This window comes from Pan troglodytes, chromosome 10 (assembly GCF_028858775.2).
Source record: "Pan troglodytes isolate AG18354 chromosome 10, NHGRI_mPanTro3-v2.0_pri, whole genome shotgun sequence".
Taxonomy (NCBI): domain Eukaryota; kingdom Metazoa; phylum Chordata; class Mammalia; order Primates; family Hominidae; genus Pan; species Pan troglodytes.
Window position 1 is genome coordinate 139,383,322 of NC_072408.2, and position 229,650 is coordinate 139,612,971.

The 229,650-nt window shown below is 57.3% G+C and overlaps 6 protein-coding genes across 39 annotated transcripts; 4 read left to right on the top strand and 2 right to left on the bottom strand.

Annotated features, from left to right (window-relative positions):
• The first annotated feature begins 5,140 nt into the window (after positions 1-5,140).
• Positions 5,141-102,384, top strand: FBRSL1 (fibrosin like 1). 17 transcript variants are annotated; one of them, XM_024348172.3, is made up of 20 exons: positions 5,166-5,861; positions 23,253-23,450; positions 40,756-40,845; positions 43,617-43,652; positions 63,912-63,941; positions 84,715-84,760; positions 87,158-87,473; positions 87,567-87,772; positions 88,300-88,368; positions 88,539-88,756; positions 89,520-89,570; positions 89,762-89,857; positions 91,294-91,362; positions 91,502-91,531; positions 91,676-91,747; positions 93,975-94,107; positions 98,509-98,712; positions 98,937-99,020; positions 99,258-99,462; positions 100,170-102,384. In XM_024348172.3, the coding sequence occupies exons 1-20, from the start codon at positions 5,571-5,573 to the stop codon at positions 100,975-100,977; spliced, it is 3,252 nt and encodes a 1,083-aa protein (XP_024203940.2). In that variant the 5' UTR covers positions 5,166-5,570; the 3' UTR covers positions 100,978-102,384. The 17 variants fall into 17 exon arrangements, with proteins under 17 accessions (XP_054520737.1, XP_024203943.2, XP_024203942.2 ...); XM_024348170.3 differs by having other exon boundaries at positions 5,167-5,861; positions 89,520-89,576; XM_024348171.3 differs by having other exon boundaries at positions 5,167-5,861; positions 87,570-87,772; positions 89,520-89,576.
• Positions 68,389-70,364, top strand: LOC100615218 (uncharacterized). Its single transcript, XM_054664763.2, is given in 3 exon segments — positions 68,389-68,554; positions 68,557-68,640; positions 68,643-70,364. Coding segments are annotated over 3 exon segments (651 nt in total). The 3' UTR covers positions 69,044-70,364.
• Positions 102,385-118,511: 16,127 nt separating the features above from the next.
• LRCOL1 (leucine rich colipase like 1) lies at positions 118,512-128,072 on the bottom strand. 3 transcript variants are annotated; one of them, XM_016924678.4, is made up of 5 exons: positions 127,756-128,072; positions 123,705-123,822; positions 122,270-122,395; positions 122,025-122,147; positions 118,512-121,939 (listed from the first exon to the last, which is right to left on the bottom strand). In XM_016924678.4, exons 2-5 carry the CDS (start codon positions 123,807-123,809, stop codon positions 121,391-121,393), a joined length of 903 nt encoding a protein of 300 aa, XP_016780167.1. In that variant the 5' UTR covers positions 123,810-123,822; positions 127,756-128,072; the 3' UTR covers positions 118,512-121,390. The 3 variants fall into 3 exon arrangements, 2 of the variants coding, with proteins under 2 accessions (XP_016780167.1, XP_016780166.1); XR_001708429.4 differs by lacking the exons at positions 122,270-122,395; positions 123,705-123,822; positions 127,756-128,072 and adding an exon at positions 122,424-123,279 and having other exon boundaries at positions 118,512-120,972; positions 121,817-122,147; XM_016924677.4 differs by lacking the exons at positions 122,270-122,395; positions 123,705-123,822; positions 127,756-128,072 and adding an exon at positions 122,424-123,279.
• Positions 128,073-136,425: 8,353 nt separating this feature from the next.
• P2RX2 (purinergic receptor P2X 2) lies at positions 136,426-139,946 on the top strand. Of its 8 annotated transcripts, XM_016924692.4 has the most exons (12): positions 136,426-136,678; positions 137,009-137,144; positions 137,249-137,320; positions 137,414-137,489; positions 137,570-137,666; positions 137,837-137,917; positions 138,015-138,153; positions 138,554-138,684; positions 138,808-138,898; positions 139,028-139,093; positions 139,172-139,249; positions 139,451-139,946. In XM_016924692.4, exons 1-12 carry the CDS (start codon positions 136,506-136,508, stop codon positions 139,523-139,525), a joined length of 1,215 nt encoding a protein of 404 aa, XP_016780181.1. In that variant the 5' UTR covers positions 136,426-136,505; the 3' UTR covers positions 139,526-139,946. The 8 variants fall into 8 exon arrangements, with proteins under 8 accessions (XP_016780181.1, XP_016780179.1, XP_016780177.1 ...); XM_016924690.4 differs by having other exon boundaries at positions 139,172-139,946; XM_016924688.4 differs by having other exon boundaries at positions 139,028-139,946.
• A 1,372-nt stretch (positions 139,947-141,318) lies between these two features.
• POLE (DNA polymerase epsilon, catalytic subunit) lies at positions 141,319-204,105 on the bottom strand. 8 transcript variants are annotated; one of them, XR_010147871.1, is made up of 50 exons: positions 203,843-204,105; positions 198,963-199,104; positions 198,431-198,511; positions 198,002-198,046; positions 197,778-197,870; positions 197,321-197,475; positions 195,395-195,536; positions 195,180-195,260; positions 194,363-194,470; positions 193,911-194,021; positions 193,549-193,634; positions 193,212-193,331; positions 191,393-191,525; positions 190,983-191,096; positions 190,446-190,658; positions 190,035-190,142; positions 186,539-186,667; positions 186,363-186,465; positions 186,085-186,231; positions 185,222-185,367; positions 183,016-183,164; positions 182,074-182,166; positions 181,786-181,930; positions 179,311-179,468; positions 178,755-178,950; positions 177,082-177,296; positions 175,660-175,762; positions 175,141-175,221; positions 174,928-175,050; positions 167,468-167,680; positions 167,097-167,306; positions 166,720-166,863; positions 161,368-161,508; positions 160,938-161,091; positions 160,755-160,861; positions 160,351-160,527; positions 160,037-160,260; positions 159,672-159,892; positions 159,141-159,345; positions 156,631-156,804; positions 155,520-155,645; positions 153,408-153,540; positions 151,702-151,894; positions 150,176-150,307; positions 149,838-150,031; positions 149,418-149,530; positions 143,674-143,874; positions 143,202-143,327; positions 142,462-142,551; positions 141,319-142,367 (listed from the first exon to the last, which is right to left on the bottom strand). XR_010147871.1 is itself a non-coding variant. In XM_016924680.4 (49 exons), exons 1-49 carry the CDS (start codon positions 203,902-203,904, stop codon positions 142,254-142,256), a joined length of 6,861 nt encoding a protein of 2,286 aa, XP_016780169.4. In that variant the 5' UTR covers positions 203,905-204,105; the 3' UTR covers positions 141,319-142,253. The 8 variants fall into 8 exon arrangements, 2 of the variants coding, with proteins under 2 accessions (XP_016780169.4, XP_016780171.4); XR_010147869.1 differs by lacking the exon at positions 149,418-149,530 and having other exon boundaries at positions 142,462-142,976; XR_010147874.1 differs by lacking the exon at positions 149,418-149,530 and having other exon boundaries at positions 142,462-142,976; positions 191,322-191,525; positions 195,395-195,526; positions 203,843-203,944.
• A 138-nt stretch (positions 204,106-204,243) lies between these two features.
• Positions 204,244-224,030, top strand: PXMP2 (peroxisomal membrane protein 2). Of its 2 annotated transcripts, none has more exons than XM_016924698.3 (5): positions 204,244-204,380; positions 206,111-206,224; positions 214,943-215,105; positions 220,292-220,411; positions 223,664-224,030. In XM_016924698.3, the coding sequence occupies exons 1-5, from the start codon at positions 204,259-204,261 to the stop codon at positions 223,730-223,732; spliced, it is 588 nt and encodes a 195-aa protein (XP_016780187.1). In that variant the 5' UTR covers positions 204,244-204,258; the 3' UTR covers positions 223,733-224,030. The 2 variants fall into 2 exon arrangements, with proteins under 2 accessions (XP_016780187.1, XP_016780188.1); XM_016924699.4 differs by lacking the exon at positions 223,664-224,030 and adding an exon at positions 220,538-220,733.
• Positions 224,031-229,650: the final 5,620 nt, after the last annotated feature.

Genomic DNA, 229,650 nt, shown 5'->3' on the forward strand with positions numbered 1-229,650 from the left:
CTCAGGAAGGAGTGGCATTGGGTTAGGGCTTGGGGGAGAGGGAGGGTCCAGGGGAAAGGACGGCAGGTCTCAAGCCCCTGCGGAGGGAACACGCCTGCTCCCCTGGGTGAACAGGGAGGGGGCGGCCCGCGGAGCTGCAGCAGGCTCGGAACCAGGCAACAGCACATCCTCAGGAGCAGGATGACTGGAAGGGGGCACGTTGAGGACTCCAAACACTCAATTGCCTTGACATGTGGCTCAAGGCACATTCTAACTGCAATTCCAGGAAGAGGCCACCTGACTGGTGTCACCTGGGTCACCTGCATGACAAACTGGGCCATCACACCCCACCAGAGCAGAAAGCATGACTTCTCTGCCCGGTGGAGGCTGGTCCTAGCCTTGAAACTTCCTTGACAGACACAACATGAGGCTTCAAGCACGGGCTTCTCCTAGGTTTATATGGCTCTGCTCAGCCTCCTGAGCCACTGAGGGAGAATGAACGCCTGCATCCCACAGAAAGAGGCCAGTGGATTATAGCTGGGCCTAACCAAAATCCAAATGAAGAAGCAAAGCCCCTCTTGTCACCCTGCAACCCTGTGAGCAAGGCATTGTCACTGAGGGCCCAGGGGCTGTTTGTTACACAGCGTTCTCCAAGCAAGAGCTGACTGACGTTCCTTTGTTCCTTTTCTAGGGGAGCGTGGGGCCTTAGGACCTGCTGTGTCACCAGATGGCACCCACAAGAGCAGACTATGCATCCAAAATACACTGAGGTGCCATTACGGAAAGGAAGAGGGGCGCATGCAGAGGGCTGGAGCTCATAGATGGGGCTGGGGGCTGCAAGAAATGGAACATACTTTCTACTTTTTGGCTGTCACCCCACAGGCAAGTTTGAAACCCAAAGGGCAAATGGCTTAGCTGATTTATAGAGCCTAATTTGGATCCGTTGCCCCAAATTGAATTTTGAATACAATTTCACGTCAATTAACTTTGCACAGAGCCTTACAGATGGCAGGGAAGGACTCTCTAAAGCAAAGGCCAGTGGTTGCGATGGAGGAGCTGATGTGCCATCCAGGAGCCCACCGATGCTCATAGCACCACTCAGGGCTCTGAACTGGGCTGGTTGGAAGGATGAGAGCTAAGGGGTGTGACGTGAGCAGGAAAGGGACCCGGGCTGGTTGGAAGGATGAGAGCTAAGGGGTGTGACGTGAGCAGGAAAGGGACCCGGGCTGGTTGGAAGGATGAGAGCTAAGGGGTGTGACGTGAGCAGGAAAGGGACCTGGGCTGGTGGTGGGGCCAGAGAGCTGAGCTCTAGAGGCTGGGAAGGAGTTGTGGGCAGGAGCTGTGGGCCTCCAGCAGAATGGAGAGAAAAGGGGTTTCGCTGGCAAGAAGAGCTGGGGAAGAGAGGGTGGGGAGGGGGCTCGAGGGCTTGATGGGCACTCACCTACGGCCCTGATTGTACCAGGGCCCTGACTGTGGTGCATTCAAACCCATGGTTCCCGGAGTGTGGTCCCCGACCAGCCCCAGAGAACCTCAGACGTGAGGGGTGGGGAACCCTGGGGTGGGCTCAGCTGTGTGTGCTCACACCTCCCTCCCGTCGTGGGTCTGAGGCCTCCATCGACTCACACACCGATTCACACACACCCAGGGGCTTTCACACCCCTGACAGCGGGACGCCTCATCGCCACGCCACCCCCACTTTATAGACGGGACAATGGAAGCACGTTAAATCATTTGCCCAAAATATTCTAAGTGGGTGGCAGAGCTGAGGCTGGGGCCCAGGTGAGCCGGTCTAGAACTTCCCTGTCCAGCATGGTAGCCACCAGCCCCACAGGCTATTATATTTTAGATTAAAGTCTATAAGTAAAATGTATAATCCAGTTCTTCAGCTGCACTTGCCACACTGCAGAGGCTTGAGCCACTCGTGGCTGGCGGCCACCGTCCGGACAACCCAGCCATTCCCTCCACTTCCGAGCTCTGCAGGCCACTGGCCTGGAGGTCTCCTGACCGCTGCAGTCTCTACCTTCCAAAGCACCCCATCCTGCCCGGGGCAAGAGAGGGCAGATGTGTGAGCACACAAACTGAAAAACCAAACAAGCACAGGAGGTCCACCCTGCACCACACCAAGAAGTCAGTGGGAGTGTGGGGGGTGGGGTTCGTGCTGCAAGCTCTGCCCAGGGCCCTGGCAAGCCCCAGGGAGGTTCGGAGTCCTGGGTGGGATGTCCGGTCACTGTGATGTGTGCTCCCGGAGACACAAAGCCCGGTCCGCAAGCAGGCAAGTACGCATCTGTCAGAAACCACCCCCAGAACCACCCCCAGAACCACCATCCCTCCCAAGGGCTTCCCATCCAGCACGTAGCCCAGCTGCTTTCTTCTGTAAGAAAAGGTTCCCAAAGCAAGCCCTCCCTGGGGAGCACCTGAGCCCAGAACTCCAGAGACGGCGGCTGGTCCCTGGGGAGCACCTGAGCCCAGAACTCCAGAGACGGCGGCTGGTCCCTGGGGAGCACCTGAGCCCAGAACTCCAGAGGTGGCGGCTGGTCCCTGGGGAGCACCTGAGCCCAGAACTCCAGAGACGGCGGCTGGTCCCTGGGGAGCACCTGAGCCCAGAACTCCAGCATCGGCGGCTGGTCCCTGGGGAGCACCTGAGCCCAGAACTCCAGCATCGGCGGCTGGTCCCTGGGGAGCACTTGAGCCCAGAACTCCAGAGATGGCGGCTGGTCCCTGGTTGGCCATCTGGACACCTGGAAATGAATCAAAGGAGAGAAGTCACCTGGGGACGCCTCCCCCAGGACAGCCAGGGAAACCCAGGGGGAGCCCAAAAAGGAAGACCCTGAGGAGGTCTACAGAGCCCCTGTCCTTCCCTGGGGTCACACATCTGAACATCTTCGGAGACCAGATAAACAAACAGTGTATGTCTATAATCAGAAACTTCAGGCTGGGCACAGTGGTTCACGCCTGTAATCCCAGCACTTTGGAAAGCTGAGGCGGGTAGATCACCTGAGGTCAGGAGTTCGAGACTAGCTTGGCCAACATGGCGAAACCCCATCTCTACTAAAAATACAAAACATTAGTCAGACATGGTGGCATAGGCCTGTAGTCCTGGGTACTCGGGAGGCTGAGACAAGAGAATGGCTTGAACCTGGGAGACGGAGGCTGCAGTGAGCCAAGATCACGCCACTGCACTCCAGTCTGGGTGACAAAGTGAGATCTGTCTCAAAAAAAAAGAAAAAGAAAAAGAAAAGGAAACTTCAAAACCAAAACCTCAGACCTTCCCAAGCAATTGTTCTGGGGGGGAGGGGGTGCCCACAGGATGCCCCTTGCAGTCTGACTGACCTCTGGGCCCAGCCTAGGGTGGGATGGCCTCTGGAGCCTCGGGGAACAGGTGAGGACTCCCAGGCTGCTTGGGAAGAGGCCTGTATTTAAACAAGAGCCTGAAATGCCACCTGGGTGACCCTTGCCCACATTTCCTGGCCTTCTGTCCAGGGAGGGGAATTCGGGAGCAGGCGTGCATGGAGAAACTGCTCGGGGTCCGTTTCTGTCTTCCTAATGAGGCTTTTAAAAATCAAAAGGGAGGATGCTGGAGGGTGAAACCACGGTTTAACAAAACCCGGAATGGGAAGAGGGGGAGGGGGACCCTGCCCCCACCCTGGGGAGGCTTTGACAGGGAACCAGAGAGCGGGCTGGGTGGACTGGAGGAGGCTGGGTGAACAGGAAGTCCCCCCACCCCAGTGAGCTACTTTCCCAACTGCCTCAGCCCAGCAAACAGCCCGTGGTGCCTGGACCACACCCTTCCTGCCCTGCACAAGAGGCCGCCAGTCGGCTCTCCCAGAGGCAGGGTAAAGTGGACCCCGCAGAGTGGGCGAGGACCCCTTCCCACTAAGGGCAACCGAGGGCAGGGTCCCACCACTGTCTTGGGCACCCTCCCCTCCGCCCTCCAGCAAACCACCATTCTTCTCCGAGGGCCTGTGCAGGGGTGTAGCCCCGACCTGAAACAGGGTGCCCATGACTGCGTGGGGCTCGGAGTCGTCACTCCTCGGGGAGGCCCTCTGGACCACCCAATGCCCACTCTCTGTGACACCTCCCCGTTCGATTTTCTTCAGATTATCCTTGGCTGATATTCTATTTGGCCCTGTGTTCAGGGTCTCTCTCCCACTTCTAAGAGGGTCGTCTATCTCAGCTGCTGCGGGGTCACCAACAGAGCCTGGACACAGGAGGCATCTGGCAAATACGCGCTGCATGAATCAATGACTCCAGTGCCCACGCGCAAGGGGCCCCGGGGCTCAGAAAACCCCACCAGGCGGGCCCCTCCGAGCTCGGCCTGTCCTGGGGGTGGAGGAGGAAGTTCGCCCCGCGCCTGCCTCGCAACCGCAGCCGCCCCTGTGCGCCCGCAGCCGCCTCCGTGCGCTTCCTGCCCGCGCCGCCCTCCACACTGCGCTCCGTGTCTGGCAGCAGCCCCCGCCTCGCTGGGCGCGTTCCCGGGGGTCTCGGTGGCGGGAGCCGCCTTCTTGTGGGACTTAGGGGCACGTGGCGCGGGGCGGGGACGCGGGCAGACCCCTCCCGCATCCTAGGAGGCCTGGGAGGGTCCGCGGGGGCGCGGGGAGGGGGCACCGCCTGGCCGAGGACCCTCCCCCGGTCCTCCCCGCCCCTTCCCCGTCCCTTCCACGCTCGCCGAGGGCAGGACTTCGGTTCCGCGAGACCGGGGACCCCCGTCCTGCAGAGGAGGGCGGCGTTGCCCCCGCCTCCCGCTTGGAGAGCGCCGCCCGCAGGTGCCCACGGAGGGGCCGCGGCATCCCAGCGCCCTCCCATGAAGGAGCCGAGCGGATCACTGCCGGCTGCAGCGGAGGTCGGGGCGCCGGGGAGGGGCGCGGCGAGGGGGCGAGGTCGAAGGGCGGGCACCTGCGGGTGGGGCGGGGCCTGAATGAGAGGGGGCGCCCGGGCGGGGCGGGGCCGGGGCCTGCGTGAGCGGGTCGGGGAGGGGGCGGAGCCTGAGGGGGCGGGGCCTGCGTGAATGGGGCGGGGAGGGGCCGGAGCCTCGTGAGCGGGGCGGGCCGCGTGTGCGGGGAGGGGGCGGAGCCTTATGAGCGGGGCGGGGCAGGGGCGTGGTCGGGGCGGGGCGCGCGGGCGCCCGCGGCGGCCCTCACTTCCTCTGGCGAGCGCAGCCGGGCGGAAGTGCGTCAGTTGTTATCTGTTCGGGGCGCCGCCGCCGCCTCACGAGCCCGGTGCCCAGGAGCCCGGCCGCCTGCCCGCCTGCCGCCCGCCGCGCCCGCCCGGCCCCGCCCGCTCGGCCCGATCGCCGCGCCGCGCGCATGGGGCGCGCCCCCGGGGGGGCGGCCGAGGGCCGCTGAGCGCCGGGCCCGCCCCCGCCGATGCGCCCAACCGCCCGCGCCGGGGGTCCCAGGCCGCGCCGGGCCCGGGGCTGAGCCGCCCCCCGCGCCCGGCATGCCCGGCCCGGCCTGCCGCCCGCCGCCGCCCAGGGCCCGAGCCCGCGCGGCGCACACTCAGCCCGGCGGCGCCGCGTAGCCAAGGGAGCCCGCCTGCTGCGAGCCAGGCGCGGGGCGTCAAGGTCACCGGCCCGACGGGGCGCACGCGCCGCCATGGAGGCCAAGGTCCGCCCGAGCCGGCGCTCGCGCGCGCAGCGGGACCGTGGCCGGCGCCGGGAGGCCGCCCGCGACGCCCGCGCCCAGAGTCCGTCGTCGGGCGACGAGCCCGAGCCCAGCCCCGGCAAGGAGAACGCGGGCCTCCGCGGCGCGCCCCCCCGAGGCGCCGCCCCCGCGCCCCGCGCCCCGCGTCCCCCGCGCCGCCGCCGCCGCGAGTCCAGCTCGCAGGAGGAGGAGGTCATCGACGGCTTCGCCATCGCCAGCTTCAGCACCCTGGAGGCCCTGGAGGTAGGTGGACGGGTGCGGCTTCGCAGGCGTTGAGGCGAGAACGGGGCCCGGAGTTGACGCGTCGGGAGATCCCGGGACCCCTGGGCTTGCGACCGCCCGCGCCGTGGGCAGCCCTGAGGGAAGCCCCGGCCACTTGGTACCCGTTCCAGGGACCCTGGGTGCCCACCGCTCGCCCAGACTGTCGCATCTGGAAGACCCAGCAGCGTCGGGTGGGTTTGGGGACATTTTGAGTTGCAGAGGCAAAAAAATCTACGCTTCGAAATTGGGGGTTGTCTGACAGCACCGTCGGCCTTTTATCAGCTGTGTTTCTGTGGCCGGCATATCGCTCTGCCTGGTTCAGGACGTGCTAGGGAGCAGTGCTGGATCTTAGGGAGGTGGTGATAAAATGGATACTCCGCGGGCCATCCTGTTCCCTCCTCCCTTCGAGGGTTCTGCTGAGAAGGGGAGAAGGAGGGTTAATCTCAAGACCCCTCTTGGTGACTGCTGCCTGCTGCATGGTTAATAGATTGGCCAAAAATATTGCTTGTCTGGCTGACGGACAATATTTGCTGAGCAAATACTGTTCCTCTTACATGAACTCAGCTGAGCAGAGAAGGAAATTAAATGCTGTCTGAGAGTTGGGGCAGGCGCTGTCTCCCCAGGACTGGCATGGGCAGGAATGCTAGCAAGTTGCCCTCCACCAGGGCCGAGACCCGCCCAGCGAGGTGTGCCCCGTGCAGCACTTACTTTGGGGGACCCTCATCTGCTGGACTTTGACTCCCAGAATCACCCCATTTCCAACCCCTCTCACTTTTCCAGGGGCATGGGAGCCCATGGCCTGGGATCCCCCAGTCTCAGAAGCTGAGCTTTGGGAAAAGGGGAGATGCCTACTGCAGGCCCCTGAAGCAGCAAGTCCTCTTCAAGTTCTCATCCAAATTCTGGGGACTGTAGAGAGCCTTGGGTCAGGGCCGGTGGCCAGGGAAGCGGCCCCAGAACAGGTGCCGCATCGTGTCCCGAGTGCACACACAGAGCTGGGGCTTCGTGTCCCAAGTGCACGGACAGAGCTGGGGCTCCTGTGGGCCCAGGACGGGGTGGGTGGTGGCCAGGCTCATCACAGAGGCTGGCCATCCTCTGTCGTGCACATTATTAGATGGCTCCAGGCCTGGCACACGCCATTGCTCTGTGCTGGGACGGGATGGCCCTGGGGCTGTCTTCTGCTCTCTCAGTGGTGATAATGACACAGACTGTACCTGTACTGAGCACGTACTGCAAGCCAGGCCCTGCGCTCAGCTCCTGCACTGCAGCTGAGACCACGACGATGCCCACTTTCCAGAGCTGTCGCCACCCACCTGCACCTCCTGGGTCCCTAACCGCGGCCTCCTCACTGCTCCGAGCGGGTCAGCCCTTGTACCCTGCCGTTCTCTGTCTGCTTGATGTTTGGTGCCATTGTGTCTTTGCAAAAACATCACCTCAGACTCCTCTGAAGTGGTGCCCCCCACCCCCGTCGATGTTGCCCACCTTCTTTCTGTCATCCCCACTCTGCGAAGCTGTTTTAGAATGTCTTTGCTCTCCATTTTCGTCTCCCACAAGAACTTGTAAGCTGAAAGAGAGCAGACACTGTGCTGTCCTGTGTGTCTCCTATGGGGTCTGGTGCCGGGAAGAGCTCGACGTGTAGAAAGTGCCCCAGATGCGTGTGTCAGGAATCAGTGAGTGAGGAGACGAACTGTACTCAGGAGACCCAGGGCCAATCCCAGGCCCACGTGTTTTGCCTGCAGCGGCTCTGACTGGCTGTCCACCTGCTCTGGCAGGGTCACGTGCCCCCAGTCTGCAGGCAGTGGGTTCAGTGGGTTTTGGTGACTTCGGCTTAGACCAGCTGGCCCCCCAGGTCATAGTGAGACAAGTCTGCTGCTGCGTGGCATTAACACAGCCACGGCACCCCAGAGTGGTTTCATGTCCCTTCCTCTGCCCTTCGGAGCCTGCCTGGGAAAGTACGGGGCTTCTGCACAAGTCATAACCTCGTGATCATCCCATACGTGTCTCTTGGTTGGCTACATTTTTTGCCAAAGTATGGTGGTTTTTCCCCAAAGTTCAGATAATTCATAATTATATCAATAGTAGTGACTGGTTCAGTAAGCATTCTCTCCATCAGGCAGTGTTCTGAGCTGCCTTTCACAGACATCAACTCATTTACTCCTCAAATGACCCACGAGGAGGGCTGGATGCCCCCATTCCACAGATGGGGACCTTGAGGCTCCCCGTTGAGGCAGAGCAAGAGCAAGGAGCACTGGGTGCCACGCCTGTCCGGCCTTGGAGTGAGCGGGCGCTGCCCTGCGAGGCCACCCACACGAGACACCGAGGGAGATGTGGCCACCAGGACCCAGCCCAGAGGCACAGCCTGCCCTTGGCTCTGCCGCCTTCGCTCACAGTCCCTCTGCCCCCACCTGCGTCTTGAGGGCTCTTCCTACTCTGGGATGCTGGAGGATGGGACACTCAGGAGTTGGAGGAAGCCCTTGTAACCCCAGAGGCTGGCTTGTGCCCGCGGGACACTGCAGTGGTATAAACAACCAAACACAGGTGTAGACTTGCCGGGGAGGTGTAGCCTGCCTGCAGGAGTCCTGTTACCTCACCCCAGACCCCACACGCGCTGGGACCAACTCTCGGCCCTAGCCCTGGCCCCTGGGGCAGACCCCCACTCGCAGCCCCTTCTGACCCCAGGCAGACCACCCTCTCCGCCTGTCTGAACAGGCACCCCTTGCCCTGTGCCCGGGGCAGGTCTCTGTACCTGTTTTGTGCCCCAGGCAGGTCCCTGCCCCTTTTCTGTGCCCTGGATGGGGGACACACAGGCTGTTCTGTGCCCGGGGCAGGCCCCCGCCCCCTTTGTGTACCCTGAGTGGGACACATAGGCCGTTCTGTGCCCGGGGCAGGCCCCCAGCATCTGCACATTTGTATGTGCTCCTGTAGGGAAGGAGGAGTCCCCGCTTGTCCTGGGCCTGTGTGTGCTGTGAACACAGCAGGCACTCCCTAAATGGTGGTGGTGGTGGTTGTGGGCTGAGGAGGGCCAGGGTCTGGCCTGGCTCAGGGTGTGCCTGCAGCCCTGGAGACAGCGTTAATGATTAACTGCGGATAGAGATGGGAGCCCTGTGGCAGGGCTGAGGACCTGCAGAGGGGCGTGCTGGGCTGGGTGTGCTGGGGTGGGTGGGGCGGCGCGGCAGACCTGAGCCAGCCCACTTGACTTTCTACTCTGTAACCAGGGGCAGTGGTATGTGGGGACAGGAGGCCTGAGGAAGCCCCGCTGGCCTCTCCCCTGCTCTTGCTCTGACCGGGGACTCTGGGTGCTTGGGAACATGGCTCTTGCTGTCCCTTTTGTTTCCTGTGACAACTCTGTCCCCTGGTTGTACTGACCAGAGGACACTGGAAGCCCCCTACCCTTGGAGCAGTGCTGTGGCCGTACGTGCCTGGTCAGTGCTGCTGTTCTCTGCCTGGGGTCCTCCCAGGAAGACTGGGGTCTGAGAGGTGTATCCAGGGCTGTGTCAGACCCCATCTTCCCACATAGCAAAGGCCATCCTTATCTGGCCTCAGGCCACAGAACAGGTTGTGCCGGTCCCTGTGTCTCCTGGGAGATAGGCCAGGCCTGCCTAGCTCAGTGGGCTGCACCGCCCACTCCCACATGCTGGCCGCTCGGCCCCAGTGACGCTGGCCATGGTGCTCTGGGCTGCGCCTGGGCCACAGGGAGGTGGCAGGGTGCCCGGGAGCACATCGGCCACTAGCTCCAGGCGGACACCACCATTCTGGTTTGGTGTCTGTGATTTTTGGTTAATTTGCATTTTTCAAACAGCAAATCACTTTCACCTGGTGACTTTCACTTGGTCCACACGTCAAGCTCCATAAGAAGGTGCGTGCTGGAGCTTGAGCTGTTCCCCGACTGGCACACGGGCCACGCAGAAGCTCCACGTGTGTCCCAGGAATAAAGGCGGAAGGAAAGCACCCAGCCTCCTGGCTCGGTGGCCAGCGGTCTCCTCTAACGCCTGTGCTTCCACATTCTCTGCTCAGCATAAACCACAGGACATGCACCCAAAACGCTGCTGAACCTGCACAGACGGTTGTGCTTAAGAAACCCCAGGCTACTGATCGTGTGCGGCCCCCGGCCTCCCAGGGCTGTCTATGGGCGAGCTGTGACCCCTGCTGAAAATGGCCCAGAACCCTGGTGGGCATAGGGTGTGAGCCTGGAGCCGGTGGGCCTTGGCCAAGGGGAGGGTACAGGTTTTGAGACACGGCTCGTCATGGGGAATGTGAGGGTGTGAGGGACTGGCCCAGACACTGCCCTGCCCTGCATCCTGGAGGCTGAGCCAGGTGGTCTCTCTGTGAGCCCCTAGTGGGCCTCACAGAGGGGCCAGGGTTCCAGGAGCAAGAGCCCAGGCATAGGATCTGGGCTGGAAGTGTGACCTGGCCATGTGGGGGCTGGGGCTGGGCCCGGCCTGCCGAGCACCGCGTGTGGGGCCTGACAGTGTCACTTGGACCTCCGGGGACCGCTGAGGCCACACTGTTGGTGGTGCCAGTGGGGGCTGAGTTTGCCGGGGGCACTGTGAGTCCATGCCTGGCCCATCTCTCAGACAGATGGGGGTGGGGGCTGAGACCGCAGACATTTGGGTTCAGTGAGGAGAGCCAGGGAGAGGGCAGGCTTCGGCCCAGGAACTCCTTGTGGCTGCTTCCTGGTCTCCAGGTGGGGAAACTGAGGCACAGAGAGGGGAAGTGCTTTACCCACAGCCATGGGGCAGGGGTGCGGAGCTGAGCCGGGGCCTGCCCTGTGACAATGAGGGGCTGCCTGGAAGCTGCATGGATTCCTGTTCCTCCCACAGAGTCCCACAGCTGTGGGCAAGGGCTGCTCCCTCGGGGGAGGTGGACGCAGAGGCCCTGAAAGCAGCGTCGCTGGCCCCTCGGTCCATGTGGGTGCCCGCCACCTGTCCAGGCCCTGTCTGGGGGCCAGCAGCTCCTCAGGCCCTGCCATGGCTGGAGCAGGGCTTGCACCTGGCCTGCTTTGGCTCTGGGAAGGGTTCCACGTCCTCTGCCTGTGCTTCTGCCCCTCAGGGGCCCCTGCGCAGTGGCTTGCTGGCCTCGGGGTCGGGGCTGTTACAGCAGGAGTCACCGGCCCTCTTTCCCATCCCCTCCCTCCCGGCTGCTTGGGCCTGTCAGTTCTTGGCTCAGGTTTCCAAGGCCTTCCTGTCCTTGCCGTGGCTACGCCGCGTGCCCGCACGTGCTGCGCACCTTCGCGTTTGGGGCCTGGTGCCGGCTGCCCTTTGCCTGGAGGGGTCTCCCAGGGTCCCTGTGAGTCACCGCACAGTCCTGCAGCAGGGAGTCAGACCCACACTAGATCCTCCTTCCCGACTAGGCTCTGGTGCCCCAGCTGTCCTTACGGGGAGGTCTGTCGCCAGACTTCCGCCATATCCCGCCTTTGTGTGATTGCTTTTCTAGAGAAAGAGAAGTGCCCAGAACTGGCCCTGCTGTCTGTGGCTGGCAGTTTTAAGGCTCCTGATGGTTGTGAGGGTCTGTTCCCTGCCGAGGGGCCCGTGTTGCGTATTTACCCGGGCTTGTGTTTTTGTCACTCTGGAAGCCTCGTTTCACTGTGTTTTCTGGCTGGTTGTTGCTGTTTGTCTTCCCACCTGACATCTCTACCTGGGCACTTTGTTGGATTCTCTCCTCAGCACAGGCAGTTTCTAGGGGACTCATAGGGGGTCGTCATTGGCCCTGCTGGCATCTGCACATGGCTGTGACGTTGCTGCTTCCCTGCGGCTGCGCTGGATTTGTGAGTGTGTCCAGAGCGTGAGGATTGGTGTTGCTGTTTGTGGGTATCTGTGTCCCTCCCTCCTTCCCTGTTTCCCTGCATTCTGATGGGCGCTCTGTCTTGCAGGGGACCCATCTCTGGTCCAGCATCAGGTAGGGGTGACCCTGCTCACCCAGCTTGTGCCGCCGCCCCGCGCTTCCTTCCCAGGCCCTGCGGTGTCCTGTGTTGCTGTCAGGCTGTCCTTGAACTCCGGACGTGGCCCTAGCGGGCTGTGTTGGTGGAGTCTCATTTCGGGTTGTTTGCCGACGGTTCGGATTTTTGCCACCCTGTTTCTAGTAAAGTTAGTCTGGTAGTCTTGCTTCTGCTGGTTTTGCTGCATTTTGGTTGGGAACTTTTCATTTTTTTCTGTAACGTCAAAATGGCATAAGAATTAACCACTTTCTCAGCACCTGGACAGAACACTCGGGTCCCAGCACTCCAGCCCATTTACTGGTGACCGGTTATAGACCCCAAGTCAGCCTGGTTTGGGGTGGGGACACGGGTAATGAGGGAGGGGTCATGGGACCACCTCGCTAGGAGTGGAGGCTGGGGGAGAGGAGCCCGGGGTGGCCTGGCTGGGTCAGGAGGGCCCTCTAAGTAGGAGGACCACAGAGCTGGGCCAAGGTCCCAGGGCAGACCCAGTCTGGCTGCCCTGAGTCAGAGGCAGCCACGGGAGGAGCCCAGCCCACCTGAGTCTCCAGGAGTCCCTGAGTGACCCGTGTCCCAGGCTGCCCCCTCCCTCCGGACTCCCCCCCCATACTCCCCTACCCAGATGGCACCAGGACCCCCTCTGGCCTCAGCTCGTGCTTTCAGGAGCCCACAGGCCTGACCACCCTTCAGTGCCCCCTCCCTCCGGACTCCCCCTCCATACTCCCCTACCCAGATGGCACCAGGACCCCCTCTGGCCTCAGCTCCTGCTTTCAGGAGCCCACAGGCCTGACCACCCTTCCGTGCCCCTAGGCCTCCTGCCCCTGTCTAGATGAGCTGAGTGAGTGGCCCCAGGCTAGAATCCAGGCTCTGGGCCTCGGGACCCCTAGGGCGCCGCCTCACACCTGCTGAGGCAACCCCGGGCTGGGGATCTAACCCTTCTTAGTGGCCCAGGGTCAGGCCCTGACTCCTGCCATGTGGCCCATGACAAAGCCATTTGTCCCTAAACAAGGGTGAGCATTTAAGCAGCCCCCAGGTCCCTGAGGGAGGGCCAGGGCTTGTGGCGTGCGATGTGTGTGTTTGTGCCACGCATGTGCCTCCCCTAGAGACCCCTCGGGCCTGGTGTCCTCCCCGGCCCCACCCCAGGAGTGTATACCATCTGAAGTGGTCGTGTGGCAGCAGCTGGGAGGCCCATTGCTGAGCCTGGCCTGCACCCCTGGGAGAGCTGGGGGGCCCGTCACAGCCTGGCTGACTGCACCCCGGGAGAGCTGGCCCACAGGGCCTCTGGGGAGGGTGCCTGCTGTTACTTTGGGAGCCTGGGGAGGTGGCTGGCGGGGAGAGCCGGCCGTCCAGATCTGTCAAGCCCCACAGCTACGTGCCCCCTGTGTGGGTGTGGGTCTCTCTCCGGGCCCCTCGCTCACAGTGAGGCCTGTGCGGGGGGCATGGGGCCGGGGGCTGTGTTGGGATGTGACAGCAGTCGGAATGTTCCAGTGGGGAGGCCTGCGGGACCCACAGGCCCCCAGCCACCCTTGCAGAGGCGCTGCAGCAGCCACCTGCCTGTCAGACACCTCCTGGCCAATCCTGGCTGGAGGCTGAGCTACAGGCTGTCGAGGACCGCAGCAGAGTGGATCTGTGGCTGCCGACCCCTCCCGGCCCCTAGCCCTCCACTCTCGTCCTACAGACCCTCCAGGGAAATGAGGATGGGCCATCCCCACACACCTGTCCTGGGCTGCCCCCACCACCCCCATGTGGGGATGTGGGTTATGGAAGTCTGGGTTCTCCTGCTCTACAGCCTGGAATGTCCAGATCCCCTGGGAGCTTTGGGAGGTACCGGGGCCCCTTGAGGTGCTACTGCACAGGGCCCCCCATCCTGGTCAGCAGGCGGCCCTGGGTGGGCCTTGCAGAGCTGGATGGGGCTGTGCTTGGGTGGCCGCCAACCTGTTCTAGGGGAGGGAGGCCGGAGGCTGAAGAACCGTCAGGTGCTGGTGTCCCCGTGGGCCAGGACAGCTGGAGGCGCAGCTGCAGCTACCCTGTGTGATGCGTGGAAACTGAGGCTTGGCCATGGTACTCACCCCACTGGGGGCTGGGCAGAGAGGCCGACAACCCCAGCCAGGTCCCGTGGCTACCTGCCCATGCTCCCGTCTGCTCAGCGGGCTTCCTCCGCCCTCACCACGGCAGGCTGGGCCCCTTCTGCCTGTGTATGTGACCAAGGGTACCTGCCACCTCTGCTGTCCCCTGGGACAGTGCTCTGCAAGGCCTCCAGGAGCTTGAGTGGTCAGACTGGTCCCTGGGACTGGTGGGCCTCATCCGGCCTCGGCAGCCGCCCCACCCGTTCCAGATCTACGCTCTGCCCAGGTCTTGCTGCTGCACAGTGGAGCCTCCAGGGCTGGCCAGGCAGGGATGGTGCCGGGCAGGGGTGGTGCCGGGCAGGGGTGGTGCTGGACCTCTGGGAGAGGCCAGGTGAGCTGCTGGCCAGCAGGGAAGGGCCGGCCAGGCAGGGGTGGTGCCAGGCAGGGGTGGTGCTGGATCTCTGGGAGAGGCCAGGTGAGCCGCTGGCCAGCAGGGAAGGGTTCTAAGCTGTTCTGCTTTCACTGACAGACTCTATAAGCATTTATTGAGCACTGGCTGTGTGCCAGGCCCTGGGCCAGCCCCCAAGATACACCCACGGGCCCCGTTGCCAGTGAGTATTGGGATGGCAGTAAAGAGGCTGTCGTCGGAGACTAGGAGTCACAGAGGAGGCCATGAGGGCTTCTGGGGAGGAGTGCAGGCTGTGAGGGGCAGCACCGTGGCGTGGCGGTTCCCGAGAGCCCGTCAGGAAGGGCACGTGTAGCAGGTGGTACAGGTTTGGGGTGCCGGTGGCAGGCAGGCTGGAGACGGCTGGGGGCTGTGGCTGGGGGGCTGCAGGGCTGGGGGGTGGGGCGCTGCGCAGTACCTAAACTCCATGAGATCAGGTGCTCTGGGGACTCAGGGCAAATGGGGTACTTGGTTCCACGTACCTGTGGAGGATGGCAGGCGCCCTCAGGAGTGTGAGGGACAGAACGGCCTCTGAGCCCCAGCTCCGTTGGCGCAGCAGAGCTGTGCTGATCTGGTTTGTGAGCTGGCCTGTGGGGTGGATGGGGTTCCCCAGAGCTGTGCTGGCGTCAGGGAGGAGGCTGGGTGGGCTACCAGGCTCTCTGCAGCCCAGACGGGTGTGAAGGTCTCCACGCCCGTCTTCCCAGCCCACGTGTGTACCATGTGCGTGCACCCGGGACCCTCTGGCCGGAATCCGTGGTGTCTGGCTCAGGAGGCGCCGGCACTGCCCTCTGGACTCTGCGGGAGCCATCAAGCGTCTGGGGCTGGGAGCCGCATGCCGTGACCCTGCCCCACTGAGGCCAGAGGGACACCTGCCCAGTCTGTGGCCGCCACCTTCCCTCTGTTGAGAACTTGGTCCTGGCTGGGCGGCTTTAGGGAGCAGAGCGGCCGAGTGTGTCCCAGGCTTACGCGCGGCCCCACCACCGAGCCTTGCTGATGAGCGGCCGTGACAGTGACAGAAAGGCAGCGGGGCCCGGCTCCAGGCCCAGGTGCAGCTCCAGGGCTTCATGTGCATGGCACCTGCTCCTCTCGGCAGCCCCCACTGTGGGTGCTGTGCTGTCCCCATGCTGCACGTGAGGAACCTGACGCACAGAGCCGTGCAGTCGCTTCCCGTGTCTACACTGCTGGCGAGTGGCTGAGCAGGATCAGAACTCAGGCAAGGGCTGGAGGCTGGGGCTGCCCCTCTCTGGCCTGGGCTCATGGGGCCGGCCTCTCTGCTCCCTGTCCTCTGTCCCCCATAGGGCCAGCCGGTCCTGCTGTGTGTCCAGACCAGCCTCCAGGGAGTCCTGGCCCTGTCGCCATCCCCTGTCCTGGCCCCTCCACCCACCCAGTCCGTAGTTTCCTGAATCCGACCTCATCCAGCTGCTGTCCTGCCTGGGAACCCAGGGCCTTGCAGACTCCATCCAGCCCGGGACAGCCCATTCACACTCTTACAGGGATCCCAGGCCCTGCAGACTCCGTCCAGCCTGGAACAGTCTCTGTCCTCACAGGGAGCTCAGGCCCTGCCACAGCCCCACCCTCTCTAACCTCTCCTGCCGCAGTGTCCCCCACAGCCCTTGGCCCCTGCCCCAGTTGCTGCTGCTCATACCCCAGCAGGCCTCTGGCTGTCCTCGGCCAGACCCTCATCCCATGCCTCACTCGCCTGCCCCTCGCACCCTGTCCTGTGGCCGGCGTGGCTGCGTGCCTCTCCCCAGGGACCATGTGGCCAGGAGCTGGGCGGGGAAGGAGCCCAAGGGGCCTGCAGCGACTGCCAGGGAGGGGACCCTGATGTGGACCGGGCCCCTGACGTGGACTGGACTGGGTGGGGGCTACATTGGTCCCCCTGCAACTCTGCTCCCTGGGGCCCTGAGGTCAGAAGTGGGTCGGCCTCGTGGTCCTGTTCACTCTGGGAGCCCAGCCCCTACTAGCCCCTAGCCCCGGGGGTCGTCAGTTCTGTGGGCACAGCTGGACTAGAATTCCGGGATAAAGCTGGGGCCGAGTGGCGGCTGCCCCTGTGGTCCTCGCGCCCCAGGCCTGTGGCTTTAGCAACACCTGGCTAGCGTGGGCCCGGGCCGCCCTCCCCATGGCTGAGGAAGAAGCTCTGTGTGTCCCAGGCTGCTGCGTGGGATCGCCAGTGGCAGCTGTCAGCAGGGGTTATGGCCGGGGGAGGGGCTTCCAGGGCCAGGAGCCTCAGAGACCAGTGTGGGCTGACAAAGCCCAGCCCCAGTGCTTGGTGCGCTGGGTGCCCTCACTGCCGTCATGAGTTCACAGGGGCCAGTGTGGGCCATGGAAATGAAGCCTGAGCCTGCCTTCCGCTCGGGGCCCAAGGCCTTGGACAGGAGTGAGAGGGGCTGCCGTGAGCAAATGCACGGCCCATTCCTGTGCAGGGGCCAGTGAGGGGAGGGGCCAGGACAGGGGCCGCTGGAGAGGGTGGGACCCCAGTGGTGAATTCCTCGTCCCAGCAGCGCTGGCCACACAGCAGGGCCCAGCATGCAGGGTGGCTGAGCAGGAGCTGGCGGGGAGCAGGACACCCAGGCCCGTGGCTCCTCTCCTTCCTTCGACTGCCCAGATCTCAGCTCACAGGGTCCTGCCCTGCGTCCCCCCTTTGGGGACAGCCTCACCTGCCCAGCGTCTCCAGCACCTGGCTTCTTTCTGTTGTCTTCCTCTAAATCTAAATCCAAATGACTTGCCTTTCCTTTTATTCTTTTCGTTATTGTGAGGAAGTCTGTTTGTACAGAGAGTGCATGGACTGGACATATGTTCGTTTTGAAGAGTTGACCTCCCGGGTCTGAGTGATGCGTCCCACTCAGTGTGTTGACCACCATCCCAATGTGTCCTCATGCCCCAACCTGCGGCAGCCCCCCATTTCCTTAGGGACAGAGGGGGCAGCTGCCTGCTTTCCCCCACCTGCCAGCATTGGTGTGGTCCGTCCTTCTGGGGGCCCTTCTAGAATCCTTGGCAGACCCCACTGGTGGCCGGGGCAGGCTCCAGCCCTTTGTCACCTCCCTCCTGGCAAACTGCCACCCTGGGCCATCTTCCCTGGTGCCGCCTCAACCCTCCACCCCCGGCCCTCATGGCCACCCAGAGGAATCCTGCGGAAGGCCTTTGGTTTGAAGGGTGAGACTGCGGGCCACAGCCAGGTGTGATCCGTGGTCTTCCAGTAAATCGGAGCTGGAGGGAGGAACGTCCGAGTGCACAGCAGGACTGACCTCCAGGCCTGGCACCTGACAGTGGCCTCCCAGTCGGGCTGGTCAGAGGGTGATTGGGCAGCCTCTTTCACCCTCCAGGCTCAGCCCCTATCAGACGGTTCTCCAGGCGTGGCTGGACTGGAACCCTGGGATAAAACCAGGGCCAAGCAGTAGCTCCACTGCAGTCCTCACACCAGCCTGCCCCTCACACCATCCCCCACCTCCCTGCTTCAGGCCTCAAGCCTGCTATCCCCATGCCTGCCTGTCCCCGCCCCCTCCTGTCCCCGCCCCCTCCTGTCCCCGCCCCTCCTGTCCCCGCCCTCTCCTGTCCCCGCCCCCTCCTGTCCCCGCCCTCTCCTGTCCCCGCCCCCTCCTGTTCTCGCCCCCTCCTGTCCCCGCCCTCTCCTGTCCCCGCCCTCTCCTGTCCACCTGCTGTGCCCCCTGCATTCACACCCGTCCTGGCACCACTCCATCCCAGGCAGCACTGCTGTTCTCCATGACACCGTCACCAATGGTCTGGGTCTCCGACTTGTCTGCAGGTAGCTCTTCCCGGCCCGCACAGGGCCAGGCCACAGCTTCCACAGCTCCCAAGGGGTGGGGTGCAGCAGTAACGGCCAAGCTGGGCCTCACAGTGCCCCGCCTCCCACCCCACCCCCCAGGAGCCCTGACCCTACCTCCCTGCCCCTAGAGTGCAGCCACGTGCCGTCACTGGGTGCTTGGGAATCTCAGCCAGCCCCGAGAGGCAGCAGCCACCATGCTTGTGGTGGTCCTGCAGGGGCAGCCCAGCTCCCAGCTGCTGGTCCCTTGCTAGGCGAGAGCCGCAAGCCCGCAGGACCACATCCTGGAGGCCATGGGAGCAGCTGGGCACCACCTGGAGGCCTCTGGAACAAGTGAGGTGTCAGTGAGGCTTGCCGGGGCAGTCTCTGTGGGTGCGTGATGTGGGGTCCCCATGAGAAAAAACCGGCCAAGGCGACATTGGACATGGGACGCCCTGGGTGGGGGGAGATGTGGGGGCTGTCGCCCACCAAGTGAGTGTGAGCCAAGGGGGAGATGGGTCATGGTGGGAAAGGGTCCCGTTCCCACCTTCGCAGCTGGAGGGGTAATTAGACCCAGTCCCCACATGGGGCCATGGGTGGGGCTCCCTGTAGGGTCTCCTGTGCCAGTTTCTGTTCAGCTTTTGACCCAAGGCAGAGAGGATGTCGGGGCACAGGCCACCACAGGTCCCGGGTATGGGGGGCAGCCATGCCAGCTGGGCACTGAGCGGATGCTCAGGTGCTCTGCAGGGAGAGCTGTGGGGTTTGCACCCAGACTGAACACAGTTGAGAGTCAGAGGCTCTGAGCTTTGGGCCTGAGCTCTTGGAATGACAGAGACAGGCCTGACGAAGGTGTGAGCCAACAAGGTTCTGGGAGCCAAGCAGCTGCAGCCTCCCTCAGCCTCCTGCCCCCACTGGAGAGCAGCTTCCAACCCATCCGAGAAGACCCCCGGGGGCTCCCTCAGCCCCCTGCCCCCATGGAGAGCAGCTTCCGACCCATCTGAGAAGATCCCTGGGGGTTCCAGGCCTGACTTTGCCCAGGGGAACATGGTCATCACTCTAGGTGGGAAGCAGAGGGGCCTGCCAAGGAGGTGAGGTCTTGGGTAGGCGGTTCTCCAGAGCCTCCTGCCTGGTGCCAAGGAGGGGAGAGGCCCTTGCTGTGGTTTCAGGAGCAGGGCGTGGCCACCTGGCTGCAGGGGGTGGGCCAGGCCTTGGTGCAAACAGGCAGCCCCGTCCCAAAGAGGGGGCAGCAGGGCTCTGTGTGTGCTGAGGTAGAATTATTTTCTTTCCGTGTCTGGTTCACTGTAGCGATTACGAATGTTATTGGTGCTGTATAGTAATGACATTAAGAGAGCCAAAAGCAGTCGCATAGAATTGCTACAGAAAAATCTGTCTAGCAATGTCACGGCAGCCTGCGCCCAGCCCTGGTGGTCCTCCTGGGAGGGGAGCAGGGAGGTCTGGGGCCCTAGCCACTACTGGGGGTGCTGGCGCCACTGCAGGGCAGTGGTGTTGCGCAGGGAGGGCCTCCACTGCGCCTTCCTGGAGGGCCCCTGTGTGCGCAGGTGTGGTGCCACGTGTGCTGACCCAGGTGTGCACTGCACACCTGTGGGGGGTTCAAGGCCTCCGCTGCCTCAGCCTAGCAGGGGTTCCTGCAGCTGGGACAGTGGCCTGAGGCGGCCCTGGCTGGCGGCCCTGGCTGGCACCCCAGGGCTGGGCTGGGTGGTGGGTGGTGCTGGGGACAGCTCCTGGAGCCTTTCCAGGCCTCTCTGTGTCTCTTGTGTCTTCATTCGACACTGGGGTGGTCACTGCGACCAACTCATGGGGTCCTGTTTGTGTGGATTAGATAAGCGGGGCCCAGGCCAGGCACGGTGGCTCACGCCTGTAATCCCAGCACTCTGGGGGGCCGAGGTGGGCGGATCACCTGAGGTCAGGAGTTTGAGACCAGCCTGGCCAACATGGTGAAATCCTGTCTCTAGTAAAAACACAAAAAAATTTAGCTGGGCGTGGTGACCTGTAATCCCGGCTACTCAGGAGGCTGAGGCAGGAGAATTGCTTAAACCCGGGAGGCAGAGGTTGCAGTGAGCCAAGATCGTGCCACTGCACTCCAGCCTGGGCAGCACAGTGAGACTCCATCTCAAAAACAAAGATAAGCGGGGCCTGTCCCACCACTTACCAGAGCACCTGGCACAGACCTCACTGCGGTGAACACGATGACGTGGGTGAGCGCGGCTGCCGCTGGTCTCCTTGGCTTGGTGCAGGGCCCCCATCCGGAGCTCATGTCACTTCCCCGTGCGAACCTTCTGGGCCCTTCCTTCCATGGAGCCCAGGCATCCTTGGTGTGGTGGTTGGCACCGCCCATGGGGTGGGGCTGTTGCCTAGCTTACAAATGAGGACACTGGGGCTGCCCAGGGCACGCACTGTTCCTCAGTCCCTGGGGACTGCCCCCCGTCTGGCCTGGACTCCTGTCCCGGCCCCACCCCCACCCGTGGTCTGCCCCAAGGGGAACTCCGGTCCTCACAGGAGCGGGGGTGACCGCGCTGCTGCCTGTCATGGTGGCCTTGGACGGGACGCTGTATGGTCTCTGAGCTGCACCACCAACCCCTCAGGTGTACGTGGAGTGACTGAGCGACTGGGCAGAGTGGGGTGTTGGGTGCAGCGGTGGGGCTGGCAATGGCCCCTGCCTGGGCCTCCTTGGTCATGCCTCTCTCAGCAGCTGGGCAGGGCAGTGCTGTGGCGTTGCTGTGGGGCCTCTGAAACCTGCCAGGCGAAGCCCACAGGGCCAGCCTTACCCTGGAAAGCCCCGGAGTGACCAGCAGAGGGGCCAGCCGCACGGCTCTCCCAGGCCTGGGTACCTTTCCCACCGTCTTAAGGTAGCAGGCGAAGCGCTGGCTGGCATCTCAAGAGCAGAGTGCTGGGACAGCCCTCCCAGAGCTTCCTGGGAATGGCCTCTGTTCTCTGCAGTGAGCGTGGCTGCAGTGCTGGCTGGGGGTGTGTGGGTGCAGGGGCTGCGCCTGGAGCCGGAGATGTCGGAGGCCTCTCCTGCTCGGTGTGGGCACCCACCCCATGCTGTCTGTTCTCTAGAATGTTCGCTCAGCAGCGCTTGTGAGCCCTGTCTGGGGCTGAGCAGGGGGCAGGACAGATGGACATTCTGGTGGGGGTCAGACGGGACAGGAAACTGCCTTATACTTGGTGTGACTGTGGCTGGGGCGGGGAGGGAGCTGGAGGGTGGGTCTGTGGATGGGAGGAGGGGCCGGCAGAAATCTTTATATTTTTTTGAAAGCAGAGTAACACTAGAGCAGGTTTACAGAAAATGTGGTAAATTTAAACAATTTGCCCTTGACACATGCGTCCTTCTGGCCAGCTGTGAACACTGTGGCGATGGGGAGAGGTGTGGAGCGGGCCTGGGGGAGCGTCTGTGCCCCGAGGGTACCACCCGGTCCCGCCTCCTCAGATCTGCCCTCTGCCTGTCCCCTCTGACTCTTTGCCCAGTAGAAAGACAAATCCCAGCACAGTGGTGCCCTGCGTGGCAGGCTGCCCTTGCAGGTTTCCTGGTTACTGTGAAAGGTAACACCTTGATTTGTTCCTGCTTTTGATCCAGCGCTGCAAACAGCCGTTCTCTGGGCTGCAGCCTTTGATTCATCCAGGCTGAGACCCTCAGAGCTCACTGGGAACCGTTTCTGCAGTGTTAGCAGATTGCGTCCACAGCTGCCTGGGATGGGCAGCCCTGACAGATCCTGGGTGGGCGAGCAGGAACTCTGGAGGCCATGGGCTCTCGGGCTTGTGCAGGAGCAGGCCGCTCACAGCAGGGCTCTGGGCCTTGAGTGGTGGCTCTGCAGAGAGCACATGGCGGGAGCTGGGCCTCGGGCAGGCAAGGAGTCTTCCTGGAGCCGGAAACAGCAAAGAGTTGGAGTGACAGGATCAGCCCTCGTGGGCAGGGGGCCCGGAAACGCTGCTGGGCCTCTCAGGGCCTCCAGCTCAGACTGGTGGGGGTGGCGCTTGTGTCATGGGGCGGGCGCCCAGCCGGGGAGGGCGTGGCCGGCACCACCATGGCTCTTGTCTCTGTCGTCTGTCCTTACCGGAGGGACAGCCAAGGTCCTTCTCCCCAGGGACACCATGGCTCTATGCGGGGGCGGGTCCTCCTCAGGGACACTGTGGCCCTCCGTGGGGGCGGATCCTCCCCAGTGGCTTCCCAGGGTCCTTGGCAGCAGCTCTGACATGGGTTCTGTCCTGGGCTTCACTGCTGCTGTTTTCCTCACAGCTGTGCCCTCCCCGAGAGGGTTCTGTCCTTTCGTGGACGCTTCTCCCTGGCCGGCTGGCTCCTCTGGACCCTAAATTTGATGCTCCGTATCTGTCTGCACCAGCCCTGGTGCCAGGAGCTGAGCCAGCATACAGAAGGTGCTTACTAGTGGTTTATCGAGTGTGGAGGTGGGGACCCCAGAACCTGGGGCTGCCCGATGTCCACCGGCAGGGTGGAGGCTGGAGTGTCCTGGGGCTGTCCGCAGGCTAGAAGGTGCTCTGAAGGAGTCGAGATGGGACGAGAGGGGACCAGGGGAGGCCAGCAGGTTTACAGGGGGCCTGGGGGTGTCCCCAGGGTCTGGTAGCCCAAAGGTGAACACGGGGAAGCATCTCTGTCCCAAATCCACAGACCCGTCCGGGAGCACTGGCCAGAACCCCTCAGGCCCTCTGGAATATGGTGTCACCTGGAGGAGCACTTCCTGTGGGCTCTCACCTGGGGGAGCACTTCTTGTGGGGCCTGGGTGTCCCCTGGAGAGGCTCCTGTGGTCCCTGGCCCCCACTGCAGGGCACTCGCTCTTGAAAGGTAGCCCTGGTCTCAGCAGGGCTCAGAGGGGCAGTCCTGGGCAGCCCTGGGCTGGCCTCCTGTGAAGCTTACTGGAGACTCCCTGCTAGACTAAGCTTTTTCTCGTCTGGCCCCTTCGATGGCTGAGCCCTGGGAAACTCCCATCCCCCATCCCGCAGCAGCATCTCACCTGCCATCTTCCTTCCCCTCCCATCCCCCGTCCCACAGCAGCCATCTTCCTTTCCCTCTGAGGTGCCCCTCCCAAGTGGGGAGGCTCCTTCCCAAGAGCTGCTCAGATGGGTGCTGTCCCAGGTGCTGTCCTGGGCCCAAGGCCCTGGGATCCCGCCAATTAACTGGCGTTTCCCTGTCTCCCTGCAGAAGGATATGGCCCTGAAGCCACATGAGCGGAAGGAGAAGTGGGAGCGTCGTCTCATCAAGAAGCCCCGGGAGTCGGAAACCTGCCCCCCCGCGGAGCCCAGTGAGAACAGGCGGCCCCTGGAGGCAGGCAGCCCCGGGCAGGACCTCGAGCCCGCCTGCGATGGGGCGAGGAAGATCCCACTGCAGCCCTCCAAGCAGGTGAGCAGGTCCCTCCCTGACCAGAAGCTCTGCGGCGGGTCAGTGCTCACCGCCCCAGGGCCATGCCAGCACCTGGACACCACGCCACGTGGCCCCCGGGCCTGCCTGGCAGCGCGCCCATCGTTGTCAGGCTTGGGGTGCAGGACACGTGGACAGGGCTGGGGCCTAGCAGAGGCAGGAGCTGGCTGGGTCACGGAGGGGCTGTGACGTGCCCAGGGCCACAGCAGGAGAGGTGCCTGTCTGGGGCAGCAAGGCGCGCGTTCCGGGCTGGGGCGCCAAGCTGATAGGCCGGCCCCGTTTCCCTGCCGTGTCCATCAGGCTCCGCCGACTACAGGTGTCCAGAGTGTCTATAAGGAGGGGGTCCAGGCTCATTGCCAAGAGCTGTCCTGTCCACACGCAGCGCCATCCGCTCCGTGTGCGGCGTGGGGAAGGGAATACTTGGTCCCGGCAGTGGCTGCAGGCACGTGACTGTGGTCAGTGGTCAGGTGCGTGGCCCAGCTGGGAACAGGGCTCTGCCTGCCCTGCCCAGGGGCCTCCTGCCCAGGAGGGGCTGTCAGAGCAGGTGGGGGCTTCCCCAGCGCGTGGGGCTCTGTCCTGGGTGCGGCTCAGCCTGCAGCTGCTTCCTCCGCGGGGGTCCGCTGGTGTGCGCCTTCCTTCCAGGGTGGGGCTCTGCGCGGTGTCCTCGGCTCCCCTCGGCCCCCTTGGGAATTGGGCTGCTGGAGAAGGGCAGCATGCCTCCTGGGCCCGGGCTGGACGGGGGTTCCGCGGGCGGTGACACCTGCCCAGGTGGACACGTGCTCTTTCTTCCATGCAGGTGTGCTCCCCAGAAGGGGGGCCGCTCCCAGCCAGCCACTGGGACCAGAACGGCCCGGCCCAGCGCCAGCAACAGCTCCAGCCCAGCCAGCCCAGCCAGCCCCAGGGGTCCCTCCCAGCCCCGTCGGCACTCCCGGACCCTGGGCAGCCCTGCCAGCCCTCCCAGCGGCCACTCCTGGGTCAGCGCAGCTGGCCCCAGCGGTCACTTCTGGGCCTGAAACAGCCCTGCCAGCCCCGGCGGTCACTTCTGGGCCCCGGTCAGCCCTGCCGGCCCCAGCGGCTCCTTCCATCCCCAGATCAGCTCTGCCAGCCCCAGCGGTCACGCCCGGCCCAGCCCTGCCGGCCGCATTGGGCACTCCCAGGCCCCAGACAGTGCTGCAGGCGCCTGCGGTCCCTGCTGACCCCGTGTCACCACTGCCGGCGCCTGCGGTCCCTCCTGGCCCCACGGTCCCTCCTGGTCCCCTGCCTCTACTGCCGGCGCCTGCGGTTCCTCCTGGCCCCAAGGCACCGCTGCAGGCGCCTGCGGTCCCTGCTGACCCTGTGGCACCGCTGCCGGCCCCTGCGGCCGTGGGCCAGCCCGTGTCACTGTGGCCAGCCCGGTAGGGCATCCTCAGGACAGCGCAGCCGGCCCCTGTGGTCGCTGCTAGCCCAGTGCCAGCGGTACCAGCCCCCGCGGCCACTCCTCACCCTCCGACCACGCCGACGGCCCGCCAGCTTCCTCCCAGGACAGTGCTGCTGCCCCCGGCGGGCCTTCCTAGCCCCGTGTCAGTACGGCCAGCCCCGAAGGTCCCTGCTGGGCCAGCCCAGCCGCCCCCGGCGGTCGCTGCTGCGCCCCAGGCAGCCCCAGCGGTTAGTGGAAGCCCCAGAGCAGCCCGGCCCACTCACGCCTTCACTCCTGTGCCCGGGACGGCCGAGGCAGCAGAAGCAGCCGCTCATGGGCCCGGAGCAGCCCTGCCCACCCAAGCGGCCGCTCATGGGCCCAGAGCAGCCCTGCCAGCCCCTGCGGCCGCTCATGGGCCCCAACAAGCCCTGCAAACCCCAGCCGTTGCTCCCCATTCCCGATCGCCCTTCACTCCTGGGGCAGCCGGGCCCACCCTGCCGGCCTCTCCTGGGGCTCCTGTGCCAGCCGCGGCGGTCCCTGTTGGATCTGGTGCCGGCCCGTCAGCCCCGGCTCTCGCTCCTGGCCCTGGGCCATCCCTGCCGGCCCCTGCGGTCCCGGTGGACCCGATCCTGTGCCCCCGGGATGGCCCGTCAGGCCCCATCTGTGAGCCCTGGAGCCTGATGCCTGCAGGCACCTCCCCATATGGGTTTTCCAGCCCACTCCAGTGTGATCTGCACCCTGGCAGGGCCCCGAGGGCCAAGGCCGCATTGCCCTTCGGGCTGGAGATGCTTTGCCGGACTAGCCTGAGGCCTTGTCTAGACAGGGCTGGGCTGTTTGTCTTTGGAAATTGAGGCTCGGCCAGAGGCGGGAGCCCCTACAGTGCCGTGATCAGGCTGAGGCTCACCACACCAGGAGGAGAGATGAACCCGCGTCTGCCTGCCGCCCCGCCATGCTCCCTCTCCCCCCACTGGTGTCACAGTGCCCCCACCCGCGTTGCTGCCTGTGGTGTGCGTGCCCTGGGAGGGGAACACAGCCCCTGAGGGCGGGGACCTTGCTGGGGGCCCCTCAGCGTCTTTCTGTGCCTCTGAATTGCCAATACTGTCCTTGCATCTCTGAGTCTACGTGCACGCTTGCCCCTGGCGTGCCACCTGTGCGGAGCGTGTAAGCCTGGTGTGTGCGTGCTGTGTGTGCATGCGTGCGAGAGGGTGTGAGAGTGAGTGGCGTGCTGGGTATGAAGGATCTATGGGGTGCTGCAGTTCCTGCAGAGTGGCCCAGTGGCGAATGGTGAAGGTGTGGGTTTCAGTCCAGGCCCTCCCCCTGGTAGTCAGGAGGTGCTGGTGTCCACCTCCAGGGCCCCCAAGCTACAGGGGGCACATGGGCCCATCTGGTGGGTCAGGACCTGCAGGGGACCCGGAGGCTCCCACCCCCACCTCTCAGGACTCTGCCTCCACCACCCCCGTGGGCATGCACTGAAGGGTTGCCTGCAGGGTCTCCAGGCGAGGGGGACCCCACAGGGTGGGCAGCGCCTTCTTCTGACTTCCCCACAGCGCCCTGCAGCGTCCCGTCTGGCTGTTGACCTACATGTAGTCGGGCACACCTCACACTACAAGGCTACCCCTGGGCCCATCCCTGCCCCTTCCACGGCCCCCACCTGTGGTCAGGTGTTGCCACCCCCTCAGGACCTGGTCTCGAGGCAGCCCCACTAGAGTCTTCTGGAGTCTGAGGCACGCCACTCACCCAAAAGGGAGGGGGTGTTTGGGGGGGGCTCTGACTGTCTCCAGACCTCAGGGGAGCTGGGCAGGCTCTATCCAGTGGTCCTCCAGAGAGCAGCGTTGACCACCTGGACCCCTGCGCCGAGTGACAGGAGGCCCTGGTCCTGCAGGCCTGGTCTTGCCTAGCTGGGCTGCCTCAGGTGTCAGGAAGGGGATGGGTGTCCCTGGCTCCCAGGCCAGGCAGCTGCTGACCTCCAGCACCCCGCACTTGCTCATGAGGACCCCACCCCCGCAGGCCCTCCCGGGTCCTGACCAGCCTCTGGTGCAGCATCTGCTTTGGCCTCTGGGCCCCCTTGCTCCCCACCCACCCAGGCCCCTTCCTCCGGTGCTCACCTGGGGCCTCCATCCCAGAAGCGCAGGGCTTATTTTTCTGATTAAAGAAAATAAAAAGTGCCGTGCCACTATTTTTTATAACAGCATCAGCGTTTGTAATTTAAACAGACGAGCATGTGTCTTACGTGATTTATTCCCACAAACGGCTTTTGTGCTGGGCTTGGCTCGGGATTCATTGCATTCTGACCGAACAGAGGGGAGACCTGGAGCATCGGTTCCTGACCTTCCTGCCCCCCCATCTGAGGCCTGAAATGGGGGTTTGTACTGTGCTCAGCATGGGGGGCACCGGCCTCCAGATCCCCCCACCGCAAGGCTACTGTGTGGGCCAGTGCAGCAGGGGTCGAGACCCCCCTCTCGGCTCATGCCTGGGGGGCACCCATCCCCAGGATCAGTGCCCTGGGGACTGGTGAGGGAGGGTGGTTTAGCTCAGAGTCCTCTGCATGGCCTGGGCACGCGTGAGGGAGCATGGTTCAGCCCAGCATCCTCTGCACAGCCTGTCAGGTGCTTGTGTTCTGCTCACGGAAGGCCGGGGCATGGAGGGGCCGAGTCCTGGCTGCAGCGCCCTGGCTGAGCTCCTGGCTGGACCTGGCTGGACTTGGGGTGCGGGCTTGGAGGGCGGTGCCATCTCAGAGTCACCCACACAAGCCATTGCCCCGCAGAGGGGCTGAAGTTGCCTTCAGACGTCCCTGTTGTCACGCGTGGGGGACAGTGATGATTTAAACAGTCTCCTGCCCTCTTTCCACGTTCAGGCCCCTGCCCCTACCCCCGGGCTCCTGTGAGTACAGAGGGGGCCGAGTGAGTAGAGCCATGTCTGGGGCAGGCCCGAACGGGCTGAGGGAGTGGGGAGGGGCCATCCATGCTGGAGCTGAGCAGTGGCACTTGGCTGCCCCTTAATGGGGAAGGCCAGGCTGCCAGGGAGGGCTGAGGAGAGCTGGAAACTGCAGCCTGGGTCCCCGTGGCCAGCAGCTGGGGGTGCAGAGGACACCTGTGGAGGAAACATTCAGGACCCAGAGGGGCTCTCGAGGCCTGGCCATGACCCTGCAGCCTCCAGCTCGAACCCACTGTCTGCACTGGCCTGGGGTCGGGGTGCCGCCATGGGGAGGGCAGAGACACCAGGGCCCTACGGTGCTGGACATCCATGTTGTGTCCTGGGGCCCGCGCCCTGGTGGGGACACTGCTGCCAGGCGTCGCCCTGGGAAATGCAGATTTCGTGTGGCCAGATCTTTGATGTTTCTGAAGAGCTGGGAATCCAGGTTTCTCTGGATTCGGCAATGTTGAAATGTTGGTGGTCAATTCCAATTTTTATGACTCACTATGCTGACCAGAAGATGCAGCTGCGGGCCTGCGAGGCCTCCGGCAAGTGGGATTTGGCTCCCATCACAGGCAGCAGATTGGAGCCTGAGGCCTGGTTGGAACATGGCTTGTTCCCTTGTTTCTGGAAGGGGTTGGTACTCAGTGGGGCTGCGCCTGCCCAGGAAGATGGGCTTGTGTCCTGGCTGCTGTAGAGCGGGTGGGGGCAGCCCAGCCTGAAGGTTGAGGATGGAGGTGTCTTCTGGGGGGTGACAGTGGGGATCTGGGGGAGGCTGCCCGCTGCCCGACTAGAGAGACCCTGTTGCTGCCTCAGGAACCCCTCTGGAGACTGGGGCCTGCGTGCAGTGCTTTAGTGACCATCAGCCCTCTGGTCACCTCTGCAGGGGCCTCTGCCCACCTTGCTGTTGTTGGCATAGGCAGGCTGGTCCCCTCCCATCTATAGAAGGGGTTATGGGGAGGGCGTGAGCCTTCTGGGAGAGGCCAAGGCGTGTTCCTGCAGAGCCCACGGCAGACGAGGGCAGTGGTTGGTTGGTTGTTGGGGGAGGAGAAGGGGAGGTCGGGGTGGATTCCTGGAAGATGGGTGGCACTGAGACTGTGGCGGTGGGGCCAACCCCACGAGGGGCCTGGAGCTCTAAGGCCCTTGGGTCCTCCCCAGGTCAGGCCAAGTCCATGAGCCATCGCTGAGCAGCCCCCAGGGAGGGAGGGGGGTGAGCATGGGTGGGCTCCCGGCACCTGGCCCAGCATCCACGCCTGGTGTGTGGGCCTCTGCCTGCAGACCCTCTTCCGAGGGCCCCGTCTCTCTGGACCCCTCACTGCAGGTGAATAGCCACAGTCCCACCCCCAGGCCCTGCCCTGCGTGTTGGAAACACCACCTCCTGGGCCTTCCCCGTTTGCTCATTCGGGACCCTTGTCTGGGCACTGAGGACGATGAGCTCCGCCTCTGTTCTCGCGTCAGGGCTCGGCTCCTCCGTGTGTGGGGAGACAGGCTGGCGACTGTGGTGAGGGCAAAGACGCAGAGGGCATGAGTGGGGGGCTGGGGGGGGCGCCTGGATGTTCAGAGGCCAGAAGGCAGGACTACCCGCAGGTGCCCAAGGGAGACCCAGAAGTCCAGGGGAAGTCCTGGGGCCTCGGAGGGATCTGAGCAGGGCTGCGGCCTGACCCAGGATCTCTCTGGCCTCCCTGGCGTCTTCCCAGGTGGCCCAGGACCGCAGTACCAGACTGAGCTGGACTGGCATTGACCAGGCCGAGGCCACCGGCCATCCTCCTCCAGCCAGAAGCTGCAGTGATAGGGGACATCCCTAGCAGTTCACAAAGCTGTGGGGAGACCCCGAGGGGGGAGGGTTTCCACGCTGAGCCACAGGCCCGGCCACGGTGCAAAGCTGTGGGGGGACTCCAAGAAAGAAGGGTTTTCATGCTGAGCCACAGTCCCGGCCACGGTGCAAACCTGTGGGGGGACTCCGAGGGAGAAGGGTTTTCATGCTGAGCCACAGTCCCGGCCATGGTGCAGGGATTTGGCACGAAGCCTCTTCTAGGACCGGTACACGACCTAGAGGGCTCCCTGGTGTACCCTGGGACCTGGCAGAGTGCAGCTTCTCATCCAGCAGGGGTGGGTAGGGCCCTGGACTCTCCTAGGGCAGCATTGTTTAATAGGAGTGTTGTGTGAGCCACATATAGAGTTAAGAAGAAATAAGTAAAATTCATTTTAATGAAGTATTGCGTTTCACTCCATGTACTTTGAAAATAGTATTTCAACAATGTAATCTATATAAAAATTATCAGATCTTTTTTACTCTTTTTTTTGTACTGAGTCTGGGAAAGCCAGCAGGTGTTTTACATTTACAACACTTGAGTTTAGACTGGCAGCTTCTGCGCCCAATAACCACAAGGCTGACAGCAGGGAGGTGTGGGGGGTCCAGAACAATATACCCTCTGTGAGTGCTTATCTCATGCCCATGCTGTTCCCAGGCGCCTGCTGTCTGTCTCCTCATCCTCTACCTCATCGGCTCTATGGTTTGAGGCCAGACCTCATGCATCAGGCCAGAGTGTCCTGCCGAGACCCAGGATGCACCCCTCACTTGGCACAGACAAACCAGACACACCAGCTTCTGTCTTTCCCCATTTCAGTGGGTGAACCTGGAACCACCCAGATGACTGGGCTAGAAGTTGACAGTCATTCTCCTCTCCTCACTCCCCTGTCCTCCCACCCAGCACACCCAGCCAGGCAGGTCCTTAGCTTCCACCTCCTGAATCTCTGACCTGAATTTCACTAGAAAATAAGGAATACTACATCAAAATTTATGGGATGCAGCTAAAGCAATGCTTAAAGGAAAACTAGCTTGTGCTTATATGGGAAAAGAAGAAAGGTCTAGAATCTTAAGGTTTTACCTTAAGAAACCAAAAAAAAAAAAAAATGGAAGGTTTGTAAACCTATAAAGGAAAGCCGTAGTATAGACAAGAACAGAAATACAGAAATTAATGAGGCAGGCCAGGTGCGGTGGCTCATGCCTGTAATCCCAGCACTTTGGGACCCCAAGGAGGGTGGATCACTTGAGGTCAGGAGTTCAAGACCAGCCTGGCCAACATGGTGAAACCCGTCTCTACTAAAAATACAAAAAATTAGCCAGGCACGGTGGCGCACACCTGTAGTCCCAGCTGCTTGGGAGGCTGAGGCATGCCAATCACTTGAACCCAGGAGGTGGAGGTTGCAGTGAGCTGAGATCATGCCACTGCACTCCAGCCTGGGCAACACAGTGAGACTCCGTCTCAAAAAAAAAAAAAAAAAAAGAGAGAAATTAATAAGGTAGGAAACAGACAATAGAGGAAATGAACAAAGCCAAAAGGTGTTCTTTGAAAACATTAACAAAGTTGAGAAATCCCTAGCTAGATCAATCAGAAAAAGAAAACACAAATTATGAATATTAGGAACAAAAGGGGAAATATCATTACAGGCACTATAGACACGAAAAAGGTGAAATGGGGACAATTTTATTCCAACAAATTCAACAGCTTAGTTGAAGTGGGCAAATTACTTGGAAAACAAAACTGACGCAAGATGAAATAGATAATCTGAATAGTCTTTTTTTTTTTTTTTTTTTTTTTTTGAGACGGAGTCTTGCTCTATCACCCAGGCTGGAGTGCAGTGGCCAAAGTTGCGCAAGCTCTGCCTCCCAGGTTCAAGCAGTTCTCCTGCCTCAGCTTCCTGAGTAGCTGGGATCACAGGCAAGTGCCACCACGCCCAGCTAATTTTTGTATTTTTAGTAGAGATAGGGTTTCACCATGTTGGCCAGGCTGGTCTTGAACTCCTGACCTCAGGTGATCCACCCACCTCGGCCTCCCAAAGTGCTGGGAACAGGCGTGAACCACCACGCCCGGCTTAGATAATCTGAAGAGTCTTACATCTGTTAGATGGAGTTTCTGGATGTCCACGTTTTCTGTCTTCAGTGCCACCTCCCCCAGCCTGCTCAGCACCCTGTCGCCAGCCTAGCCTAACACTTGAAGTCTTTTCTGATCGTACCAGGCACATTTCCACCAGTTAACATGCATCAGCTTGTTTAACTGCAACCCTGTAACTATTCCCATTTGCCAGATGAGGATGCTGAAGAAAAAAAGCCGCCTGTAAATAACTTGCCCAAGGTCCACACAGTGAGCAGCTGGACCAGGATTCAAGCCCAGCAGCTTGGCTTTGTTGTGAAATCTGTACCCTGGGCCATTACCTGGAGGGCACCTTTCTGGGCCTCAGTTTTCCTATCTGTAAAATGGGGATGTTACTAAATAGTTCATTTGTTTTCGGGTTGTTGAGATGATAAAATGAGCTAACATGCAAGGTTTTTACTGTCTACATAGCTGCCATGATGATATCGATTCATGCTTTTATTATTATGAATTCTCAGAGTAATTTCTCCCGCCTCCTGGGCCCAGCCTGGCTGGTTTGAGGCCCAGACGCTAGAGGCTTATCTTTGTCCTGGTTGCCAGGCAAGGGTCCTCTCGTGCAGGGCCTGTGGAGAGAGGCACTCGGTTAATCAGTGCCTTAGACACTGGGCCCGGGCCTGCCACCTGCAGGGAGCAGCAGGCTGGGTCACAGGGTCCTAGAGCTTCCTCCCACCTGACAGGGCCCTCCTACAAACCAAGAGTTGGTCCAGGAGAAGGGGCCACTCAGGAGGGCTGGGGGGCCACGCCAGCCAGGGTGCTGTTAGGTGGGAGTGGAAGAGGAAAGCTGAGCACCTGGGCCTAGCAGGCACTGCTCCCCACAGCCTGGGGCTAGCCGGTCCGGGGCGAGCATGGCCACCTCTGCTTTCCCAGCCTCACTCTGGTCGGGAAGGCTCTTCCGACTGGCATCCATTTTGTACTTTTGGTCATTCCGCCCCTGTTCTGGGCCTGGGGCTGCAGTGACAAACAAGACAAGTGACCGTGCTGCCCTCGAGAAGTTAAATTATAACTGGGACAACAGCAGAGCGGGTGGAGACTGTTCTGAGTGTGAGCACAGCCGTGCCTGGGAAGGAGAGAAGGCACCGTTAGACCAGGCGGTCAGGGAAGAGCGCTCTGGGTAGAGGGTGCAGCCACCCAGGCCTCTGGTGGCGTGTGCCTGAGGAGCCGAGCGGGCATGGGGTGGGCAGACAGGGCTAAGGAGGGGCCTGGTCTCATACAGAGGGAAACCACTGAGGGTTTTAAGCCAGGGAACAACGTGAGCTCCTGTGTTTTTACAAACTCGTGGGGGAGGCAGCACGGTTGTGGGGGTGGTGGCGCCTGTCGGGAGGCTGCTGCAGCCGTTCAGGAGGGGGTGGCAGTGGCTCGAATTAGGTCATTCTTCTGTTGGATGGTTAGGGTGCCAACTGAGCAAGACCAAGTGATGCAGCCCAGGCGGCAAACGTGGTGGAGCCAGGAGTCCAGTGGCCCCAACTCCAGAGCTGGCGGCACACACCTGCTGGAGTCCACTCCGACACAGCATAGCTGCTGTTCCCACCCCTCCTCCAGCACACAGGACTGCACAGGCAGGGCCTTGCAGACACTCACCTGCACTTGCCCACACACACTAGTGTCCCCAAGAGCCTGCTGGCAACGCACCTCCTAGGCCTTAACTCAGCCAGCATCCCTCATATCATCTGTAGTGTATCTCATCCATCCATCCACCCATCTGTCCATCATCCACCTGTCTGTCCATCCATCCACCCATGCATCTACCCATCTACCTGTCCATCCATCCACCCATGCATCCATCATCCACCCATCTGTCCATCCAGCCACCCATGCATCTGTCCATCCACCCACGCATTCATCATCCACTCATCTGTAGTGTATCTCATCCATCCATCCACCTGTCTGTCCATCTATCCACCTGTCTGTCCATCCATCCACCCACGTGTCCATCATCCACCCGTCTGTAGTGTATCTCATCCATCCATCCACCCATGCATCCATCCACCCACCCGTCTGTCCATCCATCCACCTGTCTGTCCATCTATCCACCCACGCACCCATTCATCTACCTGTTTGTCCATCCATCCACCCATGCATCCATCCATCCACCCATCTGAATCACAATAGAAGAAGGTGGAGCAGCGTACTGGAGTGTCCCACACTGGGTGGGCAGTACCCTGCTCCCTGACACTGTGCTGACTCAGGGAACACTTGGTCTCTCCCAAACATTGTCTGAGTCCCTCTTTACTGTGTCTGCCTGTGCTAGGTAGGCAAGGATAAAAGACAGCCCCTGTCCACTGGATGCTTACAGTCTACTGAAGAGAGACACAGAACAAGCAACCCCACTTCTCTTTTAGAGAGACACTTAGGGGACTGTGGGAGCCTGGAGGAGCTCTTTACCTAGCCTGGTTGGCATGTGGAGTGAATGGAGTGTCAGGAACGGTTTCAGGAAGAAGCAGGGCCACAGCCATACTGCGTGGTGTTAGCCTGGAGGAGGGGATGGCATGCTTTGCTAATACCAGGGTCCTGGAGACAGACAACAGAGTTTCCCTCATTCTGGAGCTTCTGACTCCCCACTCCCAACTCTGAGAGTCGTTCTCCTTCCCATAGGCTATGCAGTCTCGTACAGCTGGGCTGCAGTGCCACACCTCACCAGTAGGTGCTGCCTTCAGCTCAATGTGACTCCAGCCTGAGCTTCGAGCTGTGGGTGCTAAGAAGTGGCTACCCCTGGCTGGGCGCGGTGGCTCACGCCTGTAATCCCAGCACTTTGGGAGGCCAAGGCAAATGGATCACGAAGTCAGGAGTTCAAGACCAGTCTGCCAAGATGGTGAAACCCCATCTCTACTAAAAATACAAAACTTAGCTGAGTGTGGTGGCAAGTGCCTGTAATCCCAGCTACTAGAGAGGCTGAGGCAGAGAATCGCTTGAACCCGAGAGGCAGAGGTTGCAGTGAACCAAGATCTCACCACTGCACTCCAGCCTGGGCAAGACTCTGTCTCAAAAAAAAAAAAAAGTGGCTACTCCTCCAGTCTGAGGGTTGTAGGTTGAGTATGTGTGGAAGAGAGCCCAGAGGCTGTGCAGGCAGCGTGGATGGGTGGTGAGGAAGTTGGGCCCCTCTTCCAGTGCCCCCACCAGCAGGTACACAGCCTTCCTCGCACTCCTCCAGCACACCCTCCTTGCACCCCTCCAGCACACCCTCCTTGCACCCCTCCAGCACACCTCCTTGCACCCCTCCAGCACACTCTCCTTGCACCCCTCCAGCACACCCTCCTTGCACACCTCCAGCACACCCCCCTTGCACCCCTCCAGCACACCCCCTTGCACCCCTCCAGCACACCCACCTTGCACCCCTCCAGCACACTCTCCTTGCATCCCTCCAGCACACCCTCCTTGCACCCCTCCAGCACACCCTCCTTGCACACCTCCAGCACACCCTCCTTGCACCCCTCCAGCACACCCTCCAGCAACCCTCCTTGCACCCCTCCAGCACACTCTCCTTGCACCCCTCCAGCACACCCTCCTTGCACCCCTCCAGCACACCCTCCTTGCACCCCTCCAGCACACCCTCCTTGCACCCCTGCAGCACACCCTCCTTGCACACCTCTAGCACACCCTCCTTGCACACCTCCAGCAGCTGTGGGAGAGCTCCCTTTCCCTGGCTGCTCCTGCTGTCTGGGACGCTCCCCAGGGCTCTCCCATCTCTTTCTTTGCAGATGACGATTTTCCCGAGGCAGCCCCTGCTCAGGTTGACCCCGGAACTGGGTCACTTCCTTTCCCCATCAGGCTCACCTTGGGAGTACAAGTTCTGGAGCAGCACCAGTGACTGCCACAAAGCCCCTGCCCTCCAAACGCCCAAGGGTGGGGACAACAGTCCACAAAACAGAGCAGGATGCAGTCGCTGGTGTCACGTGCTGTGGGTGCGGCATCAGCTCCTCCCGACCAGGGACATGAGCCCAGCCCCCAGGAGGTAGCAGCAGGGGACTGTGATAGGGCTGAAGGCAGGGCATAGCATCTGCCTGCAAGTCCCTGTGGCCTGGGCAGGTTCGGGACAGAGGGGCCCCAGAGTCGGGCTCTGCTCTTGCTGAATGTGAGGGGCCCATAGTCATCATCCATGGCTCAACCAGGCCTGGGGACACTGTGAGGGCTCTGGGGCTGTCCCGTCGGGAACGAAGGCAGTGAGTACCACCCACTCACAGTTGTGCCAGGCACCTGCTCTCAGGATTCAGGGACGGCTTTGTGGGCTCCCAAAACAGGCAGGAAACCAGGACCAGCTGGGAGCTGGTAGGGACTGTGGGAGGTGGGGAAATGGAGTGTTGTGGACGAAAGCAGCCACGCCCTCTTTGCCCTGCCCTGAGCCAGGGAGCTGGACACCCACTGCAGTCCCCTGAGGCTTCTCAACCTTGGTGGGTGGGGAACTTGGAAAGTCTCAAGTCTGGACCCATGACATCCAGTCCCTGGGGGAGGCCCAGGAGTCCTGAAAGCTCCCCGAGGGAGCACTGTTTGCACTGGGCCAGGAGCCATGTTCTAGGGGCTCAGCTCCTTAAGAGGAAGCGGAGCTGCGAGGAGGAGAGAGCGCAGGCTGCGGGGCTGGGGCAGGGGTGCGCTGTGTCCACACGCATTTCCAGTCAGACACGGATGGCGGCAGCTCCGCCTCTGCATACCTGTGCTCCATTTCTGCAGGGGCGTCGCGTTCCCGTCTCCTGCTGGAACTGTGGCCCAGCCCAACTAGGGGGTGTGGGGGCCTGACCTCTGCCCCATCTCCCAGGAGGCCTGTCCTTGGCCTGGCAGGTCTGAGGAAGCGGTAGGCCCCTTCTCAGGGTTCTCCAGGGTCTGCATTAGAACAGCAGCCCGGGCAGCCCCCGACTCTCACCCTCGCTCCCAGGCCTGCAGGTGCAGAGGCTGGAGGCATCGTGGCCGGCCAGTCTCAGTTCATGCCCCTGTAGGATAGTCCTTGTCTGAATGTGTTGCCATGGGTTGGGGTGTGAGAGTCCCCCTGGTGTGGTCCGATTGGTGTGAGGCTTCACCAGGGCTGCAGAGTACGGCTGTCAGAGTTGTGCACTGCACCGCTCCGGGGCTGCCATTCCCACCGTGCCGTATGTAGTGCGTGCATTTGCCCTGACCGTTGCACATTCCCCGGGAGGGCACCTTCTGCTCAGTTTGCACAAGAGGACACGGGGGCTGGTGTGGGGCCTCTTGGGTGCTCCACTTTGGGTGGGGCCTGCGCAGGCAGTGCCTGCTTAGAGCCTTGGGGCGGGTCTGGGGAGCAGGTGGGGCGATGAGTCCATGTGCATGGGGTGAGGTGTGTACAGGGCCAGTGTGACTGCTGTGGTAGAGAGGGGTGTGGGTGTGTGTATGCGGCCAGCGTGGCCCCTCAGCCTGCCGGCGCCTGTGGGTCTGCGTGGGTCTCTGTGTGCGGCCGGCGTGGCCCCTCAGCCTGGGGTGGTGTGCGTGCCTGTGGGTCTCCGTGCACCCCAGAGGGTTTCCTGGCTGCATGGCGGGGCCACTGCTGGCTCCCGTCTCTCTGGCCCCTTCCCACCAACAGGACAGCTCAAGGGCACTAGTCCCAGACAGGCCAGGCTGCACCTGAGCCCCCGACTGAGCCTGAGCCTCCCGGTGGAACCATGTTTCTGTGGGCCACCCAGAGGCAGTGATTTTTGGACGTGCAGCCTGGAGCTGGGGGATGGTGTGGAGGGAGGGGTTTGGTGAGGGGAGGGGACCTTGGGGGAGGGGCTCTGTGCGCCTGGAGCCACCATGTTCCTGCGGTTACTGCCAGAACGCTCAGGGCCCCAGTGCTCCTGGTCCCACCAGCGGCTAGTCTGCGGCCGCCCAGTGGAGTGCAGCTTGCAGGAGCAGGTTGCTGAGGGTTCAGGAAATTTGAAGCCGGCTGTTAAACTGTTAGTGGCTTCCATCAGCTGTGGTTTGGATACTGACGTCACAGAAACTGACGGGCACTCCACGCTGGCCCACAGGGAGCTGTTCCTCCTGCCCTGCTCCTGCCGCACGCCCCACCTGCTGACATAACTGGACAGACTCAGCCTTCCTCCCCCACCCCAGGAAGCACAGGCTTGGTGGAGCAGCAGGGTGCCCCGTGAGGAGGGCAACTCGGGGCTGCAGTGTGTGTGCTGGGCCGTTGGTGCCGTCAGTGAGCTGTGTCCGGGGCCCTCCCCGGCCTGCGCTGCCTTTCCCCCAGCACCTGCCGCCTGGCAGACGGAGCCACCTTCTGTGTGCACTGGGAGCAGTCGCTCCTTTGTCACTCTGGGAGGGCAGGAGCTTGGGTCTGCTCTGCTCACTGCCCAGAACGGTACCTGGCTCGTCGGGGCTCCATAAGCATCGGTTGGACGGGTGGACAGATAGGTGGGCAGACCACAAGGCTGGGGTGGGCACAGGTGCAGTAGCTCCTGCCCACCCTCCAGGGCAAAAGGGGCACCCTCTGGCCCCAGACATGGACTTGTCATCCAGGGACTGTGATCTTGTCCCTCCAGCTCCTGCTGGGAGTGGACGTGTGGCCTCCCCGGCCCCTGGTGTGGCTGGCAGCACTGAGAAGCGGCTGGGCTGAGGGCAGCCACCTTGGCTGTTTGAGGTCCTGCCTGGGGACAGAGTGGGGTGACCAGGACACAGATTCCCAGTTCTACAGGGTTTTTCGAGACATGGGACTTTCAGAGCTAAAACCAGCCACCCGAGGAAGGGGAAGAGACCCCACCCCACGACTGGCCTGGCCACCTCTCAGGGCCTCCGGGTTTGGGAGGAGCACACGCAGGGCAGCCCGCCGAGCCCCTCTGTGGCATGGGGGTGACACGTTCCATCTGCGCCCAGCCCTGACCGGAGGTGGGTTTTGTGTGGGTGTGAAGTGTAGAGAGGTGCCCTACTCCTCACGGCTCAGCTATGTGGGTGTTTCTTAGCCCCACCTCCCTTCCCATCGGCCAGGTGTCCTTGGGCAGTGAGCAGCCTGCACCACTGTACTCAGCAGCCCTGTGGCAGCCTTTCCCATCGCTGCCAGGTACTGCCCTGAGCCTCTGTCCCTAGCAGTGAGTGCAGGGCTCACGGGGCCATCGCCAATGGTCAGACTCCCCAGGGGGCCGGTGATACACGGTTCCTGGAAACTCATTCCTTGCAGGCTCTGGGGGACGATGATGCATTCCCGGGACCCCGCGTTGAGAACCGCTAGGAGTGGGACACGTGGCTTCCTGCAGAGGTGGACAGAACCCCTGATGGCCCCAGCAGGGCAGCAAGTGTGGGACCCGGTGGGCAGGGCTGCCCGGCTGGGACCACGGTGCCAGCTCCGGGGGTGAGAAAGGAGGGGTTGTGAGAGTCCAGCTGGTGACAACAGTGACACCTGGTGGCCTGGAAGGTGCCGGCCCCGGGCTCTGCTGCACAGGCCGTGCCTCCACCTAAACCTCATTGCACCGAGGGGCCCTGCCAGGGTTCCCGAATGTTACAGTTACAGATGCCGAAACTGAGGCTGGGGGAGGCCAGTCGCTTGCCCGAGGCCACAGTGCCAGGAAGAGCCGGGCAGCCTGGCCAGGGCCTGTGAGGGCTACTGCGCAGCTGAGCAGGTCACTAGCCCACCACCCTGCCCCCGGCTCCTGCCCAGTAAGGCTCAGACTCCTCGGGGCTGCATCCCTGCCCGGCCAGGGCCTCCTCCAGTGTGGGTGCCTGCTACTGTGCGGCTTGATGGACCTCATGGGCCGGGGGCATTTGACCTCGGGGGCCTGGGTGACATCCCTTAATTCGCACTGGCACCGTCTGCCTTGTGTGCACCCTGTCAGCCACCCAGGGAGGCCTGTTGCTGCAGGAGGTGCACAGAGCGGGCCTCTGGCTGAGCCCAAGGTCGGCGGGGAGCCAGGCTCATGGCTGCAGCGAGCCACACCAGCCAGTCCTGGGACGGGTTTCCCCGGGCTGGGGCGTGCTTCTGACTTGGATCTTGGATGACTCAAACTAAAGAGCCTCACCAGGGGCCCTGGCATGCGAGGCCTGGGAGCCCAGATGTGCTGGGGCGTGCCACTACAAGGTGCAGAATTGTTCCAGATCCAAGGCGGCCAGAGAGGGAGACCCCTGGGCTTCCACGGGAGGCTGGGAGCTGGCTGTGCAGGGGCGTCCCTGCTGGGCGCTGGCCAGCAGGAGCTCTGGCCTCTCACTTCCCTCAGCTTTGTGCAGGTTTGAAATTATTTCCAAGTAAAAAAAGTAAATACATGCAGGGCTTGGGGTCTGGTCCCTGCGTGGTCACTTAACCTGTCTGCGCCTCTGTTTTCTCATCCGTGAAATGTAAAGGAAAATAGTTTCTACTCGGGGCCACTGTGTGAGCAAATGTGTGAGTGTGTGCAAAGCGCCCGGGCCAGGCCCTGGCACGCATCGGCGCCCATGTTGGCTGGTGTCAGGGGTGGTGGCGGTGGGCGTGGGGCGTGGGGGTGGGGTGAAGGGAGTATGGGTGCTCCCTTCAGCAGGTGATGAAACTGAGGCACGGGGAGGCCGAGCAGTGGCCCAAGGGCCCATGGCCAGGGTCAGGCAGGTCCCACCACCACCTCGCTGCTTGCCCTGGCATGGAGCCGACCGAAGGAGGTGGTGTGGGCACAGCCAGGGGACAGTGGGTGGCACTGAGGCTCGACCTGGAGGTCATAGCCCTGTACAGCCAGATGGGGTGGTGCTAACCAGCCAGGATGTGGGCGGAGGCCCTGCCTGTGGTCCCTAGCACCCCCAGGATGTCTTCAAAGTCAGCGGCTTGTGGAAGGGGCGGCTCCAAGCACGTGGCGGTTCTCGTGTCACTGAGCCGGTGGGTCCTGGGTAGGTCCTCCCCGTCCTGGTAGAGTGTGTTATCAGTGTGTGCGCCGTCAGCTGGGACGGCATGCCTGGCTGTGCAGAGCTCTGTCCTGCTGCTGCTCCCGCCCCCAGACCAGGACGCAGCCCACCACAGCTCGCCACGTCCAAAAGCGCCCAGTGGCTGTCGGGGCGCCTGGGGCCGGGGTGCCGGGGTGCCGGGAGCAGGCATGTAGCCCTAGCCAGGGGGCCCCGATGCGGACGCGGTGAGGTGGGGGTTTGCCTGAGACAGTGTCTCTCTCTGTCCCAGATGAAGGTCACCGTGTCCAAAGGGGGCGACCGGGACAGTGACGACGACAGCGTCCTCGAAGCCACCAGCTCCCGGGACCCGCTCAGCGATGTGAGTACCCAGCTGCCCGCGCCCGGAGGCTCCGAGTCTGGGCCGCCTGCCCGCTGCGCCCTGCACAAGGGCGTCCAGTCCGAGTCTGGGCCGCCTGCCCGCTGCGCCCTGCACAAGGGCGTCCAGGAAGCCGCTGGGTAGGGTCCGGTTTCCCACCAAGGCTTTGTCTTAGCAATGAGCATTTTGCCTTCATTAAAGCGTGATTTTTTACTCATTAGGACTTTCCCATTAGGAGAGATTTAAATGAAGAAATGGTGAGTGAGCTGGCAGGAGCCCAGAGCCCAAAACGTTAAGCCTTGGACGCTGTGCCTGCACCGCTGGCCTGGGGGTGGAGGGCAGGCGGACGGCCGCCGAGTATCGAGATGGGCACCCCTGGGCTGCCAGTGGGGACGCCTGGGCTGCCGTGGGTCCTGCCCAGCTGCTGGGGACACCCACCCACCCCATGGGCTGGGACGGGAGACAGGCGGAGCATGGCGGGCAGCAGGAGCCGGGGCACCCACCCGCCCCGTGGGCTGGGACGGGAGACAGGCGGAGAGTGGCGGGGAGCAGGAGCCGGGGCACCCCCCCGCCCCGTGGGCTGGGACGGGAGACAGGCGGAGCGTGGCGGGCAGCAGGAGCCGGGGCACCCCCCCGCCCCGTGGGCTAGGACGGGAGACAGGCGGAGCATGGCAGGCAGCAGGAGCCGGGGTTTGTTAAATGTCAGTGGAAGGTGCTTCTTTCACCCTGAGCAGGTCTTGGCCGAGCGTCCCATCCTGGCTCCCAATGTGCCCGTGCCAGGTGGAGGTGCACACTGACCTGGGTCAGGACATGCCTTTGGTGTCCCTGAGAGAGGCCCCTGGGCCCCAGGGCGCCAGGACCCCCCACACTTAGGCTCTCATGCGGGATTTGGCCAGTGACGGGGCTGGACCCTGATAGTGCGGCCATGGGAGCATCGGGCTGGGCCGGGGCGGAGGCGGAGCACCCCAGCGGGCCGGGAGGAGGCCGTTGGCACCTTTTCCCCGGCTCCTGCAGGTGCGGGGGGCGGGGCGGTGGGGAGGTTTCTGCTGACTGGAACTTGAGGCATCTCATTATCATTTAAATGAAGGCCTCACTGCCCAGCTCCCCATCTTGTTGCCACAAGTTAGGAAAATAGGCTGGGAGTTACCTGGGACTGCCGCTGCCTTGGTTTGTCCTCTAATTGCCAGCCCCTGGTGAAGGAAGTCACATTCTGGGCACAACGCAGCAGCTGGGGCTGAGGCTCAAACTCAGGACAACGAAGGCCCTCCCACCCCTCTGGCAGCTGGGAGCTGGCGGGTGGGCCCATCGGGACCCAGGGCCTTGGGCTCTGTCCCCTGACACCCTGGGGCCCTTCAGGAGCTGACCTGTCCCCGGCAAGGGTCTGTCTGGGGAAGGGGAGGAGGTGTCCTCCCTGACTCTGCAGTGGGGATTGTGGATTGATTTGGGAGAGTGGAGGGCTGCCCTCAGCTGGCCCCCAAGCCCTCCTTTTCTTCCTCTGCCTTGCCCCTCAGAGGGGGTGTTGGATCTTTGCATCTGCCCCCCACTCCTCAGGCGGCTCTGGACCCTCCCTGTGAGCCCCACCCTGCCCAGCTCAGTGACCCACCCCATCCACTACAGCAGCCCTGAGCCTGTTTCCCCACCCGTCCTGCTGGGGGAGGCCCTGGTGGTCTGAGTATGTAGCTGGTGTGATCCATACCTCTGTCCTGAAGACCTCACAACACCCACTCGAGCCAGAGGGATCCAAGGGTGTGGGGGACCCCAGCAGCCCCTGCAGGCCAGAGGGATCCCCACCAAAGGTGTGGGGGGCCCCTAGCTGCCCCTGCAGACCAGAGTGTGTGCCCTGATGTCTGAGGGGCCCCCAGCTACCATCCCCCACCCCCAACCCCACCACCTGTCAGGCCCCTGTGGTGAACCCTCCTTTGAGGGCTCCATCTGGCACCTCCTCCCGGAAGCCTTCCTTGTCTAGCCAGGGCACCCTCCCCAAAGTCCTGCAACCATGGACCCCTCTGGTGGGTGGGCACGGAGGGAGGTCAGCAGAAGCTGGGGCCCTGGGCTGACCTCCCCCAGGTCTTCCTGCCTCCTTGGAGGAGCATTTCTGGTGGGGCCTTCCCTCTTGGGGACAGGGAGCTAGCCAAAGGCGTCCCTGTGGGAGCCTCCTCGGGTTTGGATCCCAGAGCTGCTGCAGGGGAGCCTCAGACTGGCTGGGCCCCTCAGGAGGACGACAACCCCTGGGGAGGACCCCACCATGACGCCTAACTCTGTCTTCCTCCCTGCGGCCTCAGCCCTCGTGGCCCCTGCCTGAGAGGATGTCTCGCTGGTGGTCTTGGGTCTGGGCATCTGGACCTGTCCCCACCCGAGTTGAGGGCTGTGGGGCTGCGGGGCAGGGTTGAGGGCTGTGGGGCTGCGGGGCAGGGTTGTGGGCTGCGGGGCTGTGGGGCAGGGTTGTGGGCTGCGGGGCTGTGGGGCAGGGTTGAGGGCTGCGGGGCAGGGTTGAGGGCTGTGGGGCTGCGGGGCAGGGTTGTGGGCTGCAGGGCTGCGGGGCAGGATTGAGGGCTGTGGGGCTGCGGGGCAGGGTTGTGGGCTGTGGGGCTGCGGGACAGGGTTGAGGGCTGCGGGGCTGCGGGGCAGGGCTGTGGGCTGCGGGGCTGCGGGGCAGGATTGAGGGCTGAGGGCTTCGGGGCAGGGTTGAGGGCTGTGGGGCAGCTGTCGGGTGCGTCCCTGGGAGTTTGTTCCGAGCGGCAGCCTCACTGACTGTCCCCTCTTCCTTCCTGCAGAGCTCTGCGCATGCGGTCTCGGGGAGAGGCTACTCTGTAAGTCTCCCAGCACCCCTCCTCCATCTTTGTCCCCCTGGGGCCTTAGGACCGGGTCCCCACCTCACCTGTCCGAGGCCCCACAACCTAGCTCACTCCAGTCCCGTGCCCGCTTTCCCTCTGGAGCCCCAGACTGGTTCTGGCCTCAACCACCATGGGGCTGGTGGGGGGTGGACAAGCTCCAGAGTGAAGATTTGGGGGTGCGTCCTGCTCACGGTTTGCCAGGGGGCCCCCAGGCTAACATGCTGCCCTGGGGGGACGGGCTGGCCCTGTGGCTGTGGCCTTGCCAGGAGCCTCAGAGTAGTCAGCCTGCACAGACCCCAGCTGCAGCTAAGGGTGCCAGGATCCGTGGGGCCAAGGCCGGGCTGCTTCTTGGGGTCCTGTTGGGGGCCTGGGACATTTGGTGTGGGAGGTGCCCATGGTGTGAGCAGCCACCTCCAATGCCCTGACCGGCACCTGCCTCACCCCGGACAGAGAGGCCTGGGCCCAGGCTGGGCAACACCCAGGGAGCCAGCACCCCGTGGCGGGCAGGGGGAAGGAGACCTGTGTGCAGCCTTCATGACGGGTGTGTGCCCAGGGGGAGCGGGTGTGTTCCCCGGGGGGAGCGGGTGTCTCCCTGGGGGGAGCGGGTGTGTGTCCGGGGGAGCGGGTGTGTTTCAGTGTGTGCTGTGCCTCCCCGTGGGTGCACGGGTGTGTTTCAGGGTGTGCCGTGCCTCCCCGTGGGTGCACGGGTGTGTTTCAGTGTGTGCCTGAGGGAAGCAGGTGTGTTTCAGTGTGTGCCGTGCTTCCCTGTGGGTGCACGGGTGTGTTTCAGGGTGTGCCTGGGGGGAGTGGGTGTGTTTCAGGGTGTGCCGTGCCTCCCCGTGGGTGCACAGGTGTGTTTCAGGGTGTGCCGTGCCTCCCCGTGGGTGCACGGGTGTGTTTCAGTGTGTGCCTGAGGGAAGCAGGTGTGTTTCAGTGTGTGCCGTGCTTCCCTGTGGGTGCACGGGTGTGTTTCAGGGTGTGCCTGGGGGAAGCGGGTGTGTTTCAGTGTGTGCTGTGCCTCCCCGTGGGTACACGGGTGTGTTTCAGGGTGTGCCGTGCCTCCCCGTGGGTGCACAGGTGTTTCAGGGTGTGCCATGCCTCCCCGTGGGTGCACATGGCACGGTGGAGGGCTCCTTGCACATGTGCCTGGACTTGCTGTGGGAATGGCCTGGGAGGCTGGGCGCCGACCCCTGCCCCCCGGACCTGGAGGCCCAGCGCCATCTCCCCGGCCCCCATCACCACTGTCCCCTGCCCTCCTCATGACTGTGTTTCATTTTCCCTTAAGTATCAGGAGGAACATTAATGACATCATAAAACCCAGAGCTCCATAAAAGCCATTTCTACAGATTGACGGCCTGCTCGGCTCGTGGGAGGGTGGGGGCCTGGACTCCGCCCACCCCATCCTTGCAGCCCCCGAAATTTCCAGGCCGGAGAGGCTCCCTCACTAAACCACAGCAGCTTTTTATAGGGTGTGTAATTAAACCAGGAATGACCCAGTGTGGCCAGGCCAGAGGGGACGCAGCCTGGTGGGGACGGCCCCCCACTGTCTCCGTCCCGCAGCTTCTGCTGGTGGCAGAGCAGGAAGCGGCAAGGGAGCGGCATGGGCGGCGCGGCCACAGGCCAGGAGTGGACCCCATGATCCCTGGACCCAGGATCATGGGCAGGAATTGGCCACTTGGCTGGGTCACAGCAGGGGCTCAGCCAGGCCCTTTGCACCCCCACCCCAGCTCCCGAGGCTGCCCTTTCACCTGAGGGTCTGTCTAAAGCCCTGGGCTCAGCTCTACCATCCTGGGCTCTTCTCTGCCACCCTGGGCTTGGCTCTGCCACCCTGGGCTCTGCCACCCTGGGCTCTTCTCTGCCACCCTAAGCTCTGCCACCCTGGGCTCGGCTCTGCCACCCTGGGCTCTGCCCCCCTGGGCTCTTCTCTGCCACCCTGGGCTCTACCACCCTGGGCTCTTCTCTGCCACCCTGGGCTCTGCCACCCTGGGCTCAGCTCTGCCACCCTGGGCTCTGCCTTTGGCCCCTCACCTGGTTTGGCCCAGAGTCCGTGAGCTGTTGACCTGGGGTGGCTGGAGCTCACTTCTGGGCAATGGTTCCTGGAGCAGCTGCCTGCCCAAGGGCCCTCTTCCTAGGGTTTCCTTCCTCCTGTGCTGCGTGGGGTCTCAGGCAGCCTTGCTGTTGTCGCCTGTGTGCGGGGGCAACCCCTCAGAGGTGGCTGTGGGTGTCCTGACAGCCATGGTCATGAGTATGATGACACTCCTCCACCCTTCCCATCGTCATGAGTATGATGACACTCCTCCACCCTTCCCATCGTCATGAGTATGATGACACTCCTCCGCCCTTCCCATCATCATGAGTATGATGATACTCCTCCGCCCTTCTCTGGGCGGTGTCCTGACAGACCAGCTCCTGGTGTGCGTGTTCAGGGTCAGAGTGTGGAAATGGGCTAAGGCCACCTGGCTCCGGCTGCTGGGAGGCACCTGGGCCAAGTGGGGTGTCCTGATGCAGACTCCATGGGCAGGAGGAGGACTGTGGCCCCCACATAGGTGCCAGACTGTGAGTGTCAGTGACATGTCCGAGTGCTGGGCAGGACTCCTGCCGGCTCACTGTGGGTCAGGGGGAGGGCCGGGTCTTAAACTCTGGAAGGTGGGCTCTGCCCCCTGTTGCTGGTGAGGTGTGCACGTGGCCACCTCCTGTGGCCACCCCAGCTGGTCTGAGGTCCCCAGGGCACCTGGGTCTCTCTGCCCTGAGCCACTGGGTGCCCTTCTGCTTCTGGGTCTCCACCCATTATTCAAGTCTTCTCCCCAGAGCACTCTGTGTTTCCTGAGAAAGCCCGTCATTAACTTGCCAGCTGCTTGCAGCTTAACCCCTACAGCCGAGGCACACAAGTGACAGATGGCGGGGTGGGGGGTGGGGGTGGGGGTGGGGGTGGGGGGAGGGGGAAGGGGGGAGGGGCTGGCCTGCTTCACTGGAGATGGGGTTCCCCTCCAAGCCGCAGGAGCCCGGGAGGACCCTGAGGGCTGCAGAGGGTCCTGTGTGTGTGCACTGGGCCCCAGCGCACACAGACCTGTTTCAGACCCTGGTGTGTACAGATGGGCCCTGCCATGTGCAGGTGTGCGCCCGGGGCCTTGGTCCAGTGTGGCCCTCAGTTGCCCATGCTGTCAGCCCTGGGGGCCCCTTGTGTCCAGTGTGTGTGGGGGGTGCAGGTGAGAGCTCAGGCTCCAGGCAGAGAGCAGGGAGGTGCCTGGCCTCCTCGGAAGTGCTCTTGCCCGGCACTGAGGACTGGAGGCAGGTGGAGGCCAGACCACCCCAGGGGTGGAGGACCAAGAACCGGCCCCATGGGACACATGCCCAGGAGCAGGACAGGACCCAGGAGCAGGCGAGGGGCCCGGGCGAGGGTCTGGATTGTGCTGAAGCCTGGGACCCACTAGTGGGGGTTTGGGACTTCCCTGAGGCCCTCAGACTCCTGGATTGCTCCCTAGGCTGAGGCTGCCGTGTGTGTGCGGGCGTGTATGTGCATGTGCATGTGTGTATGTGCGTGTGGGCAGGTCTGTGCCTGTCCTGTGTGCAGCTCCTGTCCGCGGTACCCCCGTGTGGTGGGCTGCATGGGGCTGTGCGTTGCCTTGTAGAACAGTGTCACGGGTTCCTCTCTGGGCCTCTGTGTGTGCGTGTGTGTGTGCGTGTGTGCACCCGTGTGTGTGTGACCTGTGTTTGTGTGTTTGCATGCTGTGCGTGTGGCATTGTGTTGTGCTCATGGCGTTGCGTGTTGTGCACGTGGCGTTGCGTGTTGTGCACGTGGCGTTGCGTGTTGTGCACGTGGCGTTGTGTGTTGTGCACGTGGCGTTGTGTGTTGTGCACGTGGCGTTGTGTGTTGTGCACATATGCACCCCTTGCCACCTGCCTGTGACTGGGGCCTCCAGCCTAATGAGAAGCCACAGCCAGGCCAGCAGCCTCCCGTGTTGCTGAGTGGCACGGGCATTCATCACCTGGTCTGGTTTTATGAACCGTCCTTAAAGTGGTGTAATTTTGTCCACATTGGTGGCCAGCAAAGCCCCAGCTATTGCTCATCCTCAGCAGCTTCTGCCCCAAGTGTGTGGTTTGGCCTTCTCAGCCACCGTCAGTGCTGTAAGGTAGAGTTGCTTCCACCCAAGGATGTGGTGACTGACTCCAGCGTGGCAGGGGGCTAGTGGATCGATTAGACAGAATGAGGATCCACAAGAGCTTGCTGGGGTTGGAGCCATTCCTGCCGGCGCAGGACCCTGGCTCGCCCTCCCACACCCATGCACAGAATGTTCTGGAGGGGGCTTTGGCCAGCAGGGGCCAGAGTGAGGGGCCAGGTGAGCTGCAGGGTGGTGGTGGCAGCCCATGGTGAGGCCCAGGCCTCAGGGACCCATCTCACCCTGCACATGGCATTTAGTTACCAGATCATCCTGTTCTCCAGACAGGATCACAGGCCCAGAGAGGCCAACAGGGCCACCCACCTCAGTGACTGGGAGCTGAGACCCTCAGACCTCCCTCACCACTCGGCCATGCCCACCCAGAATTCTCCTCCATGCGGCTGCCCAGCCCCTTGTGCCCGTCAAGAAGAGCCATCTGCATGGCTATGCCCACATGCCCTCCTCTGCCCCCAGTAGCGCCCACTTGGCCACAGCCCCCCCAGGCCCTTCCTGTCCCCACTGGCGAGGCCCTCCATCAGGGTCACAGACGCCCTCCCTGCACAAACTGAGGTGTGGAGAAATCCGTCCCCTTGCCTCCCCTCCAGCCCGTGTGTGCTGAGCGTGTCCATGGCCGGGCATGCACACGGGGAGAAAGATGGGAAAGACCCGGGTAAGGGAAGCCAAGGAGTCGCTGTCCCAGGCGGGGTGTTAAGCACAGCGCAGGAAGGTGGGAGGGGGGGCCAGGCCGGCTGAAGCAGGCATAGGTTTGAACAGAGGGGCCGGTGAGAGGCCCTGAGGCCCCTGAGGAAGGAGCCCACCCCGTGTGCTTGGGGGCATGCCTGGGACAGGGAGGCTGGAGGTGGGTGGGAGGGGCAGAGACCCAGCCAGGTGGGACACTGCAGATGCCCACCAGCCGCTGGGGTCCCGCTGCCCTCGCTCTGTGCCAGGGCCCGATACAGGCGCTGTCTTTACGAGGCAGGTTTATGACACTCATTACGGGGCTCCTTGGGCCTCTTCTGAGCAGCCACAATTTGTACGGAAGCAATAAAAACCCAACAGCCTCTCCCTGGAGTCAGAGAGCCTCAGTCTCCTCCCAACCCAGCCACAGTCTCCTCCCGACCCAGCCTCTCCCTGGAGTCAGAGAGCCTCAGTCTGCTCCCGACCCAGCCTCTCCCTGGAGTCAGAGAGCCGCAGTCTCCTCCCGACCCAGCCTCTCCCTGGAGTCAGAGAGCCTCAGTCTCCTCCCGACTCAGCCTCTCCCTGGAGTCAGAGAGCCTCAGTCTCCTCCCAACCCAGCCACAGTCTCCTCCTGACCCAGCCTCTCCCTGGAGTCAGAGAGCCTCAGTCTCCTCCCAACCCAGCCTCTCCCTGGAGTCAGAGAGCCACAGTCTCCTCCCGACCCAGCCAGTCTCCTCCCGACCCAGCCTCTCCCTGGAGTCAGAGAGCCTCAGTCTCCTCCCAACCCAGCCACAGTCTCCTCCTGACCCAGCCTCTCCCTGGAGTCAGAGAGCCTCAGTCTCCTCCCAACCCAGCCTCTCCCTGGAGTCAGAGAGCCACAGTCTCCTCCCGACCCAGCCAGTCTCCTCCCGACCCAGCCTCTCCCTGGAGTCAGAGAGCCGCAATCTCCTCCCGACCCAGCCTCTCCCTGGAGTCAGAGAGCCGCAGTCTCCTCCCGACCCAGCCACAGTCTCTTCCCGACCCAGCCTCTCCCTGGAGTCAGAGAGCCAGTCTCCTCCCAACCCAGCCTCTCCCTGGAGTCAGAGAGCCTGTCTCCTCCCGACCCAGCCTCTCCCTGGAGTCAGAGAGCCTCAGTCTCCTCCCGACCCAGCCACAGTCTCTTCCCGACCCAGCCTCTCCCTGGAGTCAGGGAGCCTCAGTCTCCTCCCGACCCAGCCTCTCCCTGGAGTCAGGGAGCCTCAGTCTCCTCCCGACCCAGCCTCTCCCTGGAGTCAGAGAGCCTCAGTCTCCTCCCGACCCAGCCACAGTCTCTTCCCGACCCAGCCTCTCCCTGGAGTCAGAGAGCCAGTGTCCTCCCAACCCAGCCTCTCCCTGGAGTCAGAGAGCCTGTCTCCTCCCGACCCAGCCTCTCCCTGGAGTCAGAGAGCCTCAGTCTCCTCCCGACCCAGCCACAGTCTCTTCCCAACCCAGCCTCTCCCTGGAGTCAGGGAGCCTCAGTCTCCTCCCGACCCAGCCTCTCCCTGGAGTCAGAGAGCCTCAGTCTCCTCCCGACCCAGCCTCTCCCTGGAGTCAGAGAGCCTCAGTCTCCTCCCGACCCAGCCTCTCCCTGGAGTCAGGGAGCCTCAGTCTCCTCCCGACCCAGCCTCTCCCTGGAGTCAGGGAGCCTCAGTCTCCTCCCGACCCAGCCTCTCCCTGGAGTCAGAGAGCCTCAGTCTCCTCCCGACCCAGCCTCTCCCTGGAGTCAGAGAGCCTCAGTCTCCTCCCGACCCAGCCACAGTCTCCTCCCGACCCAGCCTCTCCCTGGAGTCAGAGAGCCTCAGTCTCCTCCCAACCCAGCCACAGTCTCCTCCCGACCCAGCCTCTCCCTGGAGTCAGAGAGCCACAGTCTCCTCCCAACCTCTGAGCATAGGAGGGTCTTTCAGGCTGGCTGCTGTGTGGGGACCGTAGGGGTGGGGGCTGAGCCATGTCCTTGCCCCATGGTGGGCACAGCCCGCACCCATCTGCCCACCCATTTGTCCATCTGCACCCACCCACATCCATGCACTTACCCACCACCTGTCCCCCATCTGCCACCCATCTGTCCATCCATGCCACAGTGATCATGTGCCTGAGGGCAGTGGTCTCAGCACAGCCTGACTCTGGGCTGGGCTCCATGCCGGGCACTGGGTTGTGAGGAGCACGTCACACAGGGTCCCTGCCCCCAGGGAGCTGCCATTCCAGAGGGGAGAGGAGCCAGTCAGTAAAGAGAGCAGCAGCTGCCAGGTCGGAAGGAAGGTGGGCACGGGTCGGGGCAGCATCTCAGAAGGGGCAGGCCAGGGCGTCTGGGTAGGGGCAAGCCTGTGTGTGCAGGACCTGAGGCGGGTGGGTGCCACTGTGGGAGAGAACAGGGAGGGGTGCAGGGGAGCTGGGCCGTAGAGGATGGGAGGCTGTGCAGATAGTACCACTATCCCCCACCACCCCAGGCTAAGTGACAAAGGGGCTGACCCACCCAGTGCTGAGAGGGGCAGGGTCCAGGCCAGGTTTGTTCCAGCAGCCCAAGCACCACCACTCAGCCCTGGGAGGTCAGCATGGGGGCAGCAGGGACTTGGGGTCCTGGGAGGTGGCCATCCTGCCGTCCGCCTCCACTCCAGGCCTGGCCTCCATGGGCTGTGGGAGGGTGGGACGCCACGTGCGTTGTCGGGCCCCAGGTGAAGGGAGTGTCTGCGTGTGAGAACACCTTCATCTCCATGGCAGTTAGATCATCTGACTCCTCCACCTGTGGTATTTGATTGCAAACAGGTGAGGTCCATGAAGAGACCTCGCCTCCGTCTGCAGATGCGGAAGCCAAGGCCCAGGCATCAGCTGCACCTGTCGCACCCTCTGCCAGGGCGGGGTCCAGATGGCGCCAATGGATTTGGTCCCCTCCCTGTCCACCCTTTTCTCCTCGCCGCCTCCCTGCCCCACATGTGCCCACACAGGGCTCACTTCCCGCAGCGGGCATGTGCTCTTTTATCTCCCGTTTTGTGGGTCAGAATTGAGCAAGGCTCAGCCCGGGTGGCTCCTCCATGCTGCACTGTGCTCACTGGGGTCTCCTGGGGACGGTGGCTGGGCTGGGTGGAGGGTTCAGGGTGGCTTTGCTGACGTGCCTGGCTTCTGGGCCTTGGTGGCTCAAGGCCCAAGCAGCTGTGGCCAGCCCTCCCAGAGCCTCAGCCAGGCTGGCAGCACCATTCCAGCACATTCTGCAGGTCAGAGCCCCCCAGCCCAGCCCAGGTTCTAGGGGAGGGGTTGGACCCTGGCCTGGAGGGGCCTCATGAGTGCCGCCTTTCACCTCACTCACAGCTCCCTGCAGCGCTCCCAGGTACGGGGCCCACAGCCATCCACCAGGCAGGACAGCCCCACAGGGCAGGGAGATGCCTGACCGAGGAGGGCGGCACAGGCAGTGAAGGTGGCGGCGCACAGCCCTGCTGGAGAGGGCCAGGCCGGAGTCTGGGGTGCCCATCAAGCTGAAATCCAATTATGAAAACAGGCCGGGCTGCTGTGACAGGGGGGTTAGGAATTAATGTTAACACTGTTTCTGGTTAAGACTTTTTGTGTTGATAAATAATTCATGAGGCAGTTAGCACTTTGAGCCTGACAACACGAGAAAATATTAATACGGTCGGCTCCAAGAAAGGTCAGCCACGTGCTCGGGGCCAGGGGGCCATCTTTTATTCATTCCCTGACACAGGCTCATTAATTATTCTGGCCCAGCCGGGGCTGTGCTCGGAGGGACACTAATGAGAAAAAGGAGAGTGGATTTGAGATCCACACGCCATCCGCTGCGGGGACGTAGAGGGAGAGATGGAAGGAAACGCCGGTGAGGCCTCTGAGGCGGGATGGGGCCTGCAGCCTGGCCCCCTGACAGTGCTGGTTGGGTGTGAAGAGGTGAGCGGAGCTGATCCGCAGGTGTGTGGGGCACTGGCTGCCAGATCCCAGCTCTCCCAGAGAGATGAGGAACAGGAGCAGATGCAGCCAGTATCAGAGAGCAGGAGGTGCATGGGGAAGTGAGGCTGAGGCTGTGGGTGCCCCAAGCACACTAGGCCCAGGGGGTGCAGGAACCCCAGAGAAGCCGCTGAGCAGAGACCCAGAGGGGAGGCTCGCGGGGCCAGGGGTTAGGAGTCCTGCGTGTGTGCACGTGTACATGACAGTGTGAGTGCACGTGTGTCCATGATGGTGTGAGTGCACATGTCCATGGTGTGTGGATGTGTGTACATGGTGTGTTGAGTTTACATGTACATGACAGTGTGTGTGCCATGTGTACATCACAGTGTGTGAGTGCACGTGTACATGATGGTGTGTGTGTCATGTGTACATGATGGTGTGAGTGCACGTGTACATGACCTCGTGCCATGTGTACATGACCTGTGAGTGCACGTGTACATGATGTACATGACAGTGTGAGTATATGTGTACATGATGGTGTGTGTGCCATGTGTACATGATGGTGTATGTGAGTGCACGTGTACATGAAGATGTGTGTGCCATGTGTATATGATGGTGTGTGTGAGTGCACATGTGTATGTGAAAGTGTATTATGTGTACATGTGTACATATAACCGCAGTGCATGCATGACTGCATGTGAGTGCACGTGTGTACATAAATGTATGTGGCTGTGCACACATGTGTACGTAATGGTGTCTTTGCATGCATGTATATATGATCATGTTGTGCACATGCCTGTGTGGTAACGATCACAGTGAGGCCAGGGGCTCTGGGGGCACTCGGGGGTCTTCAGGCTGACGTGGGGTGGGGTAGAGTGGAAGCGGCTGGTGGCCAGCTCTTGTCACCAGGAACCCCCTTGCTGTGTGGAGACAGCTGGAGGGCCAGAGCACAGGGGCCCCAGGTGGCCACGCTCAACAGGATGTGAGGGCAGAGGGTTAGGGATGTGCTGTATGGCCGCCCTGTCGTGTGGTGGGTGCCCTCTGCTGTGGGTGTGAAGCCCACGGAGTGTGTGGCCAGGGACACGTACTTAACAGGAAGAGGTGGCACTTGGGTGTAGAATGGAAAGCTGTTCAGAGTGAGACTGTTCCTGTCCAGTGTGTGAGTCGGGCCGAGCCTGGAGGTGGCTGAGGTGGGTGCTTTCCCCACCCACGTCCCATGGCGTCACAGCACAAATGCCGGTCCAGCCTGTCCAGTGTGTGGGTTGGGCCGAGCCCGGAGGCAGCTGTGGTGGGTCCTCCCCGGCCCGTGTCCCAGGGTGTCACAGTGCAAATGCCAGTCCAGATGTTCCTATTTGTGGCAGTCGCGACTTGAGAAAATTAAAGGTGATTTTGTGCATTTTAGAGCATTTAGGCCCAAGGCTCAGGTGGTGCTAAGCAGGTGTCTAATTCTGCACGTCTGATGGAATGTTCTGGAATTGTATTGGGGCTGGGCAGTGCTCCCTTGAGGACTGGCCCCCAGCACCTAGTGCCCCAATCTTTGTGACAGTTGGGAGCCCCCACGAGGGCAGTTTTGTCCCCTCCAACCACAGTGTGGGGCAACAGGCAATGTGGACTTCAGAGCCCAGGCCGCCCACACATGTGCCTGCCCTGTCTCCAGCTAAGTGGACCCCATGGATCCTCGGAAACAGGATCCATGTTCTCAACAGACAAGACCATGGATAGCAAATAAGCAGCTGATCGGAGATCATCGCTGGGTGGGATCAGGGTCCTGAGCAGGAGCTGGCCGCACTCGTGTGCAGGCGCAGTGGCCACCACTGCACGGAGAGCTTGGGGGAGGGGCCGCAGAGCCCTGAGTGCCAGGAGGAGCCAGACTGGCTGGGACTCGAAGAAGAGCGTTGGGGGAACGGGCTCACCCCGATCCCTGGTCAGCGTGAGCTTGGGTGTGGCTGGGCTGAGGCCCGGTGACCCAGGGGCCGGTCCCTGGGGCCAGGCCTGGGAGGGAGTTAGTTTGATTCATAGGAGGTCCTGAGACGGAAGGGGCCTGGGAGGGTGTGTTCTCCAGCTGCCTCTCCTAACCAGGGCTCCAGCCCCACGTTCTCGCCAACGCAGGGCTCGCCAGGCCTGCTCCCTTGGCAGCTCTCAGGGAAAGTTCAGAAATGCATCGGGAGATCCTGGGGCCAGAGGCAGGGGTGCCAGCCCTGCAGCCCCACCACTCCCCTTTCCCATCCCCAGCTGTCTCTTCACGGGCCTGGACTGGAAGTCAAGGGCTGCCTGAGTCCTGCAAGGCCCAAGGCAAGCGCGGGCTGTGCCGGGTGCACTGAGTGGGGGCCTCCAGTGTGCGACGCAGAGCCCAGAGCTTTCCCTGGCAGTGATGGCCACGGGGCCGCCACGTGGCACAGCCTCTCCTGAGGGCTTGAGCCCCCACCGGGAGGCACCCTCGCAGGCGGGCGCACAGCCCATGTGGCCTTGGCGCCGTGGGGAGGGTGCACAGGCAAGTCTGGCTCCGGCGTGTCTGCTCCAGAGCCTCACTCACCTGCAGCTCCTGGAGGCTGTGGCTGTTGGCTGCAGTGACTTGATTGCTTGTTAATTGCTCATTAATTGGGTAATTAGTGCTTTGTTGTGCTTTGAAGCCTAAACACTCATAAAAACTGAATTTGCTGAGTAAGCAAACATAGCATTTTCTTCAGGACCCGCCACCCGGTTATCTTGTGTAACCAGGTGCAAGGGTGCCTCCACCTCCCAGGACAGCGAGAGGAAGGTGGGCCTCAGTGTGGCGGGGCCCTGACCGGAGGGTGAGCGTGGCCTCCAGGGCTTCTGCCACAGATTCCAGAGCCTGGATTCAGGATTCAGAACCCACCCAGTCACCCCCAGTCTGTGCCCTGGTGGGCTCCCATGCACTCAGTCCTCAGTTTCCCCATCCGGCAGCAGGTGGGTCTGTGGCGACTTGCAAGTGAGCCCAGTGTGAGCCGCATCCCCACACACTGCCCGGCCCCCACCCCTCGGGCTCCATGGCAGCTCTTTCCAGGCGCCTGCTCTTCCAGTCTCCAGAGAAGAAAGGCCTGGGGAGCGGGCGGAGAGTGTCTATGCTAGGATCAGGGTCAGAGAGGGAGGAGCTGGCCGTCAGGTGGGCCAGGAAGCCTCAGCCCCATGCCCCGGCCCTCCAGCTCGATGCCCACCCAGTCCTGCCCTCCAGCCCCATGTCCACCCAGTCCAGTCTCCCAGCCCCGTGCCCCACCCACCCAGTCCTGCCCTCCAGCCCGATGCCCACCCAGTCCTGCCCTCCAGCCCGATGCCCACCCAGTCCTGCCCTCCAGCCCCGTGCCCACCCAGTCCTGCCCTCCAGCCCCGTGCCCACCCAGTCCTGCCCTCCAGCCGCGTGCCCACCCAGTCCTGCCCTCCAGCCCCGTGCCCACCCAGTCCTGCCCTCCAGCCTGATGCCCACCCAGTCCTGCCCTCCAGCCCCGTGCCCACCCAGTCCTGCCCTCCAGCCCCGTGCCCACCCAGTCCTGCCCTCCAGCCCCGTGCCCACCTAGTCCTGCCCTCCAGTCCGATGCCCACCCAGTCCTGCCCTCCAGCCCCATGCTCACCCAGTCCAGTCTCCCAGCCCCTGCCCCCACCCACCCAGTCCTGCCCTCCAGCCCCCATCCACCTAGTCGTGTCCTTCAGCCCCATGCCCACACAGCCCAGTCTCCCAGGCCCGTGCCCCCACCCACCCAGTCCTGCCCTCCAGCCACGTGCCCACCCAGTCCTGCCCTCCAGCCCCGTGCCCACCCAGTCCTGCCCTCCAGCCCGATGCCCACCCAGTCCTGCCCTCCAGCCCCGTGCCCACCCAGTCCTACCCTCCAGCCCCGTGCCCACCCAGTCCTGCCCTCCAGCCCCGTGCCCACCTAGTCCTGCCCTCCAGTCCGATGCCCACCCAGTCCTGCCCTCCAGCCCCGTGTCCCCACCCACCCAGTCCTGCCCTCCAGCCCCCATCCACCTAGTCGTGTCCTTCAGCCCCATGCCCACACAGCCCAGTCTCCCAGGCCCGTGCCCCCACCCACCCAGTCCTGCCCCCAGCCCTCTCTCAGTTGACCCCAGGTCCCTCCCGCCAGGTGCCGCCTCCCCTCGGCCTTGGGCCCCATTCCCTGTGGGCCACCCTGAGAGTGCGCCCGGCTGGTCCCGGCCACCTACCCACCCTGGCCCCGGCCACCTACCCACCCTGGTCCCTGGCACACCTCCATCTGGCCTGGTGCAGCAGCAGAGCCCACCCCCACACTGTCTCCTGCACCCAACCCTGCCAGAATGGAGGCCAGACATCCCCTCTCAGTGGACTCCGCACGCCCCCTGACCCGCCCACCACACACTGTCACTGCCAGCCATCCCGTGGGCTTCCCAGCCGCCTGTGGTATGTGTGGCGCCTGCTCTGGGCTCACCACATCAGCACCTGGAACCAGGCTCCAGGGCAAGCCCACTGCTCACTGCACCTGCCTCACCCAGGGGGCCCCTCCCCGATGTCAGGAGGACTCACAGCCCCACACCTATGGCCCCACAAGCCCAGATCCCCAGATCCCCAGATCCCCAGCTCTGAGTCCTGGGCTCAGCTCCAGGCCCTTGCTGAGTAGCCATGCAGCTGAAGAAAGTTCTTTCCCTCTGAACCTCTGCTTCCTCACCTATGAAATGGGCTGATACTGCTGTGACACTCCCACCACACCCCTACCCCGAGGCACGTCAGGTGCAAATCCACTGTGAGCCTGGGGGGCACAGCCTCCCACCACACCCCTACCCCAAGGCACGTCAGGTGCAAATCCACTGTGAGCCTGGGGGGCACAGCCTCCCACCACACCCCTACCCCAAGGCACGTCAGGTGCAAATCCACTGTGAACCTGGGGGGCACAGCCTCCCACCACACCCCCTACCCCAAGGCACGTCAGGTGCAAATCCACTGTCAGCCTGGGGGGCACAGCCCCACACCACACCCCTACCCTGAGGCACGTCAGGTGCAAATCCACTCAGTGGGCCCCACCCATCCATTCTGTGCCAGTACCGTGGATGGCCAAAGGTGCCTCACCCTCAAGTGCCAGATTTGGGCCCTGCAGCTCCAGCACCCACACCCGTAACCCCCTGCCCACGAGGGGCCAGCAGCCCCGCCGGAGGTCATGCACCCCTCCACCCCGGGGACAGCTGCCCAGCTGCGTGGGGTGAGTGCACAAGTGGCTCCCACCTGGCTGTGCCCCCCCAGGCAGCCCAGTTCTGCCCATGCAGGGGAAGGGAAGTGGAGCCTGGGCTGAGCCCACATGGTGGAGGGGTGCGGATTCACAGGACTGAGGCGGCCGAAAGGGGCTGAGAGTGACCTTTCCAATCGTGAGACATTTCACGCAGTGTGAAGCTCAACTCGAAACCTCCCCAGCTGCTCTCAGCCCTGGGGGCTGCCGGTGCCACGCCAGCCCCTGCCCCTTATTTCAGCCAAATCGCTTGATTGGAATGCATTGCATATCCCGCCCAAGCATGCAGCCCAAATGAAGGTGGGCCCCTTGGCACTGCCATCTGGGAAGATGGGGTCCCACAGGGCAGGGCACGGGGCCCACAGCCACTCATGCTTCTGCCCCATCCCTTCCAGGGCTGCTCCCCCCACCACCCCGAACCATCCGGGTTGCTGGAGTTTCTGGGCTGCAGGTTCAGACAGAATAGGTGAAGCAGCCAAGCTGCCGTCTGCCCCACGAGGGCCCAGCACAGGCGGCGCAGGTGGCCCTTTTCCCCACTCGGCGGCACGTGGCTCTGTGGCAGGTCCTGAGGCGCCCACATGCCACATACAGACATTGGGACACGTGGCAGGACACTGAGGGCAGAAGCCACCAAGGGCAGGATGACCAGATGGCACAGGGAGGGGCCAGGAACTGGCACACGCAGGACGCGCCACGGCACACATGCACACGGCAGATGCTCCTCGTATCCCCGGGCACCTGGGTGGGCACGCGCGGCTCAACAGGGCCCCACGGAGGACACATGTGCACACTCAGGCCACACATGCTCAGCCAGGGTGGGGCTTCCGCACCGGTGTTCCCAGCAGCTCGGCCTCTCACCTGACACTCAGGCTGGGCCTTTCCACTCCATCCTGCCCACGCCTCGCCACTGTTAGAGGTAACTCGGGTTGGTGCAGGCGCCCGTGTTGTTGGGGTGTTTTTTCTGCTGGTGAGGAGGGGTCAGGGCCCCCTGCCCCAGGTAGTTCTGCTCAGGAACCTTCATGCAGTGCCTCAGAGCAGAAACCCGGCCCTCACTGGCCCTGCCTCAGCCCCTCTCCCACCCACTGGGCCCAGACAGCTCTCCTGGATGGGAAGCTGGGGAGGTGGAAGCAGAGGCTGGCAGTGTTTCCAGCACCCTTCCCCAATGCTGGGCCTAGACCCTCCGCAGGACAGCCCCTTGGCCCCTCTGTCTCCTGTCTCCTCCCCACCCTGCCTGGTCGGGGCCAGACACTGAGGGACCCCTGGGAGCAGCAACCTCAGCGCAGGGTCCCTGCTTATGAATTTTTCATGCCTTTGTTTGAGCAGTGGGATCAGGCGGCCCCTGAGCACACCGAAGCCGTAATTAACACTTGCGCTGGGAAGGGGAGGCATGCGTCCTTTGCTGCTTAATAGCCGTGCTGCTGATTTGTGTCTCCCCATGTGTGGGGCTGACAGGCAGCCCCAACCCCAACCCGTAGCCGCCCAGGGTCTGGAAGGGGTGCAGGGAGGCCTGGGTGATGGGGGCCAAGCCCCCTCCAGGCTCTTCGGGTAGCAAGGGTGCACTGCCTGGCTGTGGGGTGGGCTCAGATGCCTCTGAGGGATGAGGGAAGGGGGAGGGGTTGGTGGCAGTGGTGGTGACAGTGACAGTGAAGATGACACTGATGGCAGCTCCCATTTATGAAGCCTGGCTGCCAGCGGCTGCTGTCCCGAGCCTGCCACACACGTTGCCTCCTCCGACTCAGAAGCCCCATGAAGGTGCCACTGTCTCTGCAGATGAGGAAACTGAGGCTCGGAGAAACGAAGAGACCTTTTCCACGGTGTCCAGTGTCCACGAAGCAGTGGGGCCAGGACCTGCCCACACCGGGCTCCATGAAGCAGTGGGGCCAGGACCCACCCCCAGACCAAGTTCCAGGGTGCACGTTAACTCTGGGCTGTGCCCAGCATTCGACACCCCAGGGCTGGGGCCCAGAAGCTGGGGGAGGTGTCGGGAGCCCACAGGGAGCTGTCAGGTGGGGATGCAGTTTCCTGTTCTCAGCAGGAAGCAGCCATCGGTGCTCATGAGAAGTCTCCAGGTGCTCAAATGTTGGCAGCCAATTTTAAAAAAATAAATCAGGCCAGACCAAGCCCATGTGCCCCCCTACCCAGCTTGTGGCTCTAAAAGCCATGTCTCAAGGCCATTGTCCACCCACGGCTGAGGGTCTGGGAAGGCCGCTAATGGAGCCTGGAGGTGCTAGGCATCCCCACCGCACAGCCGCATCTGTGAAAACAGTGACACGCAGTGGCCCCTGGGGAAGCCACTCTCACGGAGGACGAAACCGGTGCCTGTGCTTCCGAGCCCCACCGCGGCTCTCACACCCAGCCCGGGATGGAGGTGGGGCAGATAGAGCTTCCCAGGGCCTGGGGGAGCTGAGCTGCGGGCTTGGGGTGGGGAGCCCTGACTCACGCCCGGCCTCTGACTCGCGCTGCTGAGTGGTCTGGAACCCCTGTCGGGTGCCTCCCTCTGGCTACCCCACACCTTAGGCGTGAGGGCCGGGGCCCTGGGCAGGAGGAAGGAACAGAGCCCAGTGGTTCGGGGGCAGAGGCTGCCCCCACGGCCACTCACCGGAATCACCCGGCTGCTACTCCCCACCCCAGGCACCCGGGTTTAAGTGGTGTAGGGGCCCCGAGCCTCGGTGCGGCTTAAAACCAGACTGACTGAGGGCATGGGTGGAGACAACAAGTACTGAGAAGTGGTCACGAGGGCCATTATTGGATGGTGAGGCCCGACAGACTCAGAGGGGCCTTGTAGGCTGGCAGACCATGGTACAGGGAGCTGCTGCCTGCTGGCTGCCATTGGAGCTCCGGACAAGCAGAGAAGGAGAGACTTGATATCGGGGTCTCCTCGTGGCTGCAAGAAGGCTCACCTTTCCAGCCTTGGCCATCAGGGTCATAGACAAGCGTGAGCACTGCCAGGGCTAAGAGACTCTAAAACTCCCAGACCAGGACTTCACCTACGCCAGGGTAAATGGCATCTTCTCGTTCTTGGCTTCGTGGGCAGACAATGATGGTGATGATGGTGGTGAGGTTGAAGGTGAGGATGATGACCTGATGGTAACGACAGTGATGGTGGTGAAGATAACTGATGGTAGTGCTGTTGAGGAGGATGGTGACGTGGGGACGACGATGCTCATGATCATGGTGGTGGTAATGAGGATGGTGTTGGCGGTGGTGGTGTGAGGATGGTGATGATGGTGATGGTTGTGACAATGGTGATAGTGATTATGGCGGTGATGGCGATGGTGAGGATGATGGTGATGGTAGCGATGGCGAGGATGATGGTGAAAATGGTGGTGAGTGATGGTGACGGTGATGAGGGTGATGGTGATGAGGATGGTGATGGTAGTGATGATATTGTCATGTGTATAATGTACTGACTATATATCAAGCACTGCCTTAGTGCTTTGCACATATTCACTTATTTAAGCCACACAGTAATTCTATGAGCTGTAAGGGACAACCCTGTAAATTGTTCCTATTGACAGAAGCACAAACTGAGACACAGAGAGCTCAGGGCCTCGCCCAGTGTGGGGCAGTGCGGCACAGAGCGGGCGTCTTCTTTGGAGCCTGAGTCTTGGCCTCCTGACCATGCCCAGCATGTCCCTTCGGGGCCTGGGGTCTGTCCTCTGCCCCCAGGCATTCCTGCCTATCACAAACCCACACCAGGGTGACGTTCCCTGAGCCCCCGAGCCCAGCCCCGGCGCCATGAAAGGTCGCCTCACTCGGACAGCTCCCGAGAGGTGGATGTGTCTCTCCTTTTCTCCTCGCCCTGATTAATTGCCTCATTCAATGCCGACTCCACTGCAGTTAAACATTAATTCAGTAGGACTTAATAACACGAATTCATTCACGCCCCTGCCTGCGCCTGGCTGACAGTGCTGTGCCATTTGGTTAATTAGAGGATCCATGCAGCGTCCTCTGGTGTGCTTGCTGGAAAGCACCCCTCAGTGTCTCCTTGCTGTTGGATGTCTCCTTCGCCTGTGTGGTCAGCCTGGCTGGGTCCAGCCACAGACCTGAAACCCACGGGGAGATCCGTAACCAGGTCCGGGCTTGTGGGAGCTGCTGGCTCTGGCCCGTGGGTCTCGGGGCCAACCCAGGCTCAAGCAGGGATCTGGGTGCGGGGATAAAAGCAGAGGCTGGACTGGGCAGGTGGCCCCCAGGCCACGGGTGAACCCATGTGGCCCCAAGTGTCAGGCTGCTCTCGAGGCATGATTGGCCAGAACCCTGACGGTCTGGTGGGATTGCAGTTTCCAAGTCAAAGGCTCTGCAGCGCAAATTCAGCAGGGAGAGACCTCACTGGGGGTCCCCAGAAATCCCACTGTGAGGCTAGAAGGGCACCTGACTCCCCTGCAGGCCTCTGGATGCTGGTGGGGCTGCCTCCTGTCCCGCGTCCAGGGCGCACTCCCTCTCTGCCCTCCCCAGGCTCCCCGTGTGCAGAGGGCACCCTTGGCACAGTCTCGGCTCCTGCTTTGCCCTCTTCCGGTCCCTTCAGCCCTGGTGTGTTCTGGCATGTTCCTCCCCTCCCCTGCACTCCCCGCAGGAGCTTGTGGCTCTCCCCTGCCCCACGTCCTGGTCTTGGCTTCCTTTGCTCCTGGCTGAGCCTGGGCAGTTCCATTTCATACTTTCCTCACCAAACACCAAGGCCCGCCCATATCACAGCAGGGGAGATGGAGGCCTCAGAGGCCCAGGGCCACCAGCAAAGCTGGTCTGCATGTCGGGGTCCTGTGGCCCAGCCCTTGGTGAGCTCCGCACCTGCGGCCTCCGGGGCGGGATGGGCCCGGTTCTGACTTGGAGCCCTCAGTGCTTGTGTGGTGGGCCCGGCTGGGCGGGTGCAGGTGGGACTGAGGCCCTTCTCTACCTCTCACCCTGAAGGCCAGACCAGGGGGGACCCTAGGAGAGGGCTTGGCCACGGCTGAAAGGCCAGACCAGGGGGGACCCTAGGAGAGGGCTTGGCCGCGGCTGAAAGGCCAGACTGGGGGGACCCTAGGAGAGGGCTTGGCCACGGCTGAAAGGCCAGACCAGGGGGGACCAGCACACAGCCGGGACAGACAGCCTGGGGGAGCCTGTCAGCCTCAGGAGACACCCCCACAGGCCCACCCCAGCTGCCCAGCTTCCCCAGGGGTCGCACCTGTAGGAGCCACCTGGAGTGTGACTCGTCATGCACTGGGAGCAGCACGTTCTCGCTGCAGAGTGTCTGCTAAAGCGCATTTCACACCGTACTGTGAGCTCCGTCGCTGAACACTCCGCAGCCACGGCTTCACATGGAGGGTGGCTGTGCGTTTGGTTCCCTGCATTAACCCAGTGGGCTCCACATAGGAGGGCGCTGCCCACACGTCCGGCTGGCACTCACCACCCTCCGTGCACTGGGGGGTTTATTCTTCCACCAGGTCATTCATTCGACGTGAATGCCTCGTAATTGCAGTTGCCAGGAGGGGATTTTTCCCCTTTTGACTGTTTCGGGGGACATTGCAGTCAGTGTGTTCTTCGTAGAGCTCTGCTTACTGAAAACGGAGAACGGACAGTCAGTGTGTTCTTCGTAGAGCTCTGCTTACTGAAAACGGAGAATGGACAGTCAGTGTGTTCTTCGTAGGGCCCTGCTTACTGAAAACGGAGAACGGATTTGTTTTCGGGATTATCACACCCCCACCCTAACCAGCCAAGCTGACAAATGGCGCTGGCATCAAGTGTCTAACCCTGAGCGGCCGTGGCCCTCCGTGCGCTGCCAGCCCCTCCTCTGCCCCCGGCTGTCCTGACCCCAGAGGCTCCCAGGCTCTGCCCACCATGAGGAGCTGGGGTGCCTGGATCTCCCAGCCCATGTGGTGCCATCGATCCCCTCAGGGGGTCACTGGGGACAGTGGGGCTGTCCTGGGCCGGAGGCTGCCCTCCTTCCTGGTGTGAGGAAGGCTCTGGCTGGCCCAGGATGGGGGTCTTCATGGCCGCCCTGCTCTGAGGGTCTGGCCAGTGAGGGCTCCTCTCGGGCTGCAGGGCCAGTCTTGTCCCCACCGCTGGCGAGTCGGCCTGGCTGTGCCCCTTTGTCCATCCCACCCGGGGGGGCTGTGATCCAGGTCTGTCTGGTGCAGCACCGGGCCCTGGCCCAGGTTCCTCCTAACCGCCCTGACCACCTGGGCCTGCTGGCACCTCCCTCTCCTGGCAGCAGCCAGGGCCGCCCCACCCGTGCCCCTGCAGCCTGGCTGCTGCCGTGCCCCGGGGGGTGACACTGGTTGGTGGGGCCCCGACTCACTTCTGTCTCTCTGTCCCTGCAGTGTGACAGCGAGAGCGGCCCGGACGACAAGGTAAGCCCAGAGTCCTCCTCCTGGGCTTGGCTGACGGCCCTGCCCTTCCCTGCTGACCTTGGCCCTGCGAGGTGGGCCCTGGAGACCAGGCAGAAGATCGGGCCTTGGGGGGATCCCCCCGCCCGGTGGGTGCCCAGGTGCGGCCTCCCAGGTGTGGGGGTGCTGGCCTCTCCTGGCTGTGGAAGAGCCTGTCCAGGGCTGGGGCCGGTACCGTGTCTGGAGGGACACAGGCCCAGGTGGGCATCAGTGCTGCCCCAGCCAGGAGGGTGCCCTGGGCAGGGCTGCTGTGGGGTCGGGCACATCAGCTCCAGCTCCTGGGCAGCAGAGGGCAGCTGGGCCTGTGCCCCAGGACTGGCCCCATCAGTCCTGAGGGAGCAGGGGCAGAGCCCAGCCCCCACCCTAAACCCGGTGGCCCCCAGAACCAGGAGGTAGATGCGCAGCCTATGACCACATCACAGTCACCCTCGGTGCTCAGGAGCAAGCAGGATTCCTGCAGCCTCAGCCAGGAGTGAACCCCCCGGGCAGACCCTGAGCCACGTCCCCTCAGCCTCGGAGCAGCTTCCGGGGGGGCTCTCCTTCTGCCCCGCTTGCCCCAGAGCCCTGCGGGGAGGAACTGTCACCTGCTGTGGCCGGGGAGCATCAGGCCCGGGAGGGCAAGGAGGCCAGGCAGGTGGCGCGAGGTCCCGGCCCGTAACCACTGCACCTCACTGTCTCCCTGTGACTGCCAAGGGCTACCCGGGGGCACCTGGATGGGGGTGAGGGCCCTGCCAGATGTGCCAGGGGAATGGTCACCCCGGCCTCAGGGACGGCCCTGCAGAGGCCCGAGGCGGACTGCATGTGTGCGACGATTCTCGCCCTGAGCCAGGGAGACGCTGCCCTGGGTTTCCAGGCAGGTTTTTATGAATGGAACAGTTCCATGAGGGGTCTGCACAGGGGTTAGGGGACGCCCACCGTGGCCCGTGGCCTGGCAGGAGCTGTCTGGGCTGTGGGGTCTCACAGCTGAGGGCCCGGTGGGGGTCCAGATATTGGAGTCAGTGGTGTGGCCGGGGGAGGAGGGTCTGGGCGGTTCAGTTTTCGATGCACCAAGAAGTCAAGGTAAGTCGCCGTGGAAGCCAGAGGCCGCACCGTCGCCGCGGCCTGGGGTCTGGGGCAGGCGCCGTGTGGGCCACAGTGCCGGGCTCAGCCGTGTCTGGGGCTCCAGCTTCCTGGGCTGCTTCCAGCCACGATGTCCCTGCCCAACACACCTCTCCTCGCCCGTCCGCAGATGGACAGTGTTGGGGACGCGTCCTGGTGGTCACAAAGCCCACAGGAGTGGCCTCACCCGGGACCCCGCGTGGCTCCACGTGGCCCTCAGCCCCTGCCCACAGCTTCCGCGCCTGAACCCTGACAGGCCTAACGTTTCAGAGGAGCAACCTTGTCCTGATCTCAGGAATGAAATGAGGTCACGGGCACCCGGGAAATAGCCACTCACCCCCTCCCCACCTCCTTTCACTTAAAAGCAGTTTTTGGGGAAGACACCCTCCACAACCAAGGGCTGCTCTGAGAGAGGCAGGAAGGAGGGGATTTCGGGAGCCTGGGGCCTACTGGGGGCTCCCTCTCTCCTCCCCGCCTGCCTTACCGAGATGAGGCAAAGCCACCTGCGGCCCCGGAGGCCAGGTCCACGTGGAGTCGGCGATGCTGGCGGGGAAGGCTGACAGCCGCCCCCGTAACTGCACGCCCCCCATGTCCAGCAACCAAGGGTAATGCCAGCCTCCGAGACCCAAACAATGTCTGTGCAGGCTGTGCCTGCAGTGATGCGGTCCCTGCCTGGGCCTGGGCTGGAGGCCGAGGGGTCCATGGGAGAGCACAAGCTGAAAGAGGGTTCTAGAATGGGGTCAGGTGGAGTCTGCACACTGGGGCATTTATTTCTGAGACGCCCAAGCAGCCCCAGGGGAGATGACCAGCTCTGGGCGGTGTCGGGGAGGCTGAGTCCAGTCCAGGGCTCTGCACACGGAGGGTCCTGGCAGGGCGAGTTTGGCATTCCGTGCCGTTGGGGCCGTGTTGGGGCTTCTAGGGCTGTGGTGGCCACAGGTCCTGAGGAGGACAGCAGGAGAGGGAGAGGGGCTGCAGAGGACGGCAGGGGAGTGGAGAGGGGCTGCCACCCTTTCTCCAGGGCAGAACTTCGGGTCACGCCCGCTCTGGGGAGAGCAGAGAGGCCTGGCGGGGCGGGGACGGAGAAGGCAGCTCCGCCAAACACTGAGTCCCCGTGATGGTGGCTCCTTCTGGCTGCGGCAAGGTCTGAGCGCCGGCGCACGAAGGGGGGGCACGGTGCTGGCAGAGTGGGTGTGACCTGCCTGTGGCCCCGTTTGCTTCTGTTGGGGGGCAGCTCTCGGAGGCTGCTCGGGCAGAGCAGCAGGGCGGGCCAGGAAAACCACAGGGGCCTCTCCTTGTTGGCCCGTCAGCCTGTCCGTCTGTGTGACCTTGGGGCATGCTCTGAGGGGTGTGTCCCAGGCTGACTCAAGACAGAAGCCAGAGGTGGGGATGACCCTGGTGCGTTCTGGGAGCGGGCAGTGCATCCCGGGGCTGCAGCGGAGCGAGAGGGAGGAGCCCAGAGCCGGCAGCAGGAGTTTCCGTTTCCCTCTGAGTGCATGGGATGCTGCACTGTAGGACACCCCCGTCCAGACGTCTCCGTTTCCCCGTGGCATCCAGCCCCTGATGCTCGGAAATTAGCTTCCTGAGTTTGGGAGAGTTGGGAGGGCAGGAGGCCTCAGGTCCCTCCTGGTCTTCTCTGCCCGGCGCTGGGTTCAGGGGGTCAGGAACTTACGCTGGGCGGAGGGTGTGCGTGGAGCCCATCCAGACGCACACAGAGGCATAGGCAGGTGTGGGAAGTCAGCCAGCGCCCCACTGGCCGTCCCCAGCCCTCCTCCCTACCCGCTGGGAGCAGAGGCACCCAGATCTCTGTCCCTGGGCACTGCTGTGCGAGGCCGGCACCCCTGCCAGGGAGCAGGCGGGAGAAGCAGGAGGGACAGAGCCCTGCAGGCTCCAGATGGCAGAATTCCCGGCTCTGAGACAGGAACATGGGGGCACTTCGCATCAGCAGTGCCCAGAGCCCCTCAGCAGCCCCGGGCTTGTGTGGAACCCGTCTGTGAACTGGATGTGGAAGGAAGGTCCCCGAGTGCCCACATTTACAGGGACCCTCAGAGACCTCACTCAGACCTGGGAGGCCCATTGCTCACATGGCCTGGCCGCTCCCGGTGGGCAGAAGACGGAGAAGCCACAGACAGCGTCCTGCGTGGGGTCTGTGGGCGCTGACCCAGCAGCCATGCAGGGAACAGCCCTGCCCGCAGAAGCGGACGCTGGGGCAGGTGGCAGTGCACCCCGAGGAAGCCTCCTGGACGGAGTGGTGGGGAGGGCGCGGGCGCATGTCTCAGGCCAGTGCACTTCACATCTCATCCCACACCTGCGGGTTTGAGCTTGGTTTGGGGTGCCAGCTCCCACCTGGCCAGCCACCCCTTGGGGACTCACCCTGGGCTCTCCTGCCAATCAAGGTGGAGACTTTGGGACAGCCCTCCACGTGAACAGACTGACCGAGATACCTCTCCACCACCTCCCTCACACTGTGCCCCCCCAGCCGCCCCCTCCCCTGGCCCTTGGCAGGAGGCTCCTTGGCAGCTGACGGGAGGCTCGGGCACTGCCAGACGGCCCCTTCGCAAGTCTGCGGTTTGTGTCTAACCACTTTTTCCTTGGAAAAGTGTGGGGTGAAGAGCGATATGGGACTCCATAGGCAGCCGCCAGGTGGTGGTGGCCTCGCTCCTCCTGCTGCCGGGGGCTGCCATGGCCACCTCCAGGGATGGCTGTCTGGCCCGTCTGTGGAAGCCCATCAGGAATCACCCCCAGTGCCGGGCCTCGGCCAAGAGCACCGGCCTGGAAGGGGCAGGGCTGGGGGACAGTGGCATGAGGTCAGACATGGCGTGGGGCCGACCCCGCAGGCAGCCCACCATCCACAGCCTCCATGTTATGTCTGCAAAATGGGGCCACGGCAGAGGAGAGAACTGCCCACCGCCCCAAGCACGGTCCCCAGAGAGCTGGAGGCCAGCCAGTCCTCCACACCCAGCCCCTCCCCAGCAGACCCTTCTTCCAGTGGGGCGCTGTGCCCGACTGGGTCCTCTCTGAACCTCTGCCTTTTCGTCACTGAAGTTCGTAGGTTCTTGTTCTTGGGAACTGTGAGTTCAGGCACTACCAGCACGACAGCCAGAGGGACGGATGGACGGCTGGACAGGCTGGAGGCCCCTGCCATGGGCACTCACCCCGTGGGACAGACAGAAGGATGGATGGACGGTTGGACAGGCTGGAGGCCCCTGCCTTGGGGCACTCACCCCGCAGGATGGACAGAAGGGCGGATGGATGGCTGGACAGGCTGGAGGCCCCTGCCATGGGCGCTCACCCCGCGGGACAGACAGAAGGGCGGATGGATGGCTGGACAGGCTGGAGACCCCTGCTATGGGGCACTCACCCCACAGGACAGACAAAGGATGGATGGACAGCTGGACAGGCTGGAGGCCCCTGCCATGGGCACTCACCCCACGGGACAGACAGAAGGACGGATGGACGGCTGGACAGGCTGGAGGCCCCTTCCATGGGCACTCACCCCGCGGGACAGACAGAAGGACGGATGGATGGCTGGACAGGCTGGAGGCCCCTGCCATGGGGCACTCACCCCGTGAGACAGAGAAGGACGGATGGATGGCTGGACGGGCCGGAGGCCCCTGCCGTGGACACTCACCCCGCGGGACAGACAGAAGGACGGATGGACGGCTGGACAGGCTGGAGGCCCCTGCCGTGGGCGCTCACCCCGCAGTTGCTGGGCCTCCGTTGGGTCCTGGGAAATTTCAACAGCAGTCCAGTGTGCGGGCTGCGCCTTTGTTCTGTCCAGCCAGCGGCCCAGGCTGTGCCTTTGTTGTATCTGGCCACCGGCAGGCCAGGCACCTTCTGAGGAAGGGTTGCTGCGTGTCTGTGGCTCACGGAGGCCTTCCTCTGTGTGTGACTCATACCCCCCACCCACCCCAGCCCACTCCTGGGAGCATCTTCCTGGGGGCTTTGGAGGCCCATCCATTCTTCCCTAGGGACAAAAGTGCAGGGAGCGGCGTCCCAGGTGCCACCGTCTCTGGGGAACGTGGGCCGGGACTCCCTTTGCTGGACACAGACCCTGCCCACACCGGGTGACCATGGGGTGACCTCACAGGGTGTGTGGGGTTCCGAAGCCGCCCCCCTCCTTCCTGAGCCTGCACTTTGACCTGGGACTGCTGAGCCCAGAAGGGCCTTGAGAGGGCTGGCTCAGTGGGACGTGGGGGCCTTGGGTGGTTGGGTCCCCGAGACAGGCCATCTCGCTCCTTGTGTGGCAGGCTGCGGGGCCCTGCTTGCCTGGGTCCCACGTGGTAGAACTCGGCGTTTGGTGGGGGCCTGCTGGGGACAGGAAGGGACAGCACCCCACCCTGAGCTGGCACTCATGCTTCACTGGAGCCAGGCGGAGGGGCCGAGGGCACCGGCACAAGGTCCCTTTGAGGACCGAGATCATGACCACCACGGAGCAAGCGCCTGGGTCCTCAGATCAAAGGCCCAATAGCCAGTGAGGCTTCTGCACTGGTCCCAGCAGAAGCGGGGCCTGGCTGAGGCAGTGGCATCAGAGACTCGGGGCAATGGGGGTGCGAGGGGGGTCTCAGCGTCCCACAGCTGCTGTAACAAGTCATCGTAAACACAGTCACTCAAAACGGCACGAGCTCATGGCAGCAGTGGAGCTGGAGGTCCAGGATGGGTCTCACCAGGCTGAAGTCAAGGTACCGACCTCAGGGGAATTGGTGTCCTGCCTTTCCCAGCCTCAGAGGCCCCACTTGGCTGTACCTGGGCAGCTGCTCCGCTCCACGGGCCTAGCCTCGCTCACAGGGCTCCAAGAACAGAGCCTGGATTGTCCTGAGGGCCCCGTGATGTCCCCGTCACAGCAAAGGAAGATTTAGGATGCACTGGAAGCCCAGAAGTCCAGAGAAGGGGCTCAGAGCCATCGGTCGCCATGGGGCACCTCGGGGGTCCCACGAACACTGCAGCAGGCGTCAGACCCTCAAGCGTCGGTAAGGGCCTCACCGCCTTGGGAGGGGTCAGCAGTTACCGGAGGACCCTGGGCAGTGGCAGGGAGCAGCGACAAGGGCCCCCCATTCAGGCCCTCACCCCCGGCACTTGGAGGAGGTGCCGCCCCTGCCTCGGAAGCCTCGAGGGCAACCTGCACCCTCAGGAGGCCCAGCTGGGGGCGTCACTGCAGGGCACCGGCAGAAACGGGTCTGAAAACAGCAGCCCAAAGTGGATTTGGAACAGAACAGGGTGTCACGGAAAGGATGTTTCATAAGGTGGGTTTGATGAGTATGTTTAAATAAATGTAACTTAATTGATGTTAAATATGCATCTTAATGCTTTTCTAAAATGTGCAATTGGGCCAGTTGCGGTGACTCACGCCTGTAATCCCAGCACTTTGGGAGGCTGAGGCGGGCAGATCACTTGAGGTCAGGAGTTCAAGACCAGCCTGGCCAACATGGCAAAACCCCGTCTCTACTAAAAATATAAAAATTAGCTGGGCGTGGTGGCAGGCGCCTTTAATCCCAGCACTTTAGGAGGCCAAGTGGGTGGATCACCTGAGGTCAGGAGTTCAAGACCGCCTGGCCAACATGGCAAAACCCCGTCTCTACAAAAAATACAAAATTAGCTGGCTGTGGTGGTGTGCGCCTATAATCCCAGCTACTCAAGAGGCTGAGGAGGGATGGTCACCTGAACCCCGGAGGTGGAGGCTGCAGTGAGCTGAGATTGCGCCATTGCACTCCAGCCTGGGCGACAAAGTGAGACTCTGTCTCCAAAAAATAAAAAAAATGTGCGGTTGGAACTATATCTCGAAATCGGAAACCAGACATTCTGAAGACAAGCTTGTGTGGCCATTGGCGCCATCCTGCCCCCTGCTGGGGGCGACCTCCACCGCAGACGACCTTCTGAGCCCTGGTTTCCTTGCCTGTAAAATGGAGTAGCGCCTGCCGAGGACGGCTGTGGGGATGGCTGAATTCAATGCATTTGGGGGAGGTACATGTTTCCTGTGATTTAATATTTCACGAACGTTAAACCTGTGCTGGGCACAGCTCTCCCTCGGGTGGGAGTGTAGCTGTGGTGTATCTCTGGAGGGGGGTCACGGCTTTCTCTGGCAGGCAGCATGGGGCCCTGGTGTCCCGTGGCCTCCACAGTAGCCGCCCCACCCGAGCGTGAGCGTGGCCTCCACGGTAGGCGCCCCACCCGAGCGTGAGCGTGGGGGCCACGGTAGCCGCCCCACCCGAGCGTGAGCGTGGGGGCCACAGTAGCCGCCCCACCCGAGCGTGAGCATGGGGGCCACACCCACAAGTCCGGCATCATGATGTTGGATTCAGGCTCCCTCCAGAGGCCCCAGAGGAGGATCCTTCCTGCCTCTTCCCACTCCTGCTGACTCCAGCGTCCCTGGGTGGTGGTTGCATTGCTCCTGTGTCTGCCCCTGTCTGTCCTCACGTGGCCCCTCCTCTGTGTGTGTCTTTGTGTCTCTTCTCCTCAAAATGACGCCAGTCCTCGGATTTAGGTCCGCCTGAATAACCTGGGAGGGCCCCATCTGAGGGTCAGGATGGGTGTGGGCTTGGGGCCTGCAGGCGGCCCCACCTTTCTCCCCGCAGGCACTCGTGCCTGTGTACCAGCCTTCAGGGCCGGTTGTGGCCTCGGGGTTCCAGGAGGCGCTGCCATCCAGGGCCTCGGGCACAGCATCCCTGGGCTCTTCCCCCAGCCCCTGGGGTCCTCTCTTCTCAGAGGCTTTCCCTGGGTTTCTGTGTTTCCGCGAAGTTCTGGTGCCTTCTGCACTTTCCCTGGGAGCTGAAATTCGCTAGGATTTGCATTTCCAGGCCGGCAGCCTCCAGGGATGCTGAGCAGCATCTGAGCATCCCTATAGGTGGTTCTGGCTTTTGCTTTTCTCCTGACATTCTGGGTGGAGATGGTGAACACACGGTTCTCCGGGCTCCCCCTGATGCCGCCCTCGGGCCTGGGGGGTCTGGCCTACCCCTCACCTATGCACCACAGCCTTGCTCAGAGAGTGCACACCTCTGCGACAGACAGAACCTCAGAGTCGTTCCATGGCAAAGCCACACTGCCAGCGTGGCCATGGCCTACACAGGCCGGGCAACAGCAGGCGCAGGCCCTACCCCCCACGCCACGACTCAAGGCCCAAGCCTGCTGGGTGTGTCTGAGTGTTCGTCCTGTGGGACGCTCCTCTCCAGGCCTTCGTGCTGCACCCCAACCCCCGTCCTGTGGGACGCTCCTCTCCAGGCCTTCGTGCTGCACCCCAACCCCTGTCCTGTGGGACGCTCCTCTCCAGGCCTTCGTGCTGCACCCCAACCCCTGTCCTGTGGGACGCTCCTCTCCAGGCCTTCGTGCTGCACCCCAACCCCCGTCCTGTGGGACGCTCCTCTCCAGGCCTTCGTGCTGCACCCCCCTCCACCCACCCCCGTCCTGTGGGATGCTCCTCTCCAGGCCTTCCTGCTGCCCCCACCACCCACCCCCCTCCTGTGGGATGCTCCTCTCCAGGCCTTCGTGCTGCACCCCCCTCCACCCACCCCTGTCCTGTGGGACGCTCCACTCCAGGCCTTCCTGCTGCCCCCACCACCCACCCCCCTCCTGTGGGACGCTCCTCTCCAGGCCTTCATGCTGCCCCCAACCCCTGTCCTGTGGGATGCTCTTCTTCAGGCCCTTGTGCTGCCCCCTCAACCCCCGTCCTGTGGGAGGTTCCTTTCTAGGCGTGAGAGGACACGGCCCAATTCAAGGACACGTGCCCCGCGGAGTGGCAGCCTTGAGGAAGCAGTCTTGTGGTCTCCTGGCCCCAGCACTCGGCTAACCATGGCCGAATGGAGGTTGGGTGCCCCCCAGGGCGGTTTCCAGGGTGATCCGGTGTCCTGGGGTGGCTGGGGCAGCATGGCTGAGAGGACCCTGCGTGCCCTGCACTCCCTGGTTAATGGTTGGGGCCTCCAGCACCTTCCCATGCCTTCCCATGGTGACACCCCCTGGCCCCCCGCTGCGTAACGATGGCAGACGCAGTTACAGTGTTGGTTTCTGAACCGTAAGCTCTGGATAAATGTGCCTCTGAACACCACCGTCGAGTCCCTAACTGGATTATGTATATTTGGCCTGGAAGCCTGATACTTAATATCAGCCTGCTCTCCGGTGAATGCCTTTCTTCCCCCGGATAATCTATTCCCACTCCGCTTCCTTCTAGACTTCTAACCTCATTACATCTTTCATATCAGAGCTACTCTCCTTTCTAAACAAAACACAGACCTGCCCCTGGTTCTCAGAGTCTAGTTTCACTCCCAAACTGGGGCGCAGGGCTGTGGGGCGGGGCTCCGGGCTGGGTTTTCGGCCCCGTTGACCCAGGCCAGGATCTCCACCTGTTCCAGGATGGTCAGTGCTGAAGGCGGCCTCAGGACTGAGGTTAGAAAGTGGGGTTGGAAGCCTCATTTGTGGCAGGAAGATGGCTTCTCCTGTGATTCGAGTGGTGAGGTCCCAAGAGAGGAGCCGGCCACATTGAGACTGGCCGTAGCCCAATTGGAGCTGGCCAGTTGCTGCCCCTCAATTCCTTCTTCCTGCTCCCCCAACTCCCCAGCCCCCTGGGGTCTCCAGTCAGCAGGAAGAGTGGGAACAGCTTGGCGGGACCGAGGCCTGCTGGGCAGCCGCCTCCCGTGCCCTGTACCCAGAGAAGGAGCTGATGGCAGCACAGCTTCTCAGGGGGCTGAGGATGCACTGGATCCATCTGTGCAGGGTCCCCAGAGCAGGGCCTGGAAGAGGGGACTGGGGATGGTATCCTCCCAGGGCCAGGCACGCAGGAAGGGGCTGAGCTAGGGTTCTGCCTGAGTCTGTCTTCTCTCCTCCCCTCCCCCCGCCCATTCCCTCTCTGGGCCTCGCCATCTGGACCCCCGATGGACAGAAATGACCTCGGCACAGGGCCTCTTCACGGCCTTTGTCCTCACGGCCCCTCCTGGCTGGCTTTGCCCAGGCCAGCACCCTGGGCCTGACCTTAACCCTGACTTATCCCTGAGGGCTCCACGCATCTCAAATGGAGCGGCCCCATCCCCATCTCAGGAGTGGCCCACCACCTTCCCAGGGGAGTGTCCCTGCTGAGCCATGAGCCCTGCAGCCAGCCTGCCGGCTCAGCCCAGCCCAGCTCTGCCACAGAGCAGCCACGCCAGCAGCACGTCTGTTTTCTCGTCGGTGAGACGAGTGGTGGCTTGTCCAAGTCCTCAGAGTACAGGCTTCAGGGCCCTGTGGCTTGCGGCATGCAGTGCGCCCGGAAATGCCTATGTGGACACAGTGTGTGCATGGACGCAAGCGCGTGCCGTTTTCATGGCAGGAAACAGCGGGGCTTTGGGGGCGACTTGTTGCTAAAGGGAGTACGTGTATTTGGTAAATAGTTCAAATAGAACCTGAGGGCTGGAACTCCCTGGCTGAGGCCGACCTTGGTGATTCCTTCTATACCGTTGGAGGCATCCTGCGAACGTTGGCGCTTTTGGGAGCAGAAAGTGCTGGTCCAGCTTGCAGAGGGCTCCATCGAACCCGTGTGGGAGCTGCTCCCGCGGTTTGAATGGCTGCGAGCTCCGCCATGGATAGGCCCTGCCCGGGTCAGGCCTTCCAAGCCCAGAAATAGAAACGTGGCCACAGCTCCCACCTCAGTCCCGAAACTGGAGCCCAAGCCCTCTGTCCCTGGCCGCACCAGAGCCGGCCTCCCTGTGTGCCGCCAGCCACGCAGCAGCTTGGAGAGGACCCGTCCTTAAACACTTCCCGACTGCCGGGTCCAGAGCTGCGCCCTCCCTCCCTTACTCATCGCGTTTGAGTTCGCAGTTGGTGTCCTGGTTTTCCACCTGAGTGGGCGCTGGGATGGAAGGGTCCCGCCCAGGCGTCTGGTGCGGTCAGGCGCACATAAGCAGCCTTTGCAGGAAGCCGTGGCTGGGCCTCGATCCGAGTTCTAGCGCCCCCCCGGTAAGGGAGAGCCAGGTGCTTCCTGTCCCTCCCGGCCACCTCAAGTGTAAAATCGCGGGGGGTTCAGGGCGGTGGTCTTGGGGGGTGCGCTGCACAACCGTTTGCAGCTACAGCAGCTGCTCGGAGCTGTCTCCGACTTTGCACCCCCGTTTCACAGAGGGAGAAACCGAGGCCCAGGGAGGGCGGGGCTTGCAGCGGATGGGTGGGGGAAGGGCTCCTCCTTTCAGGTCCCAACTCTCCACAGTGGCAACGAGGTCGCTCTTTTTTCCTTTTTTTGAGACCTGGTCTCGCTCTGTCACCTACGCTGAAGTGCAGTGGTGCAATCTCGGCTCACTGCAGCCTCCACCTCCCGGGCTCAATTGATCCTCCCACCTCAGCCTCCCCAGTAGCTGGGGCCACAGGCGCGTGCCGCCACCTCCGGCTAATTTTTTTATTTTGTAGAGACGGCGGGGGGGGGGTCTTCCTGTGTTGGCCAGGCTGGTCTCGAACTCCTGGACTCAAGTGATCCGCCCACCTCGGCCTCCCAAAGTGCTGTTTCAGGCGCCGGCCACCGCGCCCGGCTGTCGCCCTTTCTGACTCAGTTTCCCCTTCTGGGAGTGGGGTGGCAGGTGTCCGTAACTTCTTCTTGTGAGGACCAGAGGAGCAGCGCCCACACAGCGCTCAGTGAGGCCGGCGCTGCGCGCCTTTCCCCGGGTGGCCGCGATCGGAGGCAGCGCGTTCGGACCCCGGGCCGGCGGCGGGCGCGGGTGGATCGGCGCCTCGGGGCTGGATTAGTCGGGTCTGCCCGCGCCCCGCCCCCGCCCCGCCCGCGCTCCCGCCTCCCGCGCGCCCAGCTCCGCGCCCGCCGCCTCGGGGCCAGCGCCGCGCCCGACGTCCGCCCGGGAGCCCAGAGCGCACCGAGCGCCGCCCAGAGCGCGCAGAGCCGGCGCGGCGGACATGCGCGTCCCCGGCCCGAGCTCCGGCTGAGCAGGGCACGCGGGGAGAGGGGTCGCCTGGACGGGCCAGGGCCACCCGGGGCCCGCGCTCCACGCCCGCGTCCATGCAGCCCGGCTCCGGCCCCGGGACTAGTGGCGACTGCCTGGGGCGCCGGCGAGGTGAGTGCGCGCTGCGGGCTCCAGAGAGGGAATTGGGACTTTGGGGGGACAGGGGAGGGGGAGCGACCGCCCCCCCAGAAGAGCGGGACGCCCGAGATCTCCGGGCCTTCTGCCCACCCCGCCTCTCCCGGAGCCGAGCGCGGAGACCGCGTCCTCCCGGGGGCGCACGTGGCGGCGGGCGGGCGGGGGTGCGGCGCGGCCGAGGGTCCCAGGCCCAGGTCAGGGCACCCGGGGTCCGGGGGTGGATGCGGGGCCGAGCGTTGTGGGGGGCGCGCGCCTTTGTCTGCGCCCAGGTGCGGAATCGGCCACCCGGGTTCCCGGCGCCGCGCTCACCTGCCCCGAGTTGGAGTTCTTTGTCTGGGGCGGGGCGCGGCTGGCCCAGGCTGCGCCGCGTGTCTGGCCGAGGCTGCTCCGCGGGTCGGGTCCTCGCAGACAAAGCGCGCCCTGACCTCCGCCCGCCGCTTGGATTGTGCACCTCGCGGGGGCTGAGGCTCGCCCGGGCGCCCCCGCTGCCTCTTCGCAGGGACCCTGAGCCTGCGGACCCGGAGTCCTCCCACCTGTACCCTGGGCTTGAGTGACCCTCCACTCCACGCGGGCTAGGAGGCAGAGGTGGTTGCTCGTGCCTGGGTCACGTCCCTGCAGATCGTGGCTGAGAAGTTAAGCGGGTCTGGTGGTCCCTGGGGCTGCCACTCCATTTGGGTCAGCTGGCCAGTGCCAGAAGCCCTGTCCTAGAAGGGAAAGAGCTGAGGGACCGCGTGGAGGAACGAGCCCCAGAAGGTGCAGCTGCTGTGTGGTCTAGGAAGGGGTTGGAGCCTGGGCCAGGCCCCCAGAGGGCCGGCCCCTGTTCTGCTCTCAGCCCTGCCGGATGGGCGTGGCTGCACCTGGCCAGGTGTCCAGGTTCTCACTGTGAGGTGGAGGCCACCTGCCTCCGGGGCCTCTGCTAGGGCCGAGGACCCCTAGAGCACCCATTCTCAGCCTCCCTGAGCAAACTTGTCTGCTAAGTGTAGGGCCCACTGTGGCGTGACCAGAATGGGTGCTGGATGGCCCCAGCCGCGCGGCCCGTGCGGAAGACCCTCCCCTCCCTTGCAGCCCTCTTGGCTTCGCTGGTGTCTGGGGCGCCCCCTTGTGGCCCTGGGGAGCTTGTGCTGGAGCCTGGGACGTGGAGCGGAACCCACTAGAGTGTTTGGGTCCCAGTGAGGGGGAGGGCAGCAGAGCCCCAGACAGGGCTCCAACCTGTGGTTACCCTAGAGACGAGGGCCGGCTTTGGGGGCTGTGCTTTGGGGTCTGCCTTTTGGGTTGGCCGTCAAACTGCGGGCTAAGCTGGCTTCTCCTCCCTCTGCCTACCTGGGAGGCCTCAGCACCCGCCTCCTTCCTGGCCCCTGGAGAGTCCTGGCGGCGTGGTGGGGCCTGCTGCCCCAACCACAGAGGGGGCAGTTAACAGGTGGGCCACCTGGCGAAGAGGCCACTCAAACTCGGGACACCAGCCAAGAAGAGGGCCCGCGTGGGTGCCAGAGACAGTGCAGCCCCTCAGATGAGGGTCCAGAAGGCCTCCCAGGAGGATGGTGCAGGCCCAGGAGAGACCCCAGGGGTCTGTGGCAGGCCTGGGTGTTCACTGCCTGGTTCATGGCTGGCGTGGAGCAGCACTGGATCCCCATCCTTGCTGTGTGAGGGGCCCAGATTTGGGGGCCTGGCCCAAGGGAGCACTTGGTGCTGGCACTGCTGGGGGATGGGCACGGCCGAGGAGGTGCCAAGGCCTTTCTGGGGAGCCGCAGTGCCCCCTGGAGGCCCAAAGGCTGGTCTGGACTCCTCCCTGCCCACCTGCACAGGCCTCTTCACTATTCCTCCTGTTTCTCTCGGAGTCCTTCCTGTTTCCGATGCTGGGATGGTCACTGCGTAGCCTGGGTCACCAGCAGTGGCCGGACGGGGCAGGGAGGTCGAGGCGGACCCCATGGAGCCACACTTCTTGGGGATGATGTTGAGGCGAGCAGAGGGGAGAAAGCCACATGCCCCAACCTCCAGGCCCCCTGGCTTCCCAGGGGTGAGAGGTTCCTGTCCTTTCTTTGTAACAAGCCAGGATTCTAGGGGTGGTGGCCGCAAGGCTGGGGGAGGGAGAGGGTCATCGGGTCCCTGGACTAGGGCTGGGAGGGTCCCTTTCTGGGGTGCAGGGGTCTCCTAGCTTCCATCCGACCCGGCCCCTGCGTGGTTGAGCTGGGTCTGAGCAGAAACAACCTCCTCTCAGGATGTCCTACGTCACTGCCTGGGGGTTGGTGGCTGGGGGCGCTGGACATAGAGTTGGTGTTTCACCCCGCAGAAGCCTGGGCTGCAGGACCCCCACCCCTGCCGGCCCTCAGCAGGTGGACAGACCCCTCCCCGACCCCGGGAACCGCACAGGGTGAGCAGACCAAGTAGCGTCAGTGCCAGGAGCTCAGCATCCCCTCCCACCAGCTGCACCGCAGCCCTTTAACACGCGAACGTGCGGGGCCCAACCGCTGCTCCTTTCCGAGGGGCCCACCTTCCTCCCGTGCAGGGGCCCTTCCGGCGCGTGTGGGTGTGGCAGGCCCGCCTCGGCTCTTGCCATCTTACAGGCATGGACCCGCTGCTCTTCTCTGTGGTTCAGGCCCTTGCGACGTGACTAGGAAGGGTTTCCCATTCCAGCAAGAAGGTGGAATCCACACCTGGTCTTCTCTGATACGTTGATGGTTTTTCACTTCTATGTTTGCGATCTGTCTGGAATTATTTTCAGATACGGGGTGAAACAGGAGCTTACTCTGAAGGACCTACGCCATGCCTGGCCCCCACAGCCTGCACCCCACGCCTGGCCCCCACAGCCTGCACCCCACTCCTGGCCCCCACAGCCTGCACCCCACGCCTGGCCCCCACAGCCTGGCCCCCACAGCCTGGCTCCCACAGCCTGCACCCCACGCCTGGCCCCCACAGCCTGCACCCCACGCCTGGCCCCCACAGCCTGGCTCCCACAGCCTGGCCCCCACAGCCTGCACCCCACGCCTGGCCCCCACAGCCTGCACCCCACGCCTGGCCCCCACAGCCTGGCTCCCACAGCCTGCACCCCACGCCTGGCCCCCACAGCCTGGCCCCCACAGCCTGCACCCCACGCCTGGCCCCCACAGCCTGCACCCCACGCCTGGCCCCCACAGCCTGCACCCCACGCCTGGCCCCCACAGCCTGGCTCCCACAGCCTGGCCCCCACAGCCTGCACCCCACGCCTGGCTCCCACAGCCTGCACCCCACGCCTGGCCCCCACAGCCTGCACCCCACGCCTGGCCACACAGCCTGGCCCCCACAGCCTGGCCCCCACAGCCTGGCTCCCACAGCCTGGCCCCCACAGCCTGGCTCCCACAGCCTGGTCCCCACAGCCTGGCTCCCACAGCCTGGCCCCCACAGCCTGCACCCCACGCCTGGCCCCCACAGCCTGGCCCCCAGCCTGGCTCCCATAGCCTGCACCCCACGCCTGGCCCCCACAGCCTGCACCATGTCTGGGGCTTCTCATTCGGTTCTGTGGATCTCTGTCCGTCGCGGCATCTGTGGGAACTCTGGGGCTTCTCATTGCGCTCTTGGATCTCCTTCCGTCTGTCCGTTTGCTTGTCCGTCCGTCCCAGCATCGTGTCACGTCTTTTTGTTGGTTTCCAATGCTGTCATTTACTGGCGGTAAAATTCACCTATCTATTTTTGCGGTAAATGCGGCTATTTTAAGCCTGCAGTTTGCTTTTTGACACATACCTACGACTGTACACCCAGCCCCGTCGCCCCTGAACCCCCGAACTCCTGTGCACCCCCTGCACCCCTCCGGCTGACACATACCTATGACTGTACACTCACCCCCGTCGCCCCTGAACCCCCGAGCTCCTGTGCACCCCCTGCACCCCTCCAGCTGACATACCTACGTCTGTACACCCACCCCCGTCGCCCCGAACCCCCGAGCTCCTGTGCACCCCCTGCACCCCTCCAGCTGACATACCTACGTCTGTACACCCACCCCCGTCGCCCCGAACCCCCGAGCTCCTGTGCACCCCCTGCACCCCTCGGCTGCTGTGGCTGGGGCCGCGCTCACGGTCACACGGCTGCGTGCTCTTTGTGGTCTGGCTTTGGCTCCTGTGATGTTTCTGAGGCTCACGGAGCGCATGCCGACAGCAATTCCATATGTGGCTGAGGCAGACACGCTCACCGTTGATCCATCTGCCAGTTGCTGGACACGGTGTCCCTCTGGGCAGCTGGGCCTGGCTTCACCCCAGCCCCACACCAGGCCCCGGTGGACCCTGAGCCGCCTCCCCTCTGCCCTGAAGAGCAGCCCAGCTCCCTTGGCTGGGCCACGTGGGATTCAGGGGAAGCAGCTCCCATAGTAAGGACCTAGTAATGCATGTGTTCCAGATCCCTGCTTGGGATTTTGATTGGGGTGATAGGAAACGTGTGCTGTGGCATGGGGACAGCAGGTCTCTTCCCAGCACCAGTGCCCCTCTGGGCTGGCTACGCCTGGTGAGCCTCCTGGCTCGGGGAGGGCCCCCGCCTTACTCCCTGGTGAGCCTCCTGGCTCTGGGAGGGCCCCCGCCTTACTCCCTGGTGAGCCTCCTGGCTCTGGGAGGGCCCCCGCCCTACTCCCTGGTGAGCCTCCTGGCTCTGGGAGGGCCCCCGCCCTACTCCCTGGTGAGCCTCCTGGCTCTGGGAGGGCCCCCGCCTTACTCCCTGGTGAGCCTCCTGGCTCTGGGAGGGCCCCCGCCTTACTCCCTGGTGAGCCTCCTGGCTCTGGAAGGGCCCCTGCCTTACTCCCTGGTGAGCCTCCTGGCTCTGGGAGGGCCCCTGCCCTCGCCCTCCAAGGTTTTTTTTTTTTGAGACGGAGTCTCTCTCTGTTGCCCAGGCTGGAGTGCAGTGGCGCGATCTCGGCTCACTGCAAGCTCCGCCTCCCGGGTTCACGCCATTCTCCTGCCTCAGCCTCCTGAGTAGCTGGGACTACAGGCGCCCACCACCACGCCCAGCTAATTTTTTGTATTTTTAGTAGAGACGGGGTTTCACCGTGTTAGCCAGGATGGTCTCGATCTCCTGACCTCGTGATCCGCCTGCCTCGGCCTCCCAAAGTGCTGGGATTACAGGCGTGAGCCACCACGGCCGGCTGCCCTCCCAGGTTTTAGCAGGTTAGAGAGCTGTGGGTCTCGTGCACTTTTCACCAGCCAGCTTCCTAAATCCCTTTTTATTGTTTTAACCCTAAGAGTCACAGATCATGTTACAGATCAGGGGGACAGACAAGCACAGAACCCCCATCTCCCAGCACCCAGCCTCCGAGTCAGATGCTCCCCACGCCCTGGTCTCTCACAGCTGTGCTCACTAGGCAAGCCTGGCTGGCCCCTCCCTGGTAGCAGTGAAGCTGTTGATTATATTTGTCATTGTTGCATTTCAGTTACATAAGTATTACCAGAATGCAGTCTCCTTTGTAAAAACGTAAAAGTATGAGTTTAAGCCGAGTCTCTTGTGCCCCCCACCCCCGCCATTCCCAGAGGGGACTGCTCTCTCCTGGTGGACACATGAGCTCCAGACCCATTCTACAATTTCACCAACATAGACGCCGACACGCGGGCACCTACGTAAACACACACGTGATGCTCATGTAAACAAACATCCATGCACACACTGCCACCCAGGTACACACACCCGAGAATGTGCCCCTGTACATGAACCCGAGTGTGCTCACATACACGTACCCGAGTGTGCCCACGTACACGTATCTGACTGTCCTCACGTATACGTACCCGAGTGTGCCCACGTACACGTACCCGACTGTCCTCACGTATACGTACCCGAGTGTGCCCACATACACGTACCCAACTGTCCTCACGTACACGTACCCGAGTGTGCCCACGTACACGTACCCGAGTGTGCCCACGTACATGTACCCGACTGTGCCCACGTACACGTACCCGAGTGTGCCCATGTACACGTACCTGACTGTCCTCACGTATACGTACCCAAGTGTGCCCACATACACGTACCCAACTGTCCTCATGTACACGTACCCGAGTGTGTGCCCACGTACACGTACCCGAGTGTGCCCACTTACACGTACCCGACTGTCCTCACGTACACGTACCCGGGAGTGTGCCCATGTACACGTACCTGACTGTCCTCACGTATACGTACCCGAGTGTGCCCACGTACACGTACCCTATTGTCCTCACGTATACGTACCTGACTGTCCACATACACCTACCTGAGTGTGCCCATGTACACGTACCTGAGTGTGCCCACGTACACGTACGCGAGTGTGTGCCAACGTACACGTACCCAACTGTCCTCACGTACACGTACCCGAGTGTGCCCACGTACACGTACCCAACTGTCCTCATGTACACGTACCCGAGTGTGCCCACATACACGTACCCGATTGTCCTCACGTATACGTACCTGACTGTCCACGTACACCTACCCGTGTGCCCACGTACACCTACCCGAGTGTGCCCACGTACACGTACCCGAGTGTGTGCTCACGTACACGTACCCGAGTGTGCCCATGTACACATACCTGAGTGTGCCCACGTTCATGTATCCGTGTGTGTACGTACCCGAGTGTGTGTATGTGCCTGTGTGTGTACATACTTGAGTTTGTGCCCATGTACATGTACCCGTGTGTATACGTGCCCGAGTGTGTGTACGTGCCCGAGTGTGTGTACGTGCCCAAGCACAGGCACATTGTCCAGATCCACATAACACTCCTTCTTTGCAGTTGCTTCCTCCACACACAGAGTGTCCCCGATCTCTCCAGGGTACACACTGCAGTGTGGGTGAACGTCAAAAGCCGTGCAGTGAGAGAAGCCAATCACAGCAGGTCCGTGCCACCTGACAGTGTTCACATGGAAGTTCGGAAAGGACGGCTCTGTAGAGACAGACAGATTTGTGGTTTCCCAGGGTTGGGGGTGACGGTTAGGAGTCAGGGTTTCTTTTTGGGGTGATGACAATGTTCTGTAATGGATCGTGGTGACAGTTGCATCACTGTGAACATACTAAACGCTAGTGAATTGTAAGCATTAGACGGTGAGTTGGATGGTATGTGAATTACATCTCAAGTCTTAGTCCGTGCGGGCTGCTCTGGCCCAGTACCCCAGCGGGTGCCTTGTCCGCAGCAGACATTCACAGCTCACAGTGCTGGAGGCCGCAAGCAGGTCAAGGCATAGCAGAGTCCCTGTGAGGGCTTCCTGGTCCATAGAGGGTGCCGCTCCGCTGCGTCCTCACATGGTGGAAGGGGCTAGGTGGCTCTGGGGCCCTTTATAAGGCACTGATGCCGCTCATGAGGCTCCACACTCAAGACCTCATGACCTCATCACCTTCCACCTCCTGATCCCGTCACCTGGGGGCAAGGATTTAAACGTGTGAATTCTTGGTAGACAGAAACGTTCAATCCACAACTCAATGAAGCTGTTTAATCAAAACAAAAAAAAACAAAGAAGAAACTAGGAGGGAAATATCTATTTAAGGTCATTCTTACGAAGCTCATTCCTGGAAACTGCCGTGAAGTCCCCCAGAGCATGGGGCCCTCCGTCCACCCCTCTTCATCGGCGGCCGCAGGCCGACGCTCTCGCCCTGACAGGCCCACATTCTCGCCACCTGCTTGTGGCGGGTGGTTGAGCGAGTTTCTCTGGAAGAGATGGAGGAGTGGGGCTGAGCAATTTCTGCGATTGACCCTCTGAGAGCTCCCCCGCGTGGCCTGGGACACTCAGCTGCCTCTCAGCAACACTGGGCACCAGGCCTAGAGCTCGGCCGGCCTGGGAGCATAGCGCGGTGTCCTGTGGGCGCTGGGCACCAGGCCTGGAGCTTGGCCAGTCCCCAGCACATAATGCAGTGTCCTGTGGGTGCTGGGAGCTCGGCCAACCCCAGGCACATAGCGTGGTGTCCTGTGGGCGCTGGGCACCAGGCCTAGAGCTCGGCCGGCCTGGGAGCATAGCGCGGCATTCTGTGGCTTCCGGGAGCTTGGCCGGCCTGGGAGCGTAGCGCGGTGTCCTGTGGGTGCTGGGAGCTCGGCCGACCCCAGGCACATAGCGCGGTGTCCTGTGGGCGCCGGGCACCAGGCCTGGAGCTCAGCCGGCCCGGGAGCATAGCGAGGTGTCCTGCAGCCTTGCGGACCCACGTGTCCAGCCTGGTCGGTATCGTGGTTCTCTCACTTTCGCCAGGGCGCCTGTGCTGGGCAGTGGTTGGGAGCAGGAGGTGTGTCCCGGGGGCTCTCCATCATCCGCCTCTGGCCTGATGGGTGGGGGCCCAGCAGGGCCCACAGCTACTGGTGCTGGTTCTCCTGGGAGGGGTGCAGATTTGCCAAATGCCAGCGCTCCCCCAGTCCACACCAGCAGCAGCCTTGGTTCCCGATCCCCCCACAAACCCCGTCTTCACTCAGACCCCCTCTAGGAAGCCTGCTGCTCTGAGCAGAGAGGGGCCCGTGTGCCCCCAGCGTGAGCACGTGTATACACATGCCCGGAGCTCAGGACTAAGCGTGTTCGCCTCGTACACGGGGGCATCCACAAGGGCACATCCCGCCTGGCCCTGCTGGAAAACCACCCAGACTTGTGTGTGGGCATTGGGCGCAGGGTCCACGAGGATGAGGACCACCCTGACTGCCCCTGACCCCCCTTCTCTCTCTCCAGGCATCCGTGGGCTCTGAGAAGCTCTTTGCGCCGGGAACCGATAAAGGTAAGTGGGTCCCCTCGGCCCAGCTCCTGGGCCTCTGAAGAGACACAATGCGCCCTGCGTCTTGGCGGCAGGACATCCCCCTGAAGTCAGGGGAGAGATGGTCTTGGCACCTGGGGTGCAGAGCTGGGTGGGACCAGGGTGCTGGGATTGCTGGGAAGCCCCCAGGAGCAGGGGAGAGTAGACGAAGCCACTGAGCCCTAGGCAGGGCCTGGGCTCCGCTCGTAGCAGCGGCTCCCAGAGTGGAACCGTTAGGAATGCGTGCTCTCAGGCCCTCCCCGGGCTCGTGGGGTCAGACGCTCGGGACTGAAGGGCCACCTGCCACGAGCACCACAATCACCTGTGGCTGCTGAGTTAAAGAGAAACGGGACTGAGACTCACTTCCCTGGCTCTGCTGCCTGCGCGCCTCTGTGGTGCGGTAGAGGGGCCTGGATTGCCGTTCCAGGCCAGGCCTTCGAAACCTGTGGCTGTGAGCTATGGGACAGCGTGTCTACAGGCCAGCAACCCTCTCCAGAGGCGGTAGCCCCGGTGTCTTAGGGGCCTTCGTAACCTGTGGCTGTGAGCTGTGGGGCGGGGTGTCCACGGGCCAGCAACCGTCTCCAGAGGGGATAGCCCCAGAGTCTTCTTAGGGCCTCCCTGGCGCTAGGATCCTGGGATTCCCACACCAGGGCCTAGGCGGACAGCATCTCCGGCAGGGCCACGGGGTCTCGGCTCCTGCCTCCCTGGGTTTCCAGCTGGAACCACCCTTTTGCTGGGATGGCTTCATCCGGATGTGATTGGACAGGACAGGCCCTGCCAACGCCGGCAAGGATGGGCCCTACTGCCCTTCAGCAGGCATGGCCTTCACCTGCCTTCAAGTTGGAAGCCTGTTCACATCAGAGCATCACAGCAAAGCAGGCACAGATGGGGTGGTGTCGGAAGGGGCGTGCATGGGACGGGCCCCGGTAGGAGAGGCAGCTGGCTTCGCAGACAGTGTCACGCGGGGCTGCTGAATACTCAGCTCACTGCCGCGGCTGCTGCCGCATCTGGACGGACAATGTCCCAGTGAGGGCTGGAGGTGCTAGAAGGGCACAGGAGGCCCCGCACGTGGGGTCTAGTCCAGGTCTGTGCGGCCCAAGCCTCTTTCCATCCTGATCACGGTTCTTACTATATGCAAGGCTGGCTTGGAGATGTGGGAGAGAGGAGAGGTCCCGTGGGGCTGACCCGGGGAGCTGGGAAAGCCGGTGGAGATAGTGCCCGTGGGCTCCCTCTCTCCTGTGTCCTCCGCGCAGCCTCTCTGTGGTCGCTGGGTGGTGGCTGCTGTGGAAGGCCTGGCCCCAGGTGAAGAGTGAAGATGGGGCTGCTTCCTGCTGCCTGTTTTCACCTGGGAGGAGCTCCTTGAGGCCCCAGCAGATCAGGCCCCATGGTCACAAGGGGCAGGGACGGCCGCAGCTGTCCCCGTGGGCCATGGCTCACCGTCCCAAGGCCTCAGGAAGGAAGCAGGGTCTGCCGGGGATGTGAACAGGAGGCATGCGGCACGTGGAACGTGGGTTTGTTTCTCCTGCGAAACTGGCCCCCTGACCGTGGCAGCTCCTGACCCCAGGCAACAGGAGCTCCACCACATGGACACTGCCCTCTCCTGACTCCTGGGGACTTGATCTGAGACCTGCCCGAAGGGGCCTGAAAAGGAGGGTTTGGGGTGTGCGGGGGTGGGGGGGGGCAGGCCCCAGGGCCTCAGAGGGGCCCACAGGACCTGCGGGGGACGTGCCTAGGTGGACAGAAGGGTGGCCAGGGAGCAGGACTGAGGGTGGTGGGTGACGGGCAGTCACAGTAGGGGGCAGCCTCCCACCCAGTCCCTGCCCAAGTTTCCAGGAAGTGGTCAAGCCTTCCACCAGGGGGTTCCAGAAAGAAAAGGTGGGCACAGCTGTGGGCACTGCTGTTGGGGTGGGGCAGACCCATGCCCTGGGCTGAGGGCACATCCAGGGGCTGTGAACATGAGGCCTAGGTACACAGGCCCTAGCTCCCGTGTTCAAATCCAGCTCCCCTCTTGGGCCAAGTCCTTGATGTATCTTGGTTTTGTCTGTTAAATGAGGTCATAGCAGCCCCTGTCCAGGGACTGACTCTTGCAGGGCCTGTCCTGTCCCTGCCAGTGATGCGTCTTCGGGCAGGTGGGCTACCCACCCCCACCCCTGGCCACGGCCCAGGCTCCCAAGCCAGCTCCCTCCGCCGGGCGGGGCCTGGAGCCTCGGGTGAGATCCAGCTGGCTGTGTGGCCTCCGTGCCTGCCTCCTCATCTGAAATGGGGGCATAGCCGGAGCCCAGACATAGCCTGGGCACCGGGCATGTACCAGGGCTCCCTGGGCCACAGGAGGGGCAGGGACAAGGCCCTGCTGGTCTGAACGCAGCCACCCTCTCTCTGCAGGCCCAGCGCTTGAGAAGTCGGAGGCCAAGGCCGGGCCGGTGCCCAAGGTGTCAGGCCTGGAGCGCAGCCGCGAGCTCAGCGCCGAGAGCTTCCTGCCCACTGCCAGCCCCGCGCCCCATGCCGCGCCCTGCCCGGGGCCCCCACCCGGCTCCCGCGCCAATCCCTTGGTGAAGAAGGAACCCCCCGCCCCGCACCGCCACACCCCGCAGCCGCCACCCCCGCAGCCCCGCGGCCTGCTCCCGACACACGTGCCTGCGTCCCTGGGCGCCTTCGCGGGCCACAGCCAGGCGGCAGCCAACGGCCTGCACGGCCTCAGGTGGGGTCCCCGCGGGGGACGGGGCCTGTGTGGTCTCAGGATGGGGGCTCTGCAGGGGTCGGGCTGGCAGGCACTGAGCCCCGTGTCCCGCAGCAGGAGCAGCAGCGCCCCCCTGGGCCTGGGGAAGCACGTGTCGCTGTCGCCACACGGGCCGGGCCCCCACCTGTCTACCTCACACCTGGCGCTCCGGTCCCAGGCGCAGCACCAGCTCCACGCGGCCATGTTTGCCGCACCCCCGACACTGCCCCCGCCCCCAGCGCTGCCGGCCAGCAGCCTGGTCCTCCCAGGACACCCGGCCGGTAGGTGTCTCGGCCGCAATCTCGCCCAGGGCAGGGGTGGGGGGGTGCGGGGACACGGCCACCGGGGAGGGGCGCACAGCCTGGCCCTCCACCTGCTTTGGTCTCTGTGGACCCTGCGCGCCTCTCTGGGTGGTTCCCCCAGGTGTGCCTTTCCCCAGGAGTCCCTGCTGGGCCACGGGCCATCTGTGTGCGGGGACAGGCAGGACACGTGCCCATGCACGTACAGACACGTGTTCACACTGAGACGGGCGCACGGGCCTCCCCTCCTGGGGCCAGGCCTCCCCCGCAGCCTGCTGGGTCCTGAGCCCTGGGAGGAGGGGGCCGCACATCAAGCAGGCGCCATCCCAGTGGAACCCCGACCGCGAAGGCTTCCTCCCTCGGCCCCCAGGCACTTCCTGAGGCTCCGAGTCAGCCCGGCCCAGGCTGGGGACGGCCCCGTGTCCCGGGATGGGACCAGGACGCTGGCCTGGGGGTGGCTGGACCCTGGCTCCCGGGGAGGGGCTCACCGTGTTCTCTCTTGCCTCTAGATGCCAGCCTGGCGGTCTCATTCAGCCAGCCAATCATGTATTGCCAGCCTCATTCGGGAATTCTGATTGGTACTTGGTCACAGGCTCCTCTCTTACCTGCACCCCTGGGCCCGCACGTGGCGAGCGGCCACCCCGGCTTGGCCTGCCGACCCCGGGAGTGCCAGGTGACTATCCGCCTCGCCCCGCCGGGAGCCCGCGGCCAACGTGCCTCTCTGTCTCTCTCTCTTTTTCTCTTGTAGATCACGAGCTGCTCAGGCAAGAGCTGAACACGCGGTTTCTGGTGCAGAGCGCCGAGCGGCCTGGCGCCTCCCTGGGCCCGGGGGCTCTGCTGCGGGCGGAGTTCCATCAGCACCAGCACACACACCAGCACACGCACCAACACACACACCAGCACCAACACACATTCGCCCCCTTCCCCGCAGGGCTGCCCCCGACGCCGCCCGCCGCACCCCCGCCGGTGCGTAGGCCCGCGTGCTGGCAGGGGGCGGGGGCGGCGTGGGGCGGGGACACGCAGCAGGCACACACAGACACACGCTCGCACACACACCAGCCCAGGAGGAGGTGGGGGGCCGGCGGCACCTCTCTGTCGTCTGTCCGGTCCCCAGCGTGCCCTCTGGTGTCCCCACCCCAAGCTGTGCCATGAGGCCCCCACCCTCGGCAGTGGTCCTGGACTTAGGCAGGCACCCCGTGCCCACGTGCATGGGACACCCTCACACCTGCACTAGATCCCCAGTGCCAGGGCTGGAGGCCCAGACAGGCCTGAGGGCACAGGGACCATGACTCAGGGTGCCTCCCGTGTTCCCCGCCCCGGAGGCCCGGTCTGAGGAGGGAGTTGCTGGGGGCTGGAGTCCCCTCCACTCTCTCGAGTTTTATTCGGAAACCGGCCAGTTTGTCAGTAACCCGGTGTGTCCCCAGCGCGACCCGGCAGCCAGGGCTTCATGCCCCAGGCCTCAGCCAGGCACACAGACTGCCTGGGGGGGCCGAGTTCCCACCCCATGCAAGGGGACCCTTTAGAATGGCAGGGCCGCCCTGGTCTGAGACTGAGTTCAGAGCCGTGGGGCTGGCGCTCTAGAGGAGCCTGGGACGGCTGGCCGAAGCCGCCAGCCTCAGGAAGCACAACGCCGTCCTGTCACTGCCCAGCCCGGCCAGGTGGGCGGGGGCCGGGGCCCAGCAACGGTGTCGTGTGTGCGGGGCCTCACCCTCCTCTCCTTCCCTTCCAGTTTGACAAGTATGCGCCCAAGCTGGACAGCCCCTACTTCCGACATTCCAGCGTGAGTGTGAGTGTCCCCGAGGGGCCCGGCGCGTGTCGCTGTGCATGCAGGCCCTGGCCACGGGGCGGTGGGTGGGGCTGCCCCTCGCCTGGCCTCGCCCCTGCTGCATTGGTGCCACCTTCTGGTTACAGGCGGGGGGGGGGGGGGTGAGGACTTGGGCCCCCCCTCCATCCGCTCTCCTTCTCTTACAGTTCTTCCCGTCCTTCCCTCCTGCCATCCCGGGACTGCCCACCCTGCTCCCACACCCCGGCACCTTCGGGTCCCTGCAGGGCGCTTTTCAGCCTAAGGTACCGCTGCCCCTGGCAGGTGGGGCGGGCACAGCGGGTGGGTGGATTTTGGGGGCAGTGCATGACAACCTCGCCAAACTCTCTGCCCACAACCACCCCCCTTTCCCTCCCTTGTACCTGTCGTCATCTGGGTGCTGGCGTGAGCAGCCCCTGCCAGGATGGGGGGCCCTGCGGTCTGTGTGTGGCCACCGTGGGAGGGACAGGGGGTCCAGCCTGGGAGCAGCCCTGGGAGGTGGTGGGACCGTGTGGAGAGCACACTGTGGAAGCCTCGAAGGAGAACATTCCGGTCCTTGGCAGGAGGCCCTGGTGTGGACAGCAGCCTCACAGGCCGTCCTTACCGCAAGGAGGTTCTTACGGGGCCGTCCACACCCGCAGGGGACCCAGGCCTTACGGGGCCGTCTACACCGCAGGGGACCTGGGCAGCAGGAGGTTGTGTGCCATCTCAGCCAGGGGAGAGGGAACCCCGTGACCCTCCTCACTGTTCCTGGCCTTGTGCTGTAACCCCACCCTCCGCGGAGGGGCACACAGCTCTCAGTCCTGAAGCCTCCTCACCTGTGGGCCTCAGGTTCTGAAGACGGGGCCTGGACCATCCCCGGTAGCTGCCAAGCCCTTGACCTCCCAGGATCCTGCAGCGCCCACTCATTGCCCACAGCTGCCCTGAAGGGCCCAGCACGCACCCCTGGGCTCCCCTGGGGCACCGCCCACATCGTGGACGGGCAGATAGTGCTTCCGAGGATAAGGCACCCCTGGGCACTAGAGGGTCTTGGACCCCCAGACCCCGTGGTTGAGGAATTCAGAGGAATGGAGAAGGGATGCATGTGGCCCACCTGCAGGTGTCGAGCAGGGACCCCCAGACTGAGACTCGGGGGTACTGCCCTGAGCCCAGACAGCCAGGACGCTGAGGCCCTGAGTCTGGGAGGGAAGGAATCTGTCCCGGCTGCACCCCGAGCACAGCTGCTTCTGGGCAGGGCAGTAGCCCAGAGGGAAGGGGCGGTTGAGCCAGTCTGGGCAGGAGGGGGCTGTGGTGTGATGGCCAGTCTTTGCTGTGGGACCCCCCTTTCCCTGGCGCCCCTGGTGGGAAACGACCATCTCCCCTTGGCCCATCCAGGCTCACAGCAGCTCCTCCTGGGCTGGAGACTAGGTTTGCACCACTCCCCCTCCGGGTGGGGCTGTCTCGGCCCTGGTGGCAAGTGGCTCCCCGGGGAGGATCGCCCACCTTCCCCGGCAAGAGCACCTGCTTCCCACCTTTGCAGAAACTGGCGGGCCGAAAGTGTGGTGGTCCTGCGAGGGAGGGCAGGCTGCCCCTGGCAGACAGCGTGCGGGGCCCCACGGCAAGGCAAAGCAGGGCACAGGCCCACGCCAGAACCAGGAAGCCCGAGGCGTCCTCCTGCCTGGGCGGCCCCAGGCGCACACAAGCTGTCTCTTTCTCCCCTCAGACTTCAAGCCCCATTGAGGTGGCCCGCCGGGCTGGTGCGGTTCACACACTCCTGCAGAAAGCGCCTGGGGTAGGTGTTAGTGGGCGCCCGTCCCCACCCCGGGGGATGGCCTGCCCCGGCCGGGCCCTGTGCGGGCTGTGTCCCCTGCACCCCCAGGACTCAGCCTCCTGAGGGGCCCGGACCTAACACTCCTTTCCTGTCTCCACAGGTGTCTGACCCGTACCGGGCGGTGGTCAAGGTGAGCGCGTGTCGGGAAGGCCCGTGGCAGGGGAGGACTCTGGTGCCCCTGGGGTGGCCTCGGGGGGCCCATGACAGCAGGAGTCTGCAGAAAATATGGGTGGGGGTGGCACCGGCCCCACTGAGCGCTTCCATCCTGTCGCAGAAGCCGGGGAGGTGGTGTGCCGTGCACGTGCAGATCGCCTGGCAGATCTACCGCCACCAGCAGAAGATAAAGGTGAGACCACCTGGGCTGGGGCAGGGCGCTTGTGAACCCGACTCCAGCCTGGTTGGGCCCTGGAAGGTCAGGCATGAGGCTGTGTGTGTTCGCACGCGTGTGCACGGGTGTGATCCTCACGCGTGAGCCGCCTGCCCCTTCCTCTGGGTACTGGGCTCTTACCGTAAGCAGGTCAGCGAGGCCACAGGGCAGTGCTGGGTGCCCGGGTTCTGCAAGGCCCTCTCCTCGGCAAGGTGTGCCGGCTGGGCCACGGGGAGCAGAGCAGGGGCACGGGGTGCTGCGCCAGCTCCCCACGTCACTGGGGTGCCTCTGGGGTCCTCTGCCGCCCCCACTCCCCACAGTGATTGAGTGCTGTGTTCTTCGGTCTTCAGCAGTGACCCAGGGGGACCGTGAGCGCTCACAACTGATGTGCACCTGGGAAGGCTGAGGAAGGCGGGAGCCCCGCGGGCAGCTCGGTGCAGGTCCCACCAGGCTAGGAGCCGCGGGAGCGGGAGAGGGTCCTGGGAGGCCAGGACAGGGGGACTGTGGCCTCAGCCCCGTGGGACCCTGCACCTCTGCTGTCCCTGCGCTGTCCTAATGACACACGTCACCTCCGCACACAACTCTGAAAAATCATTGTCCTAAATGCTCTTTGGGACGGGACTCAGAGCAGAATGCTGTATGTCTTTCTTTTTTTTTGAGACGGAGTCTCGCTGTGTCGCCCAGGCTGGAGTGCAGTGGCGCGATCTCGGCTCACTGCAAGCTCCGCCTCCTGGGTTCACACCATTCTCCTACCTCAGCCTCCCGAGTAGCTGGGACTACAGGTGACCGTCACCACACCCGGCTAATTTTTTGTATTTTTTGTAGAGACGGGGTTTCACCATGTTGGCCAGGATGGTCTCAATCTCTTGGCCTCATGATCCACCCACCTCGGCCTCCCAAAGTGCTGGGATTACAGGCGTGAGCCACTGTGCCCGGCCAGAATGCTGCATGTCTTTATACTTGCATGTCTGGGTGGAACTTCTGGACACACAGCAAAGGAATCAGGTGCTCCCGGTGGGGGGCCGTCCACGGCAGAGTCGGGAGACCTCATCACTCCTGGTTTTGTCCTTGGAACTCGGGGCGTGGTTGCTCCACAGAGGAGGGCAGATCCTGCAAGAGGCCGGCGGTCCAGGGAGAGGGCGCACACAGGGTCTGCCCAGCCCTCACGCCTGCCCCCACGTAGTGCCAGAGTACCCCAGCATCATCATGGCCAGTGAAACCACCCCAGTGCCAGAGCACACTGCAGGGACCAGGAGGGGCCGGCCCAGGCCAGCCTGAGTGCGGGTCAGAGGCAGGACAGGCGGAGGCAGCGCAGTCACCAGGACTGTGGGGTCTTGCTTGGCTACACCCCTCCTGGCTCTGGGCCCCTCTGCTCCCATGGGAGGGCATGGGCATCCCCAGTCTCCGCCCAAGCCTGGCCCTGCCTCCCACAGCCGCCTGGCAGCGTGGGCACCTGAAGTGTGGCCAGTGCAGGTGAGCGGCACATGTTGTAGTTTCATATAATTTTTAACACATTTAACTTTGAAAACTGATACCAAATTCAGTCACTGAGAAACTTTTCAGCATATTTGGAACAACTTGGGCACGTAAGCATGCTTTTTCAGTTTTTTTTTTTCTTGAGATAGAGTCTCGCTCTGTCACCCAGGCTAGAGTGCAGTGGCGTGATCTCGGCTCACTGTAACCTCCACCTCCCGGCTTCAAGTGATTCTCCTGTCTCAGCCTCCTGAGCAGCTGGGATTACAGGCACCTGCCACTGCGCCCAGCTAATTTTTGTATTTTTAGTAAAGACGGGGTTTCGCCATGTTGGCCAGGCTGGTCTCGAACTCCTGACCTCAGGTGATCCGCCCGTATCAGCCTCCCAAAGTGCTGGGATTACAGGCGTGAGCCACCGTGCCTGGCCTTAACTTTTAAAAGAATCTAAATACAAAAAAAGTAAGTTATTTTCCATGACAGCGTAGCATCCCAGCTGCCATGTGCCAAGTACGTACCACAGTTCAGAGGACGTGAGCTCTCCCATTCAGCTTTTTTGCTGATCATGTGTAACATTTCCGTCATCCTGAGTAGAGAATACACCCTTGAAATCCATCCCACCTGCTCCCCTTTCTGGACTGGCTCACACCCAGTCCCTGTGGCCCCTCAGGCCTGGGCTCCCTGTGTTCAGGGCCAGTCCCCGGGCAGGCGGCCCTCACCCGTTCTGTCCTCCCAGGAGATGCAGCTGGACCCCCACAAGCTGGAGGTGGGTGCGAAGCTGGACCTGTTCGGCAGACCCCCCGCCCCGGGCGTGTTTGCAGGCTTCCACTACCCACAGGGCCTGGCCCGGCCCCTCTTCCCCAGCACAGGTGAGACTGGAGTCAGGGGCCGGGTGGGGGGCACAGAAACCTCCCGCTCGTGCCCAGCTGAGCCTGCCTTCCTGTGCCAGGAGTGAGAGCGCTCTCTGGACCGCAGCACCAGCCTTTGCTTCTTGATGCTCACCACTTATTCAGGTCAAAGCCTGGCAACTCCCTCACCTCACCCCACCCCTCACCTCTCCTCTCCTCACCTCTCCTGTCCTGTCCTCCCCACCAGCCTCCCCAGGGTGGACCTGGGCCTGGGGCTGCTGCTCCTCCCCACCAAGTCCTGCCCAGTGTGTCCTGGGGGGCCTTCAGCCCACGCCACACGGCTCTGAGGCGGCTGGTCCTGGCCACCCCTCCTCCCTGGGGCTCCCTGTTCTGGCCCCACCAGAGGCAAAGGAATGGCAGGGACCCAGGCCCACGAGAGGCTGCCCCTTTCTGTCTCCCAGCCCCCGCTTTCCCAGGAGGAGTTTGGCCTCTCGCTGAACAGTAGGAAGCTGCTCCTGAGGCCAGGCTGGGCCCACACCCCAGTGCCCCTTCCTCACGTGCATGGCTGCTCCCAGGGTCCCAGGACCGGACCGGCTGCGGTGGTTTCCTAGGAAGGGTTCCAGGACTTGGCCTGTACTGTCCTCAGTGGCACGGCCCAGGGCGGGATCTGCCGGGAGCAGCGAGGGCCTCCCTGCCCTTTGGAGTCACCCACTCCCCCGAGTCACCCCCTCCCCCGGGTCACCCCTCCCCCAGCAACACAACGTGACCACACCCGAGTGTCATCCTCCAGGCACGCAGAGGCACGAAGACTCTGGGGTGCTGATCTGTAGGCACCACTGCCTGGCACAGGCCCCCAGGAGGAAAGTGGGCTCGAAGTTCAACCCACAGTGTGGGATGGACACAGTCTGGGTGCCTAGAGGCTGGCTGAGGGCCAGCTGTGTGCACAGACCTTTCCAAAAACGGTGTCTCAGCCTGCATGGTGCACGCCTTTCTACACATACACAGTTACAGTTACACATCCACATCCACGCGTGTACGCACACATGAAGCATGAGCACCCACATACAGCTGACCCTTGAACCACACGGAGGCTGGGGCACTCCCCACCACACAGTTGAAAATCCAGGTATAACTTTTGACTCCCCCGAAACTTAGCCTACTGTTGACAGGAATCCTTACGATAGCATAAACAGTTGCTGAACACCTGTTTTGTGTGTCACATGTATGATGGACTGTATTCTTACAATGAAGTCCACTAGAGAAAAGAAAACCTTATGAGGCAGACCGTGACCAGGCGTGGTGGCGCACGCCCGTGGTCCCAGCTCCTCAGGAGGCTGAGGCAGGAGGGTCGCTTGAGCCCAGGAGGTCAAGGTTGCAGTGAGCCGTGATTGCACCACTGCTCTCCAGCCTGGGCAACAGAGCAAGACCCTGTCTCACACACACACACACACACACACACAAAGTCATAGAGAAAAGATATTTGCCATTCGCTGTGTGGAAGTGAATCATCCTAAAGGCCTTCATCCTCGTCCTCACACGGAGTGGGCTGAGGAGGAGGAGGGGCCGGTCCTGCTGTCTCAGGTGGCAGGGATGGGAGAAAATCTGTGTCTAAGTGGACCCGCACAGTTCAAACCGATGTTGTTCCGGGGTCAGCTGCATGCACACGTACATACACACATGTACAGGCACACGTACACACAGGCACAGGCACACACGTGGGCACTGCGTTGCCCAGTTGTCCTGCTGCTGGAACCTTTCCCAGCCACCAGGTCCTTGAGGCCTGTCCCTTCCTCAGAGCTCCCAACCCCCGCTGCAGCCCCCCTCACTCTCCCCTCACCGTGTTTGGTCTCTTCCATGTTCATGAGCATTTGATGGCACGTTGCATGTGGACGTGTGAAGGCAGAGCCCTGTCCACATAAGGGTAATGGGCGTGCCCAGCAGCCACATGAGGCTGGCTTCACAAGCATGGTGGCCTCTGGGCCATGGAGCATCCCAGTAGTCTGGCTTTCTCAGAAAGCAGAAGTCCAGGCTGCAGTTTCTGGCTGTCCACATCCTGGCTCAAGCCCCTGGGACACCTGCTCAGTGTGGCGCCCAGTTCTGGGCCCTCCACACGGCCCGCCCCACCGACCCTGCTCCTCCCCCGCCTCCCCTTCCCTCCTCTGGATACCTGGTGGCTGTCCCTCGGTGCTCTGCCATTTGTCCTGCGAGGCTGGGCCCCCTCAGTCCTTGGGGCCAGTGCTGCCTCCTCCTCCATCTCCTTGGCAGGTCTTGATATCTTGCTGGCAGGGGGCAGGATGATTCCTCGTTGCTCTTTTCTCTCTTCCATATAAACTTTCGATCTGCCTGTTAGGTTCCAGCTTTCACTGGAGTTGGGTTAAAGGGGTACATCGACCTAAGAGGGATTCGTACGTCATCTCCGGTATCATTTTCCTATCCCTGATCATGGTGTATCTCATTTATTTAGGTATTAGTAGAATTACTCATAGATGCTTTATATTTTACTAATATTATGATTGGAATTTGTAAGTTACATTCTTAAGCTGTTGCTAGAAAACAGAAGTGCATATCTGTTTTGAAGATTTGTATGCCATCTCTTGATGCTGTAACTAGCAATCCTGCTAAATTCTTACGAATGCAAAGACATTTGTCTGTCAATTCCTTTACCTTTTCTGTGTAGAAAGTCATATCTAGGAGTGGATGGTTTGCCCCCTTGTATAAACTGTCGGTACGTTTCTGGAGCCACTGTTCCAGCGCTTTGTTCCAGATGAGTTTCCTGAGTAAGCCTGGCCTTTAGTTTCCTGTGCTGCACCTGGCAGGTTTTGTCATGAGGGCTCTTTGCCGTCTTCAGTGAGTTAAGGCGCTTTCCTTTTTTCTGCTCTCTGGAAGAGCTCTTGTGAGGTCTGATCCTCACTGCCTTCAAGGCTTAGAGGCTCGCAGTTCAGGTTCCAAGTACTGATTTTTTTTCTCCACTGGGTATGGTATTCCTCAAGCTGTTTCTTCTGGCATCGGTTTCAGTAACGCGAGTGTTTCCAGTAAGTTGATTTGGGGCAGGCTCCGTAGCTGTCGGTGTCCATCCGTCACGCCTGAACTCCGCAGGCCCTGGCAATTCTTAATGTTGCTTGGCTGTGTCGTCTTTTTTCCTTCATTAATCTCACCAGAAGTTTGTCCATTTCACTAGCATTTTATTTTAATTTATTTATTTTGAGACGAAGTCTTGCTGTGTCGCCAGGCTGGAGTGCAGTGGTGCGAGCTTGGCTCACCGCAACGTCCACCTCCCGGGTTCAAGCGATTCTCCTGCCTCAGCCTCCCAAGTGGCTGGGATTACAGGCAGGCGCCATTACACCTGGCTAATTTTTGTATTTTTAGTAGAGACATGGTTTCACCATGTTGGCCAGGCTGGTCTCAAACTCCTGACCTCAGATGATCCTCCCGCCTCGGCCTCCCAAAGTGCTGAGATTACAGGCGTGAGCCACTGCGCCCGGCCAATTTCACCAGTATTTTTAAAGGAGCAGCTCTGACCTCGCTGCCTTCTCTGTGTGTGTTTCCCTGTGTGTCGCTCACTTTTCTGGCCCTGTCTAGCTTGATCTGGTGGTTGAGAATATTAATTCCTCAGCCTCTCCCAGTGCAGGCATTTGAGGCAGTGTACTCTCCATCTCCTCCTGCACACGCTTTGGCAAGCTGTGTTTGCGTAGCGTGGGGCGGGCTGTCTTCCTCTCTAGTTTAGAAGAGAAGAGTGGCATCAGCTTTCATGCCAGAGCTCAGTGGAGACCAGAAGCTCTGAATACAACTTGCCGCGTCCTACATGGGAGGCGTGAGCACCCCATCTTTGAGGTCCCTAAGATTAGGGCTGGGAGGGAGTCAGAGTAACCTAAAGATGACGCCCTGCTGGTCTTTACCAGAAACCTGCCCTCTGGACCCATGTGCAGGACGGCCCCTGACCAACAGCACTGAATCCCCTGCAGCAGCCCCTCCCAGGGCCAGGGCCCGGGCCCGGGCCCCACACGGTTGCTCTCCAAGGGTTGCTGGGGGACCAGGGCTGATGTTGACATGGTGCTGTGGGCTGGGCCTGTGCCCAGGAATGCCACAAGGGGCTGCCATGTGCAGCCTCCAAGACAGAACCGTGTCCATCCAGGCCTGAGGCCCAGCACCACATTAAGAAGTGAGGACCATCTATCAGCTCCCAGGTGAAAGCTCTGAGATAAAGGCTTCAGGAGTGGTCCGATCAAGGTGCATGTTACTTGGACTTTGTCTCTGCCCAAGTTGCAGCCCCTTTGCTCCGAGGGTTGCATCGCACTCAGCACCTCCCTCCCTGCCCCCCTTGGGGTCCCAGGATGGCTGCCACTGCGGCTCCAAGTCAAACCTCCTCCAAATTGTGGGGTAGATTCCACCTCTTACTCTGACTGGACACGCTTCACCCCTCAGGGCATGCGAGAGAATGGGAGGTGAAGGTTCACAGAGGAAATTGGGGTGCTCCCTGTGAACAGAGCTGCAGATGGGAGGCCCTGGTGCTCTCTCCTGGCTTCTGTCAAACCTGGCTGCCCCCCCCAGGTGCCGCCCATCCTGCCTCCAACCCATTTGGACCCTCAGCCCATCCTGGCAGCTTCCTGCCCACTGGCCCCCTGACAGGTGGGTGTCTCTGAATTCAGCCCACGCAGCCTGGCTGGTTCCTCAGCAGCCTTGTGGCGGGGGAATTAGGTGGGCGGGAAGGTGGCCCCGAGCCCCAGGGAGCCCCTTGGGTCATGCAGGCAGTACCCACCAGGCCCAAAGCCTCTACAGCAGCCCCCACTGGGCCAGGTGGGAGCTGCAGCCCACGCCTCACAGACCTCTGGGTCCCGCGGTTGCCCCCACAGACCCTTTCAGCAGACCGAGCACCTTTGGGGGCCTGGGCAGCCTGAGCAGCCACGCCTTTGGGGGCCTGGGCAGCCATGCACTGGGTGAGTGACCCAGCCTGTGCCCCCCTCCCCCGATGCCCGCGCCCCTCCCCCATGCCTGTGTCCTCTGCAGGAACCCCGATGCCTGGCTGACCTCCCTCCTCTCTGGGCTGGGCCTCCTTGGGGCACCCCCTTCTCAGTGTCAGCCTGGGACCCTTCTAAAACCCCTACCGGGTTCTCCTGGGGAGTGCCTGGGGAGCAGACAGACCCAACCTCATGCTCCCTGGCCTCTGCCCCCAGCTCCCGGTGGCAGCATCTTTGCCCCCAAGGAGGGCTCCTCCGTGCACAGCCTGCCCAGCCCCCATGAGGCCTGGAACCGACTGCACCGGGCACCGCCCTCCTTCCCGGCTCCGCCCCCGTGGCCCAAGTCCGTGGACGCGGAGCGGGTGTCAGCCCTGACCAACCATGACCGAGAGCCGGACAATGGCAAGGAGGAGCAGGAACAGTGAGTGGCCCTCTTGTTCCGTATCCCCACCACACACCCCTACCCCGTTCTTTCTCCCCTCCCGTCATCCCCGGTTCCCCCTCCCCCTATTCCCTCTTCTCCCCGTTTCCTCTCCCTCACCGTTACCCCTCCCCCTGTTCCACTTCCCCGTTCCCCCTCCCCCATTCCCTCTCACCCTCCTCGCCCCACTGCTGCCCACTCACACTCTGTCCAGCTCTGTGCTGAGCCCCGGGGTACGGGGGCCAAAGCTCTGCTCCCCGGAGACTCCTCCCTGCGGTGGGGAGTGAAGGCTGGGCCCTGGGGCTGGGAAGGATGAGGAGGGTGAAGACCCCACCACAGGCACCCACACCTGCCATCCGGGAGACCTCCAGGTGGCCGCGCCCTGACCCACGGAGTTTGAGGGAGGAGTTCGGGGGTGCGGCTGCCGGGAGGCCCCCCTGTCCTAACAGGGAGGGGCCCGTGGGGAGCTGAAGTCGCTGCTGGCGGCTCATCCCGCTTCCGTCTCCCGGCCAAGGTTTCCAGGCCGCCCAGCGGGGAGAGGACGCGTAGGTTTTGGGAGCCTGTGGGGGTGCGGGAGCTGTGGGTGCTGAGGGGTCACCGGCCACCCAGAAACTGGAGGCCCCGACAAGCAATGGGAACATCCCGGGGCTGCGCCGCGCGGCAGGACGGAGGTCTCGGGAGTGACGGGTCCGCCCTGCCGCCCCCAGGGACCTCCTGGAGAAGACGCGCCTGCTGAGCCGGGCCTCGCCCGCCACCCCCGCTGGCCACCCCGTCAGCGGCCTCCTGCTCCGGGCCCAGAGCGAGCTGGGCCGGTCCGGGGCCCCCGCGGAGCGCGAGGCCGAACCTCGGGTCAAGGAGAGCCGCTCCCCGGCCAAGGAGGAGGCCGCCAAGATGCCCGCGCGCGCATCCCCGCCCCACAGCAAGGCGGCCCCTGGAGACGTGAAGGTCAAGGAGGAGCGCGGGGAGGACGAGGCCTCCGAGCCCCCGGGGGGCGGCCTGCACCCCGCGCCCCTGCAGCTCGGCCTGGGCCGCGAGCGCCTGGGCGCGCCGGGCTTCGCGTGGGAGCCTTTCCGCGGCCTGGAGCTGCCACGTCGCGCCTTCCCCGCTGCCGCCCCCGCCCCGGGCTCCGCCGCCCTCTTGGAGCCCCCGGAGCGCCCCTACCGCGACCGCGAGCCCCACGGCTACAGCCCCGAGCGCCTGCGGGGGGAGCTGGAGCGCGCGCGGGCCCCGCACCTGCCGCCCGCCGCCCCCGCCTTGGATGGCGCGCTGCTGCCCTCGCTGGGAGCCCTGCACTTCCCGCGCCTCGCGCCCGCCGCGCTGCACAATGGGCTCCTGGCGCGGACCCCGCCCGCCGCCGCCGCCCTCGGCGCACCGCCCCCCCTGGTGACCGCGGCCGGGCCCCCCACGCCCCCCGGGCCGCCGCGGAGCCGGACTACTCCGCTGGGGGGCCTCGGGCCGGGCGAGGCGCGCGACTACTCCCCGTCCCGAAATCCCCCGGAGGTGGAGGCGCGGTAGCCCCGGGGCCGCAGACGCCTCTCCGAGCGGAGCGCACCGCTGTCCGTTTCTCCATCAGTTCCTAGAACTCAAGCACAGCTCCCGCCGATCCTGGGGCGGCGCCGCCTCTCCACCCGCAGCCTGCGGAGGCGGGGACTTGGGTGTCGGCTTTTCTGAGGGTGATCTTTTGTTTTCCGAGTTTGGGATTCGGCTGTTGGGGAAAAAAAAAAATCGCGTTTGTACCTTTTCCCCCCACAGATGAGAAGTGTTTGTAATGGATTTGTATTTTTCTTAATTTTATGCTCTTTAGACGTTTAAAAGAACCAAAAAAGAAACTTTTGCTTCTTCGTTTTCGGTTGGGATTTGCAGTTTAATGGCCTCAGATCCTTCTCCAGATCCCCAGGGTTTCTTTGTCTTATTTATGGAGAAAAACCGGTCACTTTGTCCAGCGCACTGTGAGGCCCCCACTCAGGCCAGCCCTGGCCCCCCCTTGGTACTTGGAACCGAAGTTACAGATTATATTAAAATAATAATAATGTACAAAACTTTGTTTTTTTGCCTTATTATGCAGAAGTGTAATTTCTTTTTTGGTTTGTTTTTTTAAAAGCAAACGAAACGTGTAAATAGTCTGTTGATATAAATATATGACGTTACTAAATTCTTAATCTAGATAGACTTTATAAAAACCGTTTCCAGAAATCCCTCTGGTTGTTTGTCTAACGTGGTCACAAAAACCCAGGCGCTGCCGGCTGTAAACATTATCAGAAGTTTAATGGCAGCAACTTTCCTTCAACTATGCAAGCGCTTCCCGGCCGCTCTGCTGGTTGGGGGAGGAAGGTTCCGCCAGCGACCTCCCAGCCCCTGGGTCCGTGGAGGGGTTGGGTCCCCCCAGCAGAGCCCCTGGGCCAGCAGAACAGCACTCCTGGGCGGCTCCTGAGGGCTTCAGGACTGGCCAGCTCCAGCCGCAAGGGCGATTCTGTGGACGTTTGTGTGGATGGTGCAGTGTTCTCGGAATCTGTAGACCAGATCGGTGGAGGTATAGAAGTGCAAGAGTCTAAAGGCTGATTACACACACACACACACACACACACAAAATCACTGCTGTGTGTTTTCTTCCGCCTGAGGCATCAGCGTCACCTCGGTGTGGTCGTCGCCTCCCAGGCCCTTGGCCTGGCCTCCTCTCAGTTTGGGTTTTGCCCTCACCCACATGAGCCCCCCCATGCCCTGCCCCCCTTGCGGCCTTTTGTGTTCCCCGACGTCTGGGCTGTGTCCCTGCCGGGCTTCCCAGCCTTTGGGGTCAGCCGTCGAGCCACTTGCTTTGCTCAGTTCTGTGTTTCAGCCACATTTCCACGGTGGACCCTGTTTGTTTTAAATATTCTGTTCCCATGTCAATCAGTGACGATAAATACAGCCTTGATTTGGATGAAACTGTGGTCGCGTGTTCTGTGGTGTTGGGGGGCCAGGCTCACCCAGGCTGACCCCTGCAGCCATGCGTCCCTCCTGCAGCACCTTGGGGGGCCAGGCTCACCCAGGCTGACCCCTACAGCCGTGCGTCCCTCCTGCAGCACCTTGGGATGCTGGGCGCCTCGGCAGCCCCACGCTGTCCGGTGCCATCGCCCCGGAAGTGAAGCACAGCAGGTCCCAGCTTCCCAGCCCTGCTGCCACCCCGGCTCTGCCCAGCCCCCTCCCCCAGTGCCACCTCTCCCGGTGGAAACCCCAGCTCCTGGCTCTGCCGGATGCCCCATTGTGCTCCTTCGTTCTTGGGGGTGTCACGCAGCCCCCCGTTGTCCCAGCCCCAGCGACCCCGCTGGCCGCCTTCCCTCACATCCACGGGGTTTTCTGCATAGAAGGTGCTCTTAGTTCCCGCCTTTGTGCCAGAGAGTTCTGGCCCCGCAGGGACTTGTGGGATTGGTTTTGCCCTGGCTGTGTCTGAAGGAACAGGAGCTCAGAGGGCAGGAGCCAGGTGCAGAGGTGGCAGCCCCCACCCTCCAGTGCAGTGAGCGCCAGGCCCACCTGCCTTGAGTGATGGTCAGGAAAGCTCCAGGTGCACACCTGGCCTTGACCTGAGCATCACCCCCACCCTGTCCCTGCCAATTCACTCCTAAGGGGCCCCAGGGCTGCAACCTAAGAAGGAGGCCTCGTGGGCCCACCGCGCGCCCAGCAAGGAGTCGTGGGCCTACCGTGCGCCCAGCAAGGAGTCGTGGGCCCACCGCACGCCCAGCAAGGAGTCGTGGGCCCACCACGCGCCCAGCAAGGAGTCGTGGACCCACTGCGTGCCCAGCAAGGAGTGCCCTGCGTCCCACAAGACCCTTCCAGGCTGGCAGGAGGGGCAGGTCCCAATCCACGCCCCACCAGGTCATTGTCTGGGGCCTGGACCATCTGCCATGTGGGGCTTCTATATAAGGGTTTGCTTCCTGTGGAGTCAGCCCCACCACCCTGCAGGCCTGTGTGTCCCTGCAGGCCTCTGTGCCCCAACTTGGGCTTCAGCCTTTACAGTGAGCTGCCACTTAGCGATGGGGAGACACTGGGAAATGTGTTGTGCGATTTTGCCACTGTGTGAATATCACAGCGCGTGGCACACACCTGGATGGGGCAGCCTATTGCTCCTGGGCTGCACCCCATGTGACTCCTGAATCCCATCGGCGGCTGTAACCCGGCGCTTAAAAAGGTACAGTAAGAATGCAGCATTCTGGCCAGACGTGATGGCTCACACCTATAATCCCAGCACTTTGGGAGGCTGAGGTGGGCGGATCACCTGAGATCAGGAGTTTGAGACTAGCCTGACCAACATGGTGAAACCCCATCTCTACTAAAAATACAAAAAATTAGCCGGGCGTGGTGGCGCTCGCCTGTAATCCCAGCTGAGGCAAGAGAATCGCTTTAACCCAGGAGGCAGAGGTTGCGGTGAGCTGAGATGGCACCACTGTACTCCAGCCTGGGAGACAGAGGGAGACTCCGTCTCAAAAAAAAGAAAGAAAGAAAAGAATCCAGCATTCTAATCTTCTAGGGCCGCCCCTGCCTATGCAGCCTGCCCTTTCCCACAGCGCGGCTGGACGGCACGTGGCTATGCTTCACGTCCCCTTGTCTTGGTTATTCCAACCTATGCATCTAATCTTCAGGAAGACCCCAGGAACGCATATTCTGCCCTGAGTGAGCTGATTGTGTTAGTCACCCACACAGGCCTGCTCTGCCCTGGGGCTGGTCTGACCCAAAGCCCCAAGGCCCCTGCAGGGCAGCCCAGCAGCGAGTAGGAGGCAAGGCCAGGGCCCAGCGGCGAGGAGGAGGCAGGGCCAGGGCCCAGCGGCGAGGAGGAGGCAGGGCCAGGGCCCAGCGGCGAGGAGGAGGCAGGGCCAGGGCCCAGCCCTGTGGCCCCAGAGATCTGGGAACATACCTGTAAAGCGCAGCTGGAAGGTGGTCAGCAGTGCGGCTGGAGGGAGGACGGCAGTGCGGCTGGAGGGAGGGCGGCAGTGCAGCTGGAGGGTGGACAGCAGTGCGGCTGGAGGGAGGGCGGCAGCTGGAGAGTGGACGGCAGTGCAGCTGGAGGGAGGGCGGCAGTGCGGCTGGAGGGAGGGCGGCAGTGCGGCTGGAGGGAGGGCGGCAGTGCGGCTGGAGGGAGGGCGGCAGTGCGGCTGGAGGGAGGGCGGCAGTGCGGCTGGAGGGTGGACGGCAGTGCGGCTGGAGGGAGGGCGGCAGTGCGGCTGGAGGGAGGGCGGCAGTGCGGCTGGAGGGAGGGCGGCAGTGCGGCTGGAGGGTGGGCAGCTGGAGGGTGGGCAGCACTCCAGGGCCATCCGCTGGCCAGAACTACCTGCGAACCCAGGGATGCCATGTGAAGGAGTGAAATGGTGAAATGTCCGCCTTTAAGTCAAAGCACACAGGCTGCATTGAGGCACAGAGAAGGGGGGAGGGGACCCCATCCAGGCAGGGTCCCTCTGGGCTGCCTTCCAATGTAAGGCCAGCCCTGGCACTGAGGCAGCCATCCCTCCCCAGGCATCATCCTTGAGGGGAGTAATCTCTGATGGTGCAGAATCCAAGGTAGACTTCTTCCCAGGAGCACTCTGTGAGGGGGTACACTCCTGGGAGCACTCTGTGATAAGAGTACCTTCTTGGGAGCATTCGTGAGGGAGCACTCTCCTGGGAGCACTCTGTGAGGGAGCACCCTCCTGGGAGCACTCTGTGAGGAGGAGCCCCTTCCTGGGAGCATTCTGTGAGGGTACACGCTCCTGGAAACACTGTGAGGGGGCACATAGCTCAGAAGGTCAGCAGTCCAAGCAACCCACCCCCGGCCCTGGAGGATTTTGGTCAGGCTATTTCCATTTCACCTGGTAACTTAGAACTTGGGCTAAGTTACCCTCCTGTAAAATTGGAACCTGGGTAACTTAGAACTTGGGTAAGACTGACCCTGCTGTAAAAATCAGGAATTGAAATTCTACTTTATTTCAACAAGACCTGAAAGATGCGGTCAGGCAAATGGAAGTACATCTGATGTTGACGGAAAAATAAAGGTTTTAATATATGTTTTAACATTCTATCCTTCATAGAATAGATACAGGGTTTTAAAAACACTCAACCTGGGTGACATTTGTCAAGCAGCTGCAGTGACTCCTGGCCAGCCCAGGAGAGAGAGGAACAGCATCAAAGTCCATTCTGTTACTGCGAGACTCAGGGCCTGGCACGCAGCAGGGGCCAGGTGTGTCCTGGACGGGCAAAGGCACCGAAGAAGGAGGAAGCCTCCCAGACGCCCTGCTGGGCTCCTCCTGGCAATGCCTGGACCCCTCACCAGCAAGGGAGTGGAGTCCCAGGACAGGCATGGACCCTGGAATGCCCTGGGTGTCCAAACTAGCCTGTTCTCCGTGCCTTGTCCTCAGGTGGCCACCTCTGTGTCGGGGCTTCCCCTGCTCTCTCGTGAGGACTAGTCTGCGTTTACACTCTACCTGGCTAATCCAGGAAAGCCGCGCAGCCTCCACATCCTTACTTTAATCACATTTGCTCAGACGTGGCCTTCTAGGTGACGTACTCGCAGGTTCCAGAGATCGTGCCATGGAGATCTTCCTACCACTGACGGGAACCTGGAATTCAAGGATCTTGACGCAGGCTGTAAGTATTCACGGCTGACAACGCTGAGTTCTCTGCAGCGTCGGCTGGGATCCTATCCACAGCCCAAGGGCACATGGCGCTGCTGGGAGAGGCCAGTGGCCAGTGCTCCTGTGTCCAACAGGCTCTACACGCTGGGGAAGGCCCAGAGAGAAAGGAGTGTGCCTGCAAGTACAGGATCTGTGACCACGACACTGTCAACACACAGGGTTTTCCCACAGGACACGTGTTCTGGAGGCAGAGGTTCAGGAGGTGCTGCAGGAGCTTGAGTCAGGCCTGGCATTTCTGTGATTCTCTTGGCCTTTCCTTGCTCATTGCCTCATAGTTATGAAATAGCTGCTGTAGCTCCAGGCATTACATCCACCTGCCAAGGAGAGAGATCAGTGAAGGGGAGATGGTGAGTGCCAACCTTGTCTGGAAAGACAGGGCCTCCCCAGGGTTCCCCCTCACCACCAGAGGGTCTCTGCTGAGGTGTCATCGGCTGACACTGGGGGGCCTGCACCCCTTGTCAACAGGGCAGGGGAGGTGGGCCGCGCCTGGCCTGCTGGCTAAGGGCCCAGGTTCTTGGTGGGAGCTGGACTAACCCAGGGGCCTTTGGGAAACCTGAAGGTCATTTTACATCCGGCATCCGCACACCTGAGACCTTCATGGACTTCAAATCCACAACATTTTACTATAAATTATTTTTATTTTTCTGTTATACCACAGTTTGGGGCTTATATATTTGGGGGCCTTAGATATTTTTTCCCTAAAATTATATGTGAAGCTTTTAAGAACTGAATTTCATTTCTAGATAGAAAAGAAAGCATCATAAAATATTTACCATGAAGGCTTCAGACCAACTGCCTCACACTGACCCCGATTCCTTCCTTCCTGGGTGGTCTCGGGGCTGCTCGGAGCTGAACAGGGTCCCCTTCGACAGGGTTCGGGGGGATGGATGTGGCCTTGCTGAACACAGCAGCAAACAGGAAAAGAGGCCTCACGGAAACAGCTGAGCCCGTGTGGCCCCCTGGAAACCTCACCCCAGCCCGAGAGGCTCAGCATCCAGCCGCCAGGCCGGGGGGTTCTGGGGGCAGGGAGGGTCAGAACCACATCTCGTAATCCTGCAGCGGCTTGCGGCTGAGGATTGTGACCGCCTGTCCCCCACCCCCACCTGCCACTAGGGAGGCCACCAGGACACGGCTGCCTCCTAGTCAGGAAGAGGCTCGAGGGCTGAGTTGACCAAGCAGGGGCCAGGTGTCTGCACCTGAGCGGCCCAGAGGCTGCATGGTCCCTGGGCCTGACACGCACGGCTCCTGTTTCTGCCCCAGAGAAGCAGATCTGGCACCCCTGCTCATCAAGTTCAACATGTAAATGGAAACAGCAACTCAACTGTTGGGATTTCCCTCCTTTACATTTTTGTTCTAAAATTTTTTTTTTGGAGACAGAATCTCGCCCTGTCACCCCGGCTGGAGTGCAGTGGCACAATCTCGGCTCACTGCAACCTCCGCCTCCCACATTCAAGCGATTCTCCTGCCTCAGCCTCCCAAGTAGCTGAGATTACAGGTGCCCACCACCACGCCTGGCTAATTTTTTGTATTTTATTAGAGACGGGGTTTCACCATGTTGGCCAGGATGGTCTCCATCTCCTGACCTCGTGATCCGCCAGCCTCGGCCTCTCAAAGTGCTGGGATTACAGGCGTGAGCCACCACACCTGGCCTAATTTTGTATTTTTTAATAGAGACAGGGTTTTGCCATGTTGGCCAGGCTGGTCTCAAACTTCTGACCTCAGGTGATCCACCCACCCTGGCCTCCCAAAGTCCTGGGAGTACAGGCGTGAGCCACCGCGCCAGCCTAGATTTTAGAAAAAGAAATTATAGGACTGATGCATGCTCCTTGTCACAAGCAAAAGAATCCATGTGTGATCAGGAAAGCAGCCGCTCCCTCTGGGGACACTACCTGTGCTCTCGAACCGTCCGAGGGAGCTGGACTCCTCATGCTCCAGGAAGAACCGCGGGTGCTCCATGATGCCAGCCCCTGTGGCTGTGTCCGGTTCGTGGATTAAGTCTTGTCTATCAAACTGCACCTTCTGGGACAAACATTTTTTGTGGGATTTGATTCTCCAACGTGGAACTGTGGGTTCAGAAACGGTGCTTATCTGTAACTTGTATTTGTTATTTTAAACATTTCAGCTTGAAAAGTTGCAAGCGCCATTCACATAACTCTTTCCCGACCTCAGAGCGAGCTGGTAACCCTCCACCTTCGCTCTCGGCACCTTCTGTCCGTTCCGGCAGGCAGGCTGTCCGTCCCAGTCCACACCGCAGCCCCCCAGCATCAACGAGCAGCACAGCTCCCTGCCTGGTGCAGGGCCTCAGCATTCACGCTCCTTCCTCCTGGGAGAGCCCCCCCGCCTCTCAGGGACTCTCACAACCTTGGTGCGCAGAAGGTTCTGGACCGCAATTCGGGGACGCCCTCACTGGCTTTCTCCGGAGCGTGGGCATTGGAGTGGAAATACGTAGAATTGCTGGGGATCCTCAAAGCCGCCGGCAGCGCCCGATGCCAGCTTGTCCCATCAGGCGTTGGTCCCGACCTGCACTCAGCCACCTGCCCCCGATTTTGTAATTGAGCATTGAGGGGAAGATGCTTGAACCCATGTGAAACCTCTTTCCCCTCAAACGTTCCCTGCACGCATCAATTACATCAGTGCAGCTGGGCCTTCCCCTGAGCGTGATGTCCAGGGGCGAGGCCAGTGGCTTCCTGCGCGTGCCCGTCCCCACTCACAGCCCCTGACCTCCGGGGCCCCCACGCACCAGGCGCTCCCTGCCCGGCCCCATCTCCTGGAGCCCTGGAGGCTCAGCCTGGGTGTCGTGTGTGCCTCGTGCTCTTGGGAAAGTTATCTGTGTTTCTTCACATCTATATTTATTTACTTCCAAAACCACCAAGGTGTGTTGAAAACCCTGGAATTCCAGGCCAGGTGCCGCAGCTCACGCCTGTAATCCCAGCACTTTGGGAGGCCGAGACGGGCAGATCACGAGGTCAGGAGATCAAGACCATCCTGGCCAACATGGTGAAATCCCATCTCCACTAAAAATACAAAAAAAAAAAAAAAAAAAAATTATCCGGGCGTGGTGGCGGGCGCCTGTGGTCCCAGCTACTCGGGAGGCTGAGGCAGGAGAATGGCGTGAACCCGGGAGGCGGAACTTGCAGCGAGCCAAGATCGCGCCACTGCAGTCCAGCCTGGGCGACAGAGCAAGACTCCATCTCAAAAAAAGAAAAAAAAGAAAACCCTGGAATTCCAGTCCGACCGCACAGGGCTCATCCCGTGCTCCTGGCATCCACTGGCTTCCCCACGGCGGGGAGCCCGGCTCCTACACTCTGCTTCGCTGGTCTCCCGCCTCGATGTGCCCCTGCCCCCCTTGCAGATGCCCCCACTCCTCACCTGAGCCCAGCACCCACCCGGGGCCGCCCACCCGGCACAGCGCCTGCCCTCTGCTCGGCCCCGGCCACCCCAAGCCGGCGCAGGGTCCATGCTGTACTCCCAACCCCTGGCTCCCCACGGCCCCTGAGGATGCTCAGCCTCATGCAAAGGTCTCAGGACGAAATTGTCCAGGAAGGGAAGGCGAGCGGGAGGAAGGGGGCGGGCAGACAAGCTGTGCGGCCTCTTCTCGCCTCTCCTGGCTGCGCCCTCAGGTCCCCGATTCGAGCTTCCTGCCCCCACTGCCTGCCTCCTACCGGCGCGTGACTGCACTTAGGGCCTCCTGGAAGTGCAGACTCGCCTCTCCATCTCAAGATCCTTAACTTACTCACACCTGCGAAGCTCCTGTTACCACATGTGGCAGCACTCCCAGGTTCCACGGCGGGGATGCGTCTCCGTGCCGTCGCTCAGCCGTCCACACAGCCCTCCCGGCCCCTTCCTGTCTTGGATGCGGCTGAGATTTCTGGAGCACAGCAGCCGTCCTGCAGCTGTAGCGAGTATTTAGAGTTCATAGCACAAGGCTGCCCCTATTTAAGTTGCAGAAATAACACATTTATCTCCAGGATTTGCCCCAACCCTTGCTCATCTCCAGGCCTCAGCCTTCCTGACACAATTCCACCTCCCTGGTACAGATGCTCGTGGCTCCTCAAGACAGATCTTAAATCTTTTTTCTTTATTGAGCTGAAATTCACATCACATAAAATGAACCGTTTTAAAGCGTACAATTCGGTAGCATTTAGTCCATTTGCGATGTTGAGTGACCCTCACTCCCGTCTGGTTCCAAACGCTCTCCACCTGGGAGAGAACTCCCTCCCCGTGAGCATCTCTCCCACCGCCGCCCTGGCAACCAGGGCCTCCTCCCGCCTCCGGACTCGCCTGTTCTGGGCCCGCATAGAAACGGAAGCTCACAGTCGGGGCTGTGTGTCTGGCTTCTGTTCCCCATCGCCATTCTCCAGGCTCACCCCCTGCAGCCATGCGGGCCTCATTCTTTTCCTGGTGGAATCCTGTTCCCTGGTGTGGAGGGCCACGCTGGGCTTATCTGTCGATTGTTTGTGGACACCTGAGCAGCTATGAAGAGTCTGCTTTGAACATCTGTGGACAACAATTTGTGTGACGCCTGTTTCCGATTCTCTTGGGTTTGTCCCAGGAGTGACCTTTGGGGTCAGATGTCCAAGTTCACAGTCACACTCGAGCCGTGACCTCGGCCGGGGCCTTGCCAGGTCCAGTCCTGGCCTCAAGATGCCCCTTCAGGGTCAGCCCGCAGCAAGGGGTCCCAGAGCAGGCAAGGGCTTGAGAGGGCCTCCCGGGGCTGGGGCACCTGTCTTTCAGGTGAAATATCAGACTGTTCAACCCAGACCATACCAATGGCACCGGCGCGGAGTGCAGTCACCAGGGAACCGCCCTGCGGCGATGGCCCCGGCGGGGAGAGGGTGGGTGACGTGCGCTGCGGAGCATCTGCCCTGGTGGAGGTGCAGCCCCACTCAAAAAGGTTCACCGTGAGAGTTAAAGATGTTTACTGTGAACCCTAAAGCAACCACTAAAACAACAAAACAGAAAATTCTGGCTCATAAGCCAACAACTGCAATCAAACAGGATCATCAAACAGAATCCAAGGAAGGAAGAGGAAATGGGAAAGGGAGAGCCGGTGACAGCAGCAGGACAGAGAGCAGGATTAGGGCGTGGCCTCCGCACAGTGAGACCAATGGGAGCGGAGAGCAGGACGGCGGGCACGGTCTCTGCACAGTGAGACCAATGGGAGCAGAGAACAGGATGGCAGGCGTGGCCTCTGCATAGTGAGACCAATGGGAGCAGAGAGCAGGACAGTGGGCGTGGCAACTGCACACTGAGACCAATGGGAACAGAGCAGGACAGCAGGCGTGGCCTCCACGCAGCCACAGCCACACCAGAGCAAGTGGTCAGACAGCCCCAGTTAAGAGCAGAGATTGCCAGGGAGGGTAGGACAGCAAAACCCAATGCCAAACTGCTCATGAGAAATGCACTTTAGATATAGACACCAATAAGTCAAAAGGACAGAAAAAGCTATGCCATGCAAACAAAAATTTTTAAAAACTGCAGTGACTATGTTAATATCAAAGTAACTTCAGGGGCCGAGCATGGTGGCTTATGCCTGTAATCCCAACACTTTGGGAGGCTGAGGCGGGCAGATGACTTGAGGTCAGGAGTTCGAGTCCAGCCTGGCCAACATAGCGAAACCCTATCTCTACGAAAAATACAAAAAGTAGCTGGGCATGGTGGCGGGCGCCTGTAATCCCAGCTACTTGGGAGGCTGAGGCAGGAGAATCACTTGAACCTGGGAAACAGAGGTTGCAGTGAGCCGAGATCGTGCCACTGCACTCCAGCCTGGGCAACAGAGCGAGACCTTGTCTCAAATAAAATAAAATAAAAACAAATATATATTAAAATTTTTTAAAATTGCAGCTGGACACGGTGGCTCACGCCTGTAATCCCAGCACTTCGAGAGGCTGAGGCAGGTGGATCACCTGAGGTCAGGAGTTTGAGACCAGCCTGGCCAACATGGTGAAACCCCGTCTCTACTAAAAATACAAAAATTAGCTGGGCATGGTGGCGGGCGCCTGTAATCCCAGCTACTTGGGAGGCTGAGGCAGGAGAATCACTTGAACCCAGGAAGCAAAGGTTGCAGTGAGCCGAAATCCTGCCACTGCACTCCAGCCTGGGCGACAGAGTGAGACTCCATCTCAAAAAAAAAAAAAAAGAATTCCCAGGCAAAGAGCTATCAAGGATGAAGATGCTCTCAGGCAGTCTCAGGCAGGCAAGGGTTCAGGCACACATTTATTCCCTGCATATTTTCTTTGGAAGCTACCAGAGGAAACATTTAAGTAAAATAAGAGTGCACACCAACAAAAAGAATCCAACTGAAAGGACAGCAAAGAGAAGCTCCAGATGACCGCCTCACAGCAGTTAGAGGTGGAGTCTGGGCTGGCTGCAGCGGCTCACGCCTGTAATCCCTTTGGGAGGCCAAGATGGGAGGTTCGTTTGAGGCCAGGAGTTTGAGACCAGTCTGGGCAACATAGCAAGACCCCATCTCTACAAATAAATAAATTAGCTGGGCATGGAGATACGTGCCTGTGGTCCCAACTACTTGAGAGGCTGAGGCGGGAGGACCCCTTGAGCCCAGGAAGCGGAGGCTGCAGCGAGCCAGGATTGCACCACTGCACTCCAGCCTGGGCAACCATATCTGTCCTCACCAGACACAGGAACCTCATGCTAAGGGAAGAGGCATCGGGGAAGAAAACATGCAGCATAAAGTTCCTGATTTCTCACCCCATGAACTCAACAATTAGCTGTCAAATTGTGTTAAATTTTTTAGCTGTGACCTTTATGTTGGGATAGCACTGGATTTATAAGTGAATTTGGGGGAGAATCGACGTGGATCTGAAACACCACACAGCTCTCAGGGCTGATTCCGTTTCCTCTTTCGTCATCTGGTGAAGGTTTTGATTTTCCTCATCTAAGTCTCGGAGCTCCTGGTGAGTTTACTTCCAGGTGTTCAAGCTTTGACGACGGTGGTGAGTTGTCGCGGGCCACTGTGGCCCGGGTGACTGGACGTTTTCTGTTTGTATCTCGCTCCCTGGCTGTGGCAGATGCTCCACTTGCCAGGTATCCTCAGCTCCCCACACCGCGAGCACACGCAGGACTGTGCGTCCAGCCCTCATGGCTGTTCTGGTTACAGGCCCGTCGGGGAGCGTGCGCTGCCTTGGGCCTGGAGCACTCAGCGCTGGCGTCATCCTCTCCAGAGCCTCTCGTGTTCTCTGACACAGCAGCCAGGAATGTTTCCAAGGGTGACATTCCAAGGACATCTCCAGCAGCCTGGCTCTCGGTGAGGAAGACAGAGCAGGGCGCCCGAGGGGCACACGTTGGACGGCAAGGGCGCGTGGCTGTCCCAACCCTGGGAGCGGGGCTGCTCCTCAAGGCAGCATGGCCTCACCTGCCCTTGCTGACAGGCCAGCTGACCCCTCTGACGCCTTCCAGCAGTGTTTCCGGTGCTTCTCTTTCTTCCCAGGAAGATACTGGGCCAGCGCCATCAGGGGTGGCTCATCGGTCGTCGTGGTGGTCTCACGTGTCTCGTTTTTTTGACGCCAGCTGGGACTTCCTGGTCACAGTGAGTAGGATGGGCAGCGGGCATGACTTTCCTTGCTCCTGTCTTTGGTGGGGACGTTCCTAATGCTTCCAGGAAAGTATGATGCTTGCTGTAGGTGTATGCGGAAGAGTTTAATATTCAATTACTAGATTTTCTTCAATGTTAGCTTTTGTTTTTGTTTTTGTTTTCTTTTTGACACGGAATCTCACTCTGTTGCCCAGGCTGGAGTGCAATGGTGCGATCTCAGCTCACTGCAACCTCCACCTCCCTGGTTCAAGCGATTCTCCTGCCTCAGCCTCCCAAGTAGCTGGGATTACAGGCGCCCACCACCACGCCCGTCTAATTTTTGTATTTTTAGTATAGACGGGGTTTTGCCATGTTGGCCAGGATGATCTCAAATTCCTGACCTCAGTTGATCCACCCTCCTCAGCCTCCCAAAGTGCTGGGATTACAGGCATGAGCCACTGCACCCAGTGATGTTAGCTTTGATGTTAGCTTATTTTATTTATTTATTTATTTATTTATTTTTGAGATGGAGTCTTGTTCTACTGCCCAGGCTGAAGTGCAGTGATGCAATCTCAGCTCACCACAACCTCTGCCTCCCGGGTTCAAGTGATTCTCCTTCCTCAGCCTTCCGAGTAGCTGGGACTACAAGCATGTACCACCATGCCTGGCTAATTGTTGTATTTTTAGTAGAGACGGGGTTTCACTGTGTTGGCCAGGCTGGTCTCAAACTCCTGACCTCGTGATCTGCCCGTCTCGGCCTCCCAAAGTGCTGGGATTACAGGTGTGAGCCACTGCGCCTGGCCTGTTTATAATTTTTAAATCTTCCTTTTTTCTGTGGCTTTTTTACCTGTCACATTTCTAATGCTGATTGCTATTTCCTCTCTTTTGTCAATTCAACGCTTGTCTACCTTGTTCTATTTGGTGAAAAACAAATTTGGGGTTTTCTCTTCTTCTCCCCTTACTCTCTCTGTCTCTCTCTTTGTGTCTCTGTCCTTGTATGTCTCTGTCTCTATGTCTCTTTGTGTGTCTCTGTCCTCTGTCTCTGCGTGTCTCTGTGTCTCTCCTCTGTCTCTGTGTATCTCTGTCTCCATGTGTCTGTCTCTGTGTCTCTCCTTCTCTCTGTGTCCCTGTGTCTCTCCTTGTCTCTGTGTGTCCCTGTCTCTGTTTCTGTGTCTCTTTGTCTCTGTCTCTCCTTCTGTCTGTGTATCTCTGTCTCTCTGTCTCTGTGTCTCTTCTGTCTCTGTCTCTCCATCTCTGTCTCTGTGTATCTCTGTCTCTGTCTTTGTGTCTCTGTCTCTCCTTCTCTGACTGTCTCTCCTTCTCTGTCTCTGCCTCTCCTTCTCTGTCTCTGTGTCTCTCCTTCTCTCTGTGTATCTCTGTCTCTGTCTCTTTGTCTCTCCTGTCTCTGTGTATCTCTCTCTGTGTCTCTGTCTCTGTGTCTCTCCTTCTCTGTCTCTGTCCATCCTGCCATCGCACCGTCTACTGAAGTGCTGCTCACTACGCGCCCCTGCTCCTCTCCGCGCGCCCCACCTCTCCGCGCGCCCCGCCTCCTCTCCGCGCGCCCCGCCTCTCCGCGCGCCCCGCCTCCTCTCCGCGCGCCCCTCCTCCTCTCCGCGCGCCCCGCCTCCTCTCCGCGCGCCCCTCCTCCTCTCCGCGTGCCCCGCCTCTCCGCGCGCCCCGCCGCCTCTCCGCGCGCCCCTCCTCCTCTCCGCGCGCCCCGCCTCTCCGCGCGCCCCTCCTCCTCTCCGCGCGCCCCGCCTCCTCTCCGCGCGCCCCTCCTCCTCTCCGCGCGCCCCGCCGCCTCTCCGCGCGCCCCTCCTCCTCTCCGCGCGCCCCGCCGCCTCTCCGCGCGCCCCTCCTCCTCTCCGCGCGCCCCGCCTCTCCGCGCGCCCCTCCTCCTCTCCGCGTGCCCCGCCTCTCCGCGCGCCCCTCCTCCTCTCCGCGCGCCCCTCCTCCTCTCCGCGCGCCCCGCCTCTCCGCGCGCCCCTCCTCCTCTCCGCGCGCCCCTCCTCCTCTCCGCGCGCCCCGCCTCCTCTCCGCGCGCCCCGCCTCCTCTCCGCGCGCCCCTCCTCCTCTCCGCGCGCCCCTCCTCCTCTCCGCGCGCCCCTCCTCCTCTCCGCGCGCCCCTCCTCCTCTCCGCGCGCCCCTCCTCCTCTCCGCGTGCCCCGCCTCTCCGCGCGCCCCGCCGCCTCTCCGCGCGCCCCTCCTCCTCTCCGCGCGCCCCGCCTCTCCGCGCGCCCCTCCTCCTCTCCGCGCGCCCCGCCTCCTCTCCGCGCGCCCCTCCTCTCCACCCACAGTCAGGATGCAGGAGGTTTCCAAGTTTGCATCCTCACTGTTGCTCTTCCTGCTCTGAGAAACCCTCCTAGCGACCAGGCTGTCTGGCCTCCTCTGCTGTGAGCGAGGGTCCTGGCCTCCCGGCGTCCCTACGGTGGCTACAGCCCTCACAGTCGCTTCCTCACCTGGGCCCAGACCGCGGGCTCTCGGGACCCTTGACGGCTGAACCTCCACTGGGCAGCTGTGCGGAGACCGAGTTTCCTTCTGCAATTGCAGACTTCCATCTCCCCCGGCAGACATTACACACCAGCAAGCGCCCGCCTTCCCCAACCGCGTTATTAAATAACACGCGCAGGCGCCCGCCTTCCTCCACCGCGTTATTAAAGCCACAAAGCACTTTACACGTTCCCTGGAGCTGATGGCCCCTCCGGGGACTAGAGCACTGTGCGGGGGGCTTCATCTTGAAAAACAATGCAAAAATTAGCCGGGCGTAGTGGCCCGCGCCTGTAATCCCAGCTACTCAGGAGGCTGAGGCAGGAGAATCGCTTGAACACAGGAGGCAGAGCTTGCAGTGAGCCGAGATCGCGCCACTGCACTCCAGCCTGGGCAACAGAGCGAGACTCTGTCTCAAAAAAAAAAGAAAGAAAGAAAGAAAGAAAGAAAGAAAGAGAAAAAAAAAAAAACAACCGGAAAACCAAACCAACACAACTTGTTCTTTTTGTTTTTTTTTTTTTGAGATGGAGTCTCCTTCTGTCGCCCAGGCTGGAGTGCAGTGGCATGATCTCGGCTCACCGCAACCTCTGCCTCCCGGGTTCACACCATTCTCCCACCTCAACCTACTGAATAGCTGGGACTACAGGCGCCCGCCACCATGCCCAGCTAATTTTGTTTTTGTATTTTTAGTAGAGATGGGGTTTCACTGTGTTAGCCAGGATGGTCTCCATCTCCTGACCTTGTGATCCGCCCACCTCGGCCTCCCAAAGTGTTGGGATTACAGACATGAGCCACCACGCCCGGCCCTTTCTTTTCAGACAAGTTCCTGCTCTGTTGCCCAGGCTGGAGGGCAGTGATGCAATCACAGCTCACGGCAGCCTCAACCTCCTGGACTCAAGTGATCCTCCTGCCTCAGCCTCCCTAGTAGCTGGGACCACAAGCATGCACCACCACACCCAGCTAAGTTTTGTATTTTTTGTAGAGATGGAATCTTGGTATGTTGCCAAAGCTGGTCTCAAACCCCTGGGCTCAAGCAGTCCTCCTACCTCAGCCTCCCGAAGTGCTGGGAGCCACACTTCTTCCAGATGCTTTCAAGTTTGATGGGTTATGTTTACCTATTCTGTTCTGTCTTTTAAAAATTATCATTTTGTTAGAACTTGAGGATGAGTGGTCAAAATAACAACGATCACGTTGCGGCGTATCTGGCTTGTTCTCACTGTTAGGGTGGAAGCAACGGTTTCTCAGGATTTCGCTGCAAGGATCGTCTCAGCCTTCTTGGACTGCCGTGTGGAACACCACAGACCCAGCAGCTAAAATAATGACATTGAGAGCTGGGTGCCAGCAGGACAAGCTCCATGAGGACCCCCCTCTGGGTTGCAGGCAGCTGCCTTCCCAGGGCGTCCTCCCCCGGCAGGTGGGCATGGCAGGGCAGGGGGAGCTGGCACGCTCGGCTCTGTTGTCTCTTTTTTCTCACGGCGCGTGACTGTTTACCACCGCGGTCACCTGGAGCCTCTTATTACAAGGGCGTGAATTCCCTTCTCATAAGGCCCCTCACGGCCTCATCAAAACCTCAGTCACCTCCCAGAACCCCACTCCAGTCCCGTCACGCTGGGGCTCAGGGCCTGAACCCATGAATGCGAGGACACGATCAGTCCACAGCAAGGCCGTGTCCCCGAGGAGCAGGGGCGGACCCTGGCCACACTCTGGCCAGGCAGCGGCCGGGAGAGGGGGCCCATGTGGAAGGAACAGCCAGGCAGAGGCCAGGAGAGGGCGCCCGTGTGGAAGGAACGGACAGGTGCACTCAGAAGTGGTGGCGTCTGACGCCCTTTCACGATGTTGTTTCGTTTTGTAATTTTCTTAGACTTCCAAATTCATAATGAAGTTGACCCAACATGACAACAAACAGGATTCGAGGGGTTTGGACAGATGGGGGGATCATCGGTATCCTGGGGCCGGCAGCCTCACACTGATAGATGGTTCTGGAACTGCCCACTGGCAGCCCCTCTGCCATGGGTGGGTGCAGCGGGGACTTCCCGGTTCAGTGGCTCCCCTGGCCGCGTAGACCCAGATGTGCTTCCCTCTAGCACACAGTGCTGCTGGCCCCGCTGTGGGCCCCCGGCCTCAACCCAGAGAGCTTCTCCAAATCAGTGGCTGTGGCCCCACCGTCTCCCGAGCGCCAGGCAGGGAACCCCTTCTGCATCCACCCTGGGGTCTGCCTGCTGGGCTCACTTTGCTCCTCCTGGAACCAGCGCAAAACCCCTCACCGTAGACGCCCCCGTCCCCATGTTGGTGTGGCGTCTGCCGCCAACTGACTCTGACAAACACACGGTTGATGTTTCTGTGAAGTTTGGGAAAATAAGATCTTTTCACTGTACTGGGTCAAGACCTGTCCCTACTCGGCACGGCCCCCGTGCGCTTCCGGTATCTGCGGGAGGAGGAGCGCCAAGTAGCCGGGAGCTACCTGTGGGGAAGGTGAGTTGAGGAAGCTTTTCCCTGGTGTTGCTGGGCTCACCCCCGTGGGAATGGGCCCCACGCCATGGCTCACTTCCAGGGGGACGGCCCCCATTCCCTGGGTCACCCCCGTGAGGATGGCCCCCGAGCCCTGGCTCGCCCCCGTGGGGTCGGTCCCCACTCCCTGGCTCACCCCCATGGGGTTGGCCCCCTGCACCCTGGCTCACCCCCGTGGGGTCGGTCCCCTGCACCCTGGCTCACCCCCGTGGGAATGGGCCCCGCGCCATGGCTCACTTCCAGGGGGACGGCCCCCATTCCCTGGGTCACCCCCGTGAGGATGGCCCCCGAGCCCTGGCTCGCCCCCGTGGGGTCGGTCCCCACTCCCTGGCTCACCCCCATGGGGTTGGCCCCCTGCACCCTGGCTCACCCCCGTGGGGTCGGTCCCCTGCACCCTGGCTCACCCCCATGGGGTCGGCCCCCACTCCCTGGCTCATGCCTGTGGGGTCAGCCCCCACTCCCTGGCTCACCCCCGTGGGGTCGGCCCCCGAGCCCTGGCTCACCCCCGTGGGGTCGGCCCCTGAGCCCTGGCTCACCCCCGTGGGGACGGCCCCTGAGCCCTGGCTCACCTCTGTGGGGACAGCCTGCAAACCTCAGCTCACCCACATAGGGATGGCCCCCGTGCTGGGCTCACCCACCTGACATCAACATGAAGGCAGGAGCCTGATGGTGTCTCCGACGTGTCCTGCTGGCATTGGGCAATCCTGTTTGAAGATTCCGGATCTAGACACTGGGGTGTGGGATGGCTTCAGACAGGTAGAGGTGTGCGTGGAAAATTCAGTTCTCAGCAGCTTCTAATCAGGATGGAGGTTTGTTTTGACTTCTTATGGGAATCGCGTGATGGCGGCTGTGTCTGTCGACCACACACGCCCAGGGAGGTTCACACCTGAGCAACTCGTATCCACAGAAAACATCGCTCAGCCCCATCCGTGGGAAGACTAAGTTGATTTTCCATTCTCCCATAGAAAACGTTACCAAATTGCCGTTTTGTAAACGTGATCCAAGGCTGTGCAGTCAGGAACTTTAGGGTAAAAAACGTGCTGTGCGATTCTGTGTGTGACGCCGCCTGTGTGAGCCTCCGATTCTGTGTGTGACGCCGCCTGTGTGAGCCTCCGATTCTGTGTGTGACGCCGCCTGTGTGAGCCTCCGATTCTGTGTGTGACGCCGCCTGTGTGAGCCTCCGATTCTGTGTGTGACGCCGCCTGTGTGAGCCTCCGATTCTGTGTGTGATGCCGCCTGTGTGAGCTTCCTACACTCATGGTGTGCTGGGTCTTTCACCGTAAGTATGTTCAGTTTTAGGCCTAACGCTGTGTTCATAATGTCATATGCCTTTTTTTAAGGAAGTCGCCAAAACTATGTAACTTCAGGTTGTGCAGAGTTGACCGCGGCCAGGTGTTCCTGCCCCTGCAGGTCTCTCCTGGGGGAGACTCAGATGGTCCGGCAGTCACAGAGATGGAAATTGTTTATGATTAGTTAGGAAAGGAAGACCCACGTGCCAGGGAAGGACTCGGGAACAAGACAAAAACAAATACACAGCAGCCCAGGCTGAAAACGGCAGGGATGGGGTGGGTTGGGGATGGAGGCATTTCCGGGAACGTCAGGCAGATGGAATCAGAAACCAAACGAGGCAGAGAGACCCGCCCCCAGCCGCGCAGAGCCCAGTGCTGCCCTGGGGAGTCAGCGGCCAGAAGAGTTCTCGGCCTGAACCAGGGATCCTCCGAGGGGAGGGGAGGTGACCATGGAAGCTCAGCCAGGGCCTGGGGAAGGGGAAGGGGCCTGGGCTTGCATCCCGGACGCGGGTGCCTATGTGCTGAGGACTGCCCGTGCCAGGGACAGGGAGGGAGCGATTTTTACCTGCGGTGACCACACGGGCTTGCACCCCTTTATTTGACGCCCCTGCAGTGGGGGGAGGTGACAGCAAACCCGATACTCTGGCCCTGGCCTCGCCTCCCACAGCATGGCCTGTGCCTCCCCAGGCTTCCCAGAAGGCCGCTCTGGCACGGACCCAGCAGACGCCACCTCTCTGTGACCTCCAGGTTTCCTTCAGATTTTATGCTTGTATTATTCAAAACACAGACGGGGTGAGACACGGCTGCTCAGTCGGCCAGGAGCCTTTATTGATGTTTAACAATCAGGCTACACCCCAGTGCCTGGGATTTGTTCTCACAGACACTTTGCGCCACCAGGCTGGTCACAGCCTTTCAGTTCCCACAGATTTTCCGAGCCCCAGAAACAGCAGCACAAACCGTAAGGGAAGCTTCCGCTGGAACCAGCCCCCGCGCAACCTGGTCCTGCGTGAACATCCCAGGCCCAGGCCGGTCCCTCGTGCCCAGGTTCGAGCTCACATCACTGAAGGAGAAGCCAAAGCTGCGGAAACGTGCAGGGGACGGGCCTCGAAGCGGCCGCGGAAGGAGGACGGGAACCCGGGGCCACAGCATCTCCCGGCACCAGCCTCGTGGGGGTTGGGACAGCACCCAGAGGCCGACGCCCACGCTCAGCTCGCGAGAGGGATGCCCACGAGCCGCGCCAGGCGCCCGGAGCTGCTCCCAGCGCCCACGAGGGGGCCTGGTGGTACCCGAGGGCTGTGAACAAACCTCACCTCTGGGTGCCAGGACCCTTTCACCCCAGATGGGAGCTCTGGGCTCCAGCAAACACGCACTTGCGCCCCCACAGCGTTTGCGCCGCTGGCGACCTGGCCCCCTCCCCTGACCCCAGGGCTCAGCAGAGCGGGAACCTGCACCACACGGCTTATCCCATGGATTTCCCGTCAGGAAAAGCCACAGCAGAGGTCGGGGGAGGGAGGGGAGAAGCCAGGACCCTCCTCCTCCAGGGCTGGTGAGGCTGTTCCCTCTCCGGCCTGAAGACGTCCAACCCCAGCTCCCACGGGGGATGGTCCTGGGTCCCCCTCCCCGCGGCCCCGCAGGCTCTGACGGCCTCTGACCGGGCACCCGTGCCCTGCGGGGCCTGGTGGGCTCAGTGCCAGCCCAGGAGCCTTCTCTGCGGCCCCCACTTTATGAGATGGGCGGTGAAGCGCCGGCCTCTCCCAGCGGGGGTGCCTGGGTGCTCCGCCCGCCCGTGGGCTCAGAGCCCACCTCTCACAGCCGCGGTCCTGGTCCAGTTGCTGTGTTTCTGTGCGACTTCCCTGTGGCGGCCAAGGGAGGGCCTGGAGGCTGAGCCCCCGCCCGGGACTTACCAGGGGCAGGCACTGGGCCAGGATCCCGGTCCGGGGAATGCAGCGGAAGGGGCTGTACTCCCTCAGCTGGATGCAGCACTGGCTGTGACACTCCTGATGGCTGCTGCAGAAGTCGCCGTTGGGCTGGGGAGGCAGCCAGGCAGCAGTCGTGGAGAGGGGCCGTCTCCGGCTACCCCTGCTCCATCTGCCCCGGGTGCCCGCAGCTCACCTTGCGCCAGGGCACACACTGCAGGAAGATGCTTTGGGGCGTGCACAACTCCTGCGGGCTGTTGTTGCGGACGCAGCAGCTGCTCTGGCACTCTGAGTCGTGCGAGCATCTGTACCCATTGGGCTATGGGACAGGAGACGCATCATCCCTGCACCCACCATCCACTCCCTGGCTCTTCAGGGGCAGGTAGGAGGGGGCCACAGGCAGTCTCGCCCCTCCACCCCCGCCCCCCGCATGCACCTCACCTTCCTCCAGGGCAGGCACTGCAGGAAGATGGTCTTAGGGGTGCAGAGCGTGTGTGGGGCCAGGCTGTTGATGGTACAGCAGTTGCTCTGGCACTCCTCGTGTCTCCCGCATGGCTCCCCGATGCCCTGAAACGCCACTCACCAGCTCGCTCACCTGTTCCTGGGCAGGGCCTGCAGACTCAGCACTCAGGAAAGGCCTGCCCTCTCCTTGGCTCCCCTGTGTCACCATCCTTCAAACTTGGGTTCCCTGAGAAGTTTCTGGAACAAACCCAGACTGCCGTGGTTCTGGCAGGTCAGTGCTGGGGGCCCGGGGCTGAGAAAGGGAATGTCTACTGTGAGCCACGTGGAAGAGGGTAAACCAAGGCACTGAGGGCAAGGATGCAGCAGCAGAGCATGGGCAAAGCTCTCAGGCCGGCCCAGTGCCTGGCATTTTACAGGAGAAGAAACAGGCTCAGGGAAGGCGAGCAAGGTGCCCAGGATCGCACAGCTGGCAGAGGTGAGCTGAGAGCCAGGCCTGCCCCCTGCGCCACGGCTTGTAGCCACCCCCCACCCACACACACGCAAGGCGCTGCTGTGTGCGCGACCTCTGGTCTTGTTTGCTCAGAGTGTTGTGGATGAGGCTATGTCTATTGACGTTACTGGATTCCACCCTAAAACTGAGAGAATTTTAAGATAACAATAGTAATCCCATTGCATGTTAACATAAATAACAACTTTTTATTAAAAGTGGGTATATTTTCTGGCCGGGCGCAGTGGCTCATGCCTGTAATCCCAGCACTTTGGGAGTCCGAGGCCGGTGGATCACCTGAGGTCAGGAGTTTGAGAACAGCCTCGTCAACATGGTGAAACCCCATCTCTACCAAAAATGCAAAATTTAGCCAAGCGTGGTGGCGCGCGCCTGTAATCCCAGCTACTCGGCAGGCAGAGGCAGGAGAATCGCCTGAACCCAGAAGGTGAAGGTTGCAGTGAGCTGAGATCGTGCCACTGCACTCCAGCCTGGGCGACAGAGCGAGGCTTCATCTCTCTCTCTCTCTTACACACACACGCACACAATTTAAAAAGTAATAAAATAAAAAAGAAAAATGGGTATATTTTCAAAAACAGAAGTGCGCACTGGTGCAGCTCCCACATGGCCCCGCTCTTTCCTGCCTGGTTGACGGTGACCATGGTGGCCCCAGGGCTGCTCCTGGTGCTGGGGTCACCGTCCCATAGCCTCAAGTGTGCTTGGGCAGCACAGCCAGGCGTGTGGCCAGGATTGCGAGTGTGGCCTCAGGGAGGGTTTCATCCAGGAAGGCGCTTTGTGTCCCTTTGAGACCCTCCTGACGGAAAGTGGCAGCCCTCACGGGTGGGGCCTGCAAGGGCCTCAGGGGCGCCCGGCACCCACCTTATGGCACGTGTGGGGCCTGCAGGGGCATCAGGGGTGCCCGGCACCCACCTTATGGGACAGGTTCAACTTCTTCTGCGGCCCATACCCTGCCATGGACCCCAGCAGCAGCAGCAGCAGCAGCAGTAGCAGCAGCGTCCACCCCGGGCCGGCCATCTGGTGTGTGGACCTGCAGAGACCCAGGATTGTGTGGGAGTGTGTCCACGCCAGCCTTGTCCTGCCTGGCACCTGGTGCTGGCCTCCCCACTCCCTTCCCACCCCTTCCCGATCCTTTCTCTTGTAAGACTTTTAAAAACTTAATGGACTTTATTTTCTAAAGCAGTTTTAGGCTTACAAAAAAAGTGCAGAAAATATAATTCTCATATGCCACCTTCTTTCCCCTGCCTCAGTTTCCCCTATTATAAACATGCTGCACTCGTGTGACACATCTGTCCACCATTGATAGACCCACAGGGACGTGCCGTCATCACCCGGAGTCCACAGCTCAGGCGGTGTGTGCCTGCTGCGGGTTTGGGTGAGTGCGTTCTCATAACTGCCATTTCAGTATCCTGCAGAGCCCATCCGATGCCCTAAACATCCCCGTGCCCCGTCTATTCGCTCCTCCCTCCCCAGCAGCTGACTGCCACCGAGCTTTTCACTGTCGGCTTGGTTTTGCCTTCTCCAGAATCCCGTTTGGTTGGAATCGGTCTGTAGCCTTTTCGGGTTGGCTTATTTCACTGAGTAAAGTGCCATTTAAGGTTCCTCTGTGGCTTTTCGTGGCATAATGACTCATTTCTTTTTAGCACTGCATGGAAAATGGATTTTTTTTAACACATCGAGGCAAAACGTGAAAAATGGATTTTGAAGAAGCCTTTTCCCAGCGGACAGTGGTTCCCCTGATGAATTTGAACGTGAGCACCTGCTGTGAGCGGGAGCGGGGGCCTCAGCCTGGGGTCCCTCCTGGAGGGGCCCTTGCTGCCCAGCCCCGCAGCAGCGTGGGCGTCAGACGAAGCGGCGGCATTGCCCTGCGTGTGGTCAGCGGCCAAGCTGTGCTCATTGTGAGCCCCATGCCCGGACGGCGCTGCCCCCACCACAGCGACCGGCCCAGTACAGGGTGGATGACAGGAACCCTTCCTCGGGACTCTTCCAGCCGGGCCCAGGCGGAGACGTCATTAGGAGAGTCTCTCTTTTCCTCCTGGGTTCCAAAGCCATACGGGAAAACCCAGTAGACTCCACAAATCATGAAAACTGACAGGAGAGGCCAGACCAAGATCAACACAAAATTCAAAACGATTTCTCCACACTGGCCATAAATAACCAGAAAATAGAAAATGAACACCATGCACGATAACAAGATAAACCATTCGTTATGTAAGATGAAGGGCGAATATGAAGTCCACACAAAGAAAGTCCACCCTTGGCCCCCTCCTCGGCTCCCTCACCCCGTGCTGTGAGACCACATATCACTCAGGGCTGCGCTAGGGCCAGGGGGCTGGGCAGGGTCTCCCTGTCTCTGTCTCTCCCTGTCTCTCTCTCTCTGCCTTTCCCTGTCTCTCTGCCTCTGCCTCTGTCTCTCCCTGTCTCTCTGTCTCTCCCTCTGTCTCCCTCTCTCTGTCTCTTTCTGTCTCTGTCTCTGTCTGTCTCTGTCTCTCTCTGCCTCTCTGTCTCTGTCTCTCCCTCTGTCTCTGTCTCTCTGTCTCTCCCTCTCTCCGTCTCTGTCTCTCTCTGTCTCTCCCTCTCTTTCTCTGCCTCTCCCTCTCTCTGTCTCTTTCTGTCTCCCTGTCTCTTTCTGTCTCCCTGTCTCTGTCTCTCTCTGTCTCTGTCTCTCTCTGTCTCTGTCTCTTGAATCCCCTTGATTATTATTTTTCTTAAATTCCTAATGTTATCTCGCGTGCACTCAGGGGAAAGGTGAAGCTCTGGCCACAACCTATAGCCGCCTGCTGGGGAAGCCGCAGCAGATGAGGACTCAGTCAGTGACCCCACTCCACACTCAAGACCAGCCAGAGGAACCCTAATATGGATGCCCACCTCCCCCATGCCCATCGCAGGGGCAGCCGAGCCCCGGCAGTGGCCTCCTCACATGAGCAGTCCCCGCACCCACACCTCTGCCTGCGGCTGGGCAGCCTCCCCGCTCCCAGCACTCCCTCCTGTCTTTCCTGCCGCTGCGTGAGCACCACGAGGTCAGGAACTGATTTTACCTCCCTCACAGGAAGTCAAAGGTCAAAGGTCTTAGACGCCCCTGGCACCTGATCCTGGAGCCCTGACCCCAGACAAATGAGTCATGTCGACACTTTCCAAGATGAATGGCCACATCCCCAGCCATCGGGCAAACTTAGTAAGCCCTGTTTCCAATCATATCAAGCCTGTTCAATATAACTTTGTTTAGAAATGGGGCCTTGCTCTGTTGCCCAGGCTGGAGTGCAGTGGCACAATCGCAGCTCACCGCAGACTCAACCTCCTGGGCTCAGGTGATCCTCCCAGCTCAGCCTCCCGAGTAGCTGGAATGACAGGTGTGAGCCACTGTGCCCGTTTTAAATATAATGCTTAATGTAACTACATAAAAGCTAAATTGAATCACAACTAGAACTTGTCTAAATTTCAAGCTTGCAGTATCTTTCCTGTACTTGGAACCAGGAAAAATTTTTTTCTGGTCTCAAACCTTTTCGTAGGTCCTTGCAAAGTTCACAGGCTTCGTTTCCAAATGGAGCACGATGTGCCTGACAGATCAAAGGGCCCTGCTCAGCCCAGGAACAGGCAGCTGCCTGTGCTGGGAAAGTCCGGTGTCTAACAGGTCACAGGTCACACCGTTCACAGCAGCGTTTTTCACGACGGCCAGAGGGTGGACGAACGTGTTACATGCCCCCTGCCCCGAATGTGATATGTACGCGCAATGGGACGTCCGTGGCCCCAGAAATGGAAGGCAGCTCGGACCCAGGGGCCACACAGTCACCCTGAGGACCTGATGCTGAGGGAACGAGCCCCTCTCAGAAGCTCAAATACCGTTTGATCCCACGTGTGAGGTCTCCAGAGTCGTCAAACCCACAGAGACAGACAGTACGATGGTGGTGCCCAGGGCAGGTGGGGGTTGGTGTTTAATGGGGCCGGTTGACATTTGGGAAGATGTAAAGCTCTGCAGATGGATGGCAGTGATGGCTGCACAGCAACGTGAATGTGCTTCATGCCACTGACCTGTGCACTTAAAAATCATTAAGACGGCCCGGGCATGGGGTGGCTCACGCCTGTAATCCCAGCACTTTGGGAGGCCAAGGTGGGCGATTACCTGAGGTCGGGAGTTCAAAACCAGCCTGACCAACATGGTGAAACCCTGTCTCTACTAAAAATACAAAATTAGCTGGGTGTGGTGGCGCATCCCTGTAGTCCCAGCTACTTAGGAGGCTGAGGCAGGAGAATCGCTTGAACCCTGGAGGCAAAGGTTGCAGTGAGCCGAGATCACGCCACTACATTCCAGCCTGGGCAACAGAGTGAGACTCCATCTCAAAAAAAAATTGTTAAAATGGTCAACTTTATGTTAAAGGTATTTTACCACAATAAAAGCAAAGGTCACAGGCAGACCTCACGAGTGCCCTGGAGGTGCTGTTGCCCCTGGGATGGAAGCTCATTATTTTCAAATGTTCTATATATGGGGGTCTCTATTCCAGGACATTTGCTTAAAAATCTCTTGGATCAGACACTTCTTCAGTTTTTCCTGCAATTATCAATATCTAGTTTGTTTCTATAGTAGTTCAATCAGCTAAGTAAAAAGCTTGATGCTAAATCTTGTCAAAGACGTTACAAATCTCCATAGATCGTCTGCGAAACCACAGCTTTCATGTTTTGAGCGTAAGACCCTGGGGCTGGTGCTGTAACCCCTGCCCAGACTCTTCTGAGTTTCGGCGGCCCAGCAGGGCCGGGCCGGGCACCTGGCAGGTGGGGTCATCCCCACAGGGCACCCCGGCCGAGGGCAGAACTGGCTCCGCTGCAGGGTCGATCCTGGGCTCTGGGCTGTGCACGCGTCCTATTGACACCCCGAGGACAGGACGTGCGAGTGACTCGTGAGGTTGGGCCTCCCTTGCTGAAAACTTCCCTGGTGGCTGACAGCTGGGTGGACATTCAGCAGCCCTACCTTTTTCCGTCAGGCGCCAGCAGCCCCTCTGTGTAGAGGTGAGACAGGCCAAGCTGCAGCTTCTAGACGAGACGCCCGAAAGCAGAGAAGTACCCAGAGCAGGGACCCGGCAGCACGCTGGGCACAGTCGCAGCCCCGCCTCTTCCTTCTCCGTCTTGTTCCCTCCTTCGGTCCCAGGAGAAAGACGCTCATCTCCCCACAGGAGAGGCTCAGTGTAGGCGTCTGGACAGGGGCCAGTCCCACACGGCTACTGACTCCGGACCACAAAGAAGCTGGAAGCAGCAGCTCCGCCTCTGCAGCCAATTGCAGAGCTTTTTTCTCTGTGTTCTGCCCCCACTTCCAACTCAGGACCAACCAGAGGACGCCAAACACGTCCTCTCACCAACCACCGGACACCTGACCCTCCATCAGCCGCCCCTGCCTTCCCCACAGCATCACCACCACCCTAAGCGGAGGGACCTGTGCCCCGCCCCCTGCCTGCTGATCTCAGGGTGGGGCGCTCCCAAGCTCCGAACTCAGAGCCTGGGCTTGCTGTCGTCTGGGTGGTCTTTCTTTATCTCCACATGCATCTGCTTATGCAGTACACGCGTATGGGCTGTTTGCTCGTTATTTATTTGTGATCGACCATGTGCCAGGCGCCGCGGCAGGCTCAGCGGGGGAGCAGGCTGTGCCCCGGTGTCAACTTGGTGCTCTCAGTCCAGTGCGAGAGCTGGGCCTGGCAACGAACACACTGCGCAGAGAGTGGTGGGCGTCGTTAGGGGCACGACGGAGGTGCCAGGGGGACACCGCACAGCAGGGATGTCAGGGAGACCTCACAGAGACACCTGCACGACACCTGCTGCCAGGAGCACGGCCCAGTGGGGATGGGAGAGCAAGGAGAGCGCCGGGCACGGGGAGGAGGGGCGGGGCACGGCCCAGTGTCTGGGGAGCTGAGGCGGGGAGGGTGGGGAGGCCAGGGACAGCCCAGGGGGACACTAGAGAGGGTGGGGAGGAGCCAGCCCTGGAGCTCGAGTGCCAATCATGCTGCCCTTTTGAACGCCGAGACCATTAAAGGGGTCTCGGGTGAGAACCACAGGCAGGATGTGGAAGCTCCTGGGTGCATGGTGGCCTCTGTAATGGGCAGGGCGAGGCTGGAAGCGAGAGGACCCATGCGATATCACGCATGCCCGGCCAGAGGGGATAGGAGGCTGAGTCAGCAGGGCTGGGGGGGACAAGGAGCAGAGAGAGAGGCAGGGAAGAGCAGTGGGGATGCTGAGGGGTGTGAATGTGGGGAGTCAGGGTGGGAATTCAGAGTGAGCCCTGGCCTCTGGCAACAGGAACGAGGAGCACATGTACCCAGTCTAATGCAGCACCTGCACTGTCGACCACCAGAAAACAAAGCACCCAAAACTCAGTAGCCCAAAAACATGACTTGTGATGGTCGCTGTGTCTGTGGGTTGACTGTGCTCAGCTGGGCGGTTCTCACACGTGTTGCTTAGGCATCAGCTTTCACGTAGCAGCTAGGCTGCCGACAATTATCTGAAGACTCAACAGGGCTGTGTCCAAGATGGCTCCTTCACTCCTGCATCTGGTAGCTGGAGGGACTGATGGGCTGGGAGCCCATCAACTCTTCTCCTCTTCACGTGGCCCCCATGAGGCTCGCAGAGGCTTCCTCACAACATGACGGCCTCAGGGTGGCTAGTGCCTTCCCCAGAGCAAGAGCTCCAGGAGGATCTGCAAGGCTTCTTCTGACCTACCCAGAGGTCACACAACATCACCTCAACCGCATTCTATTGGCCAAAAATGAGTCCCAGAGACAGCTCAGGGACTACACGCTTCCTCACCCAGTGGAAGCGTGTAGGGCAGGAGGCAAGGGGAGGCAGGGCGGGATGGGGAGGGGAGGGGAGCAAGCTTTTTGGAGTGATGAAAATATCCTAAATTTACATCATGGTGGAGTTTGCACAATCTTGTAATTATACTAATAACAATGAAGGTACACTTTAAATGGGTGAATTGTATAATATGTGAATTATATCTCAGATATGTTATAAACTTTTTTGAGAGAGAAGGCTTTAAGCAAATAAAAATAAATCTGTTAGTGTATAGAAAATGTCCAGAACAGGCAAATCCATAGAAACAGAAAGTAGATTAGTGGGAAACCACCTAAATGCCCATTGATGGATGAATGATGGATAAAGTGTGGTGTGTCCAGGCAACATAATACTGTTCAGCCTTAAAAAAGAAGAAACTGCTGCCATATGCTACAACATGGGTGTCCCTTGAGGGCAGTATGCAGTGAGACAGGCCAGGCACAGAAACACAAATGCTACATGATTTCATTTGCCTGAAGAATCTAAAATAATTAAACTTGGCCAGGCGTGGCAGCTCACACCTGTCATTCCAGCACTTTGGGAGGCTGGGGAGGGTGGATTGCTTGAGTCCAGGAGTTCAAGACATGGGAAACCCTGTCTCTACAAAACATACAAGAATAAGAAATTAGCTGGGTGTGGTGGTGCATGCCTGTAGTCCCAGCCACTCAGGAGGCTGAGATGGGAGGATTGCCTGAATCCAGGAAGCGGAGGTTGCAGTGAGCAAAGATGGTACCATTGTACTCTAGTCTAGGTGACAGAGTGAGACCCTGTCTCAAAAAAAAAAAAAGAAAGAAAGAAAATATAACTGATTTTTGTATATTTATGTTGTATCCTGAAACCTCTCTGAACTTAATAGCTCTAACAGTTTCCAGTGGATTCCTTAGGGTTTCCCTTATACAATATCATACCATCTGCATATAGAGATGATCTTACTTCTTTTGCAGTTTTTCTCAATTTATTACCTACTTGTCATAACTAGAATCTCAGCATAATATTGAATAGAAGTGGCAAGAGAGGACACTTTTGTCTTACTCTTGAGTGCAGGGGAAAAGCAATTATTCTCTTCACCATTCAAAATTATGTCAACCAGGTCAGGTGGGGTGGCTCAAACCTGTAATCCCAGCAGGGGCCAAGAGCCCTCTTTTAAGAGCCTTTAAGAAAGACCATGCTGGCTGGGTGCTGTGGCTCAGGCCTGTAATCCCAGCACTTTGGGAGGCCGAAGGGGGTGGATCACCTGAGGTCTGGAGTTTGAGACCAGCCTGACCAACATGGAGAAATCCTGTCTGTACTAAAAATACAAAATTAGCCAGGCATAGTGGTGCATGCCTGTAATCCCAGCTACTCAAGGGGCTGAGGCAGGAGAATAGCTTGAACCTGGGAGGTGCAGGTTGCGGTGAGCTGAGATCACACCATTTTACTCCACCCTGGGCAACAAGAGAGAAACTCTGTCTCAAAAAAAAAAAAAAAAATTATGTCCACCGGGCACAGTGGCTCACACCTGTAATCCCAGCACTTTGGGAGAGCAAGGTGGGAGGATCGCTTGAGCCCAGGAGTTCGAGACCAGCGTGGGTAACATAGGGAGACCCCATCTCTACCAAAAAATAAATAAAAAATTAGCCAGGCATGGTGTCTTACGCCTGGAGTCTCAGCTACTCAGGAGGGTGAGGCAAGAGTATCGCTTGAACCCAGGAGGTGGAGGTTGCAGTGAGCCAAGATCGCACCACCACACTCCAGCCTGGGTGACAGAGTCAAATACTATCTCAAAAAAAAAAAAAAAAAAAAAGAATTATGTTGTCACTTGAGCACAGTGGCTCGTGCCTGTAATCCCAGAACTTTTGGAGGCCAAGGCAAGATCAGTTGAGCCCAGGAGTTCGAGACCAGGCTGATGGGTAACCCAATGAGACCCTGTCTCTACAGAAAATGGAAAAAGTAGCCTAGCGTGGTGGCACGTGCCTGTGGTCCCAACTACTCAGGAGGCTGAGGTGGGAGGGTCACTTGAGCCTGGAGGTCAAGGCTGCAGTGAGCTAGGATTGTACCACTGCACTCCAGCCTGGGCAACAGAGTGAGATCCTATCTCAAAAAAAATTATGAAAAAAAATTATGTTGTCAAACTCATAGAAGTGGAGAGTAGAATGGTGGTTGCCAGAGGCTGCAGAGAGGGTAAAAGGGAATTGCTCCTGGATAGGTATGAAGTTTCAGTTTCAGTTATGCAAAATGAGTGTGTTCCAGGTCTGCTATACAACATCACACCTGTAGTTAACAATACTGTATTGTTCAATTAAAATGTTGTTAAAAGGGTGGGTCTCATGTGAAATGTTTTATTACAATAAAAAATAAATTTTAGGAAGAAAGTTGTTAACTGGGTTTTTGTTTGTTTGTTTTGCAGATATCCTTTAACAGATGTAAAGCTGTGTGATTTCTAGTAAGTGTTTTTGTTGAACACGAACATTCTCATCCACCTTTCAGAGCGTGGCTTCCGCCCGTCTAAATCCCTGGGAGTGAACTCATGGAGTTCTGGGGGAGAAAAAAATCCTGGGAGGTCGGGTTGGCCACAAAGCCCAAGATGTTCCCCAATTTACTAATTAGTTTAGAATTCCACACAACCAGCACCTCACCACCACCAAGAATTCTAATGGAAACTTTCTTCAGTGAAAACTAACTTCATTTATTTCAAGGCTGGTGCTAATTTTGGTTGTTGACTGCTTTGGCCTCCGATTATGGGAGGTATCCTGGGTGGGAACTGTCAGGGGAAGCTACTTGGAAGGCAGGACTCAGCCAGACCAAATTGCAAGATTCAAACCGGTGAGGAGGCCCAACAGCGGATTCTCCACAGACCCAGCAGAGGCTCTCGGGGGCTGGAAAAGGGCGCCACCTGGTGGCATCTGAGCAGAAGTCAGTGACACGTTTTCACCCACATGTCAGTACAGCTCCTGAAGCAGGTCCAGCGGAAAAGCTCCGGTATGAAGCTTTTCCCTTTACAGTGTGCTGTGAGGGTGTGTAACCACAGTTAATGGAAAGGGACCTCACTGGACTCAATCCAGTGACATCACACACGCCGTGTCTCCCACCCACAGAGAGAACTCCCAGGTCTTGAGTATGTGATGCCTGGAGCCTCATCTACCTTCTGAAGGCATCGCTCAGGCACGCTTTACATATGAGCAGTGTTTGGATTATTAATTGGAAAGGTCAGAACACCGTTTCAGCGGGTATATGAAAGTGATAGCAGTGGTGTCTGGAACATAAAGGAGAGTGTGTGTGTCCACTCTTCCTAGGGACGCAGGGACGGGGACACTCTCCACTCTTCCCTGGGACACACGGGGACACTGTCCACTCTCTCCCGGGACACACAGGGACAGGAACACTCTTCCCTGGGACACATGGGGACGCTCCCCACTCTCCCCCAGGACACAGGGGGACACTGTCCACTCTCCCCTGGGACACACGGGGACACTGTCCACTCTCTCCCGGGACACACAGGGATGCTCTCCACTCTTCCCTGGGACACATGGGGACGCTCCCCACTCTCCCCCAGGACACAGGGGGACACTGTCCACTCTCCCCTGGGACACACGGGGACACTGTCCACTCTCTCCCGGGACACACAGGGACGCTCTCCACTCTTCCCCGGGACACATGGGGACGCTCCCCACTCTCCCCCAGGACACAGGGGGACACTGTCCACTCTCCCCTGGGACACACGGGGACACTGTCCACTCTCTCCCGGGACACACAGGGACGCTCTCCACTCTTCCCTGGGACACACGGGGATACTCTCCCCTGGGACATATGGGCTGTCCACTCTCCCCCGGGACACACGGGGACGCTCTCCAGTCTTCCCCGGGACACACGGGGTCTCTCTCCAGTCTTCCCCGGGACACACGGGGACTCTCTCCATTCTTCCCTGGGACACATGGGGACACTCTCCAGTTCCCCTGGGACACATGGGGACGCTCTCCACTCTCCCCTGGGAGTTCCAGGGTGACCGTCATCGTGAAAAATGACAGGGATTGATGTAGTTTCCTGGCTTTTGACATTAACCCACAAACCCAACTACCACTCTGGGTTTTTCCTAGAGCGTAAGCCTTAGCTGACGCCATCCACACATTATGGTGCTGTGGATTTTCCTGGAACGAAAAGGAAAAGATTCAGACAGCAGGAAATAAGGGGCCAGGGGGAGGCTAAGGCTGTCATGATGGCAGAGAAGTCTCGACCCATGATCTTGGAAAAGCTGTCCACATTTAGGATCCTGTCTGCTTCTGGGGAAAACTTCCCTGGTTAGCTTCACCTTAAGGTCTCCAAAAGGTGTACGGTTCCAAGAATCTGGAGGGGTCTTTTTGAGTTTGGGGTTAGCCGATTTTTCTAAAATGTGCACAAGTTCTGGGTCCATAGTTCTTACACACATAATTAGCAAACGTCCCAGAAGGCGGCACGCAGACTCCTTGGATTCAGACAAACCCAAGCCAAAAGGGACCTACTCAAGGCCTCTAACTGGATACAATAGAGTTAAGTTTTGGATCCAATTCAATCCTGGACCCATTCCGGTCTAAGAATTGCTCAAGGCCGGGCGCCATGGCTCATGCCTGTAATCCCAGCACTTTGGGAGGCCAAGGCAGGTGGATTGCCTGAGCTCAGGAGTTTGAGACCAGCCCGGGCAACACAGTGAAACCCCGTCTCCACTAAAATACAAAAAAATTAGCTGGGCGCGGTGGCATGTGCCTGTAATCCCAGCTACTTGGGAGGCTGAGACAGGAGAATTGCTTGAATCTGGGAGGCGGAGGTTGCAGTGAGCTGAGATCATGCCACCGCACTCCAGCCTGGGCAACAGAGTGAGACTCCATCTCAAAAAAAAAAAAAAGAATTGCTCAAAGTAGAGGGCTCAAAACACGTGCTCATAGAGCACAAATCCACCAGAGAGAACTCACCTATGATTCTAGATGCTTTGAGAGATCAGCAGGCACACAGGGCCTACTGAGCATTCAGTGCTCCTAGGGGGTGGCTGAAGGTCTACTTCAGATCCCACTTCTGACACCAAACTGTTAAAACAAAAACTTTGGACAAATTAAATTTAAGAGTTTCTGTGTGTGTGTGTGTGTGTGACAGAGTCTCCCTCTGTCATGCAGGCTGGAGTGCAGTGGTGCAATCTCGGTTCACTGCAACCTCCACCTCCCAGATTCCAGTGATTCTCTTGCCTCAGCCTCCCTAGTAGCTGGGATTACAGATGCCACAACACCTGGCTAACTTTTGTGTTTTTAGTGGAGACGAGGTTTCGCCATGTTGGCCAGGCTGGCTCGAACCCCTGATCTCAAGTGATCTACCCACGTTGGCCTCCCACAATGCTGTGATTACAGGTATGAGCCACTGTGCCCAGCCAACAGAGTTTAATTGAGCAAAACACAACTCATGAATTGGGCAGCACTCAGAACCAGTGGGGGAGGTTTGAGAGCTCCACTCTGTAATGTGGGCAGGAAGTTTTTATAGATAGAACACAGAAGTGAGATACCAAAAAAAAAAAAAAAATCACAATTAGCTTGATTTTGTTACTGCTTGAGATGTTTGCCTTATATGGCATGATCAGATCAGTTAGCAGCCTGTGACTGGCTGAGACCCAGCTATTTGTTCCAAAATATACTCATAGGTTAAGCTTTTAGCTTGTTTCTGTGGTACATTAGGTTGCAGTTTGTTGTTACCTAGAAACTCAAGGCACAGAGGCAGCCTGTTAATTGAGTTAATTTAACAGTTCAAACAAATACTTATGCACCAGTGTTTATAACAGCACTATTCACAGAGTTAGTTTGAAAGCAATCTAAATTCCTTCTTTGGATAGCCTAGACATTTCTCCTGGCCATAAGAAGGGGTGATGCCCTGACACATGCTACAATGTGGATGAACCTTGAAAACATGCTCAGTGAATGAAGCCAGACAGAAAAGGCATTAACCCAGAAACAAATATTGCATTTCCTTGATATGAAATATCCAGAACAGGCAAGTCCATTCACTGAGACAGAAAAGCGACCGGTGGTTGCCAGGGCATGGGAGGAGTGTGGAACGGGTCGTGACTGCTTAATGGATGGGAGTTTTATTTTGGGGTGGGAAAGTGTTTGAGGACGAAACAGAGGCGGTGGTGGTTGCACAATGTTGTGAATGTCACTGAATTGTTTACTTTAAAATAGTTAATTACATGCTATGCTGATTTTATCATAATAAACTATTTTAAAATTATTTTGTGAAAAACTGTGATGCTTGGGATTTGCTTCAAAATAATGTGGGTGGGGTGGAGGTTCGAAAAGTTACCAAAAAAAAGAGAAAAAAGAAAGAAAGAAAGAAAGAAAAAGAAAGAAAGAAAACTCTGGCTTGCAAAGAAGAAAACGGATCGGCCGTGGATCCCTCTCCAGCTCGAGGGCTGGAGCTGCGGCGGAGGCAGGAGCTGGAAGCGAGGGGTCTGCTGGCAAAGGCGGGAGTGCAGGTTCCGCTCGAAGCCCCGGCAGCCGCGGCAGGAACCGGCCTGGACGGGGTGGGGGGCGCCGCGGAGGCCGGCGGGACTTCCCATGTCTTTCTCCTCGAGCTCGGAAAAAGTTCCCACCCAGGGAATCCCGACCCTCCAACTTCGAGACCGCCGGTTCCGCGCTCGGCCCCCACCTGGACCAAGAGCTGGGGCTGGGCTGCCGCGCCCCCGGCTCTGTCCCCGCGAGGCCCCGCTCCCAGCCCCACCTGGGACACCCGGGACTCCCGGGACACCTGCGGGGCGGGGCGGGGCCGGGGCGAGGCGGGGCGGGCCCGAGGCCGCACCCCGGAGGCGGAGCCGCGAGCTCCCCGCCCACCGCGCGCCCCCCGCTCTCGGTGCGCAGCGGGGCCGACCCTCAGCCCTGCAGCGCCTTCCTGGAGGTGGGGGCCGCCCGCGCCATGGCCGCCGCCCAGCCCAAGTACCCCGCCGGGGCGACCGCCCGGCGCCTGGCCCGGGGCTGCTGGTCCGCCCTCTGGGACTACGAGACGCCCAAGGTGATCGTGGTGAGGAACCGGCGCCTGGGGGTCCTGTACCGCGCCGTGCAGCTGCTCATCCTGCTCTACTTCGTGTGGTGCGCGGGGCGCGGGGTGCGGGGCGCAGGGGAGGGGCTGAGATTGGGGGCGCTGGGACTGGGGGCGCGGGGCTGGGGCTGGGACCAGGGGCGCGGGGCAGGGGCTGGGGCTGGGACCGGGGGCGCGGGGCAGGGGCTGGGACCAGGGGCGCGGGGCAGGGGCTGGGATTGGGGGCGCGGGGCTGGGGCTGGGGCTGGGACTGGGGGCGTGGGGCAGGCCCCAAGAGCCCCGCAGAGCGACCCGGGTCGCGGGAGGGCCCCTGCCGTGCCTGCGGGCGGACTCAGCCTTCCCAGGGTCGCCTCCGGAGCCGGCGCCGCCCCTGCCCGCAGGTACGTATTCATCGTGCAGAAAAGCTACCAGGAGAGCGAGACGGGCCCCGAGAGCTCCATCATCACCAAGGTCAAGGGGATCACCACGTCCGAGCACAAAGTGTGGGACGTGGAGGAGTATGTGAAGCCCCCCGAGGTGCGGGCCGCCCCCTGCCCCCCGCCCCGCCGTGCACCCTACCCTAGTGGGCGGAGGGGGCAGCGGCTGCCGCCTGGCCGACCGCCCCCTCTTTCTGAGCCCAGGGGGGCAGCGTGTTCAGCATCATCACCAGGGTCGAGGCCACCCACTCCCAGACCCAGGGAACCTGCCCCGAGGTGAGGGGATCCCGCGGCGCTGGGGGACCCTGCCTCAGCTAGGCGGGCCAGCTGTCCCTTGCGGGGTCCCTGACTGGGCCGCCTCCACCCTAGAGCATAAGGGTCCACAACGCCACCTGCCTCTCCGACGCCGACTGCGTGGCTGGGGAGCTGAACATGCTGGGAAACGGTCGGTGTGCGCCAGCTGGGGCTGGGCGGGTGGGGCAGGGCTGCGTCCCCGCTAATGCCTCAGTGACCTCTGCCTCACAGGCCTGAGGACCGGGCGCTGTGTGCCCTATTACCAGGGGCCCTCCAAGACCTGCGAGGTGTTCGGCTGGTGCCCGGTGGAAGATGGGGCCTCTGTCAGGTGCACCTGCGCCCCGGCCTGGGGCCCAGCCTCCACTCTGATCCTTTTCCTCTGACCAGAGGCCAAACAGGCGGGGCAGGAGTGACAAGAGCTGGGGAGGGGTGGGCGCCAATGCCAGGCGGGGGCTTTGCGGGAAGAGGGGACTAAACAACCCTTCTGTGCCTCCTCAGCCAATTTCTGGGTACGATGGCCCCAAATTTCACCATCCTCATCAAGAACAGCATCCACTACCCCAAATTCCACTTCTCCAAGTAAGAGCCGCGGGGTGTGGTGATGGCCCAGCCTGAGGGCTGCCTTCTGGGAATGGGGTATTTGGGGTGCAGGTCTCGCCTCCTGCCGCCTCCTCAGGGGCAACATCGCCGACCGCACAGATGGGTACCTGAAGCGCTGCACGTTCCACGAGGCCTCCGACCTCTACTGCCCCATCTTCAAGCTGGGCTTTATCGTGGAGAAGGCTGGGGAGAGCTTCACAGAGCTCGCACACAAGGCAGGGCAAGCGCAGGCAGGGTGGGGCCAGGGTGGGCTCCCACCTGCACAGAGAGGGCCTGGGGTACAGGGGACCAGTCCCTCCTCCCTCCTGACCAGCTGGCCCCGCTCAGGCAGAGGAAAGAAATGCGATCAGCGCAACCCATCCTGTGTGGCGCTTGCTGAATTATTGACACTGGCCATGGGGCTGGCTGCTGGCACCCCTTGTGCCCACCAGTACCCCTGAGCTGCCCCATGGGCCCCTCAGTGCACACCTCACATGCAGCCTGGGACTGACGCGGGCTCTCGAGGGGCCTCTCGTGTGCCCTCCTGACCCCCTTCCCTGGCCTGGGACTGACCCCGGCTCTCGAGGGGCCTCTCGTGTGCCCTCCTGACCCCCTTCTCTGGCTCCTTCTTGGCAGGGTGGTGTCATTGGGGTCATTATCAACTGGGACTGTGACCTGGACCTGCCTGCATCGGAGTGCAACCCCAAGTACTCCTTCCGGAGGCTTGACCCCAAGCACGTGCCTGCCTCGTCAGGCTACAACTTCAGGTGCTGTACTTGGGACACCGCTGTCCACACTGGCATAGCTGTGGTGGGGTCCCGAGAGGCCCAATGCCTGTGGGGCAGCCCTGGAGTGCAGAGGACGAGTGGGCACTGGCCTTCCCATTGCAGGTTTGCCAAATACTACAAGATCAATGGCACCACCACCCGCACGCTCATCAAGGCCTACGGGATCCGCATTGACGTCATTGTGCATGGACAGGTGCCTGCACCTGCTGGGGGTGGGTGGCCAGCCCTTCTAGCCTGGGTCTGAGCTCCTCACGCCCCACCCCTCCCTTAAGCCCCATCAGACGCTGTCAGACATTCTGACCACGACCCCCATTCTCCCCAGGCCGGGAAGTTCAGCCTGATTCCCACCATTATTAATCTGGCCACAGCTCTGACTTCCGTCGGGGTGGTAAGGAACCCTCTCTGGGGTCCCAGCGGGTGCGGGGGGTCCACCAGGCCCTTACACACCGGTCTCTGCTGGCCCCAGGGCTCCTTCCTGTGCGACTGGATCTTGCTAACATTCATGAACAAAAACAAGGTCTACAGCCATAAGAAATTTGACAAGGTGTGTACGCCGAGCCAGCCCTCAGGTAGCTGGCCTGTGACCCTTGCCCGTGTATTGGGCCAGGCCCCTCCCGAGCCCGGCCACTGCTCCGAGGACCAGCACCCCAGCCCTCCGTCAGGCCAGGAGGGCCAACAAGGGGCAGAGTGTGGCCCAGCCTTCCCGCCCCTGCGGCCTTGCCCCATCTCTGCCCCATCTGAGCAGATGGTGGACACTCCTGCCTCCGAGCCTGCCCAAGCCTCCACACCCACAGACCCCAAAGGTTTGGCTCAACTCTGAGCTCCTTTCCATCACACTGGACTGCAGACCCGGCCTGGTGGGGCCAGACAGTCCCCGGCTAGGGACCTGCACGTGGACGTGGGCACCTCAGTAGCGGAGCATCTCCACGAAACGGGGCACCACAGGATCCCTGTGCAAGGGCTGGGGGCACGCTCTGGCCCCAGGCTTGTGCCCCACCCTGGCATACAGCCCCTGACACCTCCTCCCCAGCTGGTCCCTACAGGGCTGCTCACTTCCCATCACCTCTCACAGCCACCTGGAACCCAAGCCAGCTGAGCTCTGAGGGGCTCTGCTCCCGGTCTTGGGCCCTGGGAACCCCACCCCACCCCACCCCACCCCACAGGCGTTGTAACCTCAAATCTGCCCAGGCTCTTCCCTTAGAAGTCACAACATACTCAGTCCAATAAACCTGTGAGCAGAACCTTCTGGCCTCGTTCCTTGGGGAGGAGCATCGTGAGCCTGTGAATATGGAATGTCAGGCCCTGCCGGCCTGGAGCTGGGCTGCACGGTGACCTCTGTCTGGGTCATCTCCCCTCTAAGCAGCCTGCGAGGTGTGCAGGGCACATGTCTGCCTGCCCCATGACGCATGGTCCCCACAGCCAGCCAGGCCACGGTCAGGTCTGCCCAGGCTAGGAGTGCACTGGGACCCAGGCCACCTCCTCAGTGCACTTGCTTCTGACAGGGCCACCCCAGACTCCAAACCAAAGCTGGCTCATCTCAAAATGTGGGAGGACAGCATGACTCAGGAAGAGAGAAACGGGAGGGAGGCCGGGACAGCTGCACACAAGGAAAACGAAAGCTCAGACTACAGCAGTGCTCAGACCAGTGTTCATTCCTACTCCATGGGAGGGGGCAGGAATACCGAGATGGGAAGTCAGGCCAGGTGGGGGTGGAAGGACACCAGCCCGGGAGCCAGCACTAACTGCATCAGGGCCTGGGGGTAATCTGGTTACTGCATCCTCAAATGCTGCAGTGGTTAGACTGGTGCCCACTGGGTGGGGGGAGGAGCCCAGAACAGCGTCATGATGTCACCTGTGCCAGTGACAGATGACATCCTGCCTCTGAAGGGAAACCAGTCTCAGGAGAGCAACACCACGCCCAAAGGTCAAAGAGCGGAGAAGGGCGGGTAAGACGACCCTGGTCTGACCCTAAAGCCTGAGTTTGGAGGTCTCAGCACAACTCCAGAGTCCTCATCCCAGTGCTGTGTTCAGGTGGCGAGAACATGTCTTCCACGGGCCCCATTTCCCTTGACTGTGGCCTCCCAGCCTCGGGCATCAGCCTCAGGTCACCCCACGGCCTGCACATGCTGTGTGGCTCACAAATATCCAGCTCATTTTTGGAGAAACTGGCTCTTCTGGTTGAGCCGCTGCTTGGGAACCAGGGCCAGAGCTTCCCGTTTCTGACCCCTCCACCACTACTCAAATGCCCGCAGCTAGCCTCAGAGTGAACCCAGGCTGACCGGCGCCCACGGCTGCGCCGGGCGACCCCTGGTCCTGCTAGGTGGCCTTCCTGGGGGATGAGCGGCTGTCCCCTGGCCCCATCACTCCTCACTCCTGAGGGTTCTCCAGATTCGCTTCCAGGAATGAAGCCTAGTCAGCCAGCCTCCCTCCTCCCCTGCTTGCCCTAATTTGATTTGATCTCCACTCTGGAGGCCTCTGCACTCCTCCATCTGAGCAGGCATCAGGTTTCTCCAGGCAGGCGGCCCCAGCAGCATCCAGGGGCCAAACACGTGACCAGTGGTACCCAGTCCCCGATCTGAGGCGCTCTGCACAAATACACAGTGACCACCTAGAGAAACTTCAGTATGAAATACAAATAAAAACAAAGTGTAGCAGCGATGGCCTCGGACAGTACATGGCAGGGACAAACTAAGGCTGGCTCTGGGCCAAAGACGCGAGCCTCCTGGGGAGCCTGTGGGGCCCCCTCCCTCCTGTGAGGCTCTCGTCTGGGGTGTCTGCATTTCTGATTTACATTTCATACTTGTTTGGTGCCCTGTGAAATTGGCCTTTCTTCTTTCTGCTTCCAGCTGGTCCTGTGTGGAGGTGAAGGACAAGGGCTGCAGTGAGCCAAAAGTGAGGTGCACAGAGGTCTTGTTTTCCTGAGGCTGATAGAGAGTTCCCTCTAGACCCGGCTCCAAATGAGCAGGGCTCACAAGCCAAAATCCAGATTCTCACGGGTTAGGGTCCAGATTCCCCGGGAAACCAGCCCACAAACTGCTCCTGTGAGGCTGTGGGGCCAGCCCATTTCTCCATGCAAACAGGTGAGACTCCAGCCCCACCAGGGCCTTGGGAACCCGTCTCGTCTCAGAGCCCAATCTCAGGGAGCCAGAAGCCCCTAGGGGCTTTTCCTCCCTCTGGGAGGCAGGACAAAGAACTAGGGGCACCTAGAGGATGCTCCCACCCCACCAGGTGTGGTGCAGGAAGCAACAGAGGCCTGGAAAAGCATTCACTGTGTGAGAAATGGCACCCAGGGCAGTCGCAGCCTCGCTCACGGCCTGCTTCTTCAGGTGCTCTGGCGAGGCCAGGGCCACATCCTGCTCCCACTCCCTTCTGTGACGTCTGAGCTCCCTGAAAATGGTTTTCTTTGGTTTCCTCCCCGTTCCCTGGCCTGGGGTCACAGGTTTGGACAGTCAGGGTGGTCAGTGGTCTGGTCACTGGAAGCACGGGGATGTGGCCTTGGCATCAGGAGGCCTGGCACGGACGCAGAGGCACCCGGGGCCCGGGGCTGGCTAACGGCCCAGCTGTGGGTTCTTCTGCAGCAGCCACTCCAGGGTCTCCAGGAGGTACGACATGCTGTAGTGCTGGGCAATGTTCCGGAAGATTCCGATCTGTTCCATGAAGACCTGCAGGAATAAACAGGCACAGTGAGACCCCAGTCCACTCAGAGAGGAGGCCAAGGAGGCCAGGCTGAGCCGAGGCAGATGAGGGAGAGCCCACCTGGGTGTGGATGGTGAGGGCGAAGTCTCCCGCGCAGCTGCAGTACACAGGCATGCTGGTCTCCTTCACCCCGCGGCACTTCAGGCAGACCTGAAAGGGAGCAGCCCCGATGGGCGCCAGCCCTCCCGCGCTGGCCAGACCTGCCTGCTGCTTCTTCACAGGCTCGCGAGACACATTCGTGGGCCCATCAGTAAGCCTCGAGCCCCTGCTGTGTGCAGCCAGCCCTCGGTTATGAGTAAAATGCACGACCTCATCCCTCCGTGCCAGCGCCTTCCCTACACCCACCCTCGCTGTGGGTGTTCCACCCCAGACGCCCAGTCCTGAGGCCTCCTCCAGGCCCTGCTCACTCCCTCCATCCTGCAGGCCTGAACGCCGTGCACCACCACACGGCAGCTTGGCGCGTCCCCCAGCCTCTGCTCAGATGCCCCTCGGCAAGACCTTCCTGTGGCCGAGCTGCGCAACTCCCTCTTCCTCCTTTCCTTCTCTTCACACTTGGGAGTGTCTGCCTCCTTCCACTAGAACAAAGCACCCACAAGGCCAGCTCTTGACCCAAGGCAGGTGCTCAACCAGTGTGGACAGAACAGTCCATCAGGCTCAGGGCATGGACTGGTCTGCAGGGCAGGCCCCTTGGAGGACACCAGGGCGTGCCTCAGGACCTACACACACCCCGGCTCCCGGGAGTGCACAGAAACACCCCTGCGGACTCCAGGGCACATGGGCGGGCGGCATGCACGACTCACCAGGTCCTGCAGGGTGAAGGCCATCAGCTTCTTCTGTAGAACTTCCACCAGCGTCATCTCGATGGCAGAGGAGTCGTAGGGCGCCTGACAGTTGGAGCAGAGCCACTGAGGCAGGACCGCCCCATCCTAGGCAGAGCAAGAGTGCAAGAGGTCACCAGCCCAGCCTCCAGACCACAGTGCCATGGGCAGGATCTCAGGAGAGGAAGGGGCTGTGAGAAGCGCCTGGTGACGGGCGAGTCTCCTGAGTGCAGCTGCACGCACTCTGGCCTCCCACCTGCACTTGAGCCCTTCCTAGGACAACATTCCGAACATGGTGTGGGGAGGCCTGGGAAGGGGCCTGTTGCCAATCCATGTGAGTCAGAGGGGCAGCAGGTGTGACCCACAGAGCTGGAGCTGCAGAAGCCCTCAAGACACCGCAGTGCCCTCGGATGTTCTGCTCCACAGTGAAGGGCCCGCTGGAGCTCAGCCGCACCTCTGAGAAGGAAGAGTCTTTACACAGGTCCAGGTCGCGGCAGAAGTTACAGCTGCGGCAGATGACCTCAGGAAGCACGTAGGAGCGGCAGGGGTCTCGGAACTGGGCCTCCTCAGAGAACTCGCCGACATCCACCAGGCGAAGCAGGTCTCGGTTCAGCTTATTCACCTGGTTTGTGATGTTGGTGTCCAGGGACAGCACCTGCAGAGACCACAGCCCACATCGGGAAGGAGCTCCCGGGGCCTCCCTGCTGCTCTGTCTGGACCAGAACCCTCTGGACCTTAGGCTACAGTTTCCTGGTGTCCTTTCCTCCCTTCCTTAGTCCCTTTAGACGCCTCAGCTGACTTCTCTACATTAGCAGTTTTCCATCGGTGAGGACAGGCTTCCCTGGGGAATTTACTAAACATTTAAGGAAGAAATGCTGCTGATTCTACACAGTATCTTTCAAAACACTGAAGAGAGAGAGCACTCAACCCATTCTATGAGGCCAGCATCCCCTGATACTAGAACCAAAGACCGTACTAAGAAACTACAGACCAATAACAGCCTGAGCACAGACACAAAAATGCTCAACGAGATATTAGCAAATTGAATCCAAGATCGAAAAAAAGAATACATAATCCAGAAAGAGACTCAAACAGATAAGGTCACTAAGTTATGGAAAAAGGTACAAAGATGATTCAATAGAAAAAGAATAGTCTTTTCAACAAATGGTCCTTGAATACAAGCGTATCTTGGAGATATGGCAAGTTCGGTTTCAAACCACCTCAATGGACTAACATCACAATAAAGCAAATCACACAAATCATTTGGTTTCTCAGTGCATATAAAAGTTACGTGATTTTTGGCTCACGCTTGTTTTCTCAGTACATATAAAAGTTACGTGATTTGTGGTGGCTCACGCCTGTAATCCCAGCACTTTGGTAGGCCAAGGCAGGTGGATGGCCTGAGGTCAGGAGTTCAAGACCATCCTGGCCAACACAGTGAAACCCCATTTCTATTAAAAATACAAAAATTGGCTGGGCATGGTGGCGGGTGCACCTGTGATCCCAGCTACCTGGGAGGCTGAAGCAGGGAATCGCTTGAACCCAGGAGGTGGAGGTTGCAGTTAGCCAAGATTGCACCACTGCACTCCAGCCTGAGTGACAGAGTGAGACTCCATCTCAAAAAAAAAAAAAAAGCTATGTGATTTTTTTTTTTATTTTGGGACAGGATTTCACTCTGTCACCCAGAATGGACTGCAGTGGCGCAATCATGGCTCACTGCAGCATTGACCTCTTGGGGCTCAATTGATCCTTCTACCTCAGCCTTCCCAGTAGCTGGGACGACAGGCATGCGCCACCATGCCCAGGTAATGTTTGTAATCGTTGTAAAGATGGGTTTTGCCATGTTGCCCAGGCTGGTCTTGAACTGCTGGGCTCAAACAGTCAACCCACCCTGACCTCCCAAAGTGCTGGGATTACAGGTGTGAGTCACTCTACCCAGACAAAACTTAGGTTTACCCTATACTGTAGTCTATTAAGTGCATAACAGCATTATGTCTAAAAAACAATGTATGTACCTTAATTTTAAAATGTTTTATTGCTCAGAAATGCTAACGATCATCTGAGCCTTCAGTGAGTCGCAATCGTTTTGCCAGTGGAGGGTCTTGCCTCAATGTAAACGGCTGCTGACTGATCAGGGTGGTATTGCTGAGAGTTGGGGTGGCTGTGGCAATTTCTTAAAACAAGACAACAATGAAGTTTGCTGCATCAACTAACTCTTCCTTCCATGAAAGACTGTAGCATGTGATGCTGTTTGATAACATTTCACCCACAGTAGAACTTCTTTCAAAATTGGAGTCGGTCCTCTCAAATTCTGCTGCTGCTTTGGCAACTAAGTTTATGGAATATTCTCAATCCTTTGTCATTTCCACAATGTTCACTTTCATCTCAAGAAACTACTTTTTGGCCGGGTGCGGTGGCTCACGCCTGTAATCCCAGCACTTTGGGAGGCCGAGGTGGGCAGATCACAAGGTCAGGAGATCGAGACCATCCTGGCTAACATGGTGAAACCCTGTCTCTACTAAAAATACGAAAATTAGCCGGGTGTGGTGGCGGTTGCCTGTAGTCCCAGCTACTCGGGAGGCTGAGGCAGGAGAATGGTGTGAACCTGGGAGGGAGCTTGCAGTGAGCCAAGATTGTGCCACTGCACTCCAGCCTGGGCGAGAGTGCGAGACTCCATCTTAAAAAAAAAACTACTTTTTTGGGCTGGGCGTGGTGGCTTGTGCCTGTAATCCCAGCACTTTGGGAGGCCAAGGCGGGTGGATCACCTGAGGTCAGGAGTTTGAGACCAGCCTGACCAATATGGTGAAACGCTGTCTCTATTAAAAATACAAAAATTAGCTGAGCATTGTGGCAGGCACCTGTAATCCCAGCTACTTGGGAGGCTGATGTAGGAAAATCACTTGAACCCAGGAGGCGGAGGTTGCAGCGAGCCAAGACCGCACCACTGTATTCCAGCCTGGGTGACAGAGCAAGGAGGCTCCATCTCAAAACAAAACAAAACAAAACAAAACAAAAAACTACTTTACTGCTCATCCATGAAAAGCCACTCTTTATCTGCTAAATTTTGTCCTGAGATTGCAGCAACTTGGTCACATCTTCAGGCTCCACTTCTAATTCTAGTTCCCTTGCTGTTTCCACCACATCTGCGGTCACGCCTCCCACAATAGTCTTGAATCCCTCAAAGTCATCCATGAGGGTCACAATCAGCTTCTTCCACACTCCTGTTAATGTTGATATTTTCACCCCTTCTCCCATGAGTCACAAATGTTCTTAATGGCATCCAGAATGGTGAATCCTTTCCAGAAGGTTTTCAATTTACTGTGCCCAGTTCCATCAGGGGAATCACTATCTATGGCAGCTATAGCTTCATGAAATATATTTTTAAATAATAAACGTTGAAAGTTGAAATTGCTCCTTGATCCATGGGCTGCAGAAGGGATGCTGTGTCCGCAGGCATGAACGTCTCCATCAGAGCTCTTGGGTGACCAGGTCCACTGTCAATGAGCAGTACTATTTTGGAAGGAATCTTTTTCTGAGCCGCAGGTAGTGGCCTTAAAAGACTGAATGAGCAGTGGCTTCGACTTAAAGTCACCAGCTGCATCTGCCGCTAACAAGAGTCAGCCTTTCCTCTGAAGCCAGGCTCTGAGGCCTCCTCTCTAGCTATGAAAGTCCTAGATGGCATCTTCTTCCAAAAGAAGGCTGTTTTGTCTACACGGAAAATATGTTGTCAGTGTAGCCACCTTCGCCAATGATCCCAGACAGATCTTCTGGAGAACTCGCTGCAGCCTCTCCACCCGCACCTGTTGCCTCATTTGCCCTTTTATGTTACTGGGACGGCTTCTCTCCCTAAACCCCATGAACCAACCTCCGCCAGCTTCAAGCTTTCCTTCTACAGCCTCCTCAGCTCTCAGCCTTCATGGAACTGAACAGAGTGAGAGCCTTGCTCTGGATTAGGCTCTGGCTTGAGGGGATGTTATATCTGGTTTGATCTATCCAGACTCAACTTTCTCTGTATCAGCAACAGGCTGCTTCACTTCTTTATCTTTCATGTGTTCACTGGAGGAGCACTTGTAATTTCCTTCAAGAACCTTTCCTTTGCAGTTGACTTGGCTAACTGGTGTGAGAGGCCTAGCTTTCAGCCTGTCTCGACTTTCAACATGCCTTCCTCACTAAGTTTAGCCATTTCTAGCTCTTTATGTAAAGTGAGAGACGTGTGACTCTTCCTTTCACTTGAACACGTAGAGGCCACTGCAGGGCTATTAACTTACCTAATTTCTATAGTGTTGTGTCACCGGGATTGGGGAGGCCCAAGGAGAAAGGGCGAGATGGCAGAATGGCCCGTGAGTGGAGCAATCAGGACACGCACAACACTGATGAAGCTCATTGTCTTCTATGCGCACGGTTCATGGCGCCCCAAAACAATTGCCATAGAAGCATCAAAGGTTATCATGGCTGATATAATAATAGTGGGAAAGTCTGAAATATCCTGAGAGTTACCAAAATGTGACACAGACACAGTGAGCACATGCTGTTGGAAAGATGAGACTTGCTCAAGATTCCCACAAACCTTCCATTTATAAAAATACAGGTAACCGCTTCAAAGCACAATAAGACAGGATATGCCTGCAATCAGATATCCCATGCAGAAATATGGACTTGGATCTACAGCATGCACATTGTATAAAAATTAACTCAAATGGATAAAACCTACAACTTCACCAAAGAGGACAGACACCAGGACAGCAAAGAAGCCCATTAAAAAATGCCCCACAGCCAGGCGTGGTGGCTCACGCCTGTAATCCCAGCACTTTGGGAGGCCGAAGCAGGTGGATCACTTGAGGTCAGGAGTTCGAGACCAGCCTGGCCAACATGGTGAAACTCTGTCTCCACTAAAAACACAAAAAATTGGCGGGGCGTGGTGGCAGGCACCTGTAATCCCAGCTAACCAGGAGGCAGAGGTTGCAGTGAGCTGAGATCGCGCCACTGCACCCCAGCCTGGGCAATGAGAGTGAATCTCCATCTCCAAAAAAAAGCTCCACATCATTTGTCGCCAGGGAAATGCAAATCAGAAACACAATGCAATACCACTACACACCTACTGGAATAGCTGCAATTTAAAAACCCAATAATACCAAGTCCTGGTGAGGATGTGGAACAGCAACTCTTGCCACACACTGCTGAGGAGACCCTGACACGGTGCAGCCACTTCAGAAAAGAGTTTGGCAGTTTCTTATCAAGTTAAACAAACACTTAAAAAATGACCTCAGAGAACTGAAATTTATGTTCACACAAAAACCTACACCTACAGAATGTTTACAGCAGCTTTGTTATTAATCACCCCAAAGTGAAAGCAACCCAAATGTCCTTCCACCAGTGAATGAAAAGCAAGCTGTGGTTTGCCCACACAATGGACACTGCTCGCAACAGAAAGGGAGTTCTGATACACACAAGCGCGTGGATGAACCAATTCCAAGTGTGTTTTGCTAAGAAGCCACATCCAAAAGGCTGCACAATGTCCCTACTTATGTGACGCTCTGGAAGAGAAAAAAAATGCAGGGACGGAAGACACACCAGTGGCTAAAGGGTGTCAGGTGAGGAGGGCCGTGCGGGGAATGTTTTCGGGCGGTGACTATCCTGTATCCTGCTGATGGTGATGCAATTCCATTCACCTAGGAAAAATCACACAACTGCACGCCACAGAGTACATTTTACTGTATATAAATTACACCTTAATAAAAATGAATTTAAAATATGTAAAAGTCAATAAAGGAATTAAAATGGTGAGCTAAAAACACTTCTTCACCACAACCAGACCTTGAGGCTGTCACCTGATCTCCAGCGTAACCTTAGCCGTGTGTGAGATGCAGTTTGCTGGGGAGGCTGAGTGAGGAAATGGACAGTGAAGCACTCTGCTCTGTAAGGGCTGACACCCGCGGTCGTTATCTGGTAATATTATCCCTCCTTGGACTCAGCCTGCCTTTCCCAGAAAGGCCTCAGCATCCGAGCAAGCTCTCATCTCATCAGCTCTGGGTCCTGGTCCAGCCTACTGGTCTCCGGTGACCCATCCTCCCAGCCGGTGGCACTGGGTGTTCCGCTGTGCCTTCACCAACACACCAAGCTCACCCCCCAGGGCCTTTGCATCTTCCCTCCTCCTGCACCTGGTCCCAGTGCCCCTCACAGGCTCCATCCCCACAGCACCTGTGCCTCTGAACGGCCCTCTCCCTTCTCCGGTCGGCTGGCAGCAGACAGGCCCCACAAGGCAGGACCTTTCCTGTCTTGCTCACACCTGAGCACAGATGCCGCAACTGTGGCTGCATGTGACAGGGACATGATAAATGTTGGTGGAATGAACAAGTAACTTACACCTGCTCCTCACCTTGCACACGCTGGCACCCTGACCCTACACATGTAGGTACCTCCCCCTTGCACAGCTGAAAGCCTCATCCTGCATTCATTAACATCCTTACCATGCACAGGTATGTCGGTGTCCTTATCTTGCACACATACGCTAGCACGTTCATGGTGCACGCATTACAGCCTCACCTTGCACACAGTAACATTCTCGCCTTACACATGTACGTTAGTGTCCTCTCCTCACACGCGCGCTGGCACTCTCACCTTGCACACGTATTTGATGAACTCCAGGGCAGGGTTATTGAGCAGCAAGTGGGAACCGGGGAGGACAGGAAACATCTCCGAGAGCTCAGTGGAGTTCCGAGAGCCTGTGACTTTCTTCTGAATCTTCTGAGTGATGGTGAAGAAGCTCTGAGTGAGTTCATTTGCGACATAATCCTGAGAGAAGGTGATCATTCCTGGAAGTATAAGGATGCTGAGGGAGGGGTCTGGGACCTGTCTGGCACTGGGGACCTCCCACCTGGGGGACTGGCACTGGGGACCACCCAGGAGTTAGGTCACTGGCACACGGCAGTGGCCTCAAAAGACAAAGGACTGCTCACCGGGAAGGGCTCCGACCGCCCCCTCGGCCTCCTGGGAGAGCTGGCTGGCCCCCCTCCTCCTCACGGGGGTGCTCCCTGGAGCACTGCGCCTCAGCCCGTCCTTCATACAGTGGTACACGGCCACGATGTACGCTGTGGAGAGGCACACACACCACAGGCCCTGAGTCGGGCTGCTGCAAACACCCTAGAATCTGAGGGGACCCATGGCTGGTCGGATTGCCTCACAGACGAGGCTAAAATGTCATTGTTAATAATTTTATTTGCAGCCTTTAGATGAGCTAAAAGTAAATTAGAGAAGTGAGAAGTGGAAATGAGAAGGAACACTCGCTGACACCTGAGTTCATTGTCAGAGAGAAAACTGTATAAATGGGGCCATGTACACTAAGCCTCTCACTGGGTAGCGTGTGAAAAACAGCTCCCAACACAAGCAAAGGCAGGGCCCCTGGCATCAGCAAGCTTCTCCAAAAACTCCTCCGGGCCTGTCACCTGGCACTCACCCTTTTTTTTTTTTTTTTTTTGAGACACAGTTTCATTCTTGTTGCCCAGACTGTAGTGCAATGGCGCAATCTCGGCTCAGTGCAACCTCCGCCTCCTGGGTTCAAGTGATTCTCCTGCCTCAGCTTCCTGAGTAGCTGGTATTAAAGGTGTGCGCACCACACCTGGCTACTTTTTGTATTTTTAGTAGAGATGGGGTTTCACCATGTTGGCCAGGCTGGTCTCAAACTCTTGACCTCACATGATCCACCCGCCTCAGCCCCCTAAAGTGCTGGGATTACAGGCATGAGCCACTGTGCCCGGTCAACCCGGAACTTTTCAAAAGAGACATAGAAAGTTGCAAGAGAGAACTGAGAAAGTTAAAGACTCAAGGACAAGTAGACTAAAATATAAAATGATCATCAACGAAGTCCTCTGTGACCGCATCCGCCTGTGTGTGCACATCACAACCTGCTGTTTTCACTTAGGGCATTCTTTAACTTAGGGCTCTGAACTACAAACAGTGCTTCCTCGATACACTTCATCTGCACACTAACCTGCCTAGCTTGATTTGCAAACTCTAAGCCTGCAGACCCAAACCAAGGCATAGGAACTCCCCCACCAGAAAGTTAGGCCTCACAGACCAGCCAGGGGGCAGCTGACCTGACCCAGGGCTTTATCTTCAGCTACTCAATGTGCACACACACAAATGTTCCCTGGGAATGTATGTGACTGAGTTACCGAATCAGATGGCAGGAGCAGAGCTAGGAAACTCCTCAATGACACGGCCAGGGGCAGCTGCTCCCCTTGGAGTTTCCTGAGAGAGCAAAGGCTGGAGGGAAGACAGTCACCCCTCTCCGGGCCCTCCAGTGGAACATGCCTGGAGCCTGGAGAGGAGGCCCCTCGGCTCACAAAGTCCCAACTGCTGGGCAGGCTCCGCCCAATCTGATTTTCCCCCGTCTCCCTTCTTGCGATACCATGGCACAGGAGCCGCATCTACTAACCATGAGTCCCTTCAGTGGGGGCTGCGCAGCCCTGGGCTCTGGGCTTACCTGAAACAATCATGAGGAAGTAGTTCTGGCAGGAGGCTGCCTGTGGCAAAAACTGCAAAATGTTCCAGTTGTTTTCCAGTAAATCCTCCACGTTGGATTCCTCCGCCTCTTCCTCCTCCTCCCCATCTCTTTCCTCCTCATCGTCCTCATTTTCCTGCTCATCCTCTGCTCCCCCTGCTTTCTGGGAGTCTTGCTGTAACACATGAGACAATGCGGCTGTGTTTGCACCATCGCGGCCTGGTAGAGGGGTAGGATGCCACAGCGAAGGCTCCTCCAACCTGGGTCCATCTGCCCCGTTTGACCAGAGGCCTTCCTTGCAGTCAAGGCATCCCCTGGAGCCTGCGTGAATCCCCCAGGGTGGCTCCCAGTACAAAGTGCTTTGTGGGAAGCGCCTGGCACACAGAAGTGCTCGTGACCTGGGACTGTGAGCTTCACTCTGCTCTTCCAGAGTTCACTTTAATTGTTGAACTCCCACCCCCCAAGAACGAAAGAACCAGCCAGAGCTTCCCGGTGACTGTTCTCTCCTCTGAGTCCATGAATCTCCTGGGACGGCACAACCCCATCACAGACCCAGCCTCCCGCGCAGCCTGTCTTCGTGCCACGGCACCATCCACGTCTGTGTAGACACCGACACCCACTGCCACCTGCCCTGACCACACGCTGATCCCCTCCTCAGAGCGGTCTACACTGCCTGAGTTTCTACCCTCCCACTTTCTTCTGAATCCCTTCAATCAGGGTTTATCCCCCAACTCCAACCAGAATCGCTCCCATCCAGGTGTCCTGGGCAGTCTTGGCTTCATCCTGCCAGCTCCCAGAAGTGTCTGCCTCCTTACAAAGGGCTTTCCCTCTGACATGTGAGCCCCTGGCTCTGGTACCCACAGCTTCCTCTCAGTCCACTATGAGGGCCCCTGTGGAGGACACAGGCCTCCTCTCAACCCACCCAGCCACTCTCTGGCCACTCCTGCACCAGCTGACCACCCACGTCTCCACCTTGCAAACACCATGAGTCCCAGCCAGACGTGACCCCTTCCCCAGACTGCTCCCGACAGCCACCTCCACTCACCCACAGCCTGGCCCGCACCTGGGCATTTGCACACATCCGATCCGCTGGCCCCTTGGCTCCACTTCAAAGCCCACCCAGGCCCTTCTCACCAACCTCGCTGCCCAGCATCTCCCTGACACAGGCACTAACCGGCTTTACCTGCCTGTGCCCTCCGACGGTGGGTTATCCACATGGGGCCAAGAAAACTCCAACATCACCCACACAGAAGCTCCCATCCCCACGAAAGCCGAGGCCCTGCCCTGCCATGCCCAAGTTGCCTGGCCCTGTCAGCTCTCTGCCTGCATCTGCAACCACGGCTCCACTGACTTGTGCTTTGCCTCCCTGGTGTCCATCCGCTGGAGGCGCCTTATGCTCGTACAACTATGGTGCGCTTCATCAGCTCTCGGATTCCCTGTCACCACCTCACGGGCCTCCACCTCCCTGTTGCCCACGGCAAGCCTTGCCCTCACCAGGGCTGACGCCACACTCCACACTGACGTGCTTGTCTGCGCATGGTCCCTCCCCATGTTCATGAGGGCAGGATGCGGGTGCAGTGTCTGCTGCTCACAGCCAGGCCTGCCGGGGCCCTGAGCACTCAGCACTTGCTGCAGGAATGAACGCAACCCCCAGAGCTGGCTCAGGTGCCACACTGTAGCTCGCTTACCAGTCCGCAGTGAATACGAGATGAAACTTTTCCTTTGATTCCGCCATAGTTAGATGGATCCATCCAGAGAAGAAATTCCCAGCATCGAGAGAAAGAAATCGTCAAAGAATGGAAGATCTCCTTCGAATGGATGCTGCAGAGGAAGCATTGAAGACGCTGCTTAAATGAAATCGACCTTGTTCTCAACTTTCCTTTTTTTTCCCTTGTATCTATCCGTACCCTCCACTTACTTAACATTGAATTTGAAAGTTCATTCAGATCACATCATCCCTCAGGCTTCCTAGGGAAATGTGGTAAACGTAAAACTAAGGAGGCCCACCAGGCCCCTGGGAGCTGGCGCCACAAAGAGAGCTGGGTGCCTCCTCGTGCTGGGGACGGCCCACAGGGTGTTCTGCCTCTGCTCTGCGGCCTCAGGTGACCTGCACCTGCTGGTAACCAACCACAGTGCTTCCCACTGCCAAGCTCTTTTAAGCTATCGTTATCCTTGTCACTCCTCAGTTAAGCCTCCCTAGGGCTGACCCAATCCTCTGCACATTAGATCCATTTAAGAAAAAAAAAAAAAAAAAAAAGAACAGGCCAGGCACGGTGGCTCACGCCTGTAATCCTAGCACTTTGGGAGGCTGAGGCAGGAGGATCGCCTGAGCTCAGGAGTTCAAGACCACCCCAGGCAACGTGGCAAAACCCTGTCTCTACAAAAAATACAAAAATTGGCTGGGCATGCTGGCATGCACCTCTAGTCCCATCTACTCAGTGGGCTGAGGTGGGCAGATAGCTTGAGCACAGAGGTTGAGGCTGCAGTGAGCCATGACTGCACCACTGCACTCCAGCCTGGGTGACAGAGCAAGACCCCATCTCCTAAAAAACAAACAAAACCCCAAAAATGGAAGAATAAACAAAGAAAGAGAGGAAGGAAGGAGGAACATCCTAAATCACAGTTTCAAAATGCAGCTGAGTAGCCCACATCGCAGCTCCTGCAGGAGAACTTTATGTTCTCCCTAACTCTGCTCTTCGCGCTAAGGGAGAATAGCAGCCTGTTTCTCGACATGAGCAACCCCGGCCTCCTCAGGTACAGGGCACCCCTGGAGCTGCCCATGGCCAACGTGGGGAGAGGCACATCCTTCCCATTATCTCAGCCATGCTCTGAAATACAATTCTAGCCCAAGCCAGCTTTCCCAGGCACACAGCGTGACCACTGACCATCAAGGCTCATCTTGGATAGACATAAGGGGCCACAGTGGGTCTGCAGGAGGACAACAGTGCTTTTGTGTTTCAAATTAATCCAGTGCATATGGTTTGATTAGGAATGAAAGTCTTACAAGCTCTACCTTCCTACTTCTCAGTGATAAGGCCTATTATCAATTTAGTGTCAGCCTTTTCTGCAGCGCCCCCAGATGCTATCCCTGTAACCATGCAAAGACCAGACCCATGCAGACTCTCTGTGCCTCCACAAACTCCCCTCTGCGCTCAGAAAGGGCTGCATTCATCCCCAGGGTGAGCGCACCTGGGAGGGAGCTTCCTACTATCAGTTGAACAAAAGTTGCTGGTGGAGATTTTTCTGTTGCTTTGTCTTCTATTTAGATTTAAATAGTGCTGAGTGTGTGAGAAGCACAGCAAGGCCCAGGAGGGAACCTCAGGAACATGGCCTGGAAGGCAGGAAGTCAAAACCACAACACCAGGCTCTGACAGCTGAGAGCTGTGCACACCTGAGCACCCAGGAACCACACCACTCCACTTGCCAACACTGACGTCTATGAAAAGACTTACACGTCAACATTTACGGGGTGCATATATTCAGGGCACCTTGAATCTGTGCCCTGAATATCCATGGGGAAAAAAAGCAAACAAACAAAAATCACTGTGGAACCTTCTTAGCAAAGGCAGGCCACTTCCTGAACTTGCCCAACTCAAGCTGCACAGCTGAGTGGCCTCCGATCTGCCACCGCGCACAGGTGGCGGTAACTCCCTTTTCACGCTGCTCGGATTCACCATGGTGAGTCCTGCACTTCTAAGGACCTCCCAGCCCACCCAGGAGGACAGCTGGCACCTCAGGGGGTCATTTTAGCATCCCTCTCAAAGCCACAGTGCTGCGTCACCAGGACCAGCCAGCCGCACCTGCTGGTGATGTACTCCACGTAAGCGATGGCATCTTCCACACGGCGCTTCTTTGTACAGAGGATGATGCGGTTGAAGTTGGCGTAGATGACTGATGACCCCAGGCGCTTGAACTCAGCGATGAGCCTGTGGAGCAAGTTGAGAGTCCGTGGTGGAGACGCCACGGTTGTGGAGAGCCAGAGGGCACCCAGAAAATCCACGAGGGAAAAGAGCTGAGGGTCCTGAAGCAGAAAAGCCTCCGAGATACACTAGAACCCAGAAGCTAATGAAGAGCAAAGATTTCTGCATGGCAAAAATCCACCACAAACAAAGGCAAAAGATAACCAAAAACAGGAAAAAATTAGCAAATTCTTATCACAGAAAAGTGGCAACTTTTTGTATGGAGACAGCTCATTCGATACTTAATAAGAGAAGAACCACCAAAACTACAGAAAAATAGACAAAGGACTAGAAGAGAAAATTCGACTTCATTCATTGTAAGAATCCTAAGTTAAGACTGCACCGAGAAGCACTTTTAGCCCAGCAGTTGGGTAATAATCCCCGGCCATGTTGGTGAGGCGCGGCCAGGGAAGAAGTGTCCACAAGGGGCCTCTGTGGGGCCGCTCTGGTGAAGTCCATCAAATCAGGATTCATCCCGAGTTACAACACCTCTGAGGCCTGCAAGAGGGCTATGCCCCAGAAGTTACCCCACGGATCTATCTGCATGAGCTCACGCACGAAGCCTCTCACTGATTTGCTATTTGTAACGACGGCACAAGGCTGGAGAGAGGCTAAATGTTCTTTCATATGGCATGTCCTCACACAGATCTCCTGACACAGGCATATTTTCACTAAAACAACAAGGCACACAGCAATACAATGTGTAGCATGACTTTGTGCAGGAAAGGGGCAGGAGAGGAGGTGCCACCTAGTGTTCTCTGCAGGATGTGCAGGCGACGCTGCAGCAGCAGCTGCGTGTTTCTCTGGGATCCTTTGGATTGTTATGCTCCACAAACTCAGAAATACACTACTTATCCCAGAGGCACTGGCTGGCCATGTCTCTGGTTCTGGGGAGTAAGGGACCAGCCCAGCTGAGGACGTGGTGGACAGCCCAGGGAGGAGGAGCACTCACTGCAGGAAGAGCTTCTTCATCATGTTGTGGAGTGTGCGGTGCAGGGCGGGGTCATGAAGCAGAGAGGATGGCGACCGAAGCCAGCGGTAGAAGTGCATCACCTGGTTGTCTGCATAGATGTTGTGGTACTGGGTGATCTCCTTCACCCAGCCCACGACCATGCTCTTCAGGATCCTGAAAGAGAAGGTGCACGACACCCTCGTACCCTCAGCCTCCCACGCTGCTGCCACGCAGGACGCTCCAACTGAAACGGGCACAGGTTTTCCCTACACGGCTGGGTCCAAATCCGTCACTGTCGCCTCCCCTTCTCACTGTCCCCACCTTAAGTCACTGTCCAAATTTCATCCCTTCACCCTCATGCCTCATCTGTTTCTTCCCATTTCATTCCTTAAACTTGTTCAGGCTTCACCGCATCCCTCAACACAACCCAAACTCTGTGTGTTCTAAAGCAGGACGGGAGGGCGGCACAGTACAAGGCAGCAAGTGTGTGATGGGCCGGGGACCCTGACAGGAAGGACTCAGCAAAGCCACTGCCTAGACATCAGAACACCACACTAGGCCGGATGCAGAGGCTCACGCCTGTAATCCCACCACTTTGGGAGGCCGAGGCAGGTGGATCACCTGAGGCCAAGAGTTTGAGACCAACCTGGCCAACATGGTGAAACCCCGTCTCTATTAAAAATACAAAAATTAGCTGGGCTAGTGCATGCCTGTAATCCCAGCTACTCGGGAGGCTAAGGCAGGAGAATCGCTTGAACCTGGGAGGTGGAGGTTGCAGTGACCCAAGATGGTGCCACTGCACTCCAGCCTGGGTGACAGAGTGAGACTCTGTCTCAAAAAACAAAAACAAAACAAAACAAAACATCACCATACCCACATGGCCCCAGCTGGTCAGAGACAAGAACTTAGAGGCCTCTCTCCCGCCTAGCAGGCTGGGCCCTGCCTTCCCGCCACTTCCTTTAAATGGACCATTCAGGCGCTCGCCCGTGAACTAACACATGCCTACACCCCATTCCCTCACACGCCTAGCTGCCCTGGGCACTCTCCCTGTCTGACTCTTGAGTCCTGCCTTGCAGGACCCAGGGATGGAGGATGGCCTCCCTACTCACGGCACCCTCCCTGCCCAGGAGCTGTAAGGAACACCTCTTTGCACTTGTTCCCTATTGTGGTGGTGACTGATTTTGTGCCTTCCCTCTGAAGAGGCAGGGGCTGCCCTGGGCTGGGTCTTCCCTACGACACTAGGGGGAACACAAGGCTGGGCCCCTACACCGAAGCAATGGTCAGGCAGGTGGGATCTAGACACAGGTCACACAAAAGCCACAAGGGCGTGTGCCAGTGTAAACAAGTTTCCCGTTCCGGGGGGCCCTGGTCACAGGCCAGACAGCTAGGCATTGGCCAGTGCACTGTACACGCCCTGTCCGGCCCCCTTCACTTCCCATGGGGCAGAGATGCCAGCTGCTCTGGTACTGGAACCCCAATTCAGCTAAAGAATTCCAAAACTGCACATCACCCTACTGAAGAAGCGGGAACCTCAATGGGGTCAAGAACAGAATGTTACAAGAGAACCTACAGAGGTCCAAGTCCCATTCCTAAAACTCCCTTTCATCACAAACTCTTCAATAATTCGGCAAACCCCACATTCTCCAGAGTGGCAGTTTGGGGATCTGCTGGACTCCTACCTTTCAGGCCTGGGCTACTGTCTCTCTGCCAAGACCCTGCTCCCGGCTCCCAACTGCCTCCCTGCCTCTTTCCACCAGTCCTCTCCCTGCCTCATTTCCCAGCTCTGGCATGCCCACTCTCCCCTTTTGTATGGAGTCATTAAAACTACAGCTAAGTACAGGCTCTGGAATTACAAAGACTTGTTTTTGAGCACCAACCCTTCCATTTATTTGTGGTATGAGCACAAAGGCAGCCCCTCTGACCTCAGTTTCCTTATCTGAAAAACAGACAATAACCGCTCCCCGTCCCTGGGCTGATGTGGGGACAGAGGCAGAATGCGAAGTGCTCGGCCCACCTCCTGGTACACAGCAAGCACTGCCCAGCATGAACCACCGCTGGTGGGTAAGGCAAGTAGCTGCCCTCAACCACGCTCTCCGTAGACTGATGGCTCCTGACCCTCAACCACGCCCTCTGCAGCAGACCCATGGCTCCTGACACCTAAGTGCTGATGCCTCACACATCATACTCAGTAGAGCTGGCTGGAGATCCCTATGATGTACCTTTGGTCACATCGAAAAGTGGCCCTGGTTAGAAAGACTCTGTGTGAAGTACCTCTGGCCACAGGGAGGTCAGAGGCAGCACACTGAACAGTCGCCAGGGACCAGGCTGGACCCACACGGTGGTAAAGACAACAGACTGAAGATGGGAAACTCGCCACACAGTGGTCTCTGGCTCTGCCATTAAGACTAAGGGAAGCCCAATGGACCCTGTCTTAGACCTTAGCTTTCCAAATTAAGGGCAAAGGATAAGACCCTTCTATTAGTAACACTCCTTCCCAGAGAGGGTGGCACCTGAAGGTGTTAGAGCACAGGGCTGTCTCATCGTAGCTGGCCGGGGCACTGGCAGCCTGACCACCCGTGATCATGTCCTCCAGGGAGGCCTGCTGGATCACGTCGAAGCTGATCCCCATGCTGTCGGCCCCCTCCATGTCGTTGACATGGTGAGACTGGAGAATGGTGTTGACGGCCAGGTTCTGAAGGTCCAGCTCCACACACACTGCACAGGAAGACGCCATGCTCAGCCAGCATCCTGCCAGCTCCAGCACCACCAGCCCCCTGGGCCTGACTCCAGCCACCACCACCTCCAGAACCAGCAACAGACCTGCCCACACCCATCCTCACACCTGCCAGGCTATTCAGATTCCCGAGGGCACAGGAGGCCCCACCTGGACCTTGACCCCAGGACCGTCTCCTGCAGCCTCAGCTCTGACCTGCACGGTCAAACTCTGAGCCCATCCTCGGGCACTCTCGCCTCGAGAAGATGTCACAGAATGGCAGAAACACCAGCCAGGTCTCATGGGCCTCGTCCTCCCGCCCACTTACCTGTGGAGTAACAGCCTGAACTGTTGATCTCAACAGTGGCTTGGTCATCGAACTCCATGACAAGATAGTTGTCATCAGCCTCCTTTCCACCCAGGTCAGGGCGGGCTGTAGGGGACAGCCAGAGCAGGTGGTTGTGGCGCTGGAGGTGGCGGGCAAAGAAGAGGTCGGAGCCGAATGTGGAGATGTCCTCTGGTAGGTTCCCAATGGGAATGTGAAAGTACCTGCACCAGGGCACAGGTCAGCACTGGGGCACAGGTTGGCGCCAGGGCACAGGTCAGCACCGGGGCACATCGCCGGGTCACAGAGACCACCGAGGCCGGCTCTGCCTGGGGACCACTGGCCCACAACGACAGTACTGTGCTCACCTGCTCATCTCGAAGGCCTGCGACAGGCAGGTGTCCAGGTTGAGGTAGTGACGGATCATGCGCCGGGCTCCATGGCGCTGCCAGTCCAGGACCCCATAGTTGATCTTGTCAGCCACACAGATAGGCACCAGTGGGAATTCCTCCAAGACAGGAATCTCACTGGCCAGCCTCTTCAGCTCCCAGCTGGACTGAACAGCGATGAGTGTGGGCCCCCGGCGCTCCTCCTGGGTCAAGGCAAAATGGAAGAAAAGACCCGGGTGGACCCAGCCTCAAAGAAGACGGGGCTCACACAGCAAGACCCCAACCACTCTCACCTTGTAGGCGAGCAGGAATCGCTGGATGGCTCTGCAGATGGTCTTCAGGTCAGTTTCTGCCCGAACTTCGAAGGTGTGTTTGGGGGGTGGCAGGAGCTCAGGGCCCACCTTCTCCAGGAGGAGGCTGTGCTCTGCTGAGTACAGGGCACCAAGGCTGGGCATCTGGTTGCTGCGCACCTAGACAAACGCAGGCCACGTCAGCCTCCCCCTGCGCAGGAGGAAGTGGGGGCAGCCCTGGGGCAGACTCCGCCACTGCCACGGCACTGCCAATTCAATCACGACAAGCACTCATGGGCAAAGGCCCTTGAGGACAAGACCTGGAGGGCCTGGGCACCCTGGGAGATGTCCTCCTTCCCCAAACCCTGCCCCAGCCAACGTGCTGCCATGGAGGGCTCAGGACTCACAGTGTCCAGCACAAAGACGGACGCCCTGCGCTGTGAGGGGATGAAGATCCCGAAGAGCGCTTTGTGGGCCTGTGCGTGGTGGTACAGGTAGATATGGCGGATACTCCCTGGAGAAGGAAACAAGACCGTCACCCCAGATGTGTGGGAGGCAGGCACATGGTGGGCGGCTGGTGCAGGCCATACCTGGTTCCAGGTAGCTGAACTGGGCCAGAGAGCGCATCTCCAGGTGCTCAAGAGCAAAAGTCTCTGCTTCCCAGCCTGAAAGGTGCCTCACCAGCTGTTTATTGACCACACACACACAGCCCAGGTGCACCAGGGCCCGGAACAGTAACGGAACCTGGAAGAATCGGGCAGACAGGCCGGCAAGGGCTGGATGGGGGGGGCTCTGGCTGCCCACGTGACTTCTGCCCGGGATGTGGCTGTGCCCCTGCAGCTGCCTGGCCCACTGCCCAAAGGCCACTTTTGGCAGACACACTGCTGACATTCACCTCACCTGTGGGAACGAGTCCACAGTCGCTGCTGTTCCCCAGCCCACACCCTGGGAGGGTTTCTTTCCTCCATACCACCCTGCTGGAGCCTCCCCCAGTCCAGTCGAGGGTGGCTGGGGAGTCACCTGAGTCTCATATACGCCCTCGATGTCTGGCGCTGACAGCTCAGCGTTGATCTCGTTGATGTGTTCCTGGTACATGTCCTCTGGCACTGAATACTCATAGAGATTGTAGACCACGTTGGAGCGAGGAAGGACCCGATTTACCTGGCGAGAATACGACGATGATCTCGTCACTGGGCATAAGTGGTAATGTCTGTGGTACACACACAAAGCACACGCTATTCGGAGTCCTAGGACTTCTGGTGCCCCTAACGACGGGGTGCACCCACCACGCCACAGTCCACCTCTCTCAATGATTACAACTAAAAACTCTGGATATAATTTTTATGTTATTTATTTATTTTTTACAAACAGGGTCTTAGTCTGTTGCCCAGGCTGGAGTGCAGCAGTGTGATCACGGCTCACTGCAGCCTCCAACTCCTGGGCTCAAGTGGTCCTCCAGCCTCAGCCTCCTGAGTAGCTGGGACAAGGAACACACCACCACGGACGGCTTTTTTTTTTTTTTGTAGAAAGGAGGTCTCACTATGAGGCCCAGGCTGGTCTCAAACTCCTGGACTCAAGTGATCCTCCCACTTCAGCCTCCCGAATCGCTGGAACTGCAGGTGTGAGCCACTATGCCTGGCCTCTGGACGCAATTTTGAAAAGCAACCTGCAGCCTCTGAGAATAGACAAGAGCTGTCAGAATACAGCAGTCAACACTGGTCTGGGGAGGTTCCCAGTTCATCTTCCTCCATTCTCTCATGGGTTTAACCTGAGGGTGTAGATGGCAAAAACTGAGAGAAATCACATTTTCCTAGTCAGAGAAACGGAAAGAGAGCCCCTGGGGGAGCCAGAGTGTGTGTGGGGGGTCCTGGGGGGGTCTGGGAGAGCTGGAGAGGGGGCACCCTAGCTTTGTGAATGGGGTCCTGGGGGGGTCTGGGAGAGCTGGAGAGGGGCACCCTACCTTCGTGAATGGGGTCCTGGGGGGGTCTGGGAGAGTTGGAGAGGGGCACCCTAGCTTCCTGTGTGGGGTCTGGGAGAGCTGGAGAGGTGGCACCCTAGCTCCCTGTGTGGGGTCCTGGGGGGGTCTGGGAGAGCTGGAGAGGGGCACCCTAGCTTCCTGTGTGGGGTCCTGGGGGGGTCTGGGACAGCTGGAGAGGGGCACCCTAGCTCCCTGTGTGGGGTCCTGGGGAGGTCTGGGAGAGCTGGAGAGGGGCACCCTAGCTTCCTGTGTGGGGTCCTGGGGGGGTCTGGGACAGCTGGAGAGGTGGCACCCTAGCTTCCTGTGTGGGGTCCTGGGGGGGTCTGGGAGAGCTGGAGAGGGGCACCCTAGCTCCCTGTGTGGGGTCCTGGGGGGGTCTGGGAGAGCTGGAGAGGGGCACCCTAGCTCCCTGTGTGGGGTCCTGGAGGGGTCTGGGAGAGCTGGAGAGGTGGCACCCTAGCTTCCTGTGTGGGGTCCTGGGGGGGGTCTGGGAGAGCTGGAGAGGGGGCACCCTAGCTTCCTGTGTGGGGTCCTGGGGGGGTCTGGGAGAGCTGGAGAGGGGGCACCCTAGCTTCCTGTGTGGGGTCCTGGGGGGTCTGGGAGAGCTGGAGAGGGGGCACCCTAGCTCCCTGTGTGGTGGGCTGGGGGAATCCTGGAGAGGAGAGCTGGAGAGGGGGCACCCCAGCTTCCTGTGTGGGGTCCTGGGGGGTCTGGGAGAGCTGGAGAGGGGGCACCCTAGCTCCCTGTGTGGTGGGCTGGGGGAATCCTGGAGAGGAGAGCTGGAGAGGGGGCACCCTAGCTTCGTGTGTGGGGGGCTGGGGGAATCCTGGAGAGGAGAGCTGGAGAGGGGGCACCCTAGCTTCGTGTGTGGGGGGCTGGGGGAATCCTGGAGAGGAGCACCCTAGCTTCATGCATGAACCAGCAGCACAAGTCCCAGGCTCACTACGAGCTGCACTTGCACAGGTGACCCACAACAACGCAGCAGAGGCTCTGGAGGCTGAGCTGACATTGGAAGCTTTGCACAAAGGGGCAAGGAAGAGCTTGGGCACTGGAATTAACCAGGTTGGTTGTTGCTAAAACAAACAAACAAAAAAACCTGACACGCTAAAGGATTTTTAAAAATACCCAAAGTCTCAAATATGTAAAATGTCCAGGTTGCAATAAAGCGTTACTTGGCGTAACAACAACCAGGAAAATCTGAATAATTCTCAAGCGAGAAGAGAACCAGTAGGGTTAGATTTTTCCAGTAACATGAAATTAGACCGACACACACACACACACAAAATCAAAGAAATGAAAAATTATGTTCTGGTAAATATGAACTGGAACAATTAGTGTAATTGCACTTTTTAAAATGTATCTATTTCCTGGCTGTTCACTGAAGGAATCTAGATGAAATGATACCCCTTGAGCTCTAAGCTTGGTTTCTCAATATAACCTCTCAACGAGGCTCAGGCTCTTTAGAGGAACAGCTAATTCCACGTCTGGAAGTTCAAGGTGAGCCTGGCCTCTCTTAGTGGCCAGAAAGCAAGGAAGTTTTCAAAGACCAACAGGGCATGTCAAAAGGACTCAGGTGCCAGCTTGAAGGGATCTGGCCAGCCCAATTTGGGATAATTTGAGTCTCAAAAAGATATTGACCACCAAAGAGTCTACTGTCTGGCTCCATTAATATGAAGTTCTAGAAAGTCACATGCACACAGTTACAGAAATACAGAAATCAGGCCGGCAGAAGGTTGCATAGGGGGACAAGAGCACCCTCCCGGGTGATGGAAACGTTCTGCACCTGGGTGGGGGTGTGGGTGACACAGGCATAGTCATGTGTCCAAAAACCCAATCAACTGCACATTTAAAAATCTGCACTTAACTATATGTAAATTACAGTAAGTCCTCACTTAACATCAATGGATTCCTGGAAACTGTGATGGTTAAGTGAAGTAATGTATAGCAGGTCCTCAAATAACATCATTTTGTTCAACATTCTTTCTTCCTTTAAAAAAAAAAAAAAAATTCTGGGGCCAGGCGCCGTGGTTCAACCTGTAATCCCAGCACTTTGGGAAGCCGAGGTGGGCGGATCACCTGAGGTCAGGAGTTCGAGACCAGCCTAACCAACACAGAGAAACCCCATCTCTACTAAAAAATACAAAATTAGCTGGGCGTGGTGGTGCATGCCTGTAATCCCAGCTACTCGGGAGGCTGAGGCAGGAGAATTTCTTGAACCCGGGAGGCGGAGGTTGCGGTGAGCCGAGATGCGCCACTGGACTCCAGCCTGGGCAACAAGAGAGAAACTCCATCTCAAAACAAACAAACAAACAAATAAAAATAAATTAATTTAAAAAATACTCTGTAGAGAAGGGATTTTGCCACGTTGCCCAGGGTGGTCTCGAATGCCTGAGCTCAAGCAATCCACCAGCCTCAGCCTCCCAGATTGCTGGGATTACAGATATGCACCACTGCGCCTGGCCAACACAGTTTCATTATAGTTTCCGAGAAGAAAAAAAATCTGTTTCATTATACATCATTTTACTTAGTCATTTCACTTAAAATTGCAGTTTCTAAGGACATATCAACAACATAAAGTGAGGGCCTACCGTGTACCTTAACATACCTAACGTGTGTCTGTTGTTCGGGATTTGGCTACGGTTGATGTTAAAACATTAAACACTGAGGCAGGAGGATTGCTTGAGCCCAAGAGTACAAGGCTGCAGTAAGGCAAGATCATGCCACTGCACTCCAGCCTGGGTGATGGAGTGAGAGACCTTCTCAAAAACAGAAACAACAAAGTTAAACAAAAATCCTCTAATCCATAGTAATACTTTAAAAAGAGAGGAAAAGTGAAAGGAATAAACCCATTTGCCATGCCCTACCTTGAAAATTAAAAATAATTTAAAGGGAAAAAACATTTATCTTGCTTAAAAAAAAAAAAAAGCGTATTATACCTCTCGTATCTTGCTTTTTAAGGAATAAACTAGAGTTCATTTCTACCTGATCTGCACAAAGCTCTTCGTTATAAAGGAAACAGCTAATACACACAGAGGAACAGAATCAGAAGATATCATCCTGGAGCCCCATGGACCCCATGAGACATGGATGCTGACACCATCCAGTCAAACGTTGAGGACAGAATATTCACACAGCGCCAGAACCTCCCTCGAGATGAGCTGACAGTCATAAAGGGAAACATCCCAAAAGTTAGGGCACTTCCACACGGCCACAGCACCACAGCACCACGCATCGAAAGGAAGGTGTAGAAACCCCACAGTCCCACCTGTTCTCTGTGGTCTCGCTGCCTCTGCGTCCGCTTTCCTTTTGTTATCCGCCCACCTCGGTCTCCCAAAGTGCGGGGATTACAGGTGTGAACCACCACACCTGGCTCTGCGTCTACTTTCTATATGCACATTCTACTGAATCACCTGGCTGGAATCGAGTTTCACCTTCTCCAGAAAACCTCCTTGTGTAGGTACAAATATGCACACCTCATCTCCCCAACTACGTGTCACTTCTTACGTGATTCACAGCATCCAGTCAAGAAATGTGCTGAGCCGACACATTAACAACGGGGAGTTCGGGTGGAGATGCCATCTAAGAGCCTCAGCGCACTCATGGCCACATGAAAACCCTCGCAGTTTCTGCAGGTGGAAGAAGCCCAGCACAAAGACCCACCTACTGTAGGGTTCCATTTACATCAAATGCCCAAACAGGCAAACCAGAGACAGGAAGTGGATCAGTGGCTACTGAGGGCTGGGGGAGGATGATGACAGGTAAGGGATGCCAGGTTTCTTTTTGGAGTGATGAAAATATCCGAATGGGGGGGTGAGGGGAAGGGGAATATCAGGATAAACAGCTAATGCATGTGGGGCCTAATGCCCAGGTGACGGGCTGATGGGTGCAGCAAACCACCATGACGTGCTTACTTATGTAACAAACCTGCACTTTCTGCACATGGATCCCAGAAATCAAAGTAAAATTTAAAAAAAGAAAAAAAAAGAAAATGTCACCATTGACTGGCAATAGTCATGCCACTAAAAGTCATTGAATTCTGCACTTTAAATGGGTGAGTTGGATGGCGTAACTTTACATCCCAATAAAGCTGTTAACAACCAAAGAGCCTACGGAGACAGAGTTCACAACCTCTAACCAATGCCACTTGGTTTGTCCCCGCAACATGGACCTCGCGGGCAGACAAGCTCATCGTGACAAGGACACCAGCAGCTCCATTCCCGGCACTCGCTCTGCCCCAGGCTCTGTGCTCAGCGCTCACACACGTTGTTTTGAGGAATTCCTAGAATATCCCCATAAGGTACTGAGAAGATGGAGGCTGGAGGCCATGCTAGATCACGGGAAAGCCACCTCAGGCTGCCCAGATGACTGCAGAGGCAGCACCAGCTCCTCCCTACCTTGCGATACGAAGCGCCCTCCTCCGCTTTAGCGACTCGCTGGTTCACGTAGAACACACGGGGGATGCTCAGCCTGATGCAGTGCAAGTCACTGCCAACGAGCGCCCACAGCCTGAACAGGCCGGCCTGGCTGGTCTCGCTGATCTGAAAGGCCACACGGACATACAGCACATCACAGGACACACTGGAACCCACAGACTGGGCCACCTCCCAGGTAGCTTGCAGCTCCCAGCACAGGGCCTTAGGCCTCCCTACGATGGGCAGGAAACTCCAGGCCCACTCTAACCCTCCCATCCCAGACCTCAGGGCCCAGCTGGACACCCCGTCCCTGGGCCATCAGCAGAGCCACTGCCCTCCCCTTGGATCAAGGTCTATACCTGCACAATCTGCCACGGAAGGTCCAGGATGCTGCGGGCAGTTCTTCGCAAGAAGCTCCCCAGCCCCGTGGCAGGACCATCCCGGATGGCCCCGGGCCTCAGCACACCCTCTGCCGACTCCAGACGCTGCCTCTTCCTGCGGGCGAGGCGCTGCCGGGCCTGTAGCTGCCACTTCTTCTTGTGGAACCGGAGCCAGACAAGCCACTCCTCCTGGGATGGATGGTGAGCACAGCCAATGTGCAAGTGGTGAGATGGGAATGCCCGCCAGGACTTTCTCACAAGCAGCCTCCCTAGGGGTCAGGACGCATCTCGGGCTCCCTGGGCTGTGCAGACCCCTCAGAGACAGACAGTGTCACAGCTGTGTGCCTTACCTGGGTGGTTCCCAGGGCGGGAGGCTGCCCCAAGATTTCCTGCCAGGGCACAGTCGGCGTGAGGTCCTGGGACTCCTCCTGGCTCTCCCAAAGAACTCGCTTCCTCTTCACAGTGACAGGGGCTGCTGGGTGAGGCAGCTTTACGAGGCCGAAGTCCTCCATGTCAGGAGCACTTGGCCTCGGACTGTCTTCTGAGGCCTCGGCCATCGTGACCTGGAAAGACCCAGTGAAGCCTTAAATCTCAGGATCTCGGGCTGCGCAGGGTGGCTCATGCCTGGAATGCCAGCACTTTGGGAGGCCAAGACAGGAGAATTGCTTGGGGCCAGGAGTTTGAGACCAGCCTGGGTAACAGCAAGACCCTGTCTCTACAAAATATATTACAAATTAGCCAGGCGTGGTAGTGCGCCTGTAGTCCCAAGCTACTTGGTAGGCTGAGGCAGGAGGATCACTTGAACCCAGGAGTTGGAGGCTGCGGCGAGCTATGATCACACCACTGAACTCCAGCCTGGGCAAGTGAGACCTTGCCTCATAAAAACAAGCAAACAAAAATCTCAGGATCTCATCCCCACAAATTCTACTTCTCGAAATCTAACATAAGTATATCACCTGAAATGGGATGTTCGTTTACACAAGTTTATTGAACTTTTAATAGTGAAGGCCGGGTGTGGTGGCTCACGCCTGTCATCCCAGCACTTTGAGAGGCTGAGGTGGGCGGATCACTTGAGCCCAGGAGTTTGAGACTAGCCTGGCCAACATGGTGAAACTCCGTCTCTACAAAAAAATAGAAAAATTAGCTGGGTGTGGTTGTGTGGGCCTGTGGTCCCAGCTACTTGGGAGGCTGAGGTGGAAGGATCACTTGAGCCTAGGAGGTGGGGGTTGCAGTGAGCCAAGGTTGCGCCACTGCATTCCAGCCTGGGCGAGAGGGTGAGACCCTCTTTCAAAAAAAAAGTGAAAAGATCAAACCGAAAAATAAAACGTCACTCAAAACCACCAATAAGTAAATCTTTGCATTTTGCCATGTTTGCTCCAGAATGCTTTTTATAAGAAAGAAAATATTGCAAATAATGGGTACAGCCCTCTTCTGTCTGCCCCCACACACCTTTAAATTTTTACCACATGTCCACAGACACATGCCACAGCTGTAAGTTTTAACCTAAATAGTAACATGTGGGACACATCTGACTGCAACTTGTTTCCTTTTTTTTTTTTTTTTTTTTGAGACAGAATCTCACTCTGTTGTCCAGGCTGGAGCGCAATGGCGCGATCTCATCTCACTGCAACCTCGCCTCCTGGGTTCAAGCAATTCTGCCTCAGCCTCCCAAGAAGCTAGGATTACAGGCACCTGCCACCAAGCCCGGCTAATTTTTTGTTGTATTTTTAGTAAAGATGGGGTTTCACCATGTTGGCCAGGCTGGTCTCGAACTCCTGACCTCAAGTGATCCACCCACCTCAGCCTTCCAAAGTGTTGAGATTACAGGCGTGAGCCACATGCCTGTCCCTGCAACTTGTTTCTTTATTCAGCCATGTATTTTTGAGACTGACACCGGGTGAAACATGCACATATGGTTCGTTCATTGTAACTGATGTGAAATGATTTATCATACAAACACATCAGCCTACCTACCCATGACTTTGCAAATGAAGAATGACAAGCGCCTACTTTTTCAAAACTACAAACTGTGACTCAATGACCATCTCTGTATGTGTTGCCTAGTCCCGGAGAACAACCACCTCCACCTCTAGCACCAGGGATTTCCTACTTCCCACAATCTTGCTACTTGATGCCACCACACTTACTTGCCTTCAGTGTGACCTGCTATCTAAATACATCATGCTGCATTTACCTCATCGACAGTAAGGCTGAACATCTTGGCCCTGTGCAGGCAGCTCCCAAAATGGCCCAACGACCCCCACTTCCTGGTGTTCACACCCTGTGTGACTCCTTCCCTGAGTGGGGGTGGGACCCGGTGACTTGCCCGTAATGAACAGATTCCAGCAAAAGTCATGGAATGCCACTCCTGAGAGCAGCTATAAAACACTGTGGCTTCCGCCTGGCTGGCACTCTCTCAAAAGTCCAGTGCCATGCTGTGAGCTGTCCTGTGAAGAGCCCCATGGAGCAGGGAACTAAGGATAACGTCCAGACAAAGGCCAAGGAGGAACCGAGTCCTGCCATCCCCATGGGAGGGAGCTCGGAAGTGGCTCCTTCTCCAGTGGAGCCCTCGGATACGCGAGTGCATTTAAGTTGCTAAGTTTTGGGGTTACTTGCTATGCAGCAATAGATAGCTAACACGTTTATGAGCCATTTCTAACTTTTGTACATTCTAAAAATCTTCAAAATGTGACTCAGGCCTTTGTTTCATGGTGACTTCTGTGCTACATGTAAGTTTGTGTGTGTTGACTTCCTATCAGGAAAGTTTTCAAACATACACGAAAGCACAGTAATGAGCTCCCATGTTCTTATCACCAGTGTCAACAATTATCAACATTCTGCCTTTCTTGTCACAGACTACACAAGATTTAACTTTTAATTAATTGATCATTCTTTCCCTTTGTGATGTTTTTCACATGTGCCTTAAAAAAGCCCTTCCCACCCCAGCATCATAGTCTCCTGAGTTGTTTACCAAAGATTGTAGTTTTTTTTTTTTTTTTTTTTTTTTTTTTTTTTTTTTTAAAGACACAGGGGTCTCGCTCTGTCACCTAGGCTGGAGTGCAGTGGTCATCTTGGCTCACCGCAGCCTCAACCTCCCAGGCTCAAGTGATCCTCCCACCTCAGCCTCCCAAGTAGCTGGGACTACAGGCATGCACAACCACGCCTAGTTGTGCCGGATTTTTTTTGTAGAGACGAGACCTCCCTATGTTGCCCAGGCTCGTCTGGAACTTCTGGGCTCAACTGATCCTCCTTCCTTGGACTCCCAAAGCACTGCAATTACAGGCATGAGCCATCACACTCAGCCTTAGTTTCACACTCAGTGTGATACAACAACTTACTTCTCCAAATATGAAAAACCATTTTCACCAGCATCACTCACTGCAGTCCACTTTCTCCTTAACGATCTGTGACCTACCAACTTCCAACTTACAGGGGAGTCTGTTTCTAGGCTCCCAATCGGCTCTACTGCTCTCCTCTCATCTTGTCAAGATGCCATGATAGTGTGTCTCGTTACATAGTAAGACCAACGTGCCCTCCTTATTCTTCAAAATTCTTTGGTTATTCTTATCCTTACCCTTTATATGAATTTTAGGATTCGTCTGTCAAGTTCTATCCAAAAAGCTTTTGGCAGATTCTTTTTTATTGGAATTACACTGAATTTTATGAATTAATATGGGGCAAACTGCCATATTTTAATACTGAGTCCTTTCATCTGTAAAGATGGTACCACTTTTTGTTACTTAGGTAAATTTTTATATGTTCAATAAAGTTGTGTATAGGCCAGGCATGGTGGCTCACACCTGTAATCCCAGTGCTTTGGGGGGGCCCCGGCAGGAGGATCACTTGAGCCCAAGAGTTTAAGATCAGCCTGGGCAACAGTGAGACCCAGCCTCTACAAAAAATACATAGCCAGGTGTGGTGGTGCACACTTGCAGTCTCAGCTACTCAGGAGGCTGAGGTGGGAGGATAATGTGAGATTAAGAGTTCTAGGCTGTAGGGAGCCATGATCTTGCCACCGCACTCTAGCCTGGGTGACAAAGGAAGACCATGTCTCAAAAAGAAAAAAGTTGTGTAATTTTTTCTGTAAGAGTCTTACACACATTGTTACCATGAATTTATTCCTTAGTACATTATTTATTGCTATTGTAAATGGTATCTTTCAAAAAATATTTTGTTTCTAGTATAAATGAAAGCAATAGACTTTTATATCTTACCTTGGTATCTAATTGTTGCTGAAATACATATAAGTTAACACAAAATCTAGGTTTCCTTACATTTTCTGTTAACAAATTACATCGTCTGTAAATAATAAGTTGATGTCTCCCTTTTCAATCCTTAATTCTTTTTCTGGTTTAATTATGCTGGCTAGGATCTCCAAACTGTTTTGAACAGAAGCAGTGGTTAACAGGCATCCATTTCTTACTCCTTACTTCAATGCTTCCAGTGTTTTGTGGTTAAGTATGAGGTCTGCTGTTAGGTTTCAAGAACACTTTATCAGGTTAAGAAACATCTCATCTATTCTGATTTTGATTGTTCAAAGCTTTATCATGAGCAGATGTTAAAGTTTTACCGCATGTTGTTTCTGCATCTATTGGAGATGATCTTACGAGTCTTCTCCTTTAATGATGAATTAGTGGATTTCTCCCAAGAAAAACTAACCTGGCAAATTCTAAAATTAAACAGTGCTTGCTATTCCCAGCATAAGTCCTAGTTGGTCATATTGTTATTGTATGTTAATATTTTTTCATCTATTGTTCATGGCCCGTAACTTTCCTTTCCTGTTTTCAATTATGTTACCAAAGTAACAAGGATTGCCAAGGTTACCAAAGGAGCTAAGGGTTTTTTTTTCCTTTTTCTCTTAAAAATCATTTGGGTTTGATGTTTCTTTTACACTTATTTTTTTTTCGTCTCTTTTTTTTTTTCTTTTTGTGGAGAACGGGGTCTCGCTATATTGCCCAGGCAGGTCTCGAACTCCTGGGCTCAAGCTATCCTCCCGCCTCTGCCTCCCTGAGAGCTGGGATTACAGGTGTGAGCCACTGCGCCTGGCCTGTTTCTTTTTAAGTGTCAATTTCTGTAATGGTTAAAGTTCTATTCAGGTTTTTATTACTTCTTAGGTCAGTGCATAACTTGAGGATACTGTCCGTTCCATCTATGTTTTCCAACTGTTTAGCAGAAAATGGGAATCCTTCCATTTTTTTAGGCTTTACTATATCTATAATGATGTCTGTTTTCATTAAAATAAAAAACTCTGTCCTGAAAAAGATGTGACCAGCCAGGACAACACGACAAAACCTTGTCTCTACAAAAAATTACAAAAATTAGCTGGATGTGGTGGTGTGCGCCTATAGTCCCAGCTATGCAGGAGGCTGAGGCAGGTGGATCAATTGAGCCTGGGAGGTCAAGGCTGCAGTGAGCCATGACTGCGCCACTGTACTCCAGCCTGGGTGACACAATGAGACCCTGTCTCAAAAGAAAAGAAAAAGATGTGACTCTTTTCCTAAGTCTTTTCAAAGAACAACATTTTGGTTGTATTGTTTGTTTCACTCATTCTAGCTCAATTTTGTAACCTCTTTCTTTTCTTTCTTGAGTTGGGGTCTCCCTGTGTTGCCCAGGCTGGGGTGAAGTGCCTATTCACAGGTGCCATCATAGCCCACTACAACCTCAAATTCCTGGGCTCAAGCAATCCTCCTGCCTCTCAGCCTTCCGAGTAGCTAGGACTACAGGTGTGCACCACCATGCCTGGTTACCTTTATAACTCTTTATAACTTCTGTCTACTTCCTCTGATGGATCTGTTGTTCTCTAACTTTTTCAGTTGGAAACTTAATTTTCTATTTGTTTTTCTTTACTAATACATGCATTTAGATATATAAATGCGTACACAAGTCCTGTTTAACTGCATACTACAAATTTTGATAGCGTTTGTATTTACATTCAGTTCCAAGTATTGTCTAAGTTCTATGACTTTTTTGATCCACAAGTTATAAATGTGTTTTTTTTTTTCTTAAATTTCCAAACATGGTCTGTATTTAAGTTATCTAGAATTGGTTGCAGCTTACTCTGTGGTATATATATGGTCATTATTTTATGTATTCTTGAAAAGGATAGGTATTCTCTAATTTTAGTGCAAGACTACATTTGTTCACTAAATGTATTATAGCTAGTGACTAAATCTAGTTAGTTGATTGTGTCATTCCAAACATATTTTTGCTGATTTTTGGTCTGCTCCAACTATCAATTGAGGGAGGGATGTTAACATCTCCCAAACTGATTGGAGGTAAATTCTTCTTATAATTAGGTAAATGTTTACATTATTTAATGTGAGGCTACATTGTTACAATTAGTATATATTTCCAGAGAATTGTGACTTTCAGTATTATGTAACAACAGTCCTTATGTTTCCTAATACTTTTGGCCTAAAGAGTATTTTGTCTGGTATTAATACAGCCACATCAGCTTTCTTTTGGTTAACATTTACCTGGTATACGTATTTTTTAGTCCTTTTGCTTTTCCTGCATCCTATCTTTTCAATATAACTCTTGAAATTGTTATACTGGCCCATAAGCCACTGGGCGCAGTGCTATATTTCCAGCACTTTGCGAGGCCGAGGCGGGTGCATTCACCTGAGGTCAGGAGTTCGAGACCAGCCTGGCCAACATGGTGAAACCCCGTCTCTACTAAAAATTAAAAAAAAAATTAAAAAAATAAAAATTAGCTAGGCATGGTGGTGCGTGCCTATAATCCCAGCTACACTAGAGGCTGAGGCAGAAAAAAATTAAAAAAATAAAAATTAGCTAGGCATGGTGGTGTGTGCCTATAATCCCAGCTACACTAGAGGCTGAGGCAGGAGAACTGCTTAAACCCAGGAGGCAGAAGCTGCAGTGAGCCAAACCCAGGAGGCAGAAGCTGCATTGTGCCACTGCACTCCTGCCTGGGCAATAGAGCAAGACTCCATCTTGGGGGGCAGGGGAAAGAATACATATATAACTCTTACAAATAAGACAGTTAAATTTTAAAACCCAATCCATCTCAGAACCTTTTTCTTTTTTTTTTTTTTGAGATGGAGTCTCGCTCTGTCGCCCAGGGGAGTGCAGTGGCGTGATCTCGGCTCACTGCAAGCTCCGCCTCCCGGGTTCACGCTGTTCTCCTGCCTCAGCCTCCCGAGTAGCTAGGACTACAGGCGCCCGCCACCACGCCTGGCTAATTTTTTGTATTTTTAGTAGAGATGGGGTTTCACTGTGTTAGCCAGGATGGTCTCGATCTCCTGACCTTGTGATCTGCCCACCTAGGCCTCCCAAAGTGCTGGGATTACAGGCGTGAGCCACCGCACCTGGTCAAAGAACCTTTTTCTTGTCATGTGAGTTTGTATACTGCTCTGATTTATAGCTTACTTTTAATTTTCAGCATTTAAGAATTTTCCTTTTGCTCTTCTGACTTTCACTGTACCTTTTATTACACTGTGTCCTGTGTTTCTAAGTGTTTCCATAGGGAAGATATTCATTTCACATTCAGAAAACCGGGGCTTCAAGAGACAGTGATTTGCCCAAGGCACTGAGTCTAAGTAGTGCACCCTAATATTTTCACATAAGGAGACAGTTCCTTGCCCTCACCTCAGCCTCACAATGGTGTCCTATTAACAAGAGTGACACTCAGAGTTAGAGAGTAAAGTGCCAATGGGCACATTTTCAGAAAAAGTCCATTTTCGATGCTTGAACAGAAGCTTCACTACAGCACACACAGCAGCGCAAGGAGCCTGGAGTCCTGTGTGTCACAAGGATCCCGCCCAGCCCAGCCTCGGGGCCCCACCGTCACCTGTCTCCTGCCCTCCAGGGTGAAGAGCTCACTGATCTTCTTCTGCTTGTAGACATCATTCTTCTCCAGCAGTTTTTTGTGCAGCCAGTCGGGGTGTTTGACACGTGGCACTGGGTTCTTTACCTGTGTGAGGCCAACACCCATCAGAGAGAGACCCTTGTCTAACTGCACAGTTTTTAGCCCCACAGCCTGTGCCACTGACCCCGCCCTTACCTGCTGCAGGGCCGCAGGGATGGTGATGATCTTCTGGATGGCGCTTCCCAGCCGCTCAATGTAGTAGTCCCAATCCAGAATCTGCATGTGCAGGAAACGGGCACAGAGAACAGCAGGTGGCAGCAGCCAAGAGTGGGGCTCACTTCATGCTGAGCACAGGGCTAACCACTGTGTCTTATTTAATCCTCTCAGAAACTCTATGATGAAAGGTGCCCATTGCACAGCAGAGGACACCAAGGCAGGGAGCTTCACTGACTCCTCTAGATCACAGAGCTAGTAGGTGGCTGAGCCAACACCCCTGGCCTTAGTCCATCCAACAGAACAGCTAAAGGGCCCCAGGCACTTCATGTTTTCAGTTTTGCCCTAAAGGGTTATTAGGTGCTCACCTATTACTTATCAGAAAGGAGGAAGTCAAGAGTGAAGACGCCAGACAAAAAACATAATCCAACTCAGACATATTCTGCTCTGTCTAGCTTTCCTTGTAAACTTTTAAGAGTAGAGAACGCAACTGGCACTCACTGCTCGAATATCAAAGTCTTGAAGGGAAGAGCTCTTGAGCCATTTCCGGAGAAAGTGCTTCCTCACCGTGGGCTCTGCTTGGAAAATGGCAAGTGGGATGGCCCTGGGTAAGGAAGACAGGCACACAGCTCAGTAACAGTGAAAATCACCCAAAATCTGATCCTAACTCTTATCAAATGAACATGGAAATAAGGACGTGTAACAGCTGTTCACAAACATCAATGTATACATCTGCGTGCATATGTATGCACAAACATGCCTACAGGTTCCTCGGGGAGTAACACGTGCGTGTGTATGTGTAAACACGTGCGTGTGTGCACGTAAACATGTCTACATGTTCCTCACAGCGTAACCATGGGCATGCATATACATAAACACATGCGTGTGTGTAGACATGTCTGCGTTTCTCATTGAGTAACCACGTGCATGCGTACAGGCAAACACGTGCATGTTCATAACTATGTCTACATGTTTCTCACGGCATAACCATGTGCATGCACATACATAAACGCATGCGTGCGTAAACATGTCTACGTTTCTGAGTAACCACGCGCGTGCGTATAGGCAAAGACATGCGTGTGTGCGTAAACATGTCTGCGTTTCTCACTGAGTAACCACGTGCATGCATACAGGCAAATGTGCACGTTCATAACCATGTCTACATGTTCCTTGCTGAGTAACACACAGAAGACTCAGGCTGCTTTCTAGAAAGAATGAGCCTGTTTTCATGTCACTAGCAAAGCAACTGGCAACCGTCAGTGCTTCCCTTTCACTGGAGGAAACATCTGTGGTGAATACTGCAAACATAAGGAGACCTAAAGAAGACACGCACACTATGATCCACTCGGCTCCATCAAGCTTCAACACTTGGCCACTCTGACTTCCTGTGTGAGACGATTAGAGTGAAGCCCTGTGTGACCCCAACCTATCCCCTCCTCACACAGAAGTAAAGACAACCCTTATTCTGGTGTTCATCAACCCCATGCAGGCATTTGTACTGGTCCTATTTGTATATAACCACCAAAAAAAAAAAAAAGAGCAGTTTCCATGTTTTTAAGTTTTACATACACGGAGGCATAAGGGTCTTCCTTCAACCTGATTTTTGCTTTTTTCTCCAACGTGGTTTCAAACTGTCAGTGTTGTAACCTGTAGCTGCAATTCAACCCTTTGAACTCTGGTATAGTGTATCTCATTCCCTACAAAATGGCAATTATCCATTTCTGGTTGATGGACACTTATGCCATCCCCAAACTTGGTGTTAAACACAGCCCAAATCTGTAAGGAACCCCTTACCTCTCCGTGACAGGGCAGCCCTCACCTCTCTGTGACGGGGGGAGCCCTCACCTGTCCGTGATGGAGGGAGCCCTCACCTGTCCGTGATGGGAGGAGCCCTCACCTCTCCGTGATGGGGGGAGCCCTCACCTCTCCGTGACAGGGGAGCCCTCGGGCTTGCGGGAGATGATGTAGCGGCAACTCAGCCCTGCATCCTTGACCATCTGGTCTCCCAGGAACTCGGCCAGGCGCTTTGCTGTGCTGATGGATGTAGACTTCTGCTCCCCGTAATCTTCCAGCTTCCGAGACATGGAACGGTTCTCAGAGATGAGCTCGAATAGCTCAGAGTCAGGCATGTTGGCTGCCTAGAGAAAGACAATGGGTAAAACACTGCAGAAATCAAGGGGCAGAGTCTGGGCTCACCCTGGACTGTGCTCCTCTAGGCCATGCCCTTCTCTAGCCTGAGACGCAGAAGGCTGCAATTTCAAGAGCTCTCTAATATGCCTGTGTGGCAATACTTTAAAACACACACACACGCACAAAACTTTAGCTTTTATATTTTTTTGAGACAGAGTCTCATTCTGTCACCCAGGCTGGAGTGCAGTGGTGCAATCTCAGCTCACTAAAACCTCCCCTCCAGGGTTCAAGAGATTCTCGTGCCTCAGCTTCCCAAGTAGCTGAGATTACAGGCACGTGCCATCACATCCAGCTAATTTTTGTATTTTTAGTAGAGAAAGGGTTTTGCCATGTTGGCCAGGCTGGTTTCCAACTCCTGACCTCAAGCGGTCTGCCCGCCAAGGCCTCCCAAGTGCTGGGATTACAGGCATGAGCCACCACACCTGGCTTGGCTTTTATTTTATTAAACTGTGCACAAAATATCAAGAAGAATTTACTGAAGAGCACCAAGGCTGCAGAAAAGGATGTTGCTCGGCCTAAGACAGGAAGTTTTTCTCCTTGAAAGGAAGAGAAAGAAGGGGCAGGAAGAGCCAGAAGAGAGGAAAGAGAAACTCCGGCCGGCTGGAGAGTGGCCTGAGCAGTGGAGGCCTGAGCAGTTCCAGTGTGGCACCCACATCCAGCTGGAGCTGTGCTTTGCACACATGTTCCTGACCACAGGCCCCCCACATCCTGTAAGGGGTGCTGGGCTCATGAATATTCTGTGTGATACCCTGGTGCTCCTTTGCTCGTGTGTTTCACTCTATACAAGACAATATGCCAAGAAACAGAAGCCCACACAGCAAAGCAAGCCAGGAAAGCACTGCAGAGTGTTCCAGTATTCCTTCTGCCCAAGACGCCTGTGCCTGGGAAACATATGCACCGAGATATCTCGTTCAATGCAACACCATTGATAACAATGGAAATGTGAAACCTATCTGGTAGTAAATAATCGTGGACTAGTTACGTAAATTAAGGTATGTAAACTGTCAAAATGTTATGTAGCCTGAAAAATATAAAAAATACAAAGTAACATAGAAATAAACAAATATCCCAGGCTGGAGTGCAGTGGTGCAGTCACGGCTCACTGTGGCCTCTACTTCCTGGTCTCAAGTGATCCTCCCAAGTAGCTGGAACCACAGGCACGCATCACCATGCCAGGCTTATCACGCTATTTAGAAAAACGTTTCCCTCAGAGTTGTGTCCCTGGATGCAGAAGTTGAGGGGAACTCCAAGGGGGTAATCGTGCTCAGGAGGTCTTGGGATTTCATTAGGACTGGCCCTGTGTTCTTCGGTCACCTTGGTCTCCAGGAGCCCAGGAAGCACGGGGTCCCCTTCTTGCTTCATCCTTCATCCCTCAGAGCAGGTGAGGGTGGAGGGTAGGCCTTTACCTTGCTGTACAGCACGTCCAGCCAGTAGTCAGCCACCTTGGCTACAGAGCCATACACCTCTTCCAGCGTGCTGCCCTTGAGGAAGGCCTCAAACACCGAGGATTGGAAGATCTTAATCAGCTGCAGTTCCCCGCGGCGTTTGACCTCAAAGCCCTTGAGCTCAGCCAGAGAACCGTCTTCATTGAACACAGCATACCTGAAAAAAAAAAAAGGCAAGCACAGCAGTGGCAAGGAGCGCTGGGGAGCCACCAGCTGTGCCTCATCCTCTCTGCCCGCCTCTTCCCTTTCCAACCCTCCACCTGTCATCCACCAGGCAGCAAACGTCTCTCTCCCTTAGGCCACTGCTTCTCTAAAAGGAAAATGGCTGAAGGGCCTGCAGCCACAGAGCCAGAATACAGCAGGCGGGCAGACAGAGCTGGTGCAAACGGAATCAGTAAGATCACAAGAACCCAGGTCTGTTTCTGTCCTGGCTCCTGATCCAACCTCCTTTCTGGGCTAAATTTAATCTATCTCAATCCATGTCCTTTCTAAAGCACAAAAGCTATGAGAGTCCCACCTCTTCTTCAATTTCTTGCCTTCTTCCTTGGAGGCTGGAAGAATCATGGCAAGGTAGGGCCCATCAACCTCAAAAAAGATGCTGTTCTCTGAGCGGGTGACGTAGGTGAGTGAGGACGGCTCAGCCAGCTCCTGGTACTGGTCATTGGTGAAGCCTTCCTGAGAAACAAGAGTGAAGAGGGGGCAGCTTCACTCATGATGGCCCAAACCTGGAAACCACCTGGTGTCCCTCCAGGAGTGGATGGATTGACAAACCGAGGCTTTTCCACATAACTAACACGACTTGGCAGCAGGAAGGAAGGAAGTTCTGATGCATGCAACCAAGTGGTGAAACTCAGGTGTATCTGTTAGGTCCAAGAAGCCAGACCCAAAATGCTACAGGCCGTATGCTTCCCTTTACATGACATTTTCGACAAAGCAAAATTATAGTACAAAAAACACATTGTGGGTTGCCAGGGTTTCCGGGTAGGGAGAGGATTTGCTGACAAAGGGGTTGCAGCTGTTTTGTGTTGCTTTGTGGTGCTGGACACACACACTATGCACTTGTCCAAACCCACAGGGCTGTACGCTACAGAGTGAACGTCACTGTGTGCAAATTACAAGCCATCCAGCCATGGTGCTGGGATCCCAAGAGGGGTGCAGACTGGGCCAAATGAGCCCAACAGCACTGTGGACATACAGCAGAACATGCCAACAGAGTGGGGAGGAAGGAGCTGCCCCGTGAACTCTGCTGACTGGACAGGGTAAGGCTGAAAACAAAAGTAACTATCTACAAATGCTGTACAGTGGCTGGTGAAATTATTTCTCATGGGACACAAGTCTGTTAGCAATTCTAAAACTACTTTACATGGACTCTAGGATTGAACAAACACATATATTGAGAAATTCGAAACAGGTTTATCACTGAAGGAGAAAGAAGTCACTAATAAGAAAGGGGCAGACTCATGTGTTTAAATGCATCCATGCAGACAGACAGACACAGAAATAAACAGCTCTGTGTGCGTGCATTACTAGAGACATACTTCCTGGCTGCCTCCACTATGAGAGACTGGAAGCTATGACACTCCCAGGAACAGTGAGCACAGCAAGCACCCCAACTCGGGTTTTTACATCATTCTTCTCGGAGAACTGGCTGACTCCAGGTTGGAGCAGGGAAAATACAAGATGAGGCTGGTGGACCTTACAGTACCAAGAAGTAGGAAAGTGCTCCAGAAACAAAGACCAGAAGAGGGCGTGTCCCAAGAACACGCCACAAACCAGGAGGCCCCAGTGGCCCAAGGGGAACACGTGGAGCAGGAAGCCACTCCGGTCCTATGAACAATAACCCTGGGATGTCCACTCTGATCCGCAAATCCACACTGATGTCAATAAGCAGACAAATAAACGAGAACAAATGGAAGAGAAGGATAGCAACGCTTCCCTACAGGATCCCAATTGATACAGTAGAAGGAATGAAGGAAACAGACAATCGCCAGAGAAAAACCACGACAGGAAACCTCAGGCGTAACTGCTGCAGGTGCGGCCCACCAGCAAACACAGCCCATCAGCAACGCTAACACAGTGGGCAGAAGCTTATGGAGCAGCTGCAGATACACTGTCTCGAAGCACCTGCTCCACGATATTTATTTGCTGCTGTGATGGCTCTAATACAGGTCCAGAAACTCTGACAGCCCTCCTCCAGGGACGCTTATTCCTCCCCACTGGGTGTGTATTTACGACTGAAGAGCCGTATAGGAGGGGGCACAGGAGCGCCACAGTAAGGCCTGCAGAAGCCCCTCAGGCAGGAGACTAAGCCGTCCCCACAACACACCCACACTCCCACACCACCACAAACCAACATGATGCGTGTGAGAACGTGGGGAGGGTGTCGCACCTGTGGAGCTCCTCCAAAAACCCAAATCACCTCAGTCTAGTCACGAGAAACAACAGACAACCCCTGATCAAGGGACAGCCAACCATCGCCTGGCCGGCACCACCAGAGGGGGAGGTCGTGACACGAGGACGGACCGGGACAGGACAACTCGGCGCCACGTGGGTCCTTGCTGGGATCCTGGGAGAGAAGAGGGGCTGTGGTGGGAAATGGGAAATCCAGGTGAGGCCTGCAGTGCAGTTACTGGGGCACAGACATAGGTTTCTTAGTTTTGACAAGCGCACCGTGGTTTATGCGAGGTCAGCATTAGGGGAAGCAGGTTGAAGGGGATACAGAAATTCTCTGTACTATTTCTGTAATTTCCTGTAAGTTTAAAATTATTTCAAAATAAAAAGTTAAAAGCAAAAAGTTCTGGGAGCTATGCTGAAAGAGAAAGGAGTGGAATCACTTGATACCTTCTGACCATGGTCTTCAGGCTATAGAAAAGCAATGTGAGCAGTGCTGGGTGCCAGGAAGGCATGCACTGTGAGGTGCTGCAGAGCCAGTGACATCAGGGCACTGACGCCAGGCCAGCCAGAGCTTCAGGACCAGAGGCCCCAGACTCACCTTGACCATGATGTTCAACATGGCGCCTGGGTAGGAGATGGTCACTTTGGGCTTCTTCACATTAGTCGTCTTGAAGACAAAATTTTCTGGGAAGCTGTTGGGCAGGACGCACCATATTCCATCTGTGTCCAGCTCTAAGGGCCTCCTTCAGAGAAAGAGAGGAGCAAGGTCGTGAGTTCCCCTTTCCTTCCCGCCCAGTGTGTGACCTCCAGCCTTCCCTCCTTCCTTCCTGCCCATGCTTGCCCCCAGGACCTGCTCCCAGCCCCATGGCTCCCCTTCTGCACTCACCCAATCTGCTCGATCAGCTCCCGTGCCTGGGTGATGATGTTGGCCCCTGTGAAGCAGACGATGCCAGCCATCTCCATGGAGTACCAGCGAGCCCTGAGAGGACACCACAAACTGGTGGGTGGGGCTGATATGGCTCCTCCAGGGGGTATCAGAGGCAGTGAGGAGTGGGGAGGAGGAAAGGAGAGATGCGACAGGGACAAGGGAAGCAGCCAAATGTGCGTGTACCAGGACAGAACTAAGGTGGAATCTGGCTCTGCCCGAGGACACTTCTCTGTCCCCACCTTGGTGCCCAGCATAGCTCAGGAAGGATCTGGAAGGGTGCAGTATGTGCCACTGCGTCCATCCGTTCAGGACTCCAGCCTCAGCAGGACTCTTAATACCACCCAGACCCATTCACGCCTTCTCTACTCTCTTCACACCTCCTCCCAAGCCCCATTCTCACCTCCAGCTTCTCAGAGAAAGCCCAGGCCTAGCTGCCAGGCCCAACCCTCCTCCAGCCTGGGTCCCAGCCCTGCTGTCAGCTGTCCCACCCTCCCCTCCCAGCACCAGCCCCATGCCCCTTGTCAGTTGCTTCTCTGCCCCTCCCGGACACGCAGACATGCTGTGAAGCAACTGCCCGACACTCTGCAAGTCCCTGAGTGAGGATCCACGCTGGGAGACATAAATACGCTGGAAAATGGCAAGTCACGTCTCCAGCCCATGATGCAGAGACACATACACCCCACAGCACGCATCACTCATGGACACCCAGACCCTCAAAGTCAGCGTGGCCTCCACTCTCTTCAACCTCCCAGCCCCACCCCAGCCCAAAGCCTTCTCCCTCCAACATTCCTTGAATCAGATGAACGGCCCTCCATGCACAGCAGCCTACACCTGAAGCTGCCCTAAACGTGGACTCATCCATTCCTCCCATAAGCCTCTCCCGGGCCCGGGCCCACCTACCCCTTGCGCATGACATAGCCATAGAAGGAGTTCAGGATGCACTTGTGGGCCAGCTGCAGCGAGTCATACAGCACCTCCATGTTCTTGCAGCGCTTCACCTCAGCCGCGTCGCCCACCTCCACGGCCGCCGAGAGCTTCTTTTTCCACACCTGAGAAGCACATGAACATGGAGCACCTCACAGATTCTTCCATTTCACATTCTACAAAGTCAATAGCCCAGGTTTTTAGTATTTTGAAAATTTTCAAATCTATAGAAAACCTAAAAAACCAGTACAATGAAGAGTGTACATTCTTCTCCTAGACTGGCCAACTGTCAATATTTTGTCACACTTCCTTTATTCTGTCTCTCTGTGTTGACAGAATCATTTGAACATTGTAGATTTCACGGTCTGACATCCTAAACGCTTCAGCACACTTTCTAGGGAACAAGAGCTACTCGGGGGTGCCTGGTAACATCAATCAAGAAAGAAATGCAGCTAAGACCACAGATGTCTCATCAAATTCCCCACCCAACATGAGAAAAGGTTTTTAAAGGCTGGGTATTTAAGGAACAAAAGCAAATTCCTTAAGATAATTACTGAGTGCCTAGTATGTGCCAGGAACTCCATTGTACTCTGAAGCACGAGACAGTCACTCCACTTTTGGTGCTTATTTGATGAGGGAGACAGATGAACAAGTAATTTAGCAATTGCTTAATTAAAATAAAGTGAGATAGTAAGGCAGCTCCTTAAAAGGTAAATGTAGCATTAGCATATGACCCAACAACTCTACTGCTGGGTACATATCCAAAATCACCAAAAGCAGAGACCTGAAGACGCACTTGCAGCCCATGTTGAAACCAGGATTGCTCACGACAGCCAAAAGGTGGAAGCAACCCAAGTGAACGTCGGTGTATGAAGGATAGACAAAATGTGACAAATCCACACAATGAAATATTATTCAGCCATTTACAAAAATACAGTACAGATACACGCTGTATGTTGATAAACCTTGAAAACATCATACTAAGACTGGGCGCGGTGGCTCACGCCTGTAATCCCAGCCCTGTGGGAGGCTGGGGTGGATAGATGACCTGAGTTCAGGACTTTGAGACCAGCCTTGGCAACATGGTGAAACCCCGTCTCTACCAAACATACAACGATCAGGCGTGATGGTACGCCTGTGGTCCCAGGAACTGGGGAGGCTGAGGCGGGAGGATCACTTGAGCCTGGGAGGTGGAGGCTGCAGTGAGCCAAGGTCACACCACTGTGCTCCAACCTTGGTGACAGAGTGAGACCCCGTCTCCAAAAAAGAACGCATCATGCTAAGTGAAAAAGCCGGTCACAAAGATACAAATACTGCACGGTTCACTTACATGACATCCCTAGAGTCATGGAATTCAGAGACAGAAAGTGGAATGGGGGTCACTAGGGGCCAGGGAGGAGGTGGGGAGCTACTGTTTAATGGAGATAAGAGTTTCCATTTGAGAAGGCGAAGAATTCTGGAGGTAGATGGTGGTGATAGTTGCACAACAGTGTGAATATGCTTCATGCCCCTGAACTGAGCACTTAAAAACACTAAATGTCATATTATGTCCGCCTTACCATTATAAAAAAGAACATGTGACGATGAGTTCAGCAGGGCAGTGCAGGATGCCAGGGGGCCGCACAGCAGGGGCCGTGCTGAGTCTACAGTGAAGGTCTCTCAGAAAAAAAATGGCTCAGTCTGATCAGATATAAAATAATGACCCGTTGATATCAAAACAGAGGTGTTGCTATGCATTTTCCATGTTCCTACCGGATGAAATACATCAGTTAAACACGAGGGGCCAGATGGTGAATACCATAGATGAGAAGGCCTTAGAGTTTCTCGGAACTCCTTACCTCCCATGACAGCGGGAAAGAGATAAACAATAGGCGAAGGCAGTTGGGTTTGTAAAACTTGAGGTACTCAAATGGCCAGCCAGCTGTAGCTTGCTGACCCCTGCTCTAAATAATCACTTTAGAAATCATCCTTTAGAGTCCTTCTGAGGCCTCAGACCAGGGTGGATGATGGTCTGCGTCCTTCGTGGCCATAAACTCTTCCAAGTCAAAAACAATTGCACGTTACCATCCGAGTGCAAGTGCCTGCTCAGAGGATCCCAGGCAAGGAGCCAAGAGTGCCCACTTCATGAGCCGACCGAAACTGCCCTCACAGAGGCCAAAGCTTGCAGCCCCTCAGAGCTCACCTTGTGGAGCCCTTTGAACTCGTAACGCCTGTCCCGGAAGGCACGCACGGTGTCCACGTAGAAGGAGTTTTCCCGCTGGCAGATGGTGGTGAGACGCTCTTCCACCTTGGTGATGTGGATCTTCTTGTAGGCTTTCCGGCAGTAATCTAAGCACGACGGAGACGGGCAGAGCAGGTGGGAGAGATCTCCCAGAGCAGAGGGAGCCAGGGCACAGGGGTGCTGAAGAACATGGCTTCTACGTCACCACAAAGGAGCAACAGCTCAGATACACTGCTAGTTTCTCATACCGAAAAAGGTGGGCGGGCATGGTGGCTCACACCTGTAATCCCAGCACTTTGGGAGGCCGAGGCAGGCGGATCACTTGAGCCCAGGAGTTTGAGACCAGCCTAGGCAACATGGCAAGACCCCATCTCTACAAAAAATACAAAAAATTAGCTAGGCATGGTGGTGCACACCTGTAGTCCCAGCTACTTAGGAGGCTGAGATGGGAGGATTGCCGGTGCCTGGGAGGTTGAGGCTGCAGTGAGCCAAGATCACACCACTGCATTCCAGCCTGGGTGACAGAGTGAGACCTCATTTCAAAAAAAAAAAAAAAGAAGAAGAAAGAAATAGGACAGCCCAGGGGTAGGAACAGGCCAAATACCCCAAGACCACAGAGCAGCAGTGTCTAACACTTGCAGACGGGGAAGCAAATAAAGGACCCTGCAGTGACAGCACAGCTTACAGTGACCTAGAGCAGCTTCTGGTCTGCTGTGACAACACCTCTGGGGCCCCAGCTGGGATGGACCAACGCAGCCCAGTAAGAACAGAAAGTGGGAGCAGGAGCCACATCTTTACAGCCGTGACCATGCCCAGGCACTCACCCGCCAGCCTTCTCTTCTCGTATTTCGCCTGTTCCTCGCGGGACAGTTCATGAAAGGCCCGAGCTGGCCCCTCTGGGAACAAGGGGGGGAACTTCTCTGACTCCAGCTGGTGCTGGATCCGATGGTATTCGCTGCGACTGGCTGGCACTGGAAGGAGGCAATGGGGGCAAGTTCAAAAGGAGGCACAGACACACCGGCTTCCCACCGAGTGGAGAAAGGCAGCCGACACTCACCCACCCGTTTCCCACCGAGTGCCCACCCAGGCGGCCGACACTCACTGAACTCGCCCCTCCACTGCCAGGCCATCTTCCGCTGGCAGTTTGCTCCAGGCTTATTGAAGTCACAGGCAGCACAGGTGGCTTCGTCCACCATGGCAGAGGGCTGGGAGGGGTGAGAAAGCACTTAGGGCTGGGCAGAGAGAGCTCCGACTCTGACACGGGAAGTAAAGTCTCACCTGCAGGCGGTTGGTCAGGATGATGTTGGGGTACATGGCCCCCACGTCCAGGTGGTAGATGAGTGGACACTCGATGCGGCTGGGAACGTCCTTCAGGGAGGCAAGCTTGCTCTTAATCTCATCACACACCTGCAGAGAAAGCGAAACTCAGTCGAGGCTGGTGACCAAGCTTGCCTCGTGTGCAGTTCACCAACCCCTTTTAGACATTCAGGAGAGGAAAAAGCTGAAAAATATATAAATAGAGCAAAAACTAGCCAGAAGAAAAAAGTTAAGAAGGGTTGCCATCATTTCTATGAAATACATTAAATTTGGTGGAGTCATTAGAAAATTACTTGAACACTAAACTCTCCTTAGTATTAAAAAAAATCCTTAGGCCAGGTGCAGTAGTTCATGCTTGTAATCCTAGCACTTTCGGAGACCGAGGCCAGAGGATCACTTGAGCCCAGGAGTTCGAGACCAGCCTGAGCAACACAGTGGGACCCCCCCGTCTCTATAAAAAATAAAAAATTAGCCGTGTGTGGCGGTGGCACCTGTAGTCCCAGCTACTCGGAACGCTGGGGTGGAAGAATCGCTTGAGCCCGTGAGGTCAAGGCTGTAGTGAGCCCAGATTGCACCACTGCACTCCAGCCTGGGCAACAGAGCCAGATCCTGTTTCAGAAAAAAAAAAAGAAAAAGAAAAATCCTTAAAACCCTCCAAAGTAGTAAAAATAGAAAACACACCTAAAATTTTAAGAAAAAAGTGATTACAAGGAATAACATCTATTCCATAGAACAGGAAATACCACAACAGTAACACCTATTGTTTCTACTTGAATTACAGATAAACCAATCAGCCGGGGAAGAGCCTCCACTGCACCCTTCTATGCCCAGTAACGGCGTGTTCTGAAAGGCTGTCCAGTCAAGAAGGGGAGGATGGGCTGGGACAAGTGAATGGCCAAGTTTCCATGGTGGGGACACCACCTGGACATGCCCCACGTGGCTGTGAGCCCCTGCTGACATCCCCCCAGCCACCCTCCGCCCAACAGGTGACCCTTCAGGGACACAAAGGCGATCCTGGGCTTCCCTTTCAAGGGCACTTGCGAGGACTTAGGAATCGCTAACAGGACAATGTCATCTACAGAGCTCCCTTCCTCACTCACCAGGGAGCCCGGCGTCCTCACATCTACAGAGCTCTCTTCCTCACTCACCAGGGAGCCCGGCGTCCTCACATCTACAGAGCTCTCTTCCTCACTCACCAGGGAGCCCGGCGTCCTCACATCTACAGAGCTCTCTTCCTCACTCACCAGGGAGCCTGGCATCCTCACATCTACCACACCTCCAGCCTCACTCTACCTGCCCATCTCACTGTTTCTTAAAGACTTTAAATATCTGCTTCTAGGTCGGGCGCGGTGGCTCACGCCTGTAATCCCAGCACTTTGGGAGGCCGAGCGGGCAGATCAGCTGAGGTCGGGAGTTCGAGACCAGCCTGGCCAACATGGAGAAACCCTGTCTCTACTAAAAATACAAAAAAAAATTACCCAGGCGTGGTGGCAAGCACCTGTTATCCCAGCTACTCAGGAGGCTGAGGCAGGAGAATCTCTTGAACCCAGGAGGCAGAGGTTGCGGTGAGCCGAGATCATGCCATTGCACTCCAGCCTGGGCAACAAGAGTGAAACTCTGTCTCAGATTCTGAGACGTCTCGCCACCACGCCTGGGTAATTTTTTTTTGTATTCTTAGTAGAGACGGGGTTTCTCCATGTTGGCCAGGCTGGTCTCAAACTCCTGACCTCAGGTGATCCACCCGCCTCAGCCTCCCAAAATGCTGGGATTCCAGGCTGCCCAGGCTGGAGTGTAGTGGAGCGATCTCGGCTCACTGCAAGCTCCACCTCCCAGGTTCTTGCTATTCTCCTGCCTCAGCCTCCCGAGTAGCTGGGACTACAGGTGCCCGCCACCACGCCTGGCTAATTTTTTAATATTTTTTTAGTAGAGACGGGGTTTCACCGTGTTAGCCAGGATGGTCTCAATCTCCTGACCTCGTGATCCACCTCGGCCTCCCAAAGTCCTGGAATTACAGGCGTGAGCCACCGTGCCCGGCCATGGCCGACATTCTTTAACTCCTATTTGTTATTCAGACAAGGCTCTCTTCCTGATCGGTTCATAAGAGTTCCCTGAAGTATAATAATGGATGTGGCTGACAATAGCCAAACAGTGCTTCACAGCTTGCCAAGAGTGTACACATATTCTTGTTTAAATTTTGACTAGTGAATCTATTACAAGATGTTTCTTGAGGGCAGGCACAGTGGCTCACACCTGTAATCCCAGCACTTTGGGAGGCTGAGGTGGGCAGATCACTTACAGTCAGGAGTTCGAAAGCAGCCTGGCCAACGTGGTGAAACCTCATCTCTACTAAAAATACAAAAATTGGCCAGGCATGGTGGTGGGCACCTGTAATCCCAGCTACTCAGGAGGCTGAGACAGGAGAATCGCTTGAACCCAGGAGGCAAAGGTTGCAGTAAGCCGAGATCATGCCATTGCACTCCAGTGTGGGTGACAGAGCAAGACTCCGTCTCAAAAAAAAAAAAAAAAAAAAAAAAAAAGTTTCTTGGCATCAATGTGAAAACTGTAAAAAACTCTAAACCAGCATCCTCACTGAACATGATGTAGTGCTGCATAGTGCCTGACATAAAGACCTGAGATAGGCCAGGCGCGGTGCCTCACACCTGTAATCCCAGCACTTTGGGAGGCTAAGGCAGGCGGATCACAAGGTCAGGAGTTCAAGAACAGACTGGACAACATGGTGAAACCCTGTCTCTACTAAAAATACAAAAACTAGCCAGGTGTGGTGGCGGATGCCTGTAATCCCAGCTACTGGGGAGCCTGAGGCAAGAGAATTGCTTGAACCCGGGAGGCAGAGGTTGCAGTGAGCCAAGCTCATGCCATTGCACTCCAGCCCAGGCCAACAACAGCGAGACTCCATCTCAAAACGGGGAAAAAAAAAAAAAAAAGACCTGAGATGTGCCACATCCTGAGGAACAGGGATCAGAGAAGAACTGGTGTCTCCCTCTCCAGTCACATAACACACTTTGTAAGTGTGCTTTCTAACCATTATGTAAACAGATTTTACAGTCACTAATCCTGTCATTTGTAGGAATTTACTGTCATTTTTAAGTCTCAACAACAAAAAGTAAATAAAATTTAGAACCTCCAATGGCTCCCCAGTGCCTATAAAATAAAGTCCTAATGCCTTAAAACAGGACACGGGATACATCCCACCAGGACCCACCTTCCATGTTACTGCATTTCAGGAGCAGCTCACACCCTACCTCTCATGAAGCCCTCCGACCTTGTGACAGCATCACACGTCACAACCATGACTGCCCTGTCCCACCAGAGACCCTGTGTCATCCGTCCACAGCACCACACGCAGCAGGTGCACAATAAATGTGCTGCTGAAAGACGTGGTCTGTGAAGAAGGCGCCAAACACAGACTGGCTCTTCCTGCCTCCCTGATGGTTACCTCTTCAAAGTTGGTGACTTGCTCCACAGGCACTTTCTCCTCTTCCTCAAGGGCGTGGCGCAAGGTCTTCTCAACCCGCTGCAGCAGGAAGTCAAAGGCAGCAGGATTCTAGCACAACAGTGAGACGACGGGGTCAGAGGGGAAACACACCCACACTAGCCTGCCTCAGGTTTGACGCTGTGGCTGCACGTGGCAGGTTGTGCCCGAGAAAGCTCCAGAAGGACTCATGTGCACACTCTGCAGTGCACTGCCCTAAAAAAGCCCCAGGGGGTGCTGGGCCAGAGAAGCCACACCCGGTGAGGGGCCGTGGGACAGGATGGGGAGAAGGGGCTTTATTTCAGCCCCTGCAGCTTCTGGGTCCTACCACAGCACAAGAGTGGGAAGAATCTGAATCCCAGGGAAGAAGCACACCATCCTAAACCGGCAAGGGATATCGCTGCGGAAAACCCCAGACTCGAGGGCCTCCACGTGGCCCCCGACGTAGGTCTCAGAGTCCAGCACGTGTCCGTCGTCCGTCAGCTTATTGAACTCCTGCTCTTGCTTGTTGGGGAAGATGATGTTGGCGTGGAAGGCCTGCACCATCAGCAAGGCCTCACATAGCGTGCCAGAGCCCTTCCGCAGCACCTGCAAGAGAAACCAAGGCTTCCAGCCAAAAGCAATACCAAAGGCCCTGACTTGCAGGCAAAGTCCAGGAACCTAAGCTGAACTTCAGTGTGAAAGGAGAGAAAACCTCGTGGTAAATGGCTGCAAATTCTGCCTCCTGTGGTTTCTTCCTCACACCAGGGCCAGAGAATTCCCAAAGGACATCCCTGACGTCACACACCAGAATTCTACTGCCGCCTCTGGTGCCAGCACTCCTGGGACATCCACCTCCATTCAGCTCCAGTGCATTTGGAATGGGGCAAGGGCTGAGGAGGCCAGGGTGCCGACAGGACAGATAATGCTCACCTCGTCGGGCTCCATGGGAATAATGGTGCACAGAGCAAAGATGAATGGGTGGACGTACTTCATGTACAGGTAGTAAGTGGCGACAGCATCTGACACAGAATACGTGGCCAGAGTCTGAGGAGAGAACGCCAGAGAGCAGGGCCATCAAAATCAAGAGCCCAGGGTCAAGTGTGAAGCACAGAAAGCAAAGCCTGGCCTGACCAGCCTGCCGCACACACAGTAAGGGGACCGGCACAGGACAAAACACGTGTGTCCCGGAGACACAGCCTGCTGGGTGGAGCGGGCTGGCATACATGCGTGCACACGGCAGCAGGGGGAGCCGGGATGTGGCTCACGTGCCTGGGGCTGCTCCGTGGCCATCTGGATGCGTGCACACGGCAGCAGGGGCAGCCGGGATGTGGCTTACGTGCCTGGGGCTGCTCCGTGGCCATCCGGCACATGTCCTCCGGGTCTAGCTCCACGGGATCATAGCCTAGCTTGGCCTTGGCGGCCGCCTTGAGATTATGACTGCCCACAGGAAGGTAACTGTCCCTCTTCACCCACCTGGAAGGAGAATGAGAACAGAAGCCAGGATGATTCTAACATGCAGCCTGGGAACCCCTGAGAACCGGCAAAACTGGGCACCACACAGACAGATGCAAGTTCCTAACAGGCACCCAGGAGCCTCACACCAAGGCCCCACATGGTGTAGGCACCTCGTGAAAACCCTTCATCAGGATCTAGTTAATCTCACAGACCTATCCACAACACAAGGAAGCACCAGGACTGGTCCTTCCGGCCCTCGCCTTCCTCCCATCCTCAGCAGAGCTTGTGGCCTCTCCGACGGGCGCCCCACCTCCTTGGGCCTCTCCCCAGACCTCAAGTCTGCACCCCTGGGGCCTAGTTCTATCAACCACACTGATCTTCTCTCCTCACACTGTCCCTTCAGCACGGAAACACTCAAGCCCACCCTCCTTTAATAGAAGGCAAGATGTGATCAGATGCCAAGAAGAATAAAAATTTAAAAAATAAATAAAAAATAAAAATTAAGAAAAGAAGGCCCCCACACTCTACCCGGAACCTGTCTCTACCTCCTCCCTACAGACGCATTCCCTGCAGCAGCTGTCCAGGGGTCATGTCCGGTCTCCGCCCCCTGCAGCCTCCACCCTGTGGCCTTCTTCTCTCACTTCACCTCTTGCCTTCAGTTCATCCACTACCCCAGCTTTCACCAAGACCCACCCGCAACCCAGTGAGTCCCAATCTACAGTGCGAGCCCAAACCAAGCCTCATGGTGGTCTTCAGGGCCCCCATATGGGTGGGGCTTCCAGGCTAGCATATCGGTAGCAGGGTCACCTCCTGCCTCAAGCCCCTTCTCTACCCATTCCCTGTCTCCACGGATGGCACAAAAACCCCAGGTGCCAACCCCTCCCTAAGAACCAGCATCCCTGGGCCTCCCCCTGCCCCACATGACAGATCCTGAATCCTCACAACCCTCACTCCCTGCCTTGGATCAGGACTGTCACACCGTCACACGCTAAACCGGCCCCAGCCTCCTGGCCTCCCTCTCCAAGCCAAGTGCTGAGCATCAGAGCTAAACAGAAACGCAATCAGGCTGCAAGCACCCCAGTGGCACTGTGCAGAATACAGAGGCCATGGAGGCCCCTCCATTCCCTTCCTTCCCTCCCTCCCTTCCCTTCCTTCCCTTCCCTCCCTCCCTTCCCTTCCTTCCCTTCCCTCCCTCCCTTCCCTTCCTTCCCTTCCAGCCTCCTTCTGTTGGCATTTCCACATCCACCTGTCTTCCCAACCAGTCATGTCAGAGCCCCCGAACGCCGTGACTCTCTGAAGCTCTGAGCTGCCTCCCACCCTAGCTCATATGGAATCTGTGGTTGTCCCGTGAGGCTTGTCCTGTGAGGCAGCCGGGCTGCCACATCCCAACCTTGCCTGGGCAGAGCAGCTCCATGAGGTCCTAGGTCTGGGACCTGTGAGCTGAGTGCGTCTTTCCAGCGGCTTCCCCACCCCAGAGGCTGATGCTCAATGTGCCTGGTCACTGATGAATTGTCAGTCAACAGTCAAAGACAGCACATCCCGGGCCCCGGCAGGGTTGCAGCTGCCATCCTCTTGGGTGACCTGAAACGGCCTCTCAGAGGCCACCCTCCTCCCCTGAGATGTGGTGACAGCACAGTCTGCAAGAGGCCTTCAGATCTCGCTCACGGACAGCAGTGAGGAGCCATGCTGCTCTGTGGCCCCTACCTGAGGCAGTCCATGTGGATGCACTGGGGCGCCTTGTACTCCCCCTGGCTGTCCTTCTGGAAGCCTATCTCCTGCTGCATGCTCAGACCGTGGACTGCTGCCCGGGCCTCCACAAATGGCCTGGGTTGGAAAGAGGACAGACAAGCAAGTGGGCAGGTCAGGCTCTAATTCCCCTTTCTCCATTCCTCCCTCAGACCCAGGGAGGAACCCAGACACGGGAGGTGCAGAGTGAACCCAGGAGCCACCTCCTAAGTCGACATGGGAAGCGCCCCTGCACCACGCAACGCCCTCCCTCTCAAATGCTGCCCAGTTACTCATAGAGAAGACACAGACTCACCAGTCAAAAAAGTCCCCGTTGTAGGTGACCATGATGGTGGGTTTGGTCTCCTGGACGTGTTCAAACCACCTTTGGATCAGATGAGCCTGAACCCAAGTCACAGCGGTCAGAGGTCTGCTCTTTCTCTTCTTCAAGCTATTTCCAAATTCCTCTCCCAAAGTTCAGAAGCAGCAGCCTCATGTTGGCCCTTATTCCTGCCCCGCACCCCCCCGCCCGTCTCTGTCAGAAAAGATGGTCACACCCTGAGAACAAAGCTCATGGAGCTGCAATTCTGATCTGACGGAATGCCTGAGGCCTTGGAAAGATCCACATGTCTGTTCTTCCCACAATACCGGGTAGTTTCCCAAGTGATACCTCCTTACCTCATCGGGTTCATTGAAGACACAAAAGGGCCCTTCATATTCTGGCTTGGGGGTGAACTCAAAATCTTCAATATCTTCTGAAACAATCTCCCTGTTGGTGATGAGGTAGCCCTAGCGAAGTTCATTAGCAATCAGCACAAGTCAGAGGCTGCAAAGCCAAGAAATGGCGTTCCCACCCTGCCCACACACTCTGCCTAGAGATTCTCACTACAAAGAAGTCCACAGCAATGTGAAAGCGCTTTAAGCTTCCTGAGAAGAGACCCTGTGTGTGTGGATTCCCACTGGAAAGGGGAGGGTACAGCTGGAGGTCGGAACGGCTTGGTTGCTCCCATTCCTGGACTAACTCATTATTCACTCAACAAATACTAACAGTGGGGCAGATGCTGCTGTAGCATGGGGACCAGACAAGGTCCCCATCCCAGGAGCTTACTTCCCAGAAGCCACCTGCTCACCTGGCCATCGATCATGTAGGAAATCATCATAATCTGGTCTGTCTCAGCATCAGGAAACTTGAGGGGCAGTTTGGTCGTCTCAATGTCAAATGCCAAAACCACAGGGTCCTGTGGGGACAAAATAAGCATAAAGCCAAGCTCTAAACTCCCCATTAGGCCTCCCTGAACACCCACCCCCGGCCTGCTCTACCTCCCTCTGGTTGTTAAAAGAGTCAAAAGGCTCTAGAGCTGGGAGAAGGACCCTAAGACTAACCAACTTACATCAAGAGTATCACGACTCCCTATGGTATGAAAACTGACACACCTAAGAGAGCAGCTGATCACAGGACAAGCCTAAAATCACAGAACTTTAGGAGAAAAACTCTTCAAAAGACATCACCTCATTCTGGTGGTTATGACAACTCTGAAAGGTAACTGTGGCACAGAGATGATATCTTCGTTTCGGAAAAGAGAAAACTGAATACAAAGACTTTCCCAACACCACAAAGTCATGTTTGAACCAAGGCCTTCTAGTTACAAATCCATTTTTCACCATGTCCCTTCACTATCAACTACCCAAACGGAAGTCCCAGCTTTCCCTCGAATGTCCAAATCCTGCCTAGCTCAAACACTGATGTCATACAGTGATATACAACAAAAAAGGAAATGATACTGTCAGAAACTGATGAAAAATTCTAACTCCATATTTCCTTTAATAAAGTATTTGGGGGAAAAGCAGCAAACATATCTTTGAGACAGATTCACTCTCCAGCACTGAAGAATATTCTCTCCAGAAAACCGGAAATTTTAGGATGAAGGTAACACAAGCAAAACTTACAGGTCGTTCAACAAGGTCATCTCGGCGGGTGATTTCTACCGGAAAAGCATTTCCTCGGTATCTGACATTGTACCAATGAGCCTGCAAAACACACAGTGTGCTAACTAGAGTTCTACATCCAGGAAAGTCTATTCCTCTGTGGATTCACCCATAATGATCATCTCCTGGCTGTTAGGAAATTCATGTGACCAGCGACCCAACCCTGCCCCACTCACCACGTGGATCTTCAGGTCAATGGAGAGGCGGATGTGGTAGGGAACATCGTACTCGCGCATGTCCACAATGTTGTCCAACTGGTCAGCTATCTTCTTAGAGGTTTCCTCTTCATCAGTAATGACACCGCCCCTCTGCAGAACACTAGGAATTAACAAGAGAGCAACTAACTCAGCTGCCAGGGTCTGGAGGAGGTGAGACCAGAGTTCCAACTCAGTAGGAAGAGGTGAGACCAGAGTTCAAACTGAGGAAACACAAAAGGTAAATTGATGTGGTTTCAATGACCAGGGCAGTCCTTCCTTTAAGAATGGCTTGGACTGGGCCAGGCGTGGCAGCTCACGCCTGTAATCCCAGCACTTTGGGAGGCCAAGGAAGGCGGATCACCCAAGGTCAGGAGTTCGAGACGAGCCTGGCCAACACGACGAAACCCCGTCTCTACTAAAAATACAAAAATTAGCCAGGCGTGGTGGCGCATGTCTGTAATCCCAGATACCTGGGAGGCTGAGGCAGGAGAATCACTTGAACCCAGGAGGCGGAGGTTGCAGTGAACCCAGATTGCGCCACTGCACTCCAGCCTGGGCAACAGAGCGAGACTCCATCTCAAAAAAATAAAGAATAGCTTGGATGATAACTCTACAGACAGGAGAAAATTCAGTGTAAGATGTATTCATTTTATATGATGTGAGTTACACCCCAACTAGAAAAAAAAAAAAAAAAAGAGGGCCAAGCATGGTGGCTTATGCCTCTAATCCCAGCACTCTGGGAGGCAGGAGGATCGCTTCGGCCCAGGAGTTCAAGACAGGCCTGGGCAACATAGGGAGACTCATCTCTACAAAAATAATAATAATAATAATAATAATTAGCCAGGCATGGGGTACACATCTGTGATCCCAGTTACTCAGGAGGCTGAGGTGAAAGGATCGCTTGAGCCCAGGAGTTCGAGGCCACAGTGAGCTATGATTGCACCACTGCACTCCAGCCTGGGCAACAGAGCAAGACCCTGTCTCAAAACAAATAAGTAAATAGAAGAAAAACGAAAGAAAACATTAAGTGCTGCCAGTCAGGAGAGCCAGGCATGACCATCCCACCATGGTCCTGATACTCAGGAGGCTGCCTCGTGCAGGCTGAAGAGCAGGCCTGGGCTTCACACAGCCTGTGCATGGGTCTCTGCCATGTCTAAAGAAGTGGCCCACCGTTGCGGCCACTATTGGCCTATAAGCTCAAATACTGAACGGGCTATTCAGGGGGAAAAAGACAGACGAGTCTCAGATATGGCTCAAGCCTCTGAGGACTCAGTCTCTGATCACACCTTCCAATATTTCAAAAAGCAACTTGTGGCTTTGCCAGGGAAGGCGGACTCCGGGTAGGGACTGTAGAAATGTTCAGCATCCCAAACTGATCCTCTTTTGTCAGAGGGTAAGGTAGGTTCTTCCGAAGTCATCTAAACTTCATTACTCAAGATTTTCTCTTCCTAATCGGTTACTTTGCATCCTATTATTGTTGATGCTCAAATACTTGAAGAACAGTGTTTAGTGTTCTAGGCTTAAATTTCTGTGGACGATACCCAAGGTTCTCTGGAGATGTGCTGTGTAAATCTCAGCACTTAATGAAATTCATAGATGGATTGTGTTAGGGCAGTAGGATGAGGGATCTTTTCCCCTCTAAGGTGACTTTACTATTACAACCACTCAATTTTAGAGCCATAAACCCACCCCTCCATTGTAAAAGAGAGCTAACACATAAAATATAACCTGGGAAGCCACTGTTTATTTAACACAGAACATACAGAAATCTCTACCTAATTGCTCAAGTTTTCCGTATCAAACAGAGCCAGCCATTAAGGTAACTTTGTTGCTACGTGTTCCTGTCTCCTATCCATCTTGTCGTTCTGAACCAGCTGATGCTTTGCTCACAAGACCAAAGTTTACCTGGAAAGCAGAGCTGTGTACGCGTCGCTGGCGTGATCCTGCTCCCTGTTCTTCTTCACGGCAGGGGAGATCTCCTTCCTCACTTTGACAAGATCCTCCACAGTGTGGAAGGACAGCCTGATGTAATTTCGCTTCAAACCCACCAAGTGATTTGGCTATAATGCGAAGAGATCACGCTCATTGGTTCAAGAGAAATAGGACTTTATGGGTGAGAGGGTAAACACTCAAAGGTAAACACACAAGTCAAAGAGTTGGTGACTTCAAGGCACCTTGTCCAATTCTGCACGTGGCACCAACTAACACCACTAGAGCTCTTTGGAAGGAATTTTATAGACGGTCACCACACCGCCCCATCACCCAACAGATGACCTGAATTTCTACCTCTTCCGATCCCACCTGCCAGGAACAATGTAGACTCTGGCCTCATTTACCCCTGGAAAGTCTGGGTGATACTCACCAAGTCCAGATCCTCTTTGGGGACAGTCTCCACTTTTGCAATTTTGCCCTGAAACTTCTTGGAGAGAAAAGATGAAACTTCTCGCTCACAACCCTAATCAGGATCAGAATGAAAAGGCTTTCCATTGGTAAAATACATTTCCTTCCTTGCCTATTTCCCAGTTGCAAAGCCCACCATAGAATGATACACAGGTCGTCTGACCTGAATCTATAAAACACACTTACCTTTCTGGTTGCAATGTAGAAATACGGTTTATAGGGCAAGGCCACCTGTTAAGAGTCACCAACCCATCCAGGGGTGATGAGGAAGAAAAAAGGGAGAGAAAAGTGAAAACACATTGCTTGCTCCTGTATCCCATGAACAGCCTAAGGCCAGGGTAGCCTTAACCTTGGTAGCATACAGGAAGTCAGAATGCGCACTTTTCACAGGGGCAAGAATCTGAAAGACACACTACTTCTCACCATTCAGAGTCTTCCTGAACTGACCTCTCTCAGGACATCTTACATGATGACTGATGGGGCCTCCAGGGGCCCGAGTTCTGCTGGGCTATGGGCTGCTGTGCACTGGAAGCCTCCCATGCCCTCCCTGACAGTCACAGAGCTACATGAACACCCATAGAGGTGGGTTTTGGCTTGTCGCAGTCAGGCGCTTACCTTAAATCTGCTTCCGTCATCTTGAATAAAGTAGTAATCCACTGCACTGCCTAAGCGCTTATCTTCATCTAAAATCTCGGTCTACAAGAGAATCGGTCAACACAGACACAAGACCATCCTCTACACAGTTAGAGAAACTTTCCTCCTACCTTTCGGGAAACTCAGCACTTTAGAAACAAACCCTCTCATCTAGGTCTTTACTCCACCCCTACATTAACACTACCAGCCTTATTCACAAGAACCACACTGTAATGGCCTCCAAATGGGGATTTCTCTCAATTTCTCCCTCATAATCCTTGAAAGCTTTATTCTGATGGCTAAAAGAGATGCCCATCACCTCCGGCTTCTCACAGTGGCCTCTCTGTGGCCCTCAATGACGTTAAAGAGGAAAGGAGAGCTGGGAACCTTCACATCTCCCACCTGATTCACTCAAAGTTCCCTCATGTGTTCCCCCACTCTTTAGATAAGGACCACGCTATGACCAGAAGGGTTGCAGCCATACTCCTGGGTGGGAGAAGGACCTAGTGCTTACAGGATGCATGTTAATGAGCCAGCCTGTCTTCTCACCAGGCTCCTTCAGCCGCTCAAAACCAAACCGCAAATCCATCTTATCCGTCCACTGACTCCGTTCCAGGCGCTTGAGTACCGAAACTGAGGAAGTGGCGCCATCATCCCTGAGTGAAAGAAGGGAACCCCGTGCTTAGTTTGTAATGCCACCTGCTGCTTCTTCTTTTTTTCTTTTTTTTCTTTTTTTTGAGACGGAGTCTTGCTCTGTCGCCTAGGCTGGAGTGCAGTGGTGTGATCTCGGCTCACTGCAAGCTCCGCCTCCCGGGTTCACGCCATTCTCCTGCCTCAGCCTCCCGAGTAGCTGGGACCACAGGCGACAGCCACCACGCCTGGCTAATTTTTTGTATTTTTAGTAGAGACGGGGTTTCACCGTGTTAGCCAGGATGGTCTCGATCTCCTGACCTTGTGATCCGACTGCCACCTACTTCTGCAACCCTCATCCCACCTAGTGTTAAGTGTTTCGGATATGACAGGGTATATATATTCCTGAAAAACCCCGAGCTTGGAAAAAGGCTCATTAAGATAAAAGGACTCATTGGAAAAACACAATTAGGGCAGGCCCTTCAAAACCTGTTCAACTTTATAACCAGAATACTAACAAAAACAGTCATGATGGCTAGACACTGTTGCCTCTTGGGACACTAAAAATGCATAAAACTGGCCAGACGCGGTGGCTCATGAGAGTGCATGTAACACTGACATGATTTGAATAAAACAGACGGATTGTCAGGCCAGGCGCAGTGGCTCACGCCTGTAATCCCAAAACTTTGGGAGGCCAAGGCGGGTGGATCACCTGAGGTCAGGAGTTCGAGACCAGCCTGGCCAGCATGGCAAAACCCTGTCTCTACTAAAAATACAAAAAATTAAATCCCAGCACCGTGGGAGGCCGAGGCGGGCGGATCACGAGGTGAGGAGATCTAGACCATCCTGCTAATACGGTGAAACCCCGTCTTTACTTAAAATACAAAAACTTAGCCAGGCGTGGTGGTGGGTGCCTATAGTCCCAGCTACTCAGGAGGCTGAGGCAGGAGAATGGCGTGAACCCAGGAGGTGGAGCTTGCAGTGAGCCGAGAACGCGCCACCACACTCCAGCCTGGGCAGCAGAGCGAGACTCCGGCAAAAAAAAAAATAATAAAAATAAATAAATAAATAAATAAATTAGCTGGGTGTGGTGGGGTGGGCCTATAATCCCAGCTACTCAGGAGGCTGAGGCAGGAGAATCACTTGAACCCTAGAGGTGGAGGTTGCAGTGAGCCAAGATTGCGCCACTGCACTCCAGCCTGGGTGACAAGAGTGAAACTTCATCTCAAAAAAATAAATAAAATCAAATAAGATAAAATAAATTAGATGGGTTGTCTCAATGTCAATTTCTTAGTTGTGACAATTGTACTCTAGTTACACAAGATGTTATGGTGAAGTGATACGGGAATCTCTGTATCATTTCTGACAAATGCATGAGAATCAATCTACAATTACCTCAAAAAAAGGTTGAGGGCCAGGCGCAGTGGCTCACAACCGTAATCCCAGCACTTTGGGAGGCCAAGGAGGGCGGGTGACTTGAGGCCAGGAGTTTGAGACCATCCTGGCTAACATGGTGAAACCCCGTCTCTACTAAAAATACGAAAAATTAGCCGGGCGTGGTGGCGGGCGCCTGTAGTCCCAGCTACTCGGGAGGCTGAGGCAGGAGAATGGCGTGAATCCAGGAGGCAGAGCTTGCAGTGAGCCGGGATCATGCCACTGCACTCCAGCCTGGGCGACAGAGCGAGACTCCGTCTAAAAAAAAAATAAAATAAAAAAAGAACAAGATAAAAAAAGAAAGGAAGACCCTTCCTTTGTCTGAAGGTATTCCTTGGATCACCTTCAACTCAAGAGCAGAATGACCATATTCCAAGACTAGGATCCTTACTTCTCACGAAAGATTATAACCACTTGTGGTAGGCAGGCAGGATGACACCCCCCATGAAAGACCCACATCTTAATCCCCCAAACCTGTGAATGTTATCTTACAAGACAAAAGGGACTTTGCAGATCTGACTAAATTAAGGGCCTTGAGATTCTGGTTAGCTGGGTGGGCGCAGTGTAATCACAAGAATCCTTGTAGAGTGAGGCAGGAGAGCCAGAGTCAGGAAGGAGAAAGGGATGGGAGAGAGAGGGTAGGGGGGAGAGGAGATGCAACCCTTGGTTCTGAAGATGAAGAAGAAGCAAGGAAACAGATTCTCCCCCGGGAACCATCACAATAAATATAACCAACCAGACGCTTTCATATTACGACTTCTGACTTCTAAAACCGTAAGAGAATAAATTTATATAGTCACTAAGTGATCATGTGTTACTGCAGCAATAGGAAACTGATACACCACCATACTGTATAATAAAGGTTTAATCTTTTAAATAGTTGAATGCACCCGTAATCAAAAACACAGAAAAACTATATTCCAAATCTTGCTAGAGAACAGCCTCAGTTCTGAGTCCCAGATCTTTATCAAAATCAAGAGTGAATGAAGTGCTATTTATGAGGCATCACCACTTAACAGGGGCTCACGGCCCTCTATGCCAGTCCTCCAAATATCCTTGCCTCAAGTAAGTTGGATTAAGTAGACTAGAAAACTGCTCACTGGGACCATATTTCCTCCCAAAACTGCTTTCTCTGAGCTGTGTATCTCACTTTTAATCCAGGGACAGTAAGAAATCTGAAAAATGGGGATAAGTGTCACACAGAGAGCTACCATTGACTGGTTACTGTATCACACCGTCCCAGTACTCCACACAGGCTCTCATTCACAGAGAGCTACCATTGACTGGTTACTGTATCACACCGTCCCAGTACTCCACACAGGCTCTCATTCACAGAGAGCTACCATTGACTGGTTACTGTATCACACCGTCCCAGTACTCCACACAGGCTCTCATTCACAGAGAGCTACCATTGACTGGTTACTATATCACACTGTCCTAGTACTCCACATATGCTCTCATTCAGTTTTCATGACAACCCCTATGAGGGAGGCCACTGGTGTCCCCATTTCACACAAGAAGAAACGCAGGCAAACAGCACCCACTGCCTCCTGGGGCACACTCACCTCCCAGGACTGTTTTAAGGATGAGATGAGGTAACCCACATAAAGCATGTAAGGTAAGTCATCACTTGTACTTATCCCAGCAGCAGCCTTTCCCCTGCCTGGAGGCCGTCACTGAGCTTGGGGCAGGGCAGTGGAGTGGAGCACGTGAGGGTAGTCCTGTGTCCTGAACCAGGGCAGTCAGTAACCGTCTCTAAGCTCCAAGTTCCAACACACCATGTAGACCCTAAGGGTACCTGCCTCTCTAAGGCTTGCCTGATATGGACAGACAGCGATGAGCACAACAGCAGTTAGGGATCCTTACCACTTGGTTTCTCCTCTGGGAAGAATTTTGTTCAGCTAAGTGTCTGTAAAAAGCTTCACGTTCTCACGCGTTTTTTCTATTTTTTTTTTTTTTTTTTTTTTTGAGACAGAGTTTCATTCTTTGTTGCCCAGGCTGGAGTGCAATGGCGCGATCTCGGTTCACCGCAACCTCCGCCTGCCGCGTTCAAGTGATTCTCCTGCCTTAGCCTCCTGAGTAGCTGGGATTACAGGCATGCGCCACCACGCCCCGCTAATTTTGTATTTTTTTAGTGGAGACGGGATTTCTCCATGTTGGTCAGGCTGGTCTCGAACTCCTGACCTCAGGTGATCCGCCTGCCTCGGCCTCCCAAAGTGCTGGGATTACAGGTGTGAGCCACCGCGCCGGGCCTCATCCGTTTTCTGCTTATGGCAGGCCAGGCCTCCGGTCATGTTTACCGTTTGCTCTGGCCACCAAGCAGCCGCGTCTTATCCTTGTTCTATTTTTTTTGAGACTGGGTCTGGCTCCGTCGCCCAGGCTGGAGTGCGGTGGCGCGATCCCGGCTCACAGCAGCCTTGACCTGCCGGGCTCAGGTGAACCTCCGGCTCGGATTCGGGAGTATTAATAGCTGGGACCTCGGGCGCGCACCACCAGCCTGTCTAATTTTTCTTGTTTTTACAAGAGAAGGGCCGGGCGCGGAGTCTCACGTCTGTAATCCCAGCACTTTGGAAGGCCGAGGCGGGCGGATCACCTGAGGTCAGGAGTTCGAGACCAGCCTGGCCAACATGGTGAAACCCGGTCTCTACTAAAAATACAAAAACTAGCCGGGCCTGGTGGCGGGCGCCTGTAATTCCAGCTACTCGGGAGGCTGAGGCAGCGGGATCGCTTGAACCCGGGAAGCAGAGGTTGCAGTGAGCCGAGATCGCGCCACTGCACTCCAGCCTGGGCGACAGAGCGGGACTCCCTGTCCAAAAAAATAAAATAGAGGAGACGAGGTCTCGCTCTGTTGCCCAGGCTGATCTAGAACAGGATCCTGGGCTCCAGCGATCCGCCCGCCTCGGCCTCCCCCAGCGCTAGGCCCCCAGGCAGGGTCCCCGGCTCCGCCCCTCCCCGCACCCTCCCCAGCCGCGCGTCCACCCCGCAGGGCCTGGCCCGGGTCCCGCCGCTCTCATCGCCCCCGCCGCGCAGCAGGTCCCAAACGCAGCTGCGCGGAAGGCGAGGCCTGAAAAACCTCAGAAAGAGCCGAGCAGGGAAAGGCCGCGCGGCCCGCCTCGTTTCCCCGCAGAGAAGCCGCGCCCGTAGCGCCTCCGCCCGCCCCGAGCCCCTCGGTCGGCGGTCGGGGCGCGCCGCCCTACCCCAGTCAGGCGCGGCGAGTGCGGGCGGCTGCGGGACCCGGGCCTCCCTCCCGCCTCGGCGGCGCCACCCGAGGACGGCCCCATGGCACCCTCCGAAGGGCCGGCCCGAGAGCCTCAGGAGGGCGCCCCTCACCTGCTGGCCTCGCCATCCGCGCCTGGGTCCGCGCGCCGCCGCCCGCCGCTCCTCAGAGCCATGGAGCCGTTGGCTACCGCCTCTGCTTCACTGGAGAAATTTGGCGCGCTCCCACCCAGACTCGCGAGAGCCGGAAATGCCGCCGTCCATCAAGAGGCGCGCTCCGCCCCTCCCCCGCCCCCGAGGCGCTCCAATAGGCGCCGGCGCCCGGCGGGGGAGGTGGCCGGCAGGGACCGGGGAAAAGTGTGTGGTAGGCGCGCGCGGCGCACCGTGGGGTTGGGACCGGGCGGCGCTGCGGGCCGCGGTGGGGCCGGAAATGTCAGGCGGTCCCCACTCCGTTCTCGGCGCCTCGGGCTCCGCGCCCGGCCAGCCTGAGGTGGGGTCGGTGCCCCCGGCGGCACGGCGCTGGGGAGGCGATGGCGCCGGCCGCGTCCAGGCTGCGGGCCGAAGCCGGGCTCGGGGCGCTGCCGCGGCGGGCGCTCGCCCAGTACCTGCTCTTCCTGCGGCTCTACCCGGTGCTCACCAAGGCGGCCACCAGGTGAGCGGGGGCGCGGGAATCGGACGCCGCCCCGGCCCCAGGTCGGCCGCAGCGGCGCGGGGCCTGGACTGGAGCGCCGGGCCGGGACCAGGCTGGGGGCGCGCCCGGGTCAGAACCCCCGGAGCGGGCGCCCTCCGACCCGGCGCTGAACTTCCCGCGGCGACACCCGCGTCCCCAGTCAGCGATTGTGAGGCGCCTTGCGGATCCCGCCCTCCCAGCGCGTGGAGGGCCCGCCCAGACCCGGGGGTCGGCGCTGAGGTTCCACCCAAGGACCCAACAGGGGCCCCGCGCGCCCGGGGAAGCCACGGCAAGGGGAGCGGGTCCGCAGGCGCGGGTGAAGACAGGGCCAGGGGAGCGGGTCTTGGGGGCGCGGGTGAAGACACGGCCAGGGGAGCGGGTCCGCAGACGCGGGTAAAGACAGGGCCAAGGGAGCGAGTCCTCATGGCGCGGGTGAAGACAGGGCCAGGGGAGCGGGTCTGCGGGGCGCGGGTGAAGACACGGCCAGGGGAGCGGGTCTGCGGGGCGCGGGTGAAGACAGGGCCAGGGGAGCGGGTCTGCGGGGCGCGGGTGAAGACAGGGCCAGGGGAGCGGGTCTGCGGGGCGCGGGTGAAGACAGGGCCAGGGGAGCGGGTCTGCGGGGCGCGGGTGAAGACACGGCCAGGGGAGCGGGTCTGCGGGGCGCGGGTGAAGACACGGCCAGGGGAGCGGGTCCGCATGGAGCGTGTGGAGACAGGGCCAAGGGAGCGAGTCTGCGGGGCGCGGGTCCGCACGGCGCGGGTGGAGACACGGCCAGGGAAGGTGTTTTTTGAGAAGGTGACATTGAACAGGCTGTGTAAAGAAGTGGAGCAGAGGCTCTCCTGGCACAGGGAACAGCAGGGCAAAGGTCTCTGTTAGGTTTTGAAGGGAAGGCCGGCGTTAAAGAAAGGCGGAGAGAGGTGCAGCTTGGACTCAGTCCCGAGGGAGGGAAGATCTGTGTGTGGAGAAAGTGAACCCTGAGCAAGAGGCAGGAGATGTGAAGGGAATCGCCAGGGATCTGATCGAGAAGGTGTCTAGGTCCGTGCTAGGAATTTTGGATTTTATAGTCCAGAGAGCTTCTCAGAAGGCAAATACAAACCAAGGCCTGGAGGGAGCCACTGGGCCTGTTCCACCTTTTTATGGAAATTTTTATTGTGATAATTGTAGATTCACAAACAGTTACAAGACTAACATGGAGAGATTCCTTGTACACCTTCCCAGTGTCCCCCATTGGTTACATTCTGTGAAACGTAGTGCAGTATCGACCAGGGCATTGCGTGGACACAGTCCACAGATCCTATTCGGATTTCTCCATTTTTCTTGTAGCTGTATCTGTTCTGTACAGTTTTATCACATCTGTACATTCTTGTGTTCACTACCACAGTCAAAATGCAGAACAGCGTCATGATAGGGCTGTCCTGTTGCCCGTTCATAACCACACAGCTTCCTAACTCCCAAACTGCCAAATTATAGTATAACATCACAGCCAGGATGTTGACATTGATACTGGAAAGCCACTTGTCCTTACCTGTGTGTTTAAGTCCACCGTCTCCACCTTTTGATACAAGAACTATACATTGCAGCCGCTTTAACAAGAATTCCTACCCCCCGCCCGTCTGCTGCATGGCCTCAGAACGGCCCTGCTAATTCACCTATGGGAAAGGGACACCCTCCTGCTGGTCACTGCTGTTTTCTGATGACCTCTCTCTCCACAGTGGCATTTTGTCAGCACTTGGGAACTTCCTGGCCCAGATGATTGAGAAGAAGCGGAAAAAAGAAAACTCTAGAAGTCTGGATGTCGGTGGGCCTCTGAGATATGCCGTTTACGGGTGAGTGCCATACAAGGGTTGGGTTTACCTTGTAGCCGCTGAGTGCAACCAAGCTGGGCACCAAAACCGAGTAGTTGGAGTACTCTTATTTGGAAATATAATTTTTAAAAAACCATTGTAGTAATCATCATGGGAAAAAACTCGAATGGTTCATATAGTTTGTATGGCATATATACGCATACGTGGTTTTTTTTGTTTTTTCTTTTTTTTGGAGACAGAGTCTCACTCTGTCACCCAGGCTTACTGCAACCTCTGCCTCCCTGGTTCAAGTGATTCTCCTGCCTCAGCCTCTCAAATAGCTGGGATTACAGGCACACACCGCCATGCCCAGCTAATTTTTGTTATTTTTAGTAGAGATGGGGTTTCACCATGTTGGCCAGGCTGGTCTTGAACTCCTGACCTCAAGTGATCCACCTTCCTTGGCCTCCCAAAGTGCTGGGATTACAGTGCTAGGAGTACAGCCTCACATTTGTGGTTTTATCATGTTTCTTTTTAATTGGATGGGTAGGGGTGACTGTCTTAATTGGGCTGAGAGGCAAACCTGAGGACAAGTAACTCAACTTAACCTAAAGTCAGACTTCAGGATTCAAAAACCCTGAAAGCGTCCTAGACTGGGCTCATGGAAAGGGAAAACTGACTCCAATTTGACCAGTTAGTTTCTATTGTTATTTTAATTTTTTTTTTTTTTTTTGAGACGGAATCTCACTCTGCTGCCCAGACTGGAGTGCGGTGGCGCGATCTTGGCTTACTGCAAGCTCTGCCTCCTGGGTTCATGCCATTCTCCCGACTCAGCCTCCCGAGTAGCTGGGACTACAGGCGCCTGCCACCACGCCCGGCTAATTTTTTGTATTTTTAGTAGAGACAGGGTTTCACCATTCACAGGATGGTCTCAATCTCCTGACCTCGTGATCCGCCCACCTTGGCCTCCCAAAGTGCTGGGATTACAGGCGCGAGCCACAGTGCCTGGCCTCTATTGTTATTTTCATAGTGTAAACATCCAGAAAATAAATGCTTCGGTACCCTGAAAAATGTCTAGTTTCTGAACCACTTTCTGAATTGCAAAAGCACGGTAATTCAAGAGTTTTACCAATTTAATCCACCCTGAGCTCTCGGCCAACAATAATGTTACAGATGGATTATTTGAAGTATTTTCCAACTACAGTGATTTTTTCTTTAATTCAGAATTCCTGAAGATCATTTTTATACCTCCAAGCTTGCTAACTTGAGTCATCATGGATTTTTCCATAATGTATTTAAAGCAGTAATCCCCCCAAGAGGGGCAGGTGATGAGATCACCTAGCAGGCCTCATCCAAGTACAGTTTTCCCATCCACAGGACTTCAGTCCCCTTCCCCACTGAGAATCCCTGCATAGGCCACATAACCCCCTATGACTGGGTGGGAAAACACACTGAGAACCACTTATCTAAAGACTGTCAACGTCACAAGTTGAAAGACCCCTCTTTTTGTTGCTGAATTTTATGGAACTGCAGGCCTCTTGTCCCAGTAGATGTGGCAGCTGGTTCCATTCTCTCCCAAACACACAGGGGAATGATTAGTAGCAACGGACACAAGCTAGAGTGCTGCACCAGGTCCTGCCCTTGCCACTTAGTTAGTGAGCTCCCTTGCCAGTTAGTTAGTGAGCGCCCTTGCCAGTTAGTTAGTGAGCGCCCTTGCCAGTTAGTTAGTGAGCTCCCTTGCCAGTTAGTTAGTGAGCTCCCTTAGCCAGTTAGTTAGTGAGCTCCCTTAGCCAGTTAGTTAGTGAGCGCCCTTGCCAGTTAGTTAGTGAGCTCCCTTAGCCAGTTAGTTAGTGAGCTCCCTTAGCCAGTTAGTTAGTGAGCGCCCTTGCCAGTTAGTTAGTGAGCGCCCTTGCCAGTTAGTTAGTGAGCTCCCTTAGCCAGTTAGTTAGTGAGCTCCCTTGCCAGTTAGAGAGCTCCCTTGCCAGTTAGTTAGTGAGCTCCCTTGCCAGTTAGTTAGTGAGCGCCCTTAGCCAGTTAGTTAGAGAGCTCCCTTAGCCAGTTAGTTAGAGAGCTCCCTTGCCAGTTAGTTAGTGAGCGCCCTTGCCAGTTAGTTAGTGAGCTCCCTTAGCCAGTTAGTTAGTGAGCTCCCTTGCCAGTTAGAGAGCTCCCTTGCCAGTTAGTTAGTGAGCTCCCTTGCCAGTTAGTTAGTGAGCGCCCTTGCCAGTTAGTTAGTGAGCTCCCTTAGCCAGTTAGTTACTGAGCTCCCTTAGCCAGTTAGTTAGTGAGCTCCCTTAGCCAGTTAGTTAGTGAGCTCCCTTAGCCAGTTAGTTATTGAGCTCCCTTGCCAGTTAGAGAGCTCCCTTGCCAGTTAGTTAGAGAGCTCCCTTGCCAGTTAGAGAGCTCCCTTGCCAGTTAGTTAGTGAGCGCCCTTGCCAGTTAGAGAGCTCCCTTGCCAGTTAGTTAGTGAGCGCCCTTGCCAGTTAGTTAGTGAGCTCCCTTGCCAGTTAGTTAGTGAGCGCCCTTAGCCAGTTAGTTAGAGAGCTCCCTTAGCCAGTTAGTTAGTGAGCTCCCTTAGCCAGTTAGTTAGAGAGCTCCCTTGCCAGTTAGTTAGTGAGCTCCCTTAGCCAGTTAGTTAGAGAGCTCCCTTGCCAGTTAGTTAGTGAGCGCCCTTGCCAGTTAGTTAGTGAGCTCCCTTGCCAGTTAGTTAGTGAGCGCCCTTAGCCAGTTAGTTAGAGAGCTCCCTTAGCCAGTTAGTTAGTGAGCTCCCTTAGCCAGTTAGTTAGAGAGCTCCCTTGCCAGTTAGTTAGTGAGCTCCCTTAGCCAGTTAGTTAGAGAGCTCCCTTGCCAGTTAGTTAGTGAGCGCCCTTGCCAGTTAGTTAGTGAGCGCCCTTGCCAGTTACTTAGTGAGCTCCCTTAGCCAGTTAGTTAGAGAGCTCCCTTGCCAGTTAGTTAGTGAGCTCCCTTAGCCAGTTAGTTAGAGAGCTCCCTTGCCAGTTAGTTAGTGAGCGCCCTTGCCAGTTAGTTAGAGAGCTCCCTTGCCAGTTAGTTAGTGAGCTCCCTTAGCCAGTTAGTTAGAGAGCTCCCTTGCCAGTTAGTTAGTGAGCGCCCTTGCCAGTTACTTAGTGAGCTCCCTTAGCCAGTTAGTTAGAGAGCTCCCTTGCCAGTTAGTTAGTGAGCTCCCTTGCCAGTTAGTTAGTGAGCTCCCTTAGCCAGTTAGTTATTGAGCTCCCTTAGCCAGTTAGTTAGAGAGCTCCCTTAGCCAGGTAGGTAGAGAGCTCCCTTAGCCAGTTAGTTAGTGAGCTCCCTTAGCCAGTTAGTTAGAGAGCTCCCTTAGCCAGTTAGTTAGTGAGCTCCCTTAGCCAGTTAGTTAGAGAGCTCCCTTAGCCAGTTAGTTAGTGAGCTCCCTTGCCAGTTAGTTAGTGAGCGCCCTTGCCAGTTAGTGAGCTCCCTTAGCCAGTTAATTAGTGAGCGCCCTTGCCAGTTAGTGAGCTCCCTTAGCCAGTTAGTTAGTGAGCGCCCTTGCCAGTTAGTGAGCGCCCTTGCCAGTTAGTTAGTGAGCTCCCTTAGCCAGTTAGTTAGTGAGCTCCCTTAGCCAGTTAGTTAGTGAGCTCCCTTAGCCAGTTAGTTAGTGAGTTCCCTTGCCAGTTAGTTAGTGAGCTCCCTTAGCCAGTTAGTTAGTGAGCTCCCTTGCCAGTTAGTTAGTGAGCTCCCTTGCCAGTTAGTTAGTGAGCTCCCTTAGCCAGTTAGTTAGTGAGCTCCCTTGCCAGTTAGTTAGCTCCCTTAGCCAGTTAGTTAGTGAGCTCCCTTAGCCAGTTAGTTAGTGAGAGCCCTTGCCAGTTAGTTAGTGAGCTCCCTTAGCCAGTTAGTTAGTGAACTCCCTTAGCCAGTTAGTGAGCGCCCTTGCCAGTTAGTTAGTGAGCTCCCTTAGCCAGTTAGTTAGTGAGCTCCCTTAGCCAGTTAGTTAGTGAGCACCCTTGCCAGTTAGTTAGTGAGCTCCCTTAGCCAGTTAGTTAGAGAGCTCCCTTGCCAGTTAGTTAGTGAGCTCCCTTGCCAGTTAGTGAGCGCCCTTGCCAGTTAGTTAGTGAGCTCCCTTAGCCAGTTAGTTAGAGAGCTCCCTTGCCAGTTAGTTAGTGAGCGCCCTTGCCAGTTAGTTAGTGAGCGCCCTTGCCAGTTAGTTAGTGAGCTCCCTTGCCAGTTAGTTAGTGAACTCCCTTAGCCAGTTAGTTAGAGAGCTCCCTTGCCAGTTAGTTAGAGAGCTCCCTTAGCCAGTTAGTTATTGAGCTCCCTTAGCCAGTTAGTTAGAGAGCTCCCTTAGCCAGGTAGGTAGAGAGCTCCCTTAGCCAGTTAGTTAGTGAGCTCCCTTAGCCAGTTAGTTAGAGAGCTCCCTTAGCCAGTTAGTTAGTGAGCTCCCTTAGCCAGTTAGTTAGAGAGCTCCCTTGCCAGTTAGTTAGTGAGCGCCCTTGCCAGTTAGTGAGCTCCCTTAGCCAGTTAATTAGTGAGCGCCCTTGCCAGTTAGTGAGCTCCCTTAGCCAGTTAGTTAGTGAGCGCCCTTGCCAGTTAGAGAGCTCCCTTAGCCAGTTAGTTAGAGAGCTCCCTTGCCAGTTAGTTAGTGAGCGCCCTTGCCAGTTAGAGAGCTCCCTTAGCCAGTTAGTTAGTGAGCGCCCTTGCCAGTTAGTGAGCGCCCTTGCCAGTTAGTTAGTGAGCTCCCTTAGCCAGTTAGTTAGTGAGCTCCCTTAGCCAGTTAGTTAGTGAGTTCCCTTGCCAGTTAGTTAGTGAGCTCCCTTAGCCAGTTAGTTAGTGAGCTCCCTTGCCAGTTAGTTAGTGAGCTCCCTTGCCAGTTAGTTAGTGAGCTCCCTTAGCCAGTTAGTTAGTGAGCTCCCTTGCCAGTTAGTTAGCTCCCTTAGCCAGTTAGTTAGTGAGCTCCCTTAGCCAGTTAGTTAGTGAGAGCCCTTGCCAGTTAGTTAGTGAGCTCCCTTAGCCAGTTAGTTAGTGAGCTCCCTTGCCAGTTAGTTAGTGAGCTCCCTTAGCCAGTTAGTTAGTGAGCTCCCTTGCCAGTTAGTTAGCTCCCTTAGCCAGTTAGTTAGTGAGCTCCCTTGCCAGTTAGTTAGTGAGCTCCCTTGCCAGTTAGTTAGTGAGCTCCCTTAGCCAGTTAGTTAGTGAGCTCCCTTGCCAGTTAGTTAGCTCCCTTAGCCAGTTAGTTAGTGAGCTCCCTTAGCCAGTTAGTTAGTGAGAGCCCTTGCCAGTTAGTTAGTGAGCTCCCTTAGCCAGTTAGTTAGTGAACTCCCTTAGCCAGTTAGTGAGCGCCCTTGCCAGTTAGTTAGTGAGCTCCCTTAGCCAGTTAGTTAGTGAGCTCCCTTAGCCAGTTAGTTAGTGAGCTCCCTTAGCCAGTTAGTTAGTGAGCACCCTTGCCAGTTAGTTAGTGAGCTCCCTTAGCCAGTTAGTTAGAGAGCTCCCTTGCCAGTTAGTTAGAGAGCTCCCTTGCCAGTTAGTTAGTGAGCTCCCTTGCCAGTTAGTGAGCGCCCTTGCCAGTTAGTTAGTGAGCTCCCTTAGCCAGTTAGTTAGAGAGCTCCCTTGCCAGTTAGTTAGTGAGCGCCCTTGCCAGTTAGTTAGTGAGCGCCCTTGCCAGTTAGTTAGTGAGCTCCCTTGCCAGTTAGTTAGTGAGCTCCCTTAGCCAGTTAGTTAGTGAGCTCCCTTAGCCAGTTAGTTATTGAGCTCCCTTAGCCAGTTAGTTAGTGAGTTCCCTTGCCAGTTAGTTAGTGAGCTCCCTTAGCCAGTTAGTTAGTGAGCTCCCTTGCCAGTTAGTTAGTGAGCTCCCTTGCCAGTTAGTTAGTGAGCTCCCTTAGCCAGTTAGTTAGTGAGCTCCCTTGCCAGTTAGTTAGCTCCCTTAGCCAGTTAGTTAGTGAGCTCCCTTAGCCAGTTAGTTAGTGAGCTCCCTTAGCCAGTTAGTTAGTGAGAGCCCTTGCCAGTTAGTTAGTGAGCTCCCTTAGCCAGTTAGTTAGTGAGCTCCCTTGCCAGTTAGTTAGTGAGCTCCCTTAGCCAGTTAGTTAGTGAGCTCCCTTGCCAGTTAGTTAGCTCCCTTAGCCAGTTAGTTAGTGAGCTCCCTTGCCAGTTAGTTAGTGAGCTCCCTTGCCAGTTAGTTAGTGAGCTCCCTTAGCCAGTTAGTTAGTGAGCTCCCTTGCCAGTTAGTTAGCTCCCTTAGCCAGTTAGTTAGTGAGCTCCCTTAGCCAGTTAGTTAGTGAGAGCCCTTGCCAGTTAGTTAGTGAGCTCCCTTAGCCAGTTAGTTAGTGAACTCCCTTAGCCAGTTAGTGAGCGCCCTTGCCAGTTAGTTAGTGAGCTCCCTTAGCCAGTTAGTTAGTGAGCTCCCTTAGCCAGTTAGTTAGTGAGCTCCCTTAGCCAGTTAGTTAGTGAGCACCCTTGCCAGTTAGTTAGTGAGCTCCCTTAGCCAGTTAGTTAGAGAGCTCCCTTGCCAGTTAGTTAGAGAGCTCCCTTGCCAGTTAGTTAGTGAGCTCCCTTGCCAGTTAGTGAGCGCCCTTGCCAGTTAGTTAGTGAGCTCCCTTAGCCAGTTAGTTAGAGAGCTCCCTTGCCAGTTAGTTAGTGAGCGCCCTTGCCAGTTAGTTAGTGAGCGCCCTTGCCAGTTAGTTAGTGAGCTCCCTTGCCAGTTAGTTAGTGAGCTCCCTTAGCCAGTTAGTTATTGAGCTCCCTTAGCCAGTTAGTTAGAGAGCTCCCTTAGCCAGGTAGGTAGAGAGCTCCCTTAGCCAGTTAGTTAGTGAGCTCCCTTAGCCAGTTAGTTAGAGAGCTCCCTTAGCCAGTTAGTTAGTGAGCTCCCTTAGCCAGTTAGTTAGAGAGCTCCCTTGCCAGTTAGTTAGTGAGCGCCCTTGCCAGTTAGTGAGCTCCCTTAGCCAGTTAGTTAGAGAGCTCCCTTGCCAGTTAGTTAGAGAGCTCCCTTGCCAGTTAGTTAGTGAGCTCCCTTGCCAGTTAGTGAGCGCCCTTGCCAGTTAGTTAGTGAGCTCCCTTAGCCAGTTAGTTAGAGAGCTCCCTTGCCAGTTAGTTAGAGAGCTCCCTTAGCCAGTTAGTTAGAGAGCTCCCTTAGCCAGTTAGTTAGTGAGCTCCCTTAGCCAGTTAGTTAGTGAGCTCCCTTAGCCAGTTAGTTAGAGAGCTCCCTTGCCAGTTAGTTAGTGAGCGCCCTTGCCAGTTAGTGAGCGCCCTTGCCAGTTAGTTAGTGAGCTCCCTTAGCCAGTTAGTTAGTGAGCTCCCTTAGCCAGTTAGTTAGTGAGCGCCCTTGCCAGTTAGTGAGCGCCCTTGCCAGTTAGTTAGTGAGCTCCCTTAGCCAGTTAGTTAGTGAGCTCCCTTAGCCAGTTAGTTAGTGAGCTCCCTTAGCCAGTTAGTTAGTGAGTTCCCTTGCCAGTTAGTTAGTGAGCTCCCTTAGCCAGTTAGTTAGTGAGCTCCCTTGCCAGTTAGTTAGTGAGCTCCCTTGCCAGTTAGTTAGTGAGCTCCCTTAGCCAGTTAGTTAGTGAGCTCCCTTGCCAGTTAGTTAGTGAGCTCCCTTGCCAGTTAGTTAGTGAGCTCCCTTAGCCAGTTAGTTAGTGAGCTCCCTTAGCCAGTTAGTTAGTGAGTTCCCTTGCCAGTTAGTTAGTGAGCTCCCTTAGCCAGTTAGTTAGTGAGAGCCCTTGCCAGTTAGTTAGTGAGCTCCCTTAGCCAGTTAGTTAGTGAACTCCCTTAGCCAGTTAGTGAGCGCCCTTGCCAGTTAGTTAGTGAGCTCCCTTAGCCAGTTAGTTAGTGAGCTCCCTTAGCCAGTTAGTTAGTGAGCACCCTTGCCAGTTAGTTAGTGAGCTCCCTTGCCAGTTAGTGAGTGCCCTTGCCAGTTAGTTAGTGAGCTCCCTTAGCCAGTTAGTTAGAGAGCTCCCTTGCCAGTTAGTTAGAGAGCTCCCTTGCCAGTTAGTTAGTGAGCTCCCTTGCCAGTTAGTGAGCGCCCTTGCCAGTTAGTTAGTGAGCTCCCTTGCCAGTTAATTAGTGAGCTCCCTTAGCCAGTTAGTTAGTGAGCGTCCTTGCCAGTTAGTGAGCGCCCTTGCCAGTTAGTGAGCGCCCTTGCCAGTTAGTTAGTGAGCGCCCTTAGCCAGTTAGTGCCCTTGCCAGTTAGTGAGTTCCCTTGCCAGTTTTTTAGCCTAGTGAGTTCCCTTGCCAGTTTGTTAGCCTAGTGAGTGCCCTTGCCAGTTAACCTAGTGAGTTCCCTTGCCAGTTAGCCTAGTGAGTTTAATGAAAAGCTCCACAACCAGGGACATGTCTGATGATTCATTATTGAGTGTTCTCGAAGCCAGGCCCTGTTCTGGGCACTGCAGTGGACAGAAGACGTAGCCTGCCTTGTGGAGCCTGCCTTCTAGGGGGGACGAGAGGCACAGACTAACCTAACATATGAGATAAGGACAGTGCTAGGCAGAAAATGAACCAGGGCCAAGAGTGTTAGCACAGGCGTGCACACGTGCTGGGACGACCTAGAAGCTGACAATGTGAGGAGGAGCGAGCCAACAGAGCTAGGTGGGGAAGCGCTGGGAGCAGAGAGTCAACGGCAGGAGCAAGTCTGGTCTGTTAGAGCAACAGAGACAGAGCGCCCCTGAAGCCGACTTATCTGTACAGACCTGTGTGGCCAATACTGAGGGACATCAGGAAGCAGGGCTTAGGACCTGGGATTTGGGGGTGAAGCTAGACCAGAGAAGAGCACATCCAGAGAACCACAATCTGGCTCACACCCCCTGGGGGCCTCAGGTTCTTCTTCACAGGGCCGCTGAGTCACTTCTTCTACTTCTTCATGGAACATTGGATCCCTCCTGAGGTCCCCCTGGCAGGGCTCAGGAGGCTTCTCCTGGACCGCCTCGTCCTTGCACCGGCCTTCCTCATGTTGTTCTTCCTCATCATGAACTTTCTGGAGGTGGGTGTCTGCCACAGCACTTACTGCAGCTCTTCATTTAGCACAGGGATTCTTCACCTGACATTCTTGGCAGAATTCAGAGGGTCTGCAGATTTTTCACTCAAATTGAAATTTTGCATTTTCTTTTATGAATATAGGAAGCAAACGTCTAGTATTGGCAGGACCTGTTTGTACCCAGTAGAGTCACTTTATTTATTTATTTAAAGACAGGGTTTCACTCTGTCACCCAGGCTGCAGTGCAGTAGCACAATCATAGCTCACTGCAGCCTCAAACTCCTGGGTTCAAGCAATCCTCTTGCCTCAGCCTCCCAAGTAGCTGGGACTACATGTGCGTGCCACCACACCCAGCTAATCAGATATTTTTATATCACATCAGTTGTTACAGATATCTCGAAATATAATTTATGCTCATTACTACTTGGACCTGCCATTAGAGGTCTTGTCACTGTGTAAAGAAAGAAACAGGCCGGGCACAGTGGCTCACGCCTGTAATCCCAGCACTTTGGGAGGGCGAGGCAGGTGGATCACCTGAGGTCAGGAGTTCGAGACCAGCCTGGCCAACATGGTGAAACCTCGTCTCTACTAAAAATACAAAAAATTTATCTGGGCACAGTGGCGGTCGCCTGTAGTCCCAGCTACTTGGGAGGCTGAGGCAGGAGAATGGCGTGAACCCGGGAGGTGGAGCTTGCCGTGAGCCGAGATGTCGCCACTGCACTCTAGCCTGGGTAATAGAGCCAGACTCCATCTCAAAAACAAAAAACAAAACAAAACAAATTAGCCAGGTATGGTGGTGCGTGCCTGTAATCCCAGCTACTCGGGAGGCTGAGGCAGGAGAATCGCTTGAAGCCGGGAGGTGGAGGTTGCGGTGAGCTGAGATTGTGCCACTGCACTCCAGTCTGGGCAACAGAGCAAGACTCTGCCTCAAAAAAAAAAAGAAAAAAGAAACAGGGCCGAGCGTGATGGTGCACACCTGTAATACCAGCACTTTGTGAGGCCAAGGCCAGTGGATAGCTTGAGGCCAGGAGTTCGGGACCAGCCTGGGCAACATGGCGAATACCCATCTCTCAAAAAATAAAAAATGAGCCAGTGTGGTGATGTGCATCTGTAGTTCCAGCTATTTGGGAGGCTGAGGTGAGAAGATCCCTTGAGCCCAAGATGTGGAGGCTGCAGTGAGCAGAGATCACACCACTGCACTCCAGCCTGGGTAACAGAGCAAGACACTGGTTCAAAAGACAAAAATAAATAAATAAACACATTAGTCTGTCAAAATTTTTTCTGAATATTTTGATAACTGTATTTCAATATTATTGGTTCCTTTGTAGTCCTATTTTATTTATTTATTTATTTATTTATTTATTTTTTATTTTTGAGGCAGAGTCTCGCCCTGTTGCCCAGGCTGGAGTGCAGTGGTGCGATTTCGGCTCACTGCAACCTCTGCCTCCCGGGTTCAAACGATTCTCCTGCCTCAGCCTCCTGAGTAGCTGGGATTACAGGAGCCCGCCACCACACCCAGCTTATTTTTGTATTTTTAGTAGAGATGGGGTTTCACCATGTTGGCCAGGCTTGTCTTGAACTCCTGACCTCGTGATCCGCCTGCCTCGGCCTCCCAAAGTGCTGGGATTACAAGCGTGAGCCACTGCGCCCAGCCGTATTTTATTTTATAGATTACAAAACATTCTGAGAAGGGGGTCCACAGGCTTCACTAAACTGCCAAAGAGATCTGTGGCACAAGAAGTTTGAGACCCCTACTGATAACACAGAAGAGTTCCGGGCCTGGAGGTTAACCTACCGGCATAATCCCAGTCAGAATCCAACGCGTGGGAGGCGTGTTCACCTGCACTTAGCAGGTGTATCTGTTCTGACTGTCCCACCTCCCCCGTTCACGAGCACCTTCAAATCCTCACCATCTCTAGGAGCACCAGCCAGGTTGTGCTGTGTGTCTGAGACGTGTCACCTTTTTTTTTTTTTTTTTTGAGACGGAGTCTCACTGTGTTGCCCAGGCTGGAGTGTAGTGCGTGATCTCAGATCACTGCAACCTTCGCCTCTTGGGTTCAAGCAATTCTCTGCCTCAGCCTCCCAAATAGCTGGGATTGCAGGTGCCCGCCACCATGCCCGGCTAATTGTTTTGTGTTTTTAGTAGAGACGGGGTTTCACCATCTTGGCCAGGTTGGTATTGAACTCCTGACCTCGTGATCCACCCGCCTCGGTCTCTCAAAGTGCTAGGATTACAGGCGTGAGCCACTGCACCTGGCGTCACCTTCTGTCCTGAAAGTAAATTTGTTTTAACCATTCACTTCTCCATACAGAAGTTATAAAGGTTCATGTATTCAAATATGACATTATTCTCCTTCAAGCCTTTCCTTACAGGAAGATAATAGAAATATTCTCCTCTGCTTTCCTCCGGTATCCTTATGGTTTTACTTGTGTACAGTAGGAGATAGACTTCTGTGTTGATTTTTCCACTTACATAGCAAATTTTCTCATTACCATTTATTGGGCAATCCCCAGTATTTTGAAATATTCTCATTTCCATCGATACAGGCAATTATCTGCACTCTTTGTTCTTTTGCTGGATTATTTTCTTTTTTTTGAGATGGAGTCTCACTCTCGCCCAGGCTGGAGTGTGGTGGCACAATATCGGCTCACTGCAACCTCCGCCTCTCGGGTTCAAGTGATTTTCATGTCTCAGCCTCCAGAGTAGCTGGGACAACAGGCGCCCACCACCACGCCTGGCTAATTTTTGTATTTTTAGTAGCAATGGGGTTCCTCTGTGTTGGCCAGGCTGGTCTTGAACTCCTGGCCTCAAGTGATATGCCCACCTTGGCATTACAGGCATGAGCCACTGTACCCAGCTCTCCCCCTTACTTTAAACAAGAAAATATTTAAGCATTTCTTTAAAAATTTTTTTTAGTTTCTATATATTTAGAGGGTACGAGTGCAGATTTCTTATGTGACTGTGCTGTGGTGAAGTCTGAGCTTTTAGTTCCCATCACCCAAGTAGTCAGTGGTGATTTTCAACCCTCTTCTCCCCGCCACCTTTTCAAGTCTCTGGTGTCTGTTATTTCCCTCTGTTGGTCCATGTGTACCCACTGTTTAGCCACCACTTATGAGTGAGAACATCGGCTGAGGCAGGAAGGTCACTTGAACCCAGGATGTCGAGACCAGCCTGGGCAACAGAGTGAGACCCCTTCTCTACAAAAAAATTAAAAATCAAAGGGTTGTGGTGGCACATGGCTGTAGTCCCAGCTACTTAGGAGGCTGAGACGGAGGCTTGATGCCAGGAGGTTGAGGCCAAGTGAGCCGTGATCACGCCACTGCACTCCAGCCAGCATGGGCAACAGAGTGAGATGGAGAGACCCTGTCTTGGAAAAAAAAAGTGAGAACATGCAGTGTTTGACTTTCCATTTGTGAGTTGTTTCACTTGGGATAATGGCCCCCGGTTCAATCGACGTCACTGCAAAAGACATGCTTTTTTTTTTTTTTTGACACAGAGTCTCGCTCTTTCATCCAGGCTGGAGTGTAGTGGCGCAATCTCATCTCACTGCAACCTCCGCCCCCCAGGTTCAACGATTTTCCTGCCTCAGCCTCCCAAAGTGCTGAGATTACAGGCGTGAGCCACCGTGCGCGGCCGAGTTCATTCTTTTTTTATAGCAGAGTAGTGTTCCGTGGTGTATTTATGGCACTTTTTCTTTATCCAGTCCTCTGTTGGGGGACGTTTAGGTTGATTCCACGTGTTTGCTGTTGTGGATAGCGCTGTGATAAACACACGAGGGCAGGGATTGTTTGATATGATTCCTTTTCCTTTGGGTAGAGGCCCAGTAGTGGGATTGCTGGAACGAATGGTGGTTCTATTTTCAGGTCTTTGAGAAATTTCCATACTGTTTTCCAGAAAGGCTGTACTAATTTGCATTCCCACCAGCAGTGTGTAAGTGTTCACTTTTCTCCACATTCTTGCCAGCATCTATTGTTTTTTGACTTTTTTTTTTTTTTTTGAGGCAGAGTTTCACTGTGTCAGCCAGGCAGGAGTGCAGTGGCACGATCTCGGCTCACCGCAACCTCTGCCTCCCGGGTTCAAGTGATTCTCCTGCCTCAGCCTCCTGAGTAGCTGGGATTACAGGCACACGCCACCATGCCCGACTAATTTTTTTTTTTTTTTTTTGGTAGAGACAGGGTTTTCCCATGTTGGTCAGGCTGGCCTCAAACTCCTGACCTCGTGATCCGCCCACCTCAGCCTCCCAAAGTGCTTAAATTACGGTCATGAGCCACCGCGCCTGGCCACTTGACTTTTTAATAATAGCCATTCTGACTGGCATGAGGTGGTATCTCCTTTTGGTTTTAATTTGCATTTCTCTGATGATTAGTGATGTTGAACATTTTTTCATATGTTTCTTGGCCACTTGTTTTTCTTCTTTTGAAAAATGTTTGTGTCCGTTGCCCACTTTTTTAATGAGGTTATTCATTTCTTTCTTGTTGAGTTGTGTAAGTTCCTCACAGATTCTGGATAACAGTCCTTTGTAGGATGCATAATATGCATATATTTTTTCCCAGGCTGTAGACTGTCTGTTGATTGTTTCTTTTGCTGTGCAGAAGCTTTTTTGTTGAATGAAGTCCTGTTGTCTGTTTTTGGTTTTGCTGTATTTGCTTTTGAGCACTTAGTCACAAATTCTTTGTCTTGGCCGACGTCCAGAGGAATTGCTCCTAGGATCTTTATGGTTTCAGGTCTTGGGTTCAGGTCTTGAATCCACCAGCTGACATTTAGAATGAACTTACTGGGGTCCTTTTTTTTTTTTTTTTTTTTTTCATAACTCCTAACAAGTTTTGATTGGAAAGACATCGACTTTGGAGGTTATTTGGGAGGAATTAACAGCGTAGCTCTGAGTAGCAGTTCTGGTGCCCAGGGCCAGCCTTGGGAGTCACCTCCTCCAGTTGTCCGCAAGGAGTTTTGGGCCAGGACAGACATCACCGCCAGCATGAGCAGGCTGCTGTCTGGCATCTCACTGATCATTTTCCATCTTGCTGGTTGGCTCCTTAGAGCCGCAGTGCTGAGTACACATGTGTGCTGTCTGCGTACACACAGAACAAAATCCAATAGCAGTTTAAAAACCATCACGATAGGGTCTGGGTGCCCGGAATTCAGTTCTGATGGGCAGTGAGACTGTTCACCACCCGCCTTCCCTCCTTTGCAGGGGAAAGACGCCTCAGCCTTCGCCGCCAAGATGAGGGGGGGCTTCTGGCCGGCGCTGAGGATGAACTGGAGGGTGTGGACGCCACTACAGTTCATCAACATCAACTACGTCCCTCTGAAGGTGAGGGCCACGGGGCTCAGCCTCTGCCAACATTACTTTGTCAGCCTTTTCCTTCCTTCCTTCCTTCCTCTTTCCTCCCCCCCCTTCCCTCCCCTCTTCTTTTCTCTTCTCTTCTTTCTTTTGTAGTTTTCCACTAGACTTGGTTTCATCCAGTGTCTAGACTCCTCAACTACCCTTGGATTTTGCCCATGACCCTGAATCATTGCTAGTTCGGGATTCAGGAAGCAACACAGAAGGGTGTCCCGAGTGGTCGTCTTTGCCTCTTCTGTTTGTTCAGCAAATTCTCATTAAAAGCCCCCATGCCAGGGATGCCTATGAGTTTTCTAGCCTTTGAAACATTCCCAGTCCCAGGAGTGTACATGCAGGCAACTTGAATCTATGCTCCTGGGTTGCAGTCCTCAAACTTGGCCCAAATAAACTCTAGTTATACTTAGAAAAAGAAGGCCGTCACAGTAGCTCACACCTGTAATCCCATCACTATGGAAGGCTGAGGCGGGCAAATCACTTGAAGCCAGGAGTTCGAGACCAGCCTGGCCAGCATAGCGAAACCCCATCTCTACTAAAAATACAAAAATTAGCCAGGCATGGTGGCAGGTGCCTGTAGTCCCAGCTACTCAGGTGGCTGAGGCACAAGAATCACTTGAATCCGGGAGACGGAGGTTGGAGTGAGCTGAGATTGTGCCACTGCACTCTAGCCTGGGCAACAGAGTAAGACCCTGTCTCAAAAAAAAATAAAACGTTAAAAAGAAACAAAGCATTCGTGGTCCCTGGGCTCATGAATTACAGCTGAGCCTGAAGGCAGGCACTGTGCGGCCATGGGTCCTGCCGCTGGCCTGGAAGAGCTGCCTCACCTGCAGCCATGGCAGCCACACCTGGGCGAGGGGTGGGCCCATCCAGGTGCAGAGTGAAGGCCTTCTGGGTAAGCTGAGCCTTTCCGCTATCCTGTGCATGAAGGAGCTGCTGTGGGGGCTGAGTCAAAGGTGTCAGATTGGGGCTGGGCTGGTGGTGTGGAGGCTGGAGCTCCAGGCTCTGCCACTGGGATCAACTGTCTTTATGCACAGCCAGGGTCCCCAGGACCACTCCCACACTGGGAGGATGGGGTGCAGCACCCCCTGCAGCATGGCAGGATACCCCCAGATGCTACAGGAGGAGGCCTGGCAGAGCCTGCAGGGGCCACGTGCTTCCCTCCCCCAGAAGGTATGCCGCCCATCAGGGTTTTTTACTGGTACTCTGGGCGGGCATCTCTGCCTGCTGCCCCAAAGCTCCAGACCCCTAGAAAGACAGCAGCTGTGTGGAGCCCGCATTGTTGGTGCAAACAGTCTAGGCACAGGGCAGGTGGCCCTTCTGGGAAAGGTGGGTGCCGTCCCAGCCCAGGCGGCTGCTAGGGAGGACCTGAACAGGCCTGCAGTGGCTGGACCTCAGCTGCAGAGGGCCTTCCTGCATTAGCACCGGCTCTGAGCCCTGCCCAGGAGGGAGAAGAGAACCAGGGTGACCCCCGAGGGAGAGGAGGGAGGCGGCCAAGTGTGTGCACACTGCACACACCACAAACACACCAAGAAGCAGCAGGAAACCAGGGGTGCACACAGACAGGACAAAGAGGCAGTTCACCCTTAGCCAAAGTTGCCAGGAGTTAAAGCAAAATAAAAAAATCTCCTTTGGCTTTAACAGTGGCCCTTCCCAGAGCAATTTCAGCTCCATGAGGCTGAAGCCAGATTGCCTTGAAGAGTGGGTGGGAATTATTTTAAAAATCACAAGTCTAGAACATGCTCTCAAAGTCTGTAGGGGCCAGGCATGGTGGCTCATGCCTGTAATCCCAGAACTTTGAGAGGCCGAGGCAGAAGGATCACTCAAAGCCAGGAGTTTGAGACCAGTCTGGGCAACATAGTGAGACCCCATCTCTATTTTATAAAAATGAATTTTAAAAAGTTTGAGAGAAGGTGAGAAGTGATGGAAGAAGGCTGGGTGGCAGAGGGGGTTCTGACACTCAGAGATGCGGCCATGGTGGGTGCAGACGTGAAGCTGCTTGTGGGATGGGCAAACACGCATGTCCAGAAAGAGCAGCTCTGCGGGGTCCCCTAAGGAGTCAGCGTGGATGTGAGCCCCCGGCACACTCACAGTGGTGCTTGGGACAGAGGCCCTGCCCTCTGTGATGAGAGAGGAGAGAGAAAGTGACAGCTGAGCGGACACGAGAGTGGGACATCCTGCCTCAAGCCCCCACGTGCCTCTCTGGAGGGCCAGGGGCTGGGACTGAGGGCAGAGGAAGTCAGGCGGGCATTTTAAGGGGATACAGAAGGGGCAAGTTTGGCCATGTGGAGGATGGGAGAGCATGCTGACTGCAGAGACAAAGACTTCTGGGCAGAGGGGGCTGGGGCTTGTCCAGCTGTGGTCAGCATCTGGGGAAGTGAGAAGGCAGGAAGGATAAAGGATTTTCCAGGGAGTGTGACTGAAGAACAGTAGGCTAAGGAAGCTACAGCCATGGGCCACTGGTTCTCGGGAATTGAGAGAAGGAAGCAGAGACAACTGAGAAGACAGACTGGCCGGGAACACGGAGGATCTGGGATGGAAGAGGGGAGAGCCGGGAAGCCGCGCCTCTGAGTAGCGTGGGGGCAGAGTCGCCATCCTAGGTGGGTGCAGGTGTATGCGGAAGCAGCATTCATTCAGCAAGCGTTTCCTGAGCAGTGACTGTGCGCCGTGCTGCTAGACTCGGAGACGCGGTGATTAACCAGACACATGGGCTGCTACTTTCATAGCACCACATGCCAGGGAGAGACTCAGCACTAGACCAGAGGATTCTGGGGAAGGGTGAAGCTGCTGAGTCACCAAAGCAGGGCAGTGGGATGGTGATGGGTTAGAGGAGGGAAGGTCTGGGGCCCCTCCCCTGTTCGTCAGCTGTGTCCCCTGAGGAGGGTGCAGCCACCTGCATGATGGCTGGTCCTGGAGTGAGAGAGGCTGAACCAGGAGCTAAGGTGTGCAGTGAAGGGGGAAAAAGGAGAGTGACTTGGCTTTGGGATTCCTGGGCCGCTGTAGCCTGTGAACGCTGTAACTAGGGGACCATTTTTCTTCTCCATTCCTCTCTGCTAGGGGCCTAGCACAGCGTTTGGTACGAACAAAGGCTCAGTAAATGCAGTAATGGATGGGTGGTTGGACCACCCGACCAACAAACGGGTAAACGAATGAACTGGGTGACTGAGGCTGGACAACTGGCCACGGCCTCCCGCTGACCGTGGCCTGTTGGACTGTTCTTTTCGGCAGTTCCGGGTGCTCTTCGCCAACCTGGCAGCTCTGTTCTGGTATGCCTACCTGGCCTCCTTGGGGAAGTGACGACCGCTGGGAGAACATCAGGTGCACTGTGGACGTGGGTCTGGGGGTCTCACCCGCCCAGCGAGAGCAGAACCAATCCAGTCAGGATGTCACTGACTCTAAATCAGGTGATTCAAGATGCCCAAAAATGATGGATAGAGAAACAGAAATCTCTGAATGTCAGAACCCTGTCTTTTAAAAAGGCAGTCGCTGCCTTCAGGTGGTGCTGCCCCAGAAACTTAAAATTTAGTCGAGGCAGTTTCAATTGTTACTGTGGACCGAATTAGGATCACAATAAACGATAATGCAGGTTCTTCAATGGTGACTTTAATCTCTCAGAACAATTGCTGTTGCTTTGAAAGACATGCATAGCCAGATGTTTTTTAAATTTTCGTGTGTGTGGTACGATACATAAAACAAAATTTACCATGCATCTGGTCGTGGTGGCTCATGCCTGTCATCCCAGTACTTTGGGAGGCCGAGGCAGGAAGATTGCTTGAGGCCAGGAATTTGAGACCAGCCTGGGCAACACAGCGAGACCCCATTTCTACAAGAAAAAAAAAAAAGAAATATATATATATATATATACACACACACACATACATACACATACACACACACACATATATATATGTATATATGTATCTATACATACACACACACACACACACACATACACTCCTGGGATATCTTCCTGCCACAGTCTCCCAAGTAGCTAGGATTATAAGTTCCCACCCAGCCACACCTGGCTAATTGTTTTCTTTTTTTTGTAGAGATGGGGTCTTCCTGTGTTGCCCAGGCTGGTCTTTGAACTCCTGGGATTACAGGTGGGAGCAACTGCACTGGGCTTTTTTTTTTTTTTTTTTTTTTTTTTGAGACAGAGTCTTGCCCTGTCGCCCAGGCTGGAGTGCAATGGCGTGATCTCAGCTCACTGCAACCTCTGCCTCCTGGGTTCAAGAGATTTCTCCTGCCTCAGCGTCCCGAGTAGCTGGGATTACAGGTGTGCACCACCATGCCCGGCTAATTTTTTGTATCTTTAGTAGAGAAAGGGTTTCGCCATGTTGGCCAGGCTGGTCTCGAACTCCTGACCTCATGATTTGCCTGCCTTGGCCTCCCAAAGTGCTGGGATTACAGGCTTGAGCCAACATACCCAGCCCTCTTTCCTTTTAAAAAAGGCTGACTTTTGATTGTCCTTAAGATTCTTTAAAGAAAATAAAAATAGGCCAGGCTCGGTGGCTCACGATTGTAATCCCAGCACTTTGGGAGGCTGGGATCACTTGAGGCAGATGGATCACTCGAGGTCAGGAGTTCAAGACCAGCCTGGCCAACATAGTGAAACCCTATCTCTACCAAAAATATAAAAAATTAGCGGCTGGGCAGAGTGGCTCATGCCTGTAATCCCAGCACTTTGGGAGGCCAAGGCGGGTGGATCACGAGGTCAAGAAATCGAGGCCATCCTGGCCAACCTGGTGAAACCTTGTCTCTACTAAAAATATAAAAATTAGCAGGGCATGGGCAAGGCGCGGTGGCTCATGCCTGTAATCCCAGCACTTTGGGAGGCCGAGGCGGGCGGATCACGAGGTCAGGAGATCGAGACCATCCTGGCTAACATGGTGAAACCCTGTCTCTACTAAAAAAAATACAAAAAATTAGCCAGGCGTGGTGGTGGGCGCCTGTAGTCCCAGCTACTCGGGAGGCTGAGGCGGTAGAATGGCGTGAACCTGGGAGGCAGAGCTTGCAGTGAGCCGAGATCGTGCCACTGCACTCCAGGCTGGGCAACAGAGTGAGACTCCGTCTCAAAAAAAAAAAAAAAAAAATTAGCAGGGCGTGGTGGCACGTGCCTGTAATCACAGCTACTCGGGAGGCTGAGGCAGGAGAATCGCTTGAACCTGGGAGGCAGAGGTTGCAGTGAGCCAAGATCGCTCCACTGCATTCCAGCCTGGCGACAGAGAAAGACTCTGTCTTAAAAAAAAAAAAAAAAAAAAAAAAAAATTAGCTGGGTGTGGTAATGCATGCCTGTAATCCCAGCTACTTGGGAGGCTGAGGCAGGAAAATCACTTGAACTAGGAAGGCAGAGGTTGCAGTGAGCCAAGATCGTGCCACTGCACCCCAGCCTGGGCAACAGAGTGAGACTCTGTCTCAAAAAAATAAATAAATAAAATAAAAAATAAAAATAGGGCTGGGTGCAGCGGCTCACGCCTGTAATCCTAGCACTTTTCGAGGCCGAGGCAGGCGGATTACTTGAGGTCAGGAGTTTGAAACCAGCCTGGCCAACATGATGAAACCCCCTCTCTACTAAGAAATAATAAAATAAAAATTAAAAACAAAAGGCTGAACATTGCCGTGTGCGTGGACTGCATTTTGCCTGTCCGTCTGTCCGTCAGTGGCTAGACTGTTTCCAGCTCCTGGATGCCGTGAAGGATGTGGCGGTGAAGACGGTGGCACTAATGCCTGCTCAAGTCCTGCTTGCCTTGGGTTTTCAAAGAACTACTCTTTCAGTTCAGAATATTTAAGGTGGGGTCGTTCCCAAAGGAAGTTTAGGGCATTTGCAAAAGTAACAGATGCTCCTGCAATTGATGCAGAAGGTGATAATTCTGACTATCCCTCTAACTTGCCACTTCCCAGTGAGTCCCAGCCCCCTGCCATGATGGAGGATTAAGAGCCTGGATCTCAGAACAGATTCTAGATTAGAATCCAGAGATGACAGTACTGACACCGCTTAGGGTTGCTTTGTGCCGGAACTCTTCTGAGAGCTGCGCGGGGTTGGCATTATTCATCCTGCAGCAGCCCTGAGGGAGGTGCCATTGTTTTCTTTGCTCCACATGTGGGGGATGCAAGATGCCTCAGCTAGCAAGAGACAGTCCTGATTCAGAGGCAGTCAGCCAGGTCCTGAGCCACCATCTTCACCACCTCATCATAGGGCATCAGAATGTCATGGCAAGGTCAAGAGAATTTGCTGGAGAAGATTTCACATCATGTATATGGCTTACCACAGCCCGCATCCGGTCAGTTCGCTGAACACACCTTTACAGAGTGCTGTCAGGCACACAGGGGAGAGCAGAGACCAGGAGTTTTTAGTTTCACACACTTAACAGTCATCAGAAAACAGGCTTTTTTTTTTTTTTTGAGACAGAGTCTCGCTCTGTTGCCCAGGCTGGAGTGCGATGGCATGATCTCGGCTCACTGCAGCCTCCCGTTTTCAAGTGATTCTCCTGGCTCAGCCTCCTGAGTAGCTGGGATTACCAGCGCGTGCCACTATGCCCTGCTAATTTTTTGTATTTTTACTAGAGATGGGGTTTCACCATGTTGGCCAGGCTGGTCTCGAACTCCTGACCTCAAGTGATCCATCCGCCTGTCTCGGCCTCTCAAAGTGCTGGGATTATCGAGCATGAGCTACTGCGCCCGGCGTAAAAAATACATTAAAAAAAAAAATCTTTTCTCCTGGGCTGGTCAGTTTCCACACAGAGGAATCCTTTAGTTCTTGTCAGGGCATTGGGGGAAGGATGGTGGTGGTAGCTGAGCATGGAATGAGCCTAGCGGCCAACATTCTTGTGGCTATCTGGAGGAAAGGGGTTAGAAGTCCTACTGTTCCTTATGTGAACTCTGTATAATCCCATCTTTATTACTGCATCCCCGATCTGAGCTATGCTTGGTGTCCTGAAATCCAGAACCCTCCTGTTCAAGTCCCCTGGAATGGCCTTTCTCTAGTGCTCCACGGTGATGAAAGTGAGCTATTCCCCTGAACATTGGGGGAGAAACGAAATGTGGAAGGCAACCTTTTCCTCTAAATGCTCCTGCTTTCAGCCCCACAGCTCTCAGACAGGAGGCTAATGCTGCCAACTCCCAGACTCTTCCAGACTCACTGGATTAAATGAACTTGCTTCCTGGTTTCCTTCCACATAGGCACTGGTGTTCCATATTCTCAGGTCGATAAAGATCTGATCTCCAGCTCTTGAACTTTTGTTAACTGATTTATCTGCTGTCCTTTTTCTTATGGATTCAACTATGTCCTTGTGGATTTTCCCTTTTGTTTTTTATTTTATTTATTTTTTGAGATGGAGTCTTGCTCTGTCACCCAGGCTGGAGTGCAGTAGTGTGATCTCAGCTCACTGCAGCTTCTGCCTCCTGGATTCCAGCGATTCTCCTGCCTCAGCCTCCTGGGTAGCTGGGATTACAGGCGTGTACCAGCTAATTTTTGTATTTTTAGTAGAGATGGGGTTTCACCATGTTGGCTAGGTTGGTCTCAAACTCCTGATCTCAGGTGATCTGCCCGCCTCGGCCTCCCAAAGTGCTGGGATTACAGACATGAGCCACTGAGCCTGGCTGATTTTCTTTTTTTTAAGACAGTCTCTGTCACCCAGGCTGGAGTGCAGTGGCATGATCCTGGCTCACTGCAACCTCTGCCTCCCAGGTTCAAGCGATTATCCTGCCTTAGGCTCCTGAGTAGCAGGGACTACAGGCGCGCACCACCACGCCAGGCTTTTTTGTATTTTCAGTAAAGACGGGGTTTCACCATGTTGGTCAGGCTGGTCTCGATCTCCTGACCTCATGATCCGCCCACCTCAGCCTCCCAGAGTGCTGGGATTACAGGCGTGAGGCACTGCGCCCGGTCCAATTTTCCTTTATTTTTTTTGAGAGAGTCTCGCTCTGTCGCCCAGTCTGGAGTGCAGTGGCGCGATCTCGGCTCACTGCAAGCTCCGCCTCCCGGGTTCACGGCATTCTCCTGCCTCAGCCTCCCTAGTAGCTGGGACTACAGGCGCCCGCCACCATGCCCTATTCTTTTTGTTTTTGTATTTTTAGTAGAGACGGGGTTTCACCGTGTTAGCCAGGATGGTCTCGAGCTCCTGACCTCGAGATCCGCTCACCTCGGCCTCCCAAAGTGCTGGGATTACAGGCGTGAGCCACCACGCCCGGCCTTCCTTTTATTTTTTAAATCTTCCTATCATTTTTAGTAAATGACCTGGAAGAAGCAGACCTAACTGGAAGCGTACAGGTTCAAGAAAGCCTGTTTAAGCAGAAGTCTCAGTATTTCTGTGGAACCAGTTTTTTTATTTTTATTTTTTTGAGACATTGTTTCACTCTGTTGCCCAGGCTGGAGTGCAGTGAGGCAATCTCAGCTCACTGCAACCTCCACTTCCTGGGTTCAAGCAAGTCTCCTGCCTCAGCCTCCTGAGTAGCTGGTAATACAGGCTGGAGCCACCGTGCCCGGCTAATTTTTGTATTTTTAGTAGAGACCGGGTTTCACCATGTTGGCCAGGCTGGTCTCAAACTTCTGACCTCAGGTGATCCGCCTGTCTCGGCCTCCCAAAGTGTTGTGATTACATGCGTGCCCCACCGAGCCCAGGCCCAGGTGATTTTTAAATAGCTTAAATCAGATCATGTCATTTCCCAATTTTAAAATGGGCAGAGATGGTCCAGCAATCCCACTTCTGGGTACAGACGCAAAACAATCAATGAAAGAGAGATCTGCACGCAGCACTGTTCACGCTAGCGAGGAGATGGCAACAGGGCAAGCGTCCAGCAATGGGTAAGCGGTGGGGTCGGTGCACGCAAGCGTCCAGCGATGGGTAAGCGGTGGGGTCGGTCCAGGCAGGCGTCCAGCAATGGGTAAGCGGTGGGGTCGGTCCACCCAGGGAGCGCTGGTCCCCCTAGAAGGAAACCCAGGCTCTAACGCGCTCCCTCTGAGGACCCTGCTAGGCGAAACGCGCCGGCCATAGAAAGACTGTCCCGCAGGAGAGGGCGGTGTTCGGCCCGGGGTTTGAGGGGTCGGGACCAGGAGGAGGGACAGCCCGGCCGAACCTGAACGCACTTCAGGCCGCTTGAACAGCACACGCAGGAACGGCGCCGACGGAAAACTTTATTTCGTGTTCCGCCACCAAAAAAATATCGTTTAAACAAACCTGCGGCAGTTTCCCAGCTCCCTTAAACCAGGATCCCAA

Excerpts from the sequence above, each read along its gene's own strand:
- FBRSL1 (XM_024348170.3), top strand. The coding sequence starts at position 5,571 with ATGGAGGCCAAGGTCCGCCCGAGCCGGCGCTCGCGCGCGCAGCGGGAC. Across the intron at positions 43,653-63,911 it reads TCTCGGGGAGAGGCTACTCT|TGTGACAGCGAGAGCGGCCC; the intron begins GTAAGTCTCCCA and ends CTGTCCCTGCAG. Across the intron at positions 89,858-91,293 it reads AGGGCGCTTTTCAGCCTAAG|ACTTCAAGCCCCATTGAGGT; the intron begins GTACCGCTGCCC and ends TTCTCCCCTCAG.
- LRCOL1 (XM_016924678.4), bottom strand. The coding sequence starts at position 123,809 with ATGGCCGGCCCGGGGTGGACGCTGCTGCTACTGCTGCTGCTGCTGCTG. Across the intron at positions 122,148-122,269 it reads AGTGCCTGCCCTGGAGGAAG|CCCAATGGGTACAGATGCTC; the intron begins GTGAGGTGCATG and ends CCTGTCCCATAG. Across the intron at positions 121,940-122,024 it reads AGTGTGTGCCCTGGCGCAAG|CCCAACGGCGACTTCTGCAG; the intron begins GTGAGCTGCGGG and ends CTGCCTCCCCAG.
- P2RX2 (XM_016924685.4), top strand. The coding sequence starts at position 136,506 with ATGGCCGCCGCCCAGCCCAAGTACCCCGCCGGGGCGACCGCCCGGCGC. Across the intron at positions 136,679-137,008 it reads ATCCTGCTCTACTTCGTGTG|GTACGTATTCATCGTGCAGA; the intron begins GTGCGCGGGGCG and ends CCCTGCCCGCAG. Across the intron at positions 137,490-137,569 it reads GCTGAACATGCTGGGAAACG|GCCTGAGGACCGGGCGCTGT; the intron begins GTCGGTGTGCGC and ends TCTGCCTCACAG.
- POLE (XM_016924680.4), bottom strand. The coding sequence starts at position 203,904 with ATGGCTCTGAGGAGCGGCGGGCGGCGGCGCGCGGACCCAGGCGCGGAT. Across the intron at positions 197,871-198,001 it reads TCTACATTGCAACCAGAAAG|GGTTGTGAGCGAGAAGTTTC; the intron begins GTAAGTGTGTTT and ends GATCCTGATTAG. Across the intron at positions 193,635-193,910 it reads TCTTCAATGAACCCGATGAG|GCTCATCTGATCCAAAGGTG; the intron begins GTAAGGAGGTAT and ends ACTTGGGTTCAG.
- PXMP2 (XM_016924698.3), top strand. The coding sequence starts at position 204,259 with ATGGCGCCGGCCGCGTCCAGGCTGCGGGCCGAAGCCGGGCTCGGGGCG. Across the intron at positions 206,225-214,942 it reads CTGAGATATGCCGTTTACGG|GTTCTTCTTCACAGGGCCGC; the intron begins GTGAGTGCCATA and ends TGGGGGCCTCAG. Across the intron at positions 215,106-220,291 it reads TCATCATGAACTTTCTGGAG|GGGAAAGACGCCTCAGCCTT; the intron begins GTGGGTGTCTGC and ends CCTCCTTTGCAG.